This window comes from Triturus cristatus, chromosome 6, assembly GCF_964204655.1.
Source record: "Triturus cristatus chromosome 6, aTriCri1.1, whole genome shotgun sequence".
Lineage (NCBI taxonomy): Eukaryota > Metazoa > Chordata > Amphibia > Caudata > Salamandridae > Triturus > Triturus cristatus.
In genome coordinates, this window is record NC_140589.1 from 1,883,429,645 (window position 1) to 1,883,718,002 (window position 288,358).

The 288,358-nt window shown below is 43.9% G+C and overlaps 1 protein-coding gene across 1 annotated transcript; it reads right to left on the bottom strand.

Annotated features, from left to right (window-relative positions):
* Window positions 1–28,116: 28,116 nt before the first annotated feature.
* LOC146822289 (protein LEG1 homolog) lies at window positions 28,117–149,212 on the bottom strand. Its single transcript, XM_085613379.1, has 5 exons — window positions 148,868–149,212; window positions 114,433–114,617; window positions 107,921–108,039; window positions 84,220–84,458; window positions 28,117–30,126 (listed from the first exon to the last, which is right to left on the bottom strand). The coding sequence occupies exons 1-5, from the start codon at window positions 149,088–149,090 to the stop codon at window positions 29,951–29,953; spliced, it is 942 nt and encodes a 313-aa protein (XP_085469505.1). The 5' UTR covers window positions 149,091–149,212; the 3' UTR covers window positions 28,117–29,950.
* Between the last annotated feature and the right edge of the window lie 139,146 nt (window positions 149,213–288,358).

A 288,358-nucleotide genomic window follows, 5' to 3' on the forward strand; every position in this document is an offset into this window, starting at 1 on the left:
GCGGTACCGGCTGGCGGTTGCTTTCCGCTACCATGGCGGTTGGGGTGGTTTTCCGACCGCCATCCTAATGGGCCCCATAATATTTAATATTTTAATTCATTTAATTAATGTCTTCTTTATAAAAAAAGTATTTATGAACGAAACAATGAAATAAATAATAAGATTAATATTTTATACATTAATATTATTAATTATAGGTTATTTTTATTTTTGGGGAAAATGTAACTATGTCTATACCTAAACAATGTTTTAAAAAAGTGGTATATCATTAATATGTTACCAATATATGTAACACAATTTTTTTTTCATAATAGCAAACTGAAATTAACTACTGTTATAAATAAATATATTTTTTTCTAATGTATGTAAAAAAAATTTAACGTACATTATCTGTTACTAGAAAGTTTACACAACTGTTTAAAACAATGTACCAATGTTGAAATACAAAAATAAATCTTTAATTATTACATGTAAAAATATTCGTATGCACAAAACATTTTGTATTTGTAAAATAAATGTGATTTTCTTTCTCTATGTCTTTATTTATCTAAAATATTTTTAATAAAATAAATATTTCTAAATAATTTACAATAAATAAACATCTTTAAAAAAATTGAAATGTGTAATTTTTGTCTACCATTTTAAATATTGTTATATTCAATGTTAGATATTTAGGGGCCCATTAGGTTCTCGGGCAGATCGCCACCGCCCGCATGGCGGTGGTGATCCGCCCGAGATCCGTCCCCCCCGCCACCCATTTCCCCCCGCCATATTACTATGGCGGGGGGACCGCAGCGAACGGAAAGACCGTGCGCCGCTTTTCCGCCCGGTCAACAAGTCGACCGGGCGTAAAAGAGTTTAATATGGTGGCGGTGTCTGTGAGACACCGCCAGCCATATTACTATGGGCGCGGAAACATGCCTTTCGGAAAGGCATGCAGGAAATGCTTGCGGGGGCCCGTTTTAATACTAACTGGAGTGGGAATAGTAAATTAATTAAGTTTAGTGTCCAGCATCTACCCCTAATTAATACTAACTGGAGTAGGATTAGTACATTAATTAAGCTTAGTGTAGAGCACCTACCCCTATTTAATGGTATTTGGAGTGGGAATAGTAAATAAGTTAAGTTTAATGTCCAGCACCTACCCCAATTAATACTAACTGGAGAGGGAATAGTAAATAATTAAGTTCAGTGTCCAGCACCTAACACCAATTAATACAAACTGGAGTGGGAATAGTACATTAATTAGGTTTAGTGTCCAGCACCCACCCCAATCAATACTAAGTGGAGTGGGAATAGTAAATTAATTAAGTTTAGTGTCCAGCACCTACCCTTAGTTAATATTAACTGGAGTGGGAATAGTAAATTGATTAAGTTTAGTGTCCAGCACCTACCCTGAATTAATACTAACTGGAGTGGGAATAGTAAATTAATTAACTTTAGTGTCCATCACCTACCCCCAATTAATACTAACTGGAGTGGGAATAGTAAATGTATTAAGTTTAGTGTCCAGCACCTACCCCTTATTAATATTAACTCAAGTGGGAATAGTAAATGAATTAAGTTTAATGTTGAGCACCTACCCCTATTTAATGGTAATTGGAGTGGGAATAGTAAATAAATTAAGTGTAATATCCAACACCTACCCAATTAATACAAACTGGAGTGGGAATAGTAAATTAATTAAGTTCAGTGTGCAGCACCTACCCCCAATTAATACTAACTGGAGAGGGAATAGTAAATTAATTAAGTTTAGTGTCCAGCACCTACCCAATTAATACTAACTAGAGTGGGAATAGTAAATTAATTAAGTTCAGTGTCCAGCACCTACCCCCAATTAATACTAACTGGAGTGGGATTAGTAAACTAATTAAATTTAATGTCCAGCACCTATCCCAATTAATACTGACTGGAGTGCAAATAGTAAATTAATTAAGTTTAGTGTCCAGCACCTACCCTGAGTTAATACTAACTGGAGTGGGAATAGTAAATTTATTAAGTTTAGTGTCCAGCACCTACCCTGAATTAAAAACAACTAGAGTAGGAATAGTAAATTAATTAAGTTTAATATTCAGCACCTACCCCAATTAATACTAACTGGAGTGGGAATAGTAAATTAATTACATGTAATGTCCAGCACCTACCCCAATTAATACTAACTGGAATAGTAAATTAATTAAGTTTAATGTCCAGAACCAACCCTGAGGTAATACTAACTGGAGTGGGAATAGTAAATGAATTAAGTCTAGTGTCCAGCACCTACCCTTAATTAATACTAACTGGAGTATGAATAGTAAATTAATTAAGTTTAGCGTCCAGCCCCTACCCTGAATTAATACTAACTGGAGTAGGAATAGTAAATTAATTATGTTTAGCGTCCAGCCCCTACCCCAATTAATAGTATTTGAAGTGGGAATAGTAAATTAACTAAGTTTAGTGTCACGCAATATCCCACTCCTTAAAAAAAAATTCAAAATTTAAAAATATATTTTGTAAATTATAAATGTAAATTTCAAATTTCTAAAATATTTAAATCTTTTTTTCAAAACACTCCCCACCGTTATCCCCTATAAACACAACATCCCGCTACAAAAAAATATTTTTCAAATTTAGAAAATTTAATTTATAAAATATAAATTTCAAATTTCTAAAATTTGATTTTTTTTTAAAACACTCCCCACCCTTATCGATATAAAAAATTCGATAATATGTCTACTTATCCAAATATTGTAGGAAATGGCCTAATTTTGGATGGTGTACCACAAGAGTTTTACCCAATCTAGTTTTCCTGGCTGTAGAACGCTATGCACTTTATCCTGCCAACCAGTAGTAAAATGTCTGTGCTCCAGCTTTTCAAATGGTTGAATTGTCATTCTCCTAATTGGTATATTTAATTCATCTATAAATCCCTACTGTATTGTAGAGAGTCTACCCATGGCATGTAAATGCGGCGATGGGTCTGCAAAGGCTATTATGCTATCCACTACAGTGGCAGTGCATATGTAGCTTCACGGTTACCATTACACCCTAAAAGTAGCAGTGTAAAGACTACAATTCTACACACAAAGGTTCAATGAGAGAAATACCTGCAATTGGTCTAACTACTGGCAATCGCTTGGTGTAGCTGTGCTACCTCAGTTTGGAGCAAGCCATATTCAAATCAGTCTTAATCCTGCCCCTGTAGGCATACTCAAACCCTACCTGCGAGTCTTGGTCCTCATTGAAGTGGAACATAAGCAACCTATGACCGGGTCTGCCAGGATTGGAGCTCTCCAGCGGTATAGCTTAGTTTCAGTGGCACAGTGAGCAGGATACCCCATCTGGGCAAATCCTTGCCACTTTCAGCTTTCAGCCATGATGAGAGAAGTTCTTGAATTAAATCTAAACACTGGCAATTGCTCAGTGTAGCATTCCAATCCATCATTCTTTTGTACACCATGCCATCTCAGTTCAGACTCAGCCATATACAAATCACTCTTGACTGTTCCAATAGGGGCAGTCCAGCATGAACTGCCAGGCCATGTCCTCCCTGATTTGGAACACCAGCAAACTAGGAGCAGGTTTGCCCTGATTGGGGCTCTTCTGTTGGGTGCAGCCTGTTTCCAGTGGCACAGTGAGCAACAGGCCTGGACTATGATAGGATGAATTGGTAGGTAACTTCTTGGAATGTTCTTTTATTTCATTGTTTAAGGAGAAACCAAATGTCACTCTCACTCTCAAGCTGATGCAGGCATAGATGTGTCATCCCCAATACCCTCCTTGGGGTACTTTCTGGACCTAAGGAAGAACACAAGAGTGGAACTGCTGTCTGTGATCTGTGAGAAGTCATAAATAACTAGAACTGCTTGAAAGTTGCTTTGTTAGTTGCTGTGATAAATACATACATGTGTACTGGCTGTTGCTGTGCTAGGTTTCACACAGACTAGTACAGCACTAAATAATCACACCAGCAACATAACAGTGTGATACATGGGCAAAGGGAAAAGAAACATTGGAACATAGATCACTTATTTTTTATTTTACTTTTTATTACACTCCCAAGAGTAAATATTTAAGTCCAACATTATTGACACAGGGTCATTGCAATTATAAATCAGTAGTTTTGCAATTGCATCTGATGAGTTCCTCGTTGATTCTGAAATGGCCAGGAGCACTGTTGGAAATGTCTCCATCGGCAGGGTCACCCCCAGATCTTTTGCCTTCCTCCTCCTCTTCTTGCTGAAATTATTTTGGTTGGCTTCATAACTCTGGGCACTTTGCCACTGCTTACCAGCGCTAAAGTGCATGAGCTCTGATTAAAACATGGTACCATTGGCGTATCCACAACTCAGATACTCGTGCACTCTTATTCTTAGAGATATGTACAGCGAGTACACAATAGAAAGTTTTGAATATATTTACCAACGTTATGCTTGTATAGAATGCATGTGCTGTGATGATCAGTAGGCAGATGAAAGTGATTACCGGTACCAAAAGATTGGTGCTAAGATTACCAGTACATGTAAAACGTATAAGTACATGTCCTACTTTTTACTTACACAGCACACTGCCCGATAGGCTACCTAGAGCCAGCTTAGATTTGACTTATATGTAATAAAACCAGAGTTTAAAGCTTGGCAAGGGGTTTAAATGCCAAGTCGAAGTGGCAGTGTAAACTATAAACATAGGGGTCGATTAGGATGGCGGTCGGAAAACCATTCAGACGGCCATGGTAGCTGAAATTAACCGTCTGCTGGAACCATGGGAAAACCGGCGGTCAGATTAGGATCAACCACCAGAAAAATCTGGCTGCGGCGGAACGATGCCACAAAAGACCACCGGTAGTGGGCGGAACAGGTGAAAATCCGTCCGCGGTGGTCGGCTTGGCTGCGGAAAAACCCAAACCCGCCACAAGGCTAGCAGAGTGATCGCACGCACAATTAGGATACCATTGAGGTGACAGCGGAACGATCCACTGTTTCCGGCCGCCGCGATCGCCAACAGTGATGAATGGGAGAGCAGGCGGAAGGGCTGTTGCATACCCCGGCCGTGGCCACTCCAGTACTATTATGGCAGTCGACAAAAACATCACACAACAAGACCACCAAGTGTACACTTCAAACTAGCCCAGCCACCAAAAACACCCAACACACCCCAAGGACACACCCCCATGGCAACTAAAAAAATACAAATCCCAGGACAACCCACACAGCACACCTGACAGAAATACTCCATTTTGACACACTCACATAGCTGAGTATAAAACTAGCCCCTTCTCTGACCAGAATCCTTTGCAATACTCTAGCCCTGAAGGAACTAAATCCTATAGCACAAAGGAGAGACAAACCACCACACATCTCACCAGCACAACAGTACACATACACCCCACTTACATCACCCCCACCACTCCAACACCTGCACCTCAAACCATTTCCACATCACACACCATGGCACAAAAGAAAATGCTCAAATTCACTGACAATGACACAGAAATCAAAATGTGACTCACCAAATAACATGTTGAAGAAAAGCAGGTCAAAATCATGCACAGCACTGAATGCCATGGGGGCAGAGCATCAAGGCCCATATGAAAACAAAACAAGCATGGTCAGTAGTAAAAAGAAAGCAAAGCATATGGCATGACAAAGGTATGCATGAGATTACAATGTCTAGTTCATGCTCAGATGTAACGTCTTCCATGCAGAGTAATCAACAAAGATGCTTCACATAATGTTGTTGTGCTGCAACTCGTTAGATGACAACATGGCCTAGTAATCACAAAATCTGCACGTGACACATGGTATCTATTGACATGTCACACCGTGGACAAGTAATGCATGTACCTTCACATCATGTCATGATGCACAGTACTGTGCAGACATACAATGTGATATCAATGTAAACTATATGGTGTATAACATGTAACACCAAAACATCTAACACCAAGCTTGAGGGGTGGACTTCAATGACCATTTCCCTTCTGTTCCACAGGGGACCAAGAACTGACAGCTGCTGTGGAGAACACCAACCTGTAGAGCCAGTCTACCCCCCTCCTGGAACATGGACTCTCTGATGCAGACTCACTAGATTTCTCAGATGTGGAGCCGCCCATTAGAATGCCAAGGCGCAACAGATCTAACCCCACTGTCCCCATCCCCACCACCTCAGCAACAACAACTACGCTGAACCCTGCTATAATGACCTCTGCGGCCTCCACCACCAGCACCAACAGTGCTGCCTGTAACACTGTCCCTGCGCCAGAGGATGACCACACCACCCAACAATCTGAGGAGGGCAGGGAGAGTACGCGGGTTCTAGAGTGGTGATGCCACAGGTCCGGGACAGCAGGGCAGGTGGTAGGGCAACTGGGTGTCAAAACCAACCAGACACTGGGACTGAAGCCCTGGCCAACATTGCCAGAGTCCTTGGGGGTCTATGAATGAGCCCAGGGCCACATAGGCCAGGCTCTTGAAGATTCCAGTGAGCTCAGCCTGCTGCTGAGGTCCATAGACACACATGGGCCAAATCGTGGACCTCTTGGGTCAGCTTGTGGGTGTCCTGAGAGACAGGCCTGTGGCCCAAACAGCAACTCCACCTCCCTCCAGTGGCTCGTAGGATGACAGTTCCCCTACCTCCCCTGCGGCAATGGAGAGGAGTGGGTCCTCAGACCCCACTAAGCCCGCAGCAGAGGCCCCCTCTGCCAAACGCTCAAGGGGCCATCCAAAGAAATCCCAGTGAGGATCACGTGGTAAAGCACCAGCCAAATGCCGGTCAAGGAGCCAGCCATGTTGGCACCCCTCTTCACCTTGCCATTGACTTTATTGACTGCCCTTACCCACACTGCCAGGTTAATGGCATGCGTCTGTTGGACTGGGTCACCACATCAACGTGGTGACTACTCAGTTGTCTCATCTACCATCACTGACATCTCATTGATTCCCTTTTCACCATTGTGTGAATGTTCACTTCCCAGTCACATATACCCGTTGTAAGTAAACACTCCTTACACACTTATGTTTTCGTGTCAGCTCCATGTTTATCACAGGATGTACAATGTTTACTCTGTTTACAATGTACCCGGAGCACTGATTGCTTGGAGTCATTGAAAGGCTGAAGGGACCTATGAACACACAAGAGAACACTATTCACTTGTCAGGTAATGGCATTACAGCTTTCACAACACTTGTCATCAAGGTACTCAAATCTGCACACAATGCAATGAGCAACAGTACCAACATAGACATCCCGTAGCTGTGCATAACTACCCTGTCCCAGAAACATTAGCAGCCAGCACAGAGCCAACAACAGCAGCAGTCACAAAGCTCACCTAGGCCTTTTCACCAACAACAAAATCAGCAGACAATGGCACTGTTGTACGTTTTCACTAACCTTCAAGGGAAGTAGTGGTTGATGAGCTGTTGACGCAGGTCGACACCTTCCTCCTCTCCACTATCTTCATCACTAGACAAGTGTGTGTTTGCAGGCGGGGGCCTCGACTACTCATCATTGTCCAGGAGCAGGGAGATCTCCTTTCACAAGGCCAGGTTGTGGAGCATGCAGCATGCGACTACGATCTGACACACCTTTTGGGGAGAGTACATCAGTGCACCTCCACTCTTGTCCAGGCAGCGAAATCGTGACTTAAGTAGACTAAAAGTACTCTCCACGACAAGACGTGTCCTGCCATGGGCATCATTGTAAAGGACCCGGGGTCATGGGATTCCTCAGTGGGCTCAGCAACCAAGGCCGGTTGGGATATGCAGAGTCCCCTAGGTGTGAGATACACAGAGCATTTTTTGTAATATAAATAGTAGCTGAGAACAGCATGTTACACACACAGCACACTACTTGACTCTGCGTACTCACCCACAATCCACGCACACTCTAGATGCAGATTTTCCATCAGCTGTGGTACAATGCTGTTACGCAGGATGTAGGAGTCATGGACTGATCCTGAAAATTTGGCACAGACATTTGGGATTATCATATCCGCCTGGCATACCACTTGCACATTAATGGAATGGAAATGATTCCTGTTCCTGTAGATGTGCTCACGTGCCTGTGGTGGAAAAAGGACATGTGTGCAGTCAATGGCACCAACAACATTAGGGATGTGGCCAAGGACATAAAAATCACCCTTCACAGCCACCAAGTCATGCCTCCTGGGGAAATGTATGTATCTCTCCTTGTAGGTCATCATAGCGGACAGGACATCACGTAGCACCTTGCTGAACATATGTTGCGACATACCACCTGTGGTGGACACCGTGTACTGGAATGAACCAGTAGCAAAGAAATGCAGGGCTGCCATCACCTTACACATTGGTGTCAAAGAAATCGGATAGGTTCTGCGAGGCCTCAGATGGGGCTCCAACAGAGCACATAGGTCTTGAAGGGTAGGTCGATCCGGATGGAATTTCCGTATGATATCCTCATCCTCCATGTCTGCCTGCACTGTGAATGGACGATGCACATTTGGTCGCCTCCTAAGGTGAGATGAAAGCGGACATATGTCAATTCAATCCCCCTATGTGATGTGTCCAACATCTTACGTGTTGACTGAGACAGCGCCAACAATGACTGGCAAAACACACTTCAGCTTACAGCACATCTCACATGTAGGGACACCTTGATCTAAACTAGTCGCACACTTGTCAAGTTTTCAAACAGTGATTTCCCCAAAAACAGATTCAGACTATGTGAATTCCAAAAGGTACGTTCCAACATCTTGTGTCACCAGCCCTGAGAGTAGTTGACACAGCACATGTGTGAGACAGCAACACTGCTAGCTTTTACATATCTGCTGTACCTGCCATATCTTCTTGCGTAAGTCAGACAGGGCACACATTAACAACACAATGTGCATAGTGTGTGCACAAAGAGCAAGTATTAATATGAGTTCAGCATTCTACACAGTGAAATAGGCACATTATGTGGTGAGACCTTCATTACTGTGTGTCGCTTAGCCATCTCACACATTGAAATGTGTACACATGTGAGAGTCCATCACACCACAGATCTGTGTACATGCACAACAACTTCACAAGTGACATCTGAGGAAGTACATGCCCGTGGATGTAATCCTGTGCACTGACATGGCATTTGTAGTCATCAGTGGGCTAAATGTCACACTAGGATTGGTTAGCACTATCTGGTGGCATGATTCATGTGTCTACTGTACAATGTTGTGAAATGGCCATTGACACTGCTACAGCATGATGTGTCCATAGGTGCCATAAGCATGCATGGCGACCACAATCACGGCCATGGGCACCAATATCCGGCAGCCAAATCATGGTAGCGACCGCCTGGCCCCTGCGGTGTGTCACCTCAAATGCCCATGCCCTCACAGCCAATGTGACCCGTAATCGCGGTCGTGATATACACATTGGAAAATGGCGGTTGGCATGCTCCACCACCACAATTACAGCCATGGGCACCAATATCAGGCGGCCAAATCACGGTAGCGACCGTCTGCCCCTGCAGTGTGTCACCTCCAATGCCCATGCCCTTACAGCCAATGTGACCCGCAATCGCGGTAGTGATATACACATTGGAAAATGGCAGTTGGTGTGCTCCTCCACCACAATCAAGGCCATGGGCACCAATATCAGGTGGGCAAATCACGATAGTGACCAGCTGGCCCCTGTGGTGTTCACCGCCAATGCCCATGCCCTCACAGTCAATGTGACCTGCAATCATGGTAGTGATATACACATTGGAAAATGGTGGTTGGTGTGCTCCACCACCACAATCAAGGCCATGAGCACCAATATCAGGTGGCCAAATCACGGTACTAACCGCCTGGTCCCTGCAGTGTGTCACCGCCAATGCCCATGCCCTTACAGCCAATGGGATCCACAATCGCGGTAGCCAAATGCAATTTTGAAAATCATGGTAGGTGTGCTCCTCTACCGCGGGGCGGGTCATTGGATCCATTAGAAAAAAGCTGACCTGGAACACCAATTGCAGCTGCTTAGTACCACTGAAACAACCCCAGGGGGCTATATATGTGTGGGAGAGAGCCACACATTTCCACTGCTTCGAGACACTGCTGACTGACACGCTACACCACCAACTGCTGCTGTTCCTGTCTCCTGGACCCAGTAATGGTGAGGACTGAGAACATCAGGGCCGGTCCCTTCACCACAGAGAAGCTAGAGGTCTTGGTGGACGAGGTGCTCACACATTATGGGAGGCTATTTGGTGCCCCTGATGTCATGTTAAGTGTTTCAGAGTGAAAGTAGGGGAGTGCAGGGAATGCACGAATGGAGTTGATCTGCTGCAGAATGTGCCTGAGAGTGAGGGTTTGTGTGATACACTGCCTAGCATGCTGATTTCAGGGGAAAGGGGGTTGTATCCTATTTTACACATTTCCCTGGCTGCATATCAGGATGGGAGGGACATGCAGTGTTTTTGCAGCCATACAGTGACACTGTAATTTTGGTAAGTGGGAGTCCGGACAGAAATTGCCTGTGCTAATGGATGTTTGGGTCCATGAGGTTCTTCACAGGCTCATCTGTGACATTACAAAGAGTTTACTTCCAGAGGGTACTGATGGGAGTGTGTTTTACTTTATATTGCCACCATGGATATGTCAGCATTGTGCACAAGAGTGAAATGCCTGAGGATGACAATCTTGGTGGAAATTCACATATGACACAGCAGAGTGTTGTACTTATGAAATATCCCCCTCCCATTTTCTTCATAATGTGTACTGACTCGCATGTGTAGGCACTGTTTTCTCTCTCATAATGTAGATGCATGTGACAGTTCTGATGGCCCACGTTAGACCGCAGTGTGAGCCCCCATGGCCTGCACAGTTACTGCCCAATTTGTCAGGGACCCATCACTGAATGGACAGAGTGAGACATATGGGTTATCTGCTACCCTAATCCTCAATGAGCTATCTTAGGCCTGTGGATTGCACAGGACAGACCTTGTGAGAAGGTTGTGAGATTGTAAGATCATGTCCCTATATGTGACCTCCATTACATTGGTAGCCATTCACAGGCCAAGGACATTGGGAGGTGTGCAGTGTTGGACAAAGTGAATCTGCCCCAAAAAATCATTTGCAAAGTAATGTATGTCTTGCTCCCTCACATACTGCATTACAGATGTGGGCCATCTTCACCTTGCTTTCTGTGTTGGTATTCTGCATGTGTATGAGAGGCCAGGAACTGTGTCTATCCTAATACCTTCATGCATTTCTACACAATTATCTGATGCAAATGTACTACGTGTCATGCTGTATTGTCTCTGCTAAACATATCTGAATAGCTGTGGCTGAGTGTGTGCATGCTCTTGTACTGAGACACAGTGATACATAACCCAATTTCCTCTCCTTGTCTCCCATGCCTGCAGCTCAAAGTCCACCAGCTTAAGGCCGTATGGAGGGCCACTGCATGCAAGGTGCAAGCTCTGGGTGTCTCCAACTGACGGTACACACACTGCCACAAGAGGTGGGATGACATCTGCCGGCTGAGCAAAAATGTGGCAGAGATGACACTGGGGCTGCTCCCTCGGACTGGCAGGTTGGCACGCAGCAGCATGACACCACTAATGGCCAGCATCTTGGCAGTTTGAGGGCCCATCAGCAGCAGGTTGGGGGTGATTATTCTGGAAAGGGTGACTTTGGGTGTGAGTGACTGCATGTATTCCAACCCTAAGCCAGTGCATAGCTGTGATGTTTCTAGTTTGATACAATGGCTTGTAAGTGGCCTCTGTGTTGAGTGCAGCTGTCATGCATTTACGCCACATGGACTTTCTCATGTCTTTAATGTATTGGACTTGGAAATTGCATGCTGAGAGGTGGCCTTATGCCATCTGCTGCATCAGGGAAGTCATGGATATCACTGGGCAGTGAATGGCAGTGTGCCTCAGCTGAGTGTGCTTTCGTCGATGTGTGCAGTGCCTGACCATCTGATGCCAATGTGCAACTGTAGTTGTGCACCAAGGCACAACATGGTGGATGGTAGGAGCTTACGGCCATTGCTAAATGACATTTTAAAGTCTGTATCTGTGTTGGCCCCTTATGGTGTCTCCATATGTGATTGTGACAACATGTTGAGATGTACATTTTCATCTACAGGCACATAGGTATACTTACAGGAATCTGTATGTCAGGTTACATGGAGACAAGGGCAAGCTATTTGGCTGTGTGGACATCACATGGGTCATTAATGCCAAGTGTGCATGTTACCATGCATGTTTTGATTTTTGAATTAAGGTGGCACATGCAGACTGCACAGGGTTGTGTGCAACATGGGGTACCATCATCTTGTTTTGTGCTTTGCTTGCATATGATGTTTGTGTGTATGGCACAAAACTGAACCTACGTCTATGTCTCTTGCAGCATCTACAGAGGGCACAGAAGGACCTGGGACGGACATCATCAATCAATCAATCAGGGGTTTGTTAAAGTGCGACTACTCACCCGTAAGGGTCTCAAGGTGCTAGGGGTGGGGAGGTGCAGGACTCATTCCATCAAGGAGGGGGTCTGTCGAAGAGCCAGGTTTTGAGGTTTCGTACGAAGATGGGGAGCAATGTTGTCTCTCTGTGGTGGAGCGGAAAGGCGTTCCATGCTTTGACCACAAGAAAGGAGAAGGAGTGGACTCCTCATCTGGTCTTTCTAGAGGGGGACCACTATGTAGGAGGGCTGGGCTGATGATAGGGTCCTTTGGGGTGCGTGGAATTTGAGTCAGCTGTTCCGGTATTTTGGTTTGATGCCGTGGTGGGCTTTGTATGCGTGAGTGAGTATCTTGAAGGTGATTCTCACCTGGATGGGGAGCCGGTGGAGTGTACGCAGGTGCTGGGAGATGTGTCAGTGTTTTGGCAGGCTGAGGACCATTCTTGAAGCAGCATTCTGGATGTTCTGTAGCTTGCGGGTGAGGTTTTTGTTTGTTCTGGCGTCAAATACATTGCCGTAGTCGAGTCTGCTGGTGACCAGGACATGAGTGAATGTCTTTCGGTGTTCGAGGGGGATCCATTTGAAGATCTTACGAAGGAGGCGGAGAGTGTAGAAGCAGGAAGATGATACAGAGTTGTTCTGGTGGTCCATTTTGAGCTCGGAGTCAAGGATGATTCCCAGGTTGTGTGCATGGTCCGTGGGGGGTTGGCGTGTTTCCAAGGGCGGGGGGCCACCAGGTGTTGCTCCAGGCATCGGGGTTTGGGCCAATGATGAGTATGTTATACTGCTCCTGCTCGGCCTGAGTGCCTGGGAGAGAGAATGTGGGTGAATGGAATGTTCGTATGGGATTGTCAGTTAGACATGGGCTGAGCAGCAGTGAGACAGCTCCTCGTGGGGCTCTCCCCTATGTAACGCCTTACTTCAATAAACCTACATAGAAAACTACCTGGATTGGACTTTCTTCTTTTTACTACATTTTGGCGACTAACTAAAAAACAACCTGCATGTGCCACCTGATGGACTACTGAAATGTAGCTGTTTGAAGAAACTCCAAGTAAAGAACCTCTTAAAACTACAAGCTACGCTCTTAAAGCATCCTGGCACGCCTGAGAGCCCCACCAGTGACCTCTACATCAGTCACCCCAACCTTAGTGTGCGAGTCCCTGCTCTACTTTCCTGCTCCGTCTCCTGCTCCTTTGGGACAGCGGTCCTTGTCCTGCCACTTTGGGGCAGTGTTTCCAGAAGTGCAGTTTCCCAGGAGAGCATCTAGTTTTTACTGCCTCCTTGTAATGCTACTTGTCTGTCCTGCTGCCTTCAAAGAGGTGTCCCTGTAATGCTACTTTGGAATTTGTGTGTGCAGTCCCTCTTATGCTATGCTGCCTTGAAACAGGATGTAACTGCCCTGTTGCCTTGGGATTGTTTGTTCTTAAACTGCTGTTTACTTGTGGAATTACCAGTTTCTGCTTCTACTTACTTTACCCTGTGACCCTTGTGAGCTGAGAAGACCCACTGTCCCTGCCTTTACTTAAACTCTAGCGTGTTTTGCTGCCCATTCCCACCATAGACAACTTCTGTCTATTATTCCTCCGTGTTGGTTGAGACTTGTCTGTGGCGCTATTCAACTGCCGTACCGCCATTTGGAAATGCTGGCACAAGTGCTTTTCAAAATTTTCACAAGCTCTGCACGGCACACACCCATCCTTCACGCACAGCCTTACCCGTTGCCAGCGTCTCTGCAATGTACCTGTTCGATCCCTGGTGACGTCCTCTCAAGATTAATTGCCACTATGGAGATTTTGGAGCACCGTGATGCCATGAGTCACCGGTACGTGCAGCCATTTTGCGATTGGACTTACATTGGTTTTTTCCCTATTAAGTGGCTTACTGAAGATTCCTCATTGCCAACCACGCTTTTACAAGTACTGGATTTGTAACATCACAGTGTTCATTTAATTTTACAGTCTGTGTCTTCGCCGAGCATGTTTGCAGCCTTCCAGTTCTTTTAGTTTATATTGCATCTTTGAACTACAACTGCTATGAGCTCTTTGGATTCGAAGCATCTTATAAAGGAACAGAACCTTGTTATCACTTGATGCAACCTGTTATGAACTGGTGAGGTGTATGGTATTACAATTCTTTCTACATTGACTGTACAAGCAAGTTTCTCATCGTTAACAAGAATAACTTTCATTATGTACTGCCTACCAGATTCATTTACGAAACAATTGTTTCTTTCTTTCATTTGCATGTTTGCAATATTTTAGCAGTGTTCTGTCTATACAGTTTTTTTTCTTTTATTCTCACATGTTTATTCCGTGGGTGAATGGAATGTTGGTGTGTGAGTGTCAGTTAGAGATGGCCTGAGCAGCAGTGAGGCTGCTCCTGTTGGGGCTCTCCCCCATGTAATTCCTTACTTCAATAAACCTACATGGAAAACTACCTGGATTGGACTTTCTTCTTTTTACTACATAGTACTTCTGTTTTGTTGGTGTTTAGTTGTAGGCAGCTGTTTTTCATCCATTTGGGGATAGCTTCCATGCCTTCTTGAACGTTGTTTCTGGCGATGTTGGGTTAGTTGGATAGGGAGAGGATGAGTTGGGTGTCGTCTGCGTGTGACACAAAGTTGAGTCCATAGGTTCTGACGATAGGGCGAGTGGAGCCATGTAGACATTGAAGAGCATTGGCCTGAGGGAAGAGCCCTAGGGGACTCCGCAAGTGGTAGGTGTAGGGTCCAAGAGGAATGGGAGGAGTCTAACCTGTTGTGTTCTGCCAGAGATGAAGGAGCTGATCCAGTCGAGGGCCTTGTCCTGGATTCCTGCGTCGTAGAGTCTGCTTATTAGGGTGCGGTGAGAGACTGTGCTGAATGCCGCTGAGAGGTCGAGGAGGATGAGGGCTACTGTTTCTCCTTTGTCCAGTAGGGTGCGGATGTCGTCTGTTGCGGCGAGGACGGCGGTCTCTTTACTGTGGTTTTTTCTGAAGCCGGACTGGGAGGAGTCGAGGATGTTGTGTTCTTCGATGAATGTGGCGAGTTAGCTGTTGATGGCTTTCTCAATGACTTTCGCTGGGAACGGGAGCAGGGAGATGGGTCTGTATTTTTTGAGGTTGGTGGGGTTCACTGAGGGTTTCTTTAGGAGGGAGTTGACCTCGGCGTGTTTCCAGTCATCGGGAAACGAGGCAGTCACCAGGGAGCGGTTGATGGTGTGGCAGAGCATGGATGTAATGGTGTCGGCGGATCTGTTGAAGATGTGGTGGGGCAGGGGTCTGTGGGGGCCTCTAAATGGATTGACTTCATAGTCTTCAGTGTGTCTTTGGTGGTGATGGCTGCCCAGTTGACCATCGCTGGTTTCCAGGTGTCAGGGGTGGTTGGTGAGGGTTCAGTGCGTTGGCTGTCTTCGTGGAAGTTGTCATAGATGCTCTTAATTTTGTGGTGGAAAAAGGTGCTGAATTTGTCACAGAGGTATTGTGAGGGAGGGATGTCAGTAGAGTCGCTGGTGGGTTGGGCAAACTCCTTGATGATGCTGAAGAGTTCCTTGCTGTTGTGCTCATGAGTGGAGATTCTGTCTTCAATCGCTTTTTTCCTCATTTCTCTGATGAGTTGGTGGTGGGCGTTGGTGGCGGCTCTGAAGTTGTTGTGGGCTTCTGTGGATTTGGTGATCCTCCAGGCCTTTTCGAGGCAGCGGCAAGTGGATCTGGACTCTTGAAGTTCGGTGGTAAACCTTCTGGATTTCTTGGCGCGGGTATTGCTATTTTTCTTGAGGGGGGCTTTGGTGTTGGTACTGTCCTTGATCCATCTATGCAGGGTTTGGGCTGTGGTGTTGGGGTTGTTGTTTTCCGCAAAGATTGAGGTCGAATTGTTGAGTGAGGAGGTGAGCTGGTCATCTGTGATTTTGGTCCAGTTTCTTCTCGTTTCTCACAATGAGAGTTGTTTTAATATTCATAGTCATAACATCTCACAACATACTTACAACCATGAGAAGAAGCTGTTGATTAGATCTTGACACAAGTTAGCTGCTTCCTCTTCACCACTATCATCATCATTTGCCATTTCAGGATCCTCAGCTGGTGGCACTTCATGGTCTCCATCCTCTGCGATATGAGGGATGGTGCATCACAGGGTGACGTTATGTAGCTTGCAGAAGGCCACAGTGATTTGACACACCTTCCCGGTTGAGTACAAGAGGGGCCTCCAGTCTTGTCCAGACATCTAATTATGGCCTTCAAAAGCCTGTTCCACCGACTGCTGTGTTCTTCCACGGGCCCAATTGAAGTGGACTTCCCCTGACGTAATTAGATTCCTTAGTGGTGCCACCAACCATGGGCAGTTGGAAAATGCTGGGTCTCCTAGATAGAAGACAGGCATAAGTGCAACAATAAGATTCACACTTTCTGATCATACTACCTAACATCACCCACACACAGTCAGAACAGATCAAAGTTACCAACAATGCAGGCCCTCTCCTGTAATAGTTGTGATATCAGCTGGGGTATTGTGCTATTCCTCAGTATGAAGCAATCAGGGTCTGATAATCGAAATTGGGCACAGACATTTGAGATGTATAAATCCAGTAAGCATACAACTTGCATGTCAATAGAATGGGAGTGTTTCTTTTTATGGTAAACGTAGTTCCGGGCTTGCGATAGTAATTAGGCAATATGGGTGACATCAATGGCTCCAACCACATGTGGGATGCAATCAAATCCATGGAAGTCAACCTTCATATTGGCTAAATTGTTACATCTGGGGAACTGGATGTATCCGTCAATGTTTCTCATAATTGCTGAATGCACGTCTTGTAGTACACCACTGAACATTAGTTGTGACATACCACCAGATATAGCTACAGTGTATTGAAAGAAACCTGTGGTCAGAAAATGGGCCTGGCGGTAAAGGTGTCTATGCACAAGTAGTTTACACTTCAGAAGGTCACAATGCTGAGTTGTGTTTGATAGTAGCTCACATCACAGTACATGTAGAATGGCCCTGAGCTACATGATGTTAGAGGGTTGTCATAGTCAGTATAAATCATGACCAGGGTTGAGGATAGTCAGCTGACTACAAAAGTGTGTATTCATGTGTTTGTACTACTTAGCATGTGAGAATTACACATAGTGTTAACTATTGTTTAATGTGTGTGCTAGGTGTATACAAAGTGTGTGTCAACCAAACAGATATTCTAAACGTTCAGTTATAATCTGCCTCTTCATCCATTGCATCCATGCAGGTCAAAGCACAATCAGAAGTAAGTCATTTGGAGAGCCATCGCCCGGAAAGTGCAAACCCTGGGGGTCTATCGCCGGCACAGTGTCCATTGTTTGAAAAGGCAGGAGGACCTGAGGAGCTGTACCCAGAGGATCACAGAGGTCTAACTGGGGTCCTCCCAACTTGGATGGGGTGAACACCGGATCCTGACCACCCTAATGACCCGCAAACTGACTGTGGCCTACGTGGAGCTTGATGGGCAGTTGAGGGTCCAACAGCAGCTCCAAGGAGGTGAATCCTGGCCAGATTCATACATGTTTTATTGCCAACTTTATGTGTTACAGACAGGCATTTCCCCTTCAATATTGGGAAGGGCTATGTGCGACGCGCAAGAAGAGTTATTTGTTGTGTAGTTCAGGTAGTAGGTGCATGCTCATGTGCTTCGCCTATTGTCTTTATGGCCAGAAACACAACAGAGCCCAGCCAACTACCAATTTACTGTCTTGAGCTGACACATGGCTGAGTAAAGTGATTACTCAGCACATGCTGATTGATGTTGTGAGTGACAATTATACAAAACATGCTACTTTTCTTCAGTGTGTCAGGAGTGATGCTCCCTCACTAATGTGTCTCATGTGATGGTGACCCTCTTATATGTGACTTTGCATTCAGTGCACTTTGGATGTATTCACCTAGCAATACCTCCCTTTGGCAAGTGGAGAATGTACAGTAACATGAGATAGAAAACATCACTGGTGCCATCAATATTAGTGCCTACATGTTGGCATGTGTACCTTTCTCTGCTGTAATATAATCTTCTGTTTCACACATGATATACGTGCCTTCATAGGTTGATATCCGATTCCATCACAAATGTGTGTGAAGGCCAATCTGTATATGAAAATAGTAATTTGTGATGGGTATTGTTATGTGATTGGAACATCAAAAACGGAGTTTAAAAGCTTGATGTGAGTACCTTGAGTACCTTTCTAAATGGGAAGCAGAGTTGTTTAAGGAGGTTATGTGTAAAGTCAGCAAATTTCGAATATAATTGCAAATCCATTATAGCCTGGCAAACCTTAGAGTGCATTTAAGATTTGAAGTGTAAAAAAAACAGATTAGTGAGGGTTGGGCTTTAGGCATAATGCAACATCGAGGAGGGCGTTTACAATCTGCGGGCGCAATTTAAACGGGCTTCAGTGCAGAGGGCATTTTTGCACATTTTTTGGGAGGGAGTGCAGAGACATTTAAGGTAACCTATGTGCAAAATAGCAAGATGTTTAAGTCAAGGGCCCTTTATCCCAACACATCTTGATCATCACTAGTGTCACATCAGCAATTAAAACATTTCCGCGATGGGGTCATTATGGTGAGCAGTTTTGACTTAAAGATTACATAATGGCGCTTAAAATAACCTATGTGCAAAGTAGTCAGTATTTCTAAGGCTTTCTAAAATGGAGGAGGAGAAGAGAAGAAAACAGCGGTGTGAATATGTCCTGTGTTGAAAAAGCTTATCCCAGATGGGCGCATGTGACCAGTTCCGGGGAAAAGGTAGTTTCTGCCTTAGTGAGGAATTTCACAAAGCGACAGTTCCGCTGTGTATCAGAGGGTGAGAAGCAGGCCATACCACTTGTCTGCATGATCAGAGGCCTCTTTGGTTAAAGAGTTGGCACCGCATGGCTTTTCAACCAACCCTTTAACGCTTTGCAGGTGCACACCAAGTGTACCCTGTGTTCTTTCTCCTTTCCGCATAACCGACTGACGGTCATCGTGGTGGTACCTTCCAGTATCGCTTGTGTAGGAGCAAGGTGGCATCTCAGAAATGTTTCTTTCATTGAGTTTGAGGATCCTGTGTAAAAGTGGGGCCGAGGTGTTGCTTTACCATATCTGTGCAGCACATGCCAGCCGTGGGCTCCGCCTTTCATCGCGGGCTTGTCTTGAATTGACAATACTATTGTGATGGTTTTATTTGCTCGCATGTTAAAGCTGGCATGAGTTGCCAATGATTCCCAGAGGTCCTGTAGGCTGAGTTCAGGGACTGACTCATTGGGGTGGCCCTTGGCAGAGAGTTGCTCCTGATCGACAGTTCCAGGCATAGATGTGCGTTTGGTGTGTGGTTCTGTGTTTTTGTGCCAGCACCTGATGTACGCACTGCTCCTGGAAGTCTGAAGTCTGAACTCCAATCGTATCTAGGCTGGAGAGGTATAATTTTGGAGGCCGAAGATCACGCTGTAGGATCCACCCATGTTCCAGTCCTCAGTTGATGCGCCCCGTCGGTGTAATGGCTCACTCCCATGTGTCATTGTTGGGGTTAATAAGCTTGTATTGCCTGGAGCAGCAGTTTTAGAGTGGCTCTCACCAATTTCTACTTTAGGTTTCTTAGGGCCAGTACTAGGGCTTTCCCCTTCCATTTTAAGGCCTCGTTCTGCTGTCTAAAAGAGCCCTTTTTATCAATGATAATTCCTAGGTATTTGTATTCCTGCACCGACTCCAGGCGTTGGCAGGTGATATACCAGTGTTGTAATCTCTCCCTCTTGGTATGTGCGATGCACCCCTCCCCCAATGTCGCTAATGGTACAGTCCTAGAATGTTGGTATGAAGGCTACCTCAGAATGTTGATGTGGTTGCCTTCACTATTGTTATATGCCTGAACGACTGACAAGCTGAGGGTGCTGTTTATGAGTTGACTAATAAAACAGTTGAACTGCATTACCAGCGTTGCTCTTCACTACAACCAGCATGTTTATTTTCTTTTCCTGCTGTTCACTGCCATTGTTCTTGTTTTTTCAAAGTTGGTTTTAGGCCACGTTCTGCCAGATATACTTGGGTGGCATCAAGAACGTGCTGCAAGCCGATTGGGGGCAGCTTATTAGCTCCACGTCATGTGCGTGGAGGAGGTTGGAGAGGGCTATCCCACCCAGCTTTGGGGTATGGGGTTGCAACAGTCCATTGTTGTCCTTAGGTCAGGTAAAAATAGACTGAACAGGGTAGGGACAGGGATGCGGCCCTGCTCCAGGCCCCTGGTGGGTGGAATACGTATTGATGGGAGTGGCCGACCCTAACATCTTGCAACCACATGTCTCTCTAGCAAAATCAGTAGCTTCAGAAGGGCTGGCGGGGCATTCTGATTGGCTCATTTCAGCCATAATGTGCCACGATGAACATGGTCCAAAGCAGCCGGTGAACCTATGGAGCAGAGGAACAGTGGTAGTTTTGCATTTTTAACCCATCTATTAGTAAGGAAAGGGCTATGATTTTTTTTATGTTTCTCATATATTTGCAGAAACCGGTTTGATGTAGCAGGATTATTTGATGAACTGAAACCCATGATGTCAGATCCTCTAGGCTGGTGCCAGTGAAGTATTTGTCCTCGTTGTCTATGGGCGCCACTTGCCCAATAGTTTTTGTGCTGCTTTTGTTGCCATGTTTGTGGATGGGGGAGATGATGTATCCTCTTCAGGAGGGGGGATTGCGGTATCTGCTGATATCTGCTGGAACATCGGCTCCAATGTCTTTGACCTAAGACAGGCATCTTGTTTGAATGGCGCAGGTGGAATCGTGTTTGGGCCTGGGGCCCTGTGCCTGCTCCCGCCTTCCACTGGCTCGCTGTCTCTTTATTTGTTGACTAGTTGGTGTGAAGGATTCCCTGATGGGGCTTGGAAGTGGGTGTTGGGCATGGGCCATACTTGCGGTTTCCTTTTTAGTTATGTAGTTGCCAGAATCGTGTGAGGTTTCTTTTAGCGTGCTTGATTGAGTCTCCCCTCCTCAGGGTCATTGAAAGACTCGTGCAGCCACTTTGCCCAGGGTTCTTCTGTTAAATGAGAACTGTGTGGGATGCAGTAGCCCGTTTACTTTGTGCCAGAACCATGCATGGTCAGTACCTTTTATGTCGTAGAGGAGCCTTGCCCAGAGCGAGTGTTCTCCACCTATTTGGTGAGTTTTTCCTTTTAGATTCGCTATCCTTTTTGTTCAAGTGTGCAATGTTTGTTTGCCACCTAGCATCAAAGTTATGTTCTGGTTGCACAGGTGTGTTAGTTTAGTTGAGAGACATATGCATGGCACTTGGTGATGCTAGTGGTTATCCCTGATATACTTGGAGCCAGGTGCCTATGTTTAGAGGAATGGGCACTGGGAAATGTTTAATTAATGCAAATAAAGTAATCAGTTTATGTAATCTTGCCCATTGTGCTTCCCAGTCATGGAAAGGGTTGATGGTTTTGGGAAGCATGCCCCACCTTTGATACAAACACAATGAGGTAGCAAGGGTGCCATGGGGCTCAATGGAAGCATGACTCTCCTCTTAGTAGTAAAACACCCATAGTTAGGCTGCAAAGGGCCGCTGCAGCCTTGGGCCCATGTGTCACTGCACCTGGTTTACCAATGATAGCTCTGCCCTTGTTCAAACATCACATTTCAAAGAGATGAGAAGTGCCATGAGAACGTGCTTGAGAATATTACATCCATAGACAAGAGTAAAAAAACTATTTTAATGGCTTGTGTAGTATTAACCCAATGTTTAAGTCAGTTAAGACCCTTAAATCAATTATAGCATTTTTTTCTCAAACAACACATAAGGGCTATCAGCTGGTTAAATATAGGAAACTTAAATGAAATGTTAGTACCTTAGGATCACAAATGTCAGCTCAGCAATTAATTAAAGACGAATAACCAGGACATCAGTTGAAATGTGATCTCTGTAATCTGTTCACAAACTCAAATGACATCTTCTGCATGAGTTCCTTCGAAGAGGGTTCAGCAGTGATGCCTCATTAGAAAATCACCAGTAACAAGGTGCAAGGGATCCGAAGCCTTCACCTTGACATCTCAGTGGGAATGACTGGGAATCTTTGGTGAACTTGCAAATATTGTGCATATTATTGGTGGACATATTTATGAATCATACAGCATGAAGGTGATTTGTAAGTAAAGGATGGAAGTAAGTGTTAATAAAGCATGCTTTCCTCACACAGTATGACACTATGATATCTGAGTGTGATGGGCATGATCAGAGATGACTCCCTTGTTCACTGTGGCAGATAACTCACAAATACTTCAAACCCAGTCTGTGGTTGCTTGTGTTCTTGCTCAGAGGAAGCCTGGGCTGGTAGTTCAGGCTGAACAGTTCCTGTTGGAGGAGAACAAGGGTTGATTTGCATTTGGCTGCCTCCTCTCTGAGGTGGCATGGTAGGCAAAGGTAATTGGGCTGAATTGCAGCTAAGAGTACTTTCAAGTGGTCACGATTATTCAAGGAATCCCAAATCAGACCTGGAGGAGTGGTTTGGGGCATCTCTGAAGCTGGCTAAAGGTGATGGAGTGCACTTTGGAGTTCCCAGGGATCAGCAGAAGATCTTTAAAGGTCTGTGAGATTTGCAGAGTGGATCTGAAGGAACAGCAGAGGTCCCAGCAGCCAGACTCTACCTCAGCACTATGAGAAGCCCCTGCCCACACCATTTCTCCTACAAACACTTTTGAAAGGACGGGGAGCACAGAATCAAATCCCCACTCGCTCTCTCTCTCTGTTCTATCCTCTTAGGAAAACAGTGACCCACCAATGCCACTTCCCACACACACGATCCTATCGTGCATGAACTGTTGGGTTCAGGGGGCAGGCACTGTTGGCCTCCACACCCAGACTTGGCCTTCTTCTACCGGTGCTACGTCTATTCACTTTTTCAGGGAAGATCACACTGCTGCTCCCTCTGTGGTACCTGTTCTGAGTTTGAAGGAACACTGACCCTGTTGGTGTCAATGCTCTACCTGTGGGAAGCTTGAGCTCTTCCTGATAGTGCTATGTGAATTCAGAGTGAGTGATGTAACACTGCTACTGCACTGAGGAAGCACATTATCATAAGAAAATAAACATTTACATAAAAGAACATTCATAATACAAACAGTGGAAAGATCAGCGCAGTGGTCCCTCCCAGGCATGAGAATGCAGCTTGTGTGCCAAAAGACAGATCTCCACGACTCCATGCTCTCTGGAAATAGCTTTGCACCGCCTGCCCTCTACACACTGCTGGGTACAATTTGCATTTAACATTTGGGGCCAATTTACTAAGATTTAAAGCTGTGTTTGCAAAACAAAAGTGATGCTAAATCTTTTTTTAGCTAATTACTTTCGAGCTTAAACCCTGTTCTCACTGGAAAATCACTTGAAAATAATTAAAAGTAGCACATAGTGCTGCTTTACATTACTTATAAAAGGTAGACATGGTTAGTGTCAGAAAATAGTGCCTATTTCAGATAGACACTATGATGGAGAATAGCTTTTTTTTTTCTCCTTTATTTTCCAACTTTCCATGTGTGCTGCCCTGTAAAGAACACATACAAAGTGGGAAAGGTTGTACAGTTAGTATAAACCTAGTATTTTGTACTGGAAGGGACTGAATTCTTCCAGTGCATACTCTATGCTAGACTCACGGAGACACCCATGCACTGTGGTGCAAAGGTGAGTCCATGGCACACAGACGCACATATCTTCACTGACGATAGGGAGAAGGGGAAGTGAAAATATGGCACGCTCCTGTCACAGCGTAGCGCAGCATTTGCGGCTGTGGCACTGTGCTGTGTACGAAACTGGTAAATCTGGCCCTTGGAGTGTAAAGAAGAGGGCATGCTCTGAGCACCCCAAAACTGCTAATATGCTATCAGAAATATCCAACATACACCTCTCAATACTAGGCAATATACATGGCTGGTCACAACACTTTTTTACTGCAACTGAGACTCAGCATAAAAGACAAATTGATTTAAAGTTTTCTTTTTTTAGGTTTACTGATGCTCCCCCACACATCAGCCTGACCAGCATAGCCCGCACATCTGGAGTGTGTGATGATTCTCGGACAAAACTAGCCCCAAATTGTGTTCTTAGGAGACCCCCACTGCTTGCTTGGCTTCTGTGATCCTGTGGGGACTTATGCAATGAAGGCCCCTTCATCCATTTTGGACTTGGCTTTGGGATGAACACGAACCCAAGATGGCAGCCTCCAATGATATAAACTAACACAGGACTAAATACTTGCAGTATCACAAAAACTAAAGTAGGACTCAATCCTCCTTTTAACTCCATTAGGGGGCAATCATCTTGAAATGGACTATTTTGTAGGTTTTTCTCTTCAAAGCCTTTACAGACTACGCCTAACCACGAGCAGTGTTCTAGACTTGAAGCTGTCTGCCTCTCCTCTTCAATTTCATCTACCCCACACACTTAAAGAATTAACAATAAAAGAAGACAGAACCTGCTGACCCAGCTCTCCTTGATAGGGTAATCTTACTTCAAACTACACCATAATCCCTGCGCTGGAGCTCCACCTATAGACCAATTCACAAACTATTTCCTAATTAAACGTAGGAGCCACCAAACACTAATTTCCCCCTCTCCTGGATGGCCCACTGCTTTAGGATCTTCCCCTGCCCAATGCATACCGCTCCGACATCCTAGTGGATAACCATCACTCAAGAATCTCTACATGAAGGCTCCCTCCACACAGACCCCTGAGCAAGGAAGATGTAAAAAAAATACAAGACAACACCCCCAGACCACCACAGAACCCCCATCCCTACACCTCACAACAACCTGAAACCCCAGGCCCACATTCATTCTCCATCACCTACCCGCCCAACCTTCCAGCCAATGTCACCAAAATCTTTGAGCACAAACTACTCAAGCAACACCCTGAAACACTCATAGCAGACCTCTACCAAAACACTTGGAAAGGAAAAACAAAAACAGATCTCATTGTCTACATTACCCACCAGACTAAATGGAGAAAGAACCTAGCAAGCCACCTTTGAGTTACTTATGCCACCAACATCTCCCACAGCCAAAAAATGGTGATCTCCATTTCACCCGCCTTCAAAGGCAATGCCACCGTAACACTATAAAGAAATGGCAAAGTCAAGATCCAACCCAGCAACTTCAACCTGTGCCAGTTTGAGCACATCTTCCCTAAGATTCGCAGTTCCATTTCTAATCCCTCCAACCATCCAACCGCTACCCAACCCGGCCCCCCAGAAATCAAAGCAAGGTATACCACTCTCAAAACCTACCAGAAGCTCACCCTCACTGCACACCTCAGATCTATACTATACCCATATGCCAGGTGTCCCCACACCCCTAACCCGTACTCATCGCAACCCCTCCCCTCCCTCACGACACCACTCTCTATCTCTCCCCCTCACCACACTCAACACAATAACCCTGTACTACCCATCTCTGATAACTCCAACATATGCAGAACCACTACCCAAACCACGACCAAAATAGCCTAAAGACACATGATAAACACACTCCCAACAATCTGCTCTATGGAAGACACTTGGGTCAGCACTACCTGCAGTCCAACCACCCCAAAGCCACCAGCCCTGGCCAACACCTCCAAACTAACCTGCTCCTTAATTCCCCCTCTCTGTCCACCATGAACCCAGTGTACTAAAGAAAACAGTGGTTCTGTTGGGTAGATCATCTGATTTGAACCAGGTATTTGATACATTAAAAGGAAAATATGTCTTAGTCATATAACCAAGTAACAGACCAAGAAAAACCAACTTGTTCCTGCAAAAAAAAACAATTTCTTTACTTTATATTTGTATATATTCAAATCAATGAAATAGCTGTCTGTGACATAAAACACATACAGCGAAGAAACCAATGGCTATGGTGTACAATTAATGACTGGTAGTGATATGTGACATAGTGCTGTACGGAGGTGACATAAATAACATATATATAACACCAAAGGGTATTTAGCTTTCAAGTCCAGAACCCAATGCAAAAATCCCACGAGTAGATATGATTTTCTGTTCAAGTCAGGGAAATTGCATGGACTAATTGAGACAACAAAGTCGACATTTCGACCCTTAACAGTTGAGCAGAATATTAGGCATCAGAGGCAGGTCTTCATCAGGACGGGGGGGAGGGTAGGAAGTGACAGCCAACAACTTAGGGTCCTAAATTATGCGCATCCAACTTTGCAGCAATATTCAGGGAGATGTCAGCCAACACCTCCGACTCACATCCGTGGATTGTGGTCTGTTTGAAAACATATAATTCTGTCTACACCAGCCGATGGGAATAATTAATGAGAAGCCACCAATGTGATCAAGTGATTCAAAGAGATTCGGTAGAGACGTCCTCGTTCCTCCGTGTCAGCTTATAACATCATGGCAGCAATAAGCACTTTTCATATATTTGGGCTTTTACACCATATTTCATGGCCATCAAAGTTTCAGGCGTTATTAGTTCACTTGGTTTTGGATTATAACACGGTTGCACTTCAGATTGTACACCGCTGTAAGATTGTTACTATAGTGTAATGGACTGCAAGCTGAATCAGCTTCTGTTTCCTTTAAATTGTAGAATTGCAGTGATTGACCCCTGACAAAGGCTCACGTTTTGGACCCAAAATACATTGAGTTTTGAAGAATATAATGGAGTAGAACACTTCACGGATACAATACTTGATGATTATGTTGGATGAAAATGCATGTTGCTGAATGCATTTGAAAGACCAATAAATCATTGAACTCATGGATTTAACTTACTGAAAAGAATGGAAATTTGAAAATTGCAAATCAGAATTAGTTGATAACAGTTATCTGTTAATAAAATAGTGATCCCACCAGCAAGTAGGGTCTCCCCCTCTTGCACACTTGCCAAAGCTAAAAACCACCCCAAAAGGCTCTTCAACATCATCCAAAATCAATCCTCCAAACCTGCCAAATATTATCCCCCTGCCTCTAAATTACAGTGCGTCAACCAGGACAAATTCTTCAATGAGAAAATCACCAAAATGAAGCTCTCCCTAGACTATCACCCACAAACTCAATGAAGCAACTCTTCGCCCAAAACGAAGATAAACCCAACCCTAGCTCACTCCACAAGCTCTAAAACTGAGACTCCTTCCCCATTAACTACAAAACTAATCCAATTCCCAAAACCTTCTTTCACACCCAGGAATTAGAAGGAATTCATACCTCTCACAGAAGAGCATATCTCCATGGTGATTGCCAAATCCAAAAGCTCCCCCCACTACGTACACCCACTACCTGCCTACCTGGCTAAAACCTCAACCTCCCCCCTCTATGGACTACGATCATTAACAGCTACCTGAACAATGGGCTTATGCCCGATTACCTTAAACAGGGTCAAGTCACCCCCCTGCTGATAAAACCTGATGCAGACCTGAAAGATCCCAAGAACTTTAGACCCATCACCAACCTTTCATTCCTAGCAGAAATCCTAGAGAAATGTGTTCTCTCCCAAATCAACCAACACCTGGACTCCAACAACCTACTTGATTCCCTCTAGTCAGGTCTCAGGAAGGGATGCCAGTAGAGAAACTTCGAGGGATCAATAAGTAGGAGGGGAGAGGAGTCAGGGAGTAATCAACATCAATAAACAGAAGCACAATCCCCCCACTAATATAATGTGAATAGGCTATAAGTCCATAAATATAGATGTGTCCACAGTGCGAAACAATTATTTTTTCATAAGAAGATTATTTGTCTTTCATTTTTCATTTATTTTATAAAAAAACAATAATACAAATGGTAGAATCATGTTAATTCATTACATATAAAAAGCAGGAAGGGATGCAGCATTGAAACAGCTGTACCGAATATAACATATGACATTCACAACTCTCTTGACATAAACAGATACTGCCTGCTCATCCTTCTTGACCTATTGGCGGCTTTTGATATGGTTGATCACAAGTTACTCCTAGATGTCCTACAAGAGCGTCTCAAAGCTGATGCCACTGAAATGGTTCTCTTAATTTCTTCGATTCCAGCTCATAAAAACAAACAACTCGATGTCTGACATCTCCCCCATAACCCAAGGTATCCCGCAAGGCTCAGTCCTTTTGCCCACACTCTTCAAAATGTACATGGAACCCCACACTACCATTCTAAAACAAGCAAATATCTCCTATCACCAATATGCCAACGACACTCAGCCCTACCTAGAAATGTCCTCTATTGACAACATTCACGTCTTAACTCGAACCTCACAAAAGTACAAAACTGGCTATCACACAACTATCTCAAACTCAAACAAGAAAAGACTGACATGCTTGTCTTCTCCAATCACGACTACCCCCCACAGATCCAAGAATGGGTAAATAATATGGACTCCCTAAACTACAGGCTTACTTTAGCCGACTCAGACAAATCTTTAGGGATCTCTCTGGACTTCAGACTAAACATGAGCTCCCACATAAGCTCCACGGCAAAGGGTGCTTTCTACAGCTTAAAACTCCTCAACAAAATCAATCCTTTTCTGTCACCTAAAGATCTCAAAACCACAACGCAAGCTCTAGTTCTGTCCAGAATAGACTATGGAAATGCCACACCCACTGGAGCACCCAAATCACACGTAGCCCCATGAGAGCCACTCTAACTGCAGCATCAAGAATGGTCATAGGACCCAAGAAACACAACCACATGACCCCGTGCTGCAAAAGGTAAAGTCACTTCCAATCGAAGTGCGTTGTTGTTTCAAAAAAGCCTGTTTCTCCCATAAAGCCCTACACACTGGCAAACAAGATTACCTCACAGCTAAAATCACAAAAACAGGAAAACCAAGAAACCTAAGAAGCCCTCATATGCTCCTATCATCCTCCCCACAAGACACAAACAAAAACCCTCTACCGCTCCGTCTCTGGAAATGCCCCAGACATCTGGAATTGTCTCCCAGTACATATAAGAACCAACCCCTCCTTCCCGAGCTTCAACAGAATATTAAAATCATTTCTCCTCAACCGTCATCTCTATTCCTCTGGACAATAGCCGCTCTATGTCACCTCTTAATCCCCCACTAATGACAGCTTAGCACTGCTGCAAAGCTTCTCGTTGTTCCAATCTTCAACTCCTCAATCGAAATTCTGCCTGAACTGAACTTTTACTACATTATATCTAATTGGGAACTATCTAGAACCTCTGTTTCTTAATGTACCATGACTGTTTATGATTTTGTTGTGTTTGTTGTTGTAAAGTGCTCTCACACCCCTCGGGTCATGTCAGTGCTATATAAAACTCCTAAAGTAAATAAATACATAAAAAAGTAAAGTAGCAGAAGTGGAGTCTGAAAACACAAGACAATTTCCAGTCTGTGAAGAAAGCGTCACTCATGATGAACCAGAATGAAGCAGATTCAGTCACTACAGCTTTATTTCAGCATTACCGGCTTTTTAGATCATAACAGAATGCGTATTTATTTCAAGATAAAATAACTTGAATGCGGCAGGCCTCATCTCGCAGGAGCACTTCACAGAAATGACCACAGACAATAAGCAGATGGAAATGATTCATTGACAGCATTCTGATCTCATTCATCCTTCTCCAGCTTTGAAGTATGAACTTTACTTTTGTGGACCGGGGATGCAATTATTTGTGTCCGCATGGGATGACAACACTCCAATTAAATCAGAGAGAGTATATATTTTGCCTGCAAACATGCTTTCAAGAAGTGCTTGGCAAACTTGGCGGCCTTCAGGTGAACACATGGCCTGCTTCCACATCACCAAAAGGGATCCTCCTGGAGGGTGGGGAGTGGAGAAGGACACCATTACAATCTTAAGTAAATATATATGTGCCTCAGTACAGGTTAAGCTCAAGCGAAACAAAACAATTACACGCATTCTAATGAACGCATACAGTACACATTGAGCAAGTTGCATTTTACACGTGTGTTGGAATAGTAAATTATACATTCCTAATGTTACAGTGCCATCTACTGAAAGTTGATGTAATGACTTGCATATTAATGGCATTGCGTTGTTACGGAATGCAATGTATTTGCATGCGTTGTAGCATGCTATATTCGTTTGATCAGCTCTACGTCAGAATTACACTGATAAAGATATTGTCCAAATAGCACCTTGCCTCATAAATGTCATATACAAAATACCATCTCATTAAGTGTATAGTTTCTATTACATAGAGTAGGGACATTTCTGTTCTGGTTCCGTCTGATTTGTCTGAAGAGGTTTAGCAAAAGGCTTAAGCTAAAGCAGATTAAAGCATTTTTTTTCACTCGCAGCCTCATGTATACTTTGCTGTGGTGCTGTAAAAAAAGGGAAAACATGGGAAAAGTGTGACTTGATGCGCTGTCCTATTGTTTAAAACGTTTACCCACCGGATTAAAAATGGTGGATAAATCTGTATTTAAAACTTACGACTTCAGTGGAATGTTGGTAAAAACTGGGGTAAAAATTAACTTTATTATACTGCTTTCTTATTGCACCTTTTCGTCCCACCATACTGTGATAGGAAAAGGTGTGGGGAGCAATTGCAGCTCCATCAGGACTGAGTTGCTCAGCTGCCAAGGTTTCAGACTGCTATGTGTGACATTTTCATAATTTCAGTGTAATTCTGAGTGACATTTCACCCACTATGAGTGACACTTTCCCGCGAGAAAAATAAAGCAGTAAAGACGAGAAAAACATATAAATATCAGAAATTACACCCATTTGAGCAACAAGAAACTGTAAAAAAAATCTTAAAACTGCTGCAAATAACCAGACATGGAAGGGCACTGACCTAGTGCTTTTGTAAACGGATTGTAGTTTGGGGAATATGCAGTGCAGCATTAGTACAGTCAAGTGCTTTCAACAGGCATGTGTGAGCAGTGTGTACAACCAAAGTATGCAATATTATATATTAGTTCATTCAAGCATACATTTTTAATAGTTCTACCACTTATTTCATCATAATTTGTAGAACACTGTGTTCGATGATGAGCAGAGTAGCGTAGAAACATGAAGCTTTTTTAAACACATGGCCACGAACAGCAACATTGTACATAGGGAAGCGAGAAAATATGAAATTGTAATACATACTATCTTATCGGGGAAGCGAACAGCTACTTCATAACAGCCAGAAAGCCCACCACAGTTAACACACGACCTTTGCAAATGTGGCTCCATGTCACCAATTTAACTGTCATGATTTACAAACTGTTCATTTTTAGGTCGAGCATTTGAGACCTCTTGCATATACTTTAGTATATACTTATATGTCTATGTACTTTGTGGGCTCTGGAGATCAGCCCTAGGACTTTCTCCTTTCACTTAGGGACATTTTTTTCTGTTCAACTGCCTCTATTTAACTGTCTTGATAGAAAACGGCCGGTAGAGATCAGTAAACTACCAGATTTGCTTTCTGCTGAGGGACTTTCTTTTTTTAATTTTTCTGGCAACTGACTCTATTTACCTTTCTTGATAGAAAATGTCCAGTAGATGTTAGTAAAATACCAGAATCACTTTAGCATTATCTACATTCCAGTCCATAGAAATTGTATTCCACGAGCAACCGTAGACAATAAAATTTTTTTCGAATCTTACATTTTCAGTGATATGACCACCGAAGGCCCTGATTTTATATTAAAAACAGTGCTTTGGACAATACCATTTCCCGCTGAAAGGCAATATTTCTCTACATGTGTTCCCATACCTGGCGTGTCACGCAGTTTGGTGCTTACTTTCCCTCCATGTTTAGGAACAGTAGAGGTTTCAGCACCCAGGCTAATGTGCTGCACAGCTAAATACATATAAGGTCCCCAAGGCGAGACTGATTGCATTGCAAATGCTTGTTTCTTCTGTCTCCAAGTTGAAACAGCGTGACTCCACCGGTGATGACCGGCCCTCTCACAGAGGTCTTCTGATTGCAGTGCATGATGCAGCAGTGGAGTCTCCCTCACCGAGTGGCCTTGAGACAGCCGGCTGCTCGGAAATAATGCACTGCAGGCGGCAAGGCCGATATGTTAGCTCCTAGGCCTCAGGGCAGGCAGCCCGGCAGGACAACTCTGAGATGTGAACAGCAGTGCGCTACGAGCCAGCACCCAAACACCACGATGCCCCAGCTGGGCCCGTAAACCTCAGTGAGGCTGAGCAAGCAGCTGGGCCAGTATGCAGCAGAGTCATCACAAAATATCTCCAGTCCCCGCACAAGTTGCAATATCAGATCCTCCTGTGGTGCTATGGTCAGTCTGAGACTATGTCGCGCAGACCCGCGGTGCCGCAGAAATCAAAGATAACTACTTTAAAGGTGCACAGGCTGCTACTGTGAGGCTGAGCATGCTTAGCTACTGGGAGTGCCCCAAACATGTGGGAGAAGTATGCTCAAACACTTACGCGTGCTGCCAGCTGCCACACAAAGTTGTTTGCAGTGCTTTCTGTGACAGCTGAGACTACTGCATTATGCATGACAATGCATTTCAAAGTGTGACTGCGAGCTCCACACTGAAATGCGTTAGTCTAATGCCTAGTGCGTGGTACTTGGCAGGAATGGCGTTGGCGATTTAGGGGTTGTTGAGCTCTATAGGAATATTTCTTCATATAGAGTGAAAGACTTTTTAAAAATTAAACTCTAATTGGTAAACCACTGCACAATGGACCGGGCAAACAGGCTTGGAAAGATTAACTCCATGCATAACATGGGCGTGCCTCAAAATGTGCCACAGGAAGTTGCTATTTCTTTTTCATTTTAGCAATAGGTTCATGGTAACAAAAAAATAAATAAATAAATAAATACATGAATAACATAGGGTCACAGGGTATGTGGGATCGGGTAATACAAAAGCTTCTGAGTGGCCTGACCAATCCTCTATCCACTATCCACTATCGAAATATCAGCACTAAGGAAAGAAAGACTCTTCCTGCTGACAAATTGAAATAATTTAAAGAAATACAAAGAAAGCACATGCGCACTACCACTTGGTTTAACGAGTGCGCGATGCCGAAACTATCTGCTAAATTAGCGCATTTCCCTCAAACAACAGAAAATTTTATATTTTTTGGGAAGACACAGTTTTTTTTTAAAATGGAGTATATCAATTGTAAGCTCATGTGGAATCATTCTCTCCATAGAAGCGAACAATTGACGAAAAATAACCGCAAATGAGGCCAAATATAAATGAGGCTGTCAGGAATTGTCCTCTGTCTTCTGATGTCTCCTTATTACCCTCAGCACCAAGAGGCCTCAAGGTACAAGTCTACACTTCAGAAATACCTACCATAACCTAATATAATAAAATATCTTGGGACACCTAAAATTGTTTTCTTTACAAAGTACTGGACTTACCGAAACCCTGCAATGCTGTGAGCACTGTGAAGTAACAGATGTTGAAAATTACAAAAATACCTCAATTGATGTTGTATTTTAGCCATATTATAACATAAACCACGAATCAAAGAACTTGTTTACCAACACTGTTTATGACTTGGAAGTAGAAAATTGAGAATGGCATAATGACTGCTGTGCAAATCAAGGAAAAGTCAACAGTTTTCATGAAGTAGTTTATATAACATTAATGTTCAACTCCTCAGTAAGCCTGTTATAATCCATACATCTTGTATTGTACCTTGACATTGTTCCAGGGTACCATGATTGAAAGACTAACCTTTTTAGTGTTTGGGTAAAGCTGTCTTTCGGTGGTCATATTGTTTCCAATATATAACACATTGTTGGAAATGACAACCCGTTGAATGATATTCCCCCAGATGTTTGCCATGACTCTCCTTCTCTTCTTGTTGGTCCTAGAACTCTGTGCACGTTATCCCTTCTAACCAGTGGTTAAATGCCCCCCTTTTGATTACATTGGTAAATTGCTAGTATAAGGTTCAAAGTGTAGCCAGGGCCTGTAAGCAAAATGTCTTTAGTGGGCGACAGCACCCACTGCAGTGATAGAGCAAGCTCAAACCAAACCTTAACATTGCTGCCTGGTAGTGCAGTTTAAAAACACCAATGTACCTGCCAGAATAAGCCATTTTGACATGCCTAAACTTTCCTTTTAATTATTAGCTAGACATCCCTAAAGTAGACCTTAATACTCAAAAGGCAGGGAGCATGGTATTTAAAAGTAGGACATGTGAAAGATTCATGTTACAAATGGCATTTGAGTGTAAAAGTCTAAAAGCAGATTTCACTGCAGTGAGGCTGGCTGCCTTCATAGTAAATCTTGTGTTACATTATACCACCTTACAATGTTAATTCCAAGTTGGAAACACCTAGAGAAATATTTCAAGTGACACTTTCTGCACAATCATCCCAGAGTTTTCCCTTTGTTTAATGAACCCATTTTTGTTAGCTTTTAGGACTTTGTCCTTATCAGTAGTAAAATCCTTATGCACACCCCTAAAAACCAGCATTTTTCAATTATACATTTGCTAACAGTGAATAATAATAATAATAATCAGTCCTTTTTCAATCAACCTTCCTGAGCCCAGCTGCTGGCCTTGCTGGAGTGAGTCCTTATCCACAAGAGATTCCCTCCAGATCCTGGACGTTTGTCTTGCATCAGATTGCACTCCTACATCAAACCACAAGTCCTGAGCTTTAGTTAAAGCTCCAGAAAATGTTGTGCTCTTTGCGACTGTGAATGTACTCGTCACATCCTGATGACCATCAGCGATGCCCCCAGAACTAATCTCCAGCATCAACCTGTTCTTCATATCCTATCCAAGAACCAGCACTAAAAGCCTGCATTGACCTTCAAAGCAAAGCTCCAACAATGATCGACTCTTCACTCTGAACAACTAATCGTGGTGCCCAACCTGCTCCTTAAGTTGCCCATTAACACTCCTGTCAAGGTCCGTGCATGGACTTGCATTCTGAGAAAATAAAAAATCTTCAGCTGGATGGACCGGGTCTTTGAATCTGACCCATGTCTCATCATGGTCTGCTGGAACTAGTGACTTTGGCACATTCCAATATGACCATATAACTGCAAATGGTGCTTTGTACTGGATGCCTGAGAATTCTGCTCTGGACTACATTTTCCAAAATTCCTCAGCCCTGTAGGAGGGGCTTGCTGCCAGTCTCCTCTTGCTGACTTGACGGGCTATAAAGTGCCTCGATATTCTCCATGGCATTGGATGCTGCATGCTGGGGGCTTGTGAATTCCACCCCAGACAATATTCTCTAACATTCCTGAGCCCTATGAGGAGGGGCTTTCCTCCAGCTACCTCATGCTGACCATGATGCACTATAAAATATCTCAAAATTCTCTGTGGTGTGGGCCGTGCATGGCCGCGTCTGGGCTAAGCTCAGGCCAAGGGCGGGTCTGTCCTTTGCCTGTCAGCACAAGGAAGAGGCAGGGTAGGGCCACCCCTCTTGGACCAGCTTTGTTGTCAATTATCTGTGAAGGATGCTTGCTGTCCAGCCCACCCAGGTACTTTAAACTAATGGCTGGGGTTGGCATTTGCTTGGTTTTGGAACCTAAGTCATTTTTCACTTGCTTGTTGGCAAGAGGAGCTTGCTAGGGTTGACAAAAATTATTGGTGAGAACTACGCTGACTGTTTTCAAACCTCTTTCCTCAAACACTGGAGAAACTATGGGGAAAACGTTGCACCATGCTCTGACTGTTGGCTCTGCTACGTATGGAGGAAAGTTTGGACAATCTCTCTTGTTGATAAAAAAGTTATATGCTGGGGAGGTTGGTCTCCCTATTCTCCATTGTATTGTATGGTATAGTATGGTAATTGCATTTATATAGCATTCATTACCCCAGACGAGTTGTCGAATCGCTTTTTCAGTGAGTAGCACGCTATTCCGGAACCCATAAAGGATTAATGGTGAATTAGTATAGTGAAATATGAAAGTAATTTGAGTGGTGTATATGTTAGTCAGTTATTTGGACTGAGAAGGATAGTTGAGGGATAGAAGAGGAAAAGGTTTGCATTTACATAGCGCTTGCTACCCCTGATGAGATGTTGAAGTGCATTTCGGTGAGTAGCACACTACTCTGCAACCCAAACCGGATTAGTGCGAATTGCTATAGGGAAATATATGCCATTAATTTTAGCGGTGGACATGTTAGTCTATTATTTTGATTGAAAAGGAATAGTGTAGGGATAGAAGAGGGAGGGGTCTAGAATTTCCTTTTTGTTTTTAGTTCATAGTAGTAGTAGGGGGTTTGATATGAGTAAAGGAGAAGTGGAGCGGAAGTGTCAGAGGGAAGGGTTTAGAAAGGCTTTTTTGGGAGATCTGAATACTAAAGAAGATATGAGATGATGCAAGGAGGGGTAGAAGAGGGAAGATTCTAGAAAGGGTTATTTTGAGGCTCAAGTAGTGGTATTTGGGATAAATGAGAGAGCTGAGGTAAATGGTATATCGATAGAGATATAGGGTGAGAAAAATTGTAGTCATTGGAAGGAGTAGTAGAATGAGGTTTGAGAATAGTCAGAGAGCTCGGGTAGAGGAGATATTGAGAGCGGTATAGGGTGAGATATAGGGTAGTGCACTGGATTTGCTGCATTACAAGAAAAGTAATAAATATATAGATACATAAGTACATGGAAGATATATATGCATATGAAATGCAATATATGTAGATGAAAGCTGCATTTAATAAACTCTGGCTTTCCAGTGATGTTGTATTTGAATTCATATATTTGTTTTTATTTTTTGTAATTCAATAGTGAAGCAATTATAGATACATTTTTATGATAAAAAGATTTACTTATTTATACAGTCACGTATACATGTTAGAAACGTAGAATAATGTAACTATAAGTAATATGTACATTTGTTAAGCAGAGCGAATATCTGCTTTTTTAAAACATAATTATTATTCACGTTTATACAAAGTACTATACTTTTATAGGTAGACATCTAGAGTCCAAATTAATGCTTATATACAGAGGGATATGCTGTATATTTATGTTTGTGTATGATGGTTATGTATGATGGTTATGTGGAGAAGCGCCAATTTTTGAGTAGTCTTCCAAATATAAGGTGGTTATATGTGGATCTTATGTTCGGGGGTAAAGAGTTCCATAGTTTGGCTGCTTGAACAGAGAAGGATGTGCCAGCCATGGTTTTTTCTTTCCAATAGGATTTTGAGGCGAGGTGCCAATCTAGAGCGGAGGTTTCTTTGTTGAATGTATTTGGTGATTTTATTCCTGATGAAGTGCGGTCCTGTTGCATGTATCGCTTTGTGGGGATACAAAGCAGCTTGAAAGTGGAACTTCTGGGAACCGGTTACCAATGCAGGGTGTTTACAAGGCACAGGAGATGTGTGCTTTTGGCTTTATATGTAAGAGTAGTCTGGCAGTCGAGTTCTGAATCTGTTGTAGTGTTTTCATAGTTGTGAAAGGTGATCCGTGGTAGAGGCTATTGGCATAATCGAGTTTGGACAGAACAAGAGAGATGGTAGACTGGACCTTGCCTGGAAATCCCAGAGAGGGGAAGATTTCTCGCTGAATTTTTATAGTACCAAGGTTTGATCTTGCTAGTTTGTTTACATGGGCATTCATTGATAGCTTGGAGTCCATGGTCATTCTGAGGTTTCTTACTTCCTTAGATACTTTAGGCGGTGTTCCTGGATCATCAGGCCAGGCAGAGAGCTGCTCAAAATCTTTCCAATCACCACACATGATTATTTTTGTTTTGCAATCATTCAATTTAAGATGGCTCCACATCATCCATTGATCCACGGCTCTAAGACAACTGAAAATTGGTGATTTTCTAATGTCTTTGGGACATTCCAGTTGAAGGAGTATTTGGGTGTCATCTGCATAGTTATAGCGTGTGAGGTGAAATTGTTTGATCAGTGCTAGTAATGATTTCATGTAGATATTGAAAAGCATGGGTGAGATGATAGAGCCTTGAGGGACCTCTGCTTATGTGGTTTGGATGAAAAAGGGGGGTTTGGATGACATTAGTTCTGGGCCCCGAAGAAAGCACGGGAGGAGATCGGCCTGCCGCTCCACGAGCTCTGATCCTGAAACGCGGAGTAAGCTGTAGATACCAGTGAACCTCAGGAGAGCGGCTGCCCTGGATGCCGCGGAGCAAGCACCGGGGGTGCTGCCGCCTCATTGTTGATTGGACTGGTGGTGACATAGCTGCCCCGGGCGGATTGCTGCTGAGGCGCCGGTCGGCCCGCATACGAGGCTGCCATCTTGGGGTCAGGCGAGGCCTGGTTTGTACGGAAGGCGCTGCGGACCCAAATCCTGGTTAACCACATCGGGTGTCCGGCTGTCCCACTTCCTATTGCCATCGCTGTCTGCTGCTGCTGTAGGGACGGCGATACGACGCCTGTGAGGGGAGCTGCGGCAGCCACCAGTACTGTACTCGGCAGGGTGCGCGTAAACAGTGAGACATTGCCTGCGGTAGTACCTCCTCGGTGGAGGGGACAGCTGAGGGCCGCGGTAGCCCAGTCAGGGCGAGGCTGTCCAGGTTGCGGCGGGCCCTTGCAGAGACATGCACAGCAGCACCCGTGGCATGCCTTCGAAGCCCAGAGGGTGGGCCAGTTAACGAACTGTGAGTACACTGACTGCGCTTGCTGTGTCTGTTGGCGGTAAAGTGGTAAAGCGGTTTCAAATACGGACTGTTACATCAACAACTCAGTCTTGGGCGTTGTAGCCTTGATCTTGTCACAATTGGACTGGGGCATCTGGGGCCCAGTGCGTGTTCACCAGCGGAAACCGTTTTGTTTTAGCAGTATTTACTACAAGAAAGTCACCCAATCCTGAGCGAATCCCTGGGGCTGTTATCTGCCTAGCCCCCCTTTTCCCCACCCAGAATGTGGAAACTGAACAAAAGCCACTGAAAGTTCATTGAAGGGACTATAGACCTCAGATTACCTTGCTGCCAGGAGGTGCTGCCTTCACCCTGATGCGCCCCTAACGCGCCCTGAGGCGCATACAGCACAGCGCGGCTCCCTCTTTGCGGGACGCATGCGGGCCCGTCTGGGGACGTCAGGGGCAGACAGAGGCATGCCTGTCCCTTGGCGGTCTCCTACGAGCTAATTTAACAAGAGGCTTGGTAAGAACTATTGTTACACGGACATAACGTCGGTTGTTTACCTTTATACCGTCACAGTTAGAGTTCCTGGACCTATCTAGTAAATTTGTTGTTTAAGTTGTTGTTTAAGTTAATAGTTGCAATTGACTTGCAAGTCCAGTTATATATCGTTTATTAACCGTTGATATGCTTGTAAAGAACTAATATCAATGGAGAAACGTAAGAGTACCGTGGGTACCCTGGACGCTTTCCTGATAAGAGCAGAATCTCTCCTTATTTATGAGATCCAATTAACAGAGCGTAGACTTTCACTTGATCCCTCACAACTTCCGCTGACCAGGGAGGAGGAACATAATAGTTCTCTACAAGTGAATAAAATAATTTCCCTAATACCTTCTTCACCTTCTGTGAATCCACTACCACAATCTCCTAAAGCACGAGATAAGGAGATTGATATCCCTACTCCAAGAGGGAAAGGCCCCCAAACTCGGGAACAAACCAAACAAAAGAAAGGACGAGCAATGGGAATAAAACAGAAGGGAGGCAAGCAGGGCAAAGAGGGAAAGGAAATAGCCGGCCCTGGCCCAAGTTTACTGAGAATAGCTTCGCTACAAACTCAAACAGATGAAAGCTTAAGTTATCTGAAGTTCAGTCAGGTCCCCCCACTAACAATTCTAAAGTACGTATACATGATCTACGGAATCAAATGGAAGGCCTTATAAAAAACATTCTTGAAGTAAAACTTTGTGAAATGACTTCACACTTGACTTCTCTCTTTGATGAAAGATTTGCTCGTATTGAGACTAAGCTGGTTCAATTGAAAGAGGATGTTGATTCAATTAGAGTTCGACTGGAAACTTTCAAGTCGACTCCTACTATTACGAACATTCCCTCATTTCAAAGGGATAACTGTAATCAACCTAGTCAAGAGCTCCAGTCTGGTTTATTGAAGGTACCGCAATTAGAGAATCAAAACCTCGTAACTGAGGGCACTAAGTTAAAGTCACTGCTAGGATGGAGAATATCGGTAACCAGGGGCAGAAAAATATGAACCTTAATCCCACAAACGGTGTGGCTCAATCCAATACAGATAACTTGAATTTGCCACCTGCATCTTGTCCCTATGTCTTGGTCCTAACGGGGGTACCACCTCTAAAACAGGGACTGACAGAATCCTGGTTCTCCCTCCGTAATAAAGTGGTGGATTGGCTGGTAAAACATAAGCATTTTAACCCTCAGAACATAAACCAAATTCTGATGGTCCGAAGAGTAGGATGGGTGGGCCCCTTCCAAAAATCCATTCAGGGTGACTGTATTGTCATAAACTTCAAGACGCCCAGAATGGTTCGTTTTCTTCTAGCTGTTAAGGAGGAATCACCCATAATACCTACAGTAATCTTGTCTCTCCCTCTTAGTTTTTTCTATAAGCCGGTTTCTAAGTCCACTCTGAAAACAAACAGCTCCATCCAAACGCAGAATAGGTGAGAGCTTCTGTCATTTTTACAGGAGATGGATTGACAACCAACTAGTTTTCTGGGACCTGCTCCTCTTATACTTGAGAGAGAAAGTATTGACAGACAATTGATTTTAGTCTGTAGTCCATCTCAGGAAGTAGTACAATTGGAAAATCCTCTGATTCCCCTATCCTGGTGCCTTCTGCACAGGCTCAAGAATTCCCTGTAGACAAGCACAGTCACAAGTTATATCAATTATGCCTCCAAGTAACAAATGACTCAGATCCAGCCTTGATGTCTTTAACGAATAGTAGACCTCTAAAAGAAAGAAGCTGTTTAAACATAGCCCCCCAGTCTGATACTAATGCTTTAAGAGGGGCACCTACTAGTGTTGCATTTTGGATATTGCCGGTCTTCGATCTAAGTTTAACCAAGAAGGGTGGTTAACTTTTGTGCGGTCACACGACATCTTGTGTTTTCAGGAGACATGGGCAGGACAACCAATCCATTTAAATGGCTATAAAACATTTTCTCCCCCGGCACTTACTTCAGCATCAGGGCGTGCGAAAGGTGGTTTAGTGGTATATATATCAAACTTAATTCAAGTCAGAGAAACAAACTCCCTAAAAAACAAGGAGAATTATCAGATAATTTCAATAGCCACAAATAATTCACCCCACATCGTGGTAGTTAACTTTTATAATAATCTACAGCAAATAAAACTGGTGGAGATATTGAAGGAAATACGTCATTTCCTTCTAGACTTCATTAACAACCATTACAGGAAAAATTCCATCATTATATGGGGTGGTGATTTTAATTTATCTCTCTGTGAAAGAAACAATAACATTACATGCGGCCTTTTGGACGTGCAAGATAGTAATATTACCCATTTTCCCCATTCCCTTGTAGGGGCGTGCATGAATGAGACGATCTCACTCCTCCAACTGGCCTTCGCTAATGGATTGGTAACACCCGCAGTTTCCTTAAGTCCAATTTTCAATGGTAGAGGAGCCTCCAGCTGCATAGATTTTATTTTCATGGCAACTAGGGCTTCAGACTTCATAACTAATTTTACAACGCATGATTGCGTATTTAGCGATCACTTTCCGATCTCCGTTACCATGCAACTGGCACGAGGCAGAATAAAGCCAACAACCTTGTACCAGGAGGAAAGTCTTACTATGAATCGACTAAATGGTTATGCCATAAAGTGGGCCCGTTCGGATCCTGAATTAATAACAGAAAAGGTTGTCAGAACTTCCATACCTGCAATAAGTTTATGTTAGGCGGAGAGTTCAACCCCTCAGGTGATAGTAGATAATTTTAAAGTAGTAATTAAATCTGTAAATGATGCCTTAACTATTATATCTAAAGGGAAAATAAAAATAAAGACTAGCTGGTTTAATTCATCCTGTACAAAAGCGTACTCTGCCCTTAAAGCAGCTCTTAATAAATACGATAGAGATAGGACAGAGGTTATCCAACTAAGGAAAGCATATAATAAAACTCTACCTCAGAGAAAGAAGGAATTAAAAGAGGAACTATGGGTCGCCTTACACAACAGCTGTAAAATTAACGAAAGCACAGTGTTTTGGGAAGTCATAAACACCCCATTCCTGTTGAAAACTAAAACAGCGATATGATTAAGCATTCACTAAAGACATGAATTCTCCTTCCTTAGAACATGTTTCTTGTCTTATGTTGACTAATGTCTGGACTCCATTTTGTATTGTCATGTCTCCACATGCTTTGCACGAGAAGAGTCCTATCTTTTCGCTAGTTGCTCTTGTAATCTGCCCAGTAACAGTCTATAAATAGCTTCTTTGTCCGTCTGGAGCATGCCCAGACTTGACCACATCTGTTATCAGTTAGTCCTTGTTTGACCATGTTTTCGCGGGCTCAGGAAATTGTTAACTCTGCCCACATATTGATCCTGTATCGAAAATGACCATAAATGGTAATGAATTTTGCTCTATGTTGTATCCACCCACTTATGAGCCCCTCTGTTGTGTATAAAAGGGGACCGAGTACGCAAGTTCTTTGTGCTACTCTACGCAATACTGAAGAGTGTTGTGTAGGTTGTAGGACCACCCTTAAGGGTTAATAAACTCTGTCTTTGTATTTTGCAGTTTCCGTGCCAACTTCCTTCTAGCTTTTGTTACAGGAGAGCGAACCCTTGTATTCTGCGGGCCTAGCTGGGGCCTGTATTCATCAATTGGCGGCCGTCACGTGGGGCTCATCGGCGACTCGGATGCTCGAAGGACTGGTCGTGCCAAAGGTGAGGAATTTGGCCGGGGATGTGATCACTGCCAGCGGCGTTTTTAGTCCTGGCATCCCGAGGTTTCCTCCTTCCCTTCCGAACTGACCATCTGGGTGGCGCCTCGACTGAGACCTCTTCTGTCGGTCTGCCGTGACAGCCGTTTGGGCAAATTTTAGAACTTGGCAGCTGGAATCTGGACACTCTTGATTGGTAAGAACCGTTGTTCGGTACTTGCTCCGAGTTTTGAAGCCTGGGTTGGCTATTTGAGTTTGATTTGTGATGACCGGTCATATTTTGTATTGATTACTGTGAGAATATATGCGTTGCAACACATATGGGCAGGTAATGTGGAGATATTTCTCCGGAGTGTTTAAATCTGAACGGCGCAAAGTTTAAGTGCCATTTTTTATAATACTGCATATTTTGAATTATTTGTGAGCATGCCTGCTTTTAGCGCACTCCGTAAGTGGTGCGTCTGCTTTGGAAACCGGTTAAATCTTGAGGAATCTGCTCCAGCCCCCCCAGAGGGGACTCCTAATAGGGATATGTATGTGAAGCATGGTCTTTCCTCTATAATGTACAGCACAGTGTGGAGGAAATACACCAAAAAGGATCCTGAGTTACGATGCCTTTGTATGGATCGTTTGATATGCGTAAGATTGAGTATGTGGAACAGTGTATGTGTAAACGGCGTGCTCGGCAAGACATGTTTGAATGTGTACGGTTATGGGTGAAGGAAGTGCGTGAGCGAGAGAAACGTGAGAAAGCGCTGATTGATAAAGAGCAACGGAAAAATGATCATGTGAGAGCACAGGAAGCGAAGCGTCGGGAGGAAAGAGAACTGGCGGAGAGACAAGAGAAAGAGCGTAGGTTGCAAGTCTCGGGTCAATATGCTGTCCGCCAGCCACTTTATCCTGTCCTTACTAATCTTGAAGATGATTTTCATTTATTAGATCGCTCTCCGCCCCCTTATGTTGGCGCGTCTGCCCCGAGGTCACAGGATTCTGGATCGGTTTCGGATAAGGTAGACACGCGGTCCATGTTATCAACTGAGCGTATGGGTGAGCTTCGGAAACTTTCTCTTCGTGCGCTTAAGGGCAAGCTATCTCTTACTGAATTATTGGAATCTTTGGAAAATTGGCAGGATAGAGAGAAGCTGTATTTTGTTGAAACTTTTTCTGATGAAGTGATTACTGCCTTTCGGAAATATTCAGATGTTTTCGAGCCTGATGCTGTAGTATCAGACGCTAAAGCATTACGTAACGGTGTTTTTTCTCCCTCTAAGGTACCCGATGCTGTCCGACGGCTGTTTGCATTGCAGGACACGGCGTTTGAACTTAAAGAGAGAGCGCGCCTAAAGGCAGGGGAGAAGGAGCAATCGGATTCACACATTGGCGGCGAACGATCATCTACTTCCCATTCAGATAAGAGCGAACTAGTGCATGCTAAACCGATGCGAGAGGCGGCACCTTTGTATGTTCCTCCTAAAGGAGCAGGAAATAGTTCAGACATGTCTTCCCCCGATGCTAGGGGATATTTTGTGTATAATTGGGTTTATACTTCCTGGCATAGGGCTGATGTTATGGCATTAAAGAATGCATTGCCTGACCCCCGCAAGAATCCAGCGGCCTTTTACGAAGAGGTCGAAGGGGCCTTGAATTCTTGTACTATGACTTTAGCGGATATAGATTTGTTCTTTGGGCTCATTTTACCACCGGATATGTGGCGATCTGTGCGGAAGGTGGATGATGCTACCGCTTTTAAGGCTAGGTGGTCTGAGATTGAGGATGAGGATAGGGAGAGAAAACCCGCACAAAAACCACCCCAGCTTATTTTAGATCTTCCTGCTGCTATCTTGACTAAGTTGAAAACAATTATCCCCCCTAAAAAGATTGACTGGAACATGTTAGCCTCATGTAAACAGAAGGTTGATGAATCAGTCTCAGACTTCTTTACGCGCTTTGAGGAGACATTTCATGATTTCAGTGGTCAGTCACTTACGGATGATACGGGTCGACATCTTTTTGTCGATAAATATGTGGCGAATTTATTACCGGGAATAGCAGCTCGATTGAAAGCGAGTGAAAGTTCTTGGTCCACCTCGTCTCCGGCATCCCTCCTGACTATGGCTCAGTATTATGAGCGTCAGGAACAAGAAGCGAAGGGGAATGAGGAGAAGAAATCGAAAGATTTGAAAACTAAGGTGATGCTAGCACAAGTGTATGGTCCGCCTCGTCGGGGTGTCGAAAGTGGTAGAGGAGGATTCTATGGTCCCCCTTCGGGTCGGTCAGATGTCAATAGAAATCAATGTGCGTATTGTAAACAGTTGGGTCATTGGGCCCGAGATTGTCCGGTATTATATGCATCTCGTCAGGGACGTGGTCAGGGACCACCGAGAGGTAGAGGGAGCTTTTCGAATTTTAGAGGGAACTCTAATGATCATGCTCGATTTGAGCCTAACGTACAGCAACGGGATAGACCTAATGTATTTGATCGGCAACATCAGTATCAAATGTCTGGGAACGACCGTTCTGGGCAGTACAACCAATCCATTTAAATGGCTATAATACATTTTTTTCCCCGGCACTTACTTCAGCATCAGGGCGTGCGAACGGTGGTTTAGTGGTATATCAGCATGCGTAGGATTGCGTTGGATGGGGGTTGGAATCAGTTGAAGTGCCGGTTGATCAGAAGGGTCCTTATGTTTCAACAAATGTTCTGGGTTCTACTGATCGGTTCCTAGTTGATACAGGAGCTACTCGCAGTGCGCTGTCCAAACAATTGGTTCCGAGGGCTCCCCCATCTGGCTTAATGGTTACATCGGTAGGGTTTGATGGTACACTCTCTCGAAGCCCTCTTTCCCGACCCCTTGAATTTCATGTTGACCACTTTTCTGCACCCTGTCCGTTTTTGCTTGCCCCGAACACGCCTGACAACATTATGGGTCTTGATATGCTTAAGCACTTCAGAGCAACGATCCGCTGCTCCCCTACTGTAGTACGTGTGATATTAAACGATAATCACCCCATGACGGAACGGATGTGTGTGGTTGCGGAGGATACTGTATTAGCTTCTCTCCCTCATACTTTGTGGGCCACTTTGGATACTGATGTGGGACAGATGGTGATTCCGCCTGTCCACATTGGCGTCCAGGAGGGTGCGGTGTTACCACGCCTCCCTCAGTATCGTATTTCCCAGGAGGGGGAGGAGGCACTCATACAGATTGTACAGGATTTGATTAAGGTGGGAGTAGTGGAGGAAGTTCCCTACAATGTCTGCAACAGCCCTATTCTATCCATTTTGAAGAAAGATACTGATACTAGGGTTTATCGTTTTATCATTGACTTAAGGGAAGTGAATAAGATAGTGATACCTCAGTATCCAGTGGTTTCTGATATCACGACGTTACTCACTTTGGTCCCGCCAACTGCGACCACATTTTCAGTTATTGATTTGAAAAATGCCTTCTTTTCGATTCCTATTCATCCCGATGGCCGATACCTTTTTGGCTTTACTTTGAATAATAGGTATTATAGATTTTGTAGAGTCCCTCAGGGTTATACAGAGAGTCCTAGTATTTACAGTCAAGCATTGAAAAGACAATTGGATTCCTTTGTTCTGCCTGATGGTGTAGCCCTTATACAATATGTCGATGACATCTTGTTACACTCCTGAGCTGTGTGAGACGTGTACGTTATCCTTGCTTTCCTTTTTGGCATCGCAGAATCACAAAGTGTCGAGGAAGAAATTGCAATTCTGTAGACCAAAGGTGACTTATTTGGGTCACCTTTTGTCTAAGGAGGGGCGTGCACTCACACCAGATCGTACTCAAGCAATTTTGGACACGCCAGTACCTTCCACACAGAAGGATGTGCGTGCATTTTTGGGCCTTGCTTCTTTCTGTAGGTAATGGATATTGGGGTTTTCACACATAGCTAAGCCGTTGTTAGCACTTTTGACAAAAGACACACCAATCCCTCTTCCTTGGTCAAATGAGTGTGGAATTGCCTTTCAGCAATTACGACAAGCCCTTTGTTCAGCACCAGTGTTAGGTACCCGTGATTATACGAAGCCTTTTACATTGTATGTACATGAGAAAGATGGATGTGCATTATCAGTTTTAGTGCAGATGCACGGCGACAAGCAGCGCCCTTGTGCATATTTTTCGTCTGTACTTGATCCTGTTGCCCGAGCATTGCCTGGTTGTTTTCGCTCGGTTGCGGCGACAGCTGTGTCAATATGCCAAAGCGAGGGAATTGTGTTATCTCACAAACTGTTGGTATTAGTTCCCCATGCTGTTGATGCCCTGCTTAATCAGACAAAGACGCAGCATTTGACCAGTGCTCGTTTAACGGGATATGAGTTGACGCTTTTGGCTCCTCATATTACGTTAAAGAGGTGTGCAACGTTAAATCCAGCCACATTGTTGCCGTTCCCGGAAACTCAGTCTGAAGCACGGAAAGCACATGATTGTATTCTTGTGACTGAGGAACAGACAAAGGGTCGTATTGATCTCCAGGATACGCCCTTTACAGATGTAGATGGAGAACTGTGGGTGGATGGATCATGCCTGAAGCTACCAGATGGTACGACTTCAGCAGCGTATGCAATTACCACATTGCAAACAATAGTGGAGACAGCACGCATACCGCAGAAATCAGCTCAAGCAGCGGAACTGATAGCATTAACATGAGCATGTGAGCTCAGTGCAGGATTGTGTGTGAATGTTTATACAGATAGCTGCTATGCTTTCGGAGTAGTGCACGATTTTGGCCTACTCTGGAAGGAGAGAGGGTTTCTAACGTCACATGGAGCACAGATAATGTATGGAGAGTTAGTTCACAACCTTTTGACTGCATTAACATATCCAAAAAAGATTGCTATATTAAATGTAGTGCCCATAAAAAGGTGGTTGATAAAGTTGGTGAAGGGAATGCTTTAGCAGACTGGGTGGCACGAGAGACTGCGATGCAGCCTGGCGCTACTGCAATGTATGTTGTGAAGTCACAGGCAGAAAGATGGCACGATGCTAGGAGAGAAGTGCTGGAGATACAGAGAACCGCTTCCGATAAGGAACGGGAGCAATGGTCCAATGATGGAGAATTAGATGATGAAGGGTGTTGGAGAAGTAAGCAGATGGATAAATGGAAGTTACCCACAGCTTTCGTACAACCTATGGTTCAGATGGCACATGGACTAGCGCATGTCGGAGCTTCCGCAATTGTCAAATTACTCACACGAGTTTGGGAGCATCCGGAGATCGCTAGTACGGCAAAGAGGGTAGTGCAGACCTGCATGATTTGCCTGAGGTATAACCCGGGAAAGGGTACACGAACTCCAGCAGGAGGATTTGCAACACCTACTGCACCCTTTGAGGTTTTGCAGATGGATTACATTCAGCTTGAGCGCTGTAACAATCTGAAGTATGTTCTAGTAGTGGTTTGTGCCTTCAGTAAATGGGTTGAGGCATACCCTACGAAAGACAATACCGCAATGACTACAGCCAAGATGCTATTGAAGGAGTTCTTCCCTCGATATGGTGTTTGTAGATTGTTGTGGAGTGATAACGGACCTCATTTTATAGCAGACGTTATCAAGTATGTCCTGAAAGGGCTAGGCATTACCCAGAAGTTTCATGCAGTGTTTCACCCTCAGTCTGCGGGATTGGTTGAGAAATATAACGGTACTTTGAAGCTTAAGATCGCTAAGATCCAAGCTTCGACTTCTTTGACTTGGCCAGATGCTTTACCGCTGGCATTATTGTCAATTAGATCGATACCGCATTCTCGGACCGGTCTCACACCCTATGAGATCGTGTTCGGACGCCCAATGAATATTTGGGGTCCACGGAAACCGAAGTCAGTGTATGATGTACCTTGTGTAATGATGAATGATTATCTGGCACAGTTAACGGATAATTTGGTTTCTATTCATCAACAGGTTCAAGAAGCGCTCCCTGATCGGTCCACAGGTGAAGGACATAACCTCCGACCTGGGGATCATGTCATGATTAAGGTGTTCGAAAGGACGAACAGTCTGGAGCCAAGATGGGTTGGTCCTGAGCAAGTCTTGCTCGCAACGAGGACAGCTGTGCGAGTTTCCAATCGGAAGAACTGGATCCACTCCTTGCACTGTCGTAGAGTACCGCCTGGATTAGTGGAGCCTGCTGTGTTGACCGACCATCGAGAAGTCCTGACCGAAGAGAAAGGCCGTGCTGTGGAACCGAACGACACTGAGGAGCTCTTCCCAGACCAAGCGATTCCTGGAGGAGGAAGATATCATCTCAGACCGAGGAAGTGATTTTTTCTGTATCCAGAGACGTTGTCAGAACGGCCCTTAGGTTAGTGAAACGGAGAGCCAATGAGGCAAGGGGGGGGATCAGCCCTGCATTAGTGTAGCGACACCCGTCTTGGCCCGCTGGTGAAGAAATCAACGGCTGCCTAAGGGGAAGAGTTCTGACAACCTTTTAGTTTCAGGAAGATATTGACATTTACTACAGGATGGAGAAAAAGAAGATTCTTTGTGCGACAAGCTTTATTATCATTGTAGCTATTGTTGGTATAACCACATGGTTTGTTGAGGATGTGACTCCTGCCCGTGAGTTGTTTGTTTTGACCACTCCAGTGCCTGAGGAGCACTACTTTTATACCCTTCCGTATCAAGAATTGAAGCATCGTCAGTCTTATTTGAATAACACTTTCATCCAGATGTTGCATCATACCCATGTTGCTACAAATGCTACGAACTGTTGGATATGTGGTATGATGCCAGCTCATCAGAAGAAAGGAGGAACGCCGTTTATACCTCTTCCTTTCTCTCATAATGGCTCTTGTAGAGCATGGTACACTTTGCTTTTTGCCACACGGAAACCTACAGTGGGACGACTACTTTTTAGACTTAATAGGGAATGTCATCAAGATAAAGAAGGCTATCCACAAGCGAATGGGACAATATGGGAGTGGGAAGAATATCGACCAGACAATGAATCGATCCCCTACATCCTCACGAACACCAGAGACACTGCTGGGAATGAACAATTTGTGATTCAAGTGGCACAAGCTCAAGCGGACCTGTGTGTTCAGAGTGTGGGCCATATTCCTGTTGGTGTTAGTGACTGTATTATTGTTTTGAATATAGATGGATTAAAAAATAGTACTTTCTTAGCTTCCCATAATAGATACTTCGTATGTGGGAATAAGGGTTATTATCGCTTACCACCCGGCTGGTCCGGAGTATGTTATGTAGCGTTTGTATTACCTCCTGTATTCTTAGCACCTGCATCCTATCATAAAGATTTGAAGTTGTTGAATGATGTGACGTTAAATAGGTATAAACGTACTCTATCTATTGATGATGTTGATCAAACTGATACTAGCTTACAGCAGTATGTTGATTTTAACTTAGGATTGTTTTTCTTTGTTGGAGCTGCCCTAAATAGTAGGAAGGTTCGAAGGTTAACAAGAGTTGTAGAGGCTGTGACGAATCAAACCGCTGCAGCTCTTGGGAATCTTACGGAAGAATTACAAATTACTAGAATTGTTGCATTACAGAATCGTATGGTATTAGATGTTATGTTAGCTGACCGAGGTGGAGCATGTAAAATTATCGGAAGTAGTTGTTGTGTGTTCATTCCTGACCACACGCCATCAGTTTATAACGCTATTAATAAATTGCATAAAATCGCAGCTGAGATTCATACAGAAAATGGCACTTGGACCTTTTCTGGATGGTTCTGAGCATTGATCACTACATGGGGATGGAAGGTTTTAACTGGTCTCTGTATTATTGTAGCGGTTCTGTTTTCCTGTTGCATCTGTGTTCAATGTGGTCCTTTACTCTGTTCCTTATGTGTGTCATTCTGTATTCCTGATAAGAAAGCTATTGCCAATGTCACCTATCAGAAACATTTAAACAAAGAGGTGGAAGAGATGATGAAAATTGACATATATGATGATTATCCTAATAAGCCGAATGTCTTCAGTAAATGCTGAAAGGGTCGTCTGTTGAAAACTAAAACAGCGATATGATTAAGCATTCACTAAAGACATGAATTCTCCTTCCTTAGAACATGTTTCTTGTCTTATGTTGACTAATGTCTGGACTCCATTTTGTATTGTCATGTCTGCACGTGCTTTGCACGAGAAGAGTCCTATCTTTTCGCTAGTTGCTCTTGTAATCTGCCCAGTAACAGTCTATAAATAGCTCCTTTGTCCGTCTGGCGCATGCCCAGACTTCACCACATCTGTTATCAGTTAGTCCTTGTTTGACCATGTTTTCGCGGGCTCAGGAAATTGTTAACTCCGCCCACATATTGATCCTGTATCGAAAATGACCATAAATGGTAATGAATTTTGCTCTATGTTGTATCCACCCACTTATGAGCCCCTCTGTTGTGTATAAAAGGGGACCGTGTACGCAAGTTCTTTGTGCTACTCTACGCAATACTGAAGAGTGTTGTGTAGGTTGTAGGACCACCCTTAAGGGTTAATAAACTCTGTCTTTGTATTTTGCAGTTTCCGTGCCAACTTCCTTCTAGCTTTTGTTACAGGAGAGCGAACCCTTGTATTCTGCGGGCCTAGCTGGGGCCTGTATTCATCATTCCTCTCTGGCCGAAGGGAGAACAGCAACATAGACGTTACAATCACTGAATCTGATTGGATAGCTCATTTCTCGCAGATATTTGGCCTAAAGGAGGATTCCACCCAAACCTACAGCACTCCTGGGAAAAGGATCAGTAGTCTAAGCCCTTCTCCGAGCTCACTGGCCTTAGATTTTTCGCTGGCCGAAGTTGAGCAAGCTTTGAATGCCAGCAGAGGAGGAAAGGCCCCGGGCCCTAACAGGGTCCCCGTGGATTTATATAAATTTAAAATGGACCTATGGGCCCCATTACTACTGAGGGTACTAGAAGCCACAGGAAAAGCTGGTCTTTTGGCCTCTTGGTCAGAGTCCATCTTGGTCCCGGTTTTTAAAAAGGGCGATCGCAATAGTCCAACGTGCTACCGCCCTATTTCCTTATTAGACTCGTTGGGAAAGGTGGTAGGCCATATTCTGTTAGAACGCCTACAGCACTGGACGGAAGATAATAACATCATATCTGACCTCCAGTATGGATTTAGGGAAGGGCTCGGTACCATCGAGCAGGTCTTAAACCTGTCGTTACTTAGGAGCAAATATGTAGCTGTGAAGGGTGGAGGACTGCATATGGCTTACGTAGACCTCACTGCAGCGTTTGACTGTGTGGGTCATGCAAAACTTTGGGACATCTTGACAGCAATGGGGGTCGATACTCTGTTGGTTAACTATCTGCGAGAAATGTATTCAAATGCAACTGCGAGAGTGAGATATGGCCTGGGGGGCCAGTTATCTGCTCCTTTTAAGGTGGAGTGGGGAGTAAGACAGGGTTGTGTCCTGGCCCCCTACCTTTTTACTCTTTATACAAACGGCCTGGAATTGGCCATGCTGGATGGGAGTCAGGACCTTCCCTTTGTCCAGAATCGTCCAATCCCTGCTCTCCTGTATGCGGATGACTCGGTTATTATTGCTCGCACTCCCCTCGAACTGCAGCGCTCTGTAAATCGATACAATTTATTTATGTCGAATTTAGATCTAAAAATCAATATAAAAAAGACCTTCATTATGACTTCTGGTCGTAAATTAAGAAAAGGAAAAGACATCTATATAAGCAACTCCAGGGTAGACCACACTCCTACTTATCCATACCTAGGAGTTGTAATAGATGAAAAGGGCACTTGGAAAAGAGCAATTGAGGTTAGCAAACTGCAGTTTCTAAAAGCTACAATGTCCTTAGTAGCATTTACTCGGAGGCTTGAAAACGACCCCCGGAAGAGATGCTACGTATTTACCAGGCGAAATGCGTTAGCACAGCCATCTATGGGGCAGGGCTTTGGTGGTATGTGCAGGCTGAATCGATACAAAAAGTAGAAAACAGTTTTTTAAGATTCCTACTTGCAGTACCACAAAGTACTTCCACATTCATCTGCCATTTAGAACTGGGCGTGTCCTATATTTCTGACACATTGAGATGCAACCAGTTCGATTATGGCACCGTCTTTGGACGTCTAACAAGTTAACGCTTACTCAAGCAGTCGTGACAGATTGTGTTAAGCTAGAACACGCTCATAAGATACAGTGGCTACAATATGTTAGGAAGTTTTTATCCGACTTGGGCATGGAGAATTATTATCACAACCCACATGAAATGGCTCGGATATCAAGAAAGATGTTGAAGAATCAATGTCTAACGCACTTATTTGGTCTCCGCTTGACTGCTGAACCAAATAAAATCTCTGTTCAGCATTCATTGTCAATCCAATCAACTGTGAGGATCCAGCCCTACTTAACTTGGAAGATATCCAGTCTCAATAGATTAGTACTGACCCGATTCAGATTAAACATCTTTCATCGCTTTGTTACTTTCCAGAGACAAATGATTGGTCTAAGCAGTTAACCCATTGTCCATGTGACGGTATCTCCCCACAATCGCTCTTACACATAACCCTTTTTTGCTAATTTTATATTGAACCCATAAAGCGATGGCTCATTCCGATTTTAAAAAGCATGGGTCTTCGACAATGTCGCCCTGCTTTTATGGTTCTTCAATTTCTGGAATCAGATTTTTTAGCCATAAATATAGCAAGGTTTTTGAAATTTTGTATTCGACATAGAACTAATTTGTAACTTGAGCTCTGATGCATTTTAGAAGCATTGTTTTACGTTTTTAAACCCATTAATAACTTACTGTGATGACTTTTAACAATAATTGAATGTAATTTTGTATCACTGGAAAATGTATTGTTTTTTAAGATGTTTGATACTTTTATGGTTTTTCTCTTGATGAAACCGAATAAAGTAAATAATGAAAAGGACTGTTGTGAAAGTAAGATGTGATCCAGTCTAGAGAAGGTCCCTCTATGCTGGCTTCGCAGATTCTTTGTATCGAGTGTCATGGGCAACCAGGTCAAAGGCAGCTCAGGGGTCCAAGAGAAGTAGAGCAGCAACCCCTTTGCAATCAACTGTGTTCTTAAGGTCATCCCAGATGGCAACAAGGGCGGATTCTGTGCCTCTTCCTGGATGGAATCTTGTTTGGAATTCTGAAAGTTTGGCATTATCTTCAACGAATTGTGACAACTGGGTGAATGCTGCTATTTCTATTAGTTTGCCCAGAAAAGGTCCATTTGTAACCAGCCTGTAGTTGTCGAGGTACAGCGGGTCCAGGTTTGTTTTCTTTAGTAATGTGCGTATGTACGAGTTTTTTAGTTCTTCTGGAAACATTCCATAGTTAAGGAATTATTGTGGTGCTGCCATTTGGATATTGGTGGGTGGAAAGTGCCAAAGCTATTAAGTACATTTTCTTCTTTCTCCTTTTCTTATTTTTCAATGCTTTGAGATGGGCAAACGAAATGCTGAGGAAGGTGTACCAATGGCCCGAAAGGGAAAAAATCCCTAACCTGGGGGAGGGTAAAATGGTGCAATATATAGAATCAGGCTGGTACTAAAATATGTAGATATTGTCAACTCTAAGTCCAATCCGGCCAATTCCAACCAATGGTCACTACCACTTAGCCAGTAAAGTGTCTCCACAAAATGTTGTTATTCCTGAAAAACCTTCCGTGGAGCAAGGCATACCTGGAGCTGAGTGCAGTCATCAATATGCAATCCTTTCCATATTTGACACCATAACTGAGAGGCCCAAGATGAGAGGGCAAACTGATGGAACTCTTTGATCTTTTCAATGTTGCAGGGTTTGATGGGGGGGTATTGGAGAGTTGAGATACCAGGTTAAAATACTGGTAAAGGCAATGGAGAATCTTGGTGGGAGCAATAGTAAAGGAAAGGTGCGTTGTCAACCTGGTTGGGAAAATGGGGATACTAACATTTTACTTACTTCAACTGCTACATGTCAGCTATTAATGAACCTCGGACCTCCTGGTCACGGACCTACTCTCTCCCCATTTAGCTCCGCTGCTAAGTGCTGCTGCAGGCGGTGCCACACCCTTTCCTGACAGGGGTTCGAGGCCTGTGTTGTAGCCGTTTTGCTGCTCAGGTTTTTCTTGCCTTTCATTGCTGTATCCACTGTACTGTGCTGTTCTGTTTTGACTGTACCTGTCCGTGTGTTTCCCCCATTTTCCTGCCTTGTTTTTCACCTGTTTTCACTTCCCAGCCTTCCCCCCGCTTCTGCACCCGTGGCCCCTCCCCCTGATGATTCCCCGCTCACGCATCCCAGCTACTAGCCCCTCCCCCTTCCCTACTTAATGGAGGCGGCTGTGCATCACTGGCTCGCCAAAGGCAAGCCCGTCTGCGCCCATCCGCGACCCAACCGTGACCAGTGCCAGGGACCCTGGATTCACGACCATTATGACTCCGCTGCCCTCCTTGTACTCAACCCTGGAAGGTACAACAACTGCCAACAGTCAATGCCAAACACCACCCACGTCTGCAGACGTCTCAAAAAACATTGGAGAAACAGCAAAAACATCGGAGACCAGAAAACCTACAAGAACGCCATGACTGAATACCACCAACAGATAAGAGCCACCAAGAAGACCTTCATACTGAACAAAATCCACACAAACGCAAGTAACACAAAGGAACTCTTCAACGTCATCCAGCAGTTCACCAGACCACTTAGCGAAGCCACAGACATCATGCCATCCCAGGACCTGTGCAACAAACTCAGCTCCTACTTCCACCTAAAAATCAAGTCCCTCTACGACAACTTCAGCGAACAGACTCCTGGGACCACCATCTCCCCAGCATTGACAGCTACCCCACCATCCCCACCTGGACTCAGATCTCCACCAAAGACACCACCACAGCCATGAAAAGCACCCATTCAGGAGCCCCTACAAACCCCTGCCTGCTGCACATCTAAGATAGAGCCATCGTCGCCATAGCACCCAAACTATGCCACACCATCAACGCCTCCTTCGGATCCGGCATTTTTCCCGATGACTGCAAGGAGGCACAGGTCAAACCCCTTCTCAAGGAACCCCCGGATGACCCAAAGGACCTGAAATACTACTGGCCCATCTCTCTCCATCCCTTCACAGCCAAAGTCACCGACAGATTCATCAATGCCCAGCTGACTGCCTTCATCAAAGAGATTGCCATCCTCGGCTCCTCCCAGTCCGGATTCCACAGTAACCACAGCGCCGAGATGCAATAAAGGCTATTATTAAGAATAATTTTATTGTTATGACTTTTCAAAGATCTGAAAATAACTCACAGTTGTGCGCAATTAATCACAATGCATTCCTATGCGTGAATACACATAAATGCATAGAAAATCGTTAAGGTGGTACTCAAGGTTCACCCTCTGATTCTATGGTATAAGCAAGCCCAGGTCCAATGTTCCATCGACAGATCGTTGGGAGCATCCTGGATTTTGCGGGGTGCTGGAGTCATTTGTAGCAGGCACTAGAAAGAAGAGGGTCCACCTCAAAACAGACTGCACATGGGGACTTACAGGTAAGTCCAAGGGACCCCAAAGAAGGTATCAGGATGCAAAGGGCATCAGGAGCAGGTGAGTACAGCTGGTTTGTCAGGAGCAGGACAGGCCGGGCTGGGTGCAGAGCAGGTTGGCCAGCCGGGCTCTGTGTTTCAAGGTGCTCTTCCTGGTCAAGGGCAGGCAGGTTGCAGGGATGATATCAGGATAGCTGAGCCACTCATGGAGCAGGTCTGACGGTTCTCGACATCCCTCAGCTGGAGCTTGCTTCCTGTGCAGTTGGAGTCTGGATTGGCCTCCTCTCAGTGTAGGTTACAGGAGGTCTGGTACCCCGGGTATTGCTGCGGCACAGCTCCAGTGGGTCCTGGGAGATCAGACCCTCTGGTTGATGCATCAGAGTCATCGGTGACATGCAAGTCAGTATGCCTGAATCTGCAGTTTTTATGCATGTGGTAAGCAAGGGAGTAGTTCCTCTACACCAAGAGAGTTGTTGGTGTAGGCCTGGAGGTCATCTAGGGTTCTTGGAGGCCTCATAGTAGCACGATGAGACAGTACACCACAATGCTCAGGTCTTGAAGCTGCAGGCGGGATTTCACGCAAAAATTCTTCAGCAGTCACTCCATTCTCTGGTTCAGCAACTTTTCTTTTACAGTTATTATTTAGGTCCATAACATTTGAAGATCTGGGTCAAGGGATGTCACCTAAATACTACATTTATGGAAAGTTAAAGGGAGCAAAAAGTAGTAGCCAATGGGCTCTCACCCCAGGAGGCCATAAACATGTCTAGTTGTGACAGGCTGGCTGAGATCAGTTGGCAAACCTACTAGCAGTTGGTAGGTTTTCAGGGCACATATCAAGGTGTGGATTTATTAATACATCCAACACTGGAATTAGTGAGCATTTCAATTTCAATTTCAATTTCAATTTCAATTTCAGCTTTATTCAGTACAAATTAATGACCATAAAAGCGTACACAATCACAAAATCAAAATATACAGAATATGAATAACTTTTAGCAGACATAATGATACATTTAAAACACCATGATTAGTTAACCCCTTCCCTGCTCATGACGGAACCGTTCCGTCATGAGCCACGGTTGGCGTGTGCTCATGACGGAACGGTTCCGTCATGACACTCCCGTTGGCGGCCGCTCCGCCTGCGCGGCGCTGTTTCCCCGCCTGTGCGGGGGGACAACGCAAATGGGCGGAGTCATGACGGAACCGTTCCGTCATGAGCACAGCTCAACTGTGGCTCATGACGGAGCGGCTCCGTCATGAGCACAGGCCCACCGCGCTGCCCCCCTGCCCCCCCCCAGCGCTGCAGCAGAATGTCCGCAGCAGCGAAGGGGTTAAAACAATAATCTTATTTACACACTAAAATTACATTTCATCAGCTAAAAACACATGCTTTTCCTAGAATTGATGCATTTGTTTAAAAAAGTAGCAGTATAAAAACAAACCTCCGCAGATTGTAAGTTAAAAATCAATTTCATTGCGTGCTCAACCGTACGTGTTCCGTATTTAACAAACATGGGTTTAAGCAAGACAATACGAAAATTAGAGTACAGCTTACAAAATAGTAAAAAGTGCATTGTGCTCTGCTTGGAAATCCCGTCACATCTACAAGGCCCTAATGGATGTTTTTTCATTATTGGATGGGCCACCAAGTGGTGCACTATTCCAAATCTAAGTCTGGTTAGCACAAATTTGTGTGTCGGCCTGGTGACAAGGGTTAGATAGGCAGGAAATCCATCCGTAGACAAATATCTGTTATAAAACATAACAGTGGACAGAGTACCAGCAATAACAGCTCTCTTCCTCTCAGCATAAGCTAGGAAGACCCTTTTTAGCTCAACCTTGGGGATCAATAAAACAGCATTTGGATCAGTTACAATATTCAGGTTAAAAATATCTGAGAAACACACAATAATGTATTTAATCCAGGGTATTGCTTTGGCTTTATCTAATCGCAAACAGTCCTGGATAATAGACCTAGTAAAGGACTTCTCCTCATTCAACCAAATAGACCGCCAAATCATCAGAGGTCTAAGTGACAAAAGGTCAAGTAAATAATTCACAGATAATTCCTGATGGCACAGAGCATTAGAAGCCGAAATAGGTAAACATAAGAGTTTTTTAAAAAAACAATTCTCTTCCAATTGCAATTTATATGCGCAGCAATAACCCCAAATTCCTGCCCCATACAATGCAATTGATATGCATCTGGCCTGATAAATTTTTATCATATCTCTGGTCCTACGATCCCCAATTTTCTGAGCAAATCTAAAAATTCCATGTGCGTTTCTAGCCATTTTATTGCGTATGTTATTAAATTCATGTGTTCACTTTTTGTCACCAGAGAAAGTTATACCTAAATAACAGAATTTGTCCACTTGCTGTACTTTTGCATTGTCAATAAAAAAACCCTTTCGTTGTATATTTAGATTTCTTGAGGCCACAGATCATAGTGTACGTTTTGCTTTTGTTAATAACTAATTTTTTGTCGTCAATAAAGGATGCAAAACTATCCATCAGGCGTTGCAGCCCTATCGGTGTTCTTGACAACAGCACAGCATCATCGGCGTATAATAACACCGGTATTGAAACACCGTTGATCTTGGGAGCATCTGCCTGAACTTCCTTTAAAATAGCATCAATTCCATTAATAAATAAAATAAACAAAAGGGGAGCTAAAACACAACCCTGCCTTATACCTCGTTTTACGTTAAAGTTCGGGGTACATTCTCCATTCCTGCCAAAACGAACACATGTTTTTAGTCTCTCATACATCCTGGCAAGAAAATAAATTATGCCCTCTGGCGCACCCAATTTCAGCAGGGTTGACCACAAAATTGAGTGGTCAACCATGTCGAAAGCGCTGCTTAAATCAGCAAAGCACAAATATATAAGGCCAGGTTTAGCTTCACTATACTTCCCGATCAATAATTCTAAATTGATACATTGATCGAGCGTACCCCTGCCTTTCCTAAAACCATATTGGCTGTCTGCTAAGATACCATCCTGTTCTGCCCATTCTTCCAATCTTACCAGCATAATCCTGCTCATAACTTTTATGGAAGAATCCAGTAACGAAACTGGTCGATAGTTTTTAGCATCAGCCCTGGACCCTTTTTTGTATATCGGTACAATAATAGACTCCTCCCAGGTCGGCGGAGGTTCTGTACACACCGCAGCATTGAATACAGCAGCCAACAAGGGGCCCCACACTTCCGGTGCTTCCTTATACACATCACTTGGAACCCCGTCCGGGCCTTGGGCCTTTCCTCCCTTACTTGCCCTAATCCCCCTTTCAACTTCTTCTACAGTGATTTCCAATGGTAATATAGGCCATCTATATGAGCCAGCATCAGTGTTTTTACCTGAATCAAAGATAGTTGAAAAGTGGGTAACCCAACCTTCACAAGAGACATTTGCTGTTAACTCAGGTGTATTTGTCTCCTTAAGGAATGGAGAGTTGACTGTTGCCCAAAATAACGTGCCATTAGAGAGTTCCGCCGCTTGGTTAAGAGAATCCCAGGCCTCATGCTGAAGAACCACTTTCCTATTTTTAATGGCATTTTTATACTCTAACCTCAATTTTATTACTAATTTTTTATCCCTAGGCCTTATTGCTAGGGCCTGCTTAAGGTTAGTCAAAGCAGCAGAACAGGTTTGATCAAACCAAACAAATCCAGGTTTTGTACCACCCCTATTGCCACCTGTGAACTTTGCGTTAATGGCATTGTTGATTCCTATAAAACTAGATAGGACCCGCTCATGATCCAATCTATTTTCCAAAATAAAAACAATGTCTGCTAAATTCATCATTATGATGGATGCGGTCAGTTCGGATGCTTTTGCGCCTATCCACCTGAGCCTTACCCCATTAGCCCGGTGGGGTTCTATATTTCCTACAGTGGTCCCTGCCTCTCTATCATTCTCCTCCCACAGAGTCATGGTCACAATAATACAGTTATGGTCACTAGTATCCATTATTTCCATTTCCAGTGGAGCAAAACAATCGACAATACTAGAAGATACCAACACATGGTCAATCACAGAATTAGAGCGCCAGTTCCTGAATGTGGGGACAGGTAAACCATTACTGTCCTTACAACAATCCAAAATTTCCAAGTCAAGGCACCCCATTAATGTATTCACATTTTCCCCATACATATCATGACCAAAGTGTGGGACCTCCCATCCATCCTTGTTAGTAACCCCACAGGCCTTTGTAGATAATAAATCACATAATGAGGCATTAAAATCCCCACACCAAATGATATCAAATACAACATTGGAATCCAAACTAAGGGTATCAATAGCATTTGCCAAATCGGTTATTACTCTACCCCTGGTGCTATCAAAGATATTGTTATAATAATTGATCAGAAGGATATTACGGCTTTTGCCTTCACGGATCCAGAGCATCTGGACTAAATCACCCACCGGTAAATATTTTATCACCAGTATTTGTCGGTGGACCGATACAAGGGTGAGTAAGCCCCCCTTAGCTCTCCCCGGGCCCTCTCCATATGCTGGTAAATTATATGAGACAAATCCTTCGTAGTCAATATTATTTTTGCACCAGGTTTCCTGGAAACATAATATATCGTACCTGTTAATAAAAGTTTCCCAACCAGGGTCTCTGTTCTTAGATTTCAGGCCAGCTACGTTCCAGCACACCAGTCTGGAGCATGTACCTATTCTGGCGGTGATCCCAATTGCAGAACCTCGGACATTCTCCTCAGCGTTGCTAACCCCCCTTGTTTGGCCCATATTGCGTATATTCCCAAATCCCTCGTGAATATTCTCTGCCTCATTCTGATTAGGCGCACTTCCTGAATCCCTAGATATTATTTCAGGTGCACCGTCAAGCATATGTTCATACCCATCGGGTCCCTTCTCCCTTACTGAACATATCTCCGTCTCTTGTATGCGTCAATCATTAGAGTCCAGGGAACTAAGTGCATGAAATCTATTCTGTGTGGGAATATCAAAGTAAGGTTTAGAGGTAGACGGATAGGTAGAGGTTCTAATATTGTCCCTTCGGTTGTCATTAAGATGATTATAAAAGTAACCTAGTGCTCGGGCACATACATTATCATCGGAAATTGGGAGAGATGCAGCTCTAAGGAGAACTGTGTTAACATGCTGTGGATATTGAAATTTATAATTACACAGTCCCCCCTTGAGCTTTTCCTAGCACTCCCTACCCAATTAACTCTCCTGGTAGTCAAAATATTATCAGAGAAATTCAGTGGGAAAGCACACTGTCTATTTAGCCAGGATAGACATTTGTTTTTCAAGGAATCGTGCGTTTCTTGATAACCCTTATTATCAAGCGGTGGTACATTTGTTAGTACCACCACATAGGGAGCACACTCGGGTGGGAGATTAATAGCATGCTTCTTGTTAGTTTCTTCCCATCCGTTTGTATTTCCTATGGCAGGCGTAGCCTGACAATCTGAGTGCATAATCCCTTGAGGTAGTATAGGGTTAACACTACTAATCCCTTTATTTCCTACCGCCTCCTTAGAAGGGTTTCCCTGTACATGGTGCCTACATTGATTGCTAGTTATAACAGTTGCAGCAGTTGTGGCCGTGTTTACCTCTCTTGGTTTGTCCAAGGTCTTGCTGAGCAATCCATCCAATCTTGCAACCTCTTTTGTTAATTCCTCAATTTTTGAAACCAGCGGGTCTATAATGCCTCTGATTTTTAGGTCAATGATCTCCTCCAGATTAGTTACCATATCATCGTCTACACCAACCTTGTTAGATTTACTTGTTACATTTGCTTCAAGAATTTTAACTGGTGAGGCTGGTCGTTTCCGTACACTGCGCAATCCCCCCTTCTTAGTAGGAAATTTCCTGCATGTTCTAACTGCCCGAGGTACGGGGGTAGGTAAACATTGTTCTACCATATCAGGACAATCTCCCATTTCTAACTCATTGGGGGAGGTTTGTTCAAGATCGAGCTGACCCATCTCAACAACATCCGGAATAACAATATTAGAATGATTATTCGCATCCTCTGAACTAAAAACTGATGAACCCCTTACAGGGCTTTCTGATTGCGGGGAACTAGTTTTCCCTAGCGACTGTCGCCTTTCGGAATTAATCTTGCTGACCTTCTGGACCAAGTATTTATCCAAAGTGCGTGGCCCAGAAGTGGGCTTGGATCTCGACATTATCCTCGGGCACAGTCCCCTCTAAAGCTTATTGAATTGTTATGACGTTTACAACGTCTACTATTAATAATATACAAAACACTTTAAAACAATAGCCACAATCTGGCAACCTACTCATATATGCCACACCCAGTGCTTTATATACCATATGAGTTCGTGAGCAGCGTCTCTGGCCCAGTCCAGTCTCTTCTGGCCTCTGAGGGCCACAGAGGGCCCGCCCTTTGCCGGGCTTAGCCCGGCGTCGCCCGCGCGCGTCCCGCGACGCGGAGGAAGCCTCTGCCTTTTCAGCGCCTCCGGGCGCGAAGACAAGCGGAAGTGGCCGCTAAGCAGGCTGGGAGCTGTAGTCTCCCCCTGTCACGGGCGCGATAGCGTTGGCGCCGACAGAGGAGACGAACAGCGTGTGCACCCCAGGAGCGGCAGGGCAGCAAATGGCATCGATAGCAGGACCTCCGGTAAGAACCAGCAACAGAGATTACACCCCCGCTCCACCGAGGGAGCCTCTGCCTTTTCAGCGCCTCCGGGCGCGAAGACAAGCGGAAGTGGCCGCTAAGCAGGCTGGGAGCTGTAGTCTCCCCCTGTCACGGGCGCGATAGCATTGGCGCCGACAGAGGAGACGAACAGCGTGTGCACCCCAGGAGCGGCAGGGCAGCAAATGGCATCGATAGCAGGACCTCCGGTAAGAACCAGCAACAGAGATTACACCCCCCTAGTGAGCATTTATTAAGACATGATATTTGGCACCAAACATCTGTGGCTACAGTGAAGCCACCATGGAGCTGGGGAACCCATACTGACAGGTATCCAGCCGATGGTCTCCCTATGGCTTCCTTGTGCACTTGCAATTTCCAAGAATGGACCTGGAGATAGTAGGGTCATATGCCCTAAGGCAGAAATGTCCATACATGGGATATAATGCACCCTGCCTTAGGGCTGTACAGCCTGCTGTAGGGGTGGATTGCCCATATCGTATGCAATGTCTGTGGGCATGACACACAGGGTTGTGTGCCATGTTGACTCTTCAGTTTTCTCTGCACCAAAGACACGTAGCCTGCAATGGCAGTGAGCAAGATCTTAGTGAGTGGTCCCTAGGTTGGCACAATTAACGCTGCAGCCCTAGAAGACCCTATTCAGTTCCAAGCCCTAGGTACCAGGGGTACCATTAACTAGGGACTTACAAGGGGGCTTAATTTGTGTCAAATGTGGAACACAGGCACAGTTTAGGGATAGAGATCTGTCACAGAGGACCTGGTTAGCAGGGACCCAGTGCACTTTCAGTCCAAACCACATCATGTTCCGGGGAAAAAAGTAGAAGCTAACCATGTTAAAAGAGGTTCTTTTGTATAGTGTGTGAATGGGTCTGTGTGGGTCTATCAGTGGGTGTATGAGTATCTATGTGGGTCTCTGAGTGTGTGAGTGGATGTGAGAGTGTCATAAGTAATGTTATAAGTGAGGTCATAGGCTGTGCATTATGGGGGCATGAGATATAGTTAGCTCAGCTAACCACAACAGCTGAATTTCACTGGTTGTGTAGAAGTGAAATCCGAACCTAATTATAACGTCCTTGTAACCTTTGCATTTTCAGTGAATTTCTAAGGTTTTTTAAATGCTAAATCCTAACTGTAACGTCCTTGTAACCTTGGGATTTTTAAGTGAATTTCTAAGGTTTTTTAAATGCTAATTCCTAACTGTAACGTCCTTGTAACCTTGGGATCTTTAAGTGAATTTCTAAGGTTTTATAAATGCTAAATCCTAACTATAAAGTCACAGTAACCTTTGTTTTTTTCAGTGAATTTCTATGGTTTTTATAATAGTAGTCATGTTTGTAGAGTAGTGGAGAATAGGGGTGGGGCCTCTGACATGCTCTCAGGAATTCCTCTGTGTAGGACTTACAGGGGGGTCCAGAAGGGCTTTTTGGCCCCAAGGTCCCTCAGGAGTTAAGTGGACTTCATCTCCCGACCAAAAGTGTTCCAGGAGCAGCGTTTGCAGAGTAGTGGAGAAAGGAGGCATTGCCTCTGAAGGCCTCTTAGCAATCACACAGTGTGGGACTTACTGGAGGTAACAGGAGGGGCAGTTGGCCCCCAAGAACATCCTTCATCAGCTATAGTGGAGCTCCATGCAATGCACTGCTTATACCCTCACATATTACATCACTCATAACATGGTCACTGACATCACTGATGACATCACTGATGACATCATCTAGTGTTGCAGGGATTCTGCTTATGCACAGAACTATGCGCAGGAAACCAGGACCTCAGAGAATTGTGGTGTACCAGAAACTCCCCTCAGAACCAAACACTCCATATCCGACTAGCTTAGTGTCCCATTCGTTAGCCTAGATCTAGCTAGGCGGTCCCAATGTATAGACAACCCAGAACATGCAACTTAGATATTTCTCAGGAGTGGTGGGAATCCGAAATACCTGTTTGTACTTATTTAACAGTCCACAACAGAATAATACAGACACGGTAAAGTTTAAAGTGTTTATTTTATAAACCTCGCGTCCTAAGATGCAGTACTTTGGCTAACACTACCAGACAAATGGTTAAGATCAAAACCATCAGCATTGTTACAATACCATACAGAATAAAAGGAGCAATCATAATAATAATGACAGTGGTATGCAGCCACACTCCTTTCTCTAGCAACTAATAAATTATTATTAGACTAATCGAAGGTCTCTTAGGCTAATAGGGGGGACCCCATACCGTATAGATCAGCTTAGTGGAATCACATCAAAGGATCAGCTAGCTCTCTCATGCATCAGCTCTTCTGTTCGAATGAATTCTAAAACATTCTGTACTGTAATATTAAAGGCACTTGTCCTTCAGATATTGGCAGCTGCATGTATGATATGTCTAAAAAGTGGTACGATCAATCTGAACACAACACTCTGCACCGTCTAGTGTCCTAGACTTCTTCTTTACATGATGTACAGACGAAGGTCGCAGCACACTGTTAAGAATGTTAAACAATAAACTGTTATCCTGTAAGGCAAAGTCGAGTAAGCATTTCTAAAATGAATAACATATAACAACAGTGTCGCGTGCAAAGCAGCAGAAACGGCAAGCTGGCTTTCTAACAGTTGGCTCGGTTATGCTAACTTAGTGTTGTAAATAGGGAGTGGCTAACCCATACTACACCCCCCCTTGATCGAATCACTAACCACTAGGGGCGCACTTATCAAGATCGCAGAGTTCAAGTGATATAGAACAGAACCAAGAGCATGAACTATAAGTCCATATAAGGTAAGTGTAAAGTTAGAGAAAAAAAGAAGAAAAAATTGTGTAAAAAATAGAAACGATGTCCCAGAGAAAAAAACATTAAAAAATTTTCGATAAAAAAAAAATGACATCTATGGATGCATCCTGTGTTGACTATGTGACACAGTCAATCCATCAACGTATATGCACCATAAGTTGCAACAGCTTCCAAGAGGAAATCATTGGAGCGTTCCGCAAAAGTATCTGCCATCCAATTTAGTAGTGGAAAGGAACACACGTGTTCCTCAATTATCGGAGCATCCAGCACCATAACAGGACAACTGTCAGCATCCTCGAGATAACTTCGTTCAAGGAATTCAATAGCGGCCTCTCCGATATCCCAGTTACCAAGGACTCCTTGTGTAGCACCCAAAGCCATGAACCCAATTCCAGAATAAGCAAATTCATGATCCAGTAACGGACACATCAGTTCATCAAAATCCAGGTCAGGTGACACCAAGTTTGACAGACACAAGTCCAGAGCCCATTGGAAGGGACAATATAGGCAATGAAAGACGGGCTGCACACAGGTAAAATAAGAAAACCGGAATGACAATCCATACTTGACGCTTAAGGTCGCCAGCGGTAAAGTGCCATAGTAATCAAGCATCTGGCTACGAAGATGTAGCAGGCAGAGCATTCTGTCTTGTAACCCCAGGCGTGTAGCCATAACGAAAGGCGCAGATCAACAAGAGGATCCCGGCCCCAAGAGCCAGTAGCAAGGGAAACCCTCCGAAGACACTTGAAAAAATAGAATGTAAAAACGCGGGGATCACACCAAAAATGGTTTGGAAAGATGTCACGAGGCCTGAGCCGACAATTTAAAAAAAATGAACAAGGCCAGTCGTAGACGAAGCATTAAAGATAGTCTGTATCAACGTTCCAAAATGTAGGGGGAGGTCAGTATTTAAAAGAGCTTGTACTTCAGTGCGTGTGTTTGCTATCTGAAGAAGAAATGTTTCACGGGACGAAGTCAAAGAAACTTCTTTTTGAGACAAAAGAGCTCTTATTCTACTCATCCTGTCGAACTCTGCGTTCAAGTTTGTTATCGCCGGCCAGATGGATATATCGAGCCTGCCATGCGGGGGTGGGAAAAGGACGTTATTACAGCAAACCACCCTTTGTGAAACGGTGACTATGTAAGGAATACCCACTAGCACCCCACAGCAAGCTTCATTATTTAAAAGCAAATAACTACCGTTGGCAAGCAGCTTAAAAGACGACGTTATAACTGGCATCGGAATACCTTTAGGACACAAGCTAAATTAGAGCGTGTATATTGCAAGCGCCATGTAATTGTATATGTCTACAAACCACAGAATGATCAGGAGCGGAAGTGCATTCTTCACCTTTTAAGTAAACTTCCTTGCCATCCCTCACGCATCTATATGTGAAAGGAAGTGAACAAACTTCGTGCAGGAAGGCATTAACAAGCTGTTCATATCTGCCTATGGCATAATGCTTCATGCATGAACTGAACTTAAACCTTGAAAAAGGCAACATGATCAATCCGTGTACAAGCCATACAGCCGAATTCAACTCAGCAATAGAAAAAGGTAAAGGTTCTAGTTTTTCAATGTGCAGTAATGCGTAAGTTGCGTCTTTCATGGACATGAACTGCTGTTTATCGGTCAAATTAAAAGTAAGGAATAACGAAGACGTATTCATGTAATCCCAAGGGACTTTCCCTGCTTTTAACGTTTGCAAGGTCCATGCAAACTGCAAAATTGAACGCAACTGATTTTGACCATGATATAACACAGACACTTCATCTTGCACAATGTCTACGACAGATGAAACAATATTATCTAATGTATAAATTCTAGAAGACAAGGTGTTAATACTATTATCTATAACAGCCAATACTTTCTCCATATTGGCCTTGTCAATAGCACGTAGCCTGGAAGCAGCTTCAATTTGCGATAACTTCCAAACTTCATTGTAAATAGCATACCCCATCTCTTGGACCTGCCACTCGCAGGACCCTTAACAAAATCATTCAAATCTATTTTGTCATTTAATCGTGATAAATGAAGCTTAACTGAAGCTAATGTGGAATGTTGCAACCATGACTGGCATAACTTACCTACTGAGTAGGTAGTTACCGTGTGTGACGATGGAAAACGAGGGTCTACTCTAAATTGTGTATACCCTGGTGTCAAATTCATAAACCGACGTTGACAGGAATCTGAACCCGTCTGCCACACCAGCCATCCCTCAGGATCTATTGCTGAAATATTGAAGGTGGTGTTGGAGACGAGGGACTGCAACATAGTAAGGGACAGATCTGTGTGATTCGCCCAATTAGGATAAGCACCCAGATCTGGGATTGTGGGGGAATTAAATTTTTTAGATATAGCCAATCCAAAACAGGTGGTCTGAAAAATAGTTGAATTAAAAAATAACATGATTTGGGATAAGACAGGCATGATGCAAAGCTTCTGTTCCTTGTACCTGCCACGGTTTAGTTCCCCAAACCGATTTAAGATCGATAGTAGCTTTCCAGAGGTCATAACCTTCAATAGCCAATTCAGTCTAACCTTAGAAGCTGGTTCTACCGCCACCTTAAAATAAAAAGAATTAGGGTCAGACACACTAAAATCCGAAAAGTATGTGAATTTTTTCACTAAAGTGGCAGAACTGCCACTCATAGGGACAGGACAATGTTCCCACTGAGTGAAATTAACAAAATTCCGAAAGGTATTTGCCCTGTGTAGGAAATGTGTGCCATAATGTTGATAGCAAAATTGTTCATCGTAATTTGCAGTATTTAATCCTCAGCATCAAAGGCAGCATAATATTTTAAATCAGAAAACAGTGTTTCTATCGCTTGCACATCCCAATCATCTGATCGGATGTTCTGTTTAACTACATCACCCATAGAAACACGAAAAACAGTTGGCACATTAATCACTTCGGTGGGACCATGAATTTGAAAGTTCACAGCATCCCAAGCTATCCCATCACGTACAGGCCAGGCGGTGATTTTCACAAAAGTCTAGTCCCTTTTCATGATGTGTGATGAGGAATGGGGGGCTAAAGTTCCATCAATTAAACGAATTGCAGATCGTTCATTCAGGTAGTGTCCATTGATCAATTTAAAAAACACTACCACAAAGCCAATGGACATGAATAAAAAAATACTTATTAGCACCAGCCAGATGTAAGTCCAAGGTGCAACCAAAAAATGTCTCTTGAACCAGGCAAAAAATTTAGAAATTTTGGAAGGGGCAGTGGAAGTCAATGATTCAGTTTCAAAGGAAGAATGTGACTGGGCAATTGTTGTTGAATGTAATAGAGGCAAAGGTACTTCTGTTGGATAAGCATACTCAGGATCATCAGGTAAACCACCAGCATTAGATGGCATACGGGGGAGTAGCAACTACAAGCTGAACGGAAACTTCAGACAAGATGTTAGAGGGTGGTACCACAACCGAGTTTCTCAGCATCGAAGGGCAAGAAACTGAAGGTGTCATACTATGGAGAATCGGCCACCCGCTGTAGCTTGACATTGTCAATCGAGATGTACCTGTTATCCTTGCGACCAGGAAGTGGAGGTAAAACAAGTGTACGTGTACCCAGGACTCCAAGCACCGGGACCGGTGCACCATAAGAGGGGCCGAACTCCTTCTTGTTCTCCACCTTCTCACGGACCAGGTCACCAACTCGAGGTAGCCAGCCGACTACCGGAATCTGGAGCGCAGCTTCTGATGTAGAGGGTACGGGTCCTTTCGCTAGAGTGTCTCTTGCTTCTTGTAGATTCTGCAATACAGCACAGTGGTCATCTAGGTCAAAAGGGGAGGCCGCTGCCGCCATGTCTAGACCATCAAGGTCCGGGACAAACATTCTTACTCCAAAGAGCATCATGTACGGGGTCCTCCCACCCAGAAACCTTCTAGTGAGATTATTAAGTGCACATTGTACGTCAAACAAGTGGGAGAGCCAGTTCCGGCCTGTACCTAATACCCTCGCTGTCAAAGATTGCTTTAGGTCACAGTTCATCCGCTCCACAACACTGTTGCCCTCAGGCCGGTATGGAGACGAAAATTTGACTTGGACCCCCAAATCTCTCATGGCCTCCTTGTACGCTCGTGAGGCGAACGCAGGACCCTGATCAGAATGAAGGGTACCACATGCAAAACTCCCTACAAAGACACGCAAATCCTTGATGACAGTTCTGGCATCAGCACTCCTTTGTGGCCATACCCACAGGAAAAGTGTGCACGAATCAACTGCAACCAAGATGTATTTGTACGCAGTATCAGAGGTAAAAGGACCGCAGTGATCTAAATAAACGCACGCGAGTGGTTGATTAGATATATGCAACTGTGTTTGTGGTGGACGCGCTGCAGTGGAAGGCTTAATCAAATTTCACAAGTAAGAACATATGCCCACGCTTGTTTGTACAAACGGTACCACCAGTAACGTTGTTGCAACAGAGATACAGTAGCCGACACTCCGGCATGCGCAGACGCAACACCCTCGTGAGCAGCTGATATCAAAGAGTATCTACGGTCCACGTTCGGAATCACCCTGTCGTTAATCCTCACTAACGGGACGTTATCAGGACTTAAGCGATAATGGTATCGAGAAGGGAAACCTTTCGGAAAAGTTGTCCCGGTCTCGGAAGCAGCAATAGCTGCCAAGATGTCATCATCGATCTTACTTTTGGATCTTGTAACTGCTGCTACTAGATATGTTGCCACTGCTTTTTTTGCTGCCTCGTCAGCCAAACTGTTACCGACAGCATGGACACCAACTAGTTGGTGACCAAGAGTGTGAATTACATTCACGAGTGGTAGCAGTTCTTTAAGTGCTGCCACTCGAACCCAAAGCGTTTTATGCTTTATTGTGCTACCTTTGGAATCATGAAAATCATTCTGAATCCAAAAATGTAGATTGTCATTGTAAGATTGAACACAATAGAACGAATCACACACCACAAGAGTGGGGATTCGAAGATCAGCGTACTCCAGTGCAAGCACCAGAGCACGAACTTCAGCCAACTGCGCGGTACAATCACCCAATGTCTGTGTATGCACAGCTTCAGATTGGAACTCTCCATTCACGAAAGTACCCACAACAATTGCGCAGGCAGCTGAATAGGCGTGCTTCGATCCAGTAGCGGGTTGCGCCGACCCATCAGTGTAAATGGCACAACGGTACTCCTCCAGTGGGCGCAACGTTGAAGGAGTCGGATGAACGAACTCATAATCCAAGAACTCCTTAGACTGCAACGCCGCGTCAAAGATATATGTGACGTCTGGCGAAGCGAATGAGGTTGCCCATTGTATCCACCTTGGATGCAAAGCCTTAGAATTTGGTACACTAGCTTTAGTGACTGCCTATAGGGCAGGGTACGGTGTTACCACCAGCATGTGCTTTCCCTGTGATAGCGCTCATTCTTTCAGGATCGCCATCTGAACTGCTGTCAGTACTTTTTCGACAGAGGAAAAGCGCAGCTCAGCCGAAGTGTACAGATGAGATTTGTATGCAATGGGGACAGTGTCGCCCTCATTGAACGTTAAGTACGTGAAACCCACCGCGCCTGGTACAATTCTAATGACCAGGTTAGTGTGGTTATCACGAGTTTGTAAGTATTTAGAAGCAAGAAGATCAGACTGCAAAGTTTGTAATGCAGCTGTATGCTAAGGCAGCCAGCATGATTTGGTAAAAGTAGGTTGTACCAAGGCATAAAGCGTCTTGATATGCTGGGCATAATCAGGAATGTAGGTACGACCGTAATTCAGAAAACCCAGCAATGATTGCAATTTTTTCAGCGTTGTAGGAGTACAAAGGCGTGCACACTTCTCAAGGAAGTGCGGAGCCAAGCCGCGACCCTCACTATTGAGTTCGTACCCCAAGAACAACACTGTGAACTCGGCAATGTGGCACTTCGCAAAATCGAATTTGTATCCAAAGTCAGCAAACGTAGTAATTATGCCATCCACGCGAGCAAGGTGTGGGAGCAACTCGTCGTCTGTTAGATAGATGTCATCGACATACGAGTATGCATCCGGGTCTATATACTCTAGGAGCGAGACCACTCGAGCAGCAAAGACCCCAGGGCTGTTCTTATAGCCCATAGGTAGCCTTTTAAACTTTCTTTGTTTACCGCCCGAGGTAAAAGCCGTCCACTCACTACTCTGAGGGGACAGGTTATGGCTGTAAAAGCCATTGGAAATGTCAAGTGTGGTTTTAACCCGTTTTCTCACAAGACTATCGACGAGAGCCGAACTGTGAGTATTCTGTACCGCGCACGTCCGGCAGTGAGAGTTTAAGTGCCGGTAATCCAAAACTAGGCGGTACGACCCATCAGGCTTCGTCACAGTGAATAAAGGGTTATTCATAGGTGACACACAAGTTTCAATTACTCCCTGATATTCCAATTGTTCAAGGATAGTCGCGACGTGAGATCTAGCCTCGCGACGCATGGGATATTGGGGTTGAGGCTGGGGATCGGACCGCAACGGAATAGTATGGTCGGGAGAAATTTTATCCCAGCCCACTTGATTGCGATACAACGCAGGCGCTTGCACCTGCGCCCACTCCCCGGCCAACCTGTTAGTATGTTCCATAGGCACTGTGTGCCCAAAGGAGGGGAGGATCACCACCTCCCCTCTAGGAGCATCTAAAATGAAAGCCGGAGGCCAATCCTCTTCTGCTAACAGAATGTCATAAGTGGAGGATAAATTATCCCAAAAAACTACTCTAATTCTACGATGTATGTCACCCTCTATTTTAAGGATTATGTCAAACATCTGTTCAGGGGGAGCTACGCGAGTATCAGCAGTTTCAACACTCACATATGTATCAGTTGCTGTCACCTCCAGATACTGACGCAGTGCTTGCCGCACTACTGTAACTTCCGCCGCGCTGTCTAACACCGTTAGAGCCCATGTCCGGTTCTGAAGCAGTGTCCGTACCATCTGAGGCATATCTCGCAGTTAGAGCAACAACCTTCTTTTTCTGAAACGGAGGTCTTTGACGCGCAGCGTCGTCTTGCTTGCCTTTAACTTCAGTCTGGCGGGGTTGCTCACGACCTTGAGCACCCCTTCCTCTTCCACGGTCTCCGCCACCGGATTGTGAAGCCGATGTTTCCTGTGAAGAACGAGGAGAGCGTTCAGAAACCTGAAATCTGTCAGGTGACTTAATATTAGAACGATCGCGCAAATCATATTTGCGTTCAGTAGACGACTGAACTGGCGAGGCAGAACGCGACCTACGCTTCTGTTGCTGCTTCCCCTGTTTTTTGTTACGCCAACTTTCTTTCGGAAACTTGGGCTTTTCGTCTTTTGTAGATGAACTCACCTTAGTCTGCTGTACTACATCAGGAATCTTAACGGTGGGTTTCACGCCTAAGGCGCTACGTCCCACCATTCTGTAGGCTTTTGCAATAATTTTTGCAAATTCTCTGGGCCTGTCGGTAGGAGCCACAAGTTCCAGCATATTGCCTACTTGGAACTGTAGAGCATCTCCTTTTAGGTTCCCCATCACCATGGAAGAAACCACATGGAAGCTGTCGACAAGCCTCATTCCCAATTCAATGGCCGCCTCTGCACCATGATTTTCCTGAACTTTCTTGATGACAGAGGGTAGTACAGACATAGACGGAGTGCCATAGCACTTCGAATAGGTCGCAGCAAAGACCGTGCCCCAATTGTTACAATCGACAATATCAGGTACCAGATCCTTCGGCAAGGTAATGGTGAGTATCCTGTGTTTATCCACAGCAGAAGTGTTTGGAAACACGGCTTCCAGTTGATCAAACTTTTCAGCAAGCCAGTAAGGAAATTCATCCTTATTTTGGGGGCGCTTGCCTACAACCGCATTAACCATCACGGGACTAATGACCACAGCTCGGTGGTCAGTCGTGTGACCCGCAACAGCAGGTGCCCCCACCTGTACGTTGCGAGACACGTACTGCACTAAAGCCCTATGGACCGTAATCAGGGCAGTGTGCAGTACTCGTAAGTCTGCCACCCCAACCGTCAAGTAGATTGGATGGGGTGTAAAACCGGCAAGCACCGGCCAATCAGCCCCTGCAATTGACAAAGGGCCAAGTCTTGGCGGTGCCACCGTATGGGGAAGGGCGCCATTTAACCATATGGTATGCTGACAGTCAGAAATAGGTATTTCTAGTGTCCTATACGGAGCATAAGCTGCAGGTACTTGTGTGGCAGTGTAGGTGTGGAACGTATCATCGTCATCCACCTCTGGAAAAGTCACCCAAGAGTAAAACAACTCATAAGGGTGTGCTGCGTCAGCAGCTACCACAAAGACCACAGCCAGCCTGTCATCAGGCACCCCATACGTCCTCAAATGTTGACGCAGAGGAACCCGACTATGCGCGGCTATATCGACCGCCATTAGGACACACTAAAGAATAACGACAAGTTCTACAGTAGCACTTGGGTTCAGTAAAAACAAATCTTTTTAATTATCAAGCTTGAACAAACCTTTAGTCGAAACCTAGGTAGATTAAGCCGTCACTCCCGTTATCCGAAAACCAGAGTGAGGGCATTGTGGACTAATAAAAGTACTACTAAGGCGTATCAGATCATAAGACCAAATATTGGGCGCCATGTTGCAGGGATTCTGCTTATGCACAGAACTATGCGCAGGAAACCAGGACCTCATAGAATTGTGGTGTACCAGAAACTCCCCTCAGAACCAAGAACCCCATATCCGACTAGCTTAGTGTCCCATTCGTTAGCCTAGATCTAGCTAGGCGGTCCCAATGTATAGACAACCCAGAACATGCAACTTAGATATTTCTCAGGAGTTGTGGGAATCCGAAATACCTGTTTGTACTTATTTAACAGTCCACAACAGAATAATACAGACACAGTAAAGTTTAAAGAGTTTATTTTATAAACCTCGCGTCCTAAGATGCAGTACTTTGGCTAACACTAGCAGACAAATGGTTAAGATCAAAACCATCAGCATTGTTACAATACCATACAGAATAAAAGGAGCAATCATAATAATAATGACAGTGGTATGCAGCCACACTCCTTTCTCTAGTAACTAATACATTATTATTAGACTAATAGAAGGTCTCTTAGGCTAATAGGGGGGACCCCATACCGTATAGATCAGCTTAGTGGAATCACATCAAAGGATCAGCTAGTTCTCTCATGCAACAGCTCTTCTGTTCGAATGAATTCTAAAACATTCTGTACTGTAATATTAAAGGCACGTGTCCTTCAGATATTGGCAGCTGCATGTATGATATGTCTAAAAAGTGGTACGATCAATCTGAACACAACACTCTGCACCGTCTAGTGTCCTAGACTTGTTCTTTACATGATGTACAGACGAAGGTCGCAGCACACTGTTGCGAATGTTAAACAATAAACTGTTATCCTGTAAGGCAAAGTCGAGTAAGCATTTCTAAAATGAATAACATATAACAACAGTGTCGCGTGCAAAGCAGCAGAAACGGCAAGCTGGCTTTCTAACAGTTGGCTCGATTATGCTAACTTAGTGTTGTAAATAGGGAGTGGCTAACCCATACTACACTAGTAACTGTGAATTTAAAAGTTTATGAGTCTTAAGTATATAGATATATCAAGGTGCATTGGTAAATCAGTGTGTGTATGATTGTCTGTATGGATGATTCAGTGGGTGTGTGACTGAATGTATAAGTGAGTGATTAGGTGTCTCAATGAATGTATGGGTGAGTGACTGGTTGTGTGAATGTTTGGATCAGTCTGCTAGTTGGTGTCTAAGTGGCTGTATGGGTGTGTGAGTGGGTACATCAATAGCTGTACGAGTGATACATAAAATGGCTGCCTTAACTTCCTGTTCAGGTTGTGTCCTGCCAATTACAGTATTCTGTTGGATTAATTTTGCGATTCACACTGACCATGTCATGATGTAACCATGATCACTGCAAAACCCCTGCAGCTTTCAGTTCAGGTTGCACCCAGCCAACCATGGTCCTTGTTTTTGAGAGGAAGTGTGTGAGAGATAAGTACTGTGATGAGCAGATACTTAATTTTTAATGGCGGTTTATTGAGCTCGCAAAACTCCCATGGAAAAATTACTGGACCTGCCATAAGGTGTTTTACGATTTTATGAGAGTCTTGTGAATATGTATGGGTAGAAGTAAAATGAGCATTGGCAGTGCCAATAGGTCTCGCCTTATATTGGAGTTTAGCATATAAAAAGTATTAAAGAGCAGTGAAAGTATTAAAGCAATGCTTATATAGTAAAATAAAATGCTCTGTGTTTTTTTAATATTATTTTTAAGTTTGGTATAGTTTTATTAATTACACCAACAGACACAGCTTTAATTGAGCCAACTTCTGCCAGTGCTCACCACTGTTAGCTCTAAAATGCTGGCGCCGAAAGAACTCCATATGCACTGCAATTTACTTCCAGCCACACCAGACATGAATCCAGCATCTCTGACCATGTCCGCTGGCAAAACGGAAAACAAACCCCAACAACGTCAACAGAAAAGGAAACTAAAAATACTTTACAGTATTTTTAATAACACCAGCTTTAATTGACCCGGGTCCTGCCGGTGCTCACCATCGTTAGCTCTAAATAGTGCATATGCGCTGCGATTTACTTCCAGCCACACCTTACATGACTCCAGCATCTCTGCCCATGCCCGCTGGCAAAACAGAAAACAAACCTGACAGCGACAACAGAAAAGGAAACTAAAAATGCTCTAATGTAATTTTTAATAACACCAGCTTTAATTGGCTCGGGTCCAACCGGTGCTCACCATTGTTATCTTTAAAAAGTACATATACACTGCGATTTACTTCCAGGCACACCTTACATGACTCCAGCATCTCTGCCAATGTCCGCTGGCAAACCAGAAAACAAACCCCGACAATGGTGGAGTGGTGTGGCTCACTGGTTAGAGGCAGCAGACCCGAAAGCAGAGGACGGCCCGGGACCAGGGTTCAATTCCTGACGCGGCAGGGTCTTGGACCAGGGCCAGCGGACTCGATAATTCTCGCCTCGGTGCCTACTCTAACCAGGGATCACACTCGGCAACTCTAGGCATTAGCTTGTCTCATCTCCACAACAGCCCCCCGCATTCGCCGGGGATGCCTGGTTTCACCTTGGAGATACCCAGTAGGGACCATCTCACAGGGATAGCCAGGACGGGTTCCCCAGCGGTCTACAGCGCCGGGACACTTCCGAGTAGCTGTGCGCTGAATAAAAATAACATAACATAACATAACAAATGTCAAAAGAAAAAGAAACAAACAATGCTCTAACGTATTTTTTATTAACACCAGCTTTAATTGGCCCTGGTCCTGACAGTGCTCATCATTGTTAGCTCTAAAAAGCTGGTGCCGAAACAAGTGCATATGCACTGCGATTTACTTCTAACCACACCTTCCATGACTCCAGCATCTCTGCCCATGTCTGCAGGCAAAGCGGAAAACAAACCCCAACAATTTCAACAGAAAAGGAAACTAAAAATGCTCTACAGTATTATTTAATTAATAACAGACAAAGTTTAATATTTGTAACAAAAGAGCTCTGTGTTTTTTTAATATCATTTTTAAGTTTGAGTGTTGGAATAAAAGTCATACTGCAGTTACGATCAGTTTAATTCATAACAGATGCACGTTAAAACATAAACAAAGGCACAGGGCTTTTTTTAGGTTGGAATTGAAGTGAAACTGCAGTTAAGATAAGGATAGTTGCTAACAGATGCACACTGAAACAGAAACAAAGCCAAAGAGCTTCTTTAGGTCAGAATGGAAGTCAGATTGCAGTTACGATAAGGATAATTGCTAACAGATGCACGTCTCTGTAAACAGGGGCCATCACACACTACACAGTGTGATGGCCAAACTAAATACTCACTAAGTGAAATCACCAGAAGGAGAGAAGAGAGGGACTTTTACAACCCAACACCAATACAAAGGCTACATTTTTGAATGGCACAACCAACAGCCAATAGAAAGCAGTTAATTGTTTAATACACATAGAATACAATACAACAGGTCGTGCAGACAGCGCAATCGCTGTCTAGGCTCATCCTAAAAAAGGGCCAAGGCTGAAGCAATAGTTACCATTCTTATGAAATGGTTGTATAGAAGCTGTCATGTGACTGGGTGCAAAACCAGAGCTAGCTTAGTCTGCCCTTGGTGCTTTGCAGGAGAAGATGGTCTCTTTGAGTTGTGCTCTGTAGAAGTGAATTTATGTGGAGCTGAAAGAGACTGGTGTGGTCATTTGAATTTTCAACATCGACGTAGTTTGCGGAGTTCTGCTATGTGGAACTCCGTGAAGTGACAAAAATACTCTGTCAAGCTGTGTGGAGTTCTGTGAGCGGCAGAGTGGGTTCCCTTGTGCCGTTCGCACTGATTTTTAGCACCAGATGTTTGTCCCATGCTAAAAAAATCAGCATCAATGGCATCTCACACAGTGCAAGAGAGCGCTGCTTCTTTCTGCCGCTCGAGTAGAAGTTTTACTTGAGTGGCAGCTTCCTCAATGTGAACAGAAAGTTTATCAATGTGAGTGGTAGTAACCATACGTGATTGTCCACGTTGAGAAATCTCACTGGAGAGTCGTCTAGCGTTGGATTTTCCTCACTCATGCTTGCCAACTTACAGCAAAGTGTAGAGTATGATAAACTGCGCAAACTGCACAAACGGAACGGAAACTGGCCAGGCTTACCTGAATTTGAGAAAGAACTCCAAGTTCAGATATTTAGTAAAATATTTTATGAACTTTGTCGTGAAGTGTCAGTAAGTGTACTAGTGTTTGTAAACTTATTGTACACCATGTTTTCAGAGTGAAATGCTGTTTGGAGAAGTGTAGATGTTAATATAGCTTTTGAAAAGTAGAGTTTGAATGTAGAAAGATGTTTGCAAGGTTTGCAGATTGTATTAAAAATGAAGCAGTGTTTCTCAAATAATAAAACAAAGAATGTAATAATTCAGGCTGAAACAGGCTGTTCTGCTGTTTAAATCTAGGAATGTGTCAAAACACATTGGTGTTGTAGGGGAAAAGCACCCCAACGCCCATGGAATGACCTGTGATGCAGAGTAAGGCAACGCAGCGACTTGTGTTGCAGACATTCCATGAAAAGCCATGCAAAGTGGCTTTGCAAGGCTGCATAGATATGGTTCTGCAGTCTGAGACTCTGGAGAATCAAAAAAAGCAATGTACCTGCGGCGCACAGGGCTTATAAATATGCCCCTAGCTGCATTGCATTTATAAAAAATGTACACAAGTTACCTTAGGATGTTTTGTTATTTGTTACTTTTAAAATGTATGCTAATAATGTGTGTTCATAAAATGTATATTTAATCTGGTGAAAATGGATATTACTAAATTGAACGTATGGGTGAAATTGTTGTAAATGTTAGAATAAAAATACTGTGAAATTCACGGAAAAAAACAAAGGCTACATGGATGGTAAAGTTAGGATCAGATTTTGCACACACAACAACATAGAAAGTCAGTAGTTATACTTATTCGAGCTAACTATAGGTTACATCCTGCAATGCACTACTTATGACTTCACATATTACATCACTCATAATAGGGTCAGTGACATCACTAATGGCATCTAATGTATCATATATGTACAGAAGCATTGAACATCTTATAAATCCTTGTACTGAAAATTATTCTGTTTTCAGATGACAATTGACGAGTTCTGTCACACAGGTTTTTTTTAGCTCTTCAGAAAACGTTTTCAAGACGACAAATATTCTATATAATAGATCCTAAGTTCTGGAAGCAACCTTGAGTTATTGGACAGAATTGTCTCAGCATGACAATTTCTACATAACATAGAAAACTGTGTGCACCAGTTACTAACATATGTATGTGTGCATGTTTAACTTCAGAAGATGGTGTATCTGTACATTTTTCAACACAATATGAAGACTGCAGGTAGTATGACCTTGTGAAGTAAAGTCTCTCCATAGTGTAAACAGTGTTTAAGTAGCCACTTTTCTACTCATATGAACTTCATTTCTCAATGTAGATTTGGCGACTGTGAGACATGAGATGACAGATAAAGGCTGTTCATAGAAGGTTATTCAATTTCAAAGAGAAGTTGAGAATCTTGAGAGACATGGATTTCCCTGAACACTTGTACACAGATTGAACACCATTTGCAATAAGGTTGTCATATATATGTGTTGTTGATTGTAAATGTGAACTGAGCTATCCGTGAAGTGTACAGTATAGGGTCAATGTTGCAAATAACCCTTGGTGCTACAACCAAATGAGTTGGATATGTGATGTCATTAATGATGCATCATATTATTCTGAGCTATTCTATACTGACTTTCAGGCATCTAATGCCATGCTAGTTTATAGAGCAATCTGTGCAAAGGAAGCTTGGATGATGTCTTCAGTGATATTATCTGTGATTTTATCAATTATGTCATTTGAGATGTCATCAGTGATGCCATAAATGATATGAGTGATATAATATGTGAAGTCATAAGCTGTGCATGGCGGGGGGTATAGTTAGCTCGGTGAACTTTAACTGGTGATTTTTTGCATTTTTTTAGTTCATAACATTACTTTTGTCGCTGACATATTCACCTAACTAAAATGAACAATTTATATTAGTTTATTAATACCAAGCTAGTACATGGGGGAGCGACCCTTGACCCTTTAGGCAGGTCGCTCTCCACGCCGCACAGCACCACCTGTGTGCCCGTGCCCTTAGCCCAGCTGCCGCTGCTGCTGCCGCTGCTGCTGACGGAAGTTCAAGGCCCTCCTCCACCCACAGGCTACCGCCTGCACCTCATCCCTGATGGCCAGTGGTAGGCCGTAGGTTGCTCAGTGTTATTGCATTGCTTGTTGTCTTTGTTATTTTTTCTCTTCGTTTCATTCCTCCCTTTACCCTCTTGTGCTATTCTGTGCTCTGTGCCCCTCTCTCCTTCTCACCGTTCCTCCCACGCTTTTCCGGCCGCTGTGTCCCCTGCGACCCCGCCCCCCCGCTCGCTTCACTTTTGCCTTAGCGTAATTGTATTGCTTTTGTTGCCACTGTTTATTTTGTCTTGTGTCATCCTGTGCCCTGTGCCCTTTTTTGCCTTCTGTACCCCTCGCAGTTCCTCCCGTGGCTTTCCTGCCGCTGCGTCCCCTGCTGCCCCGTCCCCACGCTCGCTTCACTTTTGCCTTAGCGTAATTGTATTGCTTGTTGTCACTGTTTATTTTGTCTTGTGCCATCCTGTGCCCTGTGCCCTTTTTTGCCTTCTGTACCCCTCGCTGTTCCTCACTCCTGTTTCCCACCGCTGCATCCCCTACGGCCGCGCCCCCGCTCTTCCATTCGTCCACTCCCACCTCCCAGCTGCTCCTCCCTTCCACCTCCCCTTCAAATGTCGGCCGCTGTGCGGTGAGGAGAGCGCCCCTTGAGCCTTTAAGCTGGTCTCTCCCAATGCCGCACAGCATCACCTGTGTGCCCGTGCCCTTAGCCCAACTGCCGCTGCTGCTGAAGAAAATTCGAGGCCCTCCACCAAGGGGTCTTGAGTACTACTGCAGAGCACACAAGTGCTAATTGACACCAGAGAGGTTATAGGTCTGGAAATTTCAGAGACTGAGGAAGTTCATAGTACTTACAGCCGAAGACCTAGAGTGGCAGAGACAGCATTGGAAATGTGAGTCACTTTGTGCAGCACACATAGAAACAGCAAAAGACCATTGAAAGTTTATGTGCAGGAAGGTGTCCCTCACGGCACATAAACAATCATTTAAAAAAATTATTTGGCAAACATAGAAGTTACAAAACGCCATTACTGATTGTTTTTGTGAAGGAAGGGACACCTTCCTGTACATAAACAATCTTTCCTTGCTACGCAGGCATCCTTGCACAATGGTGCAAGAGTGCCTGTGTTGGCACTAGGCAGCTACATTTAGTGCCAGAACCAAGGGAAACTCTGGGGTGCACCTTATTCTCGTGAACATGGTGCAACCCTGCGTTTGGAAACTGTAGGAGTGCGGTGATAGCCTTCTTGGCTTAACACCGCTCTCCAAAGTTTCATAGTAAATATTCCCCATAGTTGGTTCATGATACAGTGCTTTGTGTGTTATTTTCTCTTCAAACTGGGTACAAAAAGATAGACAGTACCAACACAGTGGTGCATAGATAATTGGAATTACAATATGAAACACAAAGGTTAGAAGTGAATGATTGGAAATGCCTGATCTGCATATTTGCCGTTCATAGCTTTAGTGTCATAGTGGGCAAAAAATAAAGAATTAGAATGTGGCACTTAGTGAGTAATAGTATCTAAGCATGTTAAAAGTCTCTCTTAAATCATCTGTCAGGTTTTGAAAAGGAACAATATGTTTTTAACTGTGTAATTATTGAAAATACATGCCCAAAACGCAATGGCCAGATTCACACATATTCTGCAATGAGTATGTGGTATTTACTCATAGAGTACTCCTGGTGTTGCGGCCAAGACCTGGAACGATCTCAACCGCAGGCGCTCCCCCTCTCTGAACATCTTCAGCAGGATCCTCATGACCGGGCTCTTCGACTGAACAGAGCTGCATGCCCCCAGCACCTTGAGACCCTCACGCATGAGTAGCACCCTGGACAATTCCTTGATTGATTGATTGATTGATTGATTGATTGATTGATTGATTGATTGACAGGTGTGCTCCTGAATTTCATGAGTAAGTCAGGATTAATCATGATTTACTCCTGATTTAGCCCGGCAATTGAGGAATAAGCCCAGAGCAGTACAAGGAAGGTCACATCCCAGCAAATCCTTTGTGAATTGGGTCCCATGTCTATAATGTGATTTGACACCCTGGAAAAACACATATATGATCTTTGGGAATTAAATGAAAGGTGTTTTTCTAAATTATAAGTTGACATTTGTTTTCCTTTCCGCTTTTAATGTTCTTTAATAAATGAGCAACACTATTCACTGGTTGTGAGTCACTTGCCGTGGGCTGATACAAGAAGATTTTGCTTTGACTTTCACTTGTAGTATGGCTGCTCTACTGTTGGATTCAATGAGTTACCCTGTGAGCATGTTGGATTGCCCAGCTGTCTTGCTACAGCCAGCCTGACATGCGCCTGACATGCACACTGCAGACCCAGCAATTCCACTGTTGTGAAACAGCCGGGGATTGCTAGCACTGACCCCCAGCCTCAAAATGAGGACTGGGTTAGCCTACTCAAACCAATTCAGGAGCTGCTCTCATGTAAGGAAGTCCTTCCCTTTCCTGCTCGTCATCATCAAAATCTCACCAGAAGAGGAGAGACACACCAGACGGGACAAAAGGCCAGCACATCACATATGGTGAGCTTTTTGGCATCGCGCCCTATCATATTTTAATGCTGAAGTCACACCTAGTCATAGAAAATTGAGTGTAAATCTGCCCCAGCATTTGTAACTATTAATGTATGTAGCTTTTTCAGATAAGCAGCATATAAGCAAATAGACCATCAGTTTTCATGTCAAGAGTCCCATGCTAATTATTGTTTGTCTCCTATTTGCACTACATCATGGCATCCTGGAGTTCTGGGTGAGTTTTAAAGACAATCTTTTCACAAATTGCATCTTCACCTGAACTTACTTGTATAGTTTTTTTCTTCACAAGGATTCAAACAAGTATACCTAGTAAGCAGCACCAACCAGGTGTCCAGCTGAACTCTGGGGTTGTCATGTGACATCTTTTAATCTCCCTGTATGAATACTACAGAACATAATATTACGAGTGGGGAAATAAATCAGCCTGAGCAATGGTAGACTTTTGTTTTTCTTTTTATCTGCCAGGGAAGCATTTCTACCCATGAACAAAAACCCTTGCCTACATTTCCACCTGTTGTGGTTGGTGGTCTGTTCCTATGCACATTCTGGAAGTTCTCTGCTTGAGTGGGATTATGAGCATTTCCAGAGTGGCATAAAATAGAATCGCAGACTGTGACTGTACACAAATAGACATGCTCTTGTGGGTTCCAAACTTCCAACACAAATATGGCTTGGAACATTCTCTTCCCATCCATTGAGCGGAATTTCAAACTGCATATTTCTTATCGCAGGTAGAGGAGACATCTGAAGTTGTGGATGCATTTACACCTGCCAGAAATCCTTGTGTAAATTCCTTGTGAGTTATTTTCAGCCCTAAATATATGTTTATGATCAAAAATAACCTGATGATGGCTTTTTCCATCAATAAGTGATGAATTTGATCAAAGAAATATTTAGGATGTTTGATTATATTCAACTCTCTACATATATTAAACATTTCAAAACATATGCATGAAAACACATACATACCACTTAACGTATTCAAGGCTCTCAGCATCTTTAACGCTGCGCAGACTGCATTTTGTTTTACTGTGAAATCATGGATGAATGGGCATTTATCGCCATCCCTCAAAATGTGGTGAGGTAAATACGCCTGAAATTGTTGTACATTTTTATAGTCAGTTCCAAATTGGGTAGCGCCAATGAAGTGCACCGCTGCTGCCCAGTCCTCATCAAACCCCGCCTCGGGGCTTGGCAGGAACTGTAATCTAAAATAAAAAAAACGAAGAAAAAGGAGTCTGAGAAGAAAAGTACCCTTAAACTAAGAACAAACAATGACCCCATTCAGTAGAATATGCACCAGTGATCTGGTCACTAGGTGGGAAAAATGAGAAAAATATATTAGCATTATGTGAGGAAGAGTGAAATGTAGATGTGTTCCATGTACTATTGTTCCACAGCCAGACATCCTCTAAACCTGGATGCAGCATTAAAAGAATATTAATCCTCACCTCACTCATTTCAATGCAATACAGTCATCAGTGGTGCCTAACAGTGGGCTGAGAACATTAAAATACGTTTGCCCTTGGAAGCAAGATAAGGAACAAATTTTAAAAAAAGTAAGGATGTTGACAGTAGGGTTAGAAAAGACACATAGAACGTAGGGACCCAAGGCTTCGCCTAGAGGTTGACATCTCCCGAATGTGAACGATAGGATCTAGAAGCAGAAATGTTGATGATTGTGATGTTGAAATCACTACTTATAAATGTTGCTGTGAAAGGAGCTTCCAGTATTCAAAAATAATGTGTGTTTCCTGAAGACATGATATTTCAGGGGGTAGGGAGTGTATTTCATGATGGTCAAGACTTCCTTTTTTGCACTCTTAAGCTCTCTGATGTTCTATGTTCTATGGTATGCTTGTTCGAAGACATGTATGCCAGATGTCACGCTTGCAATCTCATTTTAGCTCCTTTTTCTTGTTATGCCTTACCAACCATCCATAGCCCATGAGCCATTTCCCTCACCATCTAAAACATTTATTTTCTTTTCTGCTCATTCACAATAATGTTTCAACTCTAAGGAGCTTAGCGACTCTATGTAGCTAGGTCTTGATCATTTCACAAAGTCATGAAGAAGACCATTAAAAAAGAATCAACACAACCATATGCAGCAGGGGATGCAATGAACATTGATGTAATTGTCGTACCTCTGCTTTTACACAAGGAAGAAGGAAAGGAAGACAATTCTATCTGTTTGAACTAGGATTCAGCTTGGTATAGCCCATGTTTCATTAATCATTTGGAATCATCTTAACCAAGAGTAGATGTGAGGAATTGGGTTGCTGGTTTAGGGGGGTAGGGGTGGTGTGAGCCTTTCTCAAGCAAGTTCCAAAATCCTTATCAGGGTGAACCACAAAAGACATCAAATTAGTCTGCGCCTGGCCCTCTAGTACCTTGTCACAAAAGCAGTCAGGCTCAAATTAGAGACAATGTGTAAAGTGTTTATCCACACTAAATAAGAAATAAGGAAATAGAATTCAATAATGTATTTGATACCAAAATGACACACATTCAATAGGCAGAACGAGAGATATGCCATTTCAAAGATTTAGGTAAGTACAGTGCTTAAAAACACAAAGCACCACTTGCGGATATCTGGACGTGCTAGTCCAGGTGAAAGCTACAAGTTTAGGCTGACTGCGAGGAGCATGGGCTGGATACAGAGACCAGGTTAGTCCCACTGAAAAGTCAAGTTCTCTAAGTCCAGTGTGCAGACTTCAGTTTGTGGTGGTTGTCATGAAGGGAAAGCATTGCAAATGGTCATTGCTGTAGCTCGATGAGCAGCACAGGCATAGATGTAGCATGAAGATCCTGTTGCGGGTCATGGACAGTCTTTGATGGGGCATTGCATTGGTGGTCACTGGGGATAGTTGCTGCTGTAGTACAATTCCAGTTCCTGCATTGCTGGCAGTCACTGTAGCATGAAGAGTCAGGTTCACGGGAGGTTTTCATTGTCGGGCAGCAAGAGCTTGATGTGAATAGGCTCGCTTGCAGTCATGAAGAACCCAAGACATGAGGATTTTTCCTATGTGGCCACAGAGGCGCACTCGAATTGGATTTAAGGGGTAGGACCTGGGGAAACCCCTCTTGGGGATCAAGAAATCACTCTTACAGAAGCCAGCAGGGCTCCGGCAGGTCCAGTTATGGGTCCAGACAGGGGCAGTGCAGCAGGTCAACTGGGCAGTTACAGAGATTACCCAGGAGCTTGTTATGTCACTGTAACTCTGAACAGGATGTCAATCATCTGACTCTTGGAGTCACTCAGGTAGCCTGGAATTGTTTATTTAATTTATTTTTTTCTTTTACAGAGTTTTATATAGCACAAACTTGACTGGAATCGGGTATCAGAACGCTTTACATAGCACCAGTTGCATTACATGAGGACTCATCCATTTTTGTTAGGCACGGGGAGATTAAGTGATTTGCCCAGAATCAAATGATGTTCAGCGTCATTGCCGAGACTCGAACCTAGTTCCCCAGATTCGAGGTCAACCTCCCTAGCCGTTAGGCCAACTCCTCTCCTGAAGGGAATAGGTTTAGTATTCCTACTAAGACAGCAGAGCAGGCACCCAGCAGCAGGGCAGTCCTCTTGCAGTAGGGAAGTCTTTCTTCTATAGCACCCATAGGATCAGAGTGGGTCTGGGGGTTCTATTTTCATATCTGGTGCTAGTTTTGAAGTGGAAGATATTTCTGGAGTTTTCCCTCAACAGAAGGGTCTTGAATTTCCTACCTCCCTGCCCTTGTCCCAGGATGTCCAAAGTCACAAAAGGCTAGTGTGAAGTTCTTTTTGTGTGCCCTGAGGCAGTGTGACTGCTCTCCCCCATGCAGCTCCACCACTTAATGTTAACCCCTGGGCCCCCTGAGCTCTGTTGCTGGGTGTATGAGGCCCTCCTCCACCCGCAGGCTCCTGCCTCCACCTCATCCCTGGTGGTCTAGTAGGAGAGCACTCAGCTCTTCTGCTGCTCTGCTCCTCTAGCCTCTTTTTCTCTTTTTTCTCTTTTTATTTTTTTCTTCCTTCTCTCTTTTGCCTTACGTTCTTCTTCTCCCTGTTTCTCTCTGCTTCCTCCTTTTCCTCTATTCCTGTTCCACTTTTTTACCCGCGCTTTACCCCAAGGCCCCTCAAGTGTGTCCTTCCCACCTCCCAGCTGACCCACCCTCCCCTGATCCCTTCTTAGTGGTGGCCACTGCATGATAAGAAGAGACAGACCTCTGATCTGGCCAGTGTGACTGCTCTCCCCCCACGCAGCTCTAACACTAAATGTTGACCCCTAAGTTCCATTGCAGAGTGTGGGAGAGCACTCTGCTCTGCCCCTCTTGCCTCTTTTTTCTCTTCCTTCTCTCTCTGTTGCCTTTCATTCTGTTTCTCTCTGTTTCCTCTCTTTCCTATTCCTGTGCCACTTTTTTCCCAATGCATTTCCCCCGCTACTGCTGCCCCACGCCACGTCCAGTGCACTTTTGCCACCTCTCAGCTGACCTGCCCTCCACTGATCTATACTTAATTGCGGCCGCTGTGCGACCGTGCCACAGAAATGCCACTGGTGTGCCAATCATTAATATAAATGGGGTGACCCAGAAAAAGACAAAGGACCTGGGTTTCGAATGGTACAAGAAACAGTTGGTCCTAAACTCTATGATTAAATAGTACAGTCACTGTTAGTGTTTCTTTTTCATCAAGGATTAAATCCTGAAATAAATAAGGGGAAAAAACATCAGGCCAAATACATTAAAAATAAGACAGTACCCACTGATATAATTATGCCGAAAGAACAAATTAATTTATTCGTAGCCAAATCTCCATAGTTCAATTTAAAGCAAACATTTTACTCAAACCAGAAAACGAAGGGGGTTACTACCAGGAAGTGTGAAGAAAGGTGAAGAGCTGGTGCTCATGTGAAAGAAGACAGAGTCAGAATAATAAAGAACACAATATTTTCACAATATACAGTATCTGCTAAGGCCGAAGTCCTTAGGTTTTTTCAGGCCTGTCCCTACTGTCATTCAAGAGACTTTAGATGTTCTTATTCTTTAGTCGCATCACAGTGGTACATCATCTGTGACCATGATAGGGGTGTGGGGGTACATAGAGTACAGGCCCAAAGGGGGTGAATTCCGTTGACGTTTCGACCCAGATGCAAAAAAGGGTAAGTGATCTCCTCAGCTACGGGTCTTCCTCAGGACAGGGACAAGGATCCTAGGGAGTAACCATAGGGACAAAGTCTGTGTCTTAAATTCAATTCATATATTTTAACAAAAGATAACCATAAATCTAAGGGTACTAACCTAAGTTTCAAGGATGTAGAGCCCCCAACGATAGGGTGGGCAACCTATAAAGGAAGAATGTATAAGGCTGTAAGTCCCCAGTAATCAAGCTGATGAAGGCTTACATAAAATAAATAAATAAATAAGCCAGCTGGTACAGCACTCACCCGTAAATGGTGTGCCATAACCCACAATGTCAAACTTGTTTTTTTCTTATTTGGCACCACCTTCTCTGATTCCTCTGCTACCAGCAGTTCTGATAATGAGCAAGAGAGACCTGGGACAAGTTCTGCTCCCGACCCAGATTACTCCACTAGTTTTTTAGAGGAAGCTCAATGGGGAGTGCATCGAGGGAGGGGCTGTCCCTGGGGAAGACCAAGGGGACGGGAACAATCCAGTTGGAACCAGGGCGGGGGCAGAGGAAAGAAACAAGTGCAACTCAGGCAGGAAACACACGGGGAAATCCAAACCCGTCGACAACACTACAGGTGGTGAATCAACCACATCCCATTAGACAAGATAGCCCATTGATCAATCTATCAACCTATGTCCTAAAACCAGAGGAAGTAGGTATTTTGGAAAAGGGTTTGTCATTTGTGCCCACTAATTTACCTAATACATTCAACTTAAAAGTTGAGTTACACCAGTTCTTTCGTAAGATTTGGCTTAAACAATATTTCAATAAAGTCCCATATAAACCCATATTCAGCGATACAGGACTTCGACCACCATCTACTTTCACTCTCCCACCACAAATGATGTCCCACAGGGTGCTAGCGTATGAGCAGCGGGTCATGAGAGATGTGAATAAGCTATTGTCAGAGAGACAATATACCAAATATAATGTCTCCAGGATGGAACGGCGGGCTCTTGAATCACTGAAGAACAACACCGAAATAGTGATCAAAACCGCCGACAAGGGTGGAGCAATTGTCATCCAGAGCAGGGAAGATCACAAATCGGAGATTATCTCACAATGAGAGGTAGAAGGCAATGACAAGAAATTACAGGCCGACCCTACTAAAGAGATAGCAGCTAACATTAGATCCATTACTGATAGCGCACTACATGAAGGCTATCTATCCAAACATGAATATGATTACTTGAATAATAGTCAACCCAGACTGCCCACAATTTACACGCTCCCAAAGGTGCACAAATGTCTCAACAACACTCCAGGGAGGCCCATCATCTCTGGATGCGGGTCGGTCCTAGAACATTTATGTAAATATATTAACGTATTTATTAAACCTATTGCAGAAAGAACCATGGCCTATCTTAGGGACACTATGCAGACCATACAATTGGTAGATGAGCGCCCTTTCAATCAGAGAGAAGACCTCTTGGTAACAATGGATATAACATCGCTGTATACCAACATCCCACAGGTAGCGGCCCTGGATACCATTAGGAAGGTACTGGATGAAGGACCGAGACCCTGTCAGGTCCCCACTAGCTTTATAATAGACCTCCTAGAGATCGCTATGAAGAAGAATTTTTTCTATGTTAGAGGGTGACTACTATGTGCAGACTAGGGGTGTAGCCATGGGGGCGAGCTTTGCGCCGGATTTGGCCATAATCTTTATGGACGCATATGAACATGAGTCAGAACAACCCACATTGAGATTGTATCACACTATGGCATCAATATATCGACGATGTGTTGTTATTATGGAAGGGAGATGAAGAACAACTTCTTAACTTCCACACGTGGTTGAACACTAGATCAGAAGGTATTAAATTCTCCCTTGACTTCAGTAACAACCAAATCAATTTCCTTGACATTACCAAAAGAGAAGAGGAAGGAAAGTTACACACTACACTTTACAGGAAGCATAGCGAAAAGAACACCCTCTTGCGCTATTCCAGCCACCACCCTCGCAATCTCAGGGACAGCCTCCACTATGGCCAGTTCCTGAGACTGCGGAGGAACTGTAGTCGCATAGTAGATTTCTTTGAAGAATCTGCTGTTCTGATGGAACGCCTTATTGATAGGGGGTACCCCAGGAGCCTCGTAGAGAAATCGCGCAAGAGAGCTTGGTTTTTCCACAGGGAGTTTCTGTTGGAACCTAAAATTGATATATCTAATGAAAAGGAAAGAATAATATGTGTTACAACCTTTTGCACCAAGAGCAATGAGGTGAAAAAGATCATTAACCGTCATTGGCACTTGGTGGCTGATGAGATCGGTATTACAGAACCACCCATGCATGTCTTTAAAAAGGGTAGAAGTGTGAGGGATTTTGTCGTACAGTCATTGCTTCCGAGGAAGTCCAGGGATAATCAGACCACACTTTGGAATTTCCCACCTTTGTTAGGCCATTTTAAATGTGGCTTGTGCAAGGCCTGCCCTATGTCCTTGGAACAGAAACAATGCACATACAATAATCATACACACACACCATGCAACAGCATACCAACTGTAATTCGATGGGCATCATTTATGCCATTGTGTGCCCTTGTGGCTTCATGTACATTGGCCAAATGATTCAGAAATTAAAAACCTGTATCCTACAACACTGCCGTGGGATACGATGTAAAGTCCAGGGTGCACCTCTTGTGGACCATTTTGAAAGATTTGGACACCCTGTGGAAATTCTGAGGTGGTGGATAATTGAGAGAGTGACAACAAACCCACGGGGAGATAATTTCGCTAGCATCCTCAACACCAGGGAATGCAAATGGATGCATATCTTCGATAATGTAAATAGGGGTTTGAATGAGTATGAGGAGATCACCAGACAAATGGCCCCAATGAATAATGGCTAACACGCTATATAATCTTCAATACTATGTGCTGTATGTGTCTCCGTACACATTCAACCCTGCCCACGCAGAGGAGTTGTTTCTAAACCATGTGTATATATATATGCACTTTACCTAGGGGTTTTTTTTAATTCACAACCTTGCGCTTGCCTTTTTTACTATCAAATATGGGATTTAGTATGCAGACATGTATTATCATCAATATTCACTGGTTGGATTTACCAGGTATGTCAGACATTGAAATACACAGTCTCGCGCTGTATTTACATTGTGAAATATGCATTATAACACTTGATGTTTATTTATTTACAATTGTGAATTTCATGCTTTAATTGTAACCACTAAATATGTATTGTACACTTATTTGCTTTATCTTCATTTTTTCACCACTGGATTTTCCATCAACATTTACTGTCCTCTTCCATTTCTTACACTGACGGATCGGGCTGATCTCCAGTCAGAGTAGTATGTTTTCCTACCGTCACGGTGAGAGACGTGTCAGGTCACTTATGCGTGACCGGGAGCTGCGTGCACGTCGCGCCCCGGCCTCTCCATGGTTACTAATAGTAGAGTTCGCCCGCCTGACAACTACTTGCCAATTGAGCATTCTTTGATGAAGCGTTCACCCGTTTTCTCTCAGAGGCATATGAATAACGAGTTCTAATCTACATTTAAGAGAGTCTCTCGCCGCTAAATCACAGCGGGTGAGTTGACATCAACGACTGTCATGTTGACATGTATACTTTTTGTTTGTCTGTCATGATTGGGTCAGTGATCTAATGTTGAGTTTTATTGTCTTTTGTAGGTTACTAAGGGATTTATCTCTTATCTTGGATGTTTTTAGTACGCCAAATAAGAAAAAAACAAGTCTGACGTTGTGGGTTATGGCACACCATTAACGGGTGAGTGCTGTACCAGCTGGCTTATTTATTTAGTTATTTTTATGTAAGCCTTCATCAGCTTGATTACTGGGGACTTACAGCCTTATACATTCTTCCTTTATAGGTTGCCCACCCTATCGTTGGGGGCGCTACATCCTTCAAACTTAGGTTAGTACCCTTAGATTTATGGTTATCTTTTGTTAAAATATATGAATTGAATTTAAGACACAGACTTTGTCCCTATAGTTACTCCCTAGGTTTCCTTGTCCCTGTCCTGAGGAAGACCCGTAGCTGAGGAGATCACTTACCCTTTTTTGCGTCTGGGTCGAAACGTCAACGGAATTCCCCCCCTTTGGGCCTGTACTCTATGTACCCCCACACCCCTATCATGGTCACAGATGATGTACCACTGTGATACGACTAAAGAATAAGAACATCTAAAGTCTCTTGAATGACAGTAGGGACAGGCCTGAAAAAACCTAAGGCCTTAGCAGATACTGTATATTGTGAAAATATTGTGTTCTTTATTATTCTGACTCTGTCTTCTTTCACATGAGCACCAACTCTTCACCTTTCTTCACACTTCCTGGTAGTAACCCCCTTCATTTTCTGGTTTGAGTAAAATGTTTGCTTTAAATTGAACTATGGAGATTTGGCTACGAATAAATTAATTCGATCTTTCGGCATAATTATATCAGTGGGTACTGTCTTATTTTGAATGTATTTGGCCTTGTGTTTTCTCCCCTTATTTATTTCAGGATTTAATCCTTTATGAAAAAGAAACACTAACATTGATTGTACTATTTAATCATAGAGTTTAGGACCAACAGTTTCTTGTACCAACTGGTGTGCCAATGGCAAGCCCATTTGCGCTCGTCCACGACCCGAACACAACCAGCGCTGGGGACCCTTTTCCTCCAACCTGCCTCTGCTACAACTCCAGCACCCTCCACACTCATAGCCCCAGACGCAGTAACAACTGTCAGCTTTCAACGCCGAGCAACACCCAAGGCCTCCTGTCTACACTGCCGCTGTACCTTCACCCACCTCCTGACCTTCCAGACCTCACTGCTCACAAACCGCTCAACTGCATCCTCCTCAATGTGTGCTCCCTATACAAGCACACAATGGAAATCTGGGACCTCATCAGCACCTATGCGCCCAATATCACCACAGAAACTTAGACCAATGCCAACTCCACGACTGACATCGCCACCGCCATTCTCGACAAATACAATATCCTGCAGAACGACCACCCCATCGACCCAGGAGGAGGCGTTGCCATTGTTCACAAAAGCACCCACTGCATGACCCTGACTTAGCATAAGGAAACAGCGTCTCATACAGCCACACTACAGAAATCCTCTGGAAAGACCACCACTGCATCCAGTTCGCCTTAAAAAAAAAAACACAACCACGCTCACTGCCTCCCCCATAGAAGCTGGAACAAAGTAATCGAAGACCAGCTCACCTCTGCCCTCATCAGCACCCCAACACTGACTATGCCATATGCTCACACCGCAGAACACTACCTCAGCTGCTGGATTACGAACTGCACTGGCACACTCTCGCCCCTCAAGAAAGCCACAGGATGACACATCAAAGCAAGCTGGTTCACCCCAGCACATTTCTGCAAATGACTCGAAAAGACATGGAGGAACAACAAAACCTCAGAAACATGCACCGCCCAGAGAGTGGCGACCACAGCACACCACCAACTCATCAAATCAACAAAGAAGAAATCCCTCCATTACAGAATCCTCACCAGCGCATATAACACCAAAGAACGTTTCTCCATCATCAAGGAGTTTGCCAAACCCTGTAGCAAAACAACAGAGGTCCCACCCTCTCAAGACCTCTGAAATAGACAGCACCTTTTTTCACCTCAAGATTAAGATGATCTATGACTACTTTGATAACCAAGACCTCAGTACTGCTCCAGCTCCCCCCAGAGACACCATCCAACAGACCCTGCTCACTTGGACCCCACTCACGACAGAAGACACCTTAAAGACCATGAAGAGCATCTACTTCGAAGCACCCATAGACCCCTGCTGACCTCACATCTTCCACAGAGCCACCACAGTGATCACACCCAAACTATGCCAGACGATCAACTGCTCCCTCAAAACTTGCACATTCCCTGATGACTGGAAACACACCGAAGTCAACCCCCTCCTGAAAAAAACCTCTGCAGACCGGACAGACCTCAAAAACTTCAGGCCCATCCCCCTTCTTACATTCGCAGCCAAGGTCATCGAAAAGGCCGTCAACTCCTAGCTAGGAAATTTCACCAAAGCTAACAATGTCCTGGACCTCTCCCAATCTGGATTTAGCATCAACTACAGCACTGAGACCACCCTACTTGTCGCCACCGATGACATTCGCTCCCTCTTCGACCAGGGGCAAATGGCAGCCCACATCCTCCTGGACCTCTCGGTTGCCTTTGACTCCATCTCCCTCTGCACACTAGCCACCAAACTGCACAACGCCAGCATCAGCGGAAAGGCCATCAACTGGATATGCTCATTTCTCACCGGCAGAACTCAGTGAGTCAGACTCTTTCCCTACCTCTTGGATCAACAGAGACCAAATGTGGAGTGACCCAGGGATCCTTCCTAAGCCCCAAACTCTTCAACATCTACATGTCCCCCCTGGCAACCATTGTTAGAAACCAGGTGCTAAACATCGTCTCCTATGCCGAAAACACCCAGCTTACCCTCTCCCTCACCAACAAACCCAACATAACTAGACACAACTTCCAAGAAGGGATGATAGCCGTCATCACCTAGATGAAGAAGAGCTGCCTGAAACTAAATTCCAAGAAAACAGAAGTCCTCATCCTTGGCTCCATCCTTTCCGCATTGGTCAACTCCTGGTGGCTCCCCACCCTCCCAACCCCCCCACCCTGACGGACCACATACAAAACCTCAGCATCATACTAGACTCAAACTCACAATAAAGCACGAGATCAATGCCATATCCTCGGCCTGTTTCAACACCCTCTGCATACTCTGAAAAACGTTCAGATGGATCCCATCCGAATCTAGGCATTAATGACAAAATGCAGACTTAGTGAATTAGCCCATCAAAGGGGGTTGAGAATGATTGTGAATGAGATGAAAGAACTTGGACGCAAACATAATTTATTGCAATTTATTCCAAAGTCTTTGGAATAGGCAGGCTAGGCAGGTTTAGAAAATGTGGACTAAAGATAGGACAGTTCGTGACCTCAATACTAATCTCTACTATTAGTCAATCTGATTTTTGAAAGGTCAATGTTATTGCAATTACCATTTCCTGTAAAGAATATTTTTGGAGGGATTATTTAATATTTATTTACCACCAATCATTGTTTGTCTCTTTAATGATGTCTTATATCAACATCCATAGGCAAGAAGAGGTCGTCTGAGGCTGGTAGGGGAGCTGGAGGTGCCTCCCAAAATTGCTCCTCATCCGATGGTTCTGCTGGCCCCAATAATTCTCTCTGTATTTTACCTCAAACTGCCTCTGTCTGTACTAGTTTGTCTCTAGCTTCCTTTCTTCTGGTTTTTCAGTCGGATGTATGTCGTTACAACGCACACTTTTACAACGCATGCACTTACAACGCATTTTTTACAACGCAAATCCACTACAACGCATTCCATTACAACGCAGGACACTACAACGCATTTTTAAAAACTACCTTTACAACGCATTCCATTACAACGCATACTACCTTACAACGCATACCATTACAACGCATAATATTACATTGGATTTAAGGTAAGTATTGGATAGTATAGGGGTAAAAATTACTATTCTTACTCCAGGGGGTGCAACAGTAGGGAAAGTGTTGGATAGTATAGGGGTAAAAATTACTATTCTAACTCCAGGGGGTGCAACAGTAGGGCAAGTGTTGGATAGTATAGGGGTAAAAATTACTATTTCTAACTCCAGGGGGTGCAACAGTAGGGCAAGTGTTGGATAGTATAGGGGTAAAAATTACTATTCTAACTCCAGGGGGTGCAACAGTAGGGCAAGTGTTGGATAGTATAGGGGTAAAAATTATTATTTTCTAACTCCAGGGGGTGCAACAGTAGGGCAAGTGTTGGATAGTATAGGGGTAAAAATTACTATTCTAACTCCAGGGGGTGCAACAGTAGGGTAAGTGTTGGATAGTATAGGGGTAAGAATTACTATTCTAACTCCAGGGGGTGCAACAGTAGGGCAAGTGTTGGATAGTATAGGGGTAACAATTACTATTCTAACTCCAGGGGGTGCAACAGTAGGGCAAGTGTTGGATAGTATAGGGGTAAAAATTACTATTCTAACTCGAGGGGGTGCAACAGTAGGGTAAGTGTTGGATAGTGTAGGGGTTTTAATGTAATATTATGCGTTGTCAAGGTATTATGCGTTGTAATGGAATGCGTTGTGAAGGTAGTTTTTAAAAATGCGTTGTAGTGTCCTGCGTTGTAATGGAATGCGTTGTAGTGGATGTTGCGTTGTAAAAAATGTGTTGTAAGTGTAGTGCGTTGTAAAAGTTGCGTTGTAAAGGTTGTATACCTTTTCAGTCAGCTTTCCCCTTGGTCATGGTCACTTACTAGTACTAGTACTGCTACACAGTTGTGCAGATTGCATGCCCAAGTAAGGTATTATACGTTTGTTGAGATGTGAAGGCTTTCTTTTACTTTCTCATGCCAAAAATGAGTCTTTTTTTTATTGTTTCAGTAAATTAAAACTATAACAATGCAATTACTAAAACAGAAGGCTGCAATAAAAATGTTGTTTCCTAAACATCATAAAAATCTCTTGTTTAACTAGTTTTACATATATAGAAATATAATTGTTAAAAAATGCAGGCATTTTCAATGTGTGTAGTTTACAGTTAGTTAATCTGGAACATTGATTGACCCCTACACCGCTATGTAAAATTGAAGAATGTTCTTCCCAGTGTTCTAGTGTTATTTTTCCATGTGTTCAGAAGTACGATCTGCCTCTGAGCAGTCCATTTTATTTGATGTTAGCGAGCAAGGCACAGGAATCCTTTTTAATGCTTGCACATGTACAGAGAGGAGCTTTATTAATTGGCAGTTCAATGAAGTGTCTGTTGGTTCCAATGCCGCTATAATCACCGATCTGCATGTCATTTTGCCTCTAATGTTCATGGTGTGTTTTAATCGAGTGGCTCGCGCTTGAGATAATTTAGGACAAATGCAGACAAGGTGGACAAGGTCCTCTTACTACTCCCACATAGTCTATATTCTTTTGGCCCATCGTGGACCCAAGTTGGCTGGTCCATAATGGACGGCAGTTGACCTAGACGCAAGGCCATTAATTGTAGCTTTCTGTAGACCAAGAACGTGATATTTAGATATGGTGCTGGGGTGAGTGACTTGTAGTCGGTCATTACCATCCAGGCGTGTTTCTCATGCTGAAAGTGTTTTTATCGACTAGCAGTGAGGGGAGCTTTGCTGATTTATTTATAATTTGCTTAAAGGCAGAGTAGGGTAGATTGGTTTCCCAAAGCTCTCCTGTGCAGAGCATTGTTCACTTTCGAGACTGCTATGTTTTGTTTCAGGCTGTACTATTGCTTGATGGTTGCCTACATTCTCGACAGCGTTTCGTTGGTTACCCCAAATTCTAGACTGGTCTGCGCTGGTGAAGCTCCCTGATGAATTTGAAAGACTCTTTTGTAGATTTTAACTTGTGCTTTGTTTTGCAGGTCAGCGTCTTTCCTGTGTAGAGCTGTACTGCAATATGACGGTGTTAGTAGCATTTCGGCTTTTATTACTGCTAGTAGGAGTTTGAATGATGGCCCTTCAAGTTTTTTTGATAAAGCCCTGAAGGCGAATGATAAGGCATTTGCTCTCTGAGTAATATAAGCTTTTTGTTCCCGATGTTTGTGCCTGTTGTCAAAGTAGAACCCCAGATACTTATAGTTTGATACTACTTCTAGCTTTTTGCTCTTTAGTTGGAATTGTTGTCTGACGTCTGCTTATAAGCATTATTTTGCTTTTTGTAATGTTTATCTCTAGCTTGTTGTTGGCTATAAATTCCAGCATTCCTACAAGCGATCTGTGTAGACCAATCTTGTTTAGGCTCATCAAAACAACATCATATGCTTAGGGTAAATGGGTTAGTGGTAAGGTAGCTAGTTTAGGTGGGTGAGATATGATCTTGTTGAGTTTTGGCGTGAGGTCTGCCATAAAAAGATTGATGAGATGGGGGGCCAAGACACATCCTTGTTTGAGCCCTTTGGTGGTTTTAAATTTTCTTGATAGCCTTGCGCCATCTCTCAGTTTTACTCTCATCCATGTGTTGGATTAAAAGAGCAATATTCCTCTAAGTATTTTGTCTGGAACATTCCATGTGCGCCGTTTTCCCCATAGAATGTGATAGTACACACTATCAAAAGCCGCCTTTAGGTCGATAAAACAGAGGTGCAGCTGTGGTTTCCTTCTGATGTATTTGTCAGCTATCAGTGAGAGTGATAAAATATTTGTTGTTGTCCCGCACCCTTTTTTGAAACATGTTTGGTTGAGTGGGATCCGTTTTGAGCTGTCAGACCAAGTAGTCAGATCTTCTAGTAGTAGTGAGGTGTAGTACTTCACATCCACGTCCAAAAGTACTAACAGCCTGTAACTCGCTGCCGATGTTCTATCGCTTCCTTTAAAAATCTGAGTAATTACTGAACCTTGCCAGCTTGATGGAATTTGACATTCTCTCTCCACTTCTTCAAACAGTTTTTTCAGTCTTCCGCTCCAGGAAGCTGATTTGAAAATTATTGAGGGAATGCCATTTGGACCTGGGGCCCCGTTACCATGGCCCTTCAGGAGAGTTCTTCTTACGTCTTCGTAACTGAAGCCTGGGTTTCCAGATGTAGCTACTATCTTACAGTCTTCTCTCAATTGTGCCTCTTCTGTGTTGTGCATTATAGGCCATCATCAAGTTGGAGAACTGTTTGTAGTTTGTAGGACCCTCCTGTTGTTGCTTAATTGTTCTTCGCGCTCCTTTGGTGACACCTTTGTCCTCTCCCTTCATTCTAGGTGATTCGATGGTTCAGTGTCTGTGAATCTCTTTGTTAATGGTAAGGCCCAATCAGCTTCTTGTATGTTTGAGGTACTTGAGTTCAGCGGGTGCTTTAGCCTATTTAATATTCCCCAAAATGCACTTGAGTTGGTGTTTTTCACCGTGAATAAGAATTTGGCCCAGAAGTTGTCCTCCCTTTTTCTTTTGTGTTCCCACAGTATCTTTTTATATTTTTTCTTAAGATTCAGTCTTTGGACCCAGTCTAGGCATGACGTCACTTTATTTTTTTCAGTATCCTTGCGTTTTTCCTTATTTCTCGCTTAAGTTTAACCTGTTCGGTTGAAAGTGACTTGGTGTTTTTTGGCACCCCAGCTTTTTTGTGTATAACAGACATAATTCTTATTAACTTGATGGTGAAACTTTCCCAGTCTTTTATCTGATTGTGTAAACTTGTTCCACTTTCCATTTTAATTCTCTGAACTTTTACTTGAAGGTCTCCAATGTTGTCTGTTGACCATTTCAGTTGTTTCAAGTCGGTCAAGGCTTTAGATTGAAATGGGTGTGCTGGTATGAGTGGGTGCTTTAAGTCGTAAATTCAATTGAGAACTGTTCGAGAAAAGGCAGTAATGGAAGTGATACTGCTGTGTAGTCAAGCCTAGATAGCGAGGTCCCTCCAAGATAGGTGTACTTCGGAAGGTAGTCTTCTGGAGTTCTACCGTTCAGCAACATCTGACCCAGGTATTCCAGGGTTGTACCAGTTGCTGTCCTACTGGGTCGGGATGCACTGATTTGAGCTGGTATTGAGGTTGTTTATTCCAGAACTCATTTTCTGCTGCTAGCTTTTCGTCCTCTTCTGGAGTATGGAATAAATTTAAATTAAAGTCACCTGTTAAGATGATTTCCCAGAATGGGTTGCTATTTCATATGGCATTAATTATGGTTATTAACTGGTTTATCTGAGCTTTCTTCTCTTTCGCTGATGGGTGTATGTAAATGTTTGCTAGTAGTACAGGGGCCTCTCTACCAGGAAAAGACAATTTTATTAGTTGCACGTTTGGTCCATAAGGAGCTATTTGCTCAGATCCGATGTTGATGTCAATCGCAAGGTAGACTGATAACCCCCCTTTTGGGCAGCCATACCTGCTGTCTTTTTCCGCTGGTGTACTGAAGTGTGTATACCCGATGAGCGGCAGCTCCTATGGTGCCCAAGTCTCCTGTAAGGCAATTATATTGCGTTATGCCCAATGTTGAAGGGGCCAGCCGTCTTCTAGCCATTTACTGGCTCCGACTATGTTCCATGAGATGAGGTGAAAGGTGTCTTGGCTGTTGTTCGTTGTCTGTTTGTGTGAGGGTCAATTGTCTTTCTCTTTATTCAGCATATCTGCTTGCTAGCTCCAGTGGTCCAAGACGCCTTCAGTATTTTCTCGTTCCCCGGAGTAATCCACTCTGCATCTTGCTGCTGGCGGGCTATGCCCCCATGCATTCCGGAGGACTGAATGAACCTGTTCCTTTGTCTCAGAGGCGCGCCCCACTTTTCCCTTCTCCACCGGTGCTTCCCTAAGTGGGCCTGGGTACCGCGGGTTTGCTGGTCTCGAGAGCCTTATGCCCCATGTGTCGAATTGTTGTTTAAAGGTCATGATTAGCTGAATGATCTCCTCCGTTTGCCATGTTGTGAGAGTTTGCTCCAGGGTATTGTTGTGTCCTGCCTTGCAGAATTCCACTAGGAGTAGGTGGGCTGAGTTTAGATGTTTTAGCCCTGGGATAGTTGCAGTCAGTTTGAGTATGTTGCCCCTATTTAATGTGTCATGCAACCCCTGGGATTCGTACTTTGGTGTTAATAGTAGTTGTTATAGATGTTGTCCGTCCTTCCCTGTCCTGCTGCAGGAGCTGACTTCTTGGTCTGTTCCCATCAGGGTAGATATTTGTATTCTGCACTTTTCGCCATTAGGCTTAGTGCTCGTATCGTCATCTTGTAGTGTAATTGTTATTTGTGGCCTACTGGCTTGGTTGTTTTCTCTCACGGTTACGATGGAGGAGTTACTTTGGGGTGTTAGTTCCTTTCCAAAGGTTGTTGCCCTTGTGTGGGTCGCCTGTACACCATCCCAGAGGGCGGCTTCTCCCATGTTGTTCAAACTTGCTCTCAGATTACTAAACTCAATTCTTAATAGGTGATGCACCCAAGAATAATTAAAAGCCTCATTAAGCCACAGAAAATATTTTCATTTTGGTTTATTTTATGAAAACAATGATATAGAAAAACAATTATAAAAAATATATATTCAATTTAGACAATTTCTGCAATTTCTGCTTATGAATATAAGAAGAGCCAACCCTTCAAAGAGCAAAGATATACACAATACAAAAAATCCTACCTCACATAAACACAACTAAACAGAACATACAAATAGACAGTACATAAATGAGAAAGAGAGAAAACACAGGAGTACTTCAAATATATAATGGTCAAAAAAATTGTCCTAGAGTTTAAACAACAAACATAGGTCTACACATAAAAAAAAAAATTCCTCATATCAAATAATTAACAAACAAAGCGCCGACGTGCGTTTCGGAGCGGACCTACAGTCCACCAGTTCCTTCGTCAGGGCCCAGAAGATAAAGGTCATCAGGTGGTCACAAGTCCCATCCGGGAATTCCTTTGATTGGTTTATATACAACCTGCGAGGTGAAGGGGCTCCTTAATAACACAGTATATAGCCGTAAACAATCTGTGGGCAATAATGAGGCACAAAAACATGTATATAAATGTTAAAAAACAAGGCCAAATATGTCTATTGGAGCTAACCACAACCAGGGAAACACCAAAGTAGTCAGATCGGTATAGACAGGTCACACAAATCCCCAGGTGGAGTGTGAGAATAAAATATACATAGTATATAGGAGTGCCTGAGTGCGGAAGGAACAAGATAAGAGCAAGATATAGGAGAGGGAGATGGATATACAGATAAATGTAAATAATCTTAAATGATTTAAGGGTATGCATGCTAAAGATAATATGGATAAAATCAGAGAATGAGAGAATAAACGGGACCAATCCTATGTAATTACCTACTTATTGCATGTCGAGGCTTGTTTTTTGTATCACACTTGCTCTCAGGCCTCCGTGTGGTAGGACAATCTTTGTAGCTGAGATAGAGGGCGGGCTCTTGGCGGTCCTATTTGGGGGTGTCTTGGTATCCTTACCTTGCGGGACTTTTCACGCAAAGTCATTCATACTTTGAATAATATTTGAAGTTTCCTCTAGGTTGTTCCCTGTACGTTCGGACTGGCACCGGTCATTGTTCCCTTGTGCCTCACTTTGTTTCTTGCTTTGTTGTGAATTTAGTTCCTCTTTTCCAGGTAATGTACATTTTGTCCCTTCCTTCCGCTTCTCCTATTTGGCGCAGGGTTTGAGCCCATGCAGCTTGAGTTTTTTATTTTGCCTCTCTTTTTTACTTTTTGCCTTTTCCCAGTAGGGTGTGGACAGTCGTGGTATTCACTTTTTTGATGGTTTCCTATATTGCCTTTAAATGAGCTTGATTCCTCTTCACTCTCTGTGTGAATACTGCTCTGTGGGCTTGATGTTAATTATTTCTGCACTACAAGGTCTACGCTCTTCTTGGTCCTTGCTGCTTTTTCCTTTCCGTCTTGCACAGGCTCTGCTATGCTATTCGCATTAGAGTCTCTTTGTTCCTTGGGGATTTGTTCATCCCTTCCTGATATAAATGGGGACTGCTTCTCTGAGGCTTCAGTTGATGTGTCCATTCGGCCCTCTGGTGATCTTGTAGTGTTTAATGAGTAATCTTCATTTCTAGTTGTAGCAAATGTCGGGAACACTTAGGGCCCATGTTTCAAGTTCCCTGCTGATAGTGTGTTCCTTGCTTTCCTTTCAAGATTTTTTTGTCTTCTGGTTAGTTTGGTTGGATTAAGTGAGACAGGCAAGTTTAACATAAGGCCTGCCTTTTCCATGTTTGTCACTTCTTTTTTTTCCTTGTCCACCTGTTTGAGGGGGGCCGTTTGTGTTTTACTTTCAGCTTCTTTGGGCTTGGAACATGACAGGCTTGATTGTCTGGGCACTATAATTTGTTCTAAAAGATTTGGAAGGAGGCTAAGCTTGTCTATAATTTGGCCGCAGGTACAGGGACTTTGTTCTAGTGTGTATTTTGATTGTGCTGTAGTTATTAGCTTATTCAGTTTGTCCAGTTTAGTATCTATCCCTGCTATATGGAGGGCTATAATGTTCATTAGGTCTATTTAAGCATCCAGTTTGTCCGATTGCCAATTAAGTGCCTTTGTAGATGACTGGAGTGTTTCTACTACGGACGTGAGAAGCTCCGGTGGATTGTAACGTGACTGTGCGTTCTCTTGTTGTGATCTATAACCGGTGCCTGAGTTCTGCTCTTGAAATGAGAGGCTATAACTGGTGTTTAGGGTTAATGTCATTACTGTTCCGATTTTATCCAGATTCTTATCCTGATTTTCCCCCAGGATGGTCAACTCCCCTTCGTTAAGCTTGGGGGCTCTGTTGGCCACTGATGTTTTGGTTTTGGTTAAATCTTGTGAAGTCTCCTTATTTGATGTTGTGCTCAATGTGGGGCTTAGAAACTTCAACCATGAGATTTCGGAGTCTTTCAAGTCCTTTAGTTCAGCGGCACTTGTCCTATGTATCTGGTCTTCAGTTCTCAGTGGCAGTTTAGGAGCCGGTTTAGGAGCAGGTGGCTTTATAAGTGTGCAAGTGGATGTGGGTTTTAACGTGACGCTTGAAGCGGTTTTCGGAGTCGCGTATGATTCTGGTGTGGTTGACCTTACTCCTTGCTTCTCTCCTTCCTTGCTCCAATTGCTGTCTTTGACAGGAGGAGTCGTGGCTGTTGCCTTCAGTTTACCACGGACCTCTGCTGGTGTCTCCGGCTCGCTTGCTGGTGCTGTTCTTTACCCTGTGCCAGCCCCTGCCAGGGTAGTTTATTTCATCTGGTTGTTCTCTTCAGTTTCCATGTATGGCTGTTTTTGTATTTTACTAGAGTCCTGATTTGGGTCTTGACCGCTTGGGTCTGTTTGGTCCAAAGGGAGAACTATTAGTCCCAAGTATGTCTGAGCAGTTGGAATGATGTCTGATCTTTTGATTTGGTTTGCCCTTTGAGGAGTAAGAGGGGCAGGCAGACCTGGCAGGGCTTGTGGAGTCGAGAAAAGTTTGGCCTTGTTAATTTCCGTTGTCCCTCTTCCCTCCTGGTTCCTGAACGGGGTTGCGATTGGAGAGATAAGTGGACTCTGCAAGGTTGCTGATATTCCTTTTTTTGTTGGCACTAGAAATTTTCCTCTCCTTTTGAGTTTTTGGAGGCTGCTTCGGCGTCCGCCTAACCTTGCCCGATCTCACCCTCCGTGGATGACTGACTGGGTTCAAGTTTTGGTTTTGGTTTTGATTTTTTAAAATTCTGAATTGAGGCTTAGCTGTATTTACTGTCATACAGTGTTGCTTCTGCGACCAGCGACCACCTGTTGTAGTCCAAGTTAATCCCGGCTGGTCCTGGTCCTGGCTAGTCTTACTTAGTATTGGCTTAGTCCCAGCTTTTGTCAACGCCCGTACCAGGAGAGCAGACCAACAGCTGGGTGCACGTGACAAGATGTGGCAAGATGTGCAATAAATTGTATGGCTTACGCTAGGTTGGGCTCTCTCTTGTGGCTCCTGACCACCCTTCTAATCGCTTCTAACCACACCTTAACGCTACCACTGCGGTAGTGGTCGTCTCCTCAGTGTCCCAGTGCCACAATGCACAATTTTTCAAGTGCAACATATATTATGTACCCAGCCATTATCATCATTCACCTCCCTCCGAGTCCCTACCCGTGGCATTTCACCAGTGACTGCCATGGGTGACCGATCGGCTGCATGATTACATCTGCAGCATGCATTGTTGGCTGTGCAATGTATGTCTGCCTCACTTAATGAGTAGGCGCCTTTTCAAATTTAATGGCAATGTGAAAAATAAATAGTTGTGTTTCCTTCACTCCAAGTGCCCACTCATTAACTTCCTAGTACATAAGTAATTTGAGTCCTTTCCTAACTTCCTTGTTTTGTCCCAGCCTTCCATAAAATTTTAAAAAATACATTCTTTGCATGCTCCACTTACCTTTGGCCAAGTGATCTATTGTATTATTGCTTCCATAATGTATTATGTAAGTTCAACTTTTTCCCTTTCAAAAATTGCCAAACAAAGTGACTCACTACTAACAAAAGTTTAGGTACTTGATGATGATGATAATGATCAGTGAACCGTCTACCTATCCAGCATGTTCCCTCTAGCTTACCTGCAGTTGACTAAGTTAATAAATATTTTCCTTACTGCCAAGAAAATCTATTTTGTTGGTAACAAGTAATGTCATATGTGGTAATGGAGGGTGAGTCCAGGGAGTAAAGTGGGGATAAAGAGTTGGTGACTGCATTTTGTGGATGGGATAGTTTGTAATCAATGTGCCAAATACAATATCATGTTCCTTAATCCTTTCCCTGTACTGAAGTGCATTGCTTTTCCCGTGGGCAGACAGGAGGATGTCTGTCTGCATAATTGTCTCCTTTATAATCAGTTAGTAGTACCTCTCATGACGTATATCATTCATAGTAACTATTCATCTGCCTTGTAGTGAGGGCGAAATTGAGGAATTTAATAGAGCCTGGCCATGATAGGAAAAGGGATAGTTGTCAAGGAGAGCTGCCCCACCTGCAGACAGTAGCAAAGCAATGAAACACAAGTATGTCTATTGAGGGTGCAAGCTGAGCTGGCATGCCTACAGTAATTTAGCTCAAAATAAGAGAGAAGAATATTTGTATACCCCATAGTGCTTAATGCCTGAAACTGTAATCACATTAAAATTGAACAGCCCTAGGAATTGAGGATACCAGGAAATGTTATGTACTGCTAGTGCTACAGTGTTACTGTTTTGCTAAGAGTATTGGTTACAATTTGTCTTTTTTCCACCTTGATATAGCTACTCCTGCCAATCCATCATCACAACAACCCAACAGGCAGGAGATAGTAGCCAGGACCCAGCAAAGGAAGCTGGAGGCCATGAAGGCCAAATACCAGCGGATGGTGGTCGAGGGGGAGGAGGCAGCAGCAGCTGCAGCTACAGAGACAAATGCCCTGGGCCTCAGCCAGGTCCCAGTGCCACTGGTAGTCCAGCGCCATGGTCACTAAGTCGCCCGCCACGATATCACCACTGTTGCTCCCCCAATAGACTCTATAGAGCCTTTCAGCGCCACATGCTCCAGAGGATGGCGCGCCTGGAAGCCGAGATGGAAGAGCGTTTCGATATATTAAAGAGGAAGCTCCTAGCCCAGCGCTAGGCCTCTCTTGCCCCTTTTTAAATCTTTTGTTTGGTGGGTGGGACTTGTTGGGGAGAGGGTGGGAATGTGGGAGTTCGGGCATTTTGGTGGTTTTCTTATTTATTTCTTCATTAAGCTTACTTTGGACATTGGTTAGGGTTAGGGAGGGGGGTGGGCCAGGTGTAGTGGATTTACTAGTTTTGATTTGAACATGCACACACTGGCCAGATAAAGGAGGCATGGTAAAGCAGAGAACAAAAATGAACAGGGATACCCCACATAGCCGTATACATTGTTTTCAGGGGGAAAAACAGGAAATACCACCAAAAAAACACATTTTGTATTTCAATTCAAATCCATCCATGGCCTAAATGCTATTTCAAATGATAACAGACACCACAGAAACAGATGTTTCATGCACCAATTACTAGCACTGGGCCTACAGGCTAAAAGGTCAATTGGCAGACTAGGCCACATAATGAATTAAATCAATGTTGCAAATGTATCGAACAAACATGGAAAAAATATAGTAAACTGCGCAACATGTTTCCTTTACAAAAGAAGAAAAATGAACACACAAATAAATCACTAAACCCTACTGAAACAAGCCACCCACCACAATACATGTTTTAAATCCATTAAAAGAGCAAATAAATCCAGATGCATGGACCCAATCAAGCATACACCAGTTTTTCAATTTAATTATGAAATGTTAAATACAAAGTCCTTAAATCCAATGGAATATGCAGCAGATGCAAAGAGAAATCCTTCCAGTTCCAAATCCAAATGAAAAGTGACCAGGAGATGGACAAAGCACTATGAGGAGCCTGCTGTACAGGAGCAGGGAGTTGGAGACTCTGGGGCACTTCCTTCCAGTTGGAAAAAATGTTTTTAAAAAGGGACTCCTTGCGCAAAAAAACAACTCCAAATATCAATTATAGGAGATTTTTATCTCCAAATTGTCAGTTTGGAAAGATTTTGATGCTTTTCGAGTAGAGAAACATCAGCCGAAAGAAGTTTTGGTGGCTGCAAAATCTTGAGCAAGGCGGCAGCCAGCTAGGAAATCTTCTGGCGCCTGCAAATGGCCCTGAAAATCTTGTGGGCAATCGCAAGCACCCGACAAGTCACTCCTGCACGTGGGAAAGGACATTTTAAGGGTCCCAATCCCAAAAAACACCACTCCATTGCAGAGTGCGTAATTTACCGGTAACTCTTTCTCCTCGGAATGTGGACTTGCTGAATTCCACAAACTCCATGAACACAGAGGAGTTTTGTGCCCGGGTTTAATTATGACACTAATAGTAGTAACTATACACTTACATTTGATGTTTTCCTGACACCACCCCTTTTATTTTGATGGTTGTGGAAATAGCGACTAGCAAAAGTAGTAAAGTTGCTCAGAAGTGCAGAAGTGTAGGTGTAAACTTATACATATTACCTGTTCTCGCATCTTGGAAGTGCAGAGTCAATTGATGCCTCATGTGCATCCCACAAGTAGGACCGCAATTTGTCAATAGCAGATGGAACGTCAGATTCTGGTTTGGTTGCCATCAATTTCTGAAACAAGATATATCATTCCTATTGTTACGCTATATGTAGCATGCATTGTAAATAAAGTATTAACTTTCCTCCTATAGAGAGCATAAGAGCTTTGCAATATATATAATTTGGGCGCAGGGACATATAATCATATAGTGGTTTTATAAAGGTGTAAGAAGCACCTGCTTTGCTGTGCACTGTTGTTGTTTCAGAGGACAATGGGATGAACAGTGTGTAGTTTATGTATTCTCTCTAGTTTCTATGTATTGGAATGCATGATGTCTTTTAATACAAGAAAGTGTTTTGTGCTTTAAATAGAATATGTCTTCTATGGAGCATCATGTTCTTGAAATAGGACTGGACCTCTAATGCTGGCCAACAATGGCAAAAGCTGCACATTTTGGAGAAAGATAATGAGGTACAGAATTGACTACAGCTTAAGTGTATAATTGAAAAGTGTACATTTTAATCTCAAATGGATAATGGAAACATCTAGGTTTTAGGTGTGTACTATATTTTATGGTTCTACTAAAAGACAAAAGATATTTCATATGCATTACAGGAAAAGTTCCAATGGAGGTTGTGTTAAGATTTCTCAAACATACTGACTACATCAATCAATTCACCTCACACCCAGTGCCCCACTGCCAAGAATTTGTCTTTTACAATGACTTGCATTAATCATATTTCCATTCTCATTACTCCGGTGCCCTTGCCTTTATTTCCTCATAAACAAGTTGCTGCCACGAGTGATTCTTCACCCCTCAGATCCTTAGAATATGAACCTGGCCTAGAGCGGGTTTCACAATATAAAACACTTTCTCACACATGTCACCAACACATACATTACCCAAATATCTTCTTCAGTGATCAGACTTGTAAATTAGAAATCCTGCAGAGAAAAGCACATTTGGCTATAAAGTGACTCAGTGTATCAGAGCTTGACGTCTGAGGAAACACTGATACTGCCTTTCTCTCTGCCTGTCTGCATCTTCAGATCATCAGAATAATGGAATTGGTAAAGTGGGTAAAACTTTGATTCCTGAAAAATAAATGTCAGCAAACCACCATGAAGTAGTTTACATTTTGAAACATAGGTGCTGCTGTTAAAAAAATGTGCCAGACCAACAGTCCACATCTCCATCAGTTTTTCTTACACGTTAATGTAAAATTGTGTATATTTGCAAAAAAACGTGGTTTGGGGAAAAATGAAGGAATAATGGGTGATGGGAATGACTGAACTACATCTTAATTGGTACACAGAATCTTATGGACAAGGTGAGTCAATGTAGTTTATTTCATTAAAATTAATTAATAAATCATGACTAGTGTCAAATAATTAACAGAAGGCAGTGGGCTGGGGTAGAAAGCTGACCACAGAGTGCAGACAATTGACCACAGAGGGCAGGAGGAGGGGGGCATGCACATGGGGAAGGCTGAGTGGGACAATGGCAGTGCACTGAATATGAGTGGCAGGTGAGCATGGGCAGGGGCAGTAAGTGGACACAACAGTGATCAGAGGGCAAGAGAGAAGGGGCAGGGGAGCATGCTGACTACAAAGGACAAGGGGAATGGGGCACGCTTATGCACTTTAAGAACAGAGGGCAGGGGAGAGGGGCAAGGCCATGCATAGCAAGCTGGCCATGAAGGGCAGTCTGGCATGGATAGGGATAGCATAAGGGACTTCATATGGCAAGAATGGGGGGGGGCAGAGGCACGCACACAGAGAAAGGAGATCATGAGTATGGAGGTAGGGGCCATAGGCTGACCATGGAGGATAGGGATGCCTCAGCATTGGCGGCACGCTGAGGTGGCGTTAGCAGCAAAATTACCATTCAGGGCAGGCTGGCATGAGTAAAAGAGGGCATTGGCACTCGCACAAAGAACTGAGGACTATGGAGGGGCTCTGGGGCAAGGGCAGAGACAGAAAACTGACTACAGAAGGGATGCAGGCATGGGCAGGGAGAGCAATCTGACCACAAAGAGCAGGCAGGAGCATGCAAATAGAGAACAGAGAACTGGGGGAGGCAACAGCAGCAACCTGGACATGGAGGGCAGGTCAGCCAAGGTGGAAGTAGCACAATGGACCATGCAGGGCACGAGGAAGGGGGCATGGGCACACACAGGGAGAACAGAGGACAATGAGTAATTGTCAGGGGAGCAAGCTGATCACAAAGTGCAGGCCAGGATGGGCAAGTGCTGCACTGCAGACCATAGAGAGCAAGAGGGGCGGTTTAAGGGAAGGTAGGCCTGGTGGGAGGAAGGCTAGTGCAGCAAGCTGACCACAGAGGGCATGCAGACATGAGCAGATGCTTTAAGCTGTCAATAAAGGTCAAGAGTGAAGTTGTAGGGGCATGCAGACAGATATGGTAGGACAGACAAGAATGGTGCAGGTCCAGGTAAAGCAAGATGACTATACAGGGCCGCCTGGCATGGGCAGGGGAAGCAAGCTGACACAGAGTGCAGGAGGGAGGTGGCAGAGGAATACAGATTGAGGACAGAGACCAGGCAGGAGGGGGTCAGGGGCAGCAAGCTGACAACAGAGCTACTGCGGGCTGGCCGGACATGGTAAGTGGGCATTAGACAACCCTGCAGAGCATAGCCAAAGAGCATGTTGAGTTGGAGAGTTGGTGGCATATGATAAAAAAACCTCAGAAATTCACTGAAAAAAAGGTTAAAGTGCAGTTAAAGTTAGAAATTGAAAAAGGTTAAAAACTAACATTTAATAAACATAAGAATGCCCCTTAATAACTATAACGTATGCCCCGGCCATGCATTGCTTATGAGTGTAGCATCTTCCCCGGCCTAACACTCGCTAAATACCTCAACGACACACAGAGCTTTAACTCACATGTCTTTATCGCTCTGTGTGTACACATTTTAAGCCAAGATTTCATTACATTCTATTCTAGTGATTATGTCACACTGATACAGAGTCCTCAAGGAGTCAAAAAGTTTCAGTTCGAAATAATGCAAGACACTACATCTCCCCCTCCGTTAAAGTAAAAATTTCAAATTTTTAAAAAATCATGAGACAGACACAAATATCTACATAAATAAAAAAAAAAATTCACCAAGGTTCCTTTGCAAAATAAAAACATGTACAACTATATCTGCTCAATTAATCTTCTTGGTGCTTTGATCTATTGACCCATTCTGGTTATTGGAATGGTCATCTTCAATGTCGGAGATTGCCTATGATGGTAAGGAATCAGCAACAGTCATTGAGTTTACAAAATCAGACTTTTTTCACAATCTTGAGTTAAATACCAAAGAAATCCAGGCCTGAAGTGAGAAGAGTCTCTGGTAGGGGATATCCCAGGTCGTTGGGCAGTCACTATGTGTCCCTTGGTATACACTACTTGAAAAGGTTCAGCATCCTAATTCTTACATTATTTACTTTTGAAGGGTGGACCATTAATAGACCTCATAATGGCTGCTGACCCCCATGTTGGAAAGATGTCATCACGTTTTTTGGTTCTTCGCTTATGTGTCATAGTTCGACCAATGGAAAACATGAATATTCATCTATAGTCACTGTTAAATGATGTCCATTATGAAGTGGATCAAATGAATCAAGGGCTATTCTCTCCCAGGCATGTTTAGGGAGTTCTGACATGTTCAGAGTATGTTGAGTAACTTTGGTTGGCATGCAATTGCATATGTGGCAGGCCTTGATTTCCTTTTCAACTCTTTCATCTATCATGGAAACCAAACTCGGTCTCAGAGAACTCTCTTTGTAGCAACAATACTACAATGCCCTTCATGGGCAACTTCTATCAAGTTTTGTCATAGGCCCTCTGGAATAGAGTTATGGACAATTCTTCTTTAGCATTCTTGCAGTTTTTATTTTTACCATCATTACTGAGAGGGCGACATGTATACATCCACAACTGATGTGTAATTATGTATTTTAACTTTAGCAGGTCACTATCATGACTTATAGCAGTGGCAATCAGGGCAAATGATACAGCAGCTGGTGTGGTTGACTTGATAATGAAATTGATGTAGGCCACAGCAGTTTTGGATGGAGTACCATGACCTGGAATAGGCACTCATGAAAAGTAGTTGGCCGGATTTTGATCCTTCCCTGGTCGATGTACAATTAGATAATGGTACTCTTGCATTCATAGTCCCCATCGTTCAATTTCAGGAAGCATCTTGGCTTTTGGATTGCTGAAGATGATCAGCAAAGCTTGAAAATCAGACACTAGTGTAAAACGCACTCCATACAGGAATACATTGAAATGTTTACAAGCCCATAATACAGCCACACTTTCCTTCTCAGGCTGAGATTAAGCACGTTCTGTATGAGACAAACGTCTACTAGCAGAGGCCACAATATGTCATCTTGCACTTGGCTATCCACTATGCTGTGCAAGTATAGCACCTAACCCAACGGGGCTAGCATCAACCACAATCTTGGTATTGAGCTTTGCATTGAAGTACCCCATTTCTGTAGCATTTACAATGGCATGTTTGATTCTTTTGAAACTCTTTTTACATTCTTGTGACCATTTAAATATGTGTTTTATTTGTTAGCTCTAGTAATGGAGCATTGAAACATCTTGTGGGGGTTCAGCATTTGTCAGGGCATGAACTTTTGCCAGATCAGGCGTCATACCCCCATCAGAAAAGATATGTTCAAAGAATTTCAGTTTGTTTTATTGAACTCACATCTAAAGTTAAACCTGCATCATTGAGTAACTCAAATAATTGTGTGAGGGCTTTATCATGCTACTTCTGTGTAGCTTCAAAAAATAATATGTCATCACTATAATTGAATGCTTTCATAACAGGTTGTATGATGCATCGTAGGATATCTTGGAAATGTTCTGCAGCAGATGACACACCACACCTAGGTCTCTTGTATCTAAACAAACCAGCATGTGAAAAATATATCTGAAGCTTTCTTGAAGTTCTAATTGATGCTAACATTAATTCAAATCAAGTTGAGAGAAGACTTTGGCACCATTCAATTGCGTGATCATGTCAGCAATGGATATGGTTCTTGATCAATCACTTTGATTGCCTGGTGCATGTCAACGCATAGGCGCACATCTCCTTCATGGGCTTTTTTAGGTGGTACTACTATTGGCGTTGGACCAGCGGAACATTGAATAGTGTCATGCTTAAGTAATGATTCCAGTTCTTTTTCAAAACCTTCATGTAAATGAAAAGCAACTGATCTATGTCTCTGAGCTGGGCGAACATTCTCATCAATATGCAGGTTTACTTTCATAGTCTCTAACTTTCCTAAACAATGAATTACTAGAGGGGATTGACTTTCTATTTTGTGATGAGCATTCAAGTTGAAATTCATATTCACTGTCAGCAGCAGTGTTGAAACTGAGCAAGCAGGCACTGGCCCCCGTATCTTGAAACACATGGTTCAGTGCTTGTATTTTTATTTTCTTATGTTTCACTGTCACTATAAATGAACCTTGACTTTTCATGGGTGTCTATGCAGCCCAAGTGTACACTTTGGTCTTTGACGACATAAAACACGAAACTGGAGACAGTTCCTTGTACTATTCTTCAGGCATTATATTTATCAAGACACCACGATCGATAATAAAAGGTATTGAACATTCATTTATTTTCAATGTAATCTTTGGGCAGTGTTTCTATGATTGCATTGCTTTGACAGGGTGATTTTTCCTGGACTGACTTTTCTCCTCACAGGTTACTAGTCCAATATGTGCATGTTTTTCTGGCGTAAACATTAATATGGCACCATCACTTTCTTCACTGTCACTTATTATCGAGGTGAAAGAAGCATCTACGTGCCTTAACTGATGTTGCCGCTTGGCCTTGTTTTTGCAAGTTGCTTCTGGATCATTCTGGCAGCCATTTTGCGTTCGCACCAAGGCCTTTATGTTAAATAATAGTCGACTCTTCATGCTAACTTCTAATCAGGAGCCTGCAGCTACACACTCTCTGTACATCAACAGTTCAGGTTCCATGCAGGTTTAAGCTCAGATGGTGCTCCGTGAACTGAAGGACAACTCCAGCTTGTATTCCAAAAACTGGGCTCTTTGCCAGCAGCACATTCCCAATCAGGGCCCTAGTCATACAGATCAAAACTCTAGTCAGCTAGGGTGAAGCACAGTTACTATATTCAGATAGGTGTTTTGGAATGCCCTCATATTTTCCCCGATATAATTGTATTTTTGCACAATCAAACAATATGTAAATTCAACTAAAAAAAGTCAGTTATTAGCATGTTCATTTCCTTCTCCTTGGTTCAAGCCCCCAATGTGGCTAATACAAATACGTGGAACTGGTAAAATATAAATGCAATATACAGTTATCTAATTTTAAAAATGTTGGCAGTGTCTGTTGTTGGGCATATTTTGTGATTTTGCCAATGCTTCATAATTAACAAAAACCAAAAGCTAAATAGTTTACCTCAAAATATAATTTCCATTTGTCCATTAGAAGTGAAAGTGATGAATGGCAACCTGCATAAGTGTAACAAAAGTCAGTAGAGGATTCCTCTGGAGGTAATATCAGTGTCTCCTTTTGCCAATTCTCAAAAATGCCAGCCTCAGCAGCTGCAAGGAATGGCACAGCTGACAAAAAGTAATTCATGCCTGTAAGAAAGAGAGAAACAGTAAGAATCATAATAACATACACACAGTAGGAGTGCACTGGAGAAACACATTACTTATACAAAATAATACAAAAATTACTGACATACCCCCAAAAATACCACATAAATCTATGCTGTTTTGTTATGGAACACTCTGCATTGGAACACTCTGTGTGATTCATTTATTGAAACCTTCCCTTTGTAGGTATGTGAAACTATAACAATTTCTCTTGATATATTTTTACATTTCCTGGTACTTAATTAAATTAAACCTAGGTGCAGCTGACCAAAATTATTCTTAAGAGTCCACCTCCACCCTTCACCCTGCACTGCCCAATTTCATCCTGGCAATGGCCACCCCTACCCCTAGTTTCAACCAGTGACGGCAGGGGCGGTGCTCACAGGGAATTGCAGCAAGCATGTGAAGTGTACCAACCTGGCTTCTTCAATGAAGTGAAAGTGGGCATTTAACAGTCCAATTATCACTTACATTTGCTAAGAAGAGTGTCAAAGTCCCTCTAAAAGGGGCTCCGATGAAGTATTCCAGTACTTTTATGTTCCTGTTTCCTGGGTGACAAAAGCTGCAGTATGAGGTTAAGATATTAGGAATAAAGAATTAAACAGACTCATTGATTATGTGACAAAATGAAGAAAAAGAGTTTAAAATTACACTCTGAACAATTAAAGTTATCAAATTTAGATGATAGACTTGGAAGCAAACACTTGTCCATGGAAGTGGGGGCTGGCGGTTTAGTTGATGACAGGTGGAGCAACCGTCGCTTGATTCACTTGCGAGCCACAGAGCCTGGCACTATTATTTGGGCAGGGATTGAAACTACACAACCAACTCATCCCATTACAGCATGCCAGCGTGTGCAAGGCAGCATAGTTGGTTTCCTTGCCTCCTTTAAGTGAACCTTCCTAATCCCCATTTGTAAAGTGTTCAGTAATCTGGCGATTTGCACCTTGACAGAATTATGAGAGAACAGAGGAAAATGTTTTGTTACAAGAGAAAATGTTGTTTAGAGAAAAACTCAACCATTGTGGAACACTGGGTCCTGCATTCTAACCCCAACTTGTTCTGAATCGAAATTAGTGGGCTGTGCAAAAGGAGTCTCCCCTTCTATTTAAGATTTGCAATGAGATGTACCAATTTTACCATTACATGATCACCTAGATATCTTCCAAAATGTGAAAATGTTCATTTTTGAGTCAGCTTTGAAAAGAGGTTTTCATTTAGGAAATGCAAATGCTGGGATGGTTTTCTGCTGCTCCTTGCTGGCCTCCAGTCCTGTGATTGTAGAAAATCACATGGGGTCATAAAAGGCAACCTGCTTAATTCATATCCATTAGGAACTTTGGAGTAAATTTACTATGTTTAAGTGTAGTGTTTGCATCACAAACGTGAAGGAAATCACAGCTAAATATTTCTTTACTAATTTACTTCTCAGCGCTAAATGTGACCAATGATCTACACTGGAAAATTACTCGAAAGTAGCATAAAGCAGCAAGGTTTTTGACTCTAAGCCCTATTTACTTAAAATAGTAGACAAAGTTTAGCTTCAAAAATATATAGCCCAGTTCAACCATGTGGTATCTCAGAGAAATGCTTTTATTTCCGATCCCCATATGTGACCCCCACGGCATGTCCCGATGGAGTTGATGAGAAATTTGCTCCAGCTGAACCGGAGTGCCCCCGTGAGGGCCTTTGCAAAGGCAAATAAATACAGACACAATTTGAGCTGGTAAGGCTGATCAGTGGGTTAGTGCAGCAGCTGCAGAGGTATTGTACTTATGCAACCTACAGGCAAAATGATTTGATCCTGGTGGGGCAGAAATGGTTTAATTTCAATAGTAAGAGTACTGTTGAGTAATAACTTATTATATAGAAACCTGCCAAGCACAGTAGTGGTTTACATCATTGTGTTTTACTTAGTAGTGTGTGCCAGAAACCTCAGATACGCAGCCTAGGTGCATTTGTTGCCAAATTCCGCTTTCCAAGAAGAGTGCGAAGTGACAAAAATTCTGTGAACTCCACCAGCAGAGTTGAGTTTACTGTCCACCCCTAATCTAAGTCCAGAATCAGCACTTGGCCTTGTTCAAGGCTTGTCCAAGCATCGTCCCTGCACTCACCTCCTGAGTCACCGAGAAACTCCAGGAACTCTAGTCTTCTGATCCTTCCTGATGATTCTATCTTCTTGGCACAACTGGTTACAGGCCTCTTCCACCCATTGAAAAGAATTACTCTGTCTTACATGATTTTGGATGCGTCTTTGCTAAACACACTTTTGTTCAGGCTAGCGATAATGAGTCATTGAACTTCAGGGTAGTAAGGACCTTGAGACTTAAATCATAACCTTTTGTAGACTGATTAATGAAACACAATGTCTAGAAGAGAAGAGAACCTCCCTCTGTTAAAAGGGTCTGAGAGATAACGTGAAAGATTCTTTAGCACACCTTGTGGATCTACTATCAGAATGTTCTGAGTTAATTGATTTAATTGTCCAGTCAGATCACAGGTTAATTGAACACAAAGGAGAACGCACTTGAGGGGAACCTTACTTATTAGTGGTATGTCCGGTGGGGGGGTAGAGAGATCAAGATTAAGAATCAGAATAATGCAAAACCTATGCATATAAGGATTTTACATTGTCCTTTAACTATAGAGCAAAAAGATCGAAGATAAAGTATAAATATAAGCTTGTATTGTAATATTGCAGGGGACTTCACTCATGAGTGTACTGTCTGACCATAAGGGGTCTGAAAGAATGGTGCTGTAATGTCTTGTTCGATGCAATCAAACTTGAGAGCCCGGTTGGCTTCGAGGAAAAAACAGTTGGGTAAGGTCTGCATGCAGACGCCCCAATTTTTGGCCTGCATTTACAGAAGATCCTACAAACATTTTCAATAACAGTTACTTTAATACTTTGAAATCAATAGACGAAGGTGTTACCCATACTCTTTGATAATGGGGCTAAAGGAAATGTTTTTGATCTAGCTTTGGTCAGTTCTTTGCATATACCTTGTGTTAAGAAAAGTAATCCGGAACTAGTTAGTGCTGTGGATGGCTCCGAGGTCTCTTCAAGAATGATTCAATATCAAGCTGTTCTATTCTAGTATGTGAAAATGGGCATACAGAAGCCTCTTGATCTCATTAAGACATTTACATTTGGTGCTATTTTAGGGGCACCCTTGTTTCAGCTTCACAAGCGACTCATCAATTGGTCACCCTGGGTTCCAGCTTAGTCACCCTGGGTTCCAGCTTTGGTCAGTCACCCTGGGTTCCAGCTTTGTCACCCTAGGTTCCAGTTTTGGTCAGTCACCGGAAGTTCTATCTCAATTGAACTCCGCAGCTCTGAAACTAGGATGCACTACACAAACTCCAGTAGAATATCAAGAGTTTTGTGATGTTTTTCATGAAAACAAATCTCTCCAATTAGCTCCCTATAGAGAATATGATTACAGCAAAGATATTTTTCTGGGTATAGCACTTCCTTGCAGTCACATATATACTTTCTCAGAACCTGAGACACATCACTTGAAAGCTTATTTGGATGAGTTCTTAGCCATGAGATTCATTTGCCCTTCCACCTCCACTGCATTTTCATCACTCTTTCTCATACTGAAGAAAAATAGCGAGTTAAGGGCATGCATAGACTATGGGGCCTTGAATAAGGTTGATGTCAAGAATGCATATCCTCTTCCCCTGATGTTATCAGGTGAAGAAGTCCACTGTGTACCCAAAACTATACCTGCAAGGTGCATATCATTTCATTTGTGTAAAAGAAGGTGATGAATAGGATCAGCTTTCCAAACCAAATTTGGGTTATTTGAGTATACACGCATGCCATTGGATTTTGAAATGCCCAAGCAGCATTTCTGTATTTTATATATGAGGTGTTGCAAGATTTACTAGATTTTTGCATAGTTGTATGTACCGTTGACATCATCATTTACTCTCAAAACATGGGAAGCACATAGAACGTTAGAAAGGTGTTGCAAAGAACATGCCCTTTTTGTTGAAATGGACAAATGTACTTTTTACACTCAATCTTTGATATTCCTGGGATATTTTATATCTCCATAATGTGTTACAACGGATCAGAAAAGGGTGCAAGTGATATCAGATTAGCCAGCTTCAACCACAGTCAAGGAGGTATGAATTCATGGGATTTACAAACTTCTATAGATGCTTTATCTCTCATTTCTCAGACATTGTAAGGCTAATTACCACCAGTCTTTTATGAAAGAAGGTGCTGATTACTTGGACTCAAAAGACTAATGACTCATTCAAATTATTTAAGTAGAAATTCACCACAGCTGTGGCACTCAGACACCCAGATCCCACTTTACAGTATTTTGGAGAGGTGGATTCCTCTCAGGTTGCAACAGGTGGTATTCTGTCGCAACGTGGACATATGCCTCCGGTAGCATTTTTTTCTACAAATGTTTTGCCAGCTGAACAGAAGTATACCGTTGATCAACAGAAACTATTGAGTAACAAATTTGTTTCCAAGAGAGGTGGAAATACCTGTTAGGAGTGCATCTATCATTACAAAATAAAACGATCATAAGAATATCCAGTTTGCGCGATCACTGGGAGAATTGACTCCTAGACAAAAGAGGTGGTTATTATTCTTCAGCAAGTACAATGGCATCATTACTTACCTTCCAGGCACACAACAGACAAAGACAAACTTGCTATCGAGGTCGGATCACTCTCATCAGGTTCCTCAAGAACAGGCAACACAGACCATCATGGTACCTGAAGACATAGTAGGTCTTTGCCATAAGAGTCTTATTTTAGCTGAGTTAGTCAAAGCATGAGTCAGGAGGCCATAGAGTTTTGGGTAACTGGTAAAGTTAATCATGTCTATAATAATCTACCATACCAAGAAACCACTTTATTTATTCCCACTAAAGAATTAAGACAATATACATTTAATTGTTGTAATGACACTCCCCTGGCTGGTCCTCTTGGAATTCACTAATTGGCAGTGATGGCTATGGTGGCATTCACTGCCCAAGGATGTGCATGATGATGTCCAGACCTGTCCCATCCGTTCTCAGAAAAAAACTTCTCACACACTATTCAAGGTTCATCTGAATCTTGTATGTACGAAGTGTCGGAAATCTCTAGTTGATTCTTGATACTATCTCCTGTCCTTTCTTTTATGCAAAATGTTTTTGAAGATCTGTAAGTGTATATAATCATGTAAACTACTGCAAAAGCATTTTGAGTTAAGAACAAGAGGGAAATGTTATTTTTGTTGTTTAAAGTGCTTCGCACATGTATAGGATGATGAGGTCCAGGGAGTCCCAATCCCATTAGGCAGTGGGCAAGACAGCAGAGCAGTTTTCCCTGTGACACAAAACTACCTTCTCTTGTGTATTCTCGTCCTCTTCTTCCTCCTGGTGGCAGGTATTGAGCAAGGGTTGACCTTACTGTTGTTCAGTTCCTGCCTCATGTAGGTTTGGAAGTCCAGCATTGCCTCCACGGTTGTAACCAGGTGAGGGATTGGTAAACTGCAAATCTATCTTGCAACTGTAGCCAGATGACCTGTATGCAGGCGTAATGATCCTCAACCTGCTCTGTTCGATCAAGCTAAGGCCATGACACCACTGGTCATCAGCAATTATTTATGAAGTTCATCTCTCAACAAAATGTACAAAGCAAATGTTTTACTCACTTCTTCCAAAGGCTGTGAAGCCATGTTGAAGGAACTGGTTTCACTCCATTGGTGACAGCGTCTAGACCTAGTAAATGTTTCATCAACTGTAATTTTGTCCTTCATACCCAGGAGGTAAATGTAATGGTGAAGGTGTATCAAGGCTCAGGTAGCAAGCCTGCTTCACGTACACATTTTTAGAATGGAATGCATCTGACGATTACATAATTCAATAGTGATAATGGGTTTTTAACAGTCTGGTAAAATTAAAATATGATCGCCATAATGGCCACTTATTAAGCGTCCCTTGGATTATCATCAGGTTCATCAATGTGCCCACTGCCTACTTCCCACACATACTAAATCTGTTCAGTTTTCCCTAATTTACATTAGGCTGTTGTAGATTAGCATATTTACTTATGAGAGCAAAGTTGTACTACTTCTAAAAGAAGCAAATATTATGGGAAAAAAGGGCTTCAGGTTTCTAAGACGGAAATTGTAAGGACTGTACAGCACTACAATGCATAAACTAAAAAGAGTCTCTTTGGCCTCAATTAAGATTATACGTGAGAAGGGTTTATATACCATGTAGCTGGAAATAACACTTCTGACTGATGTTCATGCATCTAAATCAGGCTATTCTAAGTTAATTCTCATGGATTGGAAATAGCCATGCAGACACATTTCCAAGAACATTAATGCACCTCTTTACTGCCTTCTATGAATAGGTGAGATATGGGAGTGGGTATGATGCAAGAGGTGTGTAGTGTATCAAATGACAAGGCAGGCTGTGGGCTGGCTGGCTGGTGGTTTTCTACACTCCTCCCACACTGTAGAAGTGGTTTAGGCATGGCAAGGGCCAAGGAGGGGAGTTGAGGTTGAAACATATAGATTTATCAGCTCAATGTGTCTGGCTGGTTAGACCAATTTTTTTGCATCTGGTAAATGTGGATGTGGGAACACCAGACGAATTGTAATTAAGCATTGCAGTAACACATCCAGGGAGTCCATCCCACCAGAAGAATTAATAGAACCAAAGTATTTTCCAATCTAGGTGCTCTACATTCAAAAGAACAGTGTTGCTTACTGCAGAGAATCTGAGATTGCACCCAATGTACAAAAATGTGTTGGTGTGTCTCCAATGCTTCCTGAGTCAACCGATTCTCCTCAGTTCCCTAGACAACCACGAAATATCAGTACGGCACCTGCACTCCAATACAGAATAGGGGATGGAAGGGTGTCCAATTGTGAATCAAGGGGACTAGGGGTGTAGTGCCGGTTACAATGGTGGACTAATTCAATTGTGTTCTTATGTCTAGATATAAGGCAAGATTCCAATTGATGGACCCAGTTACCAGTTACTTGGAGGCACTCTAAACTAACCCAAATCACTCAACTCTATTTTTGTTTTTAGATAATCAACTAATAAAAGGGTTGTATTTTTATTGCTGGAGTCTAGCACCTCCAAAAGGAACAGGCAGTCTAGCCAGTGTTGGGTTTGTGCTGCTATGAAAGGCTAACAAAGTATTACTGCAATCACAGTTTGGGTGTTTATGATACTTGAGTGCCCAATTAGAAAAATGCAAGGCTGGTGTATAAGATTACAATGTATTTATACTGAATCTTAAGTTGTAGTCAGTAATAAAATACCAACATGAACTTCTAAAATTCCTCTACCTATATTAATTTGACTACACCTTGATACAGAAAAGCAAGGTCTTTCAGTATTCTTAATACTTTCATATCTTTCCCTTTTCACTCATTTCTTGAGCAAACAATGAACATATTATCTTCTTTGAAAGTCTGGCACATGTTTACTTTTTGTAAGCTGCAGGTAAATTGGTGGGCTTAGTACGGAGGCTGAGTACAAAAGAAAAAAATGTTTCCGTACAATATGCTCTTCCTTCCTCCTTCCTACATTTCATTGGGCAGAAATAAAACATCAGATGATTATTCAACTCGCCAGCACCACATTGTACAGTACATTGAAGCCAGCAAACCTTTAGTTGAACTTGTCATGATGAAAATGTTGAAATTTGGTGGGGGTGTGGAAAGGCATTGAGGCCAATAGATTGAGAAAAGAGACTTGTAGAAAGATTAAAGACAAAAATGAAAGAAAACCAGAAAAGTCAAATTGAGGTAAAGAAAGAAAAACAAATGGAATTAATAACAGCTCTAAATATTATGAAATTCTTTGTTGTACATTCCTGAGATTGTCGGTACCTTTCTCTCTGGTTTCCAGAAAAAGAGACAGATTTATTTATGATATTCCCCCTCCTTTCCCTTCATAAGGAATGGTACTAAAGACATTGGGTACTTCTAGCTACTGCTAAGCAGAGAGATGATGGGTTGTATACCTACTTTCCATATTTTTGTTCTTTGTTTGTAGACATGGTTATTGGTGCTTTAGGGCCCTCGTTTGTGGCAGGTTGACCAGCAAGATCTTCTAAGTGGCACTCATATTCCCAAAAAGAATAGTTTAGGGGTGGTAGTACATACTGCAGAACTAATCTTAACATTTCTTTGATGTCTGAAAAACAGATTAATTAATGTGTTAATTCTTTAACAGAAACCTTGAGGTGAATTGCTCGTGGGTATGCAGGATAATCCTCTGAGGTTTATTTTCACTCCTCTGACTTTCATTTCTTCTTGCGATGTTTTCCCACCTTCAGTGTCATCACTACTTCCCTGGAATATAAGCTAACTGATCCTGATCTGTTGTCTCCTAGGGGGAAATATGACCAAGGGAAGAAAAAAAACCTCGCAAACTTCAGGCAAGATCCATCAATTACAGGTTAACCCTGCACGATACCATATTGTTAAGAAATTGGAAGTGCACAGAAAAAGCTCAGATTCTAAAATAGCTTATCAAATGATGACTTTAGGCAAAGGTGGTTTAGATATTTCTGTTTCAGGTATTGTAAGTACCATGATAGCAATTTTCTAGATTATCTTCTGTTATGACAAATGACATCTCGTGGAAGATGCATGATTGATAGAGTCGAATCAGCCCTCAACAAAAGCTTTGGGTTTAAGAATAAGGCCATGACAGCTGGTATTTATGCTGTCTAATCTTTTTAGTCCCTTGTTAATAATAGACTATTGTAGCCGTGACTCAAACTGGTGAAGACTCTGTTAGTGTACAGTATGGAACTATAAGTGAAGTTCCTGTTAACTGAACCTTGTGATGTTCTGAAGCTACTGCCTTTGTCACTGTGACCAATTTTGTACCCAGGCGTCAGTTGGCAGGTATTCAGAAGGTAAGTCTATGAGTTTGTCTCTCTTGGGAGTCAACTTGAGGCCATGCTGTGAAAGGCTTTTAAGAATCAGCAGCTTGCATAGGTTTTTAAGCACCAGTTTAAACCTGTTAGAGCTTCCATTGCTCTACCACAAAACATAATTTAAGACATTCCAATGATCCAGCTGGCCAATGTCATTACAACTCAATCAATCAATCAGCATTTGAGTAGCGCAGCACTATCAACCTTAGTTGTACCTGGGTGCTGGCGGTGCTGTGTCTCCAGTGAAAATGCGGGTCTTGAGTTTCTTACTGAAGTCTGACAGAAAAGGGAGCTGTATGGAGGTGGAGGGGCAGGGATTCTCACGTCTTGGTAGCGATGTACGAGAACAATCATGTGAGGAGTGTAATGGCGAATAAGGCAGAGTGCAGGTGTCTTTTGGGCAGGTGGAAGTTCTGTGGTTGGTTGATGTAGGATGGTCCTTGGTTGTGTAGAGCCTTGTATGCTTGCATGAGGACCTTGAACTGGCATCTCTTCTGGATGGGTAGCCAGTGGAGGTTTTTGAGATAGAGGGTGATGTGGGAGCCTTCAACTTCCTTTTGAGGTCAAAGAATCCAATGTCCATCTTTCACTTCAATAAAGCTACAAAGAACAAACAGGAGCTCTGCTTTTGCAGATCAGCGGCTCAGTGTTCAAATGGACAACACCTCTTTTACTTCTACCAGGTCTGGGCAAATTCAATAAAGATGCTTATTTTGTAATTTATTTATTTTATTATTTATTTATTTAATTAATTTATTGTGAACCTTGAAGTGTTTTTGTCAGAGATGCCAATTGGACTTTATAAAAAGTCTTCCAGATTCAGGGGTCGTTTTCACTCCCTGGCCCAGTGATTCAGTTCAACAGTAATCCGTGTTGCACAGAATCTCAGATATGGTACCAAAACAGCTATTAGCCCTGGTTTCATAGGCAACAAACATGATATATCTTTCTGCTCAGCTTAATGAATGTAAGACTTCAATGTACAGGTCTAACGTTTTAAGTAAACAGTACCCTGCCTTATGGGCTACCTAGGGCCTACCTACAGGATGACTTATTTGTAATAAAAGGGGAGCGCTAAGCAGTGTTAAAGTGCTTGTAGCCACTCCCTAAAACATGTTAAACATGGTGAAATTGGCTTACTCCTGATTTTCATATTTAATTTACTTATAATTCACTTGTAAAAAGAAATACCATATACCCAACCATAGACCCAGTAGTTCTCCTGACCCAATATTTGACATAGTAGAGAAATAGCCATGGACTGGGGGTCCTACCAGAACTGAGGTCATTAGCACAGTTATGAATGTTGATTTTAGAATATTACTTTTCATTCTTTGCAATGATTTTCTAATGTTGTATTATTTATGGGTTTATAACGACTTCAAGTAATCATACCATAAATAAGTTGATTAATGTATTCTTTTTATACTAATTGAATAGAAGTAGCAATACATTGGGTAGTCTATTATAATGTGGATGAAAACCATGTGATTGCCTAAAAGAAGAAATGTAATTACTAGAGTGGGCACATCAAGGGAATAGATACAGGGATGCATTGTGAGGGAGTGTAAACCAACTTCAGTGATTCATGTAGTCATGTTATGTTCAAAGATTTGCTTCTGAGTTGTAAAAGCTGAATTTGTGTATGTAAATGTGTATGTATGTGTGTATCCATGTATGTGGTATATCTATAGGGCAAACCTAGCCAAAAGGCAGCAGAGTACTGAATAGGATCAAAGACAACAAAGAAGTAAAGAAGCAGATGACTAGATGGAAGAGAAAAGCACCATCCCTAATTCAAAACAGCAACTATAATGCCCTAGAGGCAGCTAAAAGACAAGGGCCTACCACGTTGACATTGCATTTGCTTAAAATCCTTCCATATTTTCATTAGGTTCAGCAACATATATGCTTAGTTTACAAGTATTTATGGAAGGTAATGAAGGTGAAAATGATTCCTTCACTTACATATGGTTCAACAATTTTCCGGGGCAAAGACAGTGAACTTTTAGCCAAATTACAAATAAAGGTTTTGAAATCAAATTTCAGGGTCCTAAGAAACGTTGGGCATGTTAATGTTAGATCAGAATTTGGTTTATTAAACCAAACGTTGGTGAGGCAAACGGCTTTTCTAAAATGTATATTTACATTCTATTTATCGGACCCTGAATCCCTTGCATGTATGTGCTGGCCAGGAATAAATTAGAAGGTGTATACCAGTGCATGGAGATTATACTTAACGAAGAGTTTGAATACCTTCAAGCTCCCACTCTTTGACAATTTGGAAAGAAAGAAGACTGTTTCAAAACAGATCTTTTATGTCCCTACAAAATGTTATTGTTAACAGCCGTACCATACCTGGCTAAAGCCAGGTTAACCAGCAGCACAATGTACAGAGTAGCAATAGTGATGTTGACTTTTGAATTGCAATATAACAGTTGAAAATTGAATACAATCAAACGCATTCCGCCAACCATAAACAAGAGTGTCATATACCTAATAAACAATACAATGCTTGCCCTTCCTCGTCATACCTCTACAATGACAGCCGTATTCTCCCATCCACAATACAGCCTTTTCACCCACTACTAATCGAACGATTCAGTTGGGATAGGTTCCAAATATAGGCCCCGATAGTCTGCCCATCTCTTCCAGATCTTGGGATGTTTCTGGGGACAGTCTCTTGCTTTATATATTGGTAATTCTAGAGCCTTGCAAAAATCAATCCCCGACCCGTGGTGGGGAGGCATCTTTCCATGCATTGGCTATATCCTGTTTCGCCAGAGTGAGGCCCAGGAGCAATAGATACTGTTTATACATGTTGTCCCCGATACCATCCGTAATATGAAGCAAGACTAGCCAAAGTGAGTCAGGGATATCCCAGTCCAGGATTTCTGACAGACATGTGATTATACCCCGCCAGAACCTTGAGAGTGTATTGCATTGCCATACGGTGTGTATGAGGGTGCCGTCCATAACTTGGCAGCGCAAGTAGAGAGGGGAATCAATAAGCCCGGCCCTCCAGAGCCTATATCTGGTATAATATGCGCCATGCAGGTATTTGAATTGTTTGAATCTTAACAGTGCCGCGATGGCAACACCACGTGAGGACTCCAAAGCCTCTGTCCAGACATCTTCATCTAGGGGACCCAAATCTTTCTGCCAAGCCTTGCGTGTTTTGCTAAGAGAATGCCAATAAAAGGGCAAAGAATCTTAGGAACTATTTGGTCAGAGCTGCATTACCCCGAATAGAACCCCCTAATTTGACAACTATGTGGGGTCTAACTAAACTTGTGGGCCATTATAAATGAGGGAGCTGTATCATGTGCTATTCTAGTTTAAATATAAACAATTCATTCATGGCAATATCCATCATGACCTGCGAGATTATACAAACTGTAATACACAAGATGTTGTATATGCAATTTGGTTATCTATGTGGGTCAAACGACTCAAAAGATAAAGGTCCGCCTGGGACAACATAAAAGCCGAATTCGTTGCAAAACAGAGAATGCACCTCTGGTGGCCCATTTTCTTGAAAATAACCATGACCCTTCTGAAATTCGTTGCCAGGTTTTTGAAATAATTCGGATTCCACCGAGAGGAGGGAGCATTACCAATATCCGGAACAAAACAGAATGTCGTTGGATACTTTGTTGCAATAGTATCAATAAGGGCCTTAACTCTATGGAGGAATGCCATTCTGCTATTTTTAACTGAATGAGTAATAAGCAAATAAGTGAATACTGACGCTTCAATGTGATATGTAGGCTGTATCACCCAACAGTTTATTAGTTTATATCCACTCTGATTGATCTATCTACCCTTGATATTCTCTCCTACTGTATTGACTGTGTATGGTGCTGACTCTTAAAATTTGTTTGTGTACATCATTAGCTATTGGGATAACATGATTTATGATACAATTGTGCAACTTCGCTGCAGTTTTATTAATACTGAAATATGACTCCGTCCCAATATATGATCGATGAACAAATGAGTTATCACTAACATGTTGAAGTAAATGACTTAGTTGAAACCATGTAAAGACAAACTATATATTTTGTTAAAATCGATAATATCCTGCCAGGACCATGTGAATATGCAGAGTATATTTGTTATATTTACATTTTATATTTATTTTTATTCATGCAATGTATTGTATTTGGGAATGTTATTCCTTATATATTGCTAAATCCTTTTGGTTATGTGTAATTCGATTGCTAATATTTAACATGTAATTGTTTATTTTTTCCATTCACATTTCTAGTTTTCTTTTTCTGCACTCTATTTGCTCTTGGCATGATATTCAATTTGCCTTTCTTTATCTGCTATGGAAATTATCATTGGATTTGAGGATGTGTTTTTTTATTCACTGCCACCTGATCTCTTGGTCCGCTATATTTTTATATTTTTATAGCAGTCCGTTTATTTTTCATATTACCAACATATTTCTGATAGTTAACATATCCAAAATGGCGCATACGTAATAATCACGTGATACGTCTTTGTGTCCAAATAAGATATGGGCCCGTGATGCAATATGCTGGGCTCTTGGATATTTTTACACGTATAAGGGAGTTCTATTGCCTTTTGGATGCAGTCAAAAATTTCGGTAAATCTTCTTTTCTGACATCTAGTATGCCATGTCGACTACATTTTAAACATTCCGCGATGGCGTCTATTTCGGAGTTCAGTGCCCGCAGTGACATCATGCGTCGCGTGGTCACGTCTTTCTTCTCGCGATCATGCACCGCGAGACAACTGAAAACAAGATGGCCGCACCCGCGAGCAACCACATGGGTAAGTTGGCGAGCCGCAACCATGCAGAAAATCTCGCGAACATGCGGGAAAAAAACTTCTGCATCTTCGCGATATTTCCGCGTGTTTGCGATAATTTTTAACATTTTCGCGATAATTTGCGAAAGTGGATTTCGCAAATTCCGCCCACCCCTATTAGAAAACTAGTTGTGGAATAGAAGAGGCTAAGTCAAAAGACACGGTCCATTTTAGCAAAATGGCTAACATAGAAAGTAGCAAAGGTAGATGTACCTTCATGAGAAGATGGTGTAAAGTGTGTTGTTGTTGTACAGGATTATTAATGCTTCTATGGAGCATACTTGCTCTTGTAATACCTTTCAAAGTTACTATAGATACATTAGGACATAATGATAGTAAAACCATAGTAGGGAAGATTCCAAAAGTAGTACCGACAGCAATAAACAGAAATTATTTACACAAAGATAGGTCCATAAATGATTTTTCTAACAATGTATTTTCGAAGTTGTTGTATGAATATGTAAAAATGATGGATGTAAGGGACTGCTACGTCTGCATGCAGTTACCAGCCTCAGTTGCAGAAGGAGTGACTTATCATCACCTTCCAGTAACATATGGAATAACATGTAGTGTAATAGCTAGTTTGTTTTATCAAACAGGTAAATTAGAATATTATTTTTCAGAGATAGATAACATTTTTGCATTAGTACCTGCTAAAAATAAATTAAATGTGGTAAAACCTGCTAAAGTATTAGGTGAATTTTTCTTAGAGACTAATGAATTAACACTAGAAGCAGTATTTAAGTATAATTTAACTTGCAGTTTGCAGAAAGAAGAAAAGACATTTCTAGATATGGTTGAGGAAAGAAGACATAAAATGCACAGAAAAACAGAAGAAGGAAGGGTAGAGAGAGCAGCTTGGGACATAGAGATGGAGAAACATTTGATGAAGGGCGAATCTACACCAACAATAGCTTTGGATAGGCCTCAGAAAGGGAAATTTTGCATAAGAAGGAATCAAACTGCATATGATAATTACTTTTTAGGTACTAGTGAGTGCCATGATACATACCGACTCATGGGTGGATGGGGATTTAAAGGTGGAAGAGATCCAGTATTTCCTGGACTATATTTTATCTGTGGGAACAAGGCATATTATCGTTTGCCAGACCATTGGTATGGCACATGTTATGTAGGCCTGGTATTTCCAAAAATCTTCCATATGGACAGAGGAGAAGATGGAGAACATATTTTAGGCAATCATAAAGCACGTAGAAAGAGAGAGTCTTGGGCTGAGATTGTAGGAGACATTTTTGGAGCATTGATACCAGCAGTGGGAATATCTCTGAATGCAAATAAAATTAGAAAATGATCAACTGTAGTGGATCGCTTGTCAACAAGCACCGCTGGAGGATTCTTATTGGTTAACACTGAAATGGTTGCCATGCGTGCTATGGTAATGCAAAATCGACTTGCCCTTGATATATTTTTGGCAAAAGAGGGTGGAGTCTGTGGAATGCTGAAAGTTCAACATTGTTGCACTTACATTCCAGACGAAAGCAAAGATCTAAAAGTCTATATTAGAAATATCACTGAATTGCATAAAGAAATTGTACCACTGGAGGTTGAAGGTGTTTGGGAGAGAATTGGTAAAAAGATATCAGCTATTAAAGATTTTTTAGTTAAAATAGGTAGCACTTTTATAGGTAAAATATTGTTTCCACTAACATGTGTAATTTCAATAATATTAGTGATAAGATTAGGTTGTTTGTGTTGCAAAAACAGGAAAACTAAAAACAGAATAAGAAGAGAAAACTTAAAAAGAAAAGAAAAAGATCCAGATAGAGATTTAGAGGAGATATCATTAGAAGAGTGGAAAGAGAGTATGTACAAAAAGGCAAAAAGAGAAGAATTTAAGGAAACCGAATTTTGAATAAGAGCAAGAACATATTTCCAGATGAAAAAGGGCAAACATTTTGATTGATTGTGGTGATAAAATCACCAAAGGGAGGGGATTGCTGGAGCGGGAAAAAAAAAAAATTGTATACCCTCTCCATTTGCATGTTATACTAATTAGAATAATTAATTAATTATAATTTTACTAATTGTTTGAAGTGATCTTTAATCAACCTTATTAATAAATGAATTACACGTGGGAGTTGCATTTGCATGGCCTAATTAATATGTAAACTAAAATATGTACGCATACTAATGATAGAAAAATAGAATATTGCATGTTAAAGGTTGCTTTTGTAATGTTGTATTGATTTGTGCTTTATAAATGTGAGTATAAACCGCAATGAGTGTTGCTTTTGCTTGATAAATACACACACATATGGGTATTAGCGAGGGAATAACATTTTATTAATCATTTCTATGCATTAATTACGTTTTTGTGTCTTCTTTGCTTAAGTTGACCATTTGGGCCTGCCACAAGATGGCTGCCTTTCGTAGTGGACGAGACATGAGCGACTTCGCATGGTCCTGAGTGAAGTGCGCCTGCGTGAACGACAAGCAAGTATGGCCTTAGCACGACCCCAGGCAAGCTGTACCCGTCAAGGCCGCACCAGGAAAGGTGCCAACCTTACAAACAAAGAACTTTATTAAAGAACCGGAACTGACAAGTATAATGACAGCATGGACATTACTGTGTGGGAAACAGGGAGGACGACCCCCGTCCGACCAATCGGATGGACTGAAATCCTTATTTTCGATACATTTCTCATTGATTTTTCCTATAAAATACTAGAATAGAGTGGCTCGTCGCCATCGCTTTTTGATTGCCTTCATGATTTCCTGACGTTATGCTGATGGAGAAGACGGTGACTCTGCAGGACAGCTTTCTTGAACTTCTGACGAACTGAATTGCTGCCCTATTTTTCCGATGAACTGAAATCAATTAAGGGCATAGATTGACGGGTTTGTTCCTATGGTCCCTAACCCTTCGTTGGGACTGTGCGTACTGCAAGACAATCTGACGGACTTAGAGGACCACTTTAGCCAGAATAGGTAAATATGGTCATTCGAATTGTTTGCATAACATTTCCTTACAGGTCTTATTCATTTAGATAAATGTTTATTATTGATCATAAATGAGTTGTGTCATTCATTGAAGAGAACTATCTAATTTAAGGTAATAAGGATATTAATAGTCTCAAACCTCTCCAACTAGTTGATTCGTTGAATAGCATGAAAGGGATATAGGAAAACGTTAAGGTATAGTGGTATAGATCTAAGTTCCCTTTGGAGATAGAGATATTCCTTTCATGCCAGCGCTTGGATCAATCGCCTCCTAGGGAAACAGACCATTGAAGTATGAATGTCGGTGTTATGGGCCCCACCAGTGAATGTATGGATAGAATGTGGTAGTGTGATCTTTGGTCTATGACGTAGGGAGGATTTTGGATTCCGCGCTGGAACAGTGGCATTGTGGATTAAGAGTGCAGAGAAATGACACTCAAAAAAATAAACAAGAACTTGCCCAGATCCCAACCCCCCACAGTCCCACCCCAATACCTCAGTAACAATGAAGCATCTGTCACGGCGTGATGCGTGTCCCAGCCCCAACAGAGGTCAGGAACTACCGCCCGCCAAGGGATCCCATTGACGTTGCCCTTGTACATACAGATATCTGCAGTGTCAAGGAAAAATATTAATAAAAGTAGCCCTCAATGTAGATGCCTTTGGCATATAAACAAAGTAGTAGGAACAAGTCAGAAAAGTTAGTATTCTATCCCTCATGTTGAGTCCTCTGCTCCTTGAATGCGGGACTTACTACAGGTCTTAGAGCATCTATGGGATCTTGATCAGTGACGCTGTTTGTCATTTTCATGAGAGAGTAAAGGTCGGGCTCCCCGATGACAAATCTGAGTCCAATCTACGTGGGGTGTGCGGCTTGAGTTTGACGGCTTCATTTGTCCAGGTGAAAACCTCTTTTGTAGAATCAAAGAAATGCATCCGCAATTTATAGATCACCAGCTGCCTAGCTGGGAACAGCAATGAGTACTGGATTTTTAAACTCTGCAGTCGAGCCTTGGCTTCAATAAAGGATTATCGGCATTGCTGGACTAGTCTCGTATAGTACGGAATGATCATGATGGTGGAGGAGGCGTAGGTGAGAGTTCCCTTAAGTCTGGCCTGCTGCAAAATGGCATCTCTGTCTTTGTAATTTTATAGTCTGGCAAGGATGGACCTAGGATGGGCACCTAGTGGTGGCTGCTGTAGCAGGGCCCGATGGACACGTTCGACTACAAAGCATGGGGATAGGACTCCCACGGGAAGCCATTCGGTCAGCCACTTAACAAGGAAGCCTTCCATGTCGTTGCTCTCAAAGCCCTCGGGAAACCCCACCAGGCGGAGGTTATTTCTGCACACGAATCCCTCCGAGAAATAGTGGGAAAATGTGTTTTTTTTTAACAATTTTTTAGGTTTGCAAGGGATTCTGGGTAACAGACGCTGGTAGGAGGCAGTCAAGTCACCCCATTCTGGATTCCCCTGGGTGTCTAGTTTTCAAAAATGTATAGGTTTGCTAGGTTTCCCAAGGTGCCCGCAGAGCTAGGGTTCAAAAACTACAGCTAGGCACTTTGCCAAAAAAGGGTCATTTTTCACTGCGAAATTGAGGTGTGACCACATTGCGTTTTGCGCCGTTTCCTGTCGCGGGCACTAGGATGACCCGCACAAGTGAGGTACCTTTTTTCTCATAAGTTTTTGGGGAATGCGGGGTGGGTGGAAATTTGTGGATACACGCAGATTCCGGAACTTTCCACCACAGAAATGTGGGGGAAAATGTGTTTTTTTTTACAATTGTTTAGGTTTGCAAGGGATTCTGGGTAACAGATCCTGGTGGGAGGCAGTCAAGTCACCCCATCCTGGATTCCCCGTAGTGTCTAGTTTTAAAAAATTTATAGGTTTGCTAGGTTTCCCTAGGTGCCCGCAGAGCTAGGGTTCAAAAACTACAGCTAGGCACTTTGCCAAAAAAGGGTCATTTTTCACTGCGAAATTGAGGTGTGACCACGTTACGTTTTGCGCCGTTTCCTGTCGCGGGCACCATGCCGACCCGCACAAGTGAGGTACCATTTTTCTCGTAAGACTTTGGGGAATGCGGGGTGGGTATAAATTTGTGGATCCAAACAGATTCCGGAACTTTCCACCACAGAAATGTCATCAACACAGTCAACCCCGCCAGATCCCTCCTTCCTTGCGGAATACATCTCCCTCTCTTGTATACGTCAATCATTAGAATCCAGGGAGCTAAGGGCATGAAATCTATTTTGTGTGGGAATACCAAAATAAGGTCTATAGGTGGGCGGGTGGGTAATAATTCTAGTACTTTCCCGTGAATTGGTATCAAGATGATTATAAAAGAAACCTAGCGATCGGGCACTTACGTTGACATTGGAGATTGGGAGAGATGCGGCTCTTAGGAGGACTGTAGCAACATGTTGTGGGTGTTTGAAATTTACAATTACACAGTCCCCCTTTGAGCTTTTCTTAGAACTGCCTATCCACTTAACTCTCCTGGTAGTCAAAACATTGTCAGAGAAATTCAATGGGAAACCGCATTGCCTATTCAGCCAGGATAGACATTTATTTTTTAAAGAGTCATGTGTTTCTTGATAACCCCTATCATCAAGTGGTGGTACATTTGTTAATACCGCCACGTAAGGTGCACACTCAGGTGGGAGATTAATAACGTGCCTTCTATTAATTTCTTCCCATCCATTGTTATTTTCTATAACAGACAAAGCCTGACTGTCAGAATGAGTACGCACATGAGGTATTATGGGGTTAACACTAACATTTTCTTTACTGCCTATAGCCTTAATAGAAGGGTCGCCCTGTATATTACCTTTACATTTGTTGCTAGTTATGGCAGTCGTGGCAGTAATTACCCCTCCTGGTTTTTCCAAGGCCTTTTTGAGCAATCCGCCCAATCTTGCAACTTCTGTCGTTAATTCCTCAATTTTTGACACCAGCGGGTCTATAATGCCTCTAATCTTTGATTCAATAATATCCACTAGGTTAGTTGTTGTGTCATCATCTAAACTAACCTTGTTAGACTTAACAATTTCGTTTGTTTCAAATTGTTTTATGGGTGAGGCTACTCGTTTTCTTACAGTACGCATTCCCCCCCTTCTTATTTGGGATTTTCCTACATGTTCTAATTGCCCGAGCTACGGGGGTAGGAGAACATTGTAAAACCTTATCAGGGCAGTTGCCTGACTCCACCACAGTGGAGGAGGTTTGTTCGGAATCGGGCAGTCCCTCCTCCACAACATCCGAATTAATAATATTGGATGGACCATTCACATCCCAAGTAGTAGAAACTGGTGATCCCCCAGTAGGGGTCTCTGGCAATGGAGAAATATTTTTCCCTAATGACTGTCGTCTTTCAGAGTTTATCTTGCTAACCTTCTGGACCAAATAGTTATCCAAAGTACGTGGCCCAGAAGGGGCCTTAAATTTAGACATATTATCAACAGACACAGTCCACAACAAAGCTTACTGAATTGTAATAGTAATTACACCATACACTGATGGTGTTATATATGTAAAAACACTTAAGACCTATTAAAAAAGTCCAAACACAATACGAATAGTGTGCCAAGTTGCACTACCTTAACTATATATACCAGCAGTCCTGCAGGTGCAGCGTCTCTGGCCCAGCCCAGACAAAACAATACATAGCATAGCATAACAAAGCATAGCATAACAAAACATAACATAGCATAACAAAACATAGCATAGCATAACAAAAAACAACAAAACACAACAAAACATAGCATAGCATAACTAAACAAAACACAGCATAGCATAAAAAAACATAGAATAGCATAGTATATCAAAACAAAACATAGCATAACAAAGCATAGCATAGCATAACAAAACATAGCATAGCATAACAAAGCATAGCATAGCAAAACACAACAAAGCATAGCATAACACAACACAACAAATCACAGCATAGCATACCAAAACATAGCATAGCAAAACAAAACATAGCATAACAAAACAAAGCATAGTATAACAAAACACAACAAAACATAGCATAGCATCGCAAAACATAGCATAGCATAACAAAACAAAGCATAGCATAGCAAAACACAACCAAACATAGCATAGCATAACAAAACATAGCATAGCATACCAAAACATAGCATAGCAAAACATTGCATAGCATAACAAAACACAACAAAACATAGCATGGCATAACAAAACACAACAAAACATAGCATAGCATAGCTAAACAAAACATAGCTTAGCATAAAAAACATAGAATAGCATAGCATATCAAAACAAAACATAGCATAAAAAAGCATAGCATAGCATAGCATAACAAAACATAGCATAGCATAGCAAAACACAACAAAATATAGCATAGCATAAGACAACACAACAAATCACAGCATAGCATAACAAAGCATAACATAACAAAACATAGCATAGCAAAACAAAACATAGCATAACAAAACAAAGCATAGCATAACAAAAAACAACAAAACATAGCATAGCATCGCAAAACATAGCATAGCATAACAAAACATATTATAGCATAGCAAAACATAGCATAGCATAACAAAACACAACAAAACATACCATAGCATAGCATAACAAAACACAACAAAACATAGCATAGCATAACTAAACAAAACATAGCATAGCATAAAAAACATGGAATAGCATAGCATATCAAAACAAAACATAGCATAAAAAAGCATAGCATAGCATAACAAAACATAGCATAGCATAACAAAACATAGCATAGCAAAACACAACACAACATAGCGTAGCTTAACACAACACAACAAATCACAGCATAGCATAACAAAGCATAGCATAACAAAACACAACAAAACATAGCATAGCAAAACAAAACATAGTATAACAAAACAAAGCATAGCATAACAAAACACAACAAAACATAGCATAGCATCACAAAACATAGCATAGCATAACAAAACACAACATAGCATAGCATAACAAAAAATAACATAACAAAACAAAACATAGCATAACAAAGCATAGCATAACAAAACACAACAAAACGTAGCATAGCATAACTAAACAAAACATAGCATAGCATAACAAAACAAAACATAGCATAGCATAACAAAACATAGCATAACAACGCATAGCATAACAAAACATAGCATAACAAAACCTAGCATAACAAAACATAGCATAACAAAACACAACAAAACATAGCATAGCATAACAAAACATAGCATAGCATAACAAAGCATAGCTAAAAAAACATAGCATAGCATAACAGAACATAAGAAAACATAGCAAAGCATAGCATAGCAAAACAAAACATAGCATAACACAGCATAGCATAACAAAACACAACAAAACATAGCATAGCATAACAGAACATAACAAAACATAGCAAAGCATAGCATAGCAAAACAAAACATAGCATAACAAAGCATAGCATAGCAAAACACAACAAAACATAGCATAGCATAAAAAAACATAGCATAGCCTAACAAAACGTAGCATCGCCTAACAAAACAACACATAGCATAGCAAAACACAACAAAACATAGCATAACAAAACAAAACATAGCATAACAAAACATAGCATAGCATAACAAAACAAAGCATAGCATATCAAAACATAGCATAGCATACACAAAACATAGCATAGCATAACAAAACATAGCATAGCATAGCATAACATAACATAAGAAAACATAGCATTAAGTTTGATAAACTCATAGTAGCGGGCTAGCTAGCTTTAACGGGCAGTGAGTGTAAGCAACTCCGTAAACCCAGAAGCAGTCACTCGGTCACCTTTGCTCTTGTATTGCAGTGGCTTTGTTTATTAAACAGTGCCCATATTTATACTGTTAGCACTTTACTTGTGCAAATTTCAGGGCTCACAAAACTTTGATGAATCGAAATTCACAACAGAGGCTGTTAAGTTTGTGCTATATAGAACCCTAAGGATAAATAAAAAACATTGCCATTTACAATGTGAATAGCTCTAACAAACACAAGACCTTTTTCAAAGTACAAAACATTGCCATTTACAATACCAATAGCTCCAGCTCCAACAAATGCAAGACCTATTGCATTTCCAATGCTTGTTTTTGTTATAGGGTAGGTTTTTCAACACACTTTTTTAAAACATTAGGGAACATGGAGATTTTGTAAAGCAATTCAAACTAACTGAATAAAACAGAGCAGGTTAAAAAAGTTGAGCTAAAGTAGGTCAAGCATTCTCAGTGGGGGTGACGTTGTCTCCTCAACGCCCATGGGCCACCTAACCCCAAACGCCTCTGCCCGCATACCGCTCACAGCGCTGCAGTTCAATGTTCAGAGCGCGGGAGCCGCCATCAGTGTTTGACTGTGAAGTGATAAGGATTGTGAAACATTCAAGTATCGCACAAGGAGCAAGCGTAGGAGGTGCGCCACTCCCACCCAGCGGGAGAGTAGGAAGAGACTGTGGTTTGTACTCAGTGGTGCATTTTGGAGCACACCGATATATCACTACATAATGGTGTGGTAAAAACTGTCCGTTACAGACAGCACATCTCCATTGAAATGGCCTCTACATTTTCACACACATGTAGCTGTTGGACTTGGCCCTTCTGGCAGGTTCACCCCTGAACTTTTTTGATTTTTACTGGTGACTTGGTGTGGTGATTGTTTGGTTTCTGCGCACTTTCCCTGTGTCCCAGGGTAAAGTGCGTGCGTGCTCTGAGTGCATGTGGTGAGATAGGCCTGCCCTCCCATAGGAATGCATGGGGAATGTATGTGTCCCTAGTAGTTCCTGATGCGTGGGGTGTGCAGGCCCGAGTTTGGTATGTGCGGACTCGTGGGAGTGAATGCTGCGCGATGATGTGTGCGGCGTGCATGTACCTAGTGTGGAAGTGCCACTTCTAGAAGTGGGCACTTCTGTGTGCAGTGTGTCTGTCGCGTGATTGGCTGGTCATGTAATGTGACGGGCTAGGGATTCCCCAGTGTCAGGATGAGTCACCCAGTGGTGAATGGGGAGATCAGCAGCTAGATGGGTGGGAGGAGTCCACCTGGGTCCTGAATAGGACAGGGTTTTCCAAACACAATGCTGGCCCCGCCCCCTGTGGTGCGACTGACGACCCTAGCCCTTCCAGTGAATAGAGTGAGGGGCTGAGCACATCAAGGGTGCTCCCCAACCAGCTGCGACTGGTTTTCCCCCTCACCCTGAACCCAGAACAAAGGGTTTGCCTGTATAAAAATGGGGCTGTGTCCCCACAGAAACTGTTCTCTGCCAGGATCTTACCTGAGGGGGGCTGCTGCTGCTGCTGCTGGACCAGAGGACCGCCACTTGGACTACCTCCCTGCCTGGAGGCCCAGTGAGCTGGCTCTGGGTCCAGCCTTGCCCCCCACCCCTGCCCTGCTGCATGCAGGGAAGAACTCTGCTGGACTTTGTGGTGTTTTTTTTGTATGCCTAGGCGCTGGGAGCGCTTTTCGTTGGCTTATAGCGCTAGGAGCGCTTTATTTGGACCCCCAGCGCTTCTAGGGCACTTTCATTGTTGGCAGTAGCGCTAGGAGCGCTGTATTTCTGGAGGCCGGTGCCCACCCGGCATTTGCCCCGCTTAATTCATTATTTTTACAGCGGGAGCCCACCCCGCTGTCGTTGCCGTGTACTACGCGGGTGCCTACCCCGCTTATTTAGTTATTTGGTTGGCGGGTGCCCACCCCGCATTATTGCGACCTCGAGCGGGTGCCCACCCCGCTCGTATGATAAAAGACGAGGGAGCCTACCCCTCATTGTCACCGCATCACCGCCGCGGCCCGAGCCGCAGAAAAGGGAAGTGACGCGGACTCTGGGGAAACCACGGGGTTGCCTGGCAACCGGGACTCCAACCGCCACGTCATCCTGACGCTGAGCGGAAGCAGGAAGTCCCGGCTCCCGGATCCCCAGCGACGAGGAAGAGGCCCCGTGTGCAGCCCGGCAGCCGTTTCCCCTGCGAGAAGTCGAGGAGGAGCATCGTGCAGGACCAAGAGCCCGGTGAGTGCGGGAGGGTGCCCGGGGCAGCCTTTGTGTCTTTGAGCGCTGGTGCGCTCCAACGGGGCTCACACTCTGACGAGCCTGCAACGCGCCCCCCCCCCCCAGTGGTTTCGGAGCCAGCAAGGCTCAGGGGGACTTCGTTTACCCTGCTGAGTCCCCCGAGCGGGACTCCAACGTCCAAGGGGGCATTGTTTCAAGAGTCCAGAGGGACTCCATCGTGGGGGCATAATACTTCAGAGCGCTCGTGGGGCTCCAACACCCCGCATTGTTTTCTTTGAGCGCTGGTGCGCTCCAACGAAGGGGCGCATTCTTGTTGTAGAGCCTGCGAGGCTCAGGGGGCATGAATGTTCAGAGCGCTCAGGGCGCTCCAACGACGGGGGCATTTCTCTTGTGATTGAGTGGCCCCAGATGGCAGCGGGCCACTCCCACCTTGCCCCACAGAGTTGTTTGGAGCCTGCGAGGCTCTAGGGGGCATTTTGCGTGGTTCGAGCCCAGGAGAGGCTCCAACCCCCCCGCCAGATTTGTTTAACAAGGCACAGTGGTGCCACTGCATCTCTCCAGTTGCCCAGCACTTAGTGGGCAACTGCAACGTTTAGGTTGTGGCCTCTGTGTGTTGGCTGGCGCAGCTTGCGCAGCCTTGCCCTAACATTTGGACACAGGGCGCCCTTGCCCCTTCACGGCCAGTTGGCCTGGGACTGCCACAGGTGGTGGCTAATGTGAGTTTTTGCGCCATTGTTCCTTTCCTGCACCTCTGAATGTGTTTATGCGTCATGTGCTCTGCTTTACACCTCTGAATGTTATGCATCATGTGTTTATGTGCTTAGACCCCTACAAGTAGTGTGATACTTAGGTGGTTGTTTTCTCCCTAGTACAGGTGGTGCTAGTGAGGCCCTGATTCCCTGCGCAATATTGTCCTAAGGTGGTTAGGGTTGCGTAGGTGGTACTTTCTGGTTACCAGTAGTTACTGGTTGTGTGCTACCTTTGCTATTTTGTACTACAGTATTATTCCTATGTTCTAAAAAGTGCTAATTCCTGACAGTGGTCCAGGTGGCCCTGTCCCCTGTATATATAATCCCTTGTAAATTCTGCCCGTGCCTGTTGGCACATTGTAGAGTGTGTGTTTTTATCTAATGTGTTGTGTATAATACAAAGGCTATTTTTATAGAATACCTTGTGTGGAGTTTCCTTTGTGGTGGGCCTTGGGTGTTGTTGCTGGGTGCGCGCGCAAACGCTTTACACATCGCCTCAGGGATAAGCCTGTCTGCTCGTGCCAAGCTACCAAGGGGGTGAGCAGGGGTTATCTTTGGCGTGTAACTCCCCAGCCCTGACTAGAGTGGTGGTTTCTGTCTGGCTTTGGCGCAAGCCCTAGCCAACCAGAAATCCCATTTCTAACATTGGTGATCAGCGGTGGGATTTGGACTTGCGTTTGCGCTGTACCGCAGCGGCAACTGGCCGCACTACAAAACTCTGCATTTAGATAAATCACATGGTATAGGGATTATTGATTTAAAATTGTTTTAATTGTCATTTCCTTGGAAATGTGTTTTTGTGCACTGTGAGTTAGGTGTCCCTAGCTCGGGAGGGTAGATCATCCCCCTTAGTGCATTGTGTTTTCTGGATTCACCAGAGGGTGGGATCCAGTGGTGGCAGCGTAATAGTGTCCTGTACATTTGTCCCCCGCCCTGCGCCCAGAGTTGGTACCTGTGTCACGTGGTGGTCAGGTTGAGGAATCAGGGGTGGTAGAAACTGCCTTACCAGTCCGAGGGGAGGGTTGTGTGTGGATGAGTGGTGAGTGGCACTAGGCAAGTGAGTGTGAGTTCTCTGGGTTAGAGAGCTTGCTAAATCTTTTTGTGAATTGTGTACTCCTGTTAAACTCAGACCCCTAGGTTCCCTGTGTGATCTTTTCTCTAGAACGTCTGCCAGAATGGAGCCTGCTTTTGATCTCAGTGATCTAGTTTATTACAGTATGCAGGAGTTGGAAAGGTTCTGTAGAGAAAGAAACATAGGGGTGAGAGAGTCAGACACTGTGTACGAATTGAGGAACTACATGATTGGATGGCAAGCAGATGAATGGAAACGTGAGCGCAGTGAGGAAGAAAGGGCCCGGGCCTCACACCTGGAGGGTGGTGGGTCTGTGGGGAGCCCTGAAGACTCAGAAGAAGATGACAGTACCTGGACGCCAGTAGAGAGTGAGGACCCCGTAGGTAGGGAGTCCCTTGCTGGGTCCAGCGTAGAAGATAGCGCCTCACCCCTTTCCCTGTCCCCTGAGCGCAGTGGTAGTTTTCTGGATTCCCCAGTGAGGGTGGAGTCCAGGGGGGGCAGCAATATAAAGTGCAGTATAGAGAGTCCCAGTCCCAGTTCCCCGAGTGTGGTACCTTGTTCCCGAGAGGAGGAATGTAGGTTGAAGTTCAGGTGCAGTAAGAAGCTGTCTCACCAGTCTTGGGAGGAGGCTGTGGAGGAATGTCATGATGCCCTGGTGGACTGGTTGGTGTTTAACCCGGAGCAGGATCTGGATGGAGTACTAAATATGATTATCAAAGAGCAGATGCTCAGTAGTTGTTCTCCAGGGTTGCGCCAACACCTGTTGAGGTATAACTCTTTTTGTCCATGGGAACTTGCAGAGGAAGCAGAGCGCTGGGAAAGGGCCAGAGGTTCTCTAGTGTCATTAGTGAGTGATTCCAACAATAGTGGGTCAGAGATCCTCCAGCCCAGCGTGGTGGAGGAGGCTCAGTGTAGCCCAGCTAGGTCCCAGGATAGCGAGGAGGGTGTAGGGGCTCGCTGCCTGGCTCAGTGGAGCAGGAGTGAGGGGGTGACCGAGGGTCCCCAGACGCCCGAAACCCTGCCTCAGGACTTGGATGGTTTCATGAGGGAACACCAAGTTGGGGACCTAGGCTGTCCTGTTAGTCCACTTGAGGAAGATCTCTTAGTGAGTGGAGGACCTGGGGCACCTGTAACCAGGGCTCCTGTGGTTCTGGAGTCTGGCGGTACCGCTCCGGTAGGGAGGGTACAGGAGTCCAGCGTGAGTGATTGGGGGATGAGTTCCCCAGTGGAAGAGCCGGTGGGTCAGGGACTTCCCAGTTGGGCTAGGTTCCCGTGTAGTGACCAGGGTGACACCACTTCTGTTCTGGGGGATGTCCGCGCACTGTCAGGTGGACAGGGGACGGGAGATCAGCGCCAGACAGACAGTAGCTCGACATACGTGTCATTTGATAGCCTCAGGGGGATGGAGTGGAGATCCCCAGAAGTCCTGGAGTGCCAGGCAATTATTCCACCAAAGGTTCTAGGCCAGAGGTTGGAAGGCCAGGTTCGGGATCAGCCTGACCTGAAGGGTGGGACGTCTGTAATCAGCGTCCCGACCAGTTCTTCTTCCAGAGGTACCGCCCCAGTTGGTAGGGAGCAGGGTTCTGGAAGGGGGTGCAGAGGGTGGGAGAGCCCACCTCTGCCCCCGGTACAACCTGAGGGGTTAAACCCTGGGTTGGAATGGCGTTCTAGGTGTACCCCTCGCCAGAGGAGGAGGAACCCTAGGAGAAGAGGTAGGGGGAGGAGAGCCTTCCCTGAGACTCCTGGTCCGCCTGAGGGTGTAGACCCTAGGCTGGAGAACCAGTGGCAGTCTAGTCCTGTCTTTCAGAGAGGAAGAGTGGAGAATGGCCGCTATGTGCCAGGGGTTACTACCCCCCACTCTGTGGTTAGGCAAAGACCAGTGGCACCTGGGTGGCCTAGGGCCTGGTCTTGGCCGCGGACAACTTGGGAGTACCAGTGGGGTAGCCCAGTTGGTCCAGACAGTGGTGTTAGAAAGAATTCCATGGGTTCGCCGTGGCGTAGAACCGGAGGGTGTCCCTGCAGTTGCGGGCCCGCGTCCGTGTTCTATCGCCCCAAGCAGGGAAGTCCATCACGGTGGTGATTGGGCTGCCCTGCGTTTTGGCTGGAAGGGGGTTGTGTTGGACTTGGCCCTTCTGGCAGGTTCACCCCTGAACTTTTTTGATTTTTACTGGTGACTTGGTGTGGTGATTGTTTGGTTTCTGCGCACTTTCCCTGTGTCCCAGGGTAAAGTGCGTGCGTGCTCTGAGTGCATGTGGTGAGATAGGCCTGCCCTCCCATAGGAATGCATGGGGAATGTATGTGTCCCTAGTAGTTCCTGATGCGTGGGGTGTGCAGGCCCGAGTTTGGTATGTGCGGACTCGTGGGAGTGAATGCTGCGCGATGATGTGTGCGGCGTGCATGTACCTAGTGTGGAAGTGCCACTTCTAGAAGTGGGCACTTCTGTGTGCAGTGTGTCTGTCGCGTGATTGGCTGGTCATGTCATGTGACGGGCTAGGGATTCCCCAGTGTCAGGATGAGTCACCCAGTGGTGAATGGGGAGATCAGCAGCTAGATGGGTGGGAGGAGTCCACCTGGGTCCTGAATAGGACAGGGTTTTCCAAACACAATGCTGGCCCTGCCCCCTGTGGTGCGACTGACGACCCTAGCCCTTCCAGTGAATAGAGTGAGGGGCTGAGCACATCAAGGGTGCTCCCCAACCAGCTGCGACTGGTTTTCCCCCTCACCCTGAACCCAGAACAAAGGGTTTGCCTGTATAAAAATGGGGCTGTGTCCCCACAGAAACTGTTCTCTGCCAGGATCTTACCTGAGGGGGGCTGCTGCTGCTGCTGCTGGACCAGAGGACCGCCACTTGGACTACCTCCCTGCCTGGAGGCCCAGTGAGCTGGCTCTGGGTCCAGCCTTGCCCCCCACCCCTGCCCTGCTGCATGCAGGGAAGAACTCTGCTGGACTTTGTGGTGTTTTTTTTGTATGCCTAGGCGCTGGGAGCGCTTTTCGTTGGCTTATAGCGCTAGGAGCGCTTTATTTGGACCCCCAGCGCTTCTAGGGCGCTTTCATTGTTGGCAGTAGCGCTAGGAGCGCTGTATTTCTGGAGGCCGGTGCCCACCCGGCATTTGCCCCGCTTAATTCATTATTTTTACAGCGGGAGCCCACCCCGCTGTCGTTGCCGTGTACTACGCGGGTGCCTACCCCGCTTATTTAGTTATTTGGTTGGCGGGTGCCCACCCCGCATTATTGCGACCTCGAGCAGGTGCCCACCCCGCTCGTATGATAAAAGACGAGGGAGCCTACCCCTCATTGTCACCGCATCACCGCCGCGGCCCGAGCCGCAGAAAAGGGAAGTGACGCGGACTCTGGGGAAACCACGGGGTTGCCTGGCAACCGGGACTCCAACCGCCACGTCATCCTGACGCTGAGCGGAAGCAGGAAGTCCCGGCTCCCGGATCCCCAGCGACGAGGAAGAGGCCCCGTGTGCAGCCCGGCAGCCGTTTCCCCTGCGAGAAGTCGAGGAGGAGCATCGTGCAGGACCAAGAGCCCGGTGAGTGCGGGAGGGTGCCCGGGGCAGCCTGTGTGTCTTTGAGCGCTGGTGCGCTCCAACGGGGCTCACACTCTGACGAGCCTGCAACGCGCCCCCCCCCCCCCAGTGGTTTCGGAGCCAGCAAGGCTCAGGGGGACTTCGTTTACCCTGCTGAGTCCCCCGAGCGGGACTCCAACGTCCAAGGGGGCATTGTTTCAAGAGTCCAGAGGGACTCCATCGTGGGGGCATAATACTTCAGAGCGCTCGTGGGGCTCCAACACCCCGCATTGTTTTCTTTGAGCGCTGGTGCGCTCCAACGAAGGGGCGCATTCTTGTTGTAGAGCCTGCGAGGCTCAGGGGGCATGAATGTTCAGAGCGCTCAGGGCGCTCCAACGACGGGGGCATTTCTCTTGTGATTGAGTGGCCCCAGATGGCAGCGGGCCACTCCCACCTTGCCCCACAGAGTTGTTTGGAGCCTGCGAGGCTCTAGGGGGCATTTTGCGTGGTTCGAGCCCAGGAGAGGCTCCAACCCCCCCGCCAGATTTGTTTAACAAGGCACAGTGGTGCCACTGCATCTCTCCAGTTGCCCAGCACTTAGTGGGCAACTGCAACGTTTAGGTTGTGGCCTCTGTGTGTTGGCTGGCGCAGCTTGCGCAGCCTTGCCCTAACATTTGGACACAGGGCGCCCTTGCCCCTTCACGGCCAGTTGGCCTGGGACTGCCACAGGTGGTGGCTAATGTGAGTTTTTGCGCCATTGTTCCTTTCCTGCACCTCTGAATGTGTTTATGCGTCATGTGCTCTGCTTTACACCTCTGAATGTTATGCATCATGTGTTTATGTGCTTAGACCCCTACAAGTAGTGTGATACTTAGGTGGTTGTTTTCTCCCTAGTACAGGTGGTGCTAGTGAGGCCCTGATTCCCTGCGCAATATTGTCCTAAGGTGGTTAGGGTTGCGTAGGTGGTACTTTCTGGTTACCAGTAGTTACTGGTTGTGTGCTACCTTTGCTATTTTGTACTACAGTATTATTCCTATGTTCTAAAAAGTGCTAATTGCTGACAGTGGTCCAGGTGGCCCTGTCCCCTGTATATATAATCCCTTGTAAATTCTGCCCGTGCCTGTTGGCACATTGTAGAGTGTGTGTTTTTATCTAATGTGTTGTGTATAATACAAAGGCTATTTTTATAGAATACCTTGTGTGGAGTTTCCTTTGTGGTGGGCCTTGGGTGTTGTTGCTGGGTGCGCGCGCAAACGCTTTACACATCGCCTCAGGGATAAGCCTGTCTGCTCGTGCCAAGCTACCAAGGGGGTGAGCAGGGGTTATCTTTGGCGTGTAACTCCCCAGCCCTGACTAGAGTGGTGGTTTCTGTCTGGCTTTGGCGCAAGCCCTAGCCAACCAGAAATCCCATTTCTAACAGTAGCTTTACTGGTAAGTAGAGAAAACAAATGATAATGTGCAGAAATTAGGTTTTAGTGAAAATTGATAATTTGCACATTTGATCCCCTCAAAAATTGCTTTTCCTTCACACTACAGAATTACAAAAGAGAGTGCTTCATTTGTGCTTTCCTAACTGCTGACATATTTTGAAACATTTGTACAGTTCAAGTTATGTTGTGTATTGGTAAAAAATAAACATTCTACAGCCTTTCCTTTCACCCGCAGCAAGGTTGTCATGTAGTTTATATTACAAACTCCGTCACTTCGCAGTCAGAGGAAAAAATAAATAAACTTTAATCTCCATGTTTAAAGAATAAGCAGAAATCTGTTAATATTGGTGTTGTAACCTGTGGTTTGTCCCGCCCACCCCCGTCTTTTCCTCCCTCATGGTTTTTCCCTCCCCTGTTCCCAACGTTCTATTGCAGCCTCTTGTGGGTTGGGTGACAGAAGGGTTCTGGACTGAGTTGGTGGTGACATAATAAAACCTGTGTCTTACCTGAGATAGTGTATTCTTCATCACACTGGCGACGAGGATGGGACCTCCATGAGAAGATAAAAACAAAACATCTGCATTGCTCATTTGCTTTACGAGCTCCAGAATGGGTATTTTGTGGGTGTTCCAGCACCTCTCACGCCGTTACTACCAGCGCCCATGATTAACTCCATTATATGTCCCAGAGATATGAATATCTTTTCAGAATTATGTCTGGGAGCATTAAGCGCGGGCGCTGGCACCACGTGCGGAAGGTGGCTGCATTGGACCAGAGCAATTCTTCTCCCGGTGGTAAATGTATGACTGATTCTGTTTGCCGGGACTCGGAGCCTCCGCATCCCCTGGGATTTTGGCGACTATCAAAGTCAGCAGGTCCTGATAAACACCAGGCCTTGTCCCCATCCTGAATATCAGCAGCAGCTTTGACCTGCTGCAATTTACCTAAGAGCTTGATCTACTTACTGGACGCGATCGACATCCACCACCTGCAAGTGCAATCTTTGCGCTACAGCTGTTTCTGTAGAGACCGCTATTTAATTCGCTCCTTGAAACCAGTCTCTTAGCGCTAGAAGCTTCATGAATGAGATTGGCAATCTAACTGTAGTAGGGCAGATATTTGTATTTTCAATAGTCTTGATGCCCAGTCCCAATGCAAAAATGCTGATTTTCTAGCTGTAGAGAGCCCTAGATGGTGAATTCCTGACTGAGTTGAAGTTTGTTATGAGAGTTCTTTCATAGCAACTTAGAGGCATATGAATCTGGTACTTGACTTTACTTGCCAGGGCCTCAACATTTTGGACAATTATAATACAGCACAGAGCTGTGTGCTGTGAAAGCACAGCTGTGTGGTACATCTGGGGGCCCTTGGAAGCATTGCAGCAGACTCACCATTTTAATAGGAGCTGCCACGAAGAACGGACGTTTGCAGCATGATTTAGAATGTTGTTACAAGGAGAAATATCTTTATTTTGCCTTGTTACCTCCTCTTTCTGCAGCACACGTAGAAAGAGGGGCATGCCTCTCAGGATTGTTATGTGCAGGAAGGTGTCAATCCTGCAGGCCCCCTTGCATCAATTGTGCTCTTTGCTTTGTTCGGCGTGCAGTATTTTCTGGCTGGGTCCAAACTGGGGCGGCAAAGTGAGCAAACGAACAATGGATTGAACCTCTTGACTGGGGTGACTGGTTCAAAAGTTACAGCGCTCCGTCCAAAATCTTGTCGCGTCTGCTTTGTTTGCCCTAAGTGGCCACGGGTATGCCCAGACCTAGCTTCCTTGCTCGCTGTGCCACTAGATTCGATCTAGCCTGACTGATGAGGGGTGTCACCCCAAAACTGGCCCCAGGATGATTGTTTCCGTTTCAGGGAGGACTTGCCCTGGTAGTTTGGGCTGGACTCTTCCCATGAGGAGCAGGGTCAAGACTGATTTGCATAATGCTGGGTCCAAACTGGGGCGGCAAAGTGAGCAAAAGAATGATGGAATAAACCCCGATCTGTGACTGGGGGTGAGTGGTTGAAAAGTGTCAGCTCTCTGTCCATCTTCTCGTTGTGTTTGGTATTTTCTCAGTTTTCATGCAAAATTACACAAATGCCAGAACATAAAGCGACAATATATCAGAAATGGACCCGTTACTTGTGCGCGGCACTTTACAAAACAAGCGCATTTTTCCAGGTAAATATCCTATTTAGAAAGGCAATAGAACGGCATAAAAATCTAAGTCAAGACATCATAACGTATTACACAAGCATCGATTCACACGTCCACACCCCTATGTAGCTGCAAGAAGTCCCATGAAGTGTGCTTACCTCAGCCAGCCGCATAGGGGATTCTAGGACTGTCGGAGCAATGCTCATCACGAGAAAGGCACAACTCTAACTTCCGGGATGCAGAATTCAGGGCCACTAAAACCAGAGCATGCAGAGGGCACCGCACGAGACATGGGCCGCGCGCCGCGATGCACAGGAATGGACGGGAAATGAAGAAAACTCGCTTTCACCCTAATATGGTAAAAAGGAGAGTGAGACACAGAAATGACTCTTGAACGCGTGATAAAGACTAGAAGGAGCTGCCGAAGATATAGACAGGTGGGGATTGACTCGGGGTGCGTCACATCCTGAAATAACAATGAACATTCGTGCAAGTTCAGAATCTTCAACGTCCTTTCAGACAAAGGGACATTACGTCTGATATTCGATCCAGTTAAACATTATTTAACAAAACTATGCCTTTCTCCCAGATATTTCCTACTTTCAGAATGCTTACCTGTCACAAACTGCCACCCGAGCTGGAGGGGAAGACCCCACAACAGGTTGCCAGTTTCATTCAATCCCAAAATGGCGAAATATTTAAAAGTGTTATTTAGTAGGGTTCTTTCTGTACATCCCCATTCTTTCCAGATATGTCCACGGATAAACGACCAGTAGTAGTTTAATTCGGAAAGAGTCGATGTCTCCCGGGGCCAGCTGCCAGTGCGGGGGGAAATCATTCTCTAAAGCAGGGTCCGCGGCTTCTGCAGCGCTCCTGAAAATCAAAACACAGAAAAGAACCAGTGTCAACACCCCTGTGGCAGACGGAGGCCTCATCCTGCGTGCCAGCCTCGGAGGCACTGCCAGGGCCGGGGCGGCATCGGCTTTTATTGACTGCACTCTGGCTCGGCCTCAGAAACGTCATCGTGTTCAGTATTTACAGAGGTGGACGTGGTATCAGACCTGCCAACTCATCATACGGTGCCAAGTGTGACGTAAGGCCCCCTTTGCACGCTCTCCCGGATATGACATCAAACCTGCCAACTCATCATACGGTACCAAGTGTGACGTAAGGCCCCATTTGCACGCTCTCCCGCATGTGACATCAGACGTGCCAACTCATCATACAGTTCCACTTGTGACGTAAGGCCCCCTTTGCACGCTCTCCCGGATGAGACATCAGACCTGCAAACTCATACAGGCACGTGTGACGTAAGGCCCCCTTTGCACGCTCTCCCGGATGAGACATCAGACCTGCAAACTCATACAGGCACGTGTGACGTAAGGCCCCCTTTGCACGCTCTCCCGGATGAGACATCAGACCTGTCAGCTAATACGGTGCCACGTGTGACAGAAGGCACCCTTTGCACGCTCTCCCGGATGTGACATCAGACCTGCCATCTCATACAGTGGCACGTGTGACGTAAGGCCACTTCGCACGCTCTACGGTGAAGAGCAGGTACGACAAAGTGGCACAAAAGATGGGCTGGGAACCCCTTCACAGAGCGGGATTTCTGCTGGTGATTCGAGACCCTGCACAGCCGCAGTCCATCACAGGGTGGGAAAGGTCCCTAGGACATCAGCGCAAGGATTAGGGGCTCTTTTCTTAATGAATGGGGCTGGGGATGGATAGGAGGGCCTCGGGACTAAGCCCAGCCCCTCCAGTGCCCACACCTACTGCACACAGACAGGGTGAGACTGGCATAGAGGGCAATCAGGCGGTGCTCAACTGGTTGGTCTGACAGATCACTCTGTGGGCTGGTTTTTCGCAATTGTGAGCTGGTTTTATGGCTAGCTGGGCCGGGTTTATGGCTAGCTGAGCTGGTTTTATGGCTAGCTGGGCCCGTTTTATGGCTAGCTGGGCTGGTTTTTACTATTGATTTCAGTGATTTTATCACTTTTTGAGGCTCCGTAATTGCTCCCTACATCGGGCACCCAGCAGTGAAGCGGCTCTTGGTCTCTATGGGGGCTGTTCTTCTTTTTACGGACAGAAAATTGGTTTTGGCAGTGGCTTTGGCGGCACAATTGTATTCCCCTGGCCTGGAGGACCTCGTTTAGGTGTGCAGCAGAGAAAGAAGCTGGGGCGGCGGGCCGCTTGATGTGTGAGTGTAGAGAAAACTCACAAAAGTTGAGTCCACAGCGCTGGAAACTTTTGTCTGCTTTATTGACTACGGGGTCCAGCGTCGGCCTCTCCCTCCTTCTCTTGGCACATTTTTCCGCAAGTTTGGAACCTTGGCTCTCGCTCTTGCTCTAGACGGCTCTAGACGGCAGGGAATAACATCGGAATTTGTTTCTGCAGCGGTCGGCTGAGGAGGTGAGTGAGGTGAAGAAGAGAGGTAAAGAGGCAATACTTACTGAAGAACAAGCACTTTACTTAGACTCTTTCTTTGAACTGCTCTGCGTTGATGGTGCTACAGACTGTTGCATTCTGGGAAATTGAGTCCTTTCTGGACTCTATTTGAAATAACATGAAACCCCTTGTGGAACTATTGCTTCAACGTTTTGGGGGCAAAATGTACCTTTGCTTTTGACGTCTCAGGCCCTCAGGCCCCTTGCTCCAGCTCCCGGTGCAAGTCTCCCCCCGCCGCCGCAGCCTCTGTCACTTTAGTGCGGCCGCAGAGCGGGGGAAACTACATTGCCCGAGAGTCTTTGCAGCAGGAAGCCGCAGCCACACATGCCCATTCCGCGCCCGGAGGCGCTTAAGAACTTGGGAGAACCCCCGCGTTGCTAAGCCCAGGCAAAGGGCGGGCTGTCTGTGGTCGTCAGGGGCCAGAAGAGGCAAGGCCGGGCCCACGGCATTAACATTTGACAAATCGGACGAAGTAAGACTTTTGGTACTTCTATAAGGACAGTGGTTTGGACATTACATCTTGTACATATTGTGCGGGGTGACGATTGCTGTTAATTGAGTGGGATTCATATATGCTGTTTTACACGTAGGTGGCCTTCTTTGGCTGTAGTTTATTCTAATTTGTGTTTTTAGCCGTAGCTATGTCAATAATGACAAAAACAAAGGAAGTTAAAGCGAAAGGGGTAGTAGGTACCCTGGATGCCTTTTTAATAAAAGCTACATCTGTAATTGTAAATGAAATTAAGTTAACCGAATGTAGGTTGTCACTAGACTCACAATTGCATCAGAGTCGCAATGATGCTACCAGTACTATCAATACAAACCTAGATGGGGGTCACTTGGAAGAAGGATTTCAATCTAATGGGCTCCCCTGTTGCTCCCAGACTCTCCCAGAATCCAAGAGATTTCCGATTCCCCGATCGAAAGAATTAAACCAACTGTAATAACAAGGGCACAAAAAACTAAACAAATAGGCGCAAGCAGCCCAACCCCATTGGGTAAAAAACGAAAGGGTCAGGTAGTAAAGAGATCTCGTAAACAGCATATTCCTAAACCCCCGGTAAAGAAGGCCATGCAAGAGACCACTGAGTTAGCACCAGAATTAGTGACTGAGAGTTCTGACTCCACATCAATAAATAGAACACCTAATCAGATGGCCCCGATTATACACCAGAGCATGGAGGAAGGATTTTGGAATAGGATGGAGGTAGTGATGAATGCTCATTTACAACCTATTTTGTCTAGACTGGCTAATCGGTTGCTATGTATAGATAATCAACATTCAAACCCTGGTGTATCGCAATTTGAATTGAGGCCTGAGTTGAATAACCAAATGGGTAAAAATAGAAGTGGGGAAATTGCCATATTGGACTATATGGGGCCAAGAATGACGCAATCAGGGATTCTTAGGGGTCATATAGATCACCTTGCTGAAGTGAACAGCTCGACCCATGAAGGTAATCCAAGTATAAATTCTATGACTCAGAATAAACTACCAGGGTGAAGAACCAGAACCTTATGGGCCTGACGGCGCAGGGGACGCCTTAATCTCCTAGGTTCACCTGCCGCAACTTACAGAGACACGGGACACTCTGTCAGGCGTAAAAGATCAGATTTATTAGCTGCAGCTAGTACAGTTGTCCAAGAAGTACACAAGGTATATTCTCAGAAGACTGCCACTTTACTCTGTGGCGCACAATCTTTTATATCATATGAAAACTATTCATTAACTAGACACACGCCCAGAACATTTAGAAAGGAGCCAGTAAGAATAGTGTAAAGACAGGACAAAGCCAATAGAAATGTTGGAAAACAGGACAGCACCAATAGGAAGAATTTGAAAACAGAGTATCGGGTAACTTAAAGATGCCTCCTCTCCAGCTGTGTTTGTCACCCCTCCCTTAAACTAATTCATTAACCGATCCACAACGAAGTTGCAGGTGACGAGATAAGTTTGTGTGTGTTGGAGTTCAGTTGTGAAATGAGAGAACACAAGCAAAGGACAGCGAAGGCCAGACGATAAGATAAAATCAGAGGAGAATAGTGTGAGCCAACAGATAGTTGAGACAAGGATTAGAAAACCAGACAGGGATTAGTGTACTCGGTCAGACCTTAATACCAGCCTTGTAACATAGAGGCAGAAGGCTATTTTAAACACAATGTTGCAGAATAAGCAGAAAAAGCAGAATGGACTTCATTCGCTGTGCTGCCTGAGTGAAGGCAACCTAAAATGGCGGCAGAGCACAAATGGCGGGTCGATACGATTGTAATTAAAAATCGAGTTTCCTTAGACCCTCCTTTTACCAGAACTCAGGCAAGATACATAAACTCATGTTAATCTGAGTCAATGTCTATGGCCATGAGGTCATCGAGCTGTTGCTGTACCATCATTTTAATATTCTCTGCTCTTTGTGACTTGGGTTTAGGGATGCACATAGTGGCACAAAGGTCGCAGATAACAGGACCACAGTGCATGCAGAGACAACAAGAGAATATGATGGTTAGAACTATTCCAAGGAACGTTAATGCTTTCCAACCCCATCTGGACAGTATTCCCCAAAACCATTCCAATAATGATCCATCTCCTTCATCCTGGTGAATCGACTCAGAGATCATATGTAACTTAGAGATGGCTTGGTATACTGTCGGAGCGTCATCAGGTATGAAAATGCAGCAACTTGACCCGATCAATTTGCATACTCCACCACGGTCCGCAAGAACAAAATCTAAGGCAACACGGTTCTGTAAAGTCATAAGACGATCCACCTGTAGTTCAGCTGTAATATTACTTAAAGCTCCTACAGTGATGTCTATGGTGGTTTCTACGGCACAAACCAATTGCCTTATATTTCTGCTGTTGGCCATCGGACCCCAAAAGGTAAGAAATCCTTTGAGGAAATCTCCTCCCTCTTGTCCTGCTGTATCTTTGGAATCAATGATTCCTCTGCCGTATCTGTTTTTGTGATGGTTTGCAGGAGCGGCCACTTTATCAATTTCATCGTCTTTGAATTGTTGGGCAGCATGTATAATCGTCATACCCTGTGCTTTTCTATCTCGTTTTGCTTGTTTAATTTCTTTCTGTTTGGCTTCCTTACGCCAAAGGCGGAAAGAGTAAAACATTGCCAGCCGGGCTTTTCTTTTGAACAACGTTGCTTCTAAATTATCTAACACTTCAGTTTCGAAACTACCATTTTCTGGCCATTTTAAAACACCATCTTTCTTCGTATATCGGGTCCATGTCTTGTTAAAGGCAATGGGACCGACACCATGTTTAGAATAGAGCTCATATGTGGGAGTTCCAACCGAAAGAATCGGACAGGAGTCCTCAAGCCGGGAGTCCCTATTACAACCAAAACAACAACGTTTTCCAAACTTAGTCAGACCAGACATCTCACGATTTTTACTGGCTGTTCACAAAAATCAAGGGGGTAAAAACTTCAGTTTACACAGCACAAATGCACTTACCCCTCGGCTTTGGCCACTGCAATGGCCAAATCAAAGAACCTAAGGACAAAAAGAAAGAAACAAAGGACCAAAATTTGTGGGCGCGACCCACCAAATACTTAACTAAGGATGTCTTCTTACGCCAACAGAGGCCCGTCTATCGTCTCGCTTTACCATACATCATCAAAGAAAGGGCCAAGGCAGGGCGGCAGTCAGGGCAGCATTCGTCAGTAGCCGTCAGGAAGGAGTAACCACGCTGCAAAAGACCTTCGGACCACTTCGACATACAGGGGTCGCTTGACGTGGCTCGCGATTCCTCCAGAATTTTCTGCGGGGTTCCTCACGACCTTCAGGCAGAGCCGGTACCACTGAAGCCGCCCCACGTTGGACGCCAGTTGAAGAACCAGAACCTTATGGGCCTGGCGGCGCAGGATACGCCTTAATCTCCTAGGTTCACCTGCCGCAATTTACAGAGACACGGGACACTCTGCCAGGCGTAAAAGATCAGATTTATTAGCTGCAGCTAGTACAGTTGTCCAAGAAGTACACAAGGTATATTCTCAGGAGACTGCCACTTTACTCTGTGGCGCACAATCTTTTATATCATATGAAAACTATTCATTAACTAGACACACGCCCAGAACATATAGAAAGGAAGAAGTAAGAATAGTGTAAAGACAGGACAAAGCCAATAGAAATGTTGGAAAACAGGACAGCCCCAATAGGAAGAATTTGAAAACAGAGTATCGGGTAACTTAAAGATGCCTCCTCTCCAGCTGTGTTTGTCACCCCTCCCTTAAACTAATTCATTAACCGATCCACAATGAAGTTGCAGGTGACGAGATAAGTTTGTGTGTGTTGGAGGACAGTTGTGAAATGAGAGAACACAAGCAAAGGACAGCGAAGGCCAGACGATAAGATAAAATCAGAGGAGAATAGTGTGAGCCAACAGATAGTTGAGACAAGGATTAGAAAACCAGACAGGGATTAGTGTACTCGGTCAGACCTTAATACCAGCCTTGTAACATAGAGGCAGAGGCTATTTTAAACACAATGTTGCAGAATAAGCAGAAAAAACAGAATGGACTTCGTTCGCTGTGCTGCCGGAGTGAAGGCAACCTAAAATGGCGGCGGAGCACAAATGGCGGGTCGATACGATTGTAATTAAAAATCGAGTTTCCTCAAGGGGCAGGAAACACTCAAAATGAAGGAAGACCGGTAAAGATCCCTGCTAGGGAATGTTCCCCACGTGTTTTGGTAGCCAATAGTCCAGATTCAACTCAAAATTTGCCACCTCAAACTACACCTTACATTGTTGTTTTAGCAAATGTATGTCCATTAACATCAGGGGAAAGGGAGAACTGACCGTCCTTGAGGAACAAATCACTGTACCTTATAAATGCCAAGACAGGAGTAAACTGTGATGCCCTGTTTCTAGAAGTTAAAATGGCTCGTAGGGTCAGATGGGTTGGACCAAGTGAGAAATCACTGGAGGGGGATTGTATAGTTTTAACTTTTAAGTCCCCAGGGCTGGTGAGAATGATAATTGATAGGATGTCTAACCAACTCATGGGGAAATCAGAGGTTATGATTTTACCGTTGGGGTTCTTTTATCGCCCACCTGCATGGCAACCTAATCCAATAAGAATAGATTCCCAAAATAAAGTAAACCAGCAACCACAGTGTCCACCATGGTTTCATGCAAACTGCTTTGGCCCCTTAAGTACCTTGGCTGAGGTCGATTGACTACAAATAGGGCCTGCTAAGAAAATTGATGCCAAGGATATGACTATACTGTTATTATGTCATGGGAACAACAGCAAGCATATATTAGCCATAGATCCTCTGGGGGAAGGTGGTGAGCTCCACCTGCCTCTTGATGAGGGAATAATGCGGGCCTTGGCTATAGATGGGGAGGATGACCAGAACTCCATACAGGTTGGCCAAATGGGGGATGGTGTTAGCCTGAGTAAACATCCAGATATAATAAGCAAACAAAGGGATAGATGTACATTTCGTCTAATCTCGTGGAATGTGGCAGGCATTTCACGAAGATTACGGGACGAGGTATGGATGAAATATATTAAATCCTTTGATATAATCTGTCTCCAAGAGACTTGGAGCAGAACTGATCAAAATTTGGATGGATATTGTTCATTTATCGTCCATGCTGAACCTTCATTGGCTGGGAGAGCAAAAGGTGGCCTAATGACTTCCATTTCGGTACAATATAAGTCATTGAAAATAGATAAAATAGTGGCCTCTCCATGGTATCAACTGATTTTGATCAAAAACCTCCTCCCGGTCCCATTACTTTTAATTAACTGGTATTATAATATTTTTGACATCCACAATATATCTATTATAGATGGTTTACAGGCTGAAATAGCGAAAGTGACCGAAGGTTTTTCACCCCTTTGTATTATCTGGCTGGGTGATTTTAATTGTACTACATGCTGCCAGAGTGGAACCAGGGCCTGCGGGCAACTTGATATAAATGAGCCACCACTTTCACACTTTAACCCCTTCGCCGCGGCACGAATTCCGCTGCGGCGCTGGGGGGGTTCGGGGTCAGCGCGGCGCCGCCATGCTCGTGACGGAACCACTCCGTCATGAGACATGGGCGCGCTGTGCTCATGACGGAGTGGTTCTGTCACGACTCCACCCACTTGCATTGATCGCCCGCACAGGTGGGGAATCAGTGCTGCGTGGACGGAGCGGCCGCCAACGGCCGCAGCATGACGGAACCACTCCGTCATGAGCACACGGCTCCCGTGGCTCATGACGGAGTGGTTCCATCATGAGCAGGGAACGGGTTAAACACACTACACAGGGTGATGCCTTGAATGACATCATTGTGGTAAATGACCTCTGCATGTTAGAAATGTCGACCAGTACCCCAACGGTGCCAATACCAACTTTTCAAGGGACCGGGGGCCAAATGAGTATAATTGATTTTGTGTTAATTTCAAGCAGGTATGCTTATCTTATTGATGATTTTAAAATAGAAATAAATCCAGCCAGTGATCACAATCCACTTGTTATAAAATTGAGCACCATTGTTGACAGGGAACAGTTCTTTGAACATACGATGAAATATGATCATAATCATGGCCTTAGGTTAAAGTGGGATAGGGTAAATCCTACAAAACGGGAGGAAACAATCTTCAGAATTAATCGATCACAAGTAGATATTTGTTTAACGAGCACTTGTGATCCTGAATTAATAGTTCAGAATTTTGAAGCTCTCTCTGGGAGTGTGGCCACATACCTACTCAAACCTGCAGGGAAGGGGGATACTCGCGAGCACAAATGGTTTGATGCTGAATGCTCCGCGGCTCAAACACTATTGAGGAAGGCATTATAGGGAGTCCCTCGGGATAAGGAATTGGTTAGAAAGGCAAGAAAAAATTATAAAGAAACCATTGATAAAAGGAAATTGGAACTGAAAAAGCAAGCATGGGATGACCTCGAGAAAGCCTCTGATTTAAGGGACAGTAGATTATTTTGGGAGGTAATACATCGTCCCTTCCTCAGTAATGAAAATAGAATCATGATTGCCCATATAACTGGGGAAGCCTGGGAGATCCATTATTCCAGGATTTTCAACCTAAAGGGTGTCACTTTGTTAAGCGAAGGTGAGGATGAAATTGATTTTAACATTGAGTCTGCACAACAACTTAGTCTCTCACTTTCTTTGGGAGAGGTGGAGGAGGCACTGAGAAAAGGTATTCCACTTAAGGCACCAGGTCCTGATGCTGTACCCTTGGATCTGTTTAAAAACAATCTTGAAGTTTGGGCACCATTGTTGCTTAACGTTTTCAAGGCGATCATCGTGGGACGTATCCCCTTATCTTGGAAAAAGGCAGTAGTAGTGCCAATTTTCAAAAAAGGTGATAAAAGTAACCCTTGTTGTTACAGGCCAATTTCCTTGATTGATGCCTCTTGCAAACTTATGGGGAGAGTGATATTGACCCGTTTAGAGACATGGGCATATGCCTCTGGCCTTATTGTGAAGTCACAGTATGGGTTTAGAAATGGTAGGGGGACAACGGAGCAGTGTCTCAATCTGGCCCTGATCATGGGTAAGTACATGAAGAGTAGGGGTGTTTCTATACACCTGGCCTTCATGGACTTATCCAGTGCTTTCAACACTGTGTGTAGGAAGAAATTGTGGTTATTGATGGAGTCGATGGGGTTCGAGGAACCTTTGGTCACGCTGTTGCGGAGATTACATGCTGCTACCTCTGTGTCCATTCGATATGTCCCTGGGGGCGAAAAGACAGGGCCGATTCCATCAACTGAAGGCGTCTGTCAGGGCTGCATTTTGGCCCCTTTCTTGTTTTTAGTTTCCACAAATGGTTTAGAAAAATTCCTATCGGAAAAAGGTGCTGACTGTCCTAAAATAAATGGCAAACAAATACCTTTATTGTCCTACGCAGACGACACTGTATTGATGACTTTAACTGCAAATAGTATACAAACATGCCTGAATGCTTTTAATGAATTTATGCTGGGGCTAGATCTAAAGGTTAATTTTACAAAATCGTTTCTTATGGTCTGTGGCCCAAATAGGACCAAAACTCGTAAATTTGTTATAGAAAATTTGATTATTGCCAAAGTCACAAATTTCAGTTATTTGGGACATCTTTTTAACAAAACTTTGAGTTGGGATCCTTTAATAACAACACGGGCACAAAAGACAACAAGATCTATAGAGGCCCTTTTTCGTTTTACAAGTAAATTAGGCCAAAAACTCATTGCTGAATTAAAAACATTGTATAGATCTAAATGCTTGCCAGTTGCTACCTATGGAGCATGGGTGTGGGATACCATAAAAGCATCCAATTACAAGTTATGGAGAACACGTTTTTAAAACGTCTTTTATCAGTTTCAAATAGTTCTCCTAATATATTTTGTCATTCCGAGATGGGCCTTGACTTTGTGAGCGATAGTATCCATATGTCCCCATTGCTCCTATGGGGAAAAGTATGGCCTTAAAATTGGCCTTGGTAATTTATATGAATGAATGAATGAATGAAATAAGCTTTATTTCGATAAAAACATATCTTAAAAGCACATACATATATAACATAAACAAAATATGTAAGATCAGGAGACAAGCTATAAAAATTTAATATCGTCATATTTCCAGAACAAACAAGAGATAAAAGATACATGAAGACAAGATAAATAGGACAATTTAAAAGGAAAATACGAACAGACGATAAAACAATCAGGCTACTTAATTGAGGGCTACAAGGGCTTTAGATCTTATAAGCCAAGACCACCAAATTTCGATAAAGCGCAAACATACAGAGATTGTGTGTCTGATTTAAGAATGCGCAGAGCTATGAGATGGTCTCGCGTGCCCAAGTCTCTACACAAGGGTTTGAGCCAATAAGACCTTGGAATTTTGTATTCAGGACATGCAAATAAAACGTGTGCGATTGACTCAACTTTAGTCTTGCAAAAGGGACAAAATGGTGGTGTCTGAGAAGGTGGTTTCCAACGTGCGGTCAAATCGCGCTCCGGAAGAGTGCCAACCCTAAACTTAAACTTAAAGTAAAGGGCTCGATCGTAAGGCTTCTGGATAATATCAAGGTAAGGCTCATAGCACACTTCATCTTTAAGCTTTAGAAACTCAGTGGTGCTTCTGCCACCGTATGGGCTGGAGTTCTTTTTTGCAGTAACCCAACTCCCGTATAATTTCTTCAGCTCAGCTTTCGGGGGCGAGGTTCTATTCACCCAGGCGTCTTTAAGGCCAAGGTCATACAGCAAGGTCTTTACGTCTTTCAGCCATTTAATTTTGTGCCAACAAGGCATAGACAATATTTCGGATAGTCCCTCTGCATACTTGGCTAGCTCGGGAGTTTACCAGAGCCGACCCCATAGGAGCAGAGGGCGTAGTTTTGCCAAGTCTTTCATCGCGTGGCACCCCAGATCCATTAGTAGGGGCACTGCAGGAGTGCTCTGAGGTAGTGCCATCAATTCTTTGTAAAAACTAAAGTCGGACTTAGCAAGCTCGTCAATGTTATTCAAGCCCCATAGCTCAGCGCCATAAAGTGCCGAGCTCACGCCTTTTGCTTTATATATCTCCAGGGCTGGGGCTATTGGCCTAGACGTAGAAGAACGGTGTTCCCTGAGGAGGGCACCAGTAACCCTCTTATGGGTTAGGAGCATCTTTTGTAAGTGGGGTGACCAACGCATAGTATCTGAAATGCGAATACCCAGGTAGTCAAATTCTTTTACCCTTTCAAGGGTAGCCGCATTCAGAACTGGGGGCCGCCCTAATTTTTTAGGAGGATTCAATATTAGGTATTTTGTTTTGGCGGCGTTTATGATAAGGCCTCTGCCGTTACAAAAGGCTTGGAAACTATCGAGGAGGGTTTGTAGACCCATAGGTGATTTGGACAACAAAAGAGTGTCGTCAGCGAACAGGAGAGTTGGAATACGTTCGCCCGCCAGGGATGGCGCATCAGAGGGAACTTTCATCAGATGGTCCACTACACCGTTCACATAGAGTGAAAAAAGGGTAGGAACAAGAACACATCCCTGGCGGACACCCCTCTTCACTGGGATTCTCTCTGTTTTCTGTACCTGTGAGCCCCACCGTACTTGGGCATAATTTCCCTCGTGGAGTTTTATTAGTAGACACCCCACAGAGTATCTCGGGGGACGAGGTCAAATGCTGTTTTTAGGTCTATAAAAGCGAGGTAAAGGCTACCCTTTCCAAGACGGACGACCTTCCAGTAAATAAGGAACAGTCTGAAGACCTGTTCTATGGTGCCTGTCCCAACCCTGAAGCCTGCCTGATAGTCTGAGAGGATGTTATTTTCATTCGCCCAGGATAGAATCCTCTCCAGAATCACTTTCCCAACCACCTTCTGGGACGAGTCGATCAGACTAATTGGGCGGTAGTTAGCTGGGTCGTCTCTACCACCCTTTTTGAAGATTGGGACAACCTCGGCCCCCTTCCAGGATTCGGGGACCGAAGCACCATTAGCAATGGCATTAATTAAGACGGAAAGGAGCTTACCCCATCCAGATGGATCTAGTCTGAGGACGTCGCCAGGAATACCATCCGACCAGCTGCCTTCTGGGGGACAATAGACTTGATAGCATTGAGCACTTCCCCTTCGGTAAAAGGGTTAGTGCTGAGTGTGTCCGTGGAGGAAGAGACCTTTTCAAGAGGGCGGTTCCCCTCGTCCTCAGGCCGGGAAGAGTAAAGTTTGGAAAAATGTTCAAACCAGACCGCACTAGTAATATTGCATGTCAAAAGCTCGTGGGCTTGTCTGTTTTTAGTTCTAATTATGTCCCAGAAAGAGCCTGAGTCACGTTTTAAGGAAGCCTCCCATAATGCCTGCCAGTACTGTTCCTCCCAGACCTTTTTGGCATTAGTTACACAAATCCTATATTCCTTCCTGGCCGTCTGGATCTTTGATATGATCCTGCTTTTGAGGGCCATGATTAGGACGGATTTCTTCCTCCTACAGCTTTGTGTGTACCAACCATCCATAGGGGAACGCTTGGCCCCCCCTCTCGGTGGCCCACCTTTACCATGTACACGAAATATGCTACCCAGCTCTTTAATTGTACCTTGAAAAACAGATAGAACCTTACCGCAAGCAGCCTCATGGTTGCTTAGCAAGATCAGCTCGACTTGTGTTGCGTGCAGTGTTGCCCCAATCGACAGAACTTTCTCTTCATCGAGCATCACTTTGCGCCATTTAAGGTGCCTCTCGCAATTTGCAGGACGTACCTCGAGGGTTTGCATAGAGCTAGCTACTGGTGGAAACAGGTACCCATGTGCTTCCTCCCATGGTGGTTTAATGCTTAAGGATAACTGGTTGTGGTCACTATCATATGAGGGAATTATTTCCATATCCACAACATACATCCAAAGCTTAAGATCAAGGAGTATGTAGTCTATCCTCGAGGTGTGGTTTGTCCTGTTGTAAGTATGAGTGCCTTGGGGATCTGAGGCTGTTCTGCCATTTGCCGCCCTTAATCCAAATTCTAGGGTCATAGTATTCATGAATATAACTGATTTTGTCCATCTCCTGATAGGGGGCAATGATAATATCGGAATACCCCTTTTGGCATCGTCCTCCAGCAGATCCGGAAGATCTAATGATGCGAGGGGCTCGAAGGAGCAATTAAAATCTCCTGCTATCAAGACATGGGATGCATGATGGCACTTTCGCAATTCACCCTCGAGAAGTAAGAGTGCAGGTGACAAAGCTCCTCCACTCAAACCCCTGGCATAGACATTAAATATGTCTAAGGACTCCCTTCCCTGGGCTCTCTTGAGGGTGAGCCTTAAAATATCAGAGGAGATGTTAGAGGCCTGCCTGGTGGTGCACCCGAGAGAGATGCTGACCCAAATCAGGAGGCCGCCCGAAGGGAGTCCTCTCCCTGTCGAGGATAAAATGGCCGGTACAAAGAAGGTGGTGTAGCCAACCATGTGGCAGGGCACTGTGCTCCAGGTCTCCTGGAAAATACAAATACTATAGGACTCTATTAGAGAGTTCCAATAAGGGAGATCTAATTTGCTGGCAAAGCCAGCTACATTCCAGCTTAGGACCCTTAGAGGAGGAACATCAGTGGCTGGATCTCGTATTATAAGAGGAATGGGAGAACTGGGAATAGCCTGAGACAAGTTATGTTTGGAAGGTAATGGGAGGTGATTTGTGTCCTGAGAAGTTGGGATAAGCTGTAATCTATGCTGCTGGGCGTGGGGGCTCAGATTGTTTTGAAAGGGATCCCCAGCTAGTTCAATAGGTGCTTCTGCATCTTCTTTATTTTGATCGCCAGCGGGGAAGCAGGAACCAACTGCGATGGAAGATCCTTGTCAGTAAGAATCAGAATGACCATAGGGTTCTCGATGTCTGTTAGAGGCAGATGATGATAGTCTATTTCACTAGGGGTCCGGACCCCCTTAAGGTGCCCATCGTGAGCCAAGTGAAAGAAGGAGTGTGAACGGTGAAAATACACGGAATCTGAGTAGAATTGGCTTAAATCTAAACATCCTATGCCATTAGTATTAGGGCCTAATTGATGGTTACAGATTAGCCTTGTAACGCGAGGATCCCTAAAGTTTACAATAATACAATCGCCAGACATTTTCTTAGGTCTATTTCCGACCCAGGAAACCCTTCTAACATGAAGGACATGGCCATCCAGGTGCCTAGGGAGCGGCCTGTTGGTGTTCAGCCAATGTGTTGTTTTGTTTTTTAGTTCAATAAAGGATTCTGACTTTCCAGCTTTGAGCTTTATATGATAATCCTGACTCTATTAACCCAGGCTCAAAGCTGGCGATTAAGAATGCATATCGTAGTATTCTGGGCTCATCTAAATATGATGAACAACCACTATACCAGGCAGTTACATTACAGCATCAATTTTATTTGTCTTTCACTAAACATACGCAGTGGTGTTTTATTTGACCAGATTTCGGTTAAAAATATTGCATTTTTTGGTTGCTTTTCCGAAGCAAGGGGGTTGGTGTGAGAGGCTACCCCCTTGCCCATGTGACAATGAAGCTGAACAAAGCACTCTGCACTTTGTACTTTTTTGCACACTTTACAAAGCCCCAAGAGATCGTTTTATTAAACCTATCTTAAGGGAAATTAGACCTTGCAATTTTAAGGAAGGTTTTGAACATTTAAGAACATTACAAACTGCTGCTATATGTAGCTCTATGATCAGTTTTATTAGATTGGCACTCTCAATCAGAAATCGTTATTGATAGTATGTTCCCTGCTATAAGTTACTGAAATTTATAGAATTGATAACCTATATGAACATATTCAGCTAAAATAACCTGAATCTTTTTTTGTGTTTAAAGGAAGTTATTAAATGTCCGCGGAGATCCAAATTGATCGTGAGTCCATTAGGAAATCTGGAGTAATAGATTTTTATAAATTGTTTGTTGTTTTTAATGTAATTTTTATTAGTGTTATCATATTGAATTTTAAAGAACTTTTTTATAAAGAATATAGTGTCCATAGATAATGTGTTTTTTATATAGGGTCTTTGCCACTTATGTATTCGTACCTTTTTGATAAGAAATACCATTTGTGAGTTTGTATGTTAAATATGTATACTTTTATGATTCTTTTTCGAATCGAATAAAGTTATTGAATGAATGAGCTCAATGTCTCATTGTCTAGTGTAGGCCACTTTTATTTTGATTCCCACCTATTATTTGTTCCAGTCCGAACCTGCTTCCACACAGTAAAATTAGTTTTTAGAAATTGTCAGGTCTGTGGCATGTACGCTTAGTTTCATCTTAAAAGACTTACGGACTCATATAAAGTTGGACAGGAGGTGTGTAGGCCCACCAGCTGTGCTCTCTGCTCCTTTGATGGAACATGTCCCACTACACAGATTGATCCAAGGTTGTGGGATGGAGTGTCCACCATCAACCCGCTATCAGGCCCCTGTACAGTGGGCAACTGTCCCAGTTTTGTAGATTTTTCTTCAATAGTGGCTGCTGTCCTTCTGACTGCACAGACGTAGTGTGGGATGCCCACTGTTCAGAATAATGGTCCAATCTCCTGCTTTTAACCTTTAAAAAATGCACAACAACTCTCACTCAACAGTGTATGCATTGTAAAAATGGCACATGTCCATGGCTGGCAGGGTAGAGCAGCAGCCCCTTGGTCCCCTGCACCGTGCAGCTTCAGGAGCACATTCAGCTATTGAGATGCCAATCCACTCCCCTGCCAATAAACATTTATGAATGTGTTAATGAAAATGATGCTGTTTCAGGGGGTATAACCAGCTGTTCATTTTTCCATTTACCCACTTTCATCATGCTGACATATTATCTGATCACCCACAACAGGTCCATCCTTCTCCCCAAACAAATTGACCCAACCACCAATGTTCCAAACTATCCAACAACTAAAAGAAAAAAACAGTCCCAAATCCCTTCGACTTACAACAAGTCCCTCCCAATCAATCAATCAATCAACCAATCATGGCATTTGTAAAGCGCACTACATACCCGCGAGGGTCTTAAGGTGCTGGGGGGGGAGCTGCTACTATTCGAAGAGCCAGGTCTTGAGAAGTCTTCTGTAGTTCAGAAGTTCTTCTGTCTGCGGCAAGAGGATGGGGAGGGTGTTCCATGTCTTGGCAGCAAGGTGGGAGAATGATCTGCCGCCGGCAGTAACTTTTCGGATGCGGGGGACGGTGGCGAGGGTACGGTCTGCGGAGCGGAGCTGGCGGGTGGGGGTGTAGAGGCTGAGTCCGGTGTTGTGAAGTGCCTTGTGTGCGGGGGTGAGAAGTTTGAAGGTTATCCTCCTGGCAGGGAGCCAGTGTAGGTCTCTCAGGTGGGGTGTGATGTGGCTGCGGCGAGGGATGTCGAGGATCAAGCGTGTGGAGGCGTTTTGGATGCATTGAAGCCGTTTCAGGAGTTTGGCCAGCGCTCCTGCGTAGAGTGCACTTCCGTAGTCCAGTCTACTGCTGACGAGGGCCCTGGGTGACTGTTCTTCTTGTTTTGGTGGGGATCCACTTGAAGATCCTTCGAAGCATGCGGAGGGTGTTGAAGCAGGAGGAGGAGACGGCGTTGACCTGTTTCGTTATGGAGAGGGTAGAGTCGGGGATGACCCCTAGGTTGTGTGCATGGTCGGAGGGTATTGGGGGTGTTCCTAGTGCAGTCCGCCACCAGGAGTCGTCCCAGGCCCACCAAAACAAAAAAATAACAAAAAGACTAGAAGAGGGCATTGCACGTTTCAGTCCAGAGCAGGTCCAGGCTCTGCTCTATCCTGATGAGCTGGCTCTCCATAGCGTCCAGCCACTGCAGGATGTGCTGTAGCAATTGCCTGTCAGAGCGGATGGTAGCAGTATTTGTCAGCTGGCAGCAGCCCCAGCGTTTGGATGGTCAGAAGGTTGAAGGCTACGGAGGACCGGCTGCACTTGGGCCCGGCAGAGAGCCTGAGGCAGCTATTTCTGCCTCTTCTTCTTCCAGGGCCACCAGCCACCAGTATTCCTGCTGGATATGGTCCAGCCTCTGCTGCCACAGACATGCCACTCCCTCCTGCCTGTTGGGTGGTACGGGAGGACTAGCAGTAGTAGCTATATTGAAAAAAACTAAAAGAAAAAAGACAAATTGTAAATAATGCTCTGTGCAAACAATTATTTGAAATTAGTTGGTAGCACAGTAGCACTACGTTTCTGGCCCCCTAGGGCCAGTGGAATTTGATGTAATTATAATTAAGAGAGTCACACGTCTAATTTTATGTTTTATCCCCACATTTCACATAAAAAGCGCTGCCTTTGAGGCAGAAAAGCATTAAAGACAAGGCAGAAAAACACTGGATTAAAAAAACAGTGATTTGATTTTTTTTCTTCTAAATACTTTTCAAGAAACTAAACAGACACTTTGAGTGGAAAAATGAATTACCTCTCGTTTTGTGAGCAAGGCATTATGTACTATGGAGTACAAGTGGTGTGTTGTGCTAAATTAATAAAGGCATGCTCATTGCTAGTCAGCATGTGGGTATTTTGCTACTGTCTACAGCTGAGGAAGCTGTAGTTGACAATAATCTGTTTTTAATTTCAAAGGCCCTGCTCTTAGTCTTTTCCAAATTCCTGAGTCTTTCTACCCTGACTCCAAAGAGGCACATGAATAATAAATAGGATACTATGTCACACAACTCACATATAAAATGCAGATATTATCCTGCCTGACCAAAGTAGATTTTTCGGGAATATTATGCACTTGACTGCAGGGAAAGAAACAGGCTGTATGGATTGTATTTGGCACATTCCTCACAGAACACCCCATACACCAAACGTGAAATCAAGTCCCACTTTACTAACTGCCCTGCCCACTTCAAGATATTATTATTTCCCAAAAATTCATTCACTGGGCACTAAGGAAAGAAAACTTGACTTACTCGTATTCTACTACAGGGTAGGGTAGAGGAATTATGTGGGTAAGGTAGAGCATTTTATATGGAATAGAGAGTTCACTGTCTCTACACTGATCATCGATTCTTCATGTTTGGCTTGTTAAGTCACTATGCTAGTTGACGGAAGTCGAAAGGGAAAAATCTGAACAGGGGTGAAATAAATTGGTTTTTTGGAAACCATGAAATATATTTGGAATCAATTCACATGGTTATAAACTTTAATGTGACACATGCCAAGAATTGATTTGTTTATTTTTTTGGTAGGCTGGGGCAGAAGAACTTAGAAAAGACTTAAGGAGTGACGTACTAAGTAGGCGAAGGAAAATACACCTTGTGTGTTTAGTTTGCAATGCATTGCAAACTTTGTAAATGCAACATTGACCTAAGGAGAAACACATTGCATAGCCAACACTGCAGTCACAAATTGAACCATACTGCACTTCGGTCATGGGTGGCAAAATGCCATGGGCAGGGAGGGGGTTGATGAATGATGATGGGTGGGATACATCTGCCTCAATTAACAATTACAGTGAGTCAAGAGAGTAGAACAAAAATGAAATGTCCCCCATTTTGAATCATGCTTTGATAAGCCTACATATAAAAGTAAGCAAAGTAGGTGAGCAGCATCTCCCTCTCCAAGAGAATAGTTGCCTTATTCATCCAAGCAATCCAAATATTAATTCATCCTTTCATTCTTCACAAACAACAACCTTTACTTTCTCTCATCCAGTCTTCGCCAAAATTTCCAATTCAATATATCTAACCTTTCTCCCAATCATCCTTTCTTTCACCCATCTATCCCGTTATCTACCGACGTACCCTTTCACCACCCACACTCTCACTTGTGTGCAATTTGCAACCATCCCTTCTTTTAACCTTCCCCTCTTTCCAGTTTCCCTCAAGCCATCAACGCTTCATATGTGAGCTTTTGCTGAGTTGCAGATAGAAGAAGCCATAACTGACCAGCTGCTTCAGCTGGTAAAGCAGGGGGGGGGGGGGGGTCACTGTCACAAGTTGTCGATGCCCTGGTTGCTAGTGAGTATAATAGCAATTGTCAAATAGCAAGCAATTATGTAGCTTACCTCTACCCATCTCTGTCACCTCATCTCTCCCAACTGACTCTTCTCCTGTAGTGGCACTTGAGCTGGCATCACTGGGAGTCTGTGTGGCTAGAATAAGCATTATACATATTTTAGATGGCAGATACTCCTCTTAATTTTTCCAATCAAAAAATCCAACTGCAATACATTACTACAGTTCAGTTAGCATTGCTGTGTCTTCTAACAAAAATATCACTCTGCACATTTGGTTGTCTCACTCATTAGACAAGCCAGGTAGTTAAGCCAACCAAAAAAAATCATAATAGAGGGGCAGATGATGATCATGATGACTCAGATTCATTGTAGCACAATGAAGGGGTGAAATAATAGTGCATGAAAGACATATGATGTCGGTTGGCAATGAAAATGGGACCTCAAAACTTCCAGCCATGACGCACTGTCATGGAAACTGCTGGTCTAATGTATAAATGAATTACATAGCATACAACATTTGGGGGGGTCCATGACCATGGCCACTCTCTAGTTAACTCAACTGTTAGAGTATTGGCATAAAAATAGCCTTCTTAACAAACACACATGGTGAATATTATTTATTATACTAATCTGCTTGGGCCTGCAATCCTCACGGTAGACAGTAGAGTACCAAAAATGTGTTCTTAGTCTCACAGGACCACAAGTTATATAGGAGGGAGGGGAAGATTATTACCAACAAAGCAGAAAAAAGTGTACTAGAGACTAGTACAGAACATAAAGATTCAGCTACCAAAAAAACAATCAATAAAGAAAAACAAATAATGCAGGGATGGGAGGAATGGGACAAAAATTGGATAGGGGAGTTGGAAAAAAAGGAGACAGTATAAAAAATAAACAAGGCAACATTTTATAGTTGCATAATGGGCAGAGGAAAAAAAGCTAATCCATTGTGCTTTACACAGTTGGGTTTGTATCCCGTCCTCATTGCTTCTTGAGAAGAAGACGGCAGGTAAGTGTGTCAAAGCAACTTTATTTCTTGCCTGCAACACCAGCCTCCAGGCAGCTACACCCTTCCTGGAAACCAGCACCAACATTCCAATATGCAGTGATTCCACCATAAGCCCACAACATTAGGTAAATTATATTGATAAATAATAGGACTTTCTGGGGTTAGCAGAGCCCTCGGTTGTGGCACTGGTGGTGAGCGCCTCCTACTGACCAACTACTTCCGGACCCTCTTTAACGTCCCTCTTCTTGCTCTTGAGTGCTGATGTAAGAAATGAAGAAGATAAAAAATAGATTTGTTATTCAATTGATCTTCACAAAATTAATATGACAATGAAACACAGTCACATACTTTTCTTTAAACAGCTCACCTATAGGACTGTTTTCGAGTCTATCAACTATCGATGAGTTGCATATACTAATCCTAAAATCCCTATTCCTCATTTTCTTAACCAATACTACGTTTGGAACTACTGCATTGTAGTGAATGATATGTAATTCTATTCTCATTTCTCAACCCCCTTGATGGACCAACTAAGTTTGCCTTTTTTGCAATGCATAGATGCATACTACACATCACTGTGAACTAGCTTGGGACTGTAGGAGCTACATAAACAAAGAGTGACCTGTATTATTATTAAGTGATATTACAGAATACAAAGTGCATTTACCGCGTATTTTTTGGTCCTGGTTATAGCTTATAATACTGGTACATAGTGGTATACAGCAATAATCACATTACTGAGACTCGGGCATTGGTGACATAGATAAATTAACAAGGTCACCATAACATATCCCTCACAGGGGGATGAAGCTGGAGTACGTTGGAATTACATATAAGAATTTGACAATCATGATAGTATTAGACTGCAAGGATAGTTTGCATGATATGTATACATAATAGTTCGCACTGCACACTGGCACAATGGGATTATAGCGGAAAACAATGTTAGAACATTCTATGCATAGTAGTGAATGAGGTAATGATCAGTCCCCCTATAGATATAGTTTGTTATATTGTAGTCAGATATATAGTACAATACCATGTTTATTTATTTATTTATTTCATTTATTTGCAGAGTTTTATATAGCGCTGGCTAGACCCGGAGGTATCAGAGCGCTTTACAGGAGGATCAGTGAGTTACAGGATTACCAAAATTACATCAATTACAGTTTCTGTTTAACAAGTATAGTTATAAGATAAAAACATGGGATTACAACATCACAAAAGTTCTTAGCACGTTGCATAGCCAAGAACAACACATCTTATGAAGAATGGAAGGTAGAGGGAGAAAGGTAAACAGGGGAAAGGAATGCAGATAAAATTAGGCAGATCAGAAGGGAGAAAGAACTTTGGGGTAGACAAAGCAGTCCGAGCAGTCAGAGTGAAAGACAAACGAAAACCATGAAGGAAACCGTTAAAAACAATGTCCGATGTCCGGCTGGGTAGGTGATGGCCGAGGGGGTGAACCAGAGATAAACTCCTCTGTAGCTGAATAAGACAGCTCCAACAGGCAACGGCAAATGGTTCTCGCGATCCACTAAATGCTAGCGCTCATTAGACCCAGAGGTTTCAGAGCTAAGAAAAACAAAGTGTAAGCAAGTTGGACAAAATCGGAGAGGGTCCAGGTATCCGCAACAGCCAAAGCCAGAATTTAAACCTGGGTTGTGTAAAGGTAGGGGTGGAGAGGGGTGCATCACCAAGTCCAATGAGAAGGGAGAGGTGTCATTGGCTCCGATGGGATTGGTGAAGGGCGCTGGTCGCTCCGGCAGCAACAGGCGTCATGGGGACAGTCAAAACCACAAAAAGGAGGACTATGTACGATCAAGTATGTTCAGAGAAGATCCCAGATCTCCACTGGGATGCTTGCTTGGCAGGTGCTCTGGTCATAGTGTTCGTTGTTGTTTCGAGACGGCGGTCATTTGCCCTCAGTTCTGCAGCGTTAGCCATCAGTTCTGGATCAGTTGTGATCTTAAGAATGAAATATGTTGTCTCTGTTCTTGAAGGAGAGGCACCTATTCGTTTAAGGCATATGCACAGATCTTTCACTGTGTTTTTGTTGGCCGGGGGTGGAGGCCTTTGGTCTGTAGAGCTCTCGGGCAGGATGTTCTATTTTGGTCCGGCCCACTAGAACCTGAGCAAGTAGGCTTTGCTGGCGTCTTGCACCCTGGGGCGCGCAACAATTGTGCTTCTTTTTTCTGAACTGCCAGACTTCCGAGATCAGAGCATGCCACGAGATCAACTGCTTTCCAAAGCAAGTCTCTCAAATTCTGATCCGCGGAGACGTACGACTTTCTCTTATTTTCTCTTCAAGGCAACTCAAATTCAATTTCCAGACCGCCGTCTGCTTGAGACTGGGAGGGGGCTCTCAATGGCTTTTGCCCTGCCTGCGAGTCTCCTTCTTAATCGTGATGTGCGCTCCTGTTATGCACCCGAGGTACTCCAGGGGCCTTTACCTTCAGGGACACCCCCTAGCAGCTCCGGCTTCCCAGACCGGCTTCTCTGTATTTGTATACATACATCAATAGCAATTATATAGAAATATACATTTGAACATACTTCCATCCTAATTGGGCATGCAAAAAACTGTGACTCATAGATAATTAATAGGTGCGTCAAACTTACGTATATAAGTTGGTATCTCGTATTACATACTCCAATAAATGGGACCGATGGAAAGACTACTGAGAACCACGTGTGTGTCAGGCCTGCATGTATAGGGGAGGAAATATGTTGTTGCTTACTACCCCAAACTCATGGAAAGTGCAGTCGCTTGGATCTAGAAAGTTAGTTAAGGCTGAAAAATTCAAGCCATTCTTCCAGACTTTGCAGCCCCTTTCTGATTGAGTCACATTTTTCAATCCAGTTGCATTTCAATGATTGTAGGATGAATGAAACAGTGCACCCTCTGGGAGGTATTTTTGCCTTTTCGATGACCTGCCAGCGTATCTTATCTGCAGTGTGCGAATAGGCCTTGAAATGTTGCACCAGGGGAGCTTTTCCACTAGACATCGTATACGGTTACGGTGCTGGCCAGTCCGAATCTTGACTGGTTGTGTGGTTTGCCCCATGTAAATGAGATCGCAAGGGCACTAGATACAATAGATAACATTTGTTGTGGCACAGTTCGTAAGGTCACATAGCGTTCATTTTAAATCATCATCAGTCTTTCGTGTTGAATGTGTATTGGCAGGCTATACAGCCTCCACATTTGAAGTGTCCAGTGACTGGTGGTAATGACCAAATTTCATTGATAGTTGGTTTTAATGTCAAAATGCCGGTATCAGAGTGCACCAAATGATCCCTAATGTTTTTGCCTTTCTTATAGGAGAACATCGGTATCTTCTGAGAGGTGTTGATTCTGTTTTAAGTGTAAGCCAGTGTCTTTTAATGATTTTCACGACTTGTGTACTCAGAGGGCAGAAAGTGGTCACACATACATTTCTGTTGCTCTGTGTTTTGGGTCTGCTCATTAGTATTTCTTCACAAGGGCTGTGCCAGGTCCTCTTCATGGATGGTTTTACAAGGCATTGCAGTATCCTCTATACCGTAGTTTATTGCACAAGATATTAGCCTCTTTAAAGAAATCTTCTTTTTCGGTGCAGTTCCTCCGCATTCTTAGGAACTGCCCATAAGGTAGTCCATCCTTCAGGGCTCTGGGGTGGAAACTTTTGTACTGTAACAGAGTATTTCATTCAGTCGGTTTCCGGTTGAGACTAACAATCAGTGGATTACTTTCATTGAGTATTTGCAAATTCTGGACTGGGACCATCTCTCTGTCTGCACTGTAGGAAAGGTCAGTGCCGGCTGGCAATTATGGAGATAAGAGATGAACGTTTTCACTCTGGCTTAAGTCCCAACCCATATTAAAAAGATATTGTCAACGTAGCGCTTCCAGCACTTGATGTTACTGTAGAATGGGTTGTTCACAGTTGTAATGAACTTATTCTCCAGGTCACCGACATGTAAATTCCCTAGGTTTGGAGGGAATTGCTCCCATGGATGTTCCAGAACATTGTTGATAGTATTTGGTGTTAAATCTGAAGCAGTTCATGGATAAGACCATCTCCAGCAGGTCTGTGGTGAATTCACATGGTACGGGCACGGGTGCTGGGTGTGTGTCCAAAACTGCCTTTATTACATCAATGCTCTCTCTCTGCAGAATTTTCATCTACAGGGATTCTATATCCAATGTCATGAGTATCTCTCCCTGAGGATCGTACTCCCTCCCTTCCTTCGATTAAGTTAATCATATATGTGCTGTCACACATATAGGTTAGTAGGAGAGGGACATAATCCTTAATGAAGCTGTTAATATAGTGTCCCAATGGTTCCAAAACTGAACCACAACCTGATAGTATGGGTCTACCTGGAGGATTCACTTTGTCCTTGTGTACTTTAGATAGCGTATAAAGCACAAGAGTCCTAGGATTCTTCTGGTTGAAGAAATCAAACTCAAATTTCATGATGAAACCTTCCTCCAGTCCATAGTTTTTACTTTCTGTATTTGCTTTTGGATACCCATCAGAGGATTACGTGGAAGTTCTTTATAGTGGTGGTTGATACCCAGTTGTGTTGCTATTTCAGCTACATAAGTTGTTCTGTCCTGAATGACAATACCACCACCTTTATCTGCTAGCGTGATGATAATTGAATGCTCTTTTTTAAGGTCCATCAGTGCTTTTCTCTCCAGTTGTAAAATATTGTATGGGATAAACACCTTCTTGGATTTCAATTTATGAATGTCTTCAAGTACAGCCTTCTCGAAGGCCAGAGTTAATTTGATGGCATGCCAACATGGCACGGAGTATTATTGGTATTGTCATCATGAAGAACTAAAATGTATGTTGAGAAACCTGGATGACCCTACTTGGCTTCTGACAATCAGCTGTGCCGAGTACATGTGACATGACCTGCTTGAGAGAAGCAAACTCAAACATTATGGATATCAATTTGAAGACATGAGGAGAACTTTGCTCTTTGGACCTGCTAATGTTTGTAGATATTTTAACCACAGGCTTCAAGTTATCCTGGCTTGCATCTGCAACAAACCAAAACCTCCTCCTATTGAAGTAACTGATTTCTTTTGGCATAAAGAGTGCCAAGCTAGGAGTGCTCCACATAATCACATGCTGCTATGGATAGGAGATGCACTGAAATTTGGAACAGACAGTGATAAGTCTGTACTCTCTGACATAGAACAGTGTGTAGAATGCCCAATCCCAAAAGACAGTGGTGAAAAAGTTCTGAGTCACCAAGTTCTGTGCTTTCAATCAAATGGATGTGGGAAATACTGCCATCACAAATACAGATACAGAGGAACACTTAACACAATATGTCGATTTGGAGCCCCACAACCTGTCCCTTCCCAAGGAAAAGTGAACAGCATTTTGTCTGCAGTCAGACATATACTGACCCGAAAATCACTGAAAAAAAGCATACAACCTCAGACGAACAGAGGCCTTCAAGTATAGTTATGACTATAACCCAGTGATTCTCAAAATGTGGATTTTCATGTATTACAAAATCAGTGGAGACAGAGATGAAGGAAATGTGGGAGGAGTTTCCAGCAGAAAAGACTCTTACCAAAACGTTGTATAGCTTCAGCCTAAAAATGCTTTCCCATAGACAGATAGGGTCCTATGAGTGCTATGGTTAATGGTTGATGGTTAAGAGTGCTATGATAGGTTGAGCTTGACCAGTTTTTTCTCAAAGTCAAAGGGGATTGTTTGGGTAAGTATAAGCCTAGCAAGTACACAAAATAGAGTGTTGAACTCTTTCCAAGAAATTCAGTATGGGGCAGAGTTTGGCCCATAAATTACAGACATTGTGAAATAAAATATGTTGGGCACATACTATCCAAGAAGGAGTCCACATCTAGAATCCATGTGTCTTTATGAAGTACTTCATCACTACAAATGTAGAAGCAATATAACAGAAAACATAGAAGAAGGGAAAAATGCAGTAGTTGGCTATTATGGTTGTTTGGTCAGACACGCAAAAAGAAATGTAATTAACCACTGAAAACTTAGTTGTCAAACTCCAGAAAAAAGTTAGTATTTCTATTTGCCACTTCTACAAATATTCATGGTTTGTCGTGCCGAATCAGAATTAATATTTGGAGACTTTGACTGCTCCGAAGATAATTTCAATGATGTGAAAGACAGTATTCAGTGTTCAGTCTTTCCAAACTATTTGTAAATGTCAAGCGATGATATTGAATAGAAAGAAACCATTGCTGGTAAGAAAGCTAAGGAGAGTTCACAAAGCAGCCAAACGTGTGTACCACTGAGTCAATATCCTCTTGGACAACCAATTCTTGAAAATTAAGCTGCAATGAATCAGATGGAAATTTTAATGGGACAAGCATGACAGGAAAGTGTTGATTTTGAACAGAAAGAAATGTACATTGAGATAAAAGAGCATAGATTTCTCCACGAGAAAAAAGAATGTAAATGCTTATCATTTAAGCGAATACTATTATACATCAGTGGTGAAGCTGGCACTGGGAAGAGCTTTTCAAATCAAGTTCTCACCACTTACCTACAGAGGACTACAGAATCAAATTTATCATGTATAGTAACAGCATTAATGACATTAAAGGAATTACTTTACATCAACTACTTATGCTACCTGTTAAACATGACAATAAACTGAAATACCAGAAGTACCTGGTGAAGATTTTCATGAACTCTCAAGATTACTGAAGTAATTAAAGCTTTTAATCATCGAGGAGGTGAGCATTGTCTCAACTCAATGCTTGACTTCGTATGCTTGGAATTGCCACAGATTTTTCAAACATGTTAGGCCATGCTGTTTGGAGGAAAGCATTTAATTGTCTTCAACTTACCCCATCAAAGGACTAGCCTGTTTTGAAGACAATTCTCCTCATTGAAATTCAGAATTCTTTGGATGGTATTGTCAACGTAAGCATTTGGCTAAACTTCCAGTACACGGAACTACTTAAAATATGCTTCAACCATCTGACGTGGAATACGGAAATATTCTGAAAGACATTAGTGTAGGAGTTGTGACAAAGGAAGGGAAACGTTCCTTAGAAAGTTGTCTTATCAAGAAACTATTTTCGTCTAACAACATATCAGCACAGCTAATGTTCAATTTCATTAAAGAAAGGAAAACCGTAGTCTGTTTAATGCCTACACCTCAGGAGTGCTTCAATTTTAATGAAGAAAGACTAACTTTTGGAAGTTACAGAAATCAATTAAAATGAACACCAGGGGGTGACAGTACGTTTAAATGGAAAACTAAAAATAACATTGGATTTATTGGAGAAATCTGTATCCAGGACTGCAGGATTAGAAAAGTGTTTACGCGAATGCAAAAACTTTGGTTCACAATTTAAATGTTGAGAAAGAATTAGTAAATGGTTCAATGAGTAAAGTGATTGATTTAATTACTTTTTACCAAATAGAGATGAGGTTGAATACCTAGTCATAAAATCTGATTAGATTGAGGGCGTGAAGCAAATTGGCTGATGTGTTTTACTTTTTTGCTTATAACTGGCTTATATGTCCAGCAGCAGCATTTCCTACTCTCTCTAATGTATGATATACCTATCCATAAAGCACAAGGTTCAAGTGTAGAAACAGCTTTTATTAATATTTGTAATACTGTATTTAAAGAAGGTATGTCATACGTAGCATTGTCATGAATTAGAACATTGCCCTGTTTGTTTTTGATAACAGGAAAGTTAGTGCCGATGCAAGGTGTGTCAGAGAGTACAATCAGTTAAGAAGTGTATACGCTCTTCATTTATGACAGTTTCCTATTTATGAAAAATGGCTAATCTGTGTAAAGCAGAAGCTTTTGAAAGAATCTATGGATGTTGTTGCAAAGAAGGAAAAGAAGGAGAACAAGGAAGGTGTGATGAAGAAAAAACTGGAGAATGAGGGAGGTATTGTAGGCTACCAGTTATCAAATCCTATTCGTTTCAACAGCTATGCTATTTTTGTTCTTAATGTTCTCTTTCATTTACCACATCTCATAAATGCAATTCAACAGAAATTACAGAAGAGATTATGTTCTAGACTGTGTGGTTGGCTGCAACGTTTGCATAGTGAAAGACTGTAATATATTGTGCTTCAGTCATCCATGATCTAGTAGATATATGTAGTGGATCAGTAATATTTACTTGCAACAGTCAACAAGATGCACAGGAATTTAAAATAGCCATGCTTGGAGTACAAGAAGAAAAAACAGAAAATATAGACATCTTATTTGAACTGAGTCACACATGGAACCATGACTGTGAAGATTGTTTTTTTAAGTCTACCACCATAATTCTGAACAATTTCTGTACTTAACACTTCCAGATTCCCAAAATGTATCTTTTGACAGATTGATCAAAAAGAATAACCAAAATATGACCTACCCAAATTGTACATTGGAAGTTATATTTACATTGCATATATGAAGTAGTGGAAAACACCTTATATTAAGGCTATAAGGAGGCAGAGCAGATGGATCTAAATTTGAAACAGAAATTACTAACTTCAAAGCTGGACAAATATACGTTTCTGGCAAAACATATACTTCTTTTTCTATCAACTTTCGTGAAGGAGTTAATATAACATCTGGACACTATACTGTCTATTTAAAGAGTAAAACCCTATGGATGTAATGTAATGACAGCAACCTTAATTTCAAGCAAAAACTGCATTTTAAGCTACACATTCTTACCTTTTCTTTCTTCAACCAAAGTTCTAAGGAGGATTACTTTTTAAATAGTGGTATAGGGTAGTTGTTGTACTTGGATAGTCAGTGTTTAAGACATCAGTCGGCCTACCAGGGGTGATGTTTTCAAAATGGTCTCCAATATTCCAGTGTGCTTCATATCTATTAGTAGTCTTGTACCACTTCTAATATTATTATAGTTATTTTTAGAAATGTTTGTCAAGATTAGTGTAGTAATTATAAGTAAAAGAATTCAATAAATAATTGTGTTGAGTTCAATGCATAGTGTCACTTATTTGTAGTCAGATGCTGTGCAGTTTTTTTTTTGCACAATCCATAGCATTGTTTTTCCCCACTTTTCAAGAACGATTCTTTATTCAATCAAAACATATTGTTTAGCTAATTAAAATCATAACAATTATTTATCATAATACAGCAGAACAGATGATAAAATGATTCTTCATACAGTACATCATTTATGGTGTCCAAGTATGAAACCTGAGACCAGTCAAAAAAGAAAAATGAAGTGTTTACTAAAATGTGATATGCTATTATAGCATAAGCAATGTGTACTGCTTTGTTTCTGGAATTTTGTAACTATAATGCTAACTTATCTTTATAGTCTTTTTCTTTTTCAACAGTGGCTGGAGTCACATGTCTTTAAATGTGTCAACATACTGGTAGAGCTACACAAATATTTCTAAGACGTACCCCTGAAGAGGGTCTTGATGCTTAAAGAGCACTTCACATGCTGTGCCGCCACTTTCCTTTGCCTGGAGGGGCTGATGAAAAGTTTCAATATAGTTGATTATCACTTTGCTGGGGGTTGCTTCATAATAAATCCACTATCTTACTAAAAACACATTTGTTTTTTTAATACATACAGTTGAACACACTGCAAGAAATAGATGCAGTGGTACAGAGTAAATACAGTGGTGTAACGTGCAGTGGTGTAGCACAGAATGCAGTGGTAAAGAGTAGAGTGCAGTTTCATAGAGTGCAAGGGCATACAGTAGAGTGGCAAACAGTAGAGTGGCGTTCAGTAGAGTGGCAAAGAGTGGGGTGGCTGAGAGTGGATTGTCACAGAGAGGAGTAGAATAAAGTAAAGTTGCCTAGAGTTCAGTGGCATTGCATAGAATAGTGCAGAGGGGAGTATCACAAAGTAGAATAATGTATAATGGAGTGGTGTACAGATAAGTGGCTCTGGGCCCGATTCACAAAAGTAATCTGAGACACAACCCTAACTTTATGACTTTAGATATTCACAAAAGGCATTTAGGAGTAGAAAAGTTAGGATTTTGTCTTAAGTTTGTCTTAAGTTTTTGTCTTAAGACAAAATCCTAACAGAAGTCTTAAGTCTGTTTTTGTTTTAAATAACCCAGTTTCCTGGTGACATAGGTAGGACTGCTTAAATAGAGTGAATTGCCGTAATCTGAGCACAAGAGTATTAGGATTTGTACCACTATTCTCCAGGGAACCATTTGAGCATCTTTCTGACCAAAGCATGTCTCTGCCACTTTCTTGACCTGAGAGGTCATGGTGAGATCTTTGTAAAAAAAACAACTCTAAGCTTTTTACTTCTGATTTAGGGGAAGGGTGGTCACCCAGGTATGCAGGCCACAGGAGATGGTACTAGAGATATGGGTTGTCCTCAACATCCAGGACCTCTGTCTTATCGCCATTTAGCTTAAGGCAGCTAGTTGCCATCCAGTTGTTTACTTGTTTCATGCAGGTAGAGAGTTTCTCCGCCTTCAGCTGATATTTGGTGCTAGAGAAATGACACTCAGTGTGTCATCCGCATATGAACCCCATATTGAAGCCAGCTAAACAGATCATACAGGCTAACTGATGCACACACACACACATTAAATAATTTGTGGCTTAGGGATGAGCCATTGGGCACTCCACATTTGAGCTGTTGGACTTCCAACAAACAGGATCCTTCCCTAACCTCGAAATGTTTGTTGTCAAGAAATAAGATCCACCATTTCGATGTCTTGCCGATGATGCCTAGTGCCTTCAACCAATGTTGGAGAATAGAATTGGAGAAGGTGTCAAAAGCTGCTTTCAGCTCAAGAAGAAAGACATTTCTTTGTCTAAGGTTCTCTTGAGGTCATCCATGGCCAGTAAGAGAGCCGTCTCAGTACTACATCCAGTTCTGAAGCAGATTTGTGTCTGGTGCAGGTGGTAATGGGTTTCCAGATAATTGGTCAGCTAAACATTGATCTTGCTGACACTTGGAAGCAGTGATATTGGTCTATAATTCTCTGCCTTGTTGGAATCTAAGGAAGGCTTTTTCAACAGTGGACCAATGATCAAGTTCTTCCAGAGGTCAAGGGCTGTTCCACTTTCCAGAGATAAGCTGTGCCCAATTGTCTACGCTAATAGTAAGACATTCTTCCTTTCAGAAAGATATCTATAGGAGCGGGGTCCAAGGGGGTGCCAGACTTAACGGTATTCAATGCTTCCCAGATAGCATTAATGCATAAACCACGCAAGGCCACAAGGCCTTGTGTGGCTTGATAAATCAAATGTGTGAGTTTTGTCTCTCTTGCACCATGCTTGCACCCCATTGCATGGTGCAAGAGTGATGTACCTCTTTTACAAATATTCCCCCATTCTTCACTACTCTTCTGGACCTGTGGATACACTGCCAGGAAGAAGTATGGTTGTGCTGCTGAAAGTACTGACACTTTGCTGGACTGCTAGCCTGAAGAAGCTAATGCCCATGATGCTGGCCTGCTGCCTTCTTCCCTCTTGGCTGGAGAGGAAGAACTGTACCAGCAGCATGTCTTGAACCCAGGACGCCAGAGTGACTCTGTGACGGTGCTGGACAGGCCGAACGAAAGGACATTACAGAGTGGTGGACACACATCCCGTTTTCACCCCCTCTTATCCCCTCACAGCAGAACGAGTGGTGGCCAGAACCCGTAAATATGAGAAGTAGCTGGGAAGAAGCGGAGCCCTTTAAGTGGAGGCCGGACGGCTCAAGAGACACACCCCCGAGTGACGCAGGGACATCAAAAGGCGTACGATTCCAAGAACCGACGGACGGCGTTTCCTGGAGGAGTGGAGTATACGAGCGGAACAGAGGTGAATCGAGTGGAGCGGAAGAGCGGAACAGAAGAGGAGTGAGCGGAGGAGACGAGCGGGAGGCACCGGAAGAGAGCGAGGAGTACGGAGGAGAAGGACGAGAGAAAAGTGACCGTCGGCCCGGAGGTCCAGGACACCGCGAAGCGCCCAGCCACGTTCCCAGGGGAGGAGCGTGGCTAGGACAGGTACGGAACCGGGTAGCGGGGTGGATCGCGAGAGGGGAAAAGCAGCCGCCATAAACTGTGTAAAGAGTCGTGGATAATCCCCTGTTTCCCTACCCTCTTGATTACAAATGCACTATACCTCACGAAGTATAGATGGTCACGAGCACTTCTTAGGGTGTATCCTCACTCCCCGTTCCCGGTCACAGGTAGATAAAAATAGGGAAAATTTTCCTGATACTTGTCCTCTTTGTCTCTTCCCTTCTGGGCCGGAGCAACCTGGGAAGAACCGAGTTACCATCCCTCCCCACGAAGATTCCCAAGAAGTAAAGAACCCGGATCCCAGCCATCCTGGAAGATCACCACCCTAGAGGAACAACGGATCCCGCAGTGTGGCCCCGAGAAAGACTGACAAGTCGATTAAGGAAACGTTATATATCAATAAAACCCCGGTTACAACGTATACGTGTCCCGTCTGTCCCTGACCCACCGCCACAACCGGTGTCAGAAGTGGGATCAACAGCAGACTCCGTCGGCAACGAGATGGAGGCCCTAATACAGCATTTGATTCAGGGACAGGAAAAACTAGAATGGGCGGTGGAACGGCAAATGACGTCCGCACAAGCCGATAGGGAGTCCTTTCAAAACACCATGACGGCTCAGTTAGCTGCTCTTCAAAAGACCTCCACAGACTCAGCAATGCCGGTACCGGCTGTGCGTCATGTGTCTCACCCTACCGGCCTGGCCTTGCAGAAGTACATAACGGGAGAAGATCCGGATGCCTTCCTGACCAATTTCGAAAGGGCTGCAAGGGCCTGTGGTTGGCCCGAAGAGAAGTGGCCCTTCTTTTTAGCCCCCCTACTATCGGCCAAAGCCCAGGCAGCTTATCAGTTAGCCAATCCATCCGGGGTCACTCCCTACTCCGTTATTAAATAGTCCTGCTAGAACACCTCAGCCTCAACGCAGAGGCCTACCGAGTTCGTTTCCGCAAAGAGAGAGGAGCGGTAGGGGAAAACCCTAAGACTCTATTTTTTCGCCTGAAAATGGCTGCCGATAAGTGGCTTAAGCCAGAAAGCAGTACCAAGGAAGAAATCATGAACCGCATCTATCTGGAACAGTTCATGGAAGCGGTGCCCTACGGAACCCAAAGATGGTTAAAGCAGCATCCGAACCTGTCAGTGGCCCAAACGATAGAGATGGCGACACAGTACGGGAGAGCTCAACCACGGTATGGGGCCGGAGACTATGACAAAGCAGAAAAAAGGGCCCCTTTGGTGCGGACAGAGAAGAAGGGCAAGGTACTCCCTGAAGTTGTACGGGCAAAACCGATACGTATGGATGTCACCCCCCTCAAAGGACCACAATGCTACGACTGTGGGGAATGGGGACATATAGCCCGCCTGTGCCCACGGAAAAGGAGTGAAGAACCCATGGACATCGGTTATCTAGCAAAGACTGTCTTATATTCGGTGGAATTGGGTTCCTCCTACTACGTGCACGTAAGGATGAATGGGGCTTTAGTCAAAGCACTGTTGGATTTCGGATGTAGACAGTTTGTAGTGAGAAAGAACCTCGTAAGGCCACCCCAATACCTCGCAGAACAGGTGGTTCACATCTGATGTATACATGGGGACGTAAGGCCATACCCCCTTGCCGTGGTCCCCATAACTCCCCGCAACCACCCCACTCAACAAGTCCGAGTAGGAGTAGTGGATACGCTCCCCGAGGAAGTGATATTAGGGGTAGACAATCCGAGTTTTTTAGCACTCTTTAGGGAGGAATTAAAAGAATCCCGGCCCGGTAGGGAGGTACCTGCTAGTGCTTTAGTCAGCCCTGAGCCTTGGGTTTTAGACCGCAGCTTTCGGTTTGCCCAAACCAATGATAGAACCCTGTTCAATTCCTGGGAACAAGCCCATCAGAACCAGACCCAAAGGGAGGGGGGATACCCCAGATTCAGGATCCAGAATGACCTGCTATACCGTGAAAGCGGCAAAGGAGAACCTCTGCAGTTGTTGGTCCCTCAACCCTTCCGAGAGCAGGTCATGTTTTTCTCTCATACCCACCTCACCGCAGGACATGCCGGAAAGGAGAAAACCTCACAGAGTATATTGAGATGTTTCTATTGGCCAGGGATCTATAAAGACATAGAAAGCTTTTGTAAAACCTGTGAGACGTGTCAAAAGAAAAACCCCTACAGACCTCCTCCAGCCCCTTTACACCCCATGCCTATCATAGGGGTACCTTTTGAAAGGATAGGGATGGACCTGATAGGGCCCCTACCCCGGACCAGCAAAGGACACCTACAATCCTACATGCCCTAGTGATAGTTGACTACGCCACCCGCTTCATAGAGGCATTCCCGCTCCGGAACCCGAACACCAAAACCCTGGCGGAAAAACGAATCGAATTATTTTCACGCGTAGGTTTCCCCAAAGAGGTCGTAACCGACCAAGGAACTCCCTTTATGTCGCGGTTAATGAAAGAAGTCTGTAGTGTCTTAGACATCAAACAACTACGTACGTCGGTCTACCATCCTCAGACAGACGGACTTGTCGAAAGGTACAATAGAACACTAAAAAGCACCTTGAAGAAAATGTTAACGGTGGAAGGTCGAGAATGGGACCGACTACTCCCCCTGGCGTTATATGTGCTCCGTTCCCAAGTACAGAGCAGCTTGGGGTGCTCCTCCTTTGAGTTATTATACGGGAGACAACCCAGATCGCTCCTGGAGATGACGAAAGACGCATGGGAAACCGAAGATCGCCAGGACCACTGCAGTCTTCTTGAATATACGACGCAATTAAAATCCAAAATCAGCAAGTTAAGAGACCTCGCTTATTCGAGTCTGGAAAGAAGCCAATTACGACAAAAAAAACAGTACGATAAAGGTACGAAGTTGAGACGACTACAGCCCGGGGATTGGGCACTAGTACTTCTTCCCTCCTCCACTAGTTAATTCCGGAGCGAATGGCAAGGTCCGTTCCAAGTGCGGGAAGCGATAGGGGATACGACCTACAAACTACAGATGACGCCAGGAAAGGCGCAATGCTACCATATCAATGTGCTAAAAAAGTGGCTAGGGCCGGCTCCAAAAGCGGCCCACTTATTGATTCCCAGCGGGGAAACCCCAACCACCTCGATAGACGACTTAGTGGTGAACCCCGAGCTCACAGAAACCCAGAGACAAGAACTACAGGAGGTGTTAACACCCTTTGGTCCCATATTCTCAGACTTACCCGGCCGGACCCGTCTGGTGGAACATGGGATCCAGACCGCGCCTGGCAAGATTGTCCGACAAAAACCCACCGTATACCTGCAGCCCGGAGAGAGGCGATTCAGCGAGAAGTCGAAGACATGTTGCGATTAGGAGTGATCCAACCATCAACAAGCGAATGGAGGTCCCCGATAGTGATGATACCGAAGCCGGATGGGTCTACGCGCTTCTGCATGGACTTCAGAGCATTGAATGATATCTCCACCTTTGATGCCTACCCGATCCCCAGGGTGGATGAACTAATAGAGAAGATCAGAGATTCCTGTTACATCACCACTTTCGACCTAACAAAAGGTTACTGGCAAGTGCCCTTAAGAGACGTGGACCAGAAGAAAACGGCCTTCTCCACTGATCAAGGGTTGTTCGAGTTCACCGTTCTACCCTTCGGACTCCATGGCGCTCCGGCTACGTTTTAACGTTTGATGAACACCGTCCTACAGCCATATGCCTCATTTAGCTCGGCATACCTGGATGACATTGTCGTGTACAGCCCCTCGTGGAAGGAGCACTTACAACATCTGGCAGTTATCCTCAATGCCCTTCGACGCGCCGGCCTACACATAAGCGCAAAAAACTCCAAAGCGGCATTTTTTAGGATTAAATACCTAGGGTACGTCTTGGGAGATGGGGTCATAGCACCACAGACAGAGAAGATTAAAGCCATAGACGAGACACCTTTCCCTACTACCAAAAAACAGCTAAGGGGGTTCTTGGGTCTCATTGGATATTACAGGAGGTTTATACCTCAATTTGCGGAAGTAGCCTCCCCCTTAACCGACCTCCTCCGCAAAGAGAGCTCTACATGCAGGTTAAGAACCCCCTCGGAGGAGGCCGTACAAGCATTCAGGAAACTGAAAACAATGATCACCACACATCCAGTATTGATCTCTCCCGATTTTGGTAAACCGTTCATGGTCGCCACGGATGCCTCAAACACCGGGATAGGGGCGGTGTTGTCCCAGGTGGGGGTGGATGGATTCGAACATCCCATTCTGTATGTAAGTAGGAAGCTGTTTCCTAGGGAGGCCAAATATCCTACCATAGAGCGAGAGTGCCTGGCTATTAAATGGGCAGTAGAAAAGCTTAGGTACTACCTCGAAGGCAAGCCCTTTACGTTATACACCGATCACGCTCCCCTAAAGTGGATGTATAAAAACAAAGGGCAGAATCCCCGGGTCCTTAGGTGGTTTTTATCCCTACAACCCTTCACTTTTGAGGTGCAGCGCAGAAAGGGGAGCGAGAACAGTAACGCAGACTTTTTATCAAGGTCCTTTCCTCTCCTCGATCGAGAGCAGCCAAGGGGGGAGGAGTGTGACGGTGCAGGACAGGCCGAACGAAAGGACATTACAGAGTGGTGGACACACATCCCGTTTTCACCCCCTCTTATCCCCTCACAGCAGAACGAGTGGTGGCCAGAACCCGTAAATACGAGAAGTAGCTGGGAAGAAGCGGAGCCCTTTAAGTGGAGGCCGGACGGCTCAAGAGACACACCCCCGAGTGACGCAGGGACGTCAAAAGGCGGACGATTCCAAGAACCGACGGACGGCGTTTCCTGGAGGAGTGGAGTATACGAGCGGAGCAGAGGTGAATCGAGTGGAGCGGAAGAGCGGAACAGAAGAGGAGTGAGCGGAGGAGACGAGCGGGAGGCACCGGAAGAGAGTGAGGAGTACGGAGGAGAAGGACGAGAGAAAAGCGACCGTCGGCCCGGAGGTCCAGGACACCGCGAAGCGCCCAGCCACGTTCCCAGGGGAGGAGCGTGGCTAGGACAGGTACGGAACCGGGTAGCGGGGTGGATCGCGAGAGGGGAAAAGCAGCCGCCATAAACTGTGTAAAGAGTCGTGGATAATCCCCTGTTTCCCTACCCTCTTGATTACAGATGCACTATACCTCACGAAGTATAGATGGTCACGAGCACTTCTTAGGGTGTATCCTCACTCCCCGGTCCCGGTCACAGGTAGATAAAAATAGGGAAAAGTTTTCTGATACTTGTCCTCTTTGTCTCTTCCCTTCTGGACCGGAGCAACCTGGGAAGAACCGAGTTACCATCCCTCCCCACGAAGCTTCCCAAGAAGTAAAGAACCCGGATCCCAGCCATCCTGGAAGATCACCACCCGAGAGGAACAACGGATCCCGCAGTGTGGCCCCGAGAAAGACTGACAAGTCGATTAAGGAAACGTTATATATCAATAAAACCCCGGTTACAACGTATACGTGTCCCATCTGTCCCTGACCCACCGCCACAGACTCAAAGGGCAATTCTGCTGGCCTCCTGATCTGAGCCTCAGGGAAATAAATGCTTCATCAACACCTCCTTTACCTATCTTTTGTTTGCTCCTGATCCACAAGTGCTGCCACTCAGGTCCTGGACCTTTGGTATGGCTCTTGAGCCCTTGAAATCAAGCTTTCAGACTCTGCAGAACCACAACTGAATCCAACACCAGAACCACATCACTTGCAAAGAAAATCAGTGTGAGCTGCTGCCAGACCGACTCTTCACACAGTAAGCATCAATTGCTGTAGCAGACCACCAATGCAAGGCTCCAACCAATCAATTCAAGTTGCCCGACCTGCTCCATGTGTCACACTGACCACCAGTGACACTCTCCTTGATCCCTGCAGCCCTCTCCAATGCGAATGGGGCTCTTTGCACAAACCTTGAGAAGATAAACCTTCAGCTGGACTAATCTGGTACTGTATCGGACACACACTCCATCGCGATCAACCTGAGCTTTTGACCCAATCCAGTGAGATTGGATAGCAGAAATTTGTGCTTTATGCTTTTAGGTGCTATTTTTCGTTTATTCTTTAAAATCTCAAAACTCTGTTCTATTTCCTATTTATAAATATTAAATTACACTCGTTTATTTCTCACCTGATGTGGAATCTTTTTGTGTGGTATTTTACTGTTTGAAATGTTGCACAAATACTTTACACATTGCCTCTAAGTTAAGCCTGACTGCTCTGTGCCAAGTTACCAGAGAGTGAGCACAGATTAATTTGGGGTTTGAAGGTGCCTTACCCTGACTAGTATTGTTGCTGCTACTTGACCAGGCCTCATACCCGAGTCAACCAGTAACCCAATTTCTACCAACAGTTATTATTTTGAGCTAGTTAATATATAGTTTTAAAATCTGTTGGCTGATTTAAAAAACAAACAGATACTATATTGAATAAAACAGGTTGGATTGGGGCAGAAAATAGGCTGGGGCACCAAAATAAAAGTGGCCCTCCCTAGTGAATTAGGTAGCTAAAAAAGTGCCCCATTTTTGGATTTTGGACAGTTTTGAACCCGCTGTGTAAGCAGTGTTGGAAATCATAGAAAACTGCACAGATTTAAAGTTGCTGCAGAGAATGCTTGAGTCAACACCAGGGAGAGAATAAACAACCAAATACCAACCGCACCCACTGCGCTGTCAGACCAGCCTATCAGGCACTGCTTGTTTGCTCAATAGGCCAGCCCAACCCTGGAATTGAATAAGGGTTCAGAAAAGCCAAGACATTTGATACAAACCATTGGCAATGGGTCCACAGAGGAAAAGCAGAAACTGTCTGTGAACATACACCTTTTGTCGGTGGAGAAACAATTTTCCTCATGGAGAAAGCTCTACATTCACAAACCCATGGGGAGATCAATTCCCCTTCCCATCCTAGAAGGGGATTTACTGAGCCTTTGGATGTGGTCAATCTTCCAACCACTTCTAGGGTGGGAAGACGTCTGAGAGGAGTCTGGGAATTTACTACTGTGGATTTCTCTACGCTCAAAGCGGAGAAGTAGACATTAGTATTTATACTTATATACACCAGCAATTTTTTTGTGAAATCCTACAGGCCAAAAATACCATTGCAACGTCTTTTTCAAGTATCCAAAAGCTGTTTTGTATACCTGTTATATTAAACAATTCTATCATAGAGAGGCAAATAAGTGCCTTCTACTTGCCTCACAACATCTGAACGAGAGTGTTCTGATAGCTGCACATCTATTTCTTCTGAATGTTATGTACAGAGTTTGTCAAGAATTGGTCTTTTAAAGAAAAATGTTAACCTTTGAAAGTGGAAGAAACATTACTAACAGCACAGTTACAGAGAAGAGAGATCAAAGTATATCCTATATTTCCCAGACAAATTCATTGGGGCTTCCACTACGCCTCAGCTCTCATAAATGTCACTCACAGAAAATATGCAAATTCTACATTCTTGAAAATGGTAAAATTGAAAAAGAAAATCACAAAATATAATTTGTGTAATTAATTGCTCAAGTGGAGAAGAAGACTGCCCAGCACAGTATGTCCATTTCAGGGATATTCAACACAACAAAAGTATTATGGACCATGCTTGAGTTGATTAAACTTGTTTTGAGATAGATAGTCTTGTTTAAGAAACAAAACAAATAAGGAAATACACTAAACTCCATTGCCTGTTGGTTAGGTTTGTAGACATACCACATACATATATACATCCATCCATACTTACATAAATGAATGCATACATACATACACATGTACATACAGCGTTGAACCTCTGAAGCAAATGTATGTTCACATATTCAATGTAGTTGTTATACACTCCCTCTCAATGCCTCCATTTCATGTATTTTCTTGAAATGCAGACTTAGTAATTAGAATTCTTCCCATCAGCATCGCAAACAATGACACCATCTTACCTTCTTGCCCCACCCTTTTTAAATCGAAACATTTTTTTGGGAAGCATTTATGGGCAATGCAAATGATTGCCACCACTGATCAATTTGTAAAAAAAGCCATATTCTACAAAATAATTATACAACCTGCTCCCCCTTGAACTATTACTACAAATCCACACTCTCCTACCATATAGGTATCAATATGAAATTATTTTAAAGATTTTTGCCATCTTGGTTTGCTAATTTTATTGAAGCCTGAACTCTTTCAATTTTGAAATCAATAAAATCCATGTGTTTTTTCAACCACAATATTTCTTTTGGCCATAGTCAATATGATCTATGCTGACACCGATAATGTGTAGAACTTGCTTGGCACACCTGGTCATTTCTTGTGATTGCTTCAGTGTAAAAATGTTCATGTAGGATACCTTATTTTATAATCATAGAGTTTTCTGTGAGCAAAGTATTCACAAAATTAATGTAATTAATTAATTAAATCAAAGGTATGTATGTAGCAATCAATTAACTTCACAGACAGCAGTGTGCTTTGCAAGTAACAAGGGTAACAAGTAACTTTATCGTAGGGTGTAAGAAGGTTTGTTCGTAAAGATGAATTAATCTGTTCTTCCGAAGAGACTTCAGGTCTTTTCAGATGGTGATTAAATTGTGATTTAGACAAATTAGTTTACAGTGCACTGAGAACTTTGGTTCATATGGTTCTCAGGCTATTTAGAAGAAAACAGGGCTTGCTTTTTATGCTTTTCTTCTCCTTCTATGTTTAGTATATGATTTAGGAAGATGGGAAAACCAATGTGCTTTGGCTTGTGTGTAATGCTGGCCATTTTGTCGTGAATAAAATATTACGCTCTCAGAATTTCAGTATATAAATAAGATCATGCATAAAGCTAGAGGCTGAGTCTGTGGTATCAGGTTTATAAAGGGCTTTATTCCAATAACTCGAGTCAAAGGGAGAATATTACCATCACCACAAAGGATCTGGAAGGGACTCAAAAGTATTCTCAATATTCTCAAAACATTATTCACAGAGTTCAGTATATATACATTTCTCAATTGTACGTAAGCAAAAGAGCAAGAGAGAATGAGATAAGAGCATGTGGGCGTGTAAGTAGGCGTGAAGGTGGGCGTCCATGTGGGCGTCCACTTGATGATAATAGGTAATTTGTCATAGGTGGGTGGATACCTGGAGGGGGTTGCGTGATCAGCTGGAACTTTACTGGAACTTTGCCTTACTTGTGCTCAACTCGAGCATGACGTGTAACTGACGTGGGGAGGGTTGCTATGCAACCGGACAAGTCTGGAAGTGAGGCCTTCAGTGAGTGAGGCCTTCAGTGTCAGAACGACCAGCACATCTTGTATTATCTGATATCCGATGTCTGGAGCAGGGACTGATTCGTGACATAGGTTGCTCATCACCAAAAGCCGATGTGGCATCTATTTCTTCATTTACTTCATTTACTGCAGAGGTCTTGCACGGGGGCTATGGGCTTTTCACTGACGTGAGCTTTGTAATCACACAAAAAGAGACAGAAAGGCTAGGCTTTCTCCTTTGCAGATGGGTCATGTTTAAATTCCTCCTTCTCCAGGCAGGAATGTATTTCTCAAGGAGCGGAGCAGATAACTTGAAGGCTGAATACAGTTTTGGCAGGCAACAAGCCGGGCCAGGCACCGTTAGCTGCGCAGGAAGTAAGACAAAGGTCATTGATACAGATGCAGGTCCAGGCTGGAGCATTCAGAGGCAGAAGGCAGGAAAAGGCTCGATGGCAGAATTCAGGGCCTAACTTGCCAGAGCTGAAAAACGTGAAAAGTACACCATATAAAGACGGTGGCAAGGCATACTTAGGAACGGAATATTCGACCCATTCAGGGCGGATCTGAAAGAGGACATGTTGACGTTGGACACAATTGTATTTGCGTCTTCATAGCTTGAAGTGGAGGGAACATACATGTACTTGTAGCATGTACATGGAGCCATTGGGGTCTAAGATAGGGGACACAATTGATCATAAAAATTCATATTTCCTCATTCCCTCCTTGTCCCCTACGGACCCTTCATGAGATATCGATCCTCAGGAATCCATCAATCTGTTCATGTAACATCATTTGCTCTTCTTTCTTCTTCCGGGATTTTGAATGAGAACTTGAACGTGGAATACATGATGTGGCACACAGGCCGCAAATCGCTGGCCCACATTGTAGACACAGGCAGCAACTGAATATTATTAATAGTATCAACCCACAGACGGTCAACACTTTCCATCCTCAAGCCGATATTAATCCCCAGAGCCAACCGGACCATGTCCACGTGCCTGGGTCTTGATGTATGCTTTGGGCAATCTTGTGGAGCCTTGTTATTGTTTTGTATACAGACGGTGCGTTATTAGGAATGAAAGAAATGATATGTAGCACGTCCCACCCCAGTCTAAGGGCAGTTGCACATAGGCTGTCTGGCCACAAATAAAGTAGGTGTGTCGTGATGCTCTGAAATAGGACTTTCCTTTGTCTTTGAATACACTCACTGTGCCCCAAATGTACTGAGCCTTCTTTTCTGACACACAAGTTCCCTTTTACTGGCAGGACTGTAATTGAGGATGGACCTAAATTGTGTATGGGCTTGACATTCAACACTATAAAGTCGAGGGTCACATTTCCTTGCAGATACTCTTCATTTTCTAGATCTGTACCTTTCATTTGGGGAAGTCCCTCTTCATCTGGGAAACATGCTTTGTTCATGACTTTATTCAAGTTACCCCATACCCACTCGCCCCTACACTCCTTGTCTTGACATTCTTTGGCATCACCGTTGATGGATGTCATTAAGGCAAACCATGCTCCGCAAGAACCATTATGGGAGAACGGAAAAGGAAAAAGAGGCAACACTCCCTTTACCTTCTGATACGGGGGAAATCGGCCACAGACCCAGCAGTCTGTAGCATTGCTAACCTGATGTGAATGGTGCAGCATCTGAATAAAGGTATTGCTGCGTAAGGCAAGTCGATATGATAACTCATGGGATGGCAGATCACTAAACGTGTGTTTTGTGGCATCATTAGTGGAGGAGTGTAAAAGTGAGGCAATAGAAGGAAAAATAGCATGTAGTATTAAGCTGATACATATTATCGTGATGCACAGAAGAGATAGAAAAATCACAGTCACTATACATCTACCAAGTAATATTTTACAGTATTTGCTTCTTATCTTGCTCTTTTTTTTTTTTATGTTATTGTCCAAGATCTTATGCAAGCCAGAATACATGTTCAACCGCTTCACCACCTAGTGGACTTAATTGATCAAACGGGTTCTGACTTTTTAGATCTAAGTTTAACTCCTGCTGGGGAGTCTCCTCTAGAAAAGGGGGCTCAAAGTCCAAGCAGTCAGTGTTCTTTTTGGAAAGTACAGTTATTCCCAAAGTAACGTTTGCAATGATGTATCCATCCTTTCCGTACCTCGACTTTAACGGCGGTCCTTGTTGTTAGCAACACCAATTTCGGCGTCTTCCACCTCGGCTCAAGAGGGCTTGATCTATCAAAGTTCCGGATCAGCGATGGAGTGTCCCTTGACCTGGGTGTTGTCAGGGAAGGCGGCAGCAACCTGCGAACAACAAGAGAGTAGTGCAGACATCAAGGAAGCCAGGTAATCTGTCAGCATGTTACTATCAACATCAGTAATCTTTTAGGCATTGGAGTGCCCCACATATTTGGTGGTCTACCAAAGACCACTTCATAAGGAGATAAGCCTGTTCTAGAATGAGCTACCATTCGCATGTAAAAGAGGGCAACCGGTAGGGCTACCATCCAATCTACACCTTTGTCTGCGCAAATCTTTGCTAGTCTAATTTTCAATGTCTGATTATGTCTTTCTACAAGGCCTGCTGCTTCAGGATGTCGCACACAATGGAATTTCCAGGTATACCCTAACAGAAGGGACACCTGCTTCATTAGTACCAGGACATATTTGTAACCTCTACATCTGTTTATTTGGATATAATCCATTTGGAGCACTTCAAAAGGGTGGTCAGGTGGATGAAATCCACCTTGTTCCATCGGAATGCCTTTACCTGGATTGAATTGGCAACAGATCATACATGTTCTGACCTTTTGTTTCGCTGCTGCACGCAGGTGCTTGTTGAACCATATATTCTGTAAGCTATCTATCATTGCTTTCTCTCCTAATTGTGCAGGACTATGTGCGGTATTTATAATCACTTGTACCATCGAATCAGGAAGAAACCATGTGGATTTGCCCTTATTCATCCAACCCTGATCAGTCAGTACCCCTCCTTGTTCCGACCATTTCTTTAATTCGTCCATAGTAGCATGTGTCTGTATGTCTTGTACATCCTTGGAAGGATCCCTAACTGTCATGGCGTTGGACACTGATTGAACCTGTAACTTTGTCATGTCTAGTGGGGTCTGAGCTGTCTGTTTAGCAGTTCGGTCTGCCAGATCATTGCCTTGGGAAATGGTATCTGTGGCTCTAGTATGTGCTTTACATTTTAGGATAGCTATGGCTGTTGGTAAATGTATTGCTTCCAGTAGGGCTTGAATAAGGGGGCCATGCTGTATCTTGGCCCCATGAGAGGTCAAGAAACCTCTTTCTCGCCACAGAATCGGTGTAAATGTTTACTCTCAGGTGCTTAGCTCTTATGCACGCTTGTGTCAGGGCGATGAGCTCTGCTGCTTGTGCTGACAATATGTCTATTCTTTTAGTCTCTATTATTACAGTATCAGTAGTCACTGCATATGCTGCCACTAATTCTCCCGCCCCTGTCCTCATGCATGAGCCGTCAACTTATAGTGTTAGGTCGGGGTCTGGGAGTGCAACGTCTGTCAAGTCTTGTCTTGGTTTAGTCACGGTATGTATTACTTCAACACAGTCGTGTGGTGAAACGCTTTCTGTACTGGAGGGCAAAAGGGTAGCGGGATTCAGTATGTTGCATCGTCTGATCTCTATGTGTGGTTGAAATAACGTTAGCTCATAGCCTGTCAGTCTAGCTACAGTCAGGTGTTGTGTTTGTGTCCGGTTCAAGAGAACCTCTACTGCGTGTGGTACTTGTACTGTCAGAGGGTGGCCCAGCACTATCGAGTCACTTTGTCTTATGGCTAAGGCCGTTGCTGCAACTGATTTTAGGCACGCAGGCAAAGCCTGTGCTACTGGGTCTAATGTACTAGAAAAATAAGCACAGGGCTTGTGTTTTCCTGCATGATCTTGTGTTAGGACAGATAGTGCGGTTCCATCCCGCTCTGTCACAAAAAGCATAAACGATTTGTTGTAATCAGGGTTTGCTAAAACTGGTGCTTGACATAAAGCTCTCTTTAATTCTTCAAATGCCACAGTGTGTTCTTGTGTCCAAGGGAGGACTTTAGTAGAAGCTGCCTCCTGTGTCGTTAACTGTATCAGGGGCTTGGCTATGTAAGCATACTGGGGAATCCACTGCCTGCAATATGAAGTGAGGCCAATGAATGCACGTACCTCCTTTTGTGTCTTGGGCTGTGAAAAACCAGAAATCAATTGAATACGTTCCGGTGCCCACAACTAATTCCCCTGAAAGATCACAATAAAACATGAGAAAAAGGGGAAAGCACCATACCTATTTCCTCGGCTTAATTTCTAAGGGGGCTAATTTCTAAGGGGCTTAATTTCTTAAGGGGCTAGCGGGAAGCGAACCTCCTCAGGGGCCAGCAGAAAGCCAATATTCTCCTCCTTCCCCCCTTTTTGACAGGAGGAAATCTGAAACAGATTCCACTGCTGTCAAACACTACCAAACCCTGCGTGTAGCAACTGGGCGTAAGCAAAATTATAGGAGATGCACAGCGTAGTTGAAATTCAAGAGAAATCCCTCCAGCAAATGTACAAACTTCATTGTGTGAGCTCATAGGCTGGCCAAATGACATCTCATATGCAAATGTCCCTATTATGTGAACCCACACCAACCTGAAGTCAATATTAATGCTAGGAGGCCCTAATAGGAATGCTAAATTACCTAAATATTCGGAAAACCAAGTTTAAGAACAGTTGTTAATGTTGATAATTAATAATTTATCTGCTAAAGAAACCAGTCATTTTGCAATAATTTCCACCTATACAATAAACTGCATCCCTCGCCTTTCATATTCAAACGTCTCCCTTCAGAAACCCAAACCCAATAGCCTAATTTAAAAACAAGTCAACTTTTGGGGCCACCACTTACAAGAATGAGCTTACTAAAGCAAACTTTAAAAAGGAAATCCTGTCAGATATTTTCTCATTACCCTAAATACCGAGCCTCATTTGTCACTCTGGGGTGGCAGTCCTTATTTAAAACAGGCCTTTCAAGAGTTAAGATGCGAGTGCACAGATCATAATGGTTCCTTAATGTCCAATCTGGAAACATATGACCGAGGCTGCCTGTCTATAAGAGAAAGGCAGTCATGTGATACATATTTTAGTCTTGCATAACTTTTTTCTTCTTTTATTCATCTCCAATACCAATTAGACATACACTGATAACGTGTTGTCTGCTATTTTGACAGCATGATAAAGGTAATATCATGTCTGTGAAATTTAGTAATTGTGAACAAGTTCCAGCCAAGCGCAGCGCAAAGATTTACGTCGTCACGACCATCTCTGTAACGCCCAGGAGAACTTGTATTAATGCTAAACATACTGGTCAATACAACACAAAAACAAAACATATATAAAACACATATGCCAAGCCATCAGTATACCAAGCACAGAAAGCATAGACAATTACACTAACATATATAAATGAGCAGTGATGCGCAATTACAGTACCTACAGCTCAGAGGCGAAAATTCTGGCCTGCTTAATTTGTCAGGCTTATAATCAATAACTGATTTACCTGCCCTATACACCCCCATCTGACAGTGGGTCATCCCAATGATGACCGTGTCAAGTCTGACACACAGGAACAGCAACAATAATCAAAAATGAAGAACACACGAACCTGTCTTTTTTTTATAAAAATGAGCTATGAATCTTCGTACACAATGTACCCTCATGTCCTAGTCGAAGATGCATCTCCCATCTTTCCTCACAGACCCGTAACCACTGGATCATTTATCCAATGCAACTGGTGGCAGCTTGTGGCCACAATTCAAAAATGTCTGAATTTGAAAATCGTTTTTATATAGGCATATAGCCTTTAAAATTCCAAGCAAGAGCAACATTTTACTTTCTGGCCAGAAGCAATATAACATTTGCTAAAAAATAAAACAAATCACCTCCATAGACATTTCCTCGGGGCACTGGTTTTGCACAGAATAGAACAAGGGAATCTTTCTCGACTTACATTTCTCAGCTGCCCTGTCTTATCAGAGAAGCTAAAAATAGCCCCTCAGCACGGCTTGAGCCTGGGCTGCCAGCCAACTTTTTTGTTTTTCCTACTCCTGGCCCCCAAGGCTCTCCGGCTGCAGGCATTACACAGATGCGATGTCAGAAAAGCTTTCTAAGCAGTGCCTTTGTTCTGCTCCTCTCACCGGCCCCCACCTACACTGGCTACAAGGTCAGAATCTGTCTCCGATTTCTGTATCACATTCTGCTCCACACAGCCCCCACCTTCTCCTCACTCTGAAGCTGTCAAAGACAAAAAGACTACTCAATTCCATAAAAACTGCAATAATTCGCCCAATTGAAAAATTATTTTTACATACAATTTGCACTCAGGGGGTCATAATCTTACCGACTTGACCCAGCACATTGGCTCACTGGACCACCAAGAACACAAACCTGTATTCTTGAACAATTTGCAAATTCGAAATACCCACAATTCTTTTTTCAAGCTAAACTTTTCACTAATTATTTTTTCGTTAACACTTTGTACATTAGGGGTGTCATCAAATCACAGGTGTTGCTCCTTCTCTAGCTACACCCCTCTCAATTTCCTTTTGACAACGTAGTCAAATGTTGGACCATGTAAACACCAGCTATGCGCTGTTCGTTTGGTGGGAGGCTCAAGAACCTTTGGGCTACTATATCATTATTATATGTATCGTGGTACTTGCGGTGGCACTCTAACTGGTCTTTCTACTGGGGCCACTCTTGCTAGGTCCTCTGAAAGGACGGGATAAATACCAGCAACGTCAGTATTTCTTTCTCTGTCAGCCTGCGCTCATTTTACCTGCTCCACTTCCTCCTGTAACATCTTTTCCTTGGCTTTTCCAGACTCCAGTCTACTTCTCTCTGCTTCGTGAAACACTTACTCTGTCCTCCTATGTGACTCCTTGCGCCAAAACTCAATGGCATCCTTCCGAGCTGGTCTACATTTTCTCTTTCATAAGAGTGTTTCGTTGTCTGTCTACTTGTTCTGCTTTTACTCGGATACCTTCCTCAACTAATACGTTTTCTCGGGCTTTGTCTGAGTCCTACCTACTTTTATCCTCTTTTCTGAGCGCTTTCTCTATGCGTCTATGCTATTCTTTACGCCATAATTCAATGGCATTTTTCTGTGACTGTCTGGCTTTCTTTTTCCATAATGCTTCTTCTACTTTCATGATGCAATCTGCATCCCATGTCCCAACAGCGGGCCATCTCTGATTCTCTGCTAAATCCTTGGTGTAGTCCACCCACAAATCGAGATATAATACGGCATCTAGGCCATGTTTATGGTACATAAAGTACCCTGCAGTGTCCCTAGGTGGAATGGGAACGGCTTCCTCGAGTATTCCTTTTCTAGTTTTTATCTGTCTTAATTTTGAGAATAACAGCATCTTAAACCTTGCTACTTGATTCTTACTCGGACTTGAACACAATTAATACAATAAACACAGTAATGAAGATCGAACAATCACTCATACCACGACATTTAAAACACATTAAAACATTTTAAAATGAACAACGATAATTAGAATAAAACTAGCTAACTGCATAATACTAGATGTACTGCTAAACAGTACAGATACACTGCTAAAACAGTGCAGACCAGGTCTGTGTACCCCAATCCGTCTTGACCGGCACAAACCAATGTGCACGTCTAGATGCGTCCCCAGCAACGGTACTCACCGGGAAGCACGGAACGGAACAGAAGGCCTCGGAAACTCTGGACTGGACTAGACCAGACTGGACTGGACTCGACTCGTGACGTGGATACTTCAGAACTTCGGAATCTGGTGGGCCTCTGTATACCTCGGACACAGCTCTCTCGCAGGTGGGCTCTGGGTAGGACAATCTGCGTTCCTCACCGCCTCGTCTGGATGCCTGGTCGCAGTCCGTCCCCTTCGTTGGCCTGAGGGAGTTGGCGTGAAGACCCGCGACGTGCGCGCTTGAAGTCCGTCACGGCTATGGAAGGGGGCAAAACTGGACCGTCATCTCCGGCGTGTGGGGAAAGAGATTGAACTGTTCGGGCGCCATTATGTCGTGAATAAAATATTACGCTCTCAGAATTTCAGTATATAAATAAGATCATGCATAAAGCAAGAGGCTGAGTCTGTGGTATCAGGTTCATAAAGGGCTTTATTCCAATAACTCGAGTCAAAGGGAGAATATTACCATCACCACAAAGGATCTGGAAGGGACTCAAAAGTATTCTCAATATTCTCAAAACATTATTCACAGAGTACAGTATATATACATTTCTCAATTGTACGTAAGCAAAAGAGCAAGAGAGAATGAGATAAGAGCATGTGGGCGTGTAAGTAGGCGTGAAGGTGGGCGTCCATGTGGGCGTCCACTTGATGATAATAGGTAATTTGTCATAGGTGGGTGGATACCTGGAGGGGGTTGCGTGATCAGCTGGAACTTTACTGGAACTTTGCCTTACTTGTGCTCAACTCGAGCATGACGTGTAACTGACGTGGGGAGGGTTGCTATGCAACCGGACAAGTCTGGAAGTGAGGCCTTCAGTGAGTGAGGCCTTCAGTGTCAGAACGACCAGCACATCTTGTATTATCTGATATCCGATGTCTGGAGCAGGGACTGATTCGTGACATAGGTTGCTCATCACCAAAAGCCGATGTGGCATCTATTTCTTCATTTACTTCATTTACTGCAGAGGTCTTGCACGGGGGCTATGGGCTTTTCACTGACGTGAGCTTTGTAATCACACAAAAAGAGACAGAAAGGCTAGGCTTTCTCCTTTGCAGATGGGTCATGTTTAAATTCCTCCTTCTCCAGGCAGGAATGTATTTCTCGAGGAGCGGAGCAGATAACTTGAAGGCTGAATACAGTTTTGGCAGGCAACAAGCCGGGCCAGACACCGTTAGCCGCGCAGGAGGTAAGACAAAGGTCATTGATACAGATGCAGGTCCAGACTGGAGCATTCAGAGGCAGAAGGCAGGAAAAGGCTCGATGGCAGAATTCAGGGCCTAACTTGCCAGAGCTGAAAAACGTGAAAAGTACACCATATAAAGACGGTGGCAAGGCATACTTAGGAACGGAATATTCGACCCATTCAGGGCGGATCTGAAAGAGGACATGTTGACGTTGGACACAATTGTATTTGCGTCTTCATAGCTTGAAGTGGAGGGAACATACATGTACTTGTAGCATGTACATGGAGCCGTTGGGGTCTAAGATAGGGGACACAATTGATCATAAAAATTCATATTTCCTAAATTTTCAGGATTTGTTTCTCATCAACAGAATTAAGTAAATATTTCTAGAATGGGTGTATTGTTGTTTCAATTCTGTGGTACCAGTGGCTGGTTGGACCAGACTTATAAAATCTAAAAACCCTCAGAAACATTAAAATATTGTGTTATATTTTCTTTACCCCTAAAAAACAATGTACTCAAAAACCTCTTGAAAACATCAAGAGGATCGCGCTTGAAAGATTTATGGAGTCTTCAGAATCCAAACTTCACACTTCATCAAATTTAAGATCCTATAAAGCGTATTTTTCCTTCTCTCTAAGATCTGAGCTCCCAACTTTAATCTGTTATCACATGACAGAGTTTTAGTTAAATTCAATCCCTTATAATTTCCTCATCTTGTCTCGCTTTCTCAAATTGGAACGATCTAAAACAATTTTCCGGACACCTTTATTATAATGTGCATTAGTTTATTAGTTGTTCTTTCGCAGACATAATGTGGTGGATTAAGAAAAGTGACTATCTTTGCTGTCGGTTTTGTTTTATGTACAAAAGTAACATAGACTGAAGTCACTATATATGGCTTTGTAGATTGATAATTAAACAAATGACTCTATAAGTTCTTTTTCACTGGACATCAGATAAAACATCTTCTTCACAGAGTATGTCAACTGTAAATCATATTCTCCACTTCTGTAAATGGGCATAAGGGAGAGGCAACATGGAGAAGCACTCCGTAGTTCTTTTCCTAGGCTGACTCATGGTTGGAACATCAGTAATGCCAAGAGAGCTATGGAGTCAGTTTTTTTCCTGTTTAAAGAGGTACAAAGACTAATAATAATTACATACATATGTTAATCAACTGCCACAAATTAAATGGAAGGATTGTGTGGACGCTTAATAGAAACTGGCTTTTCCACTGCAGTGCACTTCCTTGAGAAGGATGGCAGCAGACACAGTAAGAGCACAGAGTCACAAAGATAAAGACACACACACACACACACAAATGTGCAAGCACCGTTTCAGAAACACACAAATGCACAAATGCACATAACTGCATGCATAAACACACAAGCTTACACACACACACAGATGTGCATGTGCAAATGTATTGATACAAAGAGACATGTATGCCTGTATGCATCTTCACACAAAGCATGCACATCAACACAAAAAGCACATGCATGCTTACATGTTTACTTAAACACACACAAATGCACACACACACATGCAAAGTTGTGAGCAAAAGTTCACAAATGCACATGCTTACATGGATAAACACACCAGCATATGCACATGCACACACAGATGTGCATGCACAAATCCACTAATACAAAAATAGACATTCATACCTGTATGTATACACACACACATATTACATTCCTTCATTTCCATAATTCTGTTTCCTTGCAAAAAGGAAATTGATCATACTTGCTAAGCAGCTCTTGTCATAATATAAGTTGTGCCCATTCACAAATTTTAAAAATCATATTACGATATGAGCACACACTTTAAAAAAAAACATACTTGCGTCAAACATGGCTAGTGCAGCTTTGGTCTTCGTAACACTTATGTTGAAAGTCAACAGTTCCTGTTATTCCTTCACCTTTCATGTGGGATGGGATAAATTGTGGGGAGCTGATGCTGGAAGCCACCAGCTATGTAATTTCTACACATTATTAAATGGGTAGATGTTAAAGAGCAGAGTTAGTTTGGGAATTTTGGAACCCTGATGATAACCAGCTATTTCACTTCCTACACATTGCATTATGGAGGTTGATGTCACTTCAAAGGCATTACTTTCTGGTGAAGCCTCACAGAACGTGTAATTTCCAGGGTGGGAATTCCAGGTCAGGAGCATTATCTCACATCAGCAAGACTTTTGCTCAGGGATCACGGGTGATATCACTTCCTGGTCAGATGAGCTCAAAGTGACCACTTCCCCTAGTGAGTGAGATGGAAGTAAGAATAAAAGTAAGATGTACATGTGAGGTTTACAACAGTATTTCTACTTTGATAATATAGTGGTAGTCAACATCCTGGCTTGTATATTCTTATAGGTCAATATAAAAAACTCACTGTAGTAGAACATCCTGTTTGGGAAATATGTATAGAATCATTTTCTGTAAAATTCACCATTCTGGGCAATCAATTGAAATACTTTCTTGGGAGAAAGATTTAACCAACTTCCCTGGTGATGAGTGGGTTTGCTGACTGCTATTTATGTGACTGGTCAGCTCATATATTTGCGGAACAAAATTAACCCAACTTCATTGCAATGAGTCTGTCTTGATCCCTGGTATATCTAGGATAAGCTAAGAGACCTGTCGGTATACATGCGCTATATAAATTCCCCTAAAAATAAATAAATAAAATAGGATGCTACCTCAGCTGGAGTCCATTTTTTAAAATGCTCAACTATGCAAGAGTCATAAATAGTAAATGATGACTTTGACTGTAGTACATTGCTGCAATCTTTCCAAAATTAGATTTATTCCTCCTTTCAATGCTTGTTAACTTCTTAATAATTCAGGTAGATTTTCTGATGCTAAGATACAACATCCTGTGGCTATGCATCTGGGGGAATGTACTGCGCATACCTCCTTATAGCTGATGGGCTTGTAAGAGTTTTGTAAAATATGACATGGTATGTAGTCTATGGTAAGCACTGGAGTGCAATGTTTGATTAACGCTCAATTCCAGAACTTTACGCTGTCTAATACATTCACATTAACTATTACAGTAATACTGTGATATGGTTGCAACAAAAGTGACAAAAATAGCACAGTGATTACATTCTTCACATCACATTTGTCACATTGCTTTTCAAATATTCACTCTTGGTATATCTGCATCAATGTCTCACACATGCAGGGACACACACTCTCTCCCTCCTCAATCTCTTGCTCTCTTTCTCTCCATTTCTCTCTCTCTTTCTGTGTCTTTCTTTTCCAAGTTGTGATTGTGATTCCACAATAAGCACACATGAGAAATACCTCACAAACTTGAATCCTGGCATAGCCCATTCTGCCTTGCATCCTCCTGAGGGTCATACATTGTTTACCATAACTTGTGCAGTGGAAACACTGGATTAAAAAAGCAAGTTAGCGAAGTGAAGTGCACCCACCAGCAAGGTGGGTGAAGAACGGGATGCACAAACGATCAAGGCAGGTGTCATTCATGGTGAGAGTTGGGAGGTATGTGTGAGCACACATGCCCACACAGAGACACACATACACATATAATCCAGTTAACATTTGTACTGGAGGCCTTTTCACATTAGGAATACCCTGTTACAGCATAGCAGTTCAAAGTTCTTTGGTGCAGAATCTTACAGTAAAATTACAATTATTCTACCAATGAATTTCGGTGTAATTTTAAACTTGAACCTCAGTAATCTACCATTTTAAGAGTCCTCTTTTAATCATCTCTACCCAACAATAAACTGTAGTACTTTAAATGTGAAATACATATCTACAAACCTCACAATCAGGTCACTTCATAATTGGCATTTACCATTTAATAATGTATTGCGTCAGCGTAGCTGTCTGTTCTCAATACTTGTCTTGTACAATAACTTCCCATAGGGCATTTTCCAGCATGTTAGTGTTTGTGTTTCTGTCTCACTTGGCAGCAAATCCGGAAAATATCACACATGAAAGGAGCCCTTCTTTCATTCTGAGTTACTTGATACCTATCCAAATCTATGCATCTCTGGCTCTATTCCCCCCCCAAAAAAGTAAACTACTTGGTAGAGATTCTCATTTCTGCCTGAACGCATTTTTTAATTTTTCAACAATGTCACCAATGAAAATGTGCGACAGGTGTACTTTTTTATTATTATGTGACTTTGCCCAAAGTCTTCTAAATCCACTTGTATGGAGGTTGACATAGAGATGGACTCCTCAGAAGAAAATCATACGCTGTTTGTGCAAATACACTTTTTCTTTGTAGAGAATCAATTTTTCCTCATGGAGAAAGCTCTTCATGCACAAACCCTTGGTAAGATCAATTCCCATTCCTGTCCTATGAGGAGATTTAGTCAAGCCTTTGGATGGGGTCAATCTCCAACCATTTCCAGGGTAGAAATAAGTCAGAGAGGAGTTTGGGAATTCCCAATATCCAATTGTTGAGTAGGATTTACTACTGTTGATTTTTCCTCACTCAGGGCTCGATTCAGAAAGGTAAACTTACATATTTGTATATGTTTACTTCTTTTAGGTATTCACAAAGTTAAATTAGACTATTAGTTTAAGTTTATGACTTTCGGTATTCACAAAAGACATTGTGGAATAGTATCTTTATGTCCGCACTCGGGGCAGAATCTCCGCAATCCTCACATGGCATGTATTCTCAGCACCCGGAGTGGAAACTCCTCTCTTGGGGGCGGAGATTCTGCCCCGAGTGGGGATGTAAAGATGCTGCTTGTAAATGACTTTTGTAATAACGTAAGTTGTAATCTTAAACTTTTGGTCTAAGTTTACCTTTGTGAATACCTAAAAGTAGTAAACTCAGTTTAACTTAGTGAACTGGACCCTCAAAGAGAATAAGTAGGCAGAACTACATCCGCTTAGATCCTCCAGAATCTCTTTGTGAATTCCTGCAGGCCAAAAATACCATTGTGAATACTTTTTCAAGGTTCCAAAACATTATTATTATTATTATTAAATTAAATTTATATATGGTGCAAAGATACCCGGAGGTTTCCCGGCGCCTACAGACACGCAGTTCAAGGAGGCAGGGGCTACAGCTCTACTGATTTAAAAGCCAAGTTTTTATATCTTTGCGGAATTTAAGGTAACTTCTTTCGTTTCGTAAATGAAATGGAAGAGAGTTCCACAGGGAGGGAGCTAGATAGGCAAAAGAGCGTCCGCCCATTCTAGCTCGTTTGATCCTGGGAACTTGGAATTTTAAATGATTAGAGGATCGTAGTAGGCATGAGGGACGATAATGGTGCACCAAAGCACCTAAATAGTGGGGAGCAGAGCCCATGTTCATCCTATGCATGTAGCAGAGAGCTTTAAATTTCGTGCGATTGTCTATTCTCAGCCAATGTAGTTCAGGGAGTGAGCCTATAGCAGAAGTCATTCTGGGGAGTTGGCAAAACAGTCTGGCCGCAGAGTTCTGGACCACTTGCAGCTTGCAAAGCACTTCCCTACTAGCACCCAGATAAAGCACGTTTCCATAGTCTAATCTGGACACGATCAAGGCCTGGATGACAGTTTTTTGCGTAGAGGATGGAAGCATCCAGAGAATATTTCTAAGCCACTTTAGAATAACAAAACAGGTAGAGGCTACCTTGACCAATTGCTGCTTCATGGTCAACAATTGCTCATCAATAATCACGCCAAGGTTGTGGTCCGATTGTGACAGAAGGGGAAGATCACCCATTTGTGAAGGCCAGTGGAAAGAGTATTTCCTCTCCCCTGATGTCTCAATACAGAGCATTCCTGCAGCACAATTGCGCACAGCATCGCGATGTGCTGCAGGAATGCCCCCACTAGGCACCAGGGATGTTTTTTTGGGTAAAAGGAAGCGACCCCTTGGACAAGGGTCGCTTCCTAAAGGGGGCAAATATTTTAAAGACTTTTCTGCTCCCCCAGGGCCAGATCGCCTCAGTTTTTTGGCGTTTCTGGCCCCAGGGGGGGCAGAAAAGCCCACTAGAGCCAGGGATGTTTATTTTTTAAAAACGGAAGCGACCCCTTTGGGGAAGGGTCGCTTCCAGCCACAAATTATTAAAAAATGGGTATTCTGCCCCCCCTGGGGGCAGATTGCCACGTAGTTTTGGCCTTTCTGCCCCCGGGGGGGGCAGAATACCCCACTAGACACCAGGGAGGACTTTTTTTAGCTATAGAAAGCGACCCCTTGGGCAAGGGCCGCTTCCTTAAGGGGCATATTTAAAAAAAAAGTATTTTCTGCCTCCCCTTTTTGTCGTTGCTGGCCCCTGGGGGCGGCAGAAAAGCCCACTAGAGCCAGGGATCTTTTTTAGAAAAATCGAAGCGACCCCTTGTGGAAGGGTCGCTCTCAGGGGCCTCATTTTTTTTAAAATGTGTATTCTGCCCCCCCGGGGGCAGATCATCCCGTGTATTTGACCCTGCCACCAGGTAGGTCGCTCCCCTCACTGCCACACAGCCCCCTGTGTGTACTGCATCTCGCCACCTCTGCCGCTCGTGTCAGCCGCTAAGTACTGTTTCCTCATTGTTGCTTCTCTGCCTGTGCCACCTTTTGCCTTTTGCACCCCTGTGCCCGTTTTCTTCCTCATTGTACCCCTTTTTATTCTTTCTGTCCCCGTTGCCTGTGCCACCTTTTGCCTTTTGTACCCCTGTGTCCGTTTTCTTCCTCATTGTACCCCTTTTTTTCTTTCTGTCCCCGCTGCCTGTGCCACCTTTTGCCTTTTGTACCCCTGTGCCCGTTTTCTTCCTCATTGTACCCCTTTTTTCTTTCTGTCCCCGCTGCCTGTGCCACCTTTTGCCTTTTGTACCCCTGTGCCTGTTTTCTTCCTCATTGTACCCCTTTTTTTCTTTCTGTCCCTGCTGCCTGTGCCACCTTTTGCCTTCTGTACCCCTGTGCCCGTTTATTTCCTTTTTGGACCCCATTTTCCTTTCTGTCCCGTTGCCTTCGTGTCCCCCGCCGTTCCTTTCCCGCCGCTGCGTCCCTGCGGCCCCGCCCCCTTGATTCCCATTGGCCGCCCCGCTCCCACCTCCCAGCTGCTCCTCCCTCCCTCTCCCCCTCATATGGAGGCCGCGCAGCGGTAGAGAGAGCGACCTTTGACCCTGCGACCAGGTATGTGACTCCCCTCACTGCCACACAGCCCCCTGTGTGTCCAGCATCTCGCCGCCTCTGTCGCTCGTGTCAGCCGCTAAGTACTGTTTCCTCATTGTTGCTTCTCTGCCTGTGCCACCTTTTGCCTTGTGTACCCCTTTGCCCGTTATCTTCCTCATTGTACCCCTTTTTTTTTCTTTCTGTCCCCGCTGCCTGTGCCACCTTTTGCCTTTTGTACCCCTGTGCCCGTTTTCTCCCTCATTGTACCCCTTTTTTTCTTTCTGTGCCCGCTGCCTGTGCCACCTTTTGCCTTTTGTACCCCTGTGCCTGTTTTCTTCCTCATTGTACCCCTTTTTTTCTTTCTGTCCCCGCTGCCTGTGCCACCTTTTGCCTTTTGTACCCCTGTGCCCGTTTTCTTCCTCATTGTACCCCTTTTTTCTTTCTGTCCCCGCTGCCTGTGCCACCTTTTGCCTTCTGTACCCCTGTGCCCATTTATTTCCTTTTTGGACCCCATTTTCCTTTCTGTCCCGTTGCCTCCATGTCCCCAGCCGTTCCTTTCCAACCGCTGCGTCCCTGCGGCCCCGCCCCCTTGATTCCCATTAGCCATCCCGCTCCCACTTCCCAGCTGCTCCTCCCTCCCTCTCCTCCTCATATGGAGGCCGCTCCACGGCTGCGCAGCGGGCACGCCACTGGCGCGACGAAGGCACGCTTAAGGCAAGCCCGTCTGCGCCCGTCCGCGCCTGGACCGCGCCCAGCGCCAGGACCCCTGGCCCCCGTCGATGCCAGCCCACACGACGGACTTACGACGCCGCCACCCTCAACGCACTCAAACCCGGCTGGAACCCCACCTGCTACCAAGCCACCCTGAAACGCACCCACGGACCCTTCACCTGCCAAGCCTGCAACTTCACCTGCCTTTGGACCTGCACCGCACCTAAAAGGCCAGGCACCAGCAACAACCACCTCAAGTGCATCCTACTCAACACCTGCTCCGTCCACAGACACGCCGTCGAACTCTGGAACCTGCTCAACACAACATCACCAGACGTCGCCTTTCTCACGGAAACCTGGATGAACACCTCCTCAGTCCCCGACATCGCTATAGCCATCCCGGACGGATACAAGATCACCCGGAGGGATCGCGCCAACCAGACCGGAGGAGGCATCGCCATCGTCCACAGAAACACCATCCGCATCACGACCAACTCCGACGACACTCTCACCGCCGCCGAGCACCTTCACCTCCAGATACACACCGACCCCAAGACCACCCTCAGAGGCACTATCTACAGACCCCCGGGACCATGCACACTGTTAGACCTGACATCCTTGGCGTGGGTTTTTCCCCTATCTTTTGCCTCTACTGCCTGGATTTTTGATGCTGTGCTGGATTTCGTTTTTGCTGGTTTAGATGCTTTGGACACTCTGCCACTGCTAATCAGTGCCAGAGTGTAAGTGCTCCCTGTGTAAAATATCATATTGATTGGATATACCTGATTGGCATATCTGTATCACCATGAAGTCCCGAGTAAAGTGCACTGTGTGTGCCAGGGCTGGTGATGACAGATGCTACTAGTGGGTCTGCAGCGCTGATTGCGCCACCCACCTGTATAGCCCTAAAATGGTGTCTCAGGCCTGCCGCTGCAGGCCTGCCTGCAGTCCCCGGACTGCCATGTCCTCCTGGCCAGTGTCCACACTGGCCGGGCCTAACCCTTCCCTTTTTATACACGTCAGTCATCCCTATGGAAGGCCCGAGGTACCCCCCTGGGCAGGGTGCAGTGTATGTAAAAGGTAGAGCATGTACTAGTGCAGGTAACATGTTCTGGTAATGAACAACGGCCATTTTGTGTGTTCACTGCTGCAAGGTTATCTTGCTCCATAGGCTAACAGGGGGGAGGCTGGTGCCAATGGCTATCCGCCTATCTTCTCATAGGAACAAGATAAGACATGAGTGTTTAATATTCCTGAGCTCATCATTTAATAACACATCTTTTAGGAGAGGTTGTTTTTAAATCCTGAGTTGGAGAATGGTACTTTTTAGAGAGTAGCTGTTCTCTTGTCTGACCCTTCTGTGTGCCTGGGCATGCTTGTGGATTGACTGTCTGGGTTGAGAGTGACCGGGGCTGGGGATCCCCCAGGAGGTTGGCTGAGTCAGCCCTCTGCTGAATGGCAACATTTGCAAGTAGAGTGGAGGGAGGGGATAGCACCTGGGAGTGAATAGGGCTGCCCTAGAGATATTTAGGTACAAAGTACAATCAGCGGTACTATACGGGGCGGAATTATGGGGTCCTGCATGTAGAAATACATTTGAATGTCTCGAGAACAAGTTCCTTAGGGGGTTGTTGAAAATATCTACAAATACCCCACTAACACCACTTTTATTGGATCTAAACCTGAAACGAACAGATCAACATGCAATATTGCTGTGGGTTAGACTGTGGACGACCACAGAACTAGTAAATTACAAGGAAGGCTTGAAAGAAGTTATGGATCTTGATAGTTGTAACAAAGTTTATTGGCTCAAGCATGTAAAAAAATGGTTAGGCATGATTGGACTAGCCCATTTCTGGAATAACCCTGAGGCTATGAACCCGTGTTCCAAGAAAATTGTTAAACTATCTTATTGGTCACATGTGAGCCATGAGTCAGTATACACTAGAATCCATGGACCATTAACAGAAAGCTTTTTATTGTTTAAGGATGTAGCATCTTTTGAACCCTTTCTAGATGAGATCCACCCACCTTTATCAAAAACTCTGTATCTCAAATTTAGATATGGCATTCTTAGAACAAAGGTCCTTGAAAAAAGCTGGGCGAAAACAGGAAGTGATCTTTGCACTTCTTGTACTTATGGTATAAAGGAAGATGATTTACACATACTTCTATTTTGCTCAAGCTATGCAATTCCAAGGAAAAAGTGGATAGTACCACTCTGCCATAGAATAGGTTCTAGATCCTATAAGGAGGCTGGTAGAATTTTAAAAACCGACACAAGTCAGGTGATAGTCCTTGGAGTCAGTAGATTTCTTCTGGCTGCTAACTTTATTAGAATAAAGTTGGGTCTACTTTTTTAAGGAAAAAGGGCGAGGAGAATGAGACAATATATCACTACAAAGTTCTAAAATGAGATTATGGTATTAGAACATGTAATTGTTGTTTTATTACCCAACCTGGAGGATGTTGTTGATGCTTTTTTTCATGAATTTAAAAAATATATATAAAATGTACTAGCGGTTTGTGATTTAATACTTTTTTAGATTATTTTTTAAAAAACTATATTTATTATTAATCATATTTTTTAATATTTAAAATTTCCACCCAGGTGAAATGTGATTGATAATGTATTATGGAATAATGAAATTGACACTCGGTAGCATCGGATATTATGAATAGGTGGCTTACTGTATCCCATTGCCATTTTGTCTTGAGTTGGTAATTGTCAAATGTAAGAAATGTTTTTTTTGTTCTTTTATGATGCAAATGCGTCGAAATAAAGATTAAATGAATGGAATAGGGCTGTGCCTGCCTGCCACACTGCTGGCTCCACCTCCTGCTGGGCGGCTGACGACTCTGCCCCACACTCTGAAAAGAAAGCAGAAGCCAGGAAAACAAAGTGCTCCAGCAACACCCAGAACTGGATCAGACTGGGCTCAGGACCCACTTGCACAAAGACTTCAAAGACTTTTAGGGGTATAAGTACAAGACCCCTGACAACAGATTTTTAGATTCTACAATCAAGAGGAACCTCTGCTGAAAGACGGACTGCTGAAGGACTGAAGGAAGATTGCCTTGCTGTGTGCTCTAAGGGCTGACCTGCCTTGCTGTACAACTGAAGCTGAGGAGGAGAAGGGACTTTGCTGTGTGCTGTGACCCTGCCTGCTTGACCTAAAACAAGACTTTGCTGTGTGCTGTGTCTTCAAACTCTGAATCTCCAAGGGCCTGAGAAGAACTGGCCTCCTGTTTGGCAACCCAGGGACATCAAGGTTGCCGCGACTATAAGACTCTGTTCTGCCCGTGAACTGCGCTGGCTGCTCTCCACTTTGCTTGAGAGCGCCGCACCGAGTCCTGCCTGAAACCGACTGCCGTGGAAAGGAGATCGGCGTGCTCATCGGCATGTGCATTCCTGCCAGCCCCAAAGATCGTGGGTGCCTCCTGAGCCACTGTGAAGCCCGGCGGCGTCTCGACCAACTCGCTCCGCAAAGCCGCAGAGGAAGAAGCGAGGAGGCCGCGATCCGATTGGTGGTTGGTGGAGGCTTGGCCGGAGGAGCAGCGCTGCAATTGGTTGCTGCCCGGGGACATCTGTCAACGTCACTGGGGGCTCGACGAGAGAGCCGCGACCGGATTGGCCAGCGCTAGCGAGTTGCAGGAGCCCTGCACCGAGGAAACCTTCCAACGCGCCGAGTCCTCGCACCCCGGGCCCCAACCGGGTGAGTCTGTAGAGGGAGAGGGAATCCGGCTGACTGTAGTAGCATCCTTCGCAAGTCCCGAACAGCCCGCGTAGCGTGGGGGCTCGGGGACTGCCGCGTAAGGTCTAATCAACTGGTTCCCATCGTAGGAACAGCCGGAGAGGAGCGCTACAGTCGCGAGCGCAAGGGCACCACGGAGTAACGTGTTTTAAGAACTCAGAGCCTGCGATCATATTCTTTGTGGAATTCATTCAAGAGACTAAGACTATCCTTTTCATGATCCTAACAAACCCAAGAAACCGATTACTGTGCAACGCTATGATAAATTGATTTTTACTGCTGAAATTAGATAAAACTATATTTTTGATATACGCACCTGTGTGGTCTACGTTTGTGGTGTACCAGGGGGGTCATTGTGGTGGTTACTTGCAAATACGTTACACATTGCCTTGGGGATAAGCCTCGGGCCAAGCTACCTAGAGGGTGAGCAGGGGTTATCTACCGTGTGTGTCCCTGTACCCTGACTAGAAGCAAGGGTCCCTATTTGGTCTAAGGTGCTTACCTCTGCCAATTAGAGACCCCCAGATCTAACACACACAATTAAGGAAAGCCATCGCAGACTTCATCAGCCCGCACGCCCTCACCTCCTCTGACTACATCCTCCTAGGGGACCTCAACTTCCACTTGGAGAACAACAATGACAGCAACACCAACCCTGCTGGACCACCTCGCCAACCTCGGACTCAAGCAACTGGTGAACACCCCCACCCACTACGCCGGCCACACGCTTGACCCCGTCTTCTCCTCCAGCAAGCACATCTCCTTCAGCCACTCAACCAGACTTCATTGGATTGATCACAGCTGCGTCCACTTCAACTTCAGGAGAACCACGACTCACCACCACCCGCAACAGGTTCCCCGCAGGAGCTGGAACAAGATCACCGCCGACCAGCTCACCACCTCCCTCAGCCAGAACCCCCCCACCAGCGCAACGGACCCCAACGAAGCAGCCCGCAACTTCACACAGTGGCTCACCAACTGCGCCGATGACCTCGCACCTCTGTAGAAGCCACCCAGCAGACCCGGCAGTAAGAAAGCCTCGTGGTTCACCAACGAACTCAAAACATCCCAAAAAAACTGCTGCACCCTCGAAAAAACCTGGCGCCACGACCAGACTACAGAAAACATGACAGCCCTCAAGAACGCCACCCGCATACTCCACCAGCTGATCCGCACCACCAAAAGAACAACATTCAAAGAACGACTGGACAACAACACCCACAACAGAAAGGAACTCTCCAGCATCGTCAAAGAGCTCTCCAACCCCAGCGCCGGCAACAACAACATCACACCCTCGCAGGACCTCTGCGACTCACTCGCCTCATTCTTCCACCACAAGATCGCTGACATACACAACAGCTTCGGCGCACAGACCACGCACCCAACCACCCAACCACCGCCCCCCACCACCACACTCTGCAACTGGACCCCGGTCAGCACCGAAGACCCCACCCGCACGATGAACACCATCCACTCCGGATCCCCTACAGACCCCTGCCCCCACCACGTCTTCAACAAGGCCGACTCCATCATCGCACCCCAACTCCAGGACATCATCAACATCTCCTTCACCACCACCACCTTCCCGGAGAGCTGGAAGCATGCCGAGCTCAGCGCCCTCCTGAAGAAACCGACAGCGGACCCCACCGACCTCAAGAACTTCCGCCCCATCTCGCTCCTCCCTTTTCCTGCCAAAGTCATCGAGAAGACTGTCAACAAACAGCTCGCCGCCTTCCTCGAGACAAACGGATCCCTCGACCCCTCACAGTCCGGTTTCCGAGCCAACCACAGCACCGAGACCGCATCGCAGCCACCGACGACATCAGATCCCTGCTCGACAATGGGGAAACAGCTGCCCTCATCCTCCTGGACCTCTCTGCAGCGTTCGACACAGTTTGCCACCGCACACTAATACAGCGCCTCAGCAACACAGGAATCCAAGAGAAGGCACTGGAGTGGATCATCTCGTTCCTCGCCGGAAGAACCCAGAGAGTCTGCCTCCCCCGTACCGTTATGCGGCCACCGAAGTCACCTGCGGCGTACCCCAAGGATCTTTGCTCAGCCCCACCCTCTTCAACGTCTACATGAGCCCCCTCACGGCCATCGCATGCCAACACAACCTTAACATCATTTCCTATGCCGACGACACCCAGCTGATCCTCTCCCTCACCAACGACCCCGCAAACGCCAGAGCCAACCTACACGAAGGAATGAAAGACGTCGCCGAGTGGATTAAGAACAGCCGCCTGAAACTGAACTCAGACAAGATGGAAGTCCTCATCCTGGGATCATCACCCTCCGCCTGGGACGACTCCTTGTGGCCCCCTGCCCTGGGCACCACCCCCAAGCCAACGGACCACGCACAAAACCTAGGCTTCATCCTGGACTCCTCCCTCTCGATGACCAAACAAGTCAACGCCGTCTCGTCATCCTGTTTCAACACCCTGCGCATGCTCCGAAAGATCTTTCGATGGATCCCCTCCGAAACCAGGAAAACGGTCACCCAGGCACTCGTCACCAGCCGACTGGACTACGGGAACACCCTCTACGTGGGAACCACAGCCAAACTACAGAAAAGACTCCAGTGCATACAAAACGCCTCCGCACGACTCGTCCTTGACATCCCCCGCCACAACCACATCTCCGGCCAACTGAGAGACCGGCACTGGCTCCCCGTCAGCAAGAGGATCACGTTCAGACTCCACACCCATGCACAAGGCTCTCCACGACCTGGGCCCCAAGTACCTCAACAACCACCTCACTTTCTACATGCCCACCCGCCAGCTGCGATCGACCAGCCTCGCCCTCGCCACCGTTCCACGCATTCGCAGAGCCACCGCCGGAGGAAGATCCTTCTCCTACCTGGCAGCCAAGACATGGAACTCCCCATCCACCTACGGCTAACTCAGGACCATCACTCCTTCAGGAAGCAACTCAAGACCTGGCTTTTCGAGCAGTAACGGACCCCCCCCCAGCGCCTTGAGACCCTTGCGGGTGAGCAGCACGCTATATAAATTGATTGATTGATTGATTGATTCTGCCCCCGGGGGGGCAGAATACCCCACTAGACACCAGGGACGTATTTGAAATTAAAATGGAAATGACCCCTTGGGCAAGGGTCGCTCCCAGGGGGCATATTTGTTTTATAAATTTGGTTATTGTTATTTTATACATTTGGTTAGTTATTTCTGCCCCTCCTGTGGACAGATTTGCCCCTTGTTTTGTGGCTTGTTTTCACTAGGTGGGAGGGGGGGCAGAAAACCCTACTAGGCACCAGGGATTTTTTTCTTTTTCTAGGGGGGCATATTTCTGTCTGCTGTTTTCTGCCCAGCCCTCAGACAAGCTAACCCGATCCCTTGGGCAAGTTCATCCCCATTTTTGCACAGCCCTATTAGAAGGCCCATCTGGCAGATTGACCAATTGGGTAGTGACAGTGTGTTATAATGTTAATTCTTTTATTTTTTGTGAATTTCAATTGTAATGCTTTTGTTTCTCCCTTTTTATTCTAGTTGAAAGCTTTGCGGTTTCGTTACTTTTGGTTCTGCTGCTTGTGTAGTTGCTTGCGTTTGGTAAGAGACTTTTTTTTGTACAATGTAAATCTTTTTCATTTCTCTGCATTAATGTGTTTTTGATGTCAGAATTGCAGTATGTTTGGCTTCTGTTTTTTGAGTGTCAAAAACTTTTTGCATTTGTGCTCAATGTGTATGTTGTTCTTTTGTGAGTAATTGTTTTTTTTTATTTTCTTTCTAGTGGGATATCGTTTTTGCTGTCTCTCTGCAGAGTAGGTGTTGGTGAGTGTAGCGGTCTCTTGCAAGTGAATCGTATAGTTTTTGAGTATATTGATCTTCGTGAAAAAGGCACGCATTTCTTTACTTACTTATTTTGCACAGTGTTGGTTGTTGTTGACTTGTTTGTGCAGTTTCCTTTCTTAGTAAGGATAATGGCTAGCCGCAGGATTACTGCTCAGCAGGTTGTTGGTATGATTTTTGAGTCTTCCTCTGACCATGGTCCAGAGACTGACTCTGATTCTGAGGCAGAGGTGGGAGGGGAAGATTCAGGCAGTGAGTTTTCTCTCCACCTGGCATCATCGGATGATAAAGCTACTCTCAGTGCGGATGAAGCTACTATTAGTGCGGATGAAGTGCCAGTCTTAGAGGAGGACATTGATGTGCCGATAGCCCGGAAAGAGGCATCTGGGCTACAGCCTGGGGCTGCAAGGCTTCCCGTTGGTATAGTGTGGCAAGAGGCATCTGGACTGCAGCCTGGGGCTGCAAGGCTTCCCGTTGGTGTAGTGCGGCAAGAGGGATCTGGGGCTGCAAGGCTTCCCGTTGGTATAGTGCGGCAAGAGTCACATGGACTGCAGCCTTGGGCTGCAAGGCTTCCTGTTTAAAGTGTTGACGTCTGGGTTGCGCCAGGGATGGTGCAGCCAGCATTGCCAGACTTTACTGGTGTTCCAGGGTGTAGAGTTAATACTGAAAACTTTTTCCCAATACATTTTTTTCAGTTGTTTATGGATGATGTATTTTTGGCAGATATTGTTGAGCAGACTAATTTGTATGCCAAACAGTTTTTGAGGGAGAAGAGTGCCAGCCTTAAGTAGAGCTACCCGGTGAACTCGCACAAATCTGGATGAGATGAAGAAGTTCTTGGGTTTAACTTTTTTGATGGGCTTGCTAAGGAAGCCATCAATGTCTTCATATTGGTCTACTAGTCCTTGATGGCAACTGCTATATTTGCTGCAGTCATGAGTCGTGATCGTTATTTGCTTCTGCTTCGGATGATGCATTTTGTCGATAATGGTTTAGCGTTGCCACGAGATCACCCTGATTGTGACCGTCTTTTTAAGATTCGGCCTGTCCTTGATCACTTTGTTGAACTATTATCTGAGATCTATGCTCCAGGGAAAGAAATAGCAGTGGATGAGTCTTTGGTGTTGTTCAAAGGCCGCTTGATTTTTAGGCAATACATTCCTAGTAAGAGGGCACGCTATGGAATTAAGCTGTATATGCTGTGTGACAGTAGGACTGGATATGTCTCTAATTTCAGGGTGTACACCGGTAAGGAATCCAGGATTAACCCCCCTGGTTGTCCGTCCACTTTTGGAGTGACTGAGAAAATTGTTTGGGCACTTGGTAGAGGATTTTTTAACAAATGCCATCATTTATCTGTAGATAACTTCTACACTGGTGTGCGGTTGTTCAGGGAATTGGCAACAGTGGACACTGTTGCTTGTGGCACAATCTGCTCTAACCGTAAAGGTTTCCCAAAAGAAGTTGTTTGTCAAAAGCTTGTGCGGGGACAGTGCAGTGCGTTGCAGTGCGAGGAGCTTCTAGCTGTGAAGATTTCAGACAGGAGAGATGTCTATATGCTGACTACCATCCATGATGAAAGCACTGCACCTGTGACTGTTTGGGGTTAGGTTGCTGAAGTGCGCAAACCTGTGTGCATTTTAGACTATAATAGGCACATGGGTGGTGTTGACAGAGTAGATCAGAGGTTGGAACCTTACGCTGCCCTTCGTAAGGCTTACCTTTGGGACAAGAAGTTGGATATCCATCTTTTCCACTTGGAAACCTTTAATGCTTTTTTTGTGTTCCAGGATTCTTGCCCTGAGTCAAAGATGACTTTTGCTAAGTTTCAGGAGTCTGTAATAGGCAGCCTTGTTTTAGTGGAACAGACGAGTGTTCCTAGAATTGGAGTGGTGGAGGATGTTGCTAGATTGAAAGATCTCCACTTTCCTGATCACATTCCTCCCACACCCTCAAAAGACTTTTCCAGTAGGAGATGTAGAGTCTGTTAGCGAAGAGGTACGCGGAAGGAGACTCGTATGTACTGCCCCAAGTGTCCTTCTAACCCTGGGCTGTTTGTCCCTGCTTGTTTTAGAGCGTGCCACATGCAAAAGAATTTTTGGGAGCATCCATGAGTGGTAAAGTGAACTGCCTGGTCTGTATTCTTTAAAAAATGTGATTCTCTTTCAAGGTTGGCGTTAGTGCAATGTATTTTGTTTGTGTTTTTATTTTTGTCTAAAAAAATCCTAAATGTGATGGCGGTGTGTGTGGACTGGCGCTTGGCTGGTGGTGTGCATGGACTGGCGCTTGACTGGCATTGTGCCTGGACTGGCGCTTGACTGGTGTTGTGCGTGGACTGGCACTTGCCTAGAGGTGTGCATGGACTGGCGCTTGGCTTGCGGTGTGCGTGGACTGGCGCTTGGCGGGCAGTGTGTGTGGATTGGTGATTGGCTGGTGGTGTGCGTGGATTGGCGATTGGCTGGCGGTGTGCCTGGACTGGTGCTTGGCTGGCAGTGTGCATGGACTGGTGTTTGGCTAGCGGTGTGCGTGGATTGGCGCTCGGCTAGCGGTGTGCGTGGACTGGCGCTCTGCTGGCTGTGTGTCAGTAGTGAATTGCTGCTGGTCACTAAACACACTGCTAGCTGAGTGCGACTCCATGCAATCCATCAGCTTGTGTGGTTGCTGTGTCAGGAATGTGGGCGTGTGAAAGTGATGGGCCCTTGAATGGCTCTGTCTGCTGGTGTGAGTGTTGTTATGTGATGGGCCCGTGGCTGGCAGTGTGAATGGTTTTGTATGTTTCACACGTATTAAAAGGTGTATGAATGGCCTGTAAAGAGGTTGGTGCCTTGTCGTGGCTTTACAGCTCACGAGCTGTGAGTCAAGGTTCAGTTTCTTGCCCTTTCAATTATTAACACTGCATTTCATTTTTTGAATTCACTTGCTTGTTCAATTGTATATACTGAACCATCACTCACCCTCGTGCCAAATCCAACCAGTATGTGTGTGTGCTTGAGGATTAGATGGCTGTGCAGTAATATTTGTCTTTCTGAAGCAGGGTGTACCTTGTCCCTTTTTGTGAATGTTGTAATGTGTTGTTTTTGTGCCTGGTGGTGTGAATGGTCTTGTGTGTATCACGTATGAAAGGTGTGTGAATGGCCTGTAAAGCGGTTGGTGCCTTGCTGTGGCTTTTCAGCTCACGAGCTGCGAGTCATTGGTTCGGTTTTTTGTCCATTTAATTATTGACAGTGCATTTAATTTTTGTGAAATCTCTTGTTAATAAAATTTAATATACTGAACCATGACTCGCCCTCATCTCAAATCCAACCAGTATGTGTGTGTGTTTGAGGAATAGATGGCTGTGCAGGAATCTTTGTCTTTTTAGCTTCTCTGTCAAGGTGTACTTTCCATGTAAGAATAACCCACCAACTGTAGATATTGTCGTAAGCCCATGGGAGTTCATGGTGATGTCTCTCTTGTGAATTCCAAAAAGTTATTTTATCCACAATGTCCTGCAAACCTCAAAATGTCTGTCACATTTTCCTTGCATTATTGTGCCGAAATTCTCACACTGTTGAAACAAACAACTAATTATGTCAAAACGATCTGGTTTTGCAAGGAGGGTCACCTGGGTTTTTGGCCCGGTGCTCGGCGGCCATCTAGGGAAGCCTACCAAAGCCATACATTTCTGATAAACTAGACAGCTGGGGCCTTCCAGGAAGGTAAGGCTTGCGTGGATCCCCCGATGTTTCCTTACCCAGAATCCCCTGCAAACCTCAATTTTAGCTGAAAAAATCACTTTTTTACACATTTTTGTGTGGGAAAGTTGTGGCATCACCTGGCTCACACAAATTTACCACCACCCAGCGTTCTCCCAGGTCTCCCGGTAACAATGGTGCCTCACTTGTGTGGGAGGCCTAAGAGCCCGTGACAGGCAAGGGCCCAAAACGTAGTGTGTCAACATACTAGTAGTGCTACACGGGGAACAACCTTTACAATGCAACTTTTACAACGCACTACCTTTACAACGCATTTTTTACAATGCATAATCCATTACAACGCATTACATTACAACGCATGACACTACAACGCATTTTTAAAAACTACCTTTACAACGCATTCCATTACAACGCATACTACTATTACAACGCATACCATTACAACGCATAATATTACACTACACTATCCAACACTTACCGTACTGATGCACCCCCTGGAGTTAGAATAGTAATTTTTACCCCTATACTATCCAACACTTACCCTACTGTTGCACCCCCTGGAGTTAGAATAGTAATTTTTACTCCTATACTATCCAACACTTACCCTACTGTTGCACCCCCTGGAGTTAGAATAGTAATTTTTACCCCTATACTATCCAACACTTACCCTACTGTTGCACCCCCTGGAGTTAGAATAGTAATTTTTACCCCTATACTATCCAACACTTACCCTACTGTTGCACCCCCTGGAGTTAGAATAGTAATTTTTACCCCTATTCTATCCAACACTTACCCTACTGTTGCACCCCCTGGAGTTAGAATAGTAATTTTTACCCCTATACTATCCAACACTTACCCTACTGTTGCACCCCCTGGAGTTAGAATAGTAATTTTTACCCCTATACTATCCAACAATTACCCTACTGTTGCACCCCCTGGAGTTAGAATAGTAATTTTTACCCCTATACTATCCAACACTTACCCTACTGTTGCACCCCCTGGAGTTAGAATAGTAATTTTTACCCCTATACTATCCAACACTTACCCCACTGTTGCACCCCCTGGAGTTAGAATAGTAATTTGTACCCCTATACTATCCAACACTTACCCTACTGTTGCACCCCCTGGAGTTAGAAAAGTAACTTTTACCCCTATACTATCTAATACTTACCTTAAATGTAATTTAATATTATGCGTTGTAATGGTATGCGTTGTAAAGGTAGTATGCGTTGTAATGGAAATGCGTTGTAAAGGTATTTTTTAAAAATGCGTTGTAGTGTCATGCGTTGTAATGTCATGCGTTGTAATGGATTATGCGTTGTAAAAAATGCGTTGTAAGTGCATGCGTTGTAAAAGTGTGCGTTGTAACGTCATACATCCGTGCTACACAAATATTTCTAAGACGTACCCCTGGAGAGGGTCTTGATGCTTAAAGAGCACTTCAGATGCTATGCCACCACTTTCCTTTGCCTGGAGGGGCTGATGAAAAGTTTCAATGTAGTTGATTGCCACTTTGCAGGGGGTTGCTTCATAATAAATCAACTATCTTATTAAAAACATTTTTTTTTTAATACACTGCAAGAAATGACATACAAAATAATACTGACAAACAGTATTACATATAACAATATTTTCACAACAATATTAAAAACTAAACTTAGAATGATAATATTTCCTTCACTATACCTGTGTTCAGAGTGGAGTGACATTAGGGTCAGTGGCTTAGACTGAAATGGTGAAGAGTGCAGTGGCATGGAGTGCAGTGGTGCAGAGTGGTACAGAGTAAATACAGTGGTGTAACATGCAGTGGTGTAGCACATAGTGCAGTGGTAAAGAGTAGAGTGCAATTTCATAGTGTGCAAGGGCATACAGTACAGTGACAAACAGTAGAGTCGCGTTCAGTAGAGTGGCAAAGAGTGGGGTGGCTGAGAGTGGATTGTCACACAAAGGAGTAGAATAAAGTAAAGTTGCCTAGAGTTCAGTGGCATTGAATAGAATAGTGCAGAGGGGAGTATCACAAAGTAGAATATTGTATAATGGAGTGGTGTACAGATAAGTGGCTCTGGGCCAGATTCACAAAAGTGATCTGAGACACAATCCTAACTTTACGACTTTAGATATTCACAAAAGGCATTTAGGAGTAGTAAAGTTAGGATTTTGTCTTATGTTTTTGTCTTAAGTCAAAATCCTAACAGAAATTTAACTTAAGTTTAATTTAGGATTTTGTCTTAAGTCTGTTTTTGTTTTAAATAACCCAGTTTCCTGGTGACATAGGTAGGACTGCTTAAATAGAGTGAATTGCCATAATCTAAGCACAAGAGTATTAGGCATTGTACCACTATTCTCCAGGGAACCATTTGAGCATCTTTCTGACCAAAGCATGTCTCTGACACTTTCTTGACCTGAGAGGTCATGGTGAGATCTTTGTACAAAAACAATTCTAAGCTTTTTACTTCTGATTTAGGGGAAGGGTGGTCACCCAGGTATGCAGGCCACAGGAGATGGTACCAGAGATATGGGTTGTCCTCAACATCCAGGACCTCTGTCTTATCACCATTTAGCTTAAGGCAGCTAGTTGCCATCCAGTTGTTTACTTGTTTCATGCAGGTAGAGAGTTTCTCCACCGTTCAGCTGATATTTGGTGCTAGAGAAATGACACTCAGGTGCCGATTACGATCCGGTAAAAAATATCCCCGTGCGACTCGTATCCGGTCTTTTTACCGTACGAATCGTACAAGTGCCGTACGAACTGGCAATCACGATTCGCATGGTAAAAAGTCCATACGAACCGCATTGGGAATCATTCCCCACATGTCCTCGGGTCGGAAAATGTGTCCGACACGTCCTCGTACGATTTACCGTACAAATGTGAAAGGTGAAGTCCGACCGAGGAATCACGATCCATCCCGTGCGTCCGAGGTTACAACCGGATGGAAAAAACACCGTCCGCACCGAACTCCCATAGCAACCATGGAGACGTGCCCGCATACACGCCGACCCCCCCCAGCCCCTGTACGTACGTGATGACCCCCCCAGCCCCCGTACGTACGCGCCGACCCCCCCCCCAGCCCCCGTACGTACGCGCCGAACCCCCCTGTATGTACACCCGTGTACGTGTTGAACCCCCCGTGTACGTTCAAGTCGAACCCCCATGTACGTTCGAGTCGAACCCCCCCGTGTACGTTCGAGTCGAACCCCCGTGTACGTTCGAGTCGAACCCCCCCGTGTACGTTCGAGTCGAACCCCCCCGTGTACGTTTGAGTCGAACCCCCGTGTACGTTCGAGTCGAACCCCCCCGTGTACGTTCGAGTCGTACCCCCACCCGTGTATGTATGGTGCGTACCCCCAGCGCGTAGCGCTGGGGGTACGCACCGTACATACACGGGTGGGGGTACGACTCGAACGTACACGGGGGGTTCGACTCGAACATACACGGGGGGTTGGACTCGAACGTACACGGGGGGTACGCACCGTACATACACGGGTGGGGGTACGACTCAAACGTACACGGGGGGTTCGACTCGAACGTACACGGGTGGGGGTACGACTCGAACGTACACGGGGGGTTCGACTCGAACGTACACGGGGGGTACGCACCGTACATACACGGGTGGGGGTACGACTCGAACGTACACGGGGGGTTCAACTCGAACGTACACGGGGGGTACGCACCGTACATACACGGGTGGGGGTACGACTCGTACGTACACGGGGGGTTCGACTCGTACATACAGGGGGGTTTGGCGCATACGTACAGGGGCTGGGGGGGGTCGGCACGTACGTATGGGGGCTGGGGGGGGTCGGCGCGTACGTACGGGGGCTGGGGGGGGTCGGCGTGTACGTACGGGGGCTGGGGGGGGTACGGTGCGTACCGGGCCACCTACTCTGGTCGATTCGCGCCGTACTTCGCTTTTCCGGCACTTTTTGGGTGCCGTGAAAATATTGCCGTCCGAACTGCTGTCGGTTCGAATCGTAATTCCTGGGTCGTGAAACGCTGCCTGAAAGCGTACCGACATCACGTCGCAGCATTCCCGGATCACATTCGTATGTATATTTTCGTCGGTCGGTGTTTTTTACGATTCGTACGGAAATGGTGTTTCCGTGCGAATCGTAATTCCATGTTTGTAAAGTTTTACGACCGGGTACGAGTCGGACGGGGAAAACGCTCCGACCAACGGTTCGTACCCGGTTTTTACCGGATTGTAATCGGCACCTCAGTGTGTCATCCGCATATGAACCCGATATTGAAGCCAGCTAAACAGATCATACTGGCTTAACTGATGCACACACATTAAAAAAGTTTGTGGCTTAGGGATGAGCCATTGGGCACTCCACATTTAAGCTGGTGGACCTCCAAACAAAAAGGATCTTTCGCTGACCTCGAAATGTTTGTTGTCAAGAAATAAGATCCGCCATTTTGATGTCTTGCCGATGATGCCTAGTGCCTTCAACCTATGTTGGAGAATAGAATTGGAGAAGGTGTCAAAAGCTGCTTTCAGCTCAAGAAGAAAGACATTTCTTTGTCTAAGGTTCTCTTGAGGTCTTCCACGGCCAGTAAGAGAGCCGTCTCAATACTACATCCAGTTCTGAAGCAGGTTTGTGTCTGGTGCAGGAGATAATGGGTTTCCAGATAATTGGTCAGCTAACCATTGATCTTGCTGACACTTGGGAGCAGTGATATTGATCTATAATTCTCTGCCTTGTTAGAATCTAAGGAAGGCTTTTTCAACAGTGGACCAATGATCAAGTGCTTCCAGAGGTCAAGGACTGTTCCACTTTCCAGAGATAAGCTGTGCCCAATCGTCTACGCTAATAGTCAGTCATATTAGCTTTATTTCGATAAAAAAATATCTTAAAAGCATTTTTAAAAAGACAAGAATCTACATTTTACTGAATACAAAACATTTCATCAAAAGTTAAAAAGGCATTTAAAATACACTTATTAGATTAATAACATAAAACATCATGAAATCGTTGACGGGGCACAAATGAACTCTTAGCAGTAGAAATATTCAAGGGTCGGCTTTTAGGTTTCTCAATCTAATCTTCCATGCCCAGCTCAAGAATTTTGCCACACTACATGCATAAAAGGCTCGCGTATCAGATCTTAAGATGCGCAATGCCGCAGAATGGCTATGAGTGCTCAGCTCCCTGCAAAGTGGTTTAAGCCAGCATTTCCTTGGCAATTTGTAGGCTGGGCACACAAACATGATATGGGCTATTGTCTCATGATCTGCCGTGCAATTTGGACAAGAGGCTAGTGTTTTGTAGGGAACCTTCCATTGGGCAGTCATTACACGGGTAAGAAGTGAGCCAACCCTAAACTCAAAATACAAGGCTCTATCGTAAGGTTTTTGGGTAACGTCTAGGTATGGTTCGTAATAGATGGTAAATTTGTGTTGCATAAATTCCTCAGTAAGCCTACCTAGTTTATGGTCCAAAAAAGTTATGGACCCATGACCAATAAGCTTTCTTAAGTTCTGCCTTTGGTGGAGAAGACCTAGTTCTCCACATCTCTTTAAGGCCAAGATCATAGAATAATGATTTCAGGGCGGTAAGCCAATTAATTTTGTACCAGCCATCCATGTTCATGACTTCTTTTAGGCCTGCAGCGTACTTGGCTAGCTCTGGGGTTCGCCACAAGCGAGCCCATAATAAAAGAGGGCGGAGTCTAGCCAAGTCCCTAAATGAGTGGCACCCTTTAGCAGAGGCCTGGTAGGAGTCCTTGGGGGAAACATCATAAGATCTTTGAAGAATTTGTTTTCTGACTTCACAATTTGATCTAAATTGGAGAAGCCACACAATTCGGCTCCATAGAGGGCCGAACTTACTCCTCTAGCCTTGTATATATCGATTGCTGGAGCTATAGGCCTGCTTACTGAGCTACGGTGTTCTTTAAATATAGCTCCCGCAACTCTTTTGTGGTTCAGAAACAATTTTTGAATATGTGAGCTCCAGCACATGGTGTCTGAAATGCGGATGCCTAGATAGTCAAATACAGTGACCCTCTCAAGCGGGACACGATTTAAGACAGGTGAAAGTCTAAGGTTAGCAGGAGAGTTCAGCACCAGATACTTGTTTTTTTCTGTGTTGATGACCAATCCTCTGGTAGTACAAAAGGAATGGAAACCATCAAGCAAGCGCTGTAGGCCCCTCGGGGTCTTAGAGATTAGGAGGGTGTCGTCGGCGAACAGGAGAGTAGGAATTTTTTCACCCGCCAGGGCCGGTGCGTCAGATGGTATTTGCTGCAAGTGCTCCACCATCCCATTTATATACAGAGAAAATAGGGAGGGAGCTAAAACGCTGCCCTAGCGGACGCCCCTGTTCACCGCTATTCTATCCTTTCTCTGCCCCTTCGGGCCCCATCTGACCTGGGCGTAATTTCCCTCATGAAGACGTACCAAGAGGTTTAAGATGTACGTCGGAAGCCCCTGATCGGATAAAACCTTCCATAGACACCCTCGAGGAACCAGGTCAAAGGCAGTCTTTAAGTCTATAAATGCAAGATAAAGACTGCCTTTGCCTATCTTGATCACCTTCCAATACAGGAGAAGTAGTCTGAACACTTGCTCAATTGTCCCCATGCTTGCCCTAAAGCCTGCTTGGTAGTCAGAGAGAATCTTCTTTTCGGCCGCCCATTCCAGGATTCTCTCCAACACCACCCTCCCAATGATCTTTTGCATAGAGTCAATTAAGCTTATTGGGCGATAATTAGCTGGGTCATCCCTTTTACCCATTTTATATATAGGGACAACCTCTGCTCCTTTCCAGGAGTCTGGTATCGGAGAGCCAGTATCAATAGCATTAATGAGGATGGAAATGAATTTTGCCCATTTTGCGGGGTCCGTACGGAAAAGGTCTCCAGGTATGCCGTCTGGACCGGCTGCCTTGGCTGGAACTATGCGTCGAATGGCAGTTTCCACTTCCACTTCGGAAAAGGGATGGCTATTTAATTCCCCTATGACTGTTCTTAGTTCTGTTGATGAGTCCTTTATTGGAAGATCATCAGGAACAGAGTAAAGTTTCAGGAAGTGGTCATACCAAATGGAACTTGGGATATTGCAAGTAATTATGTCACTGTCGGTTCGCGTCTTTGTCCTAATAATGTTCCAGAACCGACAGGCATCCTTCTCTAGACTAGCCGTTTTTAGATCCTGCCAGTGCTGCTCTTCCCATTCTTTTTTAGCGCTATCTACTGCCTTCATGTAATCCTTCCTTGCTTGCTTAATCATGAGGTGCGATCTACTTTTAACTGCAGCAATCAGGGCCGTATTTTTTATTTTTTTTGCCTACATATTTTCGTATACCATGGATTGCCACTGTTTGGCCTTTTGGGCGCAGGCCGATAACCTGCTCTGGACGTTGAGCAGAAAAGAATCTGGAGAATACTAATTGTTTTGTCATAAATTTCAGGAATTTTGACAACAGCATCATGATCCAAGGAATTGCCTCCCAATTCTTCCAGTACCTCTGCAACAGTTCTTTTAATGGCGCATAGCTTCCCTTCGTCCAGGAGGAGCCTGTCCCATTTCAAGTACCTGTTGCAGTTAGAGGGAATTACTTCCCTTGTTGGCATTGGATCTTCTAAAAACAAGCCACCAGATTTGGGTAACCACACAGATTTTAAGGTTAGAGAGAGTAGATTATGGTCACTATCGACTCTCGGTATTATCTCCATATCAATTAGATGCTGCCACAATTTGAAGTTTAAAAAAACGTAATCAATCCGTGACGAGCAGCCCAGCCTATTGTAGGTATGTGCCCCTTTTGCATCAGAGAGAGACCTACCATTTGTTGCTCTTAGCCCATATTCAATGGCCAAGGAATTCAGTTGGACAGCAAGCTTAGTCCATCTTTTTATCGGCGGGATGCTTAGTAGGGGAATACCTCGCTTTGCATCATCCTCCTCAGTACCTAGCACATCCTCAATAGCAAGAGGCTCAAAAGTACAGTTGAAGTCGCCTGCTATTAGGATGTGTGAATCGGTGGGGCAGTTAGAAAGCTCCGCTTCAAAGCATGCAAATATTGGTGACTCAATACCTCCCTTGGTTCCCCGAACATATACATTAAAAATTACAAGGGTTCTTCCTCCTTGGTTCTCCCGGATGGTCAATTTCAAAAGGTCTGGAGAAATACATTGCACCTGTTTGATTGACCAATTCAGGGATATGCTTATCCATACCAATAGCCCACCCGATGGCCGTCCCTTTTCTGTTTGTGCCGATACTGCTGGGACAAAATGAGACACAAATCCTACTTTATGGTGCTCAGTCTTGCACCATGTCTCTTGGAACATGCAAATGTTATTGCCTTCAATAAGCCTATTCCAATCTGGGAGAGGAAGCTTTTCAGAAAGGCCAGCAATGTTCCAAGAGAGGATCTTCAAGCCTGCGCTGTCCATTTCTGCAGGCCCCTCTTGGCCAGATGATTGAGTATAGGCACAGTCAGATTGTAAGAGGGGAATTATAGTGTTGGGGCTCATTACTGTGATCCCTGAGTCAGAAACCTGGGTATTTAGGCGTTGTGGGTAGAAGTGGTGGTAGAAGCATCTTGAAAGAATAATAAATCGGGGTCACATATGGAAGAGATTGACGGTTTTAACATTTCCATCACTCAATCATTTCCAAGGGGTGACCACCTAGGAGGCTTCGAGGCTTTATCCCCCAAAGCTGTAATGCCTATCATTGAAGGATTTCTAAATTGAATATCCGAAGTGGCAGGGGGGCAAGATCTATAGTCCAAAGTCAAAAGTCCCTCTGCTAGGTACGGGGATGTCAAGATAAGCTCAATAGTATCTGATCGCTGGGCTGGATGTGAGTGCCTAGTAACCTTCACTATATGCTTTCTTACTACTGAGTAGCAGCCTCTAAAGTGCCTAATCCAATGTGTGGCCTTGTTGATCAGCGAGTCCTCGTGTTCCTTACCCACCACCTTAGGAACATTAACCATAAGGACTGGCCGCTTTAAAGATGTGAAAGAGGGGAAATGGCCGCTAAATGGAGCACCTAATGCACCTCTATCATGCGTGGTTGCCTGAGATCTCAGAGGGGTTGGGGCCGGCAAAGCACCAATTATCCTTCTGCAATGCGTCGTTGCTACAGACTCACTATGTGGCCCCACCTTATGGTATAAAGTGGGAAGCTCTGGTTGAGTAGACTGAGAGCGTGCCCTGTCGGTTTTTTTGTGATTGATTGGTGTCATATTTAGCGTTTGTTTTACAATCTGTGTGGCAGCTGGATTTAGCGAGGTGTGGTGCGATATTAGCAATTCTAAGGAGGCTTTCAGATCTTTGACTAAGGCTTTTAAATCCTTTACTTCTGCTGTTAGTAAGTTAATAGTCGATTTGAGGTCGGGAATGTCACTATCTGTGTCCAAGCCACCCTCTACTTGAGCCCCAGAAGCGGTTTCCACAGAGATATGAGCTACCGCATTTTCGTAAGGGTCTGCTTCATTTGCTAGGGCCGCAAACCTATTGGTGCACACTATTATAGTGGGCTCCAAGTGGCTTGGCCTGTGCTGTGAGAGAGACTGGGTCGGTGACTGGGAAAGTGAGATGATTCCTGGGGAGGGGATATTCTGTGCACCTCTTGGGCCGGATAGTTTGCGAAACATCTCTGGTATGTGTATGGAATCTGTTTTGTAGGATTTACACAATTCCCCCTTCTCTAGTATGTTTGCTTCCTGGTCTACAACTGGAATCCCCAGCAAGATACTTTCTCAGTCTTCAGCTAAAGTTTCAATGCGGTCCATCGTATTGCTTTTGGGCACCTTCTTGTAGCTTTTCTTGACTTTTTTGGCTTTCCTAGGGCCCTGCATTGCATTCATTCCTGAGCCCCCCCCCTAGCCCCTCCATTGTTTTTCTTTTGCCCATAATTGAACCACCTAAGAGGTGGTGCAGCAAGTCGGGAAACTTTCCAAGTTTGTGACAAAAAAGTACCTTTGTGCTGAATCAGGTCTCTTTGCTGCTGGACTCGAATGGGTTTTCCTGATGCTGTTGGTGAGCAAAATATTAGGGGGGAAGCCCTGGCCTGGCACCTCCTGGCAGTGACGGGCCCGCCCACGCGCGTCCCGCGCTGCGGGGCACCAGTAGCGGCTTTATGCTCCCCCGGCGCTGCCTGCTGACATCAATGGTACGCGCCTGGGGTGAGGAGAAGTAGTCTGAACACTTGCTCAATTGTCCCCATGCTTGCCCTAAAGCCTGCTTGGTAGTCAGAGAGAATCTTCTTTTCGGCCGCCCATTCCAGGATTCTCTCCAACACCACCCTCCCAATGATCTTTTGCATAGAGTCAATTAAGCTTATTGGGCGATAATTAGCTGGGTCATCCCTTTTACCCTTTTTAGATATAGGGACAACCTCTGCTCCTTTCCAGGAGTCTGGTATCGGAGAGCCAGTATCAATAGCTTTAATGAGGATGGAAATTAATTTTGCCCATCTTGCGGGGTCCGTACGGAAAAGGTCTCCAGGTATGCCGTCTGGACCGGCTGCCTTGGCTGGAACTATGCGTCGAATGGCAGTTTCCACTTCCACTTCGGAAAAGGGATGGCTATTTAATTCCCCTATGACTGTTCTTAGTTCTGTTGATGAGTCCTTTATTGGAAGATCATCAGGAACAGAGTAAAGTTTCAGGAAGTGGTCATACCAAATGGAACTTGGGATTTTGCAAGTAATTATGTCACTGTCGGGCCGCGTCTTTGTCCTAATAATGTTCCAGAACCGACAGGCATCCTTCTCTAGACTAGCCGTTTTTAGATCCTGCCAGTGCTGCTCTTCCCATTCTTTTTTAGCGCTATCTACTGCCTTCATGTAATCCTTCCTTGCTTGCTTAATCATGAGGTGCGATCTACTTTTAACTGCAGCAATCAGGGCCGTATTTTTTATTTTTTTTGCCTACAGATTTTCGTATACCATGGATTGCCACTGTTTGGCTTTTTGGGCGCAGGCCGATAACCTGCTCTGGACGTTGAGCAGAAAAGATTCTGGAGAATACTAATTGTTTTGTCATAAATTTCAGGAATTTTGACAACAGCATCATGATCCAAGGAATCGCCCCCCAATTCTTCCAGTGCCTCTGCAACAGTTCTTTTAATGGCGCATAGCTTCCCTTCGTCCAGGAGGATCCTGTCCCATTTCAAGTACCTGTTGCAGTTAGAGGGAATTACTTCCCTTGTTGGCATTAGATCTTCTAAAAACAAGCCACCAGATTTGGGTAACCACACAGATTTTAAGGTTAGAGAGAGTAGATTATGGTCACTATCGACTGTCAGTATTATCTCCATATCAATTAGATGCTGCCACAATTTGAAGTTTAAAAAAATGTAATCAATCCGTGACGAGCAGCCCAGCCTATTGTAGGTATGTGCCCCTTTTGCATCAGACAGAGACCTACCATTTGTTGCTCTTAGCCCATATTCAATGGCCAAGGAATTCAGTTGGACAGCAAGCTTAGTCCATCTTTTTATCGGCGGGATGCTTAGTAGGGGAATACCTCGCTTTGCATCATCCTCATCAGTACCTAGCACATCCTCAATAGCAAGAGGCTCAAAAGTACAGTTGAAGTCTCCTGCTATTAGGATGTGTGAATCGGTGGGGCAGTTAGAAAGCTCCGCTTCCAAGCATGCAAATATTGGTGACTCAATACCTCCCTTGGTTCCCCGAACATATACATTAAAAATTACAAGGGTTCTTCCTCCTTGGTTCTCCCAGATGGTCAATTTCAAAAGGTCTGGAAAAATACATTGCACCTGTTTGATTGACCAATTCAGGGATATGCTTATCCATACCAATAGCCCACCCGATGGCCGTCCCTTTCGTGTTTGTGCCGATACTGCTGGGACAAAATGAGACACAAATCCTACTTTATAGTGCTCAGTATTGCACCACGTCTCTTGGAACATGCAAATGTTATTGCCTTCAATAAGCCTATTCCAATCTGGGAGAGGAAGCTTTTCAGAAAGGCCAGCAATGTTCCAAGAGAGGATCTTCAAGCCTGCGCTGTCCATTTCTGCAGGCCCCTCTTGGCCAGATGATTGAGTATAGGCACAGTCAGATTGTAAGAGGGGAATTATAGTGTTGGGGCTCATTACTGTGATCCCTGAGTCAGAAACCTGGGTATTTAGGCGTTGTGGGGTAGAAGTGGTGGTAGAAGCATCTTGAAAGAATAATAAGTCGGGGTCACATATGGAAGAGATTGACGGTTTTAACATTTCCATCAGTCAATCATTTCCAAGGGGTGACACCCTAGGAGGCTTCGAGGCTTTATCCCCCAAAGCTGTAATGCCTATCATTGAAGGATTTCTAAATTGAATATCCGAAGTGGCAGGGGGGCAAGATCTATAGTCCAAAGTCAAAAGTCCCTCTGCTAGGTACGGGGATGTCAAGATAAGCTCAATAGTATCTGATCGCTGGGCTGGATGTGAGTGCCTAGTAACCTTCACTATATGCTTTCTTACTACTGAGTAGCAGCCTCTAACGTGCCTAATCCAATGTGTGGGCTTGTTGATCAGCGAGTCCTCGTGTTCCTTACCCACCTCCTTAGGAACATTAACCATAAGGACTGACCGCTTTAAAGATGTGAAAGAGGGGAAATGGCCGCTAGATGGAGCACCTAATGCACCTCTATCATGCGTGGTTGCCTGAGATCTCAGAGGGGTTTGGGCCGGCAAAGCACCAATTATCCTTCTGCAATGCGTCGTTGCTACAGACTCGCTATGTGGCCCCACCTTATGGTATAAAGTGGGAAGCTCTGGTTGAGTAGACTGAGAGCGTGCCCTGTCGATTTTTTTGTGATTGATTGGTGTCATATTTAGCGTTTGTTTTACAAACTGTGTGGCAGCTGGATTTAGCGAGGTGTGGTGCGATATTAGCAATTCTAAGGAGGCTTTCAGATCTTTGACTAAGGCTTTTAAATCCTTTACATCTGCTGTTAGTAAATTAATAGTCGATTTCAGGTCGGGGATGTCACTATCTGTGTCCAAGCCACCCTCTACTTGGGCCCCAGAAGCGGTTTCCACAGAGATATGAGCTACCGAATTTTCGTAAGGGTCTGCTTTATTTGCTAGGGCCGCAAACCTATTGGTGCACACTATTATAGTGGGCTCCAAGTGGCTTGGCCTGTGCTGTGAGAGAGACTGGGTCGGTGACTGGGAAAGTGAGATGATTTCCGGGGAGGGGATATTCTGTGCACCTCTTGGGCCGGATAGTTTGCGAAACATCTCTGGTATGTGTATGGAATCTGTTTTGTAGGATTTACACAATTCCCCCTTCTCTAGTATGTTTGCTTCCTGGTCTACAACTGGAATCCCCAGCAAGATACTTTCACAGTCTTCAGCTAAAGTTTCAATGTGGTCCATCGTATTGCTTTTGGGCACCTTCTTGTAGCTTTTCTTGACTTTTTTGGCTTTCCTAGGGCCCTGCATTGCATTCATTCCTGAGCCCCCCCTTAGCCCCTCCATTGTTTTTCTTTTGCCCATAATTGAACCACCTAAGAGGTGGTGCAGCAAGTCGGGAAACTTTCCAAGTTTGTGACAAAAAAGTACCTTTGTGCTGAATAAGGTCTCTTTGCTGCTGGACTCGAATGGGTTTTCCTGATGCTGTTGGTGAGCAAAATATTAGGGGGGAAGCCCTGGCCTGGCACCTCCTGGCAGTGACGGGCGCGGACGGGCGCGCCTGCGCGTGTCCCGCGCTGCGGGGCACCAGTAGCGGCTTTATGCTCCCCTGGCGCTGCCTGCTGACATCAATGGTACGCACCTGGGGTGAGCACTGGGCCGCTGGGAGATGTAGACCACGCTGGCCGTTCCCCTCACGGCGGGATGCAGAGCGCAAAAGGAAAGCTGCTGGGTCTCTTGTTGGCCGTTTCCCTCACGGCAATGGGCAGGCAGGTGGGTGTGCTGGCGAGGTTTTCAAGTGTTGGCGCGTCCCGCGCTGCGGGGCACCAGTAGCGGCTTTATGCTCCCCCGGCGCTACCTGCTGACATCAATGGTACACGCCTGGGGTGAGCACTGGGCCGCTGGGAGATATAGTCCACGCTGGCCGTTCCCCTCACGGCGGGATGCAGAGCGCGAAAGGAAAGCTGCTGGGTCTCTTGTTGGCCGTTTCCCTCATGGCAATGGGCAGACAGGTGGGTATGCTGGCGAGGTTTTCAAGTGTCGGCGCTAATAGTAATACATTCTTCCTTTCAGCAAGATATCTATAGGAGCGGGGTCCAAGGGGGTGCCAGACTTAATGGTATTCAATGCTTCCCAGATAGCATTAATGCATAAACCACGCAAAGCCACAAGGCCTTGTGTGGCTTGATAAATCAAACGTATGAGTTTTGTCACTCTTGCACCATGCTTGCACCCCATTGCATGGTGCAAGAGTGATGCACCTCTTTTACAAATATTCCCCCATTCTTCACTACTCTTCTGGACCTGTGGATACACTGCCAGGAAGAAGTACGGTTGTGCTGCTGAAAGTACTGACATTCTGCTGGACTGCTAGCCCGAAGGAGCTAATGCTCATGATGCTGGCCTGCTGCCTTCTGCCCTCTTGGCTGGAGAGGAAGAACTGTACCAGCAGCATGTCTTGAACCCAGGACACCAGATGACTCAAAGGGCAATTCTGCTGGCCTCCTGATCTGAGCCTCAGGGAAATAAATGCTTCATCAACACCTCCTATACCTATCTTCTGCTTGTTCCTGATCCACAAGTGCTGCCACTCAGGTCCTGGACCTTTGCTATGGCTCTTGAGCCCTTGAAATCAAGCGTTCAGACTCTGCACAACCACAAATAAATCCAACACCAGAACCACATCACTTGCAAAGAAAATCAGTGCGAGCCACTGCCAGACCTTCTCTTCACACAGCAAGCATCAATTGCTGTAGCAGACCACCAATGCAAGGCTCCAACCAACCAATTCATGATGCCCGACCTGCTCCATGTGTCACACTGGCCACCAGTGACACTCTCCTTGCTCCCTGCAGCCCTCTTCAATGCAAATGGGACTCTTTGCACAAACCTTGAGAAAATAAACCTTCAGCTGGACTAATCTGGTACTGTATCGGACCCGGACTCCATCGCGATCAACCTGAGCTTTTGACCCAATCCAGTGAGATTGGATAGCAGCAATTTGTGCGTTATGCTTTTCGGTGCTATTTTTCGTTTATTCTTTAAAATCTCATAAATCTGTTCTATTTCTTATTTATAAATATTAAATTACACTCTTTTATTTCTCACCTGATGTGAAATCTTTTTTTGTGGTATTTTGACTGTTTCACTGTTTGAAATGTTGCACAAATACTTTACACATTGCCTCTAAGTTAAGCCTGACTGCTCTGTGCCATGTTACCAGAGAGTGAGCACAGATTAATTTGGGGTTTGCAGGTGCCTTACCCTGACTATTATTGTTGCTGCTACTTTACCAGGCCTCATACCCGAGTCAACCAGTAACCCAATTTCTACCAACAGTTATTATTTTGAGCTAGTTAATATATAGTTTTAAAATCTGTTGGCTGATTTAAAAAACAAACATATACTATACTGAATAAAACAGGTTGGATTGGGGCAGAAAATAGGCTGGGGCACCAAAATAAAAGTGGCAAACCCTAGTGAATTAGGTAGCTAAAAAAGTGCCCCATTTTTGCCTTTTGGACAGTTTTGAACCCGCTGTATAAGCAGTTTTGCAAGTCATAGAAGACTGCACAGATTTAAATTTGCTGCATAGGATGTTTGAGTCAACACCAGGGAAAACATAAACAACCAAATACCAACCGCACACATTGAGCTGTCAGACCAGCCTATCAGGCACTGCTTGTTTACTCAATAGGCCAGCCCAACCCTGGAATTGAATAAGTGTTCAGAAAAGCCAAGACAATTGATACAAACCATTGACAATGGGTCCACAGAGGAAAAGCAGAAACTGTCTGTGAACATACACCTTTTGTCAGTGAAGAAACAATTTTCCTCATGGAGAAAGCTCTACATTCACAAACCCATGGGGAGATCAATTCCCCTTCCCATCCTAGAAGGGGATTTACTGAGCCTTTGGATGGGGTCAATCTTCCAACCATTTCTAGGGTGGGAAGAAGTCTGAGAGGAGTCTGGGAATTTACTACTGTGGATTCCTCTACGCTCAAAGCGGAGAAGTAGACATTAGTACTTATACTTATATACACCAGCAATCCTTTTGTAAAATCCTACACACCAAAAATACCATTGCAAAGTCTTTTTCAAGTATCTAAAAGATGTTTTGTATACTGGTATATTTAACAATTCTATCATAGAGAGGCAAATAAGTGCCTTCTACTTGCCTCACAACATCTGAACAAGAGTGTTCTGATAGCTGCACATCTATATCTTCTGTATGTTATGTACAGAGTTTGTCAATAATTGGTCTTTTAATGTTAACCTTTCAAAGTGGAAGAAACATTTATAACAGCACAGTTACATACAAGAGAGATCAAAGTATATCCTACATTTCCCAGACAAATTTATTGGGGCTTTCACTAGGCCTCAGCTCTCATAAATGTCGCTCAAAGAAAATATGCAAATTCTACATTCTTGAAAATGGTAAAATTGAAAAAGAAAATCACATAATATAATTTGTGTAATTAATTGCCCAAGTGAAGAAGAAGACTGCCCAGCACAGTATGTCCATTTCAGGGATATTCAACACAACAACATTATTATGGACCATGCTTGAGTTGATCAAACTTGTTTTGAAATAGACAGTCTTGTTTAATAAAAAAAAAAAAATGAAATACACTAAACTCCATTGCCTGTTGGTTAGGTTTGTAGACATACCACATACATATATACATCCATCCATACTTACATAAATGAATGCATACATAAATACACATGTACATACAGTGTTGAACCTCTGAAGCAAATGTATTTTCACATATTCAATGTAGTTGTTTTACACTCCCTCACAATGCCTCGATTTCATGTATTTTCTTGATATGCCGACTTAGTAATTAGAATTCTTCCCATCAGCATTGCAAACAATGACACCATCTTACCTTCTTGCCCCACCCTTTTCAAATCGAAACATTTTTGTGGACACATTTATGGGCAATGCAAATGATTGCCACCACTGATCAATTTGTAAAAAAAGCCATATTCTAAAAAATAATTATACAACCCGCTCCCCCTTGAACTATTACTACAAATCCACACTCTGCTACCATATAGGTATCAATATGAAATTATTTTTAAGATTTTTTGCGATCTCGGTTTGATAATTTTATTAAAGCCTGAACTCTTTCAATTTTGAAATCAATAAAATCCATGTGTTTTTTCAACCACGATATTTCTTTTGGCCATAATCAATATGATCTATGCTGACACCGATAATGTGTAGAACTAGCTTGGAACACATGGTCATTTCTTGTGATTGCTTCAGTGTAAGAATGTTCATATAGGATACCTTATTTTATAATCATAGAGTTTTCTGTGAGCAAAATATTCACAAAATTTATTTAATTAATTATATCATATTTAAAGGTATGTATATAGCAATCAGTTAACTTCACGGACAGCAGTGTGCTTTGCAAGTAACAAGGGTAACAAGTAACTTTATCATAGAGTGTAAGAAGGTTTATTCGTAAAGATGAATTAATCTGTTTTTCCGAAGAGACTTCAGGTCTTTTCAGATGGTGATTAAATTGTGATTTAGACAAATTAGTTTACAGTGCACTGAGAACTTTCTTTCATATGGTTTTCAGGATATCTAGAAGAAAACAGGGCTTGCTTTTTATGCTTTTCTTCTCCTACTATGTTTAGTATATGATTTAGGAAGATGGAAAAACCAATGTGCTTTGGCTTGTGTGTAATGCTGGCCATTTTCAGGATTTGTTTTTCATCAAGAGAATTAAGTAAAGTATTTCTAGAATGGGTGTATTGTTGTTTCAATTCTGTCGTACCAGTGGCTCTTTGGACCAGACTTATAAAATCTAAAAACCCTCAGAAACATTAAAATATTGTGTTATATTTTCTTTACCCCTGAAAAAGAATGTACTTAAACTCAAAAACCTCTTGAAAACATCAAGAGGATCGCACATGAAAGATTTATGGAGTCTTCAGAATTCAAACTTGACACTTCATCAAATTTAAGATCCTATGAAGCATATTTTTCCTTCTCGCTAAGATCTGAGCTCCCAACTTTAATCTGTTATCACATGACAGAGTTTTAGTTAAAGTCAATCCCTTATAATTTCCTCATCTTGTCTCTCGTTCTCAAATTGGAACGATCTAAAACAATTTTCCGGACACCTTTATTATAATGTGCATTAGTTTATTAGTTGTTCTTTCTCAGACATAATGTGGTGGATTAAGAAAAGTGACTATATTTGCTGTCGGTTTTGTTTTGTGTACAAAAGTTACATAGACTGAAGTCACTATATATGGTTTTGTAGATTGATAATTAAACAAATTACTCTATAAGTTATTTTTCACTGGACATCAGATAAAACATCTTCTTCATAGAGTATGTCAACTGTAAAGTTGGTGAATGAACCATCATATTCTCCACTTCTGTAAATGGGCATACGGGAGAGGCAACATGGAGAAGCACTCCGTAGTTCTTTTCCTAGGCTGACTCATGGTTGGAACATTAGCAATGCCAAATGAGCTATGGAGTCAGTTCTTTTCCTGTTGAAAGAGGTACACAGACTCATAATAATTACATACATATGTTAATCAACTGCCACAAATTAAATGGAAGGATTGTGTGGAGGCTTAATAGAAACTGGCTTTTCCACTGCAGTGCACTTCCTTGAGAAGGATGGCAGCAGACACGGTAAGAGCACAGAGTCACAAAGATAAAGACACACACACACACACACAAATGTGCAAGCACAGTTTCAGAAACACACAAATGCACATAACTGCACACAAGCTTACACACACACAGATGCACATGTGCAAATGTATTGAATCAAAGAGACATATATGCCTGTATGCATCTTCACACAAAGCATGCACATCAACACACTAAAGCACATGCATGGCTACATGTTTACTTAAACACACACAAATGCACACACACACATGCAAAGTTGTGAGCAAAAGTTCACAAATGCACATGCTTACATGGATAAACACACCAGCATATGCACATGCACACACAGATGTGCATGCACAAATCCACTAATACAAAAATAGACATTCATACCTGTATGTATACACACACACATATTACATTACTTCATTTTCATAATTCTGTTTCCTTGCAAAAAGGAAATTGATCATACTTGCTAAGCAGCTCTTGTCATAATAAAAGTTGTGCCAATTCCACAAATTTAAAAAATCATATCACCATATGAGCACACACTTTAAAAAAAAACATACTTGGGTCATACATGGCTAGTGCAGCTTTGGTCTTTGTAACACTTATGTTGAAAGTCGACAGTTCCTGTAATTTCTTCACATTTCATGTGGGATTGGGTAAATTGTGGGGAGCTGATGCTGGAAGCCACCAGCTATGTAATTTCTACACATTGCATTATGGAGGTCGATGTCACTTCAAAGGCATTACTTTCTGGTGAGGCCTCACAGAACGTGTAATTTCCAGGGTGGGAATTCCAGGTCAGGAGCATTATCTCACATCAGCAAGACTTTTGTTCAGGGATCACGGGTGATATCACTTCCTGGCCCGATGGGCTCAAAGTGACCACTTCCCCTAGTGAGTGAGATGGAAGTAAGAATAAAAGTAAGATGTACATGTGAGGTTAACAACAGTATTTCTACTTTGATAATATAGTGGAAGTCAACATCCTGGCTTATATATTCTTATAGGTCAATATAAAAAACTCACTGTAGTAGAACATCCTGTTTGGGAAATATGTATGGAATCATTGTCTGTAAAATTCACCATTCTGGGCAATCATTTGAGATACTTTCTTGGGAGAAAGATTTAACCAACTTCCCTGGTGATGAGTGGGTTTGCTGACTGCTATTTATGTGACTGGTCAGCTCATATATTTGCGCAACAAAATGAACCCAACTTCATTGCAATGAGTCTGTCTTGGCCCCTGGTATATCTGGGAGGCTACCTCAGCTGGAGTCCATTTTTTAAAATGCCCAACTATGCAAGAATCATAAATAGTAAATGATGACTTCTGCCGTAGTACATTTCTGCAATCTTGGCAAAATTAGATTTATTCCTCCTTTCAATGCTTGTTAACGTCTTAATGTTTCAGGTAGATTTTCTGATGCTCAAATAAAACATCCTGTGGCTATGCATCTGGGGAAATGTACTGCATACCTCCTTATAGCTGATGGTCTTGTAAGAGTTTTGTAAAATATGACATGGTATGTAGTCTATGGTAAGCACTGGAGTGCTATGTTTGATTAATGCTCAATTCCAGAACGTTACGCTGTCTAATACATTCACATTAACTATTACAGTAATACTGTGATATGGTTGCAACAAATTTGACAAAAATATAGTATAATTGAATTCAGAGTAAATTTTATCGATTTTATCAACAAAAAATTGCGCCAGATCATCACAATGTTTAGAGTCAAGACCCAGAGGCTCATTTTGACAGGTGGCACCTGACAATTCCTTCACTACTCTACACAAAACCTTTGGGCAATTTAGTGATCGTAGAATAGTGTGATTGGCGTGCTCCGCCCGAGCAGCATTGCACACTGAGAGATAGCTATTTAACACCTTCGATGCTCATGACGCTGCGGTTCCGTCATGAGCATCGGTTGGGCTGTGCTCATGACGGAACCGCTCCGTCATGAGCATCGATCTTGCCCCCACAGAGGGGGATGGCGGCGAAAGAGTTTCCGCTGCCACCCCCAACCCACCCCACACTTCCCCATGCCGTCAGCGCGTACAGCGCGCACCGACGTCATCAGGAAGCCCTGGGACGCCTGAAAGGCATTTGCTTCCAGGCGTCCCAGAAAGGAGGAGGTGAGTTTTGCTGGCAGGTGGAGCCGCGGGGGTGATTTTGTCAACTATTGAGGCATCGGGGGAGAGGAAAGAGTATTTCCTCTCCCCTGATGTCTCAATACAGGGCATTCCTGCAGCACGATCGCGCACAGCGTCACAATCCTGCTGCAGGAATGCCCCCACTACGCACCAGGGATGTTTTTTGGGTAAAAGGAAGCGACCCAGGGATGTTTATTTTTTTTAAACCGAAGCGACCCCTTTGGGGAAGGGTCACTTCCAGCCACATATTATTTAAAAATGTGTATTCTGCGCCCCCGGGGGGGCAGAATACCCCACTAGACACCAGGGAGTACTTTTTTTTAGCTATAGCAAGCTACCTCTTGGGCAAGGGTCGCTTCCTTAGGGCGCACATTTTTCAAAAAGTCTTTTCTGCCCCCCCTTTTTGTCGTTTCAGGCCCCGGTGGCGGCAGAAAAGCCCACTGGAGCCAGGGATCTTTTTTTTAAAAATGGAAGCGACCCCTTGTGAAAGGGTCGCTTCCAGGGGCCTCATTTTTTTTTTAATGTGTATTCTGTTCCCCCCGGGGGAAGATCAGCCCGTGTATTTTGCTAATACCCCACTAGCCACCAGGGACATATTTGAAATTAAAATGGAAATGACCCTTTGGGCAAGGGTTGCGCCCAGGGGGCAGATTTGTTTTATAAATTTGGTTATTGTTATTTTATACATTTGGTTAGTTGTTTCTGCCCCTCCTGTGGACAGATTTGCCCCTTGTTTTGTGGCTTTTTTGCCCTAGGCGGGAGGGGGGCAGAAAACCCTACTAGGCACCAGGGATTTTTTTCTTTTGCTAGTGGGGCATATTTATGTCTGCTGTTTTCTGCCCCGCCCTCAGACAAGCTCACCCAATCCCTTGGGCAAGTTCACCCCCATTTTTGCACAGCCCTATTAGAAGGCCCATCTGGCAGATTGACCAATTGGGTAGTGACAGTGTGTTATAATGTTAATTCTTTTATTTTTTGTGAATTTCAATTTTAATGTTTTTTTTCTCCCTTTTTGTTCTAGTTGAAAGCTTTTGCTCTTTAGACTGTTCCAGGTTGTGGTTTCATTACTTTTGGTTCTGCTGCTTGTGTAGTTGCTTGTGTTTGGTAAGAGACTTTTTTTCTACAATGTAAATCTTTTTCATTTCTCTGCATGAATGTGTTTTTGCAAATGATGTAAGAATTGCAATATGTTTGGCTTCTGTTTTTTGAGTGTCAAAAACTTTTTGCATTTGTGCTCAATGTGTATGTTGTTCTTTTGTGAGTAATTGTTTTTTTTTTTACTTTCTAGTGGGATACCGTTTTTGCTGTCTCTCTGCAGAGTAGGTGTTGGTGAGTGTAGCGGTCTCTTGCAAGTTAATCGTACAGTTTTTGAGTATATTGATCTTTGTGAAAAAGGCACACATGTTTTTTACTTACTTACTTTGCACAGTGTTGGTTGTTGTTTACTTGTTTGTGCAGTTTCCTTTCTTAGTAAGTATAATGGCTAGCCGCAGGATTACTGCTCAGCAAGTTGTTGGTATGCTTTTTGAGTCTTCCTCTGACCATGGTCCAGAGACTGACTCTGATTCTGAGGCAGAGGTGGGAGGGGAAGATTCAGGCAGTGAGTTTTCTCTCCACATGGCATCATCGGATGATGAAGCTACTCTCAGTGCGGATGAAGCTACTCTTAGTGCGGATGAAGTGCCAATGTTAGAGGAGGACATTGATGTGCCGATAGTGCGGCAAGAGGCATCTGGGCTACAGCCTGGGGCTGCAAGGCTTCCCGTTGGTGTAGTGCGGCAAGTGGCATCTGGGCTGCAGACTGGGGCTGCAATGCTTCCCGTTGGTGTAGTGCGGCACGAGGGATCTGGGGCTGCAAGGCTTCCCGTTGGTATAATGCGGCAAGAGGCATCTAGACTGCAGCCTGTGGCTGCAAGGATTCCTGCTGAAAGTGTTGACGTCTCGGTTGCTCCAGGGATGGTGCAGCCAGCATTGCCAGACTTTACTGGTGTTCCAGGGTGTAAAGTGAATACTGAAAACTTTTTGCCAGTAAATTTTTTTCATTTGTTTATGGATGATGTATTTTTGGCAGAGATTGTTGAGCAGACTAATTTGTATGCCGAACAGTTTTTGAGGGACAACAGTGCCAGCCTTAAGCCCCACTCTAGAGCTACCCGGTGGACTCCCACAAATCTGGATGAGATGAAAAAGTTCTTGGGTTTAACTTTTTTGATGGGCTTGCTAAGGAAGCCATCAATGTCTTCATATTGGTCTACTAGTCCCTTGATGGCAACTGCTATATTTGCGGCAGTCATGAGTCGTGATTGGTATTTGCTTCTGCTTCGGATGATGCATTTTGTTGATAATGGTTTAGCGTTGCCACGGGATCACCCTGATTGTGACCGTCTTTTTAAGATTCGGCCTGTCCTTGATCAATTTGTTGAGCGATTTTCTGAGATCTATGCTCCAGGGAAAGAAATAGCAGTGGATGAGTCTTTGGTGTTGTTCAAGGGCCACTTGGTTTATAGGCAATACATTCCTAGTAAGAGGGCACGCTATGGAATTAAGCTGTATATGTTGTGTGAAAGTAGGACTAGATATGTCTCTAATTTCAGGGTGTACACTGGTAAGGAATCCAGGATTAACCCCCCTAGTTGGCAGTCCACTTTTGGAGTGACTGAGAAAATTGTTGGGGAACTTGGTAGAGGATTTTTAACAAAGTTCACCATTTATTTGTAGATAACTTCTACACTGGTGTGCGGTTGTTCAGGGAACTGGCAAAAGTGGACACTGTTGGTTGTGGCACAATCCGCTCTAACCGTAAAGGTTTCCCAAAAGAACTTGTTTGTCAAAACCTTGTGCGGGGACAGTGCAGTGCATTGCGAGGAGCTTCTAGCTGTGAAGTTTTCAGACAGGAGAGATGTCTACATGCTGACTACCATCCATGATGAAAGCACTGCACCTGTGACTGTTTGGGGTCAGGTTGCTGAAGCGCGCAAACCTGTGTGCATTTTAGACTATAATAGGCACATGGGTGGTGTTGACAGAGTAGATCAGAGGTTGGAAACTTATGCTGCTCTTCGTAAGGCTTACATTTGGTACAAGAAGTTGGGTATCCATCTTTTCCACTTGGCAACCTTTAATGCTTTTCTTGTGTTCCAGGATTCTTGCCCAGAGTCAAAGATGACTTTTGCTAAGTTTAAGGAGTCTGTAATAGGCAGCCTTGTTTTAGTGGAACAGGCAAGTGTTCCTAGAGTTGGAGTGGTGCAGGATGTTACTAGATTGAAAGATCACCACTTTCCTGATCACATTGCTCCCACACCCTCAAAATACTTTCCCAGTAGGAGATGTAGAGTCTGTTGGCGAAGAGGTACGCGGAAGGAGACTCGTATGTACTGCCCCGAGTGTCCTTCTAATCCTGGGCTGTGTGTCCCTGCTTGTTTAAGAGAGTACCACTTGCAAAAGAATTTTTGGGAGCATCCATGAGTGGTAAAGTGAACTGCCTGGTCTGTATTCTTTAAAAAAATTGATTCTCTTTCAAGGTTGGCATTAGTACAATGTATTTTGTTTGTGTTTTAATTTTTGTCAAAAAAAAATCATAAATGTGTTGGTAAGGTAAGGTAAACTTTATTTGCATAATTAATAAAAATCTTACAATTACTACTTTCTTTGTGAAAACGCACCAATTAGAAATATAGTTAAATTTTTGTTAAAAGAATTATAAAAGTTAAAAAGTTTTCTTAGACATAAATACAATATATAAACATTACATCAAACCATCATCTTTCCAGAACTTAATATAAAATGTATCAATTAATATTTCTATAACTTATGCATGAGATCATAAATTTAGTCCTAAGTTTAGTCCTTAGCTATTTTGGACTTCCAGATTCCCTGTGGCCAACTCACAGGCATTCAACTTCTTTTTAACAAGTATTAAAAATTTAGTAAAATTGGAAATCATTTGAATATCCGTTGGTCTAAAACAGACTACCATGGCATGTCTGCAGGTACAAATACTTCTGTCAATAAAGCAGTTTTTCAAGTATCTTTTTCTTTCCACCATCATTACAGTACATATACAAACAAGATGTAGAATACTTTCATCCCATAGATTGCATAATCTGCACATAGACGGCTTAGATGGTCTCAACCAGGGCACTGCATCTTTTAAGCCGGGTAAGTTGCCAAATCGCGCTTTCATAAAAGTGTTTTTTGTTTCTGCAGACCATGGTATTTCTAGGTATAGTTGGGCCTTAAGACTTGTATATTCCTGGACCAACATCCATGCATGGGATCTCTTAATAAACAGTTCTTTATATTTTAACCCCTTCAGTGCCCCGCTCTTTCCCCCTCCTGTGCCGGGCCTTTCATTAGCGGGTGGGGTCCATGACGAGATAGTCTCGTCATGGGCACATCGCAACCGTGCTCCATGACGAGACTATCTCGTCATGGGCATAGAAGAGGTTAAAAGGGACAAATGTTTAACTGATTTATTTATTATTTTATTAAAACTTTGTGCTGTTAAGGACATTTCCCAGATTTCAGCAGCTGACAAATCTTCAAGTACTTTTTGTAAATATTTATGGAAGGACAGTTTATTATTTTGTTCCATTTCTTTCCACAAGAATGTGCACATTGGATTATTAGTATTAGTTTTAATTTGTCTCCAGGTCTTAATGTACTGACCCATTCTTGCATATTGTTGATTACAAAAGTCATATTCTAGCCTTATTTGAGCAGGTGATACATTTGGTGGCAGCCGAAATAGATGTTTAAATGTGTTTGTAATAGCATTGTTTAATAATGCAGAATCTGTTCCACACAGTATTTCACTTCCGTATGTAAGGCTTGGAAGCAATTTCACTTTTATAACTTTTATTAATGGGGTATAAGTTGGACCTCCCAAAGAGCTATAAAGTAGACGGAAGGCCCCATGGAGACTTTTAGCTCTTTTCCTCACCTCCTTTTTATGGAATGTGAATGTTCCTTTCTCATCAAATAGTATCCCAAGATATTTGTAACATTGTACTTTTTCTAGTTCCCGCTTTTGATGATACCATTTATAGTGACTGTCCTTCGTTTTCTTGTTACTAACTTCCATTACTTTTGTTTTTGTTTCGTTTATAGTCATTTTGTACTCAATTGAATACATAGATGTTTTGTTTATTAATCGCCGCAGCCCTATCCTTGTTTGGCTTAGCAGAACGACGTCATCAGCATATAATAAATTCGATACTTGTTTCTCCGCCAGCTTCGGTGAGTCTGCTAGTTCATTATTCATTTCAAGGGTGAATTCTGATAAAAATAAGTTAAATAAATATGGGGCTAAAACACACCCTTGCTTTAGGCCTTGAGTTGTTTTAATATTCCTCGAGAGCCTTGATCCATTCCCTAGCCGGACTCATGTCCAAGTATCGGTATATAACAATTGTATTGCATTTAAAAGGCTGGAGCTAATGCCACAATAATCCAATTTCCTCCATAAAATCTGCCTATTCACACAGTCAAAGGCAGCTTTAAAATCAACAAAACATAAATATAATGGCTGTTTTTTATTTTTATATTTTTCCATTAAGATTCCCAGTGTTATCACATTTGTTGTTTTACCTTGCCCTTGTACAAAACCCGATTGGTTTGTTGCAATTAAATGATTTTCATTAGCCCAGTCAGTTAATTCCTTAAGTGGGACCGATGCAAATAATTTAGCTTCAATTTCTTGGAGCGTGATTAGTCTATAATTGGATGGGAGGGACCAGTCCCCACTTTTGTATATAGGTGAAATAATAGCTCCCTTCCATGAATCCGGAACTATTCTTGATTGGAGAGCATGGTTAAAAACTGGTGTTAAAATGCTCGACCAGTATGAAGCTTCCTTCTCATATAATGCTGCGGGAATCCCATTAGGACCAGGGGCACCATTGGATCTCTGATTCTTTATTAATTTACATACTTGGTTTTCTGTTATATCTATTGAGTTGTCATTCTTTTCTTCTTCTATTCCGTTTATAATCCTATCAGTAAGATTCTTAACCATATTAGGGGTAGGGTTCAAATGCATATCTATAAACGATACCCATTCAGATTCAGTCACTGTTGATGAAGTAGATTTGTTACTGGATCTACTTAGTTTGTTTACTAAAATCCAGAAGTCTCTTGAATTACTCCTTTTGCAAGAGTATAGAGCTTTCGCCCACAACAATTGCTTTTCTTGCATTTTGTCTTTCCAGACCATTTTCCTAACTTCTTTATTTATCCTTTTAAGTTTCACTCTATAAACTAAATTAACTGGGATTTTTTTTACCAGTCTCAAAATTCTGTTACGCTCTCTTTTTAATTGATGGCTTTCAAACGAAATTTTCACCATTGAGCATGTTGATTTTTTTCTCCATTGACCTTTATTAGCATATTTTTTTAAATGACTGGTAATTAATTCTTTATTGAAAAGAGACCATTTTTCAACAGCGTTCGAGTAATCTCCTTCTTAATCTTTTGTACTATCTGACCAATAAAGTTTCTTATAATTGACTGTCGCTATTTCTCCCGGAAGTGTCTTATAATTTTTGAATCTTAGACCATTTAGGTTTAACTCAATTAATTGTTGATCATGGTCACTTATACTTGTTCTCTCTATCTGATAAGAGAAAATTTTATGCAATAGATTTAACGATGCTATGGTCTAATCTATTCTGGACCTATGATCCCCAGCTTGGAAAGTCCATGCAGGTGGTGAATCTTGCGGGAAATCGACCATTTAGCACTCTTAGGCCTATAGTTTCTAATTCTTTTACCAGAGTCTTGGCTATTTTTTCATTCTTTTGTTCCTTCGTAGCCTTTGTTAATGACAAACTTGGGATTGACCATAAGTAATTTTGCCGTTGTATATCAACATCTCTAATGTAAGACCATAGCATGTTCATGTTATAATCTCCGGTAATAATGAGCTCTGATTGGATATCATTATCCAGTAACTGCAATATCATAATTATCAGATTATTCGCCATTGATCTTCGTGTCTTAATATCAGGATGAATGTATATGTTAATTATTACAAGAGTTTTAGTTACATTTTGTTCCTTGTATCGTATTTTAACAATTAAATAATCCTTTTGACTTTGAACATCCATTTCACTTTCTCTTTGTAAACAGGTTGATATAAAAGTGGCCAAACACCCACTTGGTCTGCCATAGTTACTTGTTCTACTAGCTAATGAGTAATAGCCTTTATACCCTTCTAATCTAAAAGGGACTAAAGCCCACGTCTCTTGTAAACAAATGATTTGGAAACTACCCAGGGGATCTAGTTGGTTATTTAGAATTTTTGCTTGAACCCCATTTATATTCCAAGAACATAATCTGACCCTTTCATTCACGGTTATTGGACCTCTTAAAGGTACGTCAATTAGTAGGTGTCAGTCCTGCCTGCCCTTGTGGAGAGCAGCTGTTAATCAACCTAATTTGTCAAGTAGTGGGTCTCCTTTTTTTTCCTCTGGTAATTTTAAAAAATGCCCATTGGTCATTTCTATGGAGTTTTTTTTATATTGAGTACTTCTTATTATTCTCAGTTCTTATTTGATTATAATTTTGTAATTTTGATAAAATAAAGGGGCTAGGATAGGAAGGTTGAGGGGGAGTTGTTATTTTAATTCCCCAATCCTGAAAATGTTTGTGTTCTTGCATAATAAGACTGGCAGCAGTAGATGATGTCCAAGTTACTAATGTTGATTCTTGATTATTGTTCTTAATTGTGAAAAATTCAATTGATTCTATATCTGTACATTTGATTTTCTTCAATGCAGGTACTGCGTTGCACAATTTTAATATGTTTCCACGATTCAGAATATCATTGTTACCCCTAGATTTATATTCTGGCGTAAATATTACCTGCATCGCTCCATCCTTATGATCTGGATTATTTAGTTCCCTTTGTTGCAAGCTTTTATCACCTTGAGCATGCTCAATAAACCTTCCATTATGATTGCTAACAGTTTGAGACCGTAATTGTTGATAATTGTGTGACTGCTTCTTTTCGGTTCCCAAAACTTGTGATAATTTTATATCCTTCCAGATCTTTGACAAATCTCTATTTGTTTCATCCCGACTGATACTCTCACTCTCTAATCTTTTTATTTCCATTTGTGTGGTTTTATTTTCCTCGTGTTTATTTTTTTCCATTGGTACTATCTCTATAGATTGATTTTCCCATTCTCTGTCATTTTTATACTAATTACTTGTTTATTTGAATTTTTTTATTTTTCATAATTACTTGAGCCTCCATTAGATCCTTATTAAATAAAGGATAAAAATGTTTTGTTGGAGACATTTGTTTGCCTTCACCTTCGCAATCTGATAGTTGGTCGTGGTTATTACCTTTATCCAATCGCACTATACTCGATGTATTTATATTTTTTGTACTTTTAAAGACTTTGTTTCTTGCTTTCTACAGTTTTTTTCTCTGTCTTTTTGTAAGGTGGACTTCTGGAGCTGCATCCGTCACTGTTGATTGTGATGAACATTAGTGTATCATTTCTTGGTCTTTTGTTTTATCAACTGATTTTTCTTTAGCAACCATATTATTGCCCTTACATTTTATTATATCTTTAGAAGGGCAGTCAACCTTAGTGTGTTGGATTCCCACAGTAGAAAAAATCCCTTTTACTTTGTCTATTATTGTTTTTAAACTATCCGGAATGGTAGACAGTTTATTAATTAGTGGGGCACAACTACATTCTGCAGATGTAGATATTGGCTGAGACTGTGCCCTTACTATTAAGTTATTTAACATTGTTATCTTCTGCTCAATTCCGGCATATGTGGAAGCCATGGTGCTCAGTAGATCTATTTGGACCTCCATTTTATTTGATTGATATGTTAAGGCTTCCAAGGTTAATTGCGAGGTTTTGAAAAATAAATCCCAAATTGCTCCTGTATTTCCACTTCCTGGTACCTGAGTTATTGGGCTATGATATTGCCCATTTATGAATGATAGATCCTTATACTCCTCTTTTTGTGATCCTTGAAACTCATGACCTTTGTCATAGAAATTAATAAATTGCGCACTGCTATTCAAAACATCTTTTTGATATGGAGTACTCCAACGCTGCAGAGATTCTGGGTTGCTCTTATATTTGTCCTTATTAGTTTGAGCTCTGTTATTTTGAATACATTTTGGCTGGTCCAGTTTTTGCTTGGGGATTATTTTAGACAAATTAAGATCCGATTTCAATGGGGTATTAACATCCCTTACAGTTTTCACCCCACGATTTAGATCATTTGAAGCTTCTTGATCTGGTTGATTTATTTGATCTGGTTGATTTATTTGGCCCAGATTAGATGATCCCTCTATTCCATTAACTTTTCTGATGTTTACTTGCACTTCTATTGGCATTGGGTGCCTAGTTGGTAATAATTGCTGAGTATCTCCTATCACTGGGCTCGTGCACTTTGGACCCTCTTGTTATGAACAACCTATAAGTGGGATAGTTAACATCTCTAGGTCTGTTATTTGACCCAATGGCTAGGCTGGTCTTTAGTTAACTGTATGATACGTTCGGCTTCAACTTCGTACTCAGTGTGGGCTTGTTCACTTACTCCTTGCTTTGGAGATATAGTTTTCTCTCTATTCAGTGGTTTAATTGGTGTTTGAAGATCACATGAGTTCATTAGCATTGTTAGCATAGCACCAGTTAGATCTTTCATATAGTCGAACTTTGACGACGATTTTCCCAATTTCCCAAATGTGTGGACCTTAAATGGTTTAAGGGGCTGTAAGTCGCCTGTCTGTTTTATTTTAAACGTGTCAAGTATTAATGTTTGTTGTATTTTTCCTTTTGATGGGAGGAAAAGGTGGCCGCTCCTTTCCCGACCTCATAGTGCACCCTCCTAGGGGAGGAAAAGTTTGCCTCTTTAGGGAATCAATATAGGTAAATGACAAAGCGAAACGCGACCTTCAATGGAACAAATGGCTCCTTCAAGCACCTTCCAATAATTTACCCCTGAATCACAACCTCAGCATTAAATCCACCAGTACTACTGATATTTATTAAATAAATAAATAGATAACTAATTCATTAATTGATTAGAGACCAATCTCCGAGTATGGCTATAAACTGAGCATGTGGAGTAATACAAGGGACAAGGGTTGCTTCAACAGGGCCAAAGTCTATTGGCACTTGCCCCTTTAACTAATTTTTTGTTGTTTTTACAGATTTATTTTCAGACTCTTGCGGCTCACTGTTTGGACCTTAGATGCCAGTAACAGGAGCAGGAGATAGAGCAGGTCACATAGACGGTAGATGTAAAACACCTCACTCCGCTCCACTCCACTTCTAGGCTTGGCTCTGCTCTTAGTGTATCCTTGGTGTTACAATGAACCAAGCAGCAGGCAACAGGCCAGGGCTCCTCTGATCCTCTGCACCAGCAATACCGCCAGCCAGGGATCCTCCTCCACCGTCTTAACACCACAACAGCAGCTTATCCACCATCGCTTGGAATACTCGTGTCACAGGACAAAGTCCCTTGAAGACCCCTCCACTCCACTCCACTCCACTCCGCAGCGCCGCACCAGCAGCACCACAGCGGCAGCGGCACCGTCAATGCCCGTTAAGGGCCTCTCCTGCCGCTCCACCTAAGCGCCCGCAATCCCGTAATCAAGAGGACATGCCAGGCCAAATCGTTGCTCGTTGGTCGTTCCACGGCCACACGGCCACTCTGCCACTCTGGACCGGCTCCTAACTCCACTCCTCACTCCTCCCAACGTGGTTCGGGGGCCGCCCGCTGCCGCCACCACCAGAGGAAGGAAGGAGGGTAGAACAAGATGAATTAAGACGAGAAATGGCGGGGTAGGGCAAAACTAAGCAAACAAGGCAGACGGACTAAAGTTCCAAGTGGCCGCTCCTCCCGCAAGCCGCACCAGACCCCCCCGCCTCCGCGGAGATCGTGCTTGTTTTTCCTCCGGCTTCAGTCGCGGCTTCGGTCGCGGTCTCAGCGTGGTCTCCCACAAGCTGCACCAGACTCCCCCCGCCTCCGTGGGATCGTGCTTGTTTTTTCTCCGGCTTAGGTCGCAGCTTCGGTCGCAGTCTCAGCGCGGTCTCGGCGCGGCAACCGGCACCTGGCACCCGCTCCCGCTTGCTCCCTTGCATCAACAGCTCAGATACTCTCGATCCAGATCACGTGAGTTTTTTTATGTGATGGTGATGTGTGTGGACTGGAGCCTGGCTGGCGGTGTGCGTGGACTGGTGCTTGGCTGGTGGTGTGCATAGACTGGTGCTTGACTGGCGTTGTGCCTGGACTGGCGCTTGACTGGTGTTGTGCGTGGACTGGCGCTTGGCTAGCGGTGTGCGTGGACTGGCGCTTGGCTTGCAGTGTGCGTGGACTGGCGCTTGGCAGGCAGTGTGTGTGGATTGGTGATTGGCTGGCAGTGTGCGTGGATTGGCAATTGGCTGGCAGTGTGCCTGGACTGGCGGTGTGCGTGGACTGGTGTTTGGCTAGCGGTGTGCGTTGACTGGTGCTCGGCTAGCGGTGTGCTTGGACTGGCGCTCTGCTGGCTGTGTGTGAGTAGTGAATTGCTGCTGGTCACTACACACACTGCTAGCTGAGTGCCACTCCACGCAATCCATCAGCTTGTGTGGTTACTGTGTCAGGAATGTGGGCGTGTGAAAGTGATGGGCCCTTGAATGGCGCTGTCTGCTGGTGTGAGTGTTGTTATGTGATGGGCCCGCGGCTGGCAGTGTGAATGGTATTGTATGTGTCACACGTATTAAAAGGTGTATGAATGGCTTGTAAAGAGGTTGGTGCCTTGTTGTGGCTTTACAGCTCACGAGCTGTGAGTCAAGGTTCAGTTTCTTGCCCTTTCAATTATTAACAGTGCATTTCATTTTTTGAAATCACTTGCTTATACAATTGTATATACTTAACCATCACTCACCCTCGTGCCAAATCCAACCAGTATGTGTGTGTGCTTGAGGATTAGATGGCTGTGCAGTAATATTTGTCTTTCTGAAGCAGGGTGTACCTTGTCCCTTTTTGTGAATGTTGTAATGTGTTGTTTTTGAGCCTGGTGGTGTGAATGGTCTTGTGTGTATCACGTATGAAAGGTGTGTGAATGGCCTGTAAAGCGGTTGGTGCCTTGCCGTGGCTTTACAGCTCACAATCTTCATTGGTTCGGTTTTTTGTCCATTTAATTATTGACAGTGCATTTCATTTTTGTGAAATCTCTTGTTAAGAAAATTTACTATACTGAACTATGACTCGCCCTCATGCCAAATCCAACCGGTATGTGTGTGTGTTTGAGGAATAGATGGCTGTGCAGGAATCTTTGTCTTTTTAGTTTCTCTGCCAAGGTGTACTCTCCATGTAAGAATAACCCACCAACTGTAGATATTGTCGTAAACCCATGGGAGTTCATGGTGATGTCTCTCTTGTGACTTCCAAAAAGTTATTTTATCCACAATGTCCTGCAAACTTCAAAATGTCTGTCACATTTTCCTTGCAATATTGTGCCGAAATTCTCACACTGTAGAAACAAACAACTAATTATGTCAAAACGATCTGGTTTTGCAAGGGGGGTCACCTGGGTTTTTGGCCCGGTGCTCGGCGGCCATCTAGGGAAGCCTACCAAACCCATACATTTCTGATAAACTAGACACCCGGGGCCTTCCAGGGAGGTATGGCTTGCATGGATCCCCCAATGTTTCCTTACCCAGAATCCCCTGCAAACCCCAATTTTAGCTGAAAAAATCACTTTTTTCACACATTTTGTATGGGAAAGTTGTGGCATCAACGGTTCACACAAATTTACCACCACCCAGCATTCCCCCAGGTCTCCCGGTAAAAATGGTGCCTCACTTGTGTGGGAGGCCCAAGTACCTGTGACAGGCAAGGGCCCAAAACGTAGTGTGTCAACATACTGGTAGTGCTACACAAATATTTATAAGACGTACCCCTGGAGAGGTTCTTGATGCTTAAAGAGCACTTCACATGCTATGCCACCACTTTCCCTTGCCTGGAAGGGCTGGTGAAACTAGACACCCGGGGCCTTCCAGGGAGGTATGGCTTGCATGGATCCCCCAATGTTTCCTTACCCAGAATCCCCTGCAAACCCCAATTTTAGCTGAAAAAATCACTTTTTTCACACATTTTGTATGGGAAAGTTGTGGCATCAACGGTTCACACAAATTTACCACCACCCAGCATTCCCCCAGGTCTCCCGGTAAAAATGGTGCCTCACTTGTGTGGGAGGCCCAAGTACCTGTGACAGGCAAGGGCCCAAAACGTAGTGTGTCAACATACTGGTAGTGCTACACAAATATTTATAAGACGTACCCCTGGAGAGGTTCTTGATGCTTAAAGAGCACTTCACATGCTATGCCACCACTTTCCCTTGCCTGGAAGGGCTGGTGAAAAGTTTCAATGTAGTTGATTGCCACTTTGCAGGGGGTTGCTTCATAATAGATCAACGATCTTACTAAAAACATTTTTTTTTAATACATACAGTTGAACACACTGTAAGAAATGACAAACAGTATTACATATAACAATATTTTCTAAATCAATATTTTTTACATCAATATTAAAAACTAAACTTAGAATGATAATATTTCCTGTGCTCAGAGTGGAGTGACATTAGGGTCAGTGGCTTAGACTGAAGTGGTGAAGAGTGCAGTGGCATGGAGTGCAGTGGTGCAGAGTAGATGCAGTGGTACAGAGTAAATACAGTGGTGTAATGTGCAGTGGTGTAGCACAGAGTGCAGTTGGAAAGAGTAGAGTGCAGTTTCATAGAGTGCAAGGGCATAGAGTACAGTGGCAAACAGTAGAGTGGCATTCAGTAGAGTGGCAAAGAGTGGGGTGGCTGAGAGTGGATTGTCACAGAGAGGAGTAGAATAAAGTTTAGTTGCCTAGAGTTCAGTGGCATTGAATAGAATAGTGCAGAGGGGAGTATCACAAAGTAGAATAATGTATAATGGAGTGGTGTGCAGATAAGTGGCTCTGGGCCCGATTCACAAAAGTAATCTGAGACACAATCCTAACTTTACGACTTTAGATATTCACAAAAGGCATTTAGGAGTAGTAAAGTTAGGATTTTGTCTTAAGTTTTTGTCTTAAGAGAAAATCCTAACAGAAGTTTAACTTAAGTTTAATTTACGATTTTGTCTTAAGTCTGTTTTTGTTTTAAATAACCCAGTTTCCTGGTGACATAGGTAGGACTGCTTAAATCGAGTGAAATGCCATAATCTAAGCACAAGAGTATTAGGCATTGTACCATTTTTTCCCAGGGAACCATTTGAGCATCTTTCTGACCAAAGCATGTCATGGTGAGATCTTTGTACAAAAACAATTCTAAGCTTTTTACTTCTGATTTAGGGGAAGGGTGGTCACCCAGGTATGCAGGCCACAGGAGATGGTACCAGAGATATGGGTTGTCCTCAACATCCAGGACCTCTGTCTTATCACCATTTAGCTTAAGGCAGCTAGTTGCCATCCAGTTGTTTACTTGTTTCATGCAGGTAGAGAGTTTCTCCGCTGTTCAGCTGATATTTGGTGCTAGAGAAATGAAACTCAGTGTGTCATCCGCATATGAACCCCGTATTGAAGCCAGCTAAACAGATCATACTGGCTAACTGATGCATACACACACACATTAAAAAGTTTGTGGCTTAGGGATGAGCCATTGGGCACTCCACATTTGAGCTGGTGGACCTCCAACAAACAGAATCCTTCCCTGACCTCGAAATGTTTATTGTCAAGAAATAAGATCCGCCATTTCAATGTCTTGCCGATGATGCCTAGTGCCTTCAACCTGTGTTGGAGAATAGAATTGGAGACGGTGTCAAAAGCTGCTTTCAGCTCAAGAAGAAAGACATTTCTTTGTCTAAGGTTCTCTTGAGGTCTTCCATGGCCAGTAAGAGAGCCGTCTCAGTACTACATCCAGTTCTGAAGCAGGTTTGTGTCTGGTGCAGGAGGTAATGGGTTTCAAGATAATTGGTCAGCTAACCATTGATCTTGCTGACACTTGGGAGCAGTGATATTGGTCTATAATTCTCTGCCTAGTTAGAATCTAAGGAAGGTTTTTTCAACAGTGGACCAATGATCAAGTGCTTCCAGTGGTCAAGGACTGTTCCACTTTCCAGAGATAAACTGTGCCCAATCGTCTACGCTAATAGTAACACATTCTTCCTTTCAGCAAGATATCTATAGGAGCGGGGTCCAAGGGGGTTCCAGACTTAACGGTATTCAATGCTTCCCAGATAGCATTAATGCATAAACCACGCAAGGCCACAAGGCCTTGTGTGGCTTGATAAATCAAACGTATGAGTTTTGTCACTCTTGCACCATGGTTGCACCCCATTGCATGGTGCAAGAGTGATGCACCTCTTTTACAAGAAGTACGGTTGTGCTGCTGAAAGTACTGACACTCTGCTGGACTGCTAGCCTGAAGGAGCTAATGCCCATGATGATGGCCTACTGCCTTCTGCCCTCTTGGCTGGAGAGGAAGAACTGTACTAGCAGCATGTCTTGAACCCAGGACACCAGAGTGACTCAAAGGGCAATTCTGCTGTCCTCCTGATCTGAGCCTCAGGGAAATAAATGCTTCATCAACACCTCCTATACCTATCTTCTGCTTGTTCCTGATCCACCCCGGTCCTGGACCTTTGTTATGGCTCTTGAGCCCTTGAAATCAAGCTTTCAGACTCTGCACAACCACAAATGAATCCAACACCAGAACCACATCACTTGCAAAGAAAATCAGTGCGTGCCGCTGCCAGACCGTCTCTTCACACAGCAAGCATCAATTGCTGTAGCAGACCACCAATGCAAGGCTCCAACCAACCAATTCATGATGCTCGACCTGCTCCATGTGTCACACTGACAACCAGTGACACTCTCCTTGCTCCCTGCAGCCCTCTCCAATGCGAATGGGACTCTTTGCACAAACCTTGAGAAGATAAACCTTCAGCTGGACTAATCTGGTACTGTATCGGACCGGCACTCCATCGCGATCAATTGAGCTTTTGACCCAATCCAGTGAAATTGGATAGCAGCAATTTGTGCTTTATGCGTATAGGTGCTATTTTTCGTTTATTCTTTAAAATCTCATAACTCTGTTCTATTTCTTATTTATAAATATTAAATTACACTCTTTTATTTCTCACCTGATGTGGAATGTTTTTGTGTGATATTTTGACTGTTTTACTGTTTGAAATGTTGCACAAATACTTAACACATTGCCTGACTGCTCTGTGCCACGTTACTAGAGAGTGAGCACAGATTAATTTGGGGTTTGCAGGTGCCTTACCCTGACTAGTATTGTTGCTGCTACTTGACCAGGCCACATAACGGAGTCAACCAGTAACCCAATTTCTACCAACAGTTATTATTTTGAGCTAGTTAATATATAGTTTTAAAATCTGTTGGCTGATTTAAAAAACAAACATATACTATACTGAATAAAACAGGTTGGATTGGGGCAGAAAATAGGCTGGGGCACCAAAATAAAATTAGCACTCCCTAGTGAATTAGGTAGCTAAAAAAGTGCCCCATTTTTGGATTTTGGACAGTTTTGAACCCGCTGTGTAAGCAGTGTTGGAAATCATAGAAAACTGCACAGATTTAAAGTTGCTGCAGAGAATGCTTGAGTCAACACCAGGGAAAACATAAACAACCAAATACCAACCGCACACATTGAGCTGTCAGACCAGCCTATTAGGCACTGCTTGTTTACTCAATAGGCCAGCCCAACCCTGGAATTGAATAAGGGTTCAGAAAAGCCAAGACAATTGATACAAACCATTACAATGGGTCCACAGAGGAAAAGCAGAAACTGTCTGTGAACATACACCTTTTGTCGGTGGAGAAACAATTTTCCTCATGGAGAAAGCTCTACATTCACAAACCCATGGGGAGATCAATTCCCCTTCCCATCCTAGAAGGGGATTTACTGAGCCTTTGGATGGGGTCAATCTTCCAACCATTTCTAGGGTGGGAAGAAGTCTGAGAGGAGTCTGGGAATTTACTACTGTGGATTTCTCTACGCTCAAAGCGGAGAAGTAGACATTAGTATTTATACTTATATACACCAGCAATCCTTTTATGAAATCCTACACACCAAAAATACCATTGCAAAGTCTTTTTCAAGTATCCAAAAGATGTTTTTTGTAGCTGGTATATTTAACAATTCTATCATAGAGAGGCAAATAAGTGCCTTCTACTTGTCTCACAACATCTGAACGAGAGTGTTCTGATAGCTGCACATCTATTTCGTCTGAATGTTATGTACAGAGTTTGTCAAGAATTGGTCTTTTAAAGAAATATGTTAACCTTTAAAAGTGGAAGAAACATTACTAACAGCACAGTTACAGAGAAGAGAGATCAAAGTATATCCTACATTTCCCAGACAAATTCATTGGGGCTTCCACTACGCCTCAGCTCTCATAAATGTCGCTCACAGAAAATATGCAAATTCTACTTTCTTGAAAATGGTAAAATTGAAAAAGAAAATCACAAAATATAATTTGTGTAATTAATTGCCCAAGTGAAGAAGAAGACTGCCCAGCACATTATGTCCATTTCAGGGATATTCAACACAACAAAAGTATTATGGACCATGCTTGTGTTGATCAAACTTGTTTTGAGATAGATAATCTTGTTTAAGAAACAAAACAAATAAGGAAATACACTAAACTCCATTGCCTGTTGGTTAGGTTTGTAGACATACCACATACATATATACATCCATCCATACTTACATAAATGAATGCATACATACATACACATGTACATACAGCGTTGAACCTCTGAAGCAAATGTATGTTCACATATTCAATGTAGTTGTTTTACACTCCCTCACAATGCCTCGATTTCATGTATTTTCTTGATATGCCGACTTAGTAATTACAATTCTTCCCATCAGCATTGCAAACAATGACACCATCTTATCTTCTTGCCCCACCCTTTTTAAATCGAAACATTTTTGTGGACACATTTATGGGAAATGCAAATGATTGCCACCACTGATCAATTTGTAAAAAAAGCCATATTCTACAAAATAATTATACAACCTGCTCCCCCTTGAACAATTACTACAAATCCACACTCTCCTACCATATAGGTATGAATATGAAATTATTTTAAAGATTTTTGCGACCTCGGTTTGATAATGTTATTAAAGCCTGAACTCTTTCAATTTTGAAATCAATACAACCCATGTGTTTTTTCAACCACAATATTTCTTTTGGTCATAATCAATATGATCTATGCTGACACTGATAATGTGTAGAACAAGCTTGGCACACCTGGTCATTTCTTGTGATTGCTTCAGTCTAAGAATGTTCATATAGGATACCTTATTTTATAATCATAGAGTTTTCTGTGAGCAAAATATTCACACAATTAATTTAAGTAATTAAATCATATTTAAAGGTATGTATGTAGCAATCAGTTAACTTCACAGACAGCAGTGTGCTTTGTAAGTAACTAGGGTAACAAGTAACTTTATCATAGGGTGTAAGAAGGTTTATTCGTAAAGATGAATTAATCTGTTCTTCCGAAGAGACTTCGGGTCTTTTCAGATGGTGATTAAATTGTGATTTAGACAAATTAGTTTACAGTGCACTGAGAACTTTGGGTCGTATGGTTTTCAGGCTATCTAGAAAAAAACAGGGCTTGTTTTTTATGCTTTTCTTCTCCTTCTATGTTTAGTATATGATTTAGGAAGATGGGAAAACCAATGTGCTTTGGCTTGTGTGTAATGCTGGCCATTTTCAGGATTTGTTTCTCATCAACAGAATTAAGTAAAGTATTTCTAGAATGGGTGTATTGTTGTTTCAATTCTGTGGTAACAGTGGCTGGTTGGACCAGACTTATAAAATCTAAAAACCCTCAGAAACATAAAAATTAGTGTTATATTTTCTTTACCCCTGAAAAACAATGTACTTAAAGCTCAAAAACCTCTTGAAAACATCAAGAGGATCGCGCTTGAAAGATTTATGGAGTCTTCAGAATCCAAACTTGACACTTCATCAAATTTAAGATCCTATGAAGCATATTTTTCCTTCTCTCTAAGATCTGAGCTCCCAACTTTAATCTGTTATCACATGACAGAGTTTTAGTTAAATTCAATCCCTTATAATTTCCTCATCTTGTCTCTCTTTCTCAAATTGGAACAACCTAAAACAATTTCCGGACACCTTTATTATCATGTGGATTAGTTTATTAGTTGTTCTTTCGCAGACATAATGTGGTGGATTAAGAAAAGTGACAATATTTGCTGTTGGTTTTGTTTTGTGTACAAAAGTAACATAGACTGATGTCACTATATATGGCTTTGTAGATTGATAATTAAACAAATTACTCTATAAGTTCTTTTTCACTGGACATCAGCTAAAACATCTTCTTCACAGAGTATGTCAACTGTAAAGTTGGAGAATGAACCATCATATTCTCCACTTCTGTAAATGGGCATAAGGGAGAGGCAACATGGAGAAGCACTCCGTAGTTCTTTTCCTAGGCTGACTCATGATTGGAACATTAGCAATGCCAAGAGAGCTATGGAGTCAGTTCATTTCCTGTTGAAAGAGGTACAAAGACTAATAATAATTACATACATATGTTAATCAACTGCCAAAATTAAATGGAAGGATTGTGTGGACACAATAGAAACTGGCTTTTCCACTGCAGTGCACTTCCTTGAGAAGGATGGCAGCAGACACAGTAAGAGCACAGAGTCACAAAGATTAAGACACACACACACACAAATGTGCAAGCACAGTTTCAGAAACACACAAATGCACATAACTGCATGCATAAACACACAAGCTTACACACACACAGATGCGCATGTGCAAATGTATTGAAACAAAGAGACATGTATGCCTGTATGCATCTTCACACAAAGCATGCACATCAACACACAAAAGCACATGCATGGCTACATGTTTACACAAATGCACACACACACATGCAAAGTTGTGAGCAAAAGTTCACAAAAGCACATGCTTACATGGATAAACACACCATCATATGCACATGCACGCACAGATGTGCATGCACAAATCCACTAATACAAAAATAGACATTCATACCTGTATGTATACACACACACATAATACATTCCTTCATTTTCATAATTCTGTTTCCTTGCAAAAAGGAAATTGATCATACTTGCTAAGCAGCTCTTGTCATAATATAAGTTGTGCCAATTCCACAAATTTAAAAAATCATATCACCATATGAGCACACACTTTTAAAAAAAACATACTTGGGTCATACATGGCTAGTGCAGCTTTGATATTTGTAACACTTATGTTGAAAGTCGACAGTTCCTGTAATTCCTTCACATTTCATATGGGATGGGATAAATTGTGGGGAGCTGATGCTGGAAGCCACCAGCTATGTAATTGGAACCCTGATGATCACCAGCTATTTCACTTCCTACACATTGCATTATGGAGGTTGATGTCACTTCAAAGGCATTACTTTCTGGTGAGGCCTCACAGAACGTGTAATTTCCAGGGTGGGAATTCCAGGTCAGGTGCATTATCTCACATCAGCAAGACTTTTGCTCAGGGATCACGGGTGATATCACTTCCTGGTTAGATGAGCTCAAAGTGACCACTTTCCCTAGTGAGTGAGATTGAAGTAAGAATAAAAGTAAGATGTACATGTGAGGTTAACAACATTATTTTTTACTTTGATAATATAGTGGAAGTCAACATCCTGGCTTGTATATTCTTATAGGTCAATATAAAAAACTCACTGTAGTAGAACATCCTGTTTGGGAAATATCTATGGAATCATTTTCTGTAAAATTCACCATTCTGGGCAATCATTTGAGATACTTTCTTGGGAGAAAGATTTAACCAACTTCCCTGGTGATGAGTGGGTTTGCTGACTGCTATTTATGTGACTGGTCAGCTCATATATTTGCACAACAAAATTAACCCAACTTCATTGCAATGAGTCTGTCTTGGCCCCTGGTATATCTGGGAGGCTACCTCAGCTGGAGTCCATTTTTTAAAATGCCCAACTATGCAAGAGTCACAAATAGTAAATGATGACTTCTGCTGTAGTACATTGCTGCAATCTTGGCAAAATTAGATTTATTCCTCCTTTCAATGCTTGTTAACGTCTTAATGTTTCAGGTAGATTTTCTGATGCTCAAATACAACATCCTGTGGCTATGCATCTGGGGGAATGTAGTGCATACCTCCTTATAGGTGATGGTCTTGTAAGAGTTTTGTAAAATAAACATGGTATTTAGTCTATGGTAAGCACTGGAGTGCTATGTTTGATTAACGCTCAATTCCAGAACTTTACGCTGTCTCATACATTCACATTAACTATTACAGTAATACTGTGATATGGTTGCAACAAAAGTGACAAAAATAGCACAGTGATTACATTCTTCACATCACATTTGGCACATTGCTTTTCAATTATTCACTCTTGCTATATCTGCATCAATGTCTCACACATGCAGGGACACACACTCTCTCCCTCCTCAATCTCTTGCTCTCTTTCTCTCCATTTCTCTCTCTATTTCTGTGTCTCTCTTTTCCAAGTTGTGATTGTGATTCCACAATAAGCACACATGAAAAATACTTCACAAACTTGAATCCTGGCATAGCCCATTCTGCCTTGCATCCTCCTGAATGTCATACATTGTGTACCATAAATTGTGCAGTGGGAACATTGGTGATTCACTGGATAAAAAAACACAAGTTAGCGAGGTGCACCCACCAGCAAGGCGGGTGAAGAACGGGATGCACAAACGATCAAGGCAGGTGTCATTCATGGTATGAGTTGGGAGGTATGTGTGAGCACACATGCCCACACAGAGACACAAATACACACATAATCCAGTTAACATTTGTACTGGAGGCCTTTTCACATTAGGAATACCCTGTTACAGCATAGCAGTTAAAAGTTCTTTGGTGGAGAATCTTACAGTAAAATTACAATTATTCTACCAATGAATTTCGGTGTAATTTTAAACTAGACCCTCAGTAATCTACCATTTTAAGAGTCCTCTTTTAATCATCTCCACTCAACAATAAACTGTAGTACTTTAGATGTGAAATACATATCTACAAACCTCACAATCAGGTCACTTCATAATTGGCATTTACCATTTAATAATGTATTGCGTCAGCGTAGCTGTCTGTTCTCAATACTTGTCTTGTACAATAACTTCCCATAGGGCATTTTCCAGCATGTTAGTGTTTGTGTTTCTGTCTCACTTGGCAGAAAATTCGGAAAATATCACACATGAAAGGAGTCCTTCTTTCATTCTGAGTTACTTGATACCTATCCAAATCTATGCATGTTTGGCTCTATTCCCCCTCCGAAAAAGTAAACTACTTGGTAGAGATTCCCATTTCTGCCTCAACGCATTTTTTAATTTTTCAACAATGTCACCAATGAAAATGTGCTACTGGTGTACTTTTTTATTATTATGTGACTTTGCCCAAAGATTTCTAAATCCACTTGTACAGAGGTTGACATCGAGATGGACTCCTCAGAGGAAAATCATACGCTGTTTGTGCAAATACACTTTTTCTTTGTAGAGAAACAATTTTTTCTCATGGAGAAAGCTCTTCATGCACAAACCCTTGGTAAGATCAATTCCCATTCCTGTCCTATAAGAAGATTTAGTCAAGCCTTTAGATGGGGTCAATCTCCAACCATTTCCAGGGTAGAAATAAGTCAGAGAGGAGTTTGGGAATTCCCAATACCCAATTGTTGAGTAGGATTTACTACTGTTGATTTCTCCTCACTCAGGGCTCGATTCAGAAAGGTAAACTTACATATTTGTATATGTTTACTTCTTTTAGGTATTCACAAAGGTAAATTAGACTATTAGTTTAAGTTTATGACTTTCGGTATTCACAAAAGGCATTGTTGAATAGTATCTTTATGTCCGCTCTCGGGGCAGAATCTCCGCAATCCTCACATGGCATGTATTCTCAGCACCCGGAGTTGAAACTCCTCTCTTGGGGTCGGAGATTCTGCCCCGAGTGGGGATGTAAAGATACTACTTGTAAATGACTTTTCTAATAACGTAAGTTGTAATCTTAAACTTTTGGTCTAAGTTTACCTTTGTGAATACCTAAAAGTAGTAAACTCACACAAAAGTGTAAGTTTAACTTAGTGAATTGGACCCTCAAAGAGAATAAGTAGGCAGAACTACATCCACTTAGATCCACCAGAATTCTCTTTCTGAATTCCTTCAGGCCAAAAAAACCATTGTGAATACTTTTTCAAGGGTACAAAAAATTATTCTTATTAAATTAAATGTATATATGGCGCACAGCTACCCGGAGGTTTCCCGGTGCCTACCGACACGCATTTCAAGGAGGCAGGGGCCACAGCTCTACTGATTTAAATGCCAAGTTTGTATATCTTTGCGGAATTTAAGGTAACTTGTTTCATTTTGTAAATGAAATGGAAGAGAGTTCCACAGGGAGGGAGCTAGATAGGCAAAAGAGCGTCTGCCCATTCTAGCTCCTTTGATCCTGCGAACTTGGAATTTTAATTGATTAGAGGATCGTAGTAGGCGTGAGGGACGATAATGGTGCACCAAAGCACCTAAATAGCATCCAGAGAATATTGCTAAGCCACTTTAGAATAACAAACACCTTGACCACTTGCTGCTTCATAGACAATTGGTCATCAATAATCACGCCAAGGTTGCAGGCCGATTGTGACAGAAGGGGAAGATCACCCATTTGCGAAGGCCAGTGTTGGGGGCCCCAGAGCGTTTTGTTTCTACCAAAGATGAGTAGTTCAGTTTTCCCACCATTTAGTTTCAGTTTGTTTGTGTGCATCCAGTTGGCTATCTTTTTTTAGTCCCGACTGGAGAGATGATCCCTTCAAAGTCCCTTTGGCGGAGAGCGAGAAAATGAGTTGGGTGTCATCTGCATTAGAGTATATTGTAAGCCCTGCTTCCTCCACTAATGTGGCCAAGGTGCTGACGTAGATGTTGAAAAGCAATGGACTGAGTATGGAGCCCTGAGGGACTCCATACGGGGAAACATGAATCTGGGAGTTAGCAATTGAGGAAAAGACCTGAAAGGTCCTGTTAGACAAAAAAATGGACATTCACTTGAGTGCTGAGCCACAAATGCCTCTCAATTGTAGGATTTTTAAGCGAGACGTATGAGAAACAGTGTCGAACGCAGCACTCAAGTCCAATAAAGTGAGTGCCGCAGTGTCTCCTTTGTCGACATGTTGGCGATTAGTCTCAGTGACTCCCAGCGGAGTGGATTCTGTGGAAAAGCCTGCTCTAAAACCTCATTGAGACAGGTGTAGAATGTTTTGTGACTCAACAAACTTCGTCAACTGAAGGTTAATGTGTTTTTCCAGAAATTTGGAGAACACAGGAAGCAGAGACATAGGGCGGAAGTTATATAGGACATCAGGGTCAGAGTCAGCCTTTTTTAGCAAAGGAAGGACCATAGCTTGTTTCCAGACCCCTGGAACCCTCGCTTCGCATAGCAATGCGTTGAGGAGTTTTATTTAAGTATAGGGAGGTCCAGTTTTTGCAGCACGGAAGGGGGAATCGGATCCTTGGGAGAACCAGATTTGATGCCCGTAAGAATACTACAAAAGGAAGAGATGTCGAGTGGAGGCCATTTATCGAGCAAAATGTCATGACTATCTTGGGGGACTTCCTGCGAGGAGCATTGTGGTACAGAATTATTCGATTGCAAATTTAGTAATTTAAGTAGTATAATTGAATTCAGAGTAAATTTTATCGATTTTATCAACAAAAAATTGTGCCAGATCATCACAATTTTTAGAGTCAATACCCGGAGGCTCATGTTGACAGGTGGCACCTGACAATTCGTTCACTACTTTAAACAAAACTTTTGGGCAATTTTATGATCGTAGAATATTTTGATTGGCGTGCTCAGCCCGAGCAGCATTGTACATTGAGTGTGTCAGGGGTCCCTGCCTGCCACGAGCCGGGGGAGGACTTTCATTCCTGTTCGTTTCCGCCTCGCTTGCAGGACAGCCATGGTCCCTTTAAGAAGGATGGACCATTCTCGGAGGAGGGGACGCCGCCTCTGACATCAGCGGCCATCCACCAAACAGATGTCCGGTTGGCGTTAAAAGAACGTCGTCAGGATGCACACGGCGCGACCCAGCCAGGAGAGGAGAAGCCGGAAGGAGCAGTTGCCGAAGTGTTCGTGAACCAGGAGACGAAGGTAGTCGGAGCAGAGCCGTCGGAGCAGGAGAGGAGAGACGACCTGGAGACGTTGGCGTCCCAGGAGACGAAAAAGCCAGGAGGCCAACGAGACCACGCTCCGCCCCGCCACACTTTTGGAGAAGTGTGGCACCACAAGGTACGAGCCCGATTAAGGGGACTCGTTTTTTCACAGGGAGGGAACCGGTAGGGGTGGGTGACGGTAGTCACAAGGCGCTTAAGTGGGCTTTTCACCTTTCAAAAAGATTACACGTCCCCTGCACAAACGTATTGTTGCACTGTAAAGGTCCCTGGTGATCCCGTCACTTCCCCTCCCCCTCCTTTTACAATCGGGAAGCCCGACATTGCATATAACCCCGGGTTTCTGTTTTCTTTCAACCCGAGAGAGACCTCTGGGCCCTTGTCAGCCGCAAGACAGAAGAGTACCGAGCTGTGACCAAGAACGAACAGACAGGAATATCGAGAGATTCCCGAGTACTCCGTCTTCCTCCTCGACTGTTTCATCGGAGGTCTGATTCTTCATTAAACTGGGAACCCGTTCAATAAAAATCTTATATTTGGTGACCTTACTACTGTATCCTGGTCCTTACGTTCTGGGGAGGGGTGTCCCCTCAACGCCCTCTTACAAGTGGCGAGCCAGATAGGAGTCTTAAGACCGTCCTCTGATACAAGATGGACACCATTATCCAACAAATGAAGGACGGACAGGAAAAACTTGAATGGGCAATCGGACAAACAGCCATGCAAGCGGAAGCCGACCGCACAGCGTTTACTTCTGCCATACAGTCAAAGGCTGCTAGCCTCTTGAAACTGGCAGAGGGTCAAAACCACCTTGTGGCAGCTCTAGGACAAGGGAGAACCAGTGCCCCTCTCCCAGGAACAGTAGTCCCGTTACAAAAGTTCACTCAAGGGGATGATCCTTTGGCTTTCTTTTTGAATTTCGAAAGGGCCGCTAGGGCCAGCGCTTGGCCCGGTGAGAGGTGGCCTTTTTATCTTGCCCCTCTTTTAACAGGGGAGGCGCAAGCTGCTTATCAGATAGTGAATAAGGACGGTACTTCCGGTTACGCTTTGGTGAAACAGTACATACTCGACCAGCTGGGGGTAGATGAAGAGACCCATCGACTCATGTTTCGCCAAGAACGCGGTTCCCCAGGAGACCTTCCAAAGACTTTGTTCTTCAAGTTGAAGGCAGCCGCCGACCTCTGGCTCAAACCCCAGGAAGGAAATATGGATGAAGTAATGGAGAAAATATATCTTGAACAGTTTTTGGAAGCATTACCGTATGGGACACAACGGTGGCTGAAACAACATGCAGGCTTAACCCTTGACCATGCTGTTGAGATGGCTACGTCTTATGCGAGGGCCCAGGGGCGGCCCCCTATAAGAGAAATAGAGAAAACCAATAAGTCTCTCCCGGGCAAACCCGAAAAAAAACTTACAAAGCCCCTTGTAGAGCCTTATCGAGCACGACCCCTAAAACCAGACTTTCAACCCAACTCAGGTCCACAATGCTATGACTGTGGGGAGTGGGGACACATCTCCCGGTATTGCCGAAAACAAAAGGAAAAAGAAGAAGAACCTATGGATGTGAGCTATGCTTCCTACTCACTTCTGTACGCCCAAGAAACAGGCCATGTCTTCTATGTGAGTGTATCCATATATGGGAAAGTGGTTCGTGCCTTACTTGACTCGGGATGCAGGCACTCGGTGGTTAGAAAAGAACTGGTCCCCCCCTCATGCCTCATACAAGGGAAACGGGTTCACATAAAATGCGTACATGGTGATGTCAGGGAGTATCCCATAGCCAAAATCACCGTTTGTACGGCCTCAGGCACCAGAACCGAAGTAGTCGTTGGGGTTTTGCCTACTTTACCAGAACCTGTGAACATAGGTACCGACAATCCGGGCTTCATCGCTCTCATGTCTGAGGCTTTGCAAAACACTCCCCGCCCCACACTTCTTGCTTCTGAACCCTGGGCTAGAGATACCCATTTTCGAACAGCACAACTAAATGACGCCTCCCTTACTAATGCTTGGCATATCGCCCGTTCAGGTCAGGATCCTGTAACACCTACATATCCTACCTTCATTGAAAAAAATGGGTTGTTATATCGAGTGGCCAAGTCAGATGCAGTGCCCCAACTCCTGGTACCGGTTGCCTTTAGGGACCAGATTTTATTCTTTGCACATGCACACTTACTGGCAGGACATTCAGGGGTGGAAAAAACCGGGCAGGCCATTTTGCAACACTTCTTTTGGCCAGGGGTTTACGCACAAATTCAACGATACTGTCAAGAGTGTCAGATATGCCAACGTAGAAACCCCTATGTTCCACCTCCGGTACCTTTGAACCCGTTACCGATCATAGGCAAGCCGTTTGATAGAATAGGCATGGACCTTATCGGTCCCTTGCCTAAGTCGGCTAGGGGCCACCTGTATGCCCTGGTCTTAGTAGACTATGCCACTCGATACCCCAAGGCTTTTCCACTCCGGGCAGCTACATCAACAGCCATCGCCCAAAAACTCGTTGAGGTGTTCGCTAGGATGGGTTTTCCTCGTGAAATCATTACTGACCAAGGAACCCCTTTCGTCTCCCGCTTAATGACACAAGTCTGTAAACAACTCCAAATAACTCACATAAAAACATCTGTTTACCATCCCCAGATGGATGGTTTGGTCGAACGATATAATGGTAGCTTAAAACTCACCCTGAAGAAACTCCTCTCTGGGGATGGTAAAAATTGGGACCAACTGTTACCATTGGCTCTTTTTGTCCTTCGGAGCCAAAAACAAGCTAGCTTAGGCACATCTCCTTTCGAGTTGTTGTTTGGCAGAACCCCAAGAACCCTGTTGGAAATAACAAAAGAAAGTTGGGAAAAGGAAGGGGTACAAGAAGCAGAAACCTTGCTAGATTACACCCGACAGCTCCAAACCCGGTTACACAAACTGAGGACTATGGCACATGAGCACCTAGCCATAGCCCAGACAAAACAAAAAACGTTTTATGACAGGGGCAAGAAGTGGAGAGAGATGGATGTTGGTGAGTGGGCCTTGGTTCTGCTGCCCTCGTCAACACATAAAATGAGGAAAGAGTGGAAGGGCCCTTTTAAAATTGTTAGGAAAATCGGTAAAACCACATACAACCTACAAGTCCAAGGCAACAAAACACAAATGTGCCATATAAACTTGCTGAAAAAATGGCTGGGAACACCTCCTCAAGCGGTCAATTCTCTTACCATAGCCGAACATACCGTGTATAACACCCCTATCGACCCTGACCTATCCCTGGACCAACGGGAAGAATACTAGCCCTTCTTCTCCAGTATGCAGACGTCTTTTCTGATCAACCAGGGAAAACCAACATAGCAATGCACTCCATCCCTACGTCTCCGGGGACGGTGGTCAAACAAAAGCCCTACCGTATCCCCGAAGCTAGGAGGCAGGCCTTCCAAGAAGAGGTGAATCAAATGTTACGCTCTGGTGTGATAGTACCCTCCCGCAGTAACTGGTGTTCTCCAGTTGTCCTCGTCCCCAAACCGGACGGCAGTATTCGATTTTGTATCGACTTCAGAGCAGTGAATAGGGTGTCCAAACAAGATGCATACCCCCTTCCTAGGGTAGATGAATTGCTAGAACGCCTTGGGGAGGCTCGTTATATCACCACTATAGACCTCACCAAGGGGTACTGGCAGATTCCCCTTAACCCTGCGGATCAGGAGAAAACAGCTTTCTCTACCCCCTCTGGCCATTATCAATTCACAGTTCTACCATTTGGACTGCACGGTGCTCCGGCAACGTTTCAAAGAGCCATGGATATGGTATTGTCTTCCCATACTCTCTATTCTTCTGCGTACTTAGATGATATCGTCGTCTACAGTAAAACGTGGGGGGACCATATAACACATCTGAAAAACATACTCAGCAGTTTAAGGACAACAGGCTTTCACATAAATGCTAAAAAGACCAGAGTAGCCTTCAGAAAGGTGAAGTATCTAGGATACATCTTGGGAAATGGTAGGATAGAACCTCAGCTCGAAAAAGTCAAGGCTATCCTTGAAGTTCCTTATCCCAAGACCAAAAGAGACCTACGAGCTTTCCTGGGCCTAGTGGGCTATTATAGGAGGTTTATTGCTCAATTTGCTGACTTGGCTGGCCCTCTTACGGACCTTTTAAAGAAAACTCAGTCATCACCTAGACTACCTGCTCCTACTCCCAGAGAAACATGTGCATTTGAGGCATTAAAAACCATCCTCACCACTGCACCCGTGTTGATCTCCCCTGATTTCTCGAAACCCTTCATCCTCCAGACGGATGCCTCAGGAGTGGGTATTGGGGCGGTCCTATCACAGGAGGATCCGGAGGGAGCGGAAAGTCCGATACTCTTCATCAGTCGTAAACTGTTCCCCAGGGAAATGGCTTATTCCACTATAGAAAAAGAGTGCTTGGCGGTTCGTTGGGGAGTGGACAAACTTAGGTATTACCTGGAGGGTCGACCGTTTGTTTTGTATACGGACCATGCCCCGTTAACCTGGCTACAACGGAACCGGGGTCACAATGATCGCATTCTTCGATGGTTCTTGGCTCTGCAACCCTTTCAGATTGAGGTTCGGCATCGGAAGGGACTGGAGCAGGGGAATGCGGATTATTTGTCTCGATTCCCTTTTTCCCCCGATCGGGGAAATCTCGGGGGAGGGATGTGTCAGGGGGTCCCTGCCTGCCACGAGCCGGGGGAGGACTTTCATTCCTGTTCGTTTCCGCCTCGATTGCAGGACAGCCATGGTCCCTTTAAGAAGGATGGACCATTCTCGGAGGAGGGGAAGCCGCCTCTGACATCAGCGGCCATCCACCAATCAGATGTCCGGTTGGCGTTAAAAGAACGTCGTCAGGACGCACACGGCGCGACCCAGCCAGGAGAGGAGAAGCCGGAAGGAGCAGTTGCCGAAGTGTTCGTGAACCAGGAGACGAAGGTAGTCGGAGCAGAGCCGTCGGAGCAGGAGAGGAGAGACGACCCGGAGACGTTGGCGTCCCAGGAGACGAAAAAGCCAGGAGGCCAACGAGACCACGCTCCGCCCGCCACACTTCTGGAGAAGTGTGGCACCACAAGGTACGAGCCCGATTAAGGGGACTCGTTTTTTCACAGGGAGGGAACCGGTAGGGGTGGGTGACGGTAGTCACAAGGCGCTTGAGTGGGCTTTTCACCTTTCAAAAAGAATACACGTCCCCTGCACAAACGTATTGTTGCACGGTAAAGGTCCCTGGTGATCCCGTCACTTCCCCTCCCCCTCCTTTTACAATCGGGAAGCCCGACATTGCATATAACCCCGGGTTTCTGTTTTCTTTCAACCCGAGAGACACCTCTGGGCCCTTGTCAGCCGCAAGACAGAAGAGTACCGAGCTGTGACCAAGAACGAACAGACAGGAATATCGAGAGATTCCCGAGTAATCCGTCTTCCTCCTAGACTGTTTCATCGGAGGTCTGATTCTTCATTAAACTGGGAACCCGTTCAATAAAAATCTTATATTTGGTGACCTTACTACTGTATCCTGGTCCTTACGTTCTGGGGAGGGGTGTCCCCTCAACCCCCTCTTACAGAGTGATAGCTATTTAACCCCTTTGATGCTCATGACGGAGCGGTTCCGTCATGAGCATCGGTTGGGTGCTCCGTCATGAGCACAACCCCTGGGGGACGCGCTGGCGCTTCCCCCCTGGGGCATCGATCTTGCCCCCACAGAGGGGGATGGCACCCCGACCCCCCCCGCTTCCCCATGATGTCAGCATGCACAGCACACACCAACATCATCAGGAAGCCCTGGGACGTCTGGAAGCCATTGGCTTCCAGGCATCCCAGCAAGGAGGAGGTGAGTTTTGCTGGCTGGTGGAGACGTGGGGGTGATTTTGTCAACTATTGAGGCATCGGGGGAGAGAAAAGAGTATTTCCTCTCCCCTGTTGTCTCAATACAGGACATTCCTGCAGCACGATCGCGCACAGCGTTGCGATCGCGCTGCAGGAATGCCCCCACTAGGCACCAGGGAAGCGACCCCTTGGGCAAGGGTCACTTCCTAAAGGGCGCACATATTTTAAAGACTTTTCTGCCCCCCTGGGGCCAGATCGCCTCGGTGTTTTGGCGTTTCTGGCCCCGGGGGGGCAGAAAAGCCCACTAGAGGCAGGGATGTTTATTTATTAATAACCGAAGCGACCCCTTTGGGGAAGGGTCGCTTCCAGCCATAAATTATTTAAAAATCTGTATTCTGCCCCCCCTGGGGACAGATTGCCTCGTAGTTTTGGCCTATCTGCCCCACCCCTTGGGCATGGGTCACTTCCTTAGGGGGCACATTTTTTAAAAAGTCTTTTCTGCCACCCCTTTTTGTCGTTTCTGGCCCCGGGGGGCGGCAGAAGAGCCCAATAGAGCCAGGGATCTTTTTTTAAAAAATGGAAGCGACCCCTTGCGGAAGGGTCGCTTCCAGGGGCCTCATTTTGTTTTTAATGTGTATTCTGACCCCCGGGGGCAGATCAGCCTGTGTATTTGGCTTCTGCACCCGGAGGGGCAGAATACCCAACTAGACACCAGGGACGTATTTGAAATTAAAATGGAAATGACCCCTTGGGCAAGTGTCGCTCCCAGGGGGCATATTTGTTTTCTAAATTTGGTTATTGTTATTTTATACATTTGGTTAGTTATTTCTACCCTGCCTGTGGACAGATTTGCCCCTTGTTTTGTGGCGTTTTTGGCCTAGGTGGAAGGGGGGGCAGAAAACCCTACTAGGCACCAGGGATTTTTTTCTTTTGCTAGTGGGGCATATTTCTGTCTGCTGTTTTCTGCCCCGCCCTCAGACAAGCTCACCCAATCCCTTGGGCAAGTTCACCCCCATTTTTGCACAGCCCTATTAGAAGGCCCATCTGGCAGATTGACCAATTGGGTAGTGACAGTGTGTTATAATGTTAATTCTTTCATTTTTTGTGAATTTCAATTTTAATGCTTTTTTTCTCCCTTTTTGTTCTAGTTGAAAGCTTTTGCTCTTTAGACTGTTCCAGGTTGCGGTTTCATTACTTTTGGTTCTGCTGCTTGTGTAGTTGCTTGTGTTTGGTAAGAGACTTTTTTTTGTACAATGTAAATCTTTTTCATTTCTCTGCATGAATGTGTTTTTGCAAATGATGTAAGAATTGCAGTATGTTTGGCTTCTGTTTTTTGAGTGTCAAAAACGTTTTGCATTTGTGCTCAATGTGTATGTTGTTCTTTTGTGAGTAATTGTTTTGTTTTTATTTCTTTCTAGTGGGATATCGTTTTTGCTGTCTCTCTGCAGAGTAGCTGTTGGTAAGTGTAGCGGTCTTTTGCAAGTGAATCGTATAGTTTTTGTGTATATTGATCTTTGTGAAAAAGGCATGCATTTTTTTACTTACTTATTTTGCACAGTGTTGGTTGTTGTTGACTTGTTTGTGCAGTTTCCTTTCTTAGTAAGGATAATGGCTAGCCGCAGGATTACTACTCAGCAGGTTGTTGGTATGCTTTTTGAGTCTTCCTCTGACCATGGTCCAGAGACTGAGGCAGAGGTGGGAGGGGAAGATTCAGGCAGTGAGTTTTCTCTCCACATGACATCATCGGATGATGAAGCTACTTTCAGTGCGGATGAAGCTACTCTTAGTGCGGATGAAGTGCCAGTGTTAGAGGAGGACATTGATGTGCCGATAGTGTGGCAAGAGGCATCTGGGCTACATCCTGGGGCTGCAAAGCTTCCCGTTGGTGTAGTGCGGCAAGAGGCATCTGGGCTGCAGTCTGGGGCTGCAAGGCTTCCCTTTGGTGGAGTGCGGCAAGAGGGATCTGGGGCTGCAAGGCTTCCCGTTGGTATAGTGCGTCAAGAGGCATATGGACTGCAGCTTGGTTCTGCAAGGCTTCCTGTTGAAAGTGTTGACGTCTGGATTGCTCCAGGGATGGTGCAGACAGCATTGCCAGACTTTACTGGTGTTCCAGGGTGTAGAGTGAATACTGAAAACTTTTTGCTGGGCTTGCTAAGGAAGCCATCAAGGTCTTCATATTGGTCTACTTGTCCCGTGATGGCAACTGCTATATTTGCGGCAGTCATGAGTCGTGATCGGTATTTGCTTCTGCTTCGGATGATGCATTTTGTCGATAATGGTTTAGCGTTGCCACGAGATCACCCTGATTGTGACCTTCTTTTTAAGATTAACCTGTCCTTGATCACTTTGTTGAACGATTTTCTGAATTCTATGCTCCAAGGAATGAAAAAGCAGTGGATGAGTCTTTGGTGTTGTTCAAGGGCCGCTTGGTTTTTAGGCAATACATTCCTAGTAAGAGGGCACGCTATGGAATTAAGCTGTATTTGCTGTGTGACAGAAGGACTGGATATGTCTCTAATATCAGGGTGTTCACCGGTAAGGAGTCCAGGATTAACCCCCCTGGTTGTCCGTCCACTTTTGGAGTGACTGAGAAAATTGTTTGGGAACTTGGTAGAGGATTTTTTAACAAAGGCCACCATTTATATGTAGATAACTTCTACACTGGTGTGCGGTTGTTCAGGGAATTGGCAAAAGTGGACACTGTTGCTTGTGGCACAATCCGCTCTAACCGTAAAGATTTCCCAAAAGAACTTGTTTGTCAAAAGCTTATGCGGGGGCAGTGCAGTGCGTTGCGTTGTGAGGAGCTTCTAGCTGTGAAGTTTTCAGACAGGAGAGATGTCTACATGCTGACTACCATCCATGATGAAAGCACTGCACCTGTGACTGTTTGGGGCCAGGTTGCTGAAGCACGCAAACCTGTGTGCATTTTAGACTATAATAGGCACATGGGTGGTGTTGACAGAGTAGATCAGAGGTTGGAACCTTACGCTGCTCTTCGTAAGGCTTACATTTGGTACAAGAAGTTGGCTATCCATCTTTTCCACTTGGCAACCTTTAATGCTTTTTTTGTGTTCCAGGATTCTTGCCCTGAGTCAAAGATGACTTTTGCTAAGTTTCAGGAGTCTGTAATAGGCAGCCTTGTTTTAGTGGAACAGGCAAGTGTTCCTAGAGTTGGAGTGGTGGAGGATGTTGCTAGATTGAAAGATCGCCACTTTCCTGATCACATTCCTCCCACACCCTCAAAAGACTTTCCCAGTAGGAGATGTAGATTCTGTTGGCAAAGAGGTACTCGGAAGGAGACTCGTATGTACTGCCACGAGTGTCCTTCTAACCCTGGACTGTGTCTCCCTGCTTGTTTTAGAGCGTACCACATGCAAAAGAATTTTTGGGAGCATCCATGAGTGTAAAGTGAACTGCCTGGACTGTATTCTTTAAAAAATTTGATTCTGTTTCAAGGTTGGCATTAGTGCAATGTATTTTGTTTGTGTTTTTTTTTTTGTCTAAAAAAAATCCTAAATGTGATGGCGGCGTGTGTAGGCTGGAGCTCGGCTGTTGGTGTGTGTGGACTGGCGCTTAGCTGGCGGTGTGCGTGGACTGGTGCTTGACTGGCGGTGTGCATGGACTGGTGCTTGGCTAGCGGTGTGCGTGGACTGGCGCTTGACTGGCGTTGTGCCTGGACTGGCGTTTGACTGGTGTTGTGCGTGGACTGGCGCTTGGCTGGCGGTGTGCGTGGACTGGCGCTTGGCTTGCGGTGTGTGCGTGGACTGGTGCTTGGCGGGTGGTGTGCGTGGATTGGTGATTGGCTGGCGGTGTGTGTGGATTGGCGATTTGCTGGCGGTGTGTCTGGACTGGCGATTGGCTGGTGGTGTGCCTGAACTGGCGCTTTGCTGGCGGTGTGCATGGACTGGTGTTTGGCTATCGGTATTCGCGGACTGGCGCTCGGCAAGCGGTGTGCGTGGACTGGTGCTCGGCTGGCTGTGTGTGAGTAGTGACTTGCTGCTGGTCACTACACACACTGCTAGCTGAGTGCCACTCCACACAATCCATCAGCTTGTGTGGTTGCTGTGTCAGAAATGTGGGCGTGTGAAAGTAATGGACCCTTGAATGGCGCTGTCTGCTGGTGTGAGTGTTGTCATGTGATGGGCCCGCGGCTGGGGGTGTGAATGGTTTTGTATGTGTCACACGTATGAAAGGTATATGAGTGGCCTGTAAAGAGGTTGGTTCCTTGTCATGGCTTTACAGCTCACGAGCTGTGAGTCAAGGTTCAGTTTCTTGCCCTTTCAATTATTAACACTGCATTTCATTTTTGTGAAATCACTTGCTTATACAATTGTATATACTGAACCATCACTCACCCTCATGCCAAATCCAACCAGTATGTGTGTGTACTTGAGGATTAGATGGCTGTGCAGTAATATCTGTCTTTCTGAAGCAGGGTGTACCTTGTCCCTTTTTGTGAATGTTGTAATGTGTTGTTTTTGTGCCTGGTGGTATGAATGGTCTTGTGTTTATCACGTATGAAAGGTGTGGGAATGGCCTGTAAAGCGGTTGGTGCCTTGCCGTGGCTTTACAGCTCATTGGTTAGTTTTTTTGTCCATTTCATTATTGACAGTGCATTTCATTTTTGTGAAATCTCTTGTTAATAAAATTTAATATACTGAACCATGACTCGCCCTCATGCCAAATCTAACCAGTATGTGTGTGTGTTTGAGGAATAGATGGATGTGCAGGAATCTTTGTCTTTTTAGTTTCTCTGCCAAGGTGTACTTTCCATGTAAGAATAACCCACCAACTGTAGATATTGTCGTAAACCCATGGGAGTTCATGGTGATGTCTCTCTTGTGAATTCCAAAAAGTAATTTTATCCAAAATGTCCTGCAAACCTCAAAATGTCTGTCACATTTTCCTTGCAATATTGTGCCAAAATTCTCACGCTGTAGAAACAAACAACTAATTATGTCAAAATTATCTGGTTTTGCAATAGGGGTCACCTGGGTTTTTGGCCCGGTGCTCGGTGGCCATCTAGGGAAACCTACCAAACCCATACATTTCTGAAAACTAGACACCCGGGGGCTTCCAGGGAGGTATGGCTTGCATGGATCTCCCAAAGTTTCCTTACCCAGAATCCCCTGCAAACCTTAATTATAGCTGAAAAAATCACTTTTTTCACACATTTTTGTGTGGGAAAGTTGTGGCATCACCGGCTCACTCAAATTTACCACCACCCAGCATTCCGCCAGGTCTCCCGGTAAAAATGGTGCCTCACTTGTGTGGGAGGCCCAAGTACCCGTGACAGGCAAGGGCCCAAAACGTGGTGAGGCGACATCAAAATTGCCTATCGCAAAACCACCTAGTTTAGCAAGGGGGGTCACCTGGGTTTTTGGCCCGGTGCTCGGCGGCCATCAAGGGAAACCTACTAAACCCATACATTTCTGAAAACTAGACACCAGGGGGCTTCAAAGGAGGTATGGCTTGCGTGGATCCCCCAATGTTTCCTTACCCTGAATCCCCTGCAAACCTCAATTTTAGCTGAAAAAAATCACTTTGTTCACACATTTTTGTGGGAGAAAGTTGTGGTGTCACCGGCTCATACACATTTATCACCACCCAGTGTTTCCACAGGTCTCCCGGTAAAAATGGTAATCCACAAACCCTGGGTACCTTTAGAATCCCCAGGATGTTGGAAGAAAAGGACGCAAACTTGGCGTGGATACCTTATGTGGTCAAAAAGTTACAGAGGCCTAAGCGCGCACTACCCCAAATAGCCCAAAAAAGGCTTAGCACAGGGGGGAAAAGGCCTAGCAGCGAAAGGGTCAAAGCTGATTTATACATGGATTTTCTTGCTGGTTCATAATTTTTCCGCCACTGTCTTTCTAAATTTTTACATTTAGTTTTTTCTGTTTTAAGTTTTTCGGAGAACCAGGGGGCGGGAGGACGATGGTGATCCCATTTCTTGTTGGACAGCGGGAGACATGCGTCAATCGAAGATGTCAGCCAGTTATGAAAAACATCCGCGTCATCTCCATGAGTCATCGAGGTAACAGGCATGGTGTTGTTAAGATGGACGTTTAGACGGTTAATATCTAGGTATTTCCAATTTCTGCAATTCCAAGACCCCCGATGAAGAGGGGGAATTGTTAAGGCACATACCATGTTTAACCTTAAATTCCACCAGAAAATGGTCAGACCAAGGAATAGGGATGGCAATCTTGCATGAGACATTGGTTAGGTTAGAAAAAATGGGGTCTAATAAGTGTCCAGCCATATGGATAGGGCCTGAATTGTGAAGAGAAACATTCATTGCAGCCAATTCAGCAATAGGAGTGGAGCTGGTTGTGCAAGAAGCTTCTTTAAAATGTAGTTTAAGATCGCCTAAAATCATAAAATTAGTGACTTCTAGTAATAAGGGGGCAATAAGATCTGGGAATGCAGCTGTCCATGGTCCTGCCGGTCCCGGGGGACGATAGATTAGGGTCCTTGAAAGGGTAAAATTAGAGGATAGCAAAAGTTTAAACAGGCCGGCTTCACAGTCCTTGAAGCATAAGTCCTCCCATTTGCACGAGTAGGAGGTTTTAAAAATGATTGCTATACCTCTTCCAATCTTATCTGCGCGATTCTTCCCTAGATACGTGTAGTTAGGAGGTAGCGCAAAAGCAATATCGGGTCCTGAGCTCTTATTGAGCCAAGTCTCCGTTAGGAAAATGGCATCAGGTTGAGAATCAACCAGGAGGTCACGGATATATCCTTTATGGTTCGTGAGAGACCTACAGTTGAGGCTGAAGAAAGTAAATTCAGTACGGGTAGCAGTATACTTCTTGGCCGAAAGAGGAGTCAAATTATATTTGCTGCATGTAGGTTTCAAGTGGGACTGTGTCATAAAGGTGTATCCACAACAGTAGCAGTTTGAAAGAGGTTTGTCAAGTATGAGAGGTGAGCAGTTACACCTGGGCTTGGGCCGAAGGGCATGTAGTGATTTGCGAGAGTAAGTGCGCTGGTCGTTATGAATTGGAGCAGGGGTTCTGGCCCCAGGCCCCATCCAGCCACGGACCGGCGCAGAAGTGCTTGCCTTTGGCACGCCGGCAGCCCATCCGCTGTGCGAAATAAGAGTCATCTGGTTATGAGGAGAGTGAGGATCAGCTGCTGGTCAGCTGATTGGTGGGCTAACCGGAAGTATCACTCACTTCCTGTGGCACGCAACGTTCCCTCCACGCAAACCGAATGATCGTCAGTGGACCGGGGATACTTGTGCAAATAAGCAAATTAAAGCGATCATTTTTAAAAGAGATACAGTTCAGTTTTAAAATAAATACAAAAGTATGCAGCAATAGATTGGTGATATCTTAAAAAAAACTAGTGATTCTTTAAAAGAGTAACGTGGTAGGAGCCCTCTACAAGGCGCTCCTATTAAGCAGTATCAGGGTCTGTCTCTCATCAAGCGCGTCCGCTGCGCGAAGCGAGAGGCATCTGGTTATGAGGAGAGTGAGGATCAGCTGCTGGTCAGCTTATTGGTGGGCTAACCGGATTATCACTCACTTCCTTTGGCATGCAACATTCCCTTCACGCAAACCCGAATGATCGGCGGTGGACCGGGGATACTTGTGCAAATAAGCAAATTAAAGCGGTAACTTTTAAAAGAGATACAGTTCAGTTTTAAAATAAATACAAAAGTATGCAGCAATAGATTGGTGATATCTTAAAAATAAATCTAACAATTCTATCATAAAGAGGCAAATAACTACCCTCTAGTTGTCTCGCAAAATTCAGACTAGTGTTCTGATAGCTGCAAACCTTTCTTTTCTATACGTTTTATACAGACCTCGGTAAGAATTGGACTTTTAAAACAGATGTTAACCTTAAAAAGTGGATTCTTCATTCTTGGAAATGATAAAATGGCAATGGAAAATCACAAAATATAATTTGTGTAATTCATTGCCCAATTGAAGAAAAGGATTGCCCAACAAAGAATGTCCCACTTGTAGACAATTCCAAGAATACTGGACACAAGAGAGATATGTTATGGACCATGCTTGAGTTGATCAAACCTATGTTTTGAGGAAGCAATGTAGACATAGTCTTCTTTACAAAAAAGGACAAATAAATAAATGCACTAAACACAAGTTAATGGATTTAATAAAATATGTACTGATTTCAACTGATTACAATGTCAGCATAGTAAGCCTTTCTTTTCTGCCACTTAGTGATGTACAAAGTTAGGGAAGGTGCTTTTCTCTTTCAATTACTCAACTGCTTTGTTGCAGCTTTGTTGTTCTTAAACTTGTGCAGTGCTGCACTGCCTTTTGGTTAGGTTTATAGCAATACCACATGCATGCATACATACATACATACATGCATACATATATACAGTCAGTCAGTCAGTCAACAGCTATATTTCGATTGTTACATCATAAAAGCGACAGATAAAAAAAGCACAATCATTTAAAATTTTGTTTCTAAAAACAAGAAAAACAAATACAGGTTTTTATGCAAAAAAGGAAAAGCGAGTTATCAAACAAATAAACAATTAAAAGTCATCAATTAAACAGTAATTAACAGCCGTTTTGCCCTGATTGACCAAGCCCATGACAGAAATTTCGAAAGACTAAAAACATACAAGGGCCGGGTATCTGATATTAAAATTCGAAGTGCCACAGATGAATGCCTAGTGCCCAAGGCCCTACACACGGGCTTAAGCCACGTTTGCCTTGGGCGAACATAGGTCGGGCACGCAAAAAGAAAATGTTCAATTGTCTCTTTGGGAGTGCTACAGGAGGGACAAGATACAACTGTCTGGTAGGGTGGTTTCCAGCAAGATGTTAGGGCACGCACAGGGAGGGACCCTACTCTAAATCTAAAATAAAGGGCCCGATCATATGGCTTCCAGACCAAATCCAGGTAGAGCTCCAAACAGGGTGAGTCCTTATGCACTAAAAATTCTTCTGTGAGCCTATCATGAGAAGGATCCGTGGAAATTCTGCTTTTAACCCAATTCCAATATAAGGTTTTCAAGGCTGCTTTCGGAGGGGAAGACCTGTTTTCCCAAGCTTCACTAAGGCCTAGTTTGCCAAGCATAGACTTGACATCAGTAAGCCATCTGATCCTACACCAGCCTACCATCGACATCACCTCTGTTAGGCCTTTAGCATACTTGGCGAGTTCGGGGACGCGCCATAGCCTAGCCCATAAGAGCAGTGGACGCAGTTTTGCTACGTCACTAATTTGCTGGCAACCAAGGTCCAAAAAGAGGGGTAGCGTGGGTGTACTCTGCGGGAGAGACATAATACATTTTAAAAACGTATTCTCAGACCTAGTTAGGACGCTGATGTTAGAGGTACCCCAAAGTTCAGCGCCATACAAAGCGGAACTAACTCCCTTTGCCCTGTAGATATCCAAAACAGGGGCAATGGGCTTGGTTGAAGAAGATCTCTGCTCTCTAACAAGTGCCCCTATAACCCTTTTATGATTAAGTGACATTTTTAATAAATGAGGGGTCCACTGCATGGAATCTGTAATACGGATCCCTAGATAGTCAAAAACAGTGACCCTTTCCAGAGGGGTTTCACTAAGAACAGGGGGTCGGCCTAATTTTTTTGGGGGGTTTAATACCAGGTACTTAGTTTTATTTGTATTTATTACTAGGCCCCGTTGGTCACAGAAGGTCTGAAAGTTGTTTAAAAGTTTCTGTAGACCCGTAGAGCTTTTTGAGATTAAAAGCGTATCATCGGCAAAGAGAAGGGTGGGAATTCTCTCCCCTGCCAATGATGGTGCGTCCGAAGGTTGTTTGTGTAGATGGTCCACAACCCCATTCACATAAAGTGAAAAAAGGGTTAGAGCCAGGACACAGCCCTGACGCACCCCTTTTGCCACTGAGATCCTGCTAGTTTTCTGGCCATCGGTACCCCAGCGTACCTGCGCATAATTGCCATCATGTAGGCGCACTAAAATGGAGAGGATGTTTAGTGGAATCCACATTTCAGCTAACACGCCCCATAACTGTTCTCTGGGCACAAGGTCGAAGGCAGTCTTCAGGTCGATGAATGCCAAATAAAGACTGCCTCCGCCTATCACTACCACCTTCCAATATAGTAGTAAGAGCCTGAAGGCCTGCTCTATCGTGCCCGTTCCAGCCCTGAAACCAGCCTGATTGTCCGACAGAATCTCTTCATCCTTAATCCATTGGAGGATTCTTTCTAGGAGCACCTTTCCCACAACCTTCTGGGTTGAATCCAATAGACTTATTGGTCGGTAGTTGGCAGGGTCGTCCCTCCGGCCTTTCTTAAAAATAGGGACAACCTCTGCCCCCTTCCAAGAGTCGGGAATGGCTGCTCCTTTGTCGATTGCACTAATCAGAAGGTGAATAAGCTTCCCCCACCTCTGCAGGTTTGAACGCAGCAGATCCCCTGGAACTCCGTCGGGTCCCGCTGCTTTCTGTGGCACAATACACCTAATTGCGTGTTCTACTTCTTTAATTGTAAATGGGGAAACCATTTCATTTCTCGTGGGTACTAGGGGTCCGTAGGATGCGGGGGGGGGGCAAATGCCTCTTGAGTATTCGAATACAAGTTAGTAAAATGTTCGAACCAGACCTGACCAGTTATGTTGCACGTTATAAAGTTACTATCAGGTCTGTTCCTTTCCCTAATAGTATTCCAAAAACGAGCTGCATCCCGCCCAGTGCTTGCTTCTCTTAGAGTTTGCCAATATTCGTCTTCCCATTCGTTTTTTGCAATCCCAATCACTCGTTTGTATTCTGCTCTAGCCTGCAGCACAAGGGGCTGCGATTTTGTCCTAACAGCTTGAATAAGGCACGCCTTCAATTCTCTGCATTTTGACGTATACCACCCCTGCTTATCTTTTGACCTGGGGTGGCCATCCGGCCTGCCTACACGTACTTGCGCCTTGAAAAAATTACCAATCGAATTGATGGTCTCCTGGAACATCAGCGTGATCCTGGGTATAGCAGAATGATCTAAGGAGATTGTTGCAATCTCACTTAGTGTAGCTTCCAAAAATTGATCTATGGCCTGTAATTTTGGTGCGTCAGAGGCTACTTTCCGCCATTTGAGACGCCTACCGCAATTAGACAGGATAACATCCGATGTTGACCTTTTGGCTGGTGATAAGGTTGGGGTACTATGATTTAACCATAGGTGCCTTAGGGAAAGCGAAAGGAAATTATGATCGCTATCTATGGTAGGTACTACAGCCATATCCACAACAGACTGCCAAAGGTCAAAATCAAGCAAGATGTAGTCGATCCGGGAAGAATGGTTAGCCTTGTTGTATGTATGACTGCCCAATGGGTCAGAGGTGGTTCTTCCATTAACGGCTCGCAGGCCGTGCTCCAGGGTCATAGAATTTAACTGGATCGCCCTCTCTGTCCATCTCTTTATCGGCTCAACAGATAATGCTGGGATACCCCTCGTCACATCATCCTCTACCACACCCAGAATATCTTCTGCGGCGAGTGGTTCGAACGTGCAATTCAAGTCTCCTGCAATCATAACTTGGGCATCCTCACCACACTCATCTAAGACTTTTTCCAGTAATACTATAGTGGGGGAAAGAGAGCTACCTCTAGTACCTCTGGCATACACATTCAGAATCTCTAGGTGCCCCCTAAATCCTGGGCCTTTCAGTGAGATTCTAAGGATGTCCATTGAGCCACTATACTTCTGAGTAATACTACACCCCAAAGAGATATCCACCCAGATGAGAAGTCCCCCCGAAGGCCGGCCCCTCCCAGATGGTGACTGAAGGGCAGGCAGGTAATATGTGGAATATCCAACTTTGTATACAGGTTCAAGGCTCCAAGTTTCCTGGAAGATGCAGATACAGTGCTGTTCTACCTGTGAGTGCCATTCGGGGAGGTCCAAATTCCTACAAATGCCCGCTATATTCCAACACATAACCCCCATCATCGGTCCATTGCCATCGGACCCTCCCTGTACGTGTGCAGTATTCTTTATATAAGAAGCACTAGTGTCGTCTGAATTCACAACCTCCGCTACCACTATTGGATTGCTTAGTGTGGATCGATTAGGAGAATGGATGGCCACTGGAGAGTACAATCCCTGGTCGGGTATCAGCGTCTTAGGGCTGTTACCACGGTCAGCCAATCCCTCCACTTCCATGGAGGCAGGTATAGAATGCCCTAAGGGCCCTGATTGTCAATCACAATCGCTCATACCCGAGAGGGCATTAAATCTATTTGACACATACAGGGCGGTCAGTGGAGTCAGTGGGCCTGTTATACCTCTCCATCTAGGACCACAATGACTCTGTGGAATATTGTGCCACCCAACAGATCTGTTAGGAGTCAAGGGGTACAATACATGGGGCACAGGCCAGTTGCTTCGGGGTGCGGGATGATGACTAGGTCTATCACAAGCTAAGATCCCAGGATTTACTGGGGGACCTACCAGGGGTCTTGGATAGAAATACGTTAGGTCGTAGGGAGTGATAAGATTACTTCCACTCCCCGGGAACCAGTTTAATATATGCCTAACAACTCCCTGCTCTCTGAAGTTGACGATAATAATATCCCCCTGTAGGTCCTTAACCCTGCGACCTAGCCACGGGAGGCGCCGAACATGCAAGATCTCGCCATCGATATTACAGGGGAGAGGTCTATTCAGGGCCAACCAATGCATAACTTTGTGCTTTAGCTGGAAGAAACCCTCTCTTGTACCTTCTGCTAACGCGGGAACTCCAGTAAGGACTACCACATATGGTACTGATTCAGGGGGTAGCTCAACTCTACGCCCATTATACTCTGTGGTCACTGCTTGCGCATTACATACCCCTCTATTGCTATCAGGTTTTGGGTGGAGAATACTGTGCCCCCCCACAGCTACTCTATCGTCATTCTGTGCAGGCTGCTCAATAGTTTTAGGCGGAGCCTTCTGCTTAACACTAATGGTGGATTTAGTGGTTTTATTTGCCTCTTTGCTGCGAGTAGTACTAATAGCAGCAAGTGCTGCGGGAGCTGGAGAGGGCAATACCGATTTCTCAAACGTTTTTAACAACCCAGTGTTAGCAGCAATGGTTTGCTCTAGGGTCCCCAACCTTTGTTCCAACCTGTCTAGTGTTTGTTTGATAGGGAACATGAGGGATTTGATTAACTGTTCTATGCCACCTAGGAGAGCAGGAGATACTACCTCATTCCCCGTAGGTTGTGCCTGTAGAGATGTGGTTGCTGGCTTATCTAAGGACAATACAAGAGATTTAGACGGTTTACCAAAGTCTGAGTGACTAATTTTGGCTTTAGGTTGCTCACCCCCCCTCTTTCTCCTTTTACTAAGAGGGGGCCCCAGCACCTTAGAAGTCGCTTTTTTCCTAGCTCTATTCACATGTGCAGTCCCTACAACTATAGGACATGGCTCATGATGAATCTCCACCACTGTAGTTGAGCCTCTAACAGGGAGTACAGGAATAAGAGACAAAGGAGCAGTTATGTCAGGTATAGGAGATTTTTCGCGGAAGAGTACGGGAGTGCTGTCTAATTGAGACGCATCAGGGCCTTCGGATAAGCTAAGGATACTCAGAGGAGGTGAAACAATCAATTGTGGGGGGTCTAAAGATGGGCATCTACCCTTCATGGATTCAATCGAGCGACGACGCTCGATTCGTCGCTCAACCAGTGTTGCTCCCTATCAGCTTCTAGTAAAGTCCTAGTAAAATAACCATCTAGGGTCCCTTGGTTCAGTCCCCCTGCTAACAGTGATATACCAACAGTGGGACTTGAAGCCATGATACTCCCTGACAGCTGTAATGACCACCAACAAACAATCCTGCTCGGGCGAAAGAGACGTGGCCCAGCCCAGCCTCCCTCAGCCTCTGACGGCCTCAGACAGCCCGCCCTTTGCCCGGGCTTCGCCCCGGGCGCTCCCGCGCGCTCCCGCGCAGCGGGAACAGAGACCAGTAATAAAGTAAGTGGTGAGGAAGGGGCGGGGCAGGCAGGGAGAGCGACCCAGGTGTTGCGGGCCTCGACCTCACGCAGGGACTCCTGGTACTTTGAGTCCCTGCGGGTCAGCTCGCAGCCCTGGTAAACCCCACACACACACCAACAACAGCAATAATGCCCCAGAGGTCCTTACAGCACGCAGAGTCACCGCGAGAGGGAAGAACGAAGCGGGACCCGCGCAGCGGGTCCCGCGAGGAGCAGCGTTGGAAGCAGTAAAATCCCAGTTCTGGTGGTCCAAGACAGCAGCAAGGACAGTTCTCTGGTCCCAGGCGAAACAAACGGTCCCAATGGTGCTACACAGCTGCAGGAACTTATTTGCTGAAGAGGGGACGGGGCAGGCAGGGAGAGCGACCCAGGTGTTGCGGGTCTCGACCTCACGCAGGGACTCCTGGTACTTTGAGTCCCTGCGGGTCAGCTCGCAGCCCTGGTAAACCCCACACACACACCAACAACAGCAATAATGCCCCAGAGGTCCTTACAGCACGCAGAGTCACCGCGAGAGGGAAGAACGAAGCGGGACCAGTGCAGCGGGTCCGGCGAGGAGCAGCGTTGGAAGCAGTAAAATCCCAGTTCTGGTGGTCCAAGACAGCAGCAAGGACAGTTCTCTGGTCCCAGGCGAAACAAACGGTCCCCATATATATATACATACATTCATGCGTAAATAAATAAATACATACATAAAGTGATGCAACTCTGAAGCAAATATATGTTTATATTATTCCTTCTTATTTTTCTACACTCCCCAACACAGCCTCCATTTCATGTATATCCTTGATATTCCCACTCTAGTAATTATATTTCTTTCCATCTGCATGGACAACAATGACACCATCTTACCTACTGGTCCAACCCTTGTAAAATGCATGATATTTGCTCTTACGCTTTTTTACAACCCAATAATTGCCACCACTAATCAATCGGTAAAGAAAGACACCATGTACAACCAGCTGCCCCCTTGAATGATTACTACAAGTTTACCCCCTTAATATATGGAATTAATCGACTGATGTTTGCTATCTCACTTTGATAATTTTATGAAAGCTTGCACTCTTTGAGTTTTGAAATCTTTAAAATCCATGTGGCTTTGCAACCACAATATTTCCTCTGGCCATGATCAATATGATATTTGCTGATACCGAAATTGTATGGAACCAGCTTGGCAAACCTGGTCATTTCTTGTGATTGCTTCAGTGTAAACATATTCATGAAGGTTCACTTATTTTCTTATCATATAGCTTTCTGTGACTGACGTATTCACACAACCAATATATTCATTATATATTTTTTAAAAGGTATTATGTGGCAATGAGTTGACCTCAAGGGTAGTAGTGTTCTTTGCAAGTAAAAAGGGTAAGAAATAGCATTGTCATAGGAGTAGGAAAAAGAGGAAGGGGCTGATTCACAGAACTAATCTGAGACAAAATCCTAAACTTACTACTTTTGGTATTCACAGAAGGAACTTACGATCTTTGGTATTCACAGATATCACTTACGACTCCTAACTTTACGTCCACACTCGGGCTGGAAATTTCCACACTTCGGATTGAATTTGTGCATCCGGAGAGGAATTTGCACACTAGGAGCGGAAATCCCGCACTTTTGCTGGAATTTCCACTCCTGGGCTGTAATCGCCGCATTCGGGGCCGTAATCTCCACATTGAGGGCAGAATATCCACATTTGGGTCTGATGATCATTTCAAGTGCCTAACCCCACCATGCTCCAGCTGAAGGCAATTAACACTATCTGCAAGATCAGCACCACAAACCACACATTCAAGGAACAAGTTTGGCCTCAGAGAGTTCTTGTTTTCATTTGCTGTTCATCGCTACTGGAAAATGTACAAAATGAGGAGGAAGAAGAACTTCACAACTGAGGAGACCACCATGATTGTGAAGTTCATTGTGAAGCACTACAAACACCTATATGGTCTCGCACCTTACTGCACCAGTGGCACAAACAAGGCAGCTCTATGGCAGCATTTAGCCACTGCTGTCACAGAATTGGGGGAGGATGTGCGCACAGTCCAGGATATCAAGAAGAAGGTGCAGGATAAAAAGATAAAGGTGAAGGAGAAGTACTCCAGGATCGAGTTGAGCAGGATTCTCCCTGTCCCACAATCTAGAACCCACCTACATCTCACCCCACTTGAAGAGGATGTCCTCACTACAATAGACCCCCACATGCTCCATAGGCTGCCTGTGAGTGATTCCCGCAATGTGGTACCAGGTAAATGGGATGACTAGATCAAGCATACAAAATGACTGTTGATGTTGCGCTGCCATTGTGCGTAAGGAAGTTGTCAAAAGTTTATATCAAAATATAGTCTGTCAGAGGATCATGTTTTTCCCTCTGTATGTTGCACCACAAGACCCAGAATCCTTTGAATTCAAAATGGCAAATCCCTTTCCCACAATTTAAAACATGGGCCCAGTACTGCTGCTGTATATAACTAACACTGTTAAGTAGCAATTGTCAAAGTGCCCCTTCCACTTTTCCTGACGTGGCTCGGTCAGTCAAGAGCAGAAGGGGGTGGGAGGTGTGTTGCAGAGGAAAATCAACAGACAACAAAATAGGGAAAAAAAATACAAATTATCCTAAAAGTAACTCACCTTGTGCCTGCCAAAATCACAAAGGTGAGAGAATCCTTTTTTGAAAACATTTAATTCCCATATTCCGTTGTCTATTTCCCACCCTGCCGTGCCATTACATCCCCAATGACCCACTGCGTCTACCTGCACCGGCCATGGCAGTACTTCACAATACTGTAGCATGCAGAAGATATGAGAAAATGTCTGACAAGTTCCACATGTACATCTTTCATTTGGAGACTTTTCTCTCTTCTTACCTATTGACACATTCAGTCAGAGTACAGAAAAACAAAGTAGCAGAGGTCCCTACATCTTCTGGGAGTAAACAACAGCATCCAGAGCAACGCATACCACCCTCAGTAACTGGTGAGTCAAACTGGTCAGGAGATGGTCAAAATGCAACCATTGTCAGCAGACAACAAGGGACATATAGTGTCTGAATCTCAATGGTAACTGGAGAGGAAAAACTAGCTTTACAACTAATGGAATTCTTAAAGGACATTTACCTTTATCAAATGACATATGTGAATAGTGAGAGACAAAATATAATATATCTAGGCTCATCATAACTTTGTGATTTCTGAACATTACATGTATTCCACCAACAGTTCCAGAACTGTGAGCTCAAGCGTGGAAAGGAGTGCCACAAGAAGTCAAAAAGGAGCCTCCACTAGATTGAAACTGTTTTTGTAGAAATCCAATGTTAACAAATATAACAATGATGAACAAGAAGAGAGATACAATTGTCAGGAGTATTGAGAATGTTTCCACGGTCCAAAGTAGAATGTTTTTTCTATAAATGAAATTGTCCTGTCCACCCAGCTGGTAAAATATGTTATCATCGGGTGGCATGTATTTTGGTCATTAACAAAAGACTATAGTGGACCTTACCTCAGGAATTGTTGTTGTGTCAATTTGGTAGATGTTTCTTCTAGTTAGTGTGGCCATTATAATTAATTGAATGTGTGATCACTCATGACAATTAGTGCTACACACTTCTGCAACGGTAGGGCCCACACTGCTTGTGCTCATCCTTTGTGCCTGAAATTGAGTGCATCACATGTGGCAGCAGAAATGTAAAGTTGCAAACACACTTATCATTGTAGGTCAAAGATGTCCTCCTTGATAGCAAGACCCACATTGACTTCTGACACAAGGTTGGCTGTGCATTCTGGTCAGGGACTACACATTGGGCAGGTGCGGGACCATGGTAAGTAAACCCAAGAATAATGTACCTGAATGCTCATGCTCATTAAATGTGCCTTTAATATCTGTTGTATGTGGTACGTGTTTTACATTACTGTTGTCCTGCATCAAAATATGCCTACATATGGCATTGTAACCACATACAAGATCACACTATGGTGGCTAGTGAAAGGATGACAAGAAATGTATGACAAGTGAGTGCAGAATTAACATATAATAGTATATAGTGTCATATGAAGTGTACTAGACACAACTGAATTGTAATTCAATTATATGAAATCTCCCCAGCAAAATTCCAATGGACAAATCATATTGAAATTGGTGTGGATGAGGCTTGCACTGATGCCAGTTGCGTACTTTTGTGATTGATGTATGGGCTGCTAAGGTGAATCTT

Excerpts from the sequence above, each read along its gene's own strand:
- LOC146822289 (XM_085613379.1), bottom strand. The coding sequence starts at position 149,090 with ATGATTTCCCCCCGCACTGGCAGCTGGCCCCGGGAGACATCGACTCTT. Across the intron at positions 108,040-114,432 it reads AATGGAAATTATATTTTGAG|AAATTGATGGCAACCAAACC; the intron begins GTAAACTATTTA and ends ATCTTGTTTCAG. Across the intron at positions 84,459-107,920 it reads CTTCCAAGATGCGAGAACAG|ATTACAGTTCCTGCCAAGCC; the intron begins GTAATATGTATA and ends TTTTTATTTTAG.